Genomic DNA, 267,407 nt, shown 5'->3' with positions numbered 1-267,407 from the left:
GTTGTGGCATGTAGTCCTCTGCACAGCGCACAGGTCAGAAGTCAGGTGAATGTAAGCAACGTCGGTCTCGGAGAGTAGTTGGATGGGTGACCACGTTCAGCAGCTTGATTCCTGAGAGTTTTTAGGGCTTCGGTCCTGTCCCACACTGAAGCACATGTACCACATGTGGTGTCTCCTAAGGCATGTGACTTGGTTCGAAATGTGCCTCTGTTCACCCAGCAGTGAGTGGGTACCCGGTAGGATGAGATGGTAATGTGGCTGATAACCTTCTAGCGCCTCACATAGGTAACTGTATTTCCGTAATGTCATGTTCTGTGGGCCTGTGGCCTGTGACATTTAATCAACTTCCACTTAACTCTAACATACTAATGTCATTTTGAATGAAGCAGGAGATATATGTCTGTAAGCGTTGTGCAAAGAAATGGAATGTCGGACGCATTAACACAATTAACCTTCGTGACTGTTGTATACTCGTACGTTCATGAATGCCTCTATTGAAGGCTTTGAATCCCTCGCTGATGGATATATTGACCAGTTTCTAAGTGGGACAATTAGTACACCCGCAGTCACTAAGATCAAGTACTATATAAATATAAAGCAACAAAACCCTCACCATATGCACAAGAAATATCTGATAAAAAGTACATTGTAGGATTCCGACTATACCCTAAGCATGTGTCTAAATAGTGATATATCTGGTGTTCGCGAAAGGTGAGCAAGTTCTGCCTCACTGGTAGCACCCGTCACAAACACATGCAAAGGCAAGTCAATTGTTCACCTGAAGAACACGGGAATATATTGTACAAGTGAAAATAGGGAATTGCATCGGTCACTGATGCGTCGAATATTGAAATACCCTCCACATTTCTATTTTTTTAACCTTTTGAAAGCTTTACTGTAACCTTGATCAAATGAGTCTTCTGGCGCTTTTTGAAATCTTTAAACTTCAATGGTCATACATGCTAGTCTTCCTTACAAATGTGTTGTGTTTGTGTAAATATAGTCCGAATCAAACTTCCATGAGCTCTATCATAAGCTCAGTTGCATTTATCTATGCCGAGACATAAAACTGCCCCCACTGTGTTGCAAAACGAATATATTTCTTGAACGTTTTTTTCTTTTCTTATACGCAACAAAATCTCTGCAGACAGTAAAAATTAAAATTAATAAATGCGTTATGGTGTCATTGAATTATCTGGTCGTTCACTTGATTGTCTGGTCAATTAACAAGCCGCCGTTGCACGGCAGGAGCTATGTGGCATAAGGCAAGAGCGAGTGAGTGAGTGAGTATGGTTTTACGCCGCTTTTGGCAATATTCCAGCAATATACGGCGGGGGACACCAGAAATGGGCTTCACACATTGTACCCATGTCGGGAATCGAACCCGGGTCTTCAGCGTGACGAGCGAACGCTTTAACCACTAGGCTACCCGACCGCCCCCATAAGGCAAGAAACAAATACTCCTTTATGCAGATTATGCGAGTGGTGGGTACTTGTGGGGCGGTACATAATTACCCTTTTCACGACCACTTATGTCATCACTGGTTTTCAGGGATTTATTCATTATAATTTCGCTATTTCGCCTTCGTTTCGGTGGATAATCGAGACTGGTTGTACTCTATCGTTGACGATTCATGTTTTGGAGATCTATATGAAGGTAAATCTGGTAGTCTCAACCAGTACTTAATTACCTAAATGTACGTACATATATACATAGGACATCTATACCTTGACGACCCGTGAAGATTCGGGGTAGATTCTTCAGCAACCCATGCTGGCCCTAAAAGGCGACTATGCTTGTCGTAAAAGGCGACTAACGGGGTCGGGTGGTCAGGCTTGCTGACTTGGTTGATGCATGTCATCGATCCCAATTGCGTGGATCGATGCTCTCGATATTAATCACTGGATTGTCTGGTCCAAACCGCCATCATATACATTGTAGCTGGAATATTTCTGAGTGCGGCGTTAAACAGCAACCAACCAAATATACCTTGACATTGGGTGCATTAATTTCATGCAAACAGATGTACTTTTTCGATGTCAAACTGTTTACTCCATTTTTACATCAAATTGAATCAGGAATAATAGAATTTACCGCCGGCGCTTTGTTGTTTTTTGTTGTTGGAAGAAATCATGTCTCTTCTTTTTACATTTAGCGTCATACATTTATAATGCAGTTGTACTCTTCAAAAGATGTGATGTCCTTATAATTTCTTGTGTAACGTATTTAAAGACCTACATCTTTTTCCTTTTTCAATAGGGGGCACGGGTGCACAGTTGCGTCCCTTGGACACGCCAGAAACCTGTGATTGTGGGTTCGAATCCCGGTTCGCCCCGAATATGTTTCTAGGTTTGTCAGCACCATACCCGTGGGTTCAGCCGTGGGTTTCGCGGAAGTGGTAAACGTCTGAGACCTGCATCACTTCGGGCTTTCCTCCCACATCAAGCCGACACGCCGCGATATAACTGGAATACTGTTAAAAGCGGCGTTAAACCAAATTCAATCACTCACCTTTTTCAATAACTCACATTCAAAATCAAATCGATTGTTTGCATTAATATTTTCTATAAAATAATTTGTTTTCCTGTCCATATTTGCAGCAGTCCCGTACAATGCTTCTACAATATATACAATACCCTTATCAATGTTGGAGAATACTGTATCGACAGATTTGTCTAGTAATTTTTGTATATGATGTGGATATCCAACACAAGCTGAAGTGATTTGTGACGTGATGTTATTTGGTATTGACGTATGTTCATGAAGCGCACGTAATTTCAACGTCAACGAAAGATGTTCCAATTCAGGGCGGCTTTAAAATCACTAGTATGCTCGAAAAGTGTCAATGCGGCAATGTTATCGTCAATTACACCAGCACGATTTACGCCGATAAACGTAAATCACTGACGTTCGAATTTGTTCCACATCTTCATTTATAATATGAATGTTGTTTGTTTGTTTGTTTGTTGTTAAATGCCACACTCAGCAAGATTCCAGCTATATGATGGCGTTCTGTAAATAATGGACAATGGACCAGACAATCCAGTGATTAACATCATGAGCCTCGAGCTACGCAATTGGGATACGATGACAGTGAGCCTGACCACCGGATCTCGTACATCGCATCTTACGCCAAGCATGGGTTGCAGAAGACCAATTCTAACCCGCATTTTCTCGGGGCAGTATGAATATTTAGACTATTAGACATCTGCCAACACGTTTTACAATTGAGTCGGCAGAGAAACCCTGCGAATTAAAGCAATCAAGGAGAAATCTCAAAGTGAGTGATATGGGCTTTGAGTGTGTCACATTATATCATTACCCACAAAATCCGGCTTGGTGCCAATCCGAGCATTAAAACAACAACCACCTAAAATATACACGCCTGGTAAAAATCTGACAGTCTCTCTTGGATTGAGGTAATTCCATTTTGACGATATTAACTATCTGGTTGTGTCCTCTTGAACGCCGAGAATCAAGTAAGTCTAAATCAAGACCAAACAATTTTATGTGATCTTTGGCCATTTGAGATAATAAACAAACTTTTTTTAGTAATATTGGTATCACCTCAGAATGTCTTCCATTGTTGGGTATTTTCTCTGCATTTTTCGATGATTTCATAATATTTTAATATTTCATTTAAATTTCAGTAGAACCTATCAAAAGACATGGCATTATCAAGGAAGTCACCTTCTTTTTTCCGTCAGTGTAATACCAGATATGTTCCAAAACATGAAACTGATTAAGTTATCACAGCTATCATAACTGGCATTGTCTTTTAAACTGACATCGTTTGAAAGCGTCCTACAATCACTAGTGTTGCTTTGACCCTGGCCACACCCCTAACTCGTTTGACCTCTCCTAGGTGGGAACTCGACCTAGGTAGTCGACGTGGGCCCTTATTCTGTTGGTCGTGAACTCCATGATTACCATGTATAGTGCTACTTTGAGGCTCACTAGTCTCTACCTTTGCCCCCTCTTTGTTATCTTTGTAGTAGAACCGTGTATTGGGAGTCTTACCCCTCGGTCTATACAGCTCTCTGAGCAGCTGTGAGATCAGTTGTTAACATCTTTCTCTTTAATGATGTCTCACATCTTACTGAATGACATTTTCCTACCAGTCACACATTTTAACAATGGCAGGGATCGTCTTGTTAAGAATCCTAGTGGATACCAGGGGTGACCTCTCAATAGCTCCGACCCGTGATATTGCTGAGTGCGGCGTTAAACAACAAACAAACGAAACCGACCCGTGAAGATCCGGGGTAGAATAGGTCTTCAGAAACACATGCTTCCCGTAAAAGGTGATTATGCTTGATGTTGTAAGAGGCTACCAACGGGGTCGGGTGGTCACGCTGACTTGGTTGATGCAGGTCATCGATCCCAATTGCGTTGATCGATGCTCATGATATTAATCACTGGATTGTCTGGTCCAGACTCGATCATTTACAGACCGCCCTCATATAGCTGGAATATATATATATATATATATATATATATATATATATATATATATATATATATATATATATATATATATATATATATATACCATCACACTCAACGTAATCTGTAAAATCTCACATTTTACTCCCAGTGCTGTGTGGTATCAGTGATGTTGCCACTAGTTGGTCAATAATGAGTTTATATCTCGACACATTGTACTTTCGTAATACACCATTTGCATCAACATGTGTTTTGTGTTTTGTTTTTTGTTTTGTTTTAAAATGATCGGTATACTTTCTTATGATCGTCTGTTTATATCAACACGAGTCAGTCCATTGTATTATTCCTCTACAAATCAATCTATACAGATGATAATATATGTTATCGAGCCATATTCATATAAGGATAAACTTAATGCAGGCATGTGCAACTGTTGTCAACACAGACATGCCTAAACAACAAGAGGTATAAAATATATTGACAAAAGAGACGTTTATTAGTTTTGAGGATGTATGTCGATGTCCTCGTTACCTTTAATCAATTCCATTTTGAAGCGGTTCCCAGGCGTGTTTAGGAATAACACATTCAGGTTACATGACATTCAACCAAGACAACAAAACAAGAATCAAAAAACTAAATATTATACCATCGATAGAATTTCACATTTGGAGCATAAGACCTTCCTCCTTCGTTTCGTGTCTTCACTGCAACACCCCAAAAATCAATTTTACAGTTATATTTTTTTGTATTGTATAGTTCAACTGTTTCAATGTTTATCGATACGATGAACACAGTTACAGGACTTGAACTCAGACAATGAAGATTGTTGACATGTGTCCGCCGGTACAGTTCTGTACATAAATATGTTCCACTTTAATTATCATTACTTAAACTACAGTAAAGTACGGTTATAACGAACACGCTTATAACGAACTGACGGATATAACGAACTTACTTTTTGGTCCCGACTATTTGCTGTAGTTATACTGTGTATATGCTTGTAACGAACTACGGTTATAACGAACTAAAATAAGTAATCCCTTTGAGTTCGTTATAACCGTACTTTACAGTACTTCACAAACGTAGGGTGTAACCTGCTGTTGGGGTTCTCAGTCCCCTCTGTAACTATAACCATCTCTCAAGAAGAAAATAAGAATGGCTTCCACTTTACCATCATCGTAGTGTCAATCTGGCACATGTAATACGAGGGAATGTCACAGTTAGAGCCTCGGAGCCCGTGGTTATACAGAACAGCACAGTGTTTATTCCCAAGTAGGGTTGGTTCCCAGAAGGTGCTGACGAGATCCCTGCCATCAACCCATACATACTTCCCGTCTGCATCAATGTCTTCAAGGCCAACAAAAACAGCTTCTGTGTCTGCAAATAAGGATATGAAAATATGAATGTTTAATATTCTCTAACTTCCTGTAATCATCTATCACAACATTCATTTATGCAGCTCATTATCTTTTTTGTTTCTTTTTTGCTTAACGCCGCACTCTGCAATATTCCAGCTATATGACCGCGGTCTATAAATAATAGAGTCTCGACCAGACAATCCAGTGATTGACATTATGAGCATCGGTCCACGCAATTGGCATATGATGACATGCATCAACCAAGACAGCGAGCCTGAGCACCCGATCCCGTTAGTCGCCTCTGGGGCGGTCGGGTAGCCTAGAGGTTAAAGCGTTCGCTCGTCACGTCGAAGACCCGGGTTCGATTCCCGACATGGGTACAATGTATGAAGCCCATTTCTGGTGTCCTCCGCCGTGATATTGCTGGAATATTGCTAAAAGCGGCGTAAAACCATACTCAGTCAGTCAGTCAGTTAGTCGCCTCTTACGCCAAGCATAGTCGCCTTTTACGACAAGCATGGGTTTGCGAAGACCTATTCAACCCCTTGATCTTCGGCTCATTTTTGTTTGTCTAGAGGTATCAAATACTATCATTAAGGTTTGGGTTGCTGACTCTGTATTCCACAGCAGTTACCCTCACAAGGAGAGTATATTGAATATCTTTAACGCTTGTTAGTACTTAGTGTAGAAATTATTTTTATTATGACATCGATGGAAACTCACCCCTGATGGCGGCAGTGGCTTCCATCACTTGCTGCTGCTTGTCCACGTCTTCCAGAACAACCAGGTGACCTCCATCTCCTTCACAATCAGCCTTAGCATCCATCCACGTCTTCTTGACCAGAGATAGTTTGTAGCATGCAGTCGGGTTGTCAAATATAACGTAGCCGTCAGCAAGGGGGCATGTGTCTGTAACAGATAGTCAGACAACGAACACAAAGTGGTTACCAGTCGCATATATATTGTTATATGACATTTCTCACCTTTAAATATGATAAGGGATGGTAAGGTAGTCCGGTGGTTAATGCGTTTGCTCGTCACGCCGATAACCCAGATTCGATTCCCAACAGTGTCCCCCGCTGTAATATTGCTGGAATATTGCTAAAAGCGGCGTAAAAACATACACACTCACTCACTCACTTAAATATGATAATTTCAAAGTGTGTAGCAGGGGACCCGGATTTTAACCCTGTGTCACGATGCGTCACTGTATTGTGAAATGAAAGCCGAGCTGTGCAACTTAGACTGTTTACATCTTGCTGCAACCGACGAAAGATTCAAGATTTGTTTGCGAATTAATTTGGGATTCGAACCCCCAAGATGATCCGGACACAAGACAGGACCAGCAATGTCTTCCAATAGCCGTTGACATCTAATAGAGTTTTATATCTTCATTAACAGGTTGGTATTTGCACACCTAATCAAAAGTGACGAGACCCGTGAAGATCCGGGGTAGAATAGGTCTTCAGCAACCCATGCTTGCCGTAAAAGGCGACTATGATTGTCGTAAGAGGCGACTAGCGGGATCGGGTGGTCAGGCTCGCTGACTTGGTTGATGCATATCATCGTATCCCAATTGCGTGGATCGATGCTCATGATGTCAATCACTTGATTGTCTGGTCCAAACTCGATTATTTTCAGACAGCTATCATATAGCTTAAATATTGCTGAGTGCGGCGTTAAACAACAAAGAAACAAACAAACAAAGTGACGAGCGAATGCTTCGCCGTTATACCACTGCCCAATATTGTGAGACACAAAGAAAGGGCTTCACTCTTTGTATCAGACTGAATCATCAAACACTGGTCTTCTGAATAATGAGCTGAAGCCTATATCTTCATGAGACCTTACCAGTAATGGTCCTCTGGAGGTGAGGTGAAATTTGATTTAACGTTGCGTCCAAGATTATTGCACTCATATAGCGACGTGCATGCGTGTGTGTGTGTGTGTGTGTGCGTGCGTGCGTGCGTGCGCGCGCACGTGTGTGCGTGCGTGTGTGTGTAGCTACTTGTACTAGTCCGGACTGATGCCGATTTATAGTGCTAGCCCACTGAGATACCATGCCGCAGTTTAACATGAATACCCCACTCAGACACAGTATACTGACTCCGAGCCGACCAGTCCTTGTTTTAGTCCTTAAAGCCGAGCGCCAGACAGGGTAACAACAAGTACCATCTTTTAACGTCATTTGGTATGACGCGGCCGGGGATCGAACCTGGTCCTCTGGACTCTGTATGCTTTGAGCTCGCATGGAGCGTGGTCCAAAGGGAACACGGGGCACTGGGACCATTAACGTATTTGAATAAATTACATCCTTTTCTCAATTGGCATTTGCCAGGTTCCTACCATATACGATTTAAACGAAGTACACGTGTTCACAACAGACATTACACATTTACAGTAAACTACGTTTATAACGAACTGACCTATATAACGAACTTACGTTTTAGTCGCGACCATTTATTGTATGCTTATATACAATATGCTTATAACGAACTACGGTTATCACGAACTAAACTGTGTGGTCCTTTCGAGTTCGTTTTAACCATAGTTTACTGTAATCAGCTCATAACATTTGCCCAAATCCGTTCTTTACCCGACACACGCGCATACATCCTGGCTCCATCGAGGGGACTACTGTTTATCTGAGAAAGAAAGGTCGGTGAGAAGAGCAGACATTGGCCGTCGTTGTTGTTGATGTTGAACATGGTGCAGTTGTTGGTGTCGAGACATGCTCGAGCACAGGTGCGTTGTGTCCTTGGCGTGAGTTCGGAGATGCACTGAGCGTTAGTCATGTTCAAGTTGTTGAACTCCGACAGCAGATGGTAACGCTGTTGTTGAACCAGTCTATTTAAAGGAACGAACGTGTTACTGGTTTGCAAAAGTAACCAAGAAGGCCATTGAAATAGCTAATGGTAGAACTGGCTGAACGATTGTACAGAAGAGTGTGAGTGAGTGAGTTCGGCTTAACGCCCCTTTTAACAGTATTCCAGCTATATCACAGCGTGTCAGCTTAATGTGGGAGGAAAGCAAGAAGTGATGCAGGTCTCAGACGTTTACCACTTCAGTGAAACCCACGAGCACGGCTATGGTGCTGACAAAACCTAAAAACATAATCGGGGCGAACCGGGATTCGAACCCACAACCACAGGTTTCTGGTGTGCCCAAAGGACGCAACTCTGCACAGCGAATAGCGGTGCCTTAGACGACTGGGCCACCCGTGCCCCCGCGTTTTGTCAAATAGTATTTACCACCAGAAGAGGTCCAAACATATCATTCTAAGAATGTCTTACTTCATATGGAACAGTGGCATTTATATTTTCAAGAATCATCAAGATTTGTGAACATACTATCAATAGGGATTCTGGTCAGTGAATATAAAATGTAACCAAACTTGATTCTCCACCGGTACTGATTCAGTTGGACGTAAAAAGCCAAAATAGCGGTTAAAGTTATGTGAATTGATAAACGAAAATCAGTGTTGACACCAGGTGTTCGCGAAAATAGTTAGTTTTAAAAAGTACATGTTTGTTGTCTGACACGGCGCGGCAGTGTTCCTGTCATACAACGGCGGTATGTAAACTAACCAGACAATCACGTGATGGACCAGAAATCCAGTCACACGGATTTACTGTTTGGTGTGGAAGCGCAGATATTTGATTAAATCAGACTCTTCGCGTCAGTTCAAATATTCGAGTAAATTCAAACATTAAAAGAATAGAATTAAAAAAGTAACTTCTGCACGCTGTTTATATATTTCCATCTTCCTGAGGCAGGGAGTTAATTGACTATAAAAGTCCAGTTTCCACCCCTGCCGAACCAGATTGGAATTTCCTGGCTCCATCGTAGCGCCAACATTGGCTTTTACGAGTTATGCCCTTTCTATGTCCTTTCTACTGACCAATCAGATTTCACCTCTCATACCACTTGCATTTGCTTCAAACCGAAAGGACGATCTGATTGATAATCAAGAAGTATATTATAACAAAACGGGTCTCACCTCGCGAAGTACATCAAATCACTCGGGCACCTTGATTAAAATCTTGAAAAGATATAGAAAACTCTTTGCAAATCCTGCAATCGAGCGTAATCTGCACGCTGAAATCCATGCTGTTCACGAACCGGATGTCTAGTTCGTTACGCGATTTTGATTGGACTATGCATAGACTCGTTAGTCCAGCCAAAACATAACTCCGGATTTCCAGCCTACTTTGGCAAGGGTGGACACTGGACTTTTATAGTCAGTTAACTCCCCTGCCTCGGGATGATGATTTAATTCTAAACACGACATTTGTGAGAGAGAAACTCGGACTTTGAACCGCCGTCCTGTCACTACGTCTACAAGGACGTCGATTTCCTCACAACCACTTTTCCTTCAATGTATTTTACCAAAAAGTTCCCCGAGTTGTACAAGAAAAAACAGAAGGGGATTTGGACGTGATCACGGAGGTGTACCTACCCACACTGGGTGGCTGAGGTTCTGAAAGTCAGACAGAGCAACATCAGACCGAGTCGGTTCTTCATCCTCACGGCACATCCACCCCTGAATAAATGGCTGAGTATCTGCCACATTAACACTAATGGTAGTGTTCTTGCCTGTTGTCATTGGAGGAGGGCTGGAAGGGTTTAATCGATTATAAACCTAGCGTCGTTCTCAATCTAAATGGGAGTCTAATTGCCGATTTTCAGTGCTCCGCGAAGAAGTCAATGAGACATTTACATCCATAAAAGATTGGCGAGCTTACCAAAGTCTTAAGCAAATGTATATTCAACATCACTTAAGGCTTAAATACTAAACTGCGAAACATGAGGTTTAAGAAAACAGCATAAAATAGTACAATAAGCGGTGTGTAAACGCATCAAAATTAGGAAAACCTCAGAAGATAGCACAATAAGCGTTGTGCAAACGCATCAACTTTTGATGCATTAACACGTTGTTGATCTATGTTAGTGTTTTTGACATATTGATACTGAGTGAGTGAATATTGTTTTACGACGTCTTTAGCAATATTCCAGCAATATCTTGGCGGGGGAAGCCACAGTATAAAATGTGTTTAGAATGTAAACACGTACAAGACATGTTTAGATCCAAACATGATTTGGAATGTGTTTAAATCCAAAACGGAATACACATTTGGCGTGTTCCATCTGAACACGTTAAGGATCTAACACGTGAAATAAGCTGTCGTTTCACAGCCTACACATCCCCATAATCGAAACATGTTTAGAATTTAAACACATTTAAACATGTTTAAATAAAGTGAATTAAGTCATATACTGAGTCAAATTAAAAACTTCACATTTTTAAAAGTAATCCCATATATGATATACAACAGACAAATGTATCAGAGAAGGTAATTTTTAATCATTAATGTCCAAAGAAGGATTTTAATTAACGGCGGTAACCATAATTTGTTCCAAGCACCTACGGTATTCGGTAATAACATCAACAGTTTAAATCATAAGTCCCAAGCAGGAGAATCTGATGGCACACAAGTTCAGTAGCGTGTATGGCCATCATGTGCGTTGACAACTGCCACACAACACCTCCGCATGGACCTTGTGATGCTTGTGAACACCTGATGGGGAAGACGACGCCATTGTTGCTGCAAAATGGTGCCAAGACCTTGCAAACTCTGTGGTTGGTTCTGGAGAGTGCGCACACTTCTGCCAAGAGCATCCCAGACGTGTTCGATGGGATTGAGGTCGGGAGACCTTGACGGCCAGTCCATGACGTTGACTCCCGTATTCTGAAGGATATTCCTTGTCAAAATCGCTGTTTGGGGTCTCGCATTGTCGTGTTGGAAGATCAAATCGGGTCCATGTGCTGCCATAAAAGGCAGAAGTTCTGGTGCCAGTACCTGGTCGCGGTAAGCAGCAGCGTTGAGGTTGCCACGGATGACAAGAAGCCTGGAACGTGCATTGCCATAGAAAGCACCCCACACCTTGACACTTCCGCCTCGAAATCTGTACACAACACTGGGCGTAACGTTCATGACGGCGCCTCCACACCCTCGCCCTACCATCAGCAAATCGAAGATGAAATCGGGATTCATCACTGAAGACGACTTGATTCCAATTCCTCGGGGTCCATCGCAAGTGTCGCTGTGCCCACAATTGACGTTGACGTCTGTGTAATTGAGTCAGAATCGGCCCGCAGTATGGCCGTCGTGCTTGAAGGTGAGCAGTTCTCAGACGGTTTCGAACAGTTTTCGCACTCAGTCTACCCCTAAACAGTTCATTTCTGGTTGATGTAGCCGTCAAAAATCGGTTACGGAGGTGACGTAATACAATCTGACGATCCTCTGCATGTGACGTCACACGTGGTCGACCTGGCCGAGGGCGATCAGCGGTGGTACCCGTTTGCTGTAGACGCGTCTGTAAATCATAAACAGTCCGTCGACTACAACCCATCGTCCTTGCGACTTCAGCTACGGACGTTCCCGTCTGCAACATGCCGATGGGACGTTCACGTTGCACATTTGAAAGGCGTGGCATGACAAATGGCCGTAAAGACTTTTGTTTTCTTGTGTTTTTCTTTTTTTGTTAATGACTGCTAACAAGTATGGCTGAAAACACGTGCGGTATTATAGCCACGTGACCAGTTGCACGTGAAAAACCACTTTTGCCACTATAGTGCTGTGCACATGATTTTGATCGATTCACCTGCACAAAAACGGGTGTTATCTGAAGACAATACGTGGCCATTACTGTTTAAATACACAATAAGGGCCCACAATGATAACTGGTCAAAATGTTAAAATTTTAGGATTGGGAAGTTTTTAATTTGGTTCAGTATATATGGATAAGACGTATAGGATATAATGAAATTAGATGTGGTCACCAGATTCACAGGCACTTGCATAACACATACCACTACAACTTACAACGAACTTCGTAAAATATTAAAATTAAAATAAAATAAACCAAGTTAAGTTAATAGTGACTCGGAAAACGTTTGTGACGACAACAGTCTCCTTAGCGCAGGTACAAGTGTGACGAACTACAAATAAAGAGGTGAAGGTTCTGTGCAGAGTTGCTTCCCTTGGGCACGCCAGAAACCTATGATTGTGGGTTCGAATCCCGGTTCGCCCCGAGTATGTTTCTAGGTTTGTCAGCACCATACCCGTGCTCGTGGGTTTCACCGAAGTGGTAAACGTCTGAGACCTGCACCACTTCGGGATTTCCTCCCACATTAAGCTGACACGCCGTGATATAGCTGGAATACTGTTAAAAGCGGCGTTAAACCCAACTCACTCACTCACTCATATCCCGCCGACGTTTCTAAAAGTATTGTGTTCGTATATACTGTAAATCTTGAAATTAACGCGAGCGTGAATTAAATGCGAAAAATGCGAGTGGTCTTTGCTCGCATTATTAAACAACGCATTTATATCAACAATAAGACATAAATATGTTGTTGTTTTATGACAAATAACATTTCTCTTATACAGGACCGGGGTAGAATAGGTCTAAAAGGCGACTATGCTTGTCGTAAGAGGCGACTAACGGGATCAGGTGGTCAGGCTCGCTGACTTGGTTGATCCCAATTGCGTGGATCTATGCTCATGATATTAATCATTGGATTGTCTGGTCCTGACTCGATTATTTACAGACCACCGTCATATAGGTGGAATATTGCTGAGTGCGCCGTTAAACAACAAACCAACCAACCAAATCGTATACAGGAAACGGAGGCTGACAATGAAAGTATATATGATTACTACGATAGGCCCTTAGCAATGTTGAGTTACATCATAGCGAAATATACAATATATACCAGGTATGCTCAGGAATACATCCACTGATGGCTTTAAATTCCTCATATGTCAAGACCCGTGAAGATCCGGGGTAGAATAGGTCTTCAGCAACCCATGCTTGCCATAAGAGGTGACTATGCTTGTCGTAAAAGGCGACTAACGGGATCGGGTGGTCAGGCTCGCTGACTTAGTTGATGCATGTCAACGATCCCATTTGCGTGGATCGATGTTCATGATGTCAATCACTGGATTGTCTGGCCCAGACTCGATTATTTACAGACCGCCGTCATACAGCTGGAATATTGCTGAGTGCGGCGTTAAGCAACCAACCAACCAACCACGTCCTATGTCAAGTGAATACAATCAGGACTATGTTGTGTCTGCTGAAACGCGGCCTGCGGGCCCACATTTATAAAGCCGCCCTTCCATCTGGCATTATTGGTGAAGTCTAGACGCCCGTAAAAACTAAGTATGTTTTACCATTGATCATCATTCGACACCCGTCACAAACACTTGTCATTGCTGCCGCCACGTATATGGCCCATTGTATTGCCTCCTAATACACTTTGTAATATCATTACCCACTGTGTTTTTGCCCATGGTGGAATTGGGTGAGTTTTGTGTTGTTAGATGATGGGATTGGGTTACTTTTGTGTTGTTAGATGTTGGGATTGGGTGAGTTTTGTGTTATTAGATTATGGAATTTGGTGAGTTTTGTGTTGTAAGATGATGGGATTGGGTGAGTTTTGTGTTGTTAGATGATGGGATTGGGTGAGTTTTGTGTTGTAAGATGATGGGATTGGGTGAGTTTTGTCTTGTTAGATGATTGGATGGGGTGAGTTTTGTGTTGTAAGATGATGGGATTGGGTGAGTTTTGTGTAGTTAGATGATGGGATTGGGTGAGTTTTGTGTTGTTAGATGATGGGATTGGGTGAGTTTTGTGTTGTTAGATGATGGGATTGGGTTACTTTTGTGTTGTGAGATGATGGGATTGGGTGAGTTTTGTGTTGTTAGATGATGGGATTGGGTGAGTTTTGTGTTGTTAGATGATGGGATTGGGTGAGTTTTGTGTTGTTAGATGATGGGATTGGGTTACTTTTGTGTTGTGAGATGATGGGATTGGGTGAGTTTTGAGTTGTTAGATGATGGGATTGGGTGAGTGTTGTGTTGTTAGATAATGGGATTGGGTTACTTTTGTGTTGTTAGATGATGGGATTGGGTGAGTTTTGTGTTGTTAGATGATGGGATTGGGTGAGTTTTGTGTTTTTGGATGATCTGATTGACTGTTTTATCTTAGTAAACAGGACACAGTATGTCAGGTGAGATTGGGTCACAACTGGATTGGCGTTGTCAGAATTGGAAAGTGTTTTTTTGTGTTTCTTTAGGTGGGAAGATATATACGATATTATAGCAATGTAATCTGCCTTGCTTCTTAATTGAACAACGAGAACATCGATATGTGACAGAAGCGACCATAAAATGTTGTTCAAAACATTGGCACATACCACTCCTCGTACTCCTTACCGTGTTCATAATCACAGCTTACGTTCCACTCCTCGATGAGAGTCCCAAGATCATATGGCAAGGGTTTTTGTTTGTATGTTGTTTTACGCCGCACTCAGCAATATTCCAGCTATATGACGGCGGTCTGTAAATAATCGAGTCTGGACCGGACAATCCAGTGATCTACATCATGAACATCGATCCACGCAATTGGATCAACCAAGTCGGCGAGCCTGACCACCCGATCCTGTTAGTCGCATATACGACAAGCATAGTCGGCTTTTACGGCAAGCATGGGTTGCTGAAGACAGTCTACCCCGGATCTTCACGGGTCCATATGGCAAGGGGTGGAGCCATCATGTTCGCCAATGTATCGCCATCATTGTCGGCTGTGGACGTATTGTATGTCGCCGAGACCAGCAGAACGGAGCCTGCTCCTTGTTGATCCATTCTTATCCCTTAAATGACGTGGCCTCAGAAACGTGTGAGGTGAGATGAAATAGGGTTTAACGTCGCGTCCAAGATTATTGCACTTATATAGCGACATGCATGTACATGTGTGTGTTTGTGTGGCTGCTTGTACTAGTCCGGACTGATGCCGATTTATAGTGCTAGCTCACTGAGATACCATGCCGCATAAGGAACAGTCGGTTAGCCTAGTGGTTAAGGCGTTCGCTCGTCACGCCGAAGACCCGGGTTCGATCCCCGACATGGGTACAATGTGTGAAGCCCATTTCTGCTGTCCCCCGCCGTGATATTGCTGGAATATTGCTAAAAGCGGCGTAAAACCATAGTCACTCACACACTCACTCACAAACAAACATAACCGTTAAAATGTCAGTAGCCAGTAGGGGTAGGGACATTGTATAATGTTTTGTCCGACCAATATTTTGCTAGGCAAACTATAGCGGGCAAGCGGCTATTTCGCACACTGATTATTCGTGCACTGAACATTGACCCCTATTTAATCACTTGAATGATGGTTGCTGTGCCACAACTCACACGTACCTAGTGTCCTACCCTTCACCCTGGATTATCCCACTCATGCATATTCATCGGGGTCACTCGATCTTCGGGTCGATATTGTATTTATTGCGTGTACCATTATGATAGGTTGATATAGACAATTAATGTTCGTACACATTATCGATTTTAGCAGCCTCAAACTTTAAAGAGCACTTGTAGATGTTGAAAGCTCAGACAAATATTGCCGACATGTTCGTCGTCAATCACCCAGGCAACGAGAGACCAACGCTTCGGTAAATACAAAAACACACCAAACACCAAACCAAACATTGCCATCAAGCTATTTATATACTGACACTAAATATTTAATCCGAATTTGGATTTTGTCAATAACAAGTGGTAAACGAATTTCATTTACTTCCCAAGAATAATGTCCATCTTTTCATGAAAGATAAATTCAAATATCTAAAAAAACGTAAATGTCGAATCACAAACTTGAAAACAGTTAAATGGCTTATAATTTGAAATTCCGCTAAAAATGTCTTTGTCTTCTTTCTAATCAAGGTATCCTGCAAAAGCAGAACATTGTTCCATAGGAAAAAACGAAAGTTAAAATGATGTAAGTACATGCATATATAGGAACAGTTTATCACAGGTTGCGGTTATCACAGGCGAACAACAGAAATATAGGTAAACAAATATAGGAGACAAATACAGGTAAACAACACAGAAACCCCGTTAATCAGGACACTCCGTTTCTAGACTGTAGGGACGCTACAGATGCTGCCATCCTCACGCCGCGTATCGTCCAGATTGCGTGGGGTTCACTGTCAGTATACCTACAATGACTATACGTGTATATTGAAATACATATCAAATATTCAAAATCTTGAAATTTCAAATCTAAACAGAAGAGCAAAAGAACCATACCTCTCAGTTGATATTATCATCTGCATTCAAATGAAAATATCTTGAGTTTATATTTTATAGTATATTTAAATACTGTACTGGCGCTTTGTCAGCACTCAAAGAACACTTCCACATGGTTTTATTTTTAAAAATATAATTTGATTTAAAACTTTAAGAAAATAAACAAAAAAAGTTGCCTTAAACACAACAGCTGATGGGTATCTTAGATATCTGTCTTTGTAAATCAATACATTGGCTATTTTGTCGGTAAAAACTTACGACAAATTGAACCAATTTAATTTTACACAAACTTACCCAGCTACAAATCACTTTTTACAAACTGTTGCAGGAATTGAGTGATGGTTAAATAGAAATGATCAAATTTAACAACAATTATTTTAATTTTCAATTGCATAAAAAACTAACTCGATATACTTTCTTTTCCCTTAAGTTTTCATGGTTATTGTATAGGTTTCCAATGGGAGGGGTGTGGCTTGGGGGTGGTGTGTTGTTGTTTTTCCATAACGCTCCCTCTTGTGATGAGTGAGTGAGTAGGGTTTTACGCCGCTTTTAGCAATATTCCAGCAACATCACGTCGGGGGACACCAGAAATGGGCTCCACACATTGTACCCATGTGGGAAATCGACCCCGGGTCTTCGGCGTGACGAGCGAACGCTTGAACCACTGGGCTACCTCCACCTCCCCTTTTTTGTGATTACATCATTTATATACGAAACTTGATCAATGGCTTGCTACATATAATGAAAGAGGCGGTAGCTTCACGACTAGGAATTTCAACACCGGTCGAGAAAACACGAACAGCTAAACCTCGTTAATCCGGAAATCTAGTATTCCTGAAAAATTCGGCTGTCAACGTCTACATAGAGGACTTTCATCCGTACTAATGATCCGGGAATAAAGAAATTGCTTCTCTTAACTGTGAACGGTACCGTCCGTATAAACAGGGTTTCGCTGCACATAATTAACACCAAAGAAACAATTACATCACTCAAAATATCACATACGCAGGCTGGGCCATGTACATAATGGCCATTTTGTTGACGATATATAGTATTATAGTATTTGTTTGATTTTCTATACAACCAACCACTAGCATCACAGGATGAAGCTTTGTAAAAAAAAAGTTACGTAAGCCATAATTGAATTTCGGAAAACAAACTCGAAGAGGGTTACTGATATAACTAAGATAGGAATACATGAAATTCATAACAAGAATTGTGATACTTTTCAAAACAACACCTCTATAAAAACATGAAGTTCTTGTAAAAACAACAACTGAGAAATAAATATACTTTCAATAAAACAGTCTCTGTTGCTGTGTTCGGAGTAGACTCGTTCGTATAACAATAGACAATAGTCTGTTCTTAACACAATTAAATACCGTAAATCTTGAAATTAACGCGAGAGTGAATTAAATACGAAAAATGAATGCGAGTGGTCTTTGTTCGCATTAACTAAACATCGGATTTATGTCTCCAAAATGATATCGACAAAAAGACGGCCTCACTGCACACTGTGGATAGCGGAAATAAGAGAGACGCATTAATTTCAAGATTTACAGTACTTTGGACGGACATAAGTGCATGGCACCAGCATATTGATAAACACCAAATTGTAATAATACACCAGATTACGGGAACATTGATTTATAAATTATGATTAAAATGAGGCTAAAGCCCTGACTAAATAACATCAGCGATTATTCTTATTGCGTGTTGTCTATCAAAACTGGGCATAACGAGATAGATTATAAGCCAAGAATATGCTAGTTATAACAAACGTGACCAATGACGCCACACAATAATAATATCAAACGACGCCTCATACAACTGATTAAAACTGATTTCATTATATCCAAGTGTTTTTGTTGCATCTCACCCACGTCAAACCCAAAGTTTATGTATAAAACATATCTATCAGAAAGGTTTGGGATGAAGGTTATACCTGGACTTCCGGCATGCCTTCCGCTTTGTCGCCATTGTTAGCTGGTTTATTCCGAGGCCCGCCATTGTTGTTCCCGCCAGAACTGTTAGCAGCAGACGACTGGGCAGCCGGGGGTTGTGTAGTGGCTGGGGGCTGGGCGGGTCCTGAAGGGATGCTTGACGTCGTTGGGGTGGATTTAGGGCACAATTTACCCACCAGTTTGAACTTCCATATTACAGCACCACACGCACCGAGGAGCGCCACGGTACCCGTCACTGCACCGGCAATGGTGGCGGCGTCGCTGTTGGACGCGCTCGCTTCATTAGTTGGATTGTTCGATGTTTTCTCTGTGGACGCAGTTGTTGTATCACTTGTAGTTGTCGTAGTCGTCGCAGTGGCTGTACTCGTTGATGTTGTTATACCAGTTGATGTATCCGTTGTAGTGGTTGCGCCAGTTGTTGTGTCCGTTGTAGCTGTTGTGCCAGTTGCTGTATCCGATGTAGTGGTTGAACCAGTTGCTGTATCCGTTGTAGTGGTTGAACCAGTTGCTGTATCCGTTGTAGTGGTTGAACCAGTTGCTGTGTCCGTTGTAGTGGTTGAACCAGTTGCTGTATCCGTTGTAGTGGTTGAACCAGTTGCTGTATCCGTTGTAGTGGTTGAACCAGTTGCTGTATCCGTTGTAGTGGTTGAACCAGTTGCTGTGTCCATGGTAGTGGTTGAACCAGTTGCTGTATCCGTTGTAGTGGTTGAACCAGTTGCTGTATCCGTTGTAGTGGTTGAACCAGTTGTTGTGTCCGATGTAGTGGTTGAACCAGTTGCTGTATCCGTTGTAGTGGTTGTGCCAGTTGCTGTATCCGATGTAGTGGTTGAACCAGTTGCTGTATCCGATGTAGTGGTTGAACCAGTTGCTGTATCCGTTGTAGTGGTTGAACCAGTTGCTGTATCCGTTGTAGTGGTTGTATCAGTTGCTGTATCCGTTGTAGTGGTTGAACCAGTTGCTGTATCCGTTGTAGTGGTTGTACCAGTTGCTGTATCCGTTGTAGTGGTTGTATCAGTTGCTGTATCCGTTGTAGTGGTTGAACCAGTCGTTGTGCCAGTTGCTGTATCCGTTGTATTGGTTGTGCCAGAGTCTGTTGTGGTTGAGTCGGTTGGTGTTGTATCTGGTGCAACACTATACACTGAAGCAGACGGGTCTGTACCAAATGCATTTGTTGTAGTTGGAGTTATTGAAAGTATTGTCGATGTAGCGGTCGCAAGACTGTCACTTGCCGACTGTGATGGGAGGATCATCTGGCTAGATTCACTTGGATTATACATAGATGAAACATCACTGTTTGGTGCTTGTGAAATCTGAGATGTTGGACTGTCAATTGCCGACTGTGATGGGAGGATCATCTGGCTAGAGTCACTTGGATTATACATAGATGAAACATAACTGTTTGGTGCTTGTGAAATCTGAGATGTTGGACTGTCACTTGCCGACTGTGATGGGAGGATCATCTGGCTAGAGCCACTTGGATTATACATAGATGAAACATCACTGTTTGGTGCTTGTGAAATCTGAGATGTTGGACTGTCACTTGCCGACTGTGATGGGAGGATCATCTGGCTAGAGTCACTTGGATTATACATAGATGAAACATCACTGTTTGGTGCTTGTGAAATCTGAGATGTTGGACTGTCACTTGCCGACTGTGATTGGAGGAATATCTGGCTAGAGTCACTTGGATCATACATAGATGAAACATCACTGTTTGGTGCTTGTGAAATCTGTGATGTTGGACTGTCACTTGCCGTCTGTGATGGGAGGATCATCTGACTAGAGTCACTTGGATTATACATAGATGAAACATCACTGTTTGGTGCTTGTGAAATCTGAGATGTTGGGCTGTCGCTAAGTCTTGCCGACTGTGATGGGAGGATCATCTGGCTAGAGTCACTTGGATTATACATAGATGAAACATCACTGTTTGGTGCTTGTGAAATCTGAGATGTTGGACTGTCACTTGCCGACTGTGATGGGAGGATCATCTGGCTAGAGTCACTTGGATTATACATAGATGAAACATCACTGTTTGGTGCTTGTGAAATCTGAGATGTTGGACTGTCACTTGCCGACTGTGATGGGAGGAACATCTGGCTAGAATCACTTGGATTATACATAGATGAAACATCACTGTTTGGTGCTTGTGAAATCTGAGATGTTGGACTGTCACTTGCCGACTGTGATGGGAGGATTATCTGGCTAGAGTCACTTGGATTATACATAGATGAAACATCACTGTTTGGTGCTTGTGAAATCTGAGATGTTGGACTGTCACTTGCCGACTGTGATGGGAGGAACATCTGGCTAGAATCACTTGGATTATACATAGATGAAACATCACTGTTTGGTGCTTGTGAAATCTGAGATGTTGGACTGTCACTTGCCGACTGTGATGGGAGGATTATCTGGCTAGAGTCACTTGGATTATACATAGATGAAACATCACTGTTTGGTGCTTGTGAAATCTGAGATGTTGGACTGTCACTTGCCGACTGTGATGGGAGGAACATCTGGCTAGAATCACTTGGATTATACATAGATGAAACATCACTGTTTGGTGCTTGTGAAATCTGAGATGTTGGACTGTCACTTGCCGACTGTGATGGGAGGATTATCTGGCTAGAATCACTTGGATTATACATAGATGAAACATCACTGTTTGGTGCTTGTGAAATCCGAGATGTTGGACTGTCACTTGCTGACTGTGATGGGAGGATCATCTGGCTAGAATCACTGTATGGCATCAGAGATGGTCGGTAAGAACTGTCACTATCTGACTGTGTTCTGCTCTCCACGGGCAAAATTTCTGTAACGGTCACAGAGGGAGGGGAGTAGCTTGGTGAGACACTGAACTGGGAAGACTCAACACAAGCACCCAACTTCGAGCACATATCAGAGCTACTGGCAGGTGTGTTTGTCTGTGATGCATAAGCTGACATCATTGAAGACTGAACTGCCACAGAGGTATCCAGAGTATAAGAGGGTCCTGGAGAGTAGACTTGTGAAAGTGGTGGAGTTGCATCAGATGGAGGAACAGTCTGTGGAATATCGATTACTGTGCTCACAGTACCAATGTTAAATGAATCGTAAAAAAACGTTGATTCTGAAGTGCGCAGGAGAACATCTGACGGTTGTATTGATGATGTGTCCATGGCATAAGGATTTTCTGTTGATTGCATACTAGATGATCCTAGAGAGACCCCTCTGTAAGTGTCTGTTGAAGCCGTAATTAACAAGACATTAGTTGGACTTCCTGCAGTCTCTGTTAAAGGTGACATCATTAGAGATTCGGTGTTTGTAATAATCAGATGTGTAACCGACTCAGTAATTGATGCTGTCATTACCATCGAGGGACTCAAAGAGACATCAGGCGTGGTGTATTCAGAGGAAGGGAGAACAGTTGTTGACAGGCATTGTACTGCAAGTCTTCCTGCTGCATCCTTCAAATAGATGCGTTCATAGTCATACGGGGATCCACACTCCGGATCGGGGGCTTCGTCAAATCGTTTATATTTCACATTGTCTATATCACGTATAAACTCGGCAAACCAAGCACTGTTGCAGTCACACGCCCAGGGGTTCTCACTGATGTACACTCTGTCACATTGTAATACAAAGTCTTTGAAGGAAAGTGGTACAGTGGTCAAACTGTTAGCTTCCAGATCTGTGATTCCTGCTGAACAGTTCGTAAAGGCATTATCAGCTATGCTCGATATACGATTACCCGCGAGGATCAGTTCCGAAAACACCAAACCAGGACATATGTAGTTTTCAAGAAGAGATATCTTGTTGTCAGAGAGATCTAAATTCTGAAGACTGTTTCCAACAGCATTCAAAGGTCCTGATGGGAAGTATGTTAACTGGTTGTTCCCGAGATTTAACTGTGTTAATGAGGTGTTGAAAAACGTTAGGTCAGATATTTGTGATATTTGATTGTCAAACAAAATCAGCATCTGTAATCTTTGAAGGCTGCTAAACATTTGGGACGTTAGGGACGTGAGTTTGTTCTGTGAAAGGCTCAACCCAATTAGGGATGTGGCAGTGGCCATAGATGCTGTATCAAAAGATGTGAAGGAATTGTTGGAGAGATCTAGAAACATTAAACTGCTCAGATCTGTCAGCGTGCTAAAGGATATTTCAGACAACCTATTTCCAGTAATACCCAATTGTTGTAATGAAGTCATGTTTTCGAAAACATTGTCCGGTACGACTGCCAAACCACTATCACTAACAGTGAGTTTCTGTATGAGAGGGTTATCCTTGAAAGTGTCTGCAACAAATTCCGTTATTCCATAGTTCTTAAGTGTAACAGACTTTAAGTTTCCTTTGCCTGCCAAGAAACTGCCATCCATTATTCCACCTCGGATCACGTAATCAGACAGTGTCATTTCCTGCACCGTGTTTGGCACTACCATTGGCGGTATGCCTGAGCATTCCACGCTGATGATGTCACCTGTTCCTGGGTCTCTGTTACAGACGGAACACTCAGACGGGCATGTCAATGGAGCGAGGGTAGTTGTGGTCGTGAGGCAGTCTACTTCCAAACTGGTAGCAGCGGCAGCGAGACTAACAGATGAATATGATGATGGCGCAAAACATACAAGGTCTGTTGTGTTTTCTGACCTTATGAATTTTCCAGGAAAATCACGTATTAACTGAATCATCCATATCTTTTCACAATCACACAGCCAGGGGTTTCCAGACAGATATACACTGGACGACTGAGAAAGGAAAGTCGATAAATCAGTTGGCAAGGATTCAATGTTATTACCTTCAAGGTTGGTCACAGTTATATTGGAACCTCCAATCATTGATGTGTCGAACGATGTTAAAGAGTTGTTGCTCAGATCAAGTAGATCAAGATTCAGATTGTCCAACTCTCCAACTGAAATACTTTGTATGCGATTCTTGCTCAGTTTTAAGGTCTTCAAGGTGAAGGACACATCTTGAACCGAAGATGGTACAGCAGAAAGAATATTATTGTTCATGTCTAGTTCTTCTAATGGCATACCCCTGAATACGTCTGCATCAACCACGGCAATTTCATTTTCGGACAGATATAAAGTCAGCACATTTGCCAGATTTGCAAAGTCACCAACGTTCAGTGAAGCTATGTTGTTGCCACTGAAATTGAGGCTTGTCACACTGACAATGTTTTGTAGAGAGGCTGGGTTAACACTTCTAAGTTGGTTACCAGAGACGTCCAGGCTCTGGAGACTGTTCAGACGCCGGAATGCATTCTCAGATATTGTATTCAGTTGGTTTCCCGCAAGGCTCATTTTCTTCAAGTCTCCTAAACTGGAGAAGGTGTCATCGGGAACAGATGTGATGCTGTTGTTTTTCAAATACAGTTCTTGTAGAGTGGAAACGCTGGCAAACATGCTTGATGTAAGAACTGACATGGGATTTTGCTCCAGAAGTAAAACAGTCAAATTAGTGTTATCTGAAAACACGTCAGATGCCAGGGATTCAATACCAAAGTTCTTGAGTTCCACTCTTTCCAAGAGGACTTTGCCAGCAAACAGGCTGCTGTCAAGAGTCGGGGATCGCACTTGATAGTCCGATAGGATCATTTCCTTCAGCGTGTTGGGTAGGGCTCTAGGTGAAATTCCAGAACAAACAACCTTCACAATCTGACCAGATATTGGATCAGTTTTACAGCTCGAACATTCAATAGGACAGGTCGGTGATGTCGTGGTCTCAACTGTTGTTGTAGTCAAACATTCCACCTCCAGATCTCGGGCAGCTGTCTGTAGGCTGGTACCAACATACTGGGTTGGACTTGCACAAGCTGGATCGGATGCATTCTCAGACAGGAACTTGTTGGACGCATCGCGAACTGATTGGGTCAGCCACATTGTATCACAGTCACACAGCCAGGGGTTTCCAGACAGATATACACTGGACGACTGAGAAAGGAAAGTCGATAAATCAGTTGGCAAGGATTCAATGTTATTACCTTCAAGGTTGGTCACAGTTATATTGGAACCTCCAATCATTGATGTGTCGAACGATGTTAAAGAGTTGTTGCTCAGATCAAGTAGATCAAGATTCAGATTGTCCAACTCTCCAGCTGAAATACTTTGTATGCGATTCTTGCTCAGTTTTAAGGTCTTCAAGGTGAAGGACACATCTTGAACCGAAGATGGTACAGCAGAAAGAATATTATTGTTCATGTCTAGTTCTTCTAATGGCATACCCCTGAATACGTCTGCATCAACCACGGCAATTTCATTTTCGGACAGATATAAAGTCAGCACATTTGCCAGATTTGCAAAGTCACCAACGTTCAGTGAAGCTATGTTGTTGCCATTGAAATTGAGGCTTGTCACACTGACAATGTTTTGTAGAGAGGCTGGGTTAACACTTCTAAGTTGGTTACCAGAGACGTCCAGGCTCTGGAGACTGTTCAGACGCCGGAATGCATTCTCAGATACTGTATTCAGTTGGTTTCCCGCAAGGCTCATTTTCTTCAAGTCTCCTAAACTGGAGAAGGTGTCATCGGGAACAGATGTGATGCTGTTGTTTTTCAAATACAGTTCTTGTAAATTGGAAACGCTTGCAAACATGCTTGATGTAAGAACAGCCATGGGATTTTGCTCCAGAAGTAAAACAGTCAAATTAGTGTTATCTGAAAACACGTCAGATGCCAGGGATTCAATACCAAAGTTCTTGAGTTCCACTCTTTCCAAGAGGACTTTGCCAGCAAACAGGCTGCTGTCAAGAGTCGGGGATCGCACTTGATAGTCCGATAGGATCATTTCCTTCAGCGTGTTGGGTAGGGCTCTAGGTGAAATTCCAGAACAAACAACCTTCACAATCTGACCAGATATTGGATCAGTTTTACAGCTCGAACATTCAATAGGACAGGTCGGTGATGTCGTGGTCTCAACTGTTGTTGTAGTCAAACATTCCACCTCCAGATCTCGGGCAGCTGTCTGTAGGCTGGTACCAACATACTGGGTTGGACTTGCACAAGCTGGATCGGATGCATTCTCAGACAGGAACTTGTTGGACGCATCGCGAACTGATTGGGTCAGCCACATTGTATCACAGTCACACAGCCAGGGGTTTCCAGACAGATATACACTGGACGACTGAGAAAGGAAAGTCGATAAATCAGTTGGCAAGGATTCAATGTTATTACCTTCAAGGTTGGTCACAGTTATATTGGAACCTCCAATCATTGATGTGTCGAACGATGTTAAAGAGTTGTTGCTCAGATCAAGTAGATCAAGATTCAGATTGTCCAACTCTCCAGCTGAAATACTTTGTATGCGATTCTTGCTCAGTTTTAAGGTCTTCAAGGTGAAGGACACATCTTGAACCGAAGATGGTACAGCAGAAAGAATATTATTGTTCATGTCTAGTTCTTCTAATGGCATACCCCTGAATACGTCTGCATCAACCACGGCAATTTCATTTTCGGACAGATATAAAGTCAGCACATTTGCCAGATTTGCAAAGTCACCAACGTTCAGTGAAGCTATGTTGTTGCCATTGAAATTGAGGCTTGTCACACTGACAATGTTTTGTAGAGAGGCTGGGTTAACACTTCTAAGTTGGTTACCAGAGACGTCCAGGCTCTGGAGACTGTTCAGACGCCGGAATGCATTCTCAGATACTGTATTCAGTTGGTTTCCCGCAAGGCTCATTTTCTTCAAGTCTCCTAAACTGGAGAAGGTGTCATCGGGAACAGATGTGATGCTGTTGTTTTTCAAATACAGTTCTTGTAAATTGGAAACGCTTGCAAACATGCTTGATGTAAGAACAGCCATGGGATTTTGCTCCAGAAGTAAAACAGTCAAATTAGTGTTATCTGAAAACACGTCAGATGCCAGGGATTCAATACCAAAGTTCTTGAGTTCCACTCTTTCCAAGAGGACTTTGCCAGCAAACAGGCTGCTGTCAAGAGTCGGGGATCGCACTTGATAGTCCGATAGGATCATTTCCTTCAGCGTGTTGGGTAGGGCTCTAGGTGAAATTCCAGAACAAACAACCTTCACAATCTGACCAGATATTGGATCAGTTTTACAGCTCGAACATTCAATAGGACAGGTCGGTGATGTCGTGGTCTCAACTGTTGTTGTAGTCAAACATTCCACCTCCAGATCTCGGGCAGCTGTCTGTAGGCTGGTACCAACATACTGGGTTGGACTTGCACAAGCTGGATCGGATGCATTCTCAGACAGGAACTTGTTGGACGCATCGCGAACTGATTGGGTCAGCCACATTGTATCACAGTCACACAGCCAGGGGTTTCCAGACAGATATACACTGGACGACTGAGAAAGGAAAGTCGATAAATCAGTTGGCAAGGATTCAATGTTATTACCTTCAAGGTTGGTCACAGTTATATTGGAACCTCCAATCATTGATGTGTCGAACGATGTTAAAGAGTTGTTGCTCAGATCAAGTAGATCAAGATTCAGATTGTCCAACTCTCCAGCTGAAATACTTTGTATGCGATTCTTGCTCAGTTTTAAGGTCTTCAAGGTGAAGGACACATCTTGAACCGAAGATGGTACAGCAGAAAGAATATTATTGTTCATGTCTAGTTCTTCTAATGGCATACCCCTGAATACGTCTGCATCAACCACGGCAATTTCATTTTCGGACAGATATAAAGTCAGCACATTTGCCAGATTTGCAAAGTCACCAACGTTCAGTGAAGCTATGTTGTTGCCATTGAAATTGAGGCTTGTCACACTGACAATGTTTTGTAGAGAGGCTGGGTTAACACTTCTAAGTTGGTTACCAGAGACGTCCAGGCTCTGGAGACTGTTCAGACGCCGGAATGCATTCTCAGATACTGTATTCAGTTGGTTTCCCGCAAGGCTCATTTTCTTCAAGTCTCCTAAACTGGAGAAGGTGTCATCGGGAACAGATGTGATGCTGTTGTTTTTCAAATACAGTTCTTGTAAATTGGAAACGCTTGCAAACATGCTTGATGTAAGAACAGCCATGGGATTTTGCTCCAGAAGTAAAACAGTCAAATTAGTGTTATCTGAAAACACGTCAGATGCCAGGGATTCAATACCAAAGTTCTTGAGTTCCACTCTTTCCAAGAGGACTTTGCCAGCAAACAGGCTGCTGTCAAGAGTCGGGGATCGCACTTGATAGTCCGATAGGATCATTTCCTTCAGCGTGTTGGGTAGGGCTCTAGGTGAAATTCCAGAACAAACAACCTTCACAATCTGACCAGATATTGGATCAGTTTTACAGCTCGAACATTCAATAGGACAGGTCGGTGATGTCGTGGTCTCAACTGTTGTTGTAGTCAAACATTCCACCTCCAGATCTCGGGCAGCTGTCTGTAGGCTGGTACCAACATACTGGGTTGGACTTGCACAAGCTGGATCGGATGCATTCTCAGACAGGAACTTGTTGGACGCATCGCGAACTGATTGGGTCAGCCACATTGTATCACAGTCACACAGCCAGGGGTTTCCAGACAGATATACACTGGACGACTGAGAAAGGAAAGTCGATAAATCAGTTGGCAAGGATTCAATGTTATTATCTTCAATGTTTGTGATGTTGATGACTGCGCCATCGAACGCAAGGGGCCCCAGTGACGATAGTGAGTTGTTGCTCATATCAAGAAGGTCTAGTGAGTACCCAGTGAGTCGGGATTCCGCAATGCTTGATATTCTATTACCAGCCAATTTAAGAGTTCTTATCGTGTCTTGGATCGCTGCTAGAGAACCAAAGGGCACTTCTTGAATATTGTTGTTTGAGAGGTCCAGATATGCCAGTGATGTGCCATTGAAGGCATCAACACTAATGCTTGATATGTCATTCTTCTGAATGCTGAGCAGAGAGAGAGTGGCCAGGTTGCTGAACTGGAGTGTATCCAGAGAAACGAGATAGTTGCCCGACAAATCCAGGGACACGAGAGTGCTTGCCAACGACAAGGCAACACCATTGATAGAAGTGAATTTATTGTTCGACAAATCCAGCTCTATCAGATTTCTTAAACCAGAAAATGCATTATCACTCAGGATCGAAATGTTATTATTAGCCAAATTTAGTCTCTGTAAGCCACTTACGGTGCTAAACGCGGTGTCGTCTATGGTTGATATGGAATTGCTGTCCAAGATTAGTTCCGTTAGAGATGGAGAACTGAGGAACGTGGTTGTGGTGATTGTAACCATGTTATTCACACTCAGATCCAGCGTTCTCAGAGCCGTGGTGTCAGTAAACACATCTGAAGCCAATGTCTCAATTCCGAAGTTTTTCATCCGAACATATTCCAGATTTGGTTTTCCTTGAAAGTAGTTCATAGTCACCTCCGTGCTTCGCAATGCAAAATCTGAAAGTTTAGCAACTTTGATGGATATGTCGAGGTTCATGGGGCTGTAACCTGCACACTCTACAGCTATGATGTCCCCTGTCCCAGGATCATTCTCACACACAGAACACTCAGTAGGACAGGTAACACCCTCTGAAACATGCACCAGACCAACGACAAGGACCAGTACATACAGCCGGCCTCTATTTCGTTCCATGATCATTTCAAAAAAATGATTTTCAATTTTGAAACAATACTTCTCCAAACTTGTTTTTTTCCTCCCGACGATGAATGTAATGGTTACCGTAGCTTGAATATGATCTTATTAACACATGTCATGTAGTAGTGTTTCTGCTACCTAGGTTAACTGCATTAACACCATGTGTGTTTTGCTATTTTGTCTCATTCTGCTCTCTCAACGTTCAGTGTTCTCCTTTCTTAAAATTACCTTCTTTTGAAGACCTTGCACGCTCATGTTGGATTATATACCGCTGAGTAAACGATGGCAGTGGGACGAGGTCTCAGCGCATGCTTCAACCAATCACCTGTAGGCTGGCCTGTTTGAATCAGAATCACATTTACCTGCAGTTTTCCTTTTAGGTGAAGATATTGATGATCTCAGGTGACTCTGGCTATAGAGAAACCGTGTTTGAAGATCTGATCAAGGAGAGCCAGTAAATGAGAATGCGATGTTGAAATATGTGTTGACTAAACGAGGACGTTATCAAAAGGACTAGTCCTGAATGGGTAAACCCAACGTAAAAGCTTGAAGGTGTAGTTTGTTGACATTGTTCAATATGCATTTAGATTTATTCATCGTACGAAGGGATCACATTGCATCGCCTCAAACATACAGTAATGACGTCCTAGGCGCGGCATTAGCAACGTCCACACAACAACAACGTTCGCGGAGACGGCATGGTTCATTGATGAAGTGGAGATAATTGTTGATGCGAAGTACTGAAGACGAAATAGTGTATATTCTTTAAACGGATCGAACATTATAATTTTTATAATTATTAACAACCGTAGGTCCCTAAACATTTCTGTAAATTTTATATTTTATCATATTACGAATTATTTTATATTTCGCTTCATACTTTTGCCGTCTCTTGCTTTAAATATTTTTTCTCTTCCCCGTTTATTGAACGTGATAAGTGTATTGATGGCAACTGAGTCAAGGCTGTGGTTGCTACTCAGATAACGCTCGTTCCATATAAGGTATATTTACGTAGGCTCGTGAACGCTAACGTTGACAACGCCAGCAAACATCTGGACCGAGCCAACACAGTCATTCCCGCTAGCTGTACGTTGGCAACACTGGGTCGAGAAGGAATATGTCAACATTAATGTCAACATTTCGCAAACATATTTTTGTGTAATAACGTCATATTGTGGTGTGCCAATACAGACTCTACCGTGATTTTCAAACCACATATCATTTATTATTCAACAATGCCGCGTGTACAAGAGACTCACTGTGAGAGTGTGCCGGCAAATCTGTGAACACCCATCACCAGTGTATAAAAGTGGATGAATCGACTTGGGGTCTTAAACAGTGTGCTGCGTCTTGGTGTCCGTTTTAGTCGCCAGATGATTATGTACTTGAATCAAAAACTGCCCACCCTAATCATCACAACCAAAGCCACCAATCACCACCACCCTCCCAAAGCACGCCCCTACCCATTGCCCCTACCCATTGCTACCCATTGCGAAATAAATCCTAATCGTCTAATGCTTCATTGAGAACACTTTTGTGTAAAGGGTAAAGTCACATGATATTTAGATTGAATTAAAAAAACATTAAGCAAGGATCAGATTGAACCAAGCTAGCGGTTAGAGACGTCACGATATTCTCGATATATATTTAATCATACTTGTTGTCCATACGACCCTTCTTCTCTTTTTCATGAATTCAATGCATAGGAGTTAAGTAGAGGTCGGTGTTTATTGAAGGGGTTGCAGTTCTTTTGGCCCAGTCAGTGTTCCGTACATGTGTGTACCTGGCTTCTTTTGTATTTTTTTACAAATGGGTGATTAAGTTTGAACATGTGTGTTTGTTTGTTTGTTGTTTTACGCCGCGTTCAACAATACTCCAGCTATATGACGGCGATGTGTAAATAATCGAGCCTGATCACCCGATCCCGTTAGTCGCCTTTTACGGCAAGCGTGGGTTGCTAGGACCTATTCTACCCCGGATCTTCACGGGTGGAATTTTAACATGACGCCACGAACATTTGTCCCGGTATAACGCTGTGTGTCAGCTTAGTGTAGAAGGGAATACTACAGTGACATGTCCTGTCATCAGTGACGCAAGTCCCATGTGATCCCCCACAACCTCTGCTGGTCAAAGCTGCGGTGGGATAGCCCTGTGGTTAAAGCGTTTGCTCGACAAGCCGAAGACCCCGGTTCCATTCTCCACACGGGTACACGGTGTGAAGCCCATTTCTGGTTTCAATACTCACTCACTATATCAATCACTGGATTATTTACAAGCACACACCAAATTGCTGGAATATTGCTGAGTGCGCCGTTAAACAACAAACAAACAAATAACTCGTGTATTGATCTGCTCGAGTGAGTGAGTATGGTTTTACGCAGCTTTTAGCAATATTTCAGCAATATCACGGCGGGGGACACCAGAAATGGGCTTCACACATTGTACCCATGTCGGGAATCGAACCCGGGTCTTCGGCGTGACGAGCGAACGCTTTAACCACTAGGCTACCCGATCGCCCTTCATCTGCTCGAGGGGATTCAGGGGTAGAATGAACCCCAATCTCATTAAAATCAAATCTTAGTTCTTGCTACCGCTAAACAAAGATCTGAGGACATTCCATTAGGGGTCACGTCAAAACGACCTTTCATCCAACCAATCAGAGCATCGCTTACCAGATCATGAAAGTGAGAGTCGGAATGTGATTTCTAATCATGCAACCTTGAAAACTTTAACACGGGGTATTCCGAACGATTGTTACGGGCTTAACGACTGAATCCATACAATCTAGATAATCTATTAGCCATTCCAGAATGTTCTTTTGTTCAGGTTTCAAATTTGTAATCGAGAATTTGTCAAAATATGTTTCGAAGCGTAGTCGCCAATTTGAAATTAGTGCCGTAATGCACGAGAAAGCTGCCTTCTGATTGGCTAATGTCGACTTCTTGTCAGTCATTCCATTGGTCGGTCAAAGTTCGCGCAAGGTCGGTCTGACGTGACCAGTAATGGGATGTTCTCAGATCTTTGTTTAGCGGTAGCGAGAACTAAGATCTGATTTTAATGAGATTGGAATGAACCCCGGTACCCAATAAGAACAGACAATCATAAGGACAGGGGGTCACATTGCGTGACCTGTGTATGCCAGAGTCCCTGATTTCTAGGATAGGTGATGATGACATCAACCCCTGGTTTGCCTGGCTCTATTAGTTTACAGGCCGGCGTTACTCAGCAGTAATATCACCGACTGTTACGCAACACCTCAAACACTCTCTCCCTTACCACTGATGATAATCAATCATACTCAGCCACCTCGTGTTTGATCAGCTTTCTGTTCTGGGATTTCCATCCAATAATGTTTACAAACAGCCATGATAAAGGTGAATCTATTTTATAATATTTGCCGTAATAATGAGGAATTATTTGCCTCCATCAGAAGCGAGCCGAGCGATCGTTTTTATTTTGTTTACAAAAATATTTTTTGACATATTACCTCGTCTTGGATCTTACCTGGAATTGTGCATAGACATTTAAATGATGTCATCCCCGGAACCAAGCTGTACGACGAGAAGATTATTTCGATTATTAATCGTGAATTTCCACGTAATGTTGCGTCTACGCTTCTTAATTGCTGATATATTTCGGAGCATGTGTTTGTGTGAGTGCGTGCGTGCGTGCATGCGTGCGTGCGTGCGTGCCTGCCTGCCTTCCTGCTTGCCTGCGTGCTTGTCTGCGTGCCCACGAGTTCATCTGTGTGCGTTTAAGTGCTTGTGTATTGTATGGATCATGATCAAAGGGGTCATTCCAGATTTGTTTTGTTTGTTGGTTGGTTAATGCCGCACTCGGCAATATCCCATCCATATGACGGCAGTCTGTAAATAATCGTGACTGAACCAGACAATCCAGTGACTGATCATCGATCTACGCAATTGGGATACGATGACATGTATCAACCACACACGCGCTGCCTGACTACCCGATCCCGTAAGTCGCCTGATACGACAAGCACGAGTTGCTGAAGACCTATTCTAACCCGGGCCTTCATGGGTCTGTCACTCAAGAAATGTTATTGAAGAGAAATATACAAAATATGACACTTGTCAACATAATGCGCGATGCTATCCCGCGATGGACCTATACACGAGGTTATTCGCGGTCACTTACTTTTCAATGAGACTTGTGTGAGTGACATGCTGGTCAGTTATGTATTCAAATAATTTTCATCACTATTTTTCCTGTTATGCCAACAAATCTGTTTCGGTGGCCATTCGAGACAAATGTTTCTCTAGCGTTGATCGCCGCGAATAGCAGCAAGATGTCTTCAACACTGACTCACCTCTTTTTTCTTACGCTTGCAAGTTTGGTACTGATACTATTCTCAAGTTTGGTACTGATACTATTCTCAAGTTTGGTACTGATACTATTCTCAAGTGACCCGTGAAGATCCGGGGTGGAATAGGTCTTCAGCAACCCATGTTTGCCGTAAAAGGTGACTTTGCTAGTCGTAAAAGGCGACTAACGGGATCGGGTGGTCAGGCTCGCTGACTTGGTTGATGCATGTCATCAATCCCAATTGCGTGGATCGATGCTCATGATGTCAATCACTGAATTGTGTGGTCCAGACTCGATTATTTACAGACCGTCGTCATATAGCTGGAATATTGCTGTGTGCGGCGTTAAACAACAAACAAACAAACTATTCTCAAGTACAGGAGTATGCTTGTCGATTCGTCATGCACAAAGTTAACTGTGAGGCAGTCCGCCCAAGATGAATGTTTTACATGTTGGAACTAACTAAACAACAAAATCATCTTGGGTTTAATACTGTTCATGTTCAAATGTAAGAAACAAAATTGTTCAGAGAATCTGTAAGCGTAGCATTTGCTTCTACATTTGGTGTTGTTTTATATAAACTGAGGGACAAAAGAAAGTATACCGAGTTAAATTGTCATGTAATTGACATTTTAAAAAAAACTGTTGTTAAATTTCATTATGTTTTTTTTAATATCCCATTTCGTGCAGCTGTTTGTAAAACAAAATCTGTGGCTGACATTTTGCGTCAAAATAAATTGATTCAATGAAGGCTGGAATAAGAAATGATTTAGGAACCACATGGTCCAAACCATGTTTGTAATGTACATTTGGGCCGAAAAAAAGGAAATTTATTGATTTTCAAAGATAAGAGGTATAATATACTCACCAGCATTTGTGTATTATGCAAAAAAATATTTTTAAGTTTATAAAGTTTAAGATCAAATTATATTTTAAAAACATCAAATCATGTAACAGTATTCGTCGAGTGCTTACTAAGCGTCAATACATTATTTGTATATAATATCGCCTCAAACATACAGTAATGACGTCCTAGGCGCGGCATTAGCAACGTCCACACAACAACGTGCGCGGACACGGCAAGGTCCACAGATCTTTTATCACATTACGAAATATTCTACACTTCGCTTCATACTTTTGACGTCATATCATATGGTTTTTTTAAATATACCATGTAGAAGTATTCTTTGAGTGCTTATTAAGCGCCAGTACATTTTTGTGAATAATATCGCTAACATAAGATATTTCCAATTGACAATCAAACAAATGATAAGATCAGCTGAGAGGCATTCATAGCCATTTCACATGCACAACATTTACTCACGTAAGTAACTTTGCACATGTGTAACTATACATGCGTTTGTATATGTAAATTCCCTATGCGTTCACATGATAATTAACTAAGGTGTGTAAATAAACTATGTAAATAGTGCAAGGCACACATATTCATCAGTTTGTTCACGACTTTCAACATGAAAAGGTTGGTTTCCAATCAACGTCGAATTAGGAGACAGTTACCTTGCAAAAGACTTCATATGAACCAACATGAGTTTGATTTAATCTAAACCTAAACTTTTATTCCTTGAGTCCAAAGAAAACACTGTCCGTCCAGCTCTGGGTGTCCTTATAAAAGTTGGTATTGTTGTATACTGAATAGCGTCCATTTCAGAATACAGAACAATTTGTTTGGTGTTGGCAAATCAACAGATATATTACTTAGATCATCTTCTGGTGTTGGCATAAACGTTCACATGACAACATATACACACAGTGCAAACTTGCACTTGTGCTGAGTTACATGTGCATTTGCTCCAGACATGATGCAACTTTGTTCCTGGTGTAAATAACTGAGATTGTTAGTGGCTCTACCTTGAAAGGGGGTTGAAGTAACGTAAAATAATTGTCCCCCCGAGAGGGTACGTAAGTCCCACATCGTTCAAAGTATGTTTCTTCTCTCCATACTTTTAATCGTAGTATGCTTGCTGGTTTTAATTGTTTGGCTTGACTTCTAATGGTCGCCAATAGCCCGAGGATGGCGTCAAACCTGCTGTAGTACCATGCAGGTAGCAGAAGTAACGTAAGTCCCATGGTTTCTAGAATGGAGGCCTAACTTTGGTTGATGGTGATCTATAGCCCATTATTACCATGTATTGGTATGTATAGTGATACCTTTTGATGGTTACATGCTAGTTTTAAATAGAAGTCTGTGGTGGTCTGATGTCCTTTGTTGACAGGTTTCTATGTAATCTAATCTTTTTGACTAACGTCACTCGTGAAGATCCGGGGTAGAATAGGTCTTCAGCAACCCATGCTTGTCACCCGTGAAGATCCGGGGTAGAATAGGTCTTCAGCAACCCATGCTTGCCGTTGGTTGATTGGTTGGTTTGTTGTTTAACGCCGCACTCAGCAATATTCCAGGTATATGACGGCGGTCTGTAAATAATCGAGTCTGGACCAGACAATCCCATTCTTCAGCAACCCATGCTTGCCGTAAAAGGCGACTATGCTTGTCGTTAGAGGCGACTAACGGGATCGGGTGGTCAGGCTCGGTGTCTTGGTTGATGCATGTACACGTGTCATCGCATCCCAATTTCGTGGATCGATTCTCATGATGTCAAACACTGGATTGTCTCGATTATTTACACACGGCGTTAAACAAGAAACGAACAAACAGCTCATGGTCTACCGGGCTGTCTAACACTGCCTGCTATGGCCCATTAGCTGCCGGGAGTCGATTTGCTGGCTAACGCAACTGAGCGGGACATGAGACTGAACTATCGTCTGTGACCACAGCGGAGATAAACTGTGAGGCAATATTCCCTGATCTATGGCGATTTCGATATTACAAAGAGCGCATTTTAATTAATTTCGTCAACATGAACAAACAGACAGTATTTAAGTTACATAACGGCGTGTCAGCTTGATATGCCTCTATTTACCATCGGGGCGGTCGGTAGCCTAGTGGTTAAAGCGTTCGCTCGTCACGCGAAAACCGGTGTGAAGCCCATTTCTGGTGTCCCCCGCCGTGATATTGCTGGAATATTGCCAAGAGTGGCGTAAAATCAAAGTCACTCACTCTATTCATCATCATTGAATGGGTACCAGATAGTATGGGATGGTAAGGTAAATGTAAATTGTAAGAGGCGACCAAATGGATCGGGTGGTCAGGCGCAGTGAATTGGTTGATTGCTGTCATCGTACTGAGGGGGTGGATCGTTGCTCACAATATATGTCACTGGATTGTCTGGTCCATACTCGATTATTTACAGGCGGTTGTCATATAGCTGTAATATTGATGAACGCACACACACTGACCACGGCAAACCCACAAACAAGACTATGAGTTGGACTTGTGCCATTTCGGGACAAGCCATTTATAGGTTACAGAAAGATGCGAGTGGTGACGAATGGTGACGAATGGTACCAAATTGAAAAGAAACCTGTCAATATCCAACTGTACCCGAGAGCATTTCGTCACCTTTTCAGACTTGTGTGTCACAACAATTTGAAATCATTCTTTGTTTACCCAGTTCATTCATCCAAGTCGCCATATGGCCGGACCAGTGTCCTGCCTGCTTCATGAAATCAGTCCATATACACTTGATGGGATTTGTATGGCTACACTATACTACCACTTGACAAATCCTTTCTTCTCTATCTCATCATATTACAGAACTGTTCTGGCCAATCGCCATCAGAACAATTTGTTCTAAAAGCTTTTTTATGCAATATGGTTCAAACACAAACAGTCTATTCAAAATGTTTGGTATCATTTCTCACATGGCCCTAGAGTACATATTGAAGAATAGCAGTTAGTTAAAGCCACACTGCAGTAAGTGCTTCTAGTATATCGGGTCTCTGGTATTTCAATATGTTTGATGTCATTTCTCACATGGCCGTAAAGTACATATTGAAGATTAAACAGTGAGTTAAAGTCACACTGCAGTAAGTGCTTGTGGTATATCAGGACTCTGGTGAACCATTAGCTGGGTCATAACCTGTAACACCCCACATTCTCATCTACCTTACCATCTCATTATCAAACCCGAAATATATTCTATATAGAATAAGTAGATTTTTTTAATGTTGGTGTCAAGAACGTTATAGCTTTTGAATATATGTTTATTTACAATCTGACTCGAACTAGCAATTTATATTTTCAGAAAACAAGAGGTGTGTGTGTTACAGTGCGTGTTGTTTATCCAACTGTTTAACCCACTTATAACCAGCACAGGTTGTTGAGGTCCAACTCTAACCCAGGCAGGGGGCACGGGTAGCCCAGTCGTCTACGGCTAGCCCAGTCGTCTAAGGCGCAGAGATTTGCTGTGCAGAGTTATGTCCCTTGGGCAGGCCAGAAACCTATGATTTTGGGTTCGAATCCCGGTTCGACCCGATTATGTTTCTAGGTTTGTCAGCACCATACCCGTGCTCGTGGGTTTCACCGAAGTGGTAAACATCCAAGACCTGCATCACTTGGGGCTTTCCTCCCACATTAAGCTGACACACCGTGATATAACAGGAATACTGTTCAAAGCGCCGTTAAACCCAACTCACTCACTCACTAACCAAGGCTCCCCACAGGGTATGTCAGCTGTGACATAACTGGCATAAAGCTTACTGTGGCGTAAAACACTATACATAACAACGGCCAATATTCAACTCAGGTTAATTCATAAAAAAACATAATTATAAAACATTATCCAATGAAACAGATTCCGAGGATCATAAAAGGCGAAATAGCAGTAATAATGATATAAGTGCATCACGGAAAATCAGCGATGACACCAGGTGTCCGGAAAACGCAACTTTGCTGAGGTTAGTTTGTTACCTGATCCGTTATCCTCATTAAAAGAATACACACATCCTGCTGGAAAGTTTTGGCAGGATACATAGATATAAATAACAACATAATAACTGATATATAAATTTATTGCTCATAAAATATATTCAAACCCGACCACATTCATATCCAGTTTGCATCATGGAATATAAAGTATCATATCTTACAAGCTAACAGCATGTTCAATAATAAATTAGATATCATTAGTTGTACAAAAGAGGTAAATTCATGGATGTTGAAATCAGTGTTAGAAATTGGCACTAGTCCTATAGTCCTTGACAAACTGCCCAATAGTTAAGGTATCACAAGGACTAGTAGAAATTTGACATTTTTGAGGGTTTTGCTACATGTTATAATTATGAGGACAAGTGGACTAAATTAGTAAGTTTCTACCGTTGGAAACGCTTTCAAAAATAAAGACACAAGTAGGACAAGGTTGACAAATCATTGAATGGCATAACATGATGGGAAGGATCTGTACCTCAAAACTACAGTGGTACTTGTAGCACATGATAGATAGTGTTCAGCCCTATTACATATTTATACTTAATGACAAAAAACCAAATGACCATACTGACATTTGAACTTTCACATATACATCAAGTCATAAGTATATCCCAATATTGAGCCTTATCTGTACGCATAATGGTTAGTTCATTTACTCAATGTATAACAGTGACCATGACCTTCAAGGTCAACCAATCACGCATCAGATAAGAATAAAACATAAGCAAATTTGAGGAGCATTGAGGACTGAAAAAGCTGAAAGATCTGATGTTATACATCCTGCATAATTTCTTTTAAAAAGTCATTTGGACTGAATGACATGTAATATTGAAGTCATAAAGGGGAAATACGTTCCATGTTATGGGCACATTTCAAGTCAAGATAAAGACATAGTGACTAATGCCTTTTGTGAAATGAGACATTGCGAAAGTACCTTGGGTGAAACGTGCAATTCTAACAATTTACTGCATGATTGAAAAAAATCTTAAAATTGAAGTAGGAGTTGTATTTCCCAGGGCTGCCAATTGCCTGGAGCTTAGTCACCCTGTAACACCACACAACTATCAATGAATAAGTCAAATAACAAAATGTTTGGCCAAAACGTACTCAAATGTAGACCAGCAAGACAGCATTTACAGCAAGCTATGTAACATTCCTATGTATTCCCTGTCTCAAGTTACAGTGATTACAAAGAATTCTCTAACCCGCATCATGAATAGTAACCTTGACCTTTATGTCAGACAATGGTATGCCATTACCTCTTTACAATGATTGAAATATTTTCAATTTCAGAATCACAATATTACTATTTAAATTAACAAACCATCAGAGTGTCAACGATTTGGATAGTGATTGTGACATTTAACAAATGATAGGGATGTCAGTAATTAATCCTGTTTGACAAAGGGTTGTGTTTGTGAAGGGTACCAAGCATATCATTTCTGACCGAAGTTTTTCATTAGTGGTACAGGTGTAAGTGAGTGAGTGAGTTGGGTTTAACGCCACTTTTAACAGTATTCCAGCTATATCACGGCGTGTCAGCTTAATGTGGGAGGAAAGCCCGAAGTGATGCATGTCTCGGACATTTACCACTTCGGTGAAACCCACGAGCACGGGTATGGTGCTGACAAACCTAGAAACATAATCAGGGCGAACCGGGATTCGAACCCACAATCATAGGTTTCTGCCGTGCCCAAGGGATGCAACTCTGCACAGCGAATCGTGGCGCCTTAGACAACTGGGCCACCCGTGCCCCCGGTACAGGTGTTACGTGTCTTATGTGCTGCCATACACTCTCCACATTTTACAAACACCCAGGCTTTAAACAAAGATTACCTTGACCTTAGTGATAAGTACAGTATGTACCAAATTCTGATAAAACAAGTTATTGATATAAATAATTCATTCTCATGACATCGGATAATGCTTTGTGTTGGCATGAATCACAACGAAACATCCGAAAAACTTAACTAAATTTTAAAAGTCACCTCCTGTGACCTTCACCTTTTTATTCTTTGATTTAAAAATCATTTATTGAACAGTAAGGTAGAAAAAAATGTAAACATGATAAATATCGGGTAATATCTTAAATCAGGATTTGATTTCACAGAATTCAGTCATAAAAGGCTCTTTCCAACTGAGTATTTTCTCCTACTACACAATAAGATAAGCTGCTACCTACCTAGTTACATGCTGCACTTCTAAGACACAATGTCTGAGCGTCATTGGTTCTTTTGATAACAACTATAGGTGGGTACATACTGCAACAAATGCTTTGTCCTTCAGATTTCATTTCAAAAGATGAACTTAGGGAATTTTGTCATCATTGAATCCAAATCATGATTGCTTTTTTCATGTACTGGATCATGTCAGAGGTCAAATTTGCAAGTGCTAGAAGGAAACGGTATGTCTTAGACACATGAACATGTCTGATAATTTTCATAACAATATGTCAAATATTGCATAATTTTGAATTTGGTTTATCCAGTGGGACAAAAAAGTGTTGATCATACGTCATCGCTTGGCAACTGTAAACTGTATAATTGTAGTTTTTACTTAATTTTCTTGTTGTTTCATCTGAACTTTAGCATTTTGGTTTTTTTAATCTGCTTTCAAAGAAAGCAACACTGTACTGAGATAAAACATCATTCAAATAAGAAACCCCTACCTTCACATAATGAAAAACATTTTTGATAAAATGAGGAGCTAATTTCAAATTGTCACAGTAACAGATGTAATAATTTGATGTGACCTTGTACAAACTAAACTGACTATATCCATACGGGAAGCAAATACAAACATATATATATATATGGAAACTCAAGGTTCTGCTGCTGCCATTATCTGAGTATGTCTATCATATATCTTGTATCACATGTAGGAATATCAACAAGGATAGACAAGCTGTGTTGGACAGACTAGCTATTGTCATGGTTTTGGCCTAACTCGCTACCGGCACTGCATCAAAATAACTTCAAAACACTCACAATCTGTTACTCTAACTACAACAGTTTGTAGAAAGTATCAATCAAAAGAAAAAAAAAAAAATACTATCCCTATGAATTAGTATAATTTAATCTACAATTAACCTCTCTTTCTAGTGGTTGTTTTTTGATGACTTAATCATTTACAGAATAACCTACAAAATACGAAGTATAACAAATTATCTGAGTGAATTCATTTTGTTCAAAGCCTTAAGTCCATAATTTATGCAAGATCTTAAGACCAGAATCATTTTCTTAAACATTTCAAAAGTATAAAAATAGAAAATAGATTTCAAAAACCTGTTTGCAAGTGTTTCAGCAAAGTACACATCAGGCAAAGTAAGCAACTAACTGAACAAAAGCTGACCAACTGTTTATGCACAACTCTTTTTTGTAATTTCCTTCAAATCAACATTTGACATTTTCATCCATTTTTCATTGTGCCTCCTAAAGCTTAGCATATTTGCCTAGGTAATCTGTAATCTAAGAAATCTAACTGTAAAGGTAACCAGATATTGTTGGCTTTACTGTACAAAGTAACAGACAATAAAACAATTAAATGAATAAATTGATTTAGAAAATACATCAGTCTTCAATTTGCTATCTGTCATCTTATCACTTCATCAGTTTCGTTATCTCCTGAAAATTCTTGTTTCATTTTGACAGACTGAAAAGAAGCATGATTCCATGTTTAACACGAGACATGCTATTTCCATGATCGATAGGCTACTTCACTCATGTTTACCCATCCCACACGACAACACCCAGATAAAGACTGCGTGTTGACAAACGACTCGAGCTGTCCCTGGATATGTGCTCCGTGGCATGTCCTGCAGGTCTATCTTACTACTCAGTCCTAATGCACGACTCACTACATATGTATTATTTACATGCATTTTAACATTTTTTAAACATTTCTTTTTGATTTGGAAATTGTGATGGTTAGAATGAACATTCTCTCTATTGTAGAAAATGATTGAGATAAGGTCCTGGGTAAATTGTTGATGATATGAAGAGAATGATCAGGTCCTGAGATGGCAACAGGATTGATTTCAACACTTCAGCCTTAAATCCTTCAATTCAGTGTTTTCAGTATGCACTGGTACAATCTCATTAAAATCAGATCTTAGTTCTCGCTACCGCTGAACAAAGATCTGAGGACATCCCATTACGGGTGACATCAAACTGACCTTGCACGGACTTTGACCGACCAATGAAATGACTAACATTATTCCAATTAGAAGGCAGCTTTCCCGTGCTTTACTGCACAAATTGGCGACTACGCTTCGAAACATATTTTGACAAATTCTCGATAAATTGAAATCTGAACAAAAGAACAACCTGGAATGGGTAACTGATGGTCCAGATTGTATGGATTCAGTCGTTAAGCCCGTAATTATCGTTCAGAATACCCCCATGTTCAAGTTTTCGAGGTTGCATGATAAGAAATCACATTCCGACAGTCACTTTCATGATCTGGTAAGCTGCGCTCTGATCGGTCAGATGAAAGATCGTTCTGACGTAACCCCTAATGGGATGTCCTTAGATCTTTGTTTAGCAGTAGCGAGAACAAAGATCTGATTTTAATGAGATTGGCACTGGTATGCATGCATACTTGTACCTGACTGAAAATGTAAGAATAGGATGAATAAAAATATTGAAATCCATAGTCAATCTTGTTTCAGCTTTTAAATCACAACCCAGGATGCTGTTTTAGAAATACTGAAACCCATTATCACCAGGGGTCACCAAGAATGGACAACACCAATTGAACCAATCTGAAAACTGAACCCAGGATGTCACTGTGACACTGAAGTATTGTCACTAAAGCTATTTACAAATCCCACAAATACAACCATTTTAGGTAAATCTGCACCATGTCTTAGTAAGAAAATAATCTGTTCCTTTCTTCCTTTCCGAGTCCACACATGAAAGATGCATGGGTTTCTTGCATCCCTGACACCATATAAGCCTTATTTGGTAGAGAGAAAAAATGAGACTAAATATAAAAAAAAAATTCAAACCGGAGCTGTACAATCTAATGATCGGCTCAACATAATATTTAAAGTTATGTATATTGTGAAACCCTAATTGTACATCATATGAAGGTCAATATACCTTCCTAAAAAACAAATCGGGTATTAAGTGATTAGTAGAGAAACAGAGGCAGAGCCATTCATTCAGAATTCACACAAAACGGTCTTAGGGCATATTTCCCTACTGACATAAGTGGGTGGTGCAATAATGATTGATAGGGTTTAACGTCACGTTCAATATTATTGCACTTACATAGCGATGTGCATGTGTGTGTATGTTTGTGTGTGGCTGCTCGTATTAGTCCAGACTAATGCCGGTTTTATAGTACTATCCCACTGACATACCATGCTACAGTTTAACAAAGTATACTGACTCTGAGCCGACCAGTCTTTGTTTTAGCCCCTTGATGCCAAGCACCAGACAGGGTAAAAACAAGTACCATCTTTTAACGTCTTTTAGAATGGCATTGCCGGGACTAAACCAAAGACCTTCCGCTCTCCGGGCAGACGCTCTACCACAAGACGACAGAGGTGGTCCCATACTTACATAGACTTAAAATAGTGATAGTGCTAAGATTGGGCCAAGGCTGGGATGATACTATGCTACATATAACAATAGTGAGGTCATGATGCAATATGTACCATGATACAAAAAAGATTGTAACAAGCTGACGAAAGAAGAAATTTAGCAAGAATAATGTAAACAAGAATATTTTTGTCCCGCGTCCATGATTTGAAATTTAACAAAAATAGTGTGATGCACTTAAATTTGCTGTGCACAGACACAATGTGTAAAATATTTATAACTTTGTATCATATCGATACATCAACCTTTGATACAATAATCCATTGAAACTTGATCATGTTGATGCATCCTGATGCATCAACGTATCCGTGAATGGTCCCACCCCTAAAAAATACATCATACAATCCCTACTTAAGCCTTGACACACATTCTTAAGCATCTGGTGCAATAAATTAAAAGGCTTACAGGAAGCTGCAATGCAGAGAAATTACACTGTTACCTTTCAACAAAGCTTTAATTACACAGTAACCGATAAATATAATCAACAATGGTATTGGATTGAGTGAGTTGGGTTTAACAAGCTTTTAACAGTACAGTAACCTGCGTTTATAACGAACACGCTTATAACAAACCGACCGATACAACAAACTTATGTTTTAGTCCCATCCATTTACTGTATGCTCATATGCTATATACTTATAATGAACTACGGTTATTACGAACTAAAATTTGTGGTCCCTTCGAGTTTGTTGTAACCTTAGTTTACTGTATTCCAGTAATAAAAGGCATGTCAGCTTAGTGTAGGAGGAGAATGGGCTTCACACATTGAGCTCGTGTGGACATTAATCTAATTGTAAACTAGGCCTTATTTTCAAAATCGAAATATAGAAGGTTGTATATTAGCAGATTGAAATGCAATCCCTGGTATACCCAAAATAACAATGATGTTGCATTTTTTTCAGGAGAATATACAGACAAAAACAAACAAGGGAACACATTAATACCAATGGTAACTAATGGTCACGACTTATAAGAATTGTGTAATAATGAAACATTACATTACATTACATTACATTACATTACATTACATGAGTGAGTGAGTGAGTTTAACACGCTTTTAACAGTATTCCAGTTATATCACGGCATGTCAGCTTAATGTGGGAGGAAAGCCCGAAGTGATGCAGGCCTCAGACGTTTACCACTTCGGTGAAACCACCGAGCACAGGTATGGTGCTGACAAACCTAGAAACATAATTTGGGCGAACCAGAATTCGAACCCACAATCATTCGTTTCTGGCATGCACACACGACTCAACTCTGCACAGCGAATCGCAGCACCTCAGACGACTGGGCCACCAGTGCCCCCACATTACATGACATTACATGATGTCACACAGGTATCTCCCCACAAAAACTGAGTCAGTTGAACAGATTGCTTCGCTGTGACAAGTCATCCAAAAAAGGGCTGTCGGGTAGCCTAGTGGTTAAAGCGTTCGCTTGTCACGCCGAAGACCCGGGTTGGATTCCTGACATGGGTACAATGTGTGAAGCCCATTTCTGGTGTCCCCTGCCGTCATATGGCTGGAATATTGCTAAAAGTGGCGTAAAACCATACTAACTCACTCACTCATCCAAAAAAGCATGTGACCTTTGGAAAAAGGACAAACCTAGGAACATGTAGTGGTATTTTTTTTATGTGAGGCTTCGACCGTATCAACATAATTTCACTGAGTTAAATACTTGTATGTGGCGTGTCAACCCCTGTCTGAGTGTCAAACACTCTCTGCGTATCTTCAGGATCTTCAGCACAAACCAATATGCATGCCAAGTTATTCTTCCATTTACAGCTGTTCCCTTATTACTTTCCATGATTTTCAGACACCCCTGCAATACATGACCAGCATGGAGGAAGAAAACAGTGAGTGAGTGAGTGAGTTGGGTTTAACGCCGCTTTTAACAGTATTCCAGTTATATCGCGGCGTGTCAGCTTAATGTGGGAAGAAAGCCCGAAATGATGCAGGTCTTAGACGTTTACCACTTCGGTGAAACCCACAAGCACGGGTATGGAGCTGACAAACCTAGAAACATAATCGGGGTGAACCGGGATTCGAACCCATAATCACAGGTTTCTGGCATGCCCAAGGGATGCAACTCTGCACAGCGAATCGCGGTGCCTTAGACAACTGGGCCACCAGTGACCCCCAGATGAAAACAGTCCTATTTCAGGGTCTCATAGGGGTGCAGGGTCCCTACGTAATCAGATGAGAAGACATGGCACGACATGGCACATAGTATTAATAGGTATGTTTGTATCTGTATGTAAAATTCACAAAGTTATTAGGCATCAACAGTTGTCAAAAAAGCATAGAACTGTTTGTAGGCATCATAATTCTGTTTGAAATTCAAGGCATTTATATGTTAACTTGTTGGTAAGTAAAACATCCTCCCTTAACCAACACAGACAGTGCCCATTTAATTATACATGTAACTAGAATTACTAACAACTAAACTGTGAAACATAGGATTACTAACCCCCTGTAGCACCACAGAGTGCCATTCATCAATAGAAATCAAACTAAAATAGTAAAGGTTTTAAAGGAAATATCTAACAGAACTTCCCCCATCAATCTAAAGAAACCACTTTTCTTAATTTTAGTGACATTTATCACAGTCTGAATATTCTACACAGCAGAATTGTTAGCATAGGAGACAGGGACTCACTGAGAACTTCCTTTGGCAAACAACTGTAGCAGCACACAACGGCATTCAACACACACAGTAACAATCAATATATATATATATATATATATATATACATAACAAGGCAGACATGTATACCTAAAGCTATGACATGCCATGCATGCCACGAACAATGGCTACATGATTTGGTCAAAAGCTTCTGGTCCTCATCAATAAATAGACCTGAAACTCGAATCACAACCTCACATAATGGTACAGTAAAGTCCCGTTAATCCGACATTGTTGATTGCATATGATTATGTCGGATTAACGCGTTTGTCGGATAAACGAAATTAGGTATTATCAAGTTCGTGATCAAAAATTGGACAACTACACGATAGATAACGATTCAAGCATGTTGTAATAAAAAAAGGAAGAAGGAAATATTCATATTGTTGTGTTACATTGTTTGCGGAATATGTTTTCTAATCATGCAACCTCTAAAGTTTAACACAAAACATAAATTTTATCTCTGCAGCCGTTTAAATATGCAGCTACTCACCGACTCGTCTCGCATCAAAACACGGGGCTGTGTACTCGCGGGCAGATGACCATGGAGTACGCTGATCACCGTGTCGGATTAACGAGACTGATTAATGAGTGATTTCAGCAAATCGTTGAAAATTAGGTGTGTCGGAGTCGGAGTGCAAGACTGTTGGATTAACGGGTCTAAACAGCACTGATTTAATCGGTTCCCATCATTTGTGTTGGATAAAGCCGATTATCAGATTAACGAGTGTCGGATAAACGAGACTTGACTGTATATCTAGTAGTCCTGTATCGTCACTGTTGTTTCACAGGCTTGATTACACAGGTTGAAACCCACAAATCAAGGAACGTCCTGGTTCCAGTGAAATGGAAACCTGCAAGTTCTCAGACAAGTATTTGCACAAGATTTGCTGCCATCAACCCTACACAATATCAATATCAGACAAGGTTGGTACAAGTTTCATGCATGGAGATAGGCTCCATTTGACTTTGGTGAGTATAGTATCACTTCGATAGCTTATCAAAACTAGACACATGTCACTATTACAACACAACGTGTACATGTGTATTCACAGGTGATGGAAGATTTAGTGTAAACAAACCCATGAAGTATTGACTATGTTTGTCATGGCCTACAAGGGTTTAAATTTGCATTGCCTGGTGCCTGAAAACATTCCTCCTTACAAGCGAGTTCATCACTGGTTCTTTTATCCAAGTTTCAATTATCCAAGTTTCAACTGTGACAACAATGTTGAAAATGCTGATACAAAAACCTGACAGAAAGAAATAAGTAACCCTTTAAGAAGGTTACTTTAGTATCTGATATTTTTATATTAAGTGAGTGAGTTAGGTTTAGCGCTGATTTAACAGTATTCCAGTTATATTGCGGCGTGTCAGTTTAATGTGGGACCAAAGCCTGAAGTGATGCAGGTCTTAGACATTTACCACTTTGGTGATACTCAAAAAGAAGGGTATGGTGCTGACAAACCTAAAAACACAATCTGTGCAAACTGGTATTCTTTTCAATACAATAATCCCTCTTCATCTGTATTGGCCTCATTGTCAGTGAAATACACATCACCTCCACAAAGCCATAACGTTAGTCATACCTACAATAAATTGAGAAACTATATTTCCAATTTTGTAACTTTTACTGACTTTGGTTTCAGAGTGAGTGAGTGAGTTTGGTTTTACGCCGCTTTTAGCAATATTCCAGCAATATCACGGCGGGGGACACCAGAAATGGGCTTCACACATTGTACCCATGTCGGGAATCGAACCCGGGTCTTCGGTGTGACGAGCGAACGCTTTAACCACTAGGCTACCAGACCGTCCCTTTGGCTCCAGACTTGGGGCCAAATATCTGCCCTTGAGCAGGTCTAAATAAATCCTTGTACCATGCCCAAGTCACACATTTCTATAAATCCTTGGAAATCATTCACCCTGTTAACATTTTCACATAACAGCATAATTAACATTACAGTCAAGTCCCATTAATCTGACATGGTTGGTTGCATATGATTATGTCGGATTAACAAGTATGTCGGTAAACAAAATAAAGTAGTATCAAGGTTTGTTAAAAACAAGGTCTTGAATGGAAGTCACAAGTTTGAAACTGGTACCGCAAAACTTAAGACTCGTGTCTCGCATCAAAACACGGGCTGTGTACCCTTCGGGCAGATGACGTACGCTAATCATTGTGTCAGATTAACGAGACTGATTAATGAGTGATTTCGGTAATTCGTTGCAAATTAGGCGTGTCTGAGTCGGAGTGCGAGACTGTCGGGTTAACGGGTCTAAATAGCACTGATTTAATTGATTCCAATCATTAATGTCGGATAAAGCCGATTGTCGGATTAACGAGTGTCAGATTAACGAGACGACTGTATTAAACATTCAAAATATTTCAACCATATATTTAAACGTTTACCTCAAAGATCACAATTAAACATCACAATACTAACATGTTAGCGTGCCCTATTTTTCCTACGCGTATTGCCCTCAATTTCTACCATGAGGTGACCTTCCATTGATGATGTCATACAGTACTCTGATGTCAGGCGACGAGGTTACATGGTTTAGATATTCCCTTATGGGTATGAACACTGAAGAAGACATATGACTATAGTCACTAGTATAGTGAGTCATAGTAAAAAATAGGGTGCTCATTAACATCTTTTGAGTAGTATACTTCAGTTATGGCATTTAATGACACATGCAAACAGAATGTCCAGACAGAACCCACTCAGGTAGTTTGTGTCAGGATAATGGGTAGGCACTTTGGGAATAACAAAATCATGACATTTTGGCAAGATGGTCAAAATACACTTGCCCTACCTACATTGTTTTTGTTCATGGTATATGTTAAGACAAACATACTGTAGTCAGAGATGATGGAACTGTGTCAAAATGTCCATAGATGTGGTCAAAGTGTGCATATCCATTTCAGCCCAACACAAAATATTTATGATTCTCCATCCAAACACATCAACGCTACATAACATTTTTGGATAGCATAAGTTTCAGTTAAAAATGACTGTTTGTGAAATCTAATAATTCTTGGTCTATCATTTGCGACAGTGTAATTTTCTGGTCCCAGCATAACCACGCCGCTTTTCCAGAGCATGATATGTTTTCAATGGTCAGAGAGTTGACAAGAATTCACAACACAGAGCAACACCCTAGGAACCAACTGTTTACATGTATCATCTAATAGCCTATCCAAATGTACATGCATTAATTAGAGCTGACTTATGTCATTTGACACTACCGGTATATGTCACTGCAGGTAGCCATGAGAGGGGAAACCAACTGTAGACTCCACAGGGGGAGATTTAACAACAAATTTGTATGTAGCCAGCAGGGATTGCTCCTTTTAAAAGTTACTGGTCCTTCTCCAAACAAACTGGCCTAACTTAATGGTGGAGGCTGCAAAGTGGCTGAACCTGAGGTCACGTAGACATCTAGCTGGGCCGGAATTTTTTTTAGGATTTTTTACCCCTGAAACGCCTTTTCCTGCACATTGAGATCAAAACTTGACTTCCATTTGCCTCATTTGTGGAGATTTATGAGCAAATAAAAATGTTGTACACATTACAAAATAGCGCAGGGTTGTCATTCTACCGAGATGATCAACACATATCTTTCTTTGAGTTAACCATTCACAAGACCTCATCACCCCGAAATTTTTTGTTATCAAAATGCATGATCACGAGTAGTATCCATTTGAAAATATTATACATACATGGAAAAGTTTTGACTAGCCAGACGAGCCATCTATTTTACATTTCAGCAATCCCTTTGTAATTTTAACGAGCCAGCAGTTAAATCGACCCCTGATCCATCCACTGGTGAGTGAGTGAGTTTTGTTAAACCCTGCTTTGAACAGTATTTCAGTTATATCACGGCATGTCAGCTTAATGTGGGAGGAAAGCCCGAAGTGATGCAGGTCTTGGATGTTTACCACTTCGTCAAAACCCACAAGAGCGGGTATGGTGCTGACAAACCTAGAAACATAATCAGGGCGATGCCCCAAGTGATGAAGATCCTTGACATATCCACCTTGGTGAATCCCACAAGCACTGCATGGTGCGGACAAACCTAGAAACAATCAGGGCGAATCTGGAGTTCAATCCCACGATCATAGGATTCTGATATATCTAAGGGACACAACCCTGCACAGCGAATTGCTGCGCTTTGACAACTGGACATCCCATGCCTCCCATACTATAATTATTACACATGTGGCAAAATACAACAAGCAAGTACAAGCTTCAAACCCAATAACCACTTGGCTCCCTACATCACTTGGTAATAGCCTAAATAGCAGCTGCCAGAGTTGTCTCCCCTTGCATATACTGAACGTAAAATATGACTTGATACCAAATATTGACTTCCATGTAGTACAATAAAAAACTAAATACACAAAGAACATTGTTTGGAGTAGTGAGAGAATGTTTTATGCAGCCGCAATATTCCAGGTATATCAGAACACCCTTTAAATAATTTGGACCAGCACCCAGTGACTGAAAGCGTAAGCAATAATCTATGCCATAGGGGCACAAGAATAGATGCAGTGCGCCACACAACCCCATCACCTAATCCGTCTTGGCAAGATTAGGAAAACTAAATATGAACAATAACAACCCTTCAGTACAAAACGATCTTAGAGCAATGATGGATGTATGTCAATGTTAACGTATGGAATTTAAGACTCTCTTGAGGTAAGCTCTTGCTTTGCAAGTGGGTCAAGGAAAGCAAGCATAAAGGCTGTATGGACACTATAGGCATTGAAGTGGCAGGTTGGGAACTTGTCCCAGTCCATCAATGACCATCACTGACCGTCATTGACCATCACTGACCATCAATGACCCCAGGCTGGCATGATACAAACTCTAATGTGACTTCTGACTGTGACTTCCGACTGTGACTTCCGACTGTGACTTTCGACTGTGACTTCTGACTGTGTCTGACCGTCTTAGTTAGATTTGCAGCAATAACCCTGCTCCTGCGTTTGTCCTGATTATCTTCTTTGTACAAAACATATCACACTTTGGTCACATCGTTAACAGACATGCTGCATAATTAATCTTGTTTGTTACATTAACATACTCATGCATGCATAGAAACCCTGCTGGTCTGGACCGTGTTAATCCAGGAACCACCCTTCCAGATGGTATTTGGTAGAAACAGCTACACACAAACATAGGACATCCATACCTAAGATTCCTCCATCCAGAATTTGCTAATCCAGACAATATCCCGGGAAAGTCTACCATCAGATTCAGTTGGCTCAAACGACTCTGAACAGCATTTCAGTTATATGTGTCACTGAAGAACCGAACTGATGTCTTCGTCTTCATAGATGCTTCCTTCTTTGGTGGAACCTGTGAGAACAGGGATGGTTGACAAACCAAGGATGATAAAGGAATCTTGGATTCAAACTCACAATCACTGGATTCTGACACACCTAAGGGACACAACTCTTCATAGCAACTAGACTTCCAATATCCAGATAAACAGGGTTTCGCTGTTCACAATGTAGTTTGTCCTTGAGGTACATCTAATGACGAATCATGGAATCCCCATCATGTCCAGCAGTGTGTTGATCTTGGTGTTGAGCCAGTTGGTCTGCTTCTTGCGTAGCCCATGAATCCAGTCAGCAGGCAGGTGGGAGTAGCCCAGTCTCGCTCCCAGCACCGCCCCCGCCACGCACGTGTTGCTGTTGCTGTCACCGGCCTCATGAATCAGCTTCATCACAAACTCCCTGAATAGAAAAGTTCAATACATTACAGCTTTGTTTAGGACTTATGCATTAACCTTATTGCATATGAATCATGATGTCTTAAATCCTGATTAAACATTAAGAAATATACATGAAAATTGCAAAAATAAGAAAAGGTTTTCACATGAATTTGCTGGTATGACACAATGACCAGCATATAAATATTTATTCAATTCTGGAACTTGAGATGTCGAAGCAAAAAGGGTTATTTCGGAATGGTGTTTGGTTGTGAAAATGTTAAAAAATGCCACAAATACAACTACAATACAAGTATTTGTCACAAAGTGACGAAATGTCCCCCGCCTGTATATACACCATAGTACCAAATATGAAGACAATCTAGCGATTAGTTCTTGAGATATTGCGGCAACACAGTTTTCCAACTCAAAAAGCAGATTTGCCTGCTGTGACCTTGAAAATGGGGTCAAAGTCACCAAAACCGACTGGTGTCTGCGGAGTCTGTATATACTCCATAGTTCCAAATATGAAGACAATCCAGTGTTTAGTTCTTGAGATATCGCGGCAACAAACAGGTGGGACGTACGGACGACTTGAATACTATATCCCCCAATTCGTGGTTTCGCGCGGCGGGGGACAATAAATACCAAAAGGAGGACACATCATTAGGAATACTACTAAGATGGGAGAGTTTACTTTTGCTGGGATCCGATACACAAAGATATTCAGCTTCCGAAACCCAACAAGAGATGTCCAGAATGAATAAACACTACATAAACAGGGCATGAGGCCACGTTTAAAATAAAAATAGTAAAGTAGCTTTTTAAAGAGACAGCTGAGCAAATGTCATAAAAATAAATTTTCAACACAATGTCCAACAGAATCCTTGGTACATCCTTGAGACACACAGATGGGATCAGCCAAGTAAAGTTCCAGATTCTTTAGCTTGTTTAACAGGAAATGTCAAAAATGAAAGAGTTTATGACGGATGGAGAAACCTAGAGCACATTTGAACTTTCAGTGCATCTAATAGGTAGCTTAAAATGGAATATTCTTTATAGTGGACACTAGCTTTCCTGTATAGTGGGTGGGTGTTCCAAGTGATGGGTGGGTGGCTTTGGAAGGGCAAGCGAGTGAACATTGCACAAAATATTGCTAAATATCTTGAAATAGACTTTCAGTGACTTTCTTGGTGTAAATCCAGATACCGTATTCTACATAATAATCGCCCAGACCACTCTCAAAATTAGAAATAGGGGGCTCTAATTAGAATATTTTTTTGGTGAAAAAAAACCAGTTGAAAGATTGTTAATTTCATGGAATAGCTCAAATATTGATCCCCATGGCATAAAACAACATGCTCTCACACTCAATTACCTGTAACTGTCTTGTGTTTGGAGAGCTAGCATAGCTGCTGCTAGAGGCTTGTAGGTGTGGCTCATTCTGTTCGTCTCATTTGTCTTCAGGCTGCAAGAGGTCACAGAGAGATATTAACCTATAACTACAAAATTCTACTGTCCCTGAGAATACTTCCATCATTAAATTTGATCATGCTTGCTGAAACTAAAACTGAAACTGAATTAGGAATATTCCAGAAATATTAGGACCAGGGACACCATAAATGGCCTTTACATAATGTACCCATGTAGGGAGTCACACCCGGGACATCAGTTGTTGTTTAATGAGTTGGCTGCTCTGACAATAGTTGGTTGGTTTGTTGTTTAACGCCGCACTCACCAATATTACAGCTATATGACCGCGGTCTGTAAATAATTGAGTCTGGACCAGACAATCCAGTGATTAATATCATGAGCATCGATCCACGCAATTGGGATTGATGACATGTTTCAACCAAGTCAGGGAGCCTGACCACCCGATCCCGTAAGTCGCCTTTTACAACAAGCAAAGTCACCTTTTACGGCAAGCATGGGTTGCTGAAGACCTATTCTACCCCGGAATCTTCACGGGTCATGCTCTAACAATAAGTAGTTATTATACTATACATTTCTATACCACAGGTATCCAGGTCCTAGTATCTGCTCAAATGCGGTTTTATTTGTTCCCTGACAAGTAGATCCGTTTGCATTCCAGTATCATTCTCAACTCCCTGGGGAGTATACAGCCCAAGCTGTCTACGGGTGCTAGAGGGTTTTTATATGTACTGCACATATCAGGTCCCACAGCGGTAGAAACTAACAGTTTCAGTCCACTAGTCCTTATAATGATAACACATAGCAAAACTTTTAAAAATGGCAAATTTCTACTACCTTAGGATACCTTTACTATTGGGCAGTTTGGCAAGGACTGTAGGACTAGTGCCAATTTCTGTCCCATTCCCTGCTGGGTGAACAGAGACACATTTAAACTCAGTCACTTGCCCAGGGTGGCACTACACGTTTTGACACTTGTGTTTTGGGTGTATGTACGTATTGGTGTTTCCACCATCTGGTCATGTACCATCGGACGAGTGGGTTCTTTTGAGTGCACAGGGAGTATGTACTGTACACTAGGGGTAGTGACAACACTGTAAAGACCTGTAAACATTCTTGGTCCCAAGACTGAATAACAACCTGGTCACTAGCGGGATACGATCTCAGCACCTGGCACTTGCTATCTCAGCTCCTTGACCGCTTCCCCACTCCACCCCTTAATGACCTTAATCCCACTTGGCAGACAGTTCAAATGAAAATGATCACAGTTGCAAAAGTGTGACGGTTAGTAGAATGGTATCTTAATCAGTCATGCATCATCCTGTTCCCACCCAGCCTTGGTATAGCCTTAAGAGTGAGTGAGTGAGTTTAACGCCGCTTTTAACAGTATTCCAGTTATATTGCGGCGTGTCAGCTTAATGTGGGAGGAAAGCCCGAAGTGATGCAGGTCTCAGACGTTTACCACTTCGGTGAAACCCACGAGCACGGGTATGGTGCTGACAAACCTAGAAACATAATCGGGGCGAACCGGGATTCGAACCCAGAAACATAGGTTTCAGGCATGCCCAAGGGACGCAACTCTGCACAGCGAATCGCGGCGCCTTAGACGACTGGTCCACCCGTGCCCCCTTATAGCCTTAAGAAATACATGTACACAACATCTTTAAAAAAAAACAACCCATAAATCTACCGCCCTGATTTCATTACAACTTGTTAATAAAACATGATTTATAAAAAACGTTTTAAGTTTTAAGTTTCTTAACATGATACTCATTAATGCCATTCAGTTAATATATATGTCATAAGTGGTTGCCCTGTATTCCATTTAGCTAAATACTATATCAGATCCTTGGCACCCTACAAAATAATACTGTCCAAATAACACTGTGCCTTGTGTACACTATAACCAAGTCATATCAATGGATAACGGGTAAGCTGCTTACTGCTATGAATTATTCACTATGCACCTTAACTTAATTGTGTTTCTATGTATGTGAGAAATCAGTGTAGAGTTTCCTGGTTGCAGGGCCGAAGACTAACACAGTAACAGAGCTAATCCTCCTTCTGTCACACACAGGCAATCATGAATTGAACACTTCCTGCAGCACAGGCCTCTACCCTTGAGTGAAAAGTAAACAATACTCCAAATATATGGACAGACAAAAATGCAGGCAAACATGTAGTCATTGGATCAAAGAAACATTAAAATACCAGGGACTGTTTACTGTAGGATATGAATAATGTTAGATGTAAAAACAGACCATGGTTCTCCTACAACAAATAAATAATGAAAACAATGCAAATAGTACTTAATACATTCACATTTTTTTTCATCATTATAAAACAAACATAGGCTTTACCTATTTCTCAGCTGGATAAATACAGGACATTTCAGACATATTTCTTCTCCGAAACATTGTCTGAATACGTCACTTTGTGGGCTATGTGAAAGCAGATGCCTGGAGACTTGCAATTAAACGTGAGTGAGTGAGTGAGTGAGTGAGTGAGTGAGTGAGTGAGTGACTACGGGGGACACCAGAAATGGGCTTCACCCATTGTACCCATGTGGGAAATTGAATCCGGGTCTTGGGCGTGACGAGCAAGCGCTTTAACCACTAGGCTACCCGACCTCCCCTAAAAAAAACCAACTGAATGTGGTGGTGACTATTAATGCTAGTTGTCACTACCATAGGACGAGTAGAAATTTTCCTTTATTTATGGTTTAGCTACATGTTATCATAATAAGAACTAGTGGATTAAAACTGTTAGAGTTTCTAGTGCTGCAATAGTATTCAACAATGTTGCAATATTAATGCAATAGTAGTCAACTATTGCAATAATATTTCGATAGCAGGAAACCAATAAATTTAAGGCTTGATGTAAATGTTAATCAATGTATAGAAATGAATAAAGTATTGCTGACGGCGTCAAAGTCAGGAATTTTCCCCTCTGTTGCTTCTCAAACCAAAGCTAAGTAACAACAATCTTGGATTTTTACGGACACTATATGGGTTCATATGTGGTTAGTAGTTCTGCTCTCTGATTGGTCAGTCTCACTCTTAGGCATAATGAAGGCAAAAAAACCAACATTGCAGTCAATTCTAATACTGCTATGTTGCCCATTCCTATGTTGAAATACTGTAGGCCATCATGTGGCCAAATCATTTATGAACTGGACAAAAAGTCTAGCCACAACCATGCAGCAAACCTGTGCAATATTAAAGTAATGAATTCCCACCTTTTTACGTCTGTTATTTTGATCTGTTTCATCATCTCGTCTCTGAGTTCATCGTCTGACAGATACTGCAGGCCATGTTCACACGCCTGCGTCAGGATGTCCTCTGGCTCAAGTTGTCTCCCCTGAATTTCAAGGCAACAGGATAATAAATTCATTCCCCATCTTACCTTGACAAAAGACGTATTTCAGTGTACATTCCGATCACCTAAACTTCCTCTGCATATAGTTCTCATACCTTGGATAGGACATACAAGTAATTCTTGTTACAAGGCCTACCTGTAACATGACCTACCTGTAACAAGACCTGCCTGCCAATCAACCAAGTCGGAGTGCCGGACCACCCTTATCCATTTGATCACCTCTTACTGACAGCATAGGTTGTTGGGCACCTATTCTAACCCGGCATCCCCACAGGGAAGATTTCTTGTAACAAGACCTACCTGTAACAGCATCGCCATGACGACAGAGATGACAACACAGCTGGCCACACACCGACTGTCTGCATGTGTTGCACGGCAGATTCTCACAGCATTCTCCTTCACCTCTCCCAGGTTGTGGAAGAACGGGACACCTAGGCAGAATCAAGGCTGTCTGTCACTGGTAATTTATTACATTCTGCTGACCATTCAACCATTTCAGCGGTAGAAACTAACATTTTCAGTCCACTAGTCCTTAATATGATAACATACAGCAAAACCCTTAAAAATGGCAAATTTCTACTAGACCTTGTGATACCTTAACTATTGAACAGTGCAAGGACTATTGGACTAGTGCCAATTTGTAACGCTGCATTTTATGTTACACTTTTTCATTGCCCCCCCAAATACATACAACCTTTTCCATGACACCCCCTCCCCCTCCTCCTCACAATGATAAACAAGAGTTTGTATATCCCCTGCCCCTGATGCAGAATTTATGACATAATTAAATCTAAACTAATCCTAACCTTTTATAACCGAGGTGGAACTTGTCATGGAAATTATAAAAAAGAAGAGTTTGGAACCTAAGTCCATGGAAACGTAAAAAATAAAAATTTCTAAAATTTCTTAATAGCAAAAGGCATCAGTTCAGCATGTACCTGACAAACCTGCAAAGTTTCATGATATTGAACGGTTTATGAGTTATGCTCCAGAAACGAACCTTACCCCCACAGAACCTAAGTCAATCTTGTTGCCATGGAAACATAAAAAAATAAAAATTTCTAAAATTTCTAAATAGCAAAAGGCACCAGTTCAGCATGTACCTGACAGACCTGCAAAGTTTGATGAAAAAATATTGAACGGCTTATGCTCCAAAAACGAAACGTGACGGACGGACGGACTGAGCCCATTTCTATATCCCCCGCCAACTTTATTGGGCGGGGGATAAATACCAGTCTCTGAGTAATGTACAATTTAATAAAAAAATTATTTGAATAAACACTGTGTCATATTTTCATGTTGTACGACTGATTCTGTCAAAATCCTCATCTATCTCTTGCTTCAATAATATAAACATTTCAAATAGAAAAAACTTCCGATACCATGTTCAGACATCCCAGGTCAATGACGAGCACAGAATCCGAAACCAGGCTCTACAAAATCTAACTCAAACAGCAAATCAAACTGCTGCAAACTTTCATCAGGCTACTGAAGTACTATTTACGGATCTGACGATTAGAAACTTGTCGACATGGAGCTCATCTCCATGCTTGATTGACACATGTTGTGCCACCCCTTACGAATCATAAAATTGCCAAGAAACGTCAATGTGTACAAAACACCAAAACCGTCGCTGGTCAAATGACATGTTTTCAGGTGAGTCCTGATTCACGTTGCACTTCCTTGATAGGCGTGGTCGTGCCTGATGACGTCAAAATGAATGTCAAGCCAATGTCAACTTGAGACCTCATCACAGATTTGGTTGTGGATTGGTTCTGGTGTAGGGTGGCACTCCATATTGTGCAAGAAGGGTCACTGGACAATACTATCGAGACAACATACTGACACCCTTTGCCGTCCTGGTTGTAAGGCGAGTGCGTCCACGTTTTGTCTTTCAGGATGACAAAGCCTGTGTGTTAAATCATTCACCTCCAGCAGCACAACAACCATAGAAGGCCATGGCCAGCAATCAGCCAGACCTTTCCCCACTGAACACGTCTGGGACATGAAAGAAAGATGTGTGCGTCGATGTCACAGGATGCCTACACGTTGGCTGAACTTGGCCAGGCGCTGCAAATGGAGTGGACAGAATCCCTCAAATTGCCAAGGGGAGCCTCATAAGCAACATGCACTGTCGAGTGAATGAATGTTTGACAAATTGTGGGAGTATTGTGCACCACTGATCCAAAAGCGTCAACTTTGAAATTTCCCATCTTACCCCTATCTTCCTTCAAGATCGTTGGCGGTCATTAAATCTACTGTCATCCTTCACTACAGATTGTAATGTGTTCCCAATTCGTTTATTATTATCATACAACTATTACTTGAAACTAGTATCTCTTATCTCTGGAATCATTGAGACAATAATAATATTTACTTTAAGTGTCTTAGGAATGAATCATGTTGCATTTGTCACTTAAGCATATAAAGTATGATACAGATTTAGACCGGGACCTATTAGGAAAAAGCCATGGGACAGTCGTTAATAGGGAGAAGCAGAGAGATACAGTTACTGCAGCTGAATGGCAGTCATCAGTTTGACTAAGAGATGTAAAGCTTTAGAAAGCTGCTAATGTTGATGTCTTGTTTGTCATTTCATTGGAAGGTCCAAGTTCACGAAAAGTCATTCTGACGTGACCTGTAATGGGATGTCCTCAGATCTTTGTGTCTTGGTAGCAAACACTAAGGTCCGATTTTAATAAGACAAAGTGCATTTTGAGATAATTTAAGAGAATGATCAAAGTACCAAAGTCAAATACAGATAAAATATCATGAAAATCGGAACATGCCTCACAACTAACTACACACCAAATCTCAAAACATGGCTGTGTAATGACTAAAAGAAGTTTCAGCAAACAGTATGGTCAAAATCCAAAGGTCAAATCAAGGTCAAAATTCATAATATTACAAAAAACAGAACATACTTGTTGAGCCCCTCTAAAAACTATCAAGTACTAAATTCCAACACATCTTGAAAACAAATTGTTGAGTAGTAGCCATAAATAGTTTTTTTCAATGTTGCTGTCGTGAACCTTTTGAGGGAATTCATGAACGCGCTTGGTGGAAACAAGAATGTGAAGTTTACTACACACTACACTATGGACAAACAGACCAGGAAAAACTAAGGTCTGTGGTAATTTTTAAAGCAGTCCCACACAGGTCTGCACAGGACACCCACGTACCAAGGATAGCTGTCCTGACAATAGCACCGTTGTCTGTTCCGAAGTGATCACACATGCTGACGGAGGCAGTACTGAAGCTGCGGAGATCGGGGTTGGCTTGTCTGGGCGGCTGCTTTCTCCACACATCCTCATCAAACAGGCTGTCCGTGTCACTAAAGTTAAACCCATTCTCCACTGGCAGGGCCTCAGTCAGTATCCTCACTGCTGTACCATGAGGGTCCTCCACAAACACTTTATGTTTCAAGATCTGATAAATAATGTTGTCAATTAATTCTCAGATAATGAAATGTATCCGTTAATCCGAGGGCCAGCTCCACAGTGTTTGCAGAATAACTGCCTTAACTCTTATGTCGTACCACATACTTTCAATACTCATAATGCTGATACTGCAATGTCAAACAGGATCTAGGATAAATTTTGTGTGTATAATGGGTTAAAAGTATTCACTGAAATAACGTTTAATTATCAGTCTCACTGTCTGTGAATAATTTAGTTGTTTGTAAATCAAACAAACTTTAAATAAAATCCAACAGGCAAAGTAGTCCACACGGTCAAGTTGGCAAGAATGGATACCCCTTTGAAAATGGGACATTCGAAAATAAGCCTACCTTCTGGACAGTTTCACTGAGAACCACCCCCTCAGAGTCCCCGAGCTCAGGGAAGCCTGTTTTGGACCACTCGAGCAGCTTTTTGGCAAAGTCCAGCTCATCCACAACTCCACCCCAGGACAACACAGACTCCATCACCAGCATCTGCAAACAGCACCGAATGCTAAAACATGTTCTTTTACATGTAGTGTTGTCTATCTTCGTGTCTTGAAGTTGTTTAGAATGTTTGTTATGCAATGTTTATGTAGCAGGGCGTGGAGTCATCCCACAGATGACATCCTTACCTTGTCAGCTTGGACAAGGCATCTGACTTCTGATCAGAAGGTCTGTGGTTCGAATCCCATCACGGGACTCGGAAATTTTAGGGCCGCTACATTGGCGCCCAGCGTGGGGCTGAGCACGTTCATATTAAATTTGATCAAAATAAGCCTCAGTACCCTTCTATGCGGCCCGGGACGTGCCTTCTGTTGACGGGGAGTATGTAGCAGGGCATGGAGTCATCTTACAGATGACATCCTTACCTTGTCAGCTTGCTGACAGGGTTAACCTCTTAGGTCATGTGGACAATGCGTCCGATCTCTGATCAGAAGGTCCGTGGTTCGAATCCCATCACGGGACTCGGAAATTTTATGGCCGCTACATTTAGAAGGGGAACTGGCCAGGTCAAAGCAAGAACAAGGAATATATTCCAGCATTTTTAGGAAGGACAACTTCAGCAGTTATTAATTAAGCCTGCAACATCACGGATTTATCAGCGGGGTATAAGGGATTTACTCTCCCCCTGAGAGTTTTATTCATTCCAAGGTGGGATACATAGTATTTTATCAAAATCACATGGACCAATCAGATATAATCATTCTGACATGGATGATTTTTTAAAAGTTTGTATCATGTTTTATCTGTGTACCAGTAATTCCCTGCAATCACATATGTTCTTAAGTTTCAGTATATGTTGTATACAAGCATTTAAAACTTTGCTCATTTTCCAAACCTTATAAACAAAATTGCTCCATAAATGTGCATAGGCAACTGATGACCTCTTCTAAGAGGTCATGTATTCCTACTTTGGTGCTTATCCTGTCATAAATTCTCAAATTATTGCAGTCATAAGCTTTTCATATTCCAAGTGACCCTGACTGTAAAAGTCAGTCAATTGTGACAGAAAGTGAACGAGTGAGTGGGGTTTAACGCCACTGAACAGCATTCCAATTATATCATGGCGTGTCAGCTTAATGTGGGAGGAAAGCGTGAAGTGTAGTAGGTCTCAGAAATTGACATCTTTGAAACTTACAAGTATGGTGCTGACAAACCAAGAAACACAATCGAGGCAAACCCAGATTTGATCAATCAAGGTTTCTAGCATGCCCAAGGGATGCCATGCCAGAAAGACCGCCTTAACAGATAGACAGTAACTGTTCTATATATGAAAACTCTTACTGGTTAATGTTAAGGGGAGCTAAAAATAAGTCAAAGTGAATCAGTGAGTCAAGTATTGGCCCTCGCAGACAGATGATCAATGGCGGCTTACAAAGACATCAAAGTTGCCTGTCCAGTCCCCCTTCCTCCACCGAACGCGATGTTCATCGTGGACAATATCGGTGTAGCTGATGCTGTCTTGGCTGTAGTAGAACTCACACTCATCTGGGGACATCCATCTGGTTGCCACGCCGATAGCATCACCTATTGCAGCACCATAGATGATACCTGAAACAAAATAACAGGGAACAGATCAATGTTAGAAACTGGCACTCGTTCTAAGTGCCAAAGTGCCATTTTCCCGAGGCTAGAGGCTAGAGGCTAGAGGCTAGAGAGCTAACTGACTATAAAAGTCCAGTTTCCACCCTTGCCGAACTAGGCTGGTATTATGGAGTTACAGTTTGGCTGGACTAACGAGTCTATGCATAGTCCAATCAAAATCGCACACTGAATTGAAATCCGGTTCGTAAACTGTCATGCAGATTTCGGTCGATTGCAGGATTTGCAAAGTATGTGCACCGCCACCTCATTGTCAGCAGATATTTTCCAAATCTTTGCATGTTTTTAATCAAGGTGCTCACGTGATTTGATGCATTTCGCAATGTAAGACCCGTTTTATCACAATATAGATCTTGATTACCGATCAGATCGTCCTGACTGGGTGCCACCATTTTGTGTGAAGCAAACGCAAGTGATACGAGGGGTGGAATCTGATTGGTCCATAGGAGAGGCTTAGGGGGGGACATAACTGATAATAGCCACTGGTGGCACAACGATCGAGCCCAGTAATTCCAGCCTAGTTCGGCAAGGGTGGAAACTGTACTTTTAAAGTCAGTTAACTCTCGTGCCTCAGGAAGATGGGTATCATAAGGACTAGTAGAAGGGGCGGTCGGGTAGCCTTGTGGTTAAAGCATTCGCTCGTCACGCCGAAGACCCAGTTCGATTCCAGACATGGGTACAGTGTGTGAAGCCCATTTCTGGTGTCCCCCGCCGTGATATTGCTGGAATATTGCTAAAAGCGGCGTAAAGCCATACTCACTCACTCACTCACTAGTAGCAATTTCGAAATTTCCCATTATCATCTACTTACTTAGCAACTATAGGTAGGGAGCACTTCGAAGTTATTCAAAGGTGCCCTTTGTCATTGGTTGTCAAAATGTCAAGCATTTCTCACTCACAACTCATACATAATGTATCAAATAATAAAAACGTTTCATTTCAATTAAATATTTTAAATTAGGCTTCATTAAACTTTGACTCACATACTGAATTACCCGGAAAATACAGAATTAAGAATTTAGTCAGGGCCTGCAGCTTCTAAAGTCTGCAGGCCCTGATGGTAGCCCGGCAATTTATATTTCAAACACTGCATATAACACTGAAATCTACTTAAATGATATTAAGTGAGTGAGTGAATATGGTTTTACGCCGCTTTTAGCAATATTCCAGCAATATAACAGCGGGGGACACCAGAAATGGGCTTCACACATTGTACCCATGTCAGGAATTGACCCCGGGTCTTCGGCGTGACGAGCAAACGCTTTAACCACCAGGCTACCCGACTGCCCCAAATGATATAAGGAGCTATGTTCGGGCTAGTAGACTTAAAATGACCAAATGTCTTAATGACTTGAATCAAACCTATTAATGTGGAAGGAGAATCTAAAGTGATGCAGGTCCTCTACATTTACCATGGTTGTGGAACCCTTAACCACTGGTATGGTGCCGGTGCACAATCATTTCTTTAACTGACCATCCTCTTAAAAACATTGAGTATGCATATATCAATATCCTATTTAAAAAACACCTGTCAGGTGTCATCGACACCTTATCGATAATCAAAATTCCACAAAATAACATAAACAAGTTAAGGTGCACATTTAACCTAACTTGTATCAAGTTAAAAATTGGTTTCCTTTTGAGGAGAAAACATTTCAAATTTACAGGTGTTATCGACTACCAGATGCTAAAATGTCTTCAGAACCAAGGCAAGCAGCCAAAACTTTATAGATGTAAACATCTTGGCATCAAATACTCAATAATCTTTCTTTTCATTGCAAAATACAAGTTATCCATATTTGTCTGCACAGCAACATTTTCTTCCAGCTGAGAGATATGCATGATGATTATTTGGAATGCAATGATCTTTTTCCTTCCTCCTGCATCGCTCCAAAATATCTGTGTAACATGAAAGTAGACTGGTTGTGTGTTGGACTTGGGGAAAACCTGATACAAGAAGGGGTAACTGTATTTCCTATACACTAGTGTGTGAAAAGGTGAGCTACCCCGGAGCCAAATCTGTTTATTCTCTATCTAAATCAAAGTAGACATATATGGAGAAAAACTTCTTTATTTTACTGTAATGGTGAGGTTTCGGTATGAACCGTTGTCAAGGATCAATACCGAATACTGCTATTACAGTAAAATAAAGAGGTTGTTATCCATAAATTATGTGTACTTTGTCTTCCTTCAACTTCTCAGAAATGCAGATCAAACAAATATATCTAAATCATATGGAATATTTTCATGTGTAGTGTTTCCCAGATGGCTTACCTATAATTCTATCTCTCAGTTGGAAGGCATCAAGTTGTGAGGCTTCATACGGTGGTAACAGGGGAGTTTTGATCCGCATGGGTGTATTGAGGGTATCCGTCTGCTCCTGTATGTACTGAACCTGGGCAGAATGGGGATTTATCACAGAACTCTGCAACTGGTTGCCCCGCACTCGAGGGAACTCATTTAGCGGAGTAGAAGGTCTTTTTGGCACATCAATGATTGAAACAGCATATAGTTTCCGAAGAAAATGTAACGTCTCTTTTGACCCCTCGCTGCAAATGGCTTGGGGAGGGGAATCGAGCTTGTTTCCATTTGCTATGAGCAAAGTTAATGATTTACTGGCACCGAGGGATAACGGTAGAAGTTTTAATTTGTTGTTGGCCACGTTTAGCTTGGATAAAACTTCCATATCCCCCATTTCATCAGGTAGCTCCTTAAGCTGATTGTGAGACAGATCAACACGTTCTAGTTTTACTAGATGGACAAAAGATTCTGGAAGACTTCGAAGAACATTGTTACTAAGTAGCAGAGTTCGGAGATGGAAAAGAAGCCCAAAGCTCTCTGGCAATGTCTGGAGTCTGTTATAACTGAGATCTATGTGTGACAGATGCGGCAGACGCAACGGTAATTCGGGCGGTAGCTCAGAGATGGCGTTGAAAGATATGTTCATCTTCTCATACAGGGAGACTGAGTCCCGTATGCCCCATGGCAGTTCAGTTAACATGGACTCGTGTGCTTCACCTTTCAAATGCTGAAACATGAAAATCAGTGTTGTAACAGGCAGGGCTGGCAAAGAAGATTGATAATCGGAATTATCGTCGATGAGAAAAATATTAACGATAATTGATATGACAATTGTGTCATTGATAATATCTTACATAAACTATTGTGATGAAATACAGTTTCAAGTTACCTAAGCAATTTGTTTTAGTCTACTGCCAAAGATGGAAAGCAACAGATTTTGTTATGCCTTAAATGTCCTCAAAGTAATCCTTGTGTAAATGTGTCACCACTCACCAGTGACGTGAAATATGACGTCACCGAGCTTTCCATTTGCTGAAAGTTACTTCTTCGATATATATCGATAATTGATTGATATTTAGTTGACAATTATTGATCTCTAAGATCAATATCAATAGCCAGCGCTAGTTACAGGTGACGGTTTGTGTGCTGGATTTCTGCAAATGACATTTCAGATAAATACAATACCGCCCAATATGTTGTGCAGTAAGTCAGTGAGTTTAGTTTCATACCTCTTTCAGTAATACTTCAGCCATACCATGATGGGTTTGGCTTAATCACTGATCCTAGTTAAATATACAGTCTGTGTCAAAAACTTTTAAGACTACTAGCCCAATCATTGCTCTTAGGCTTAAAAAAATAAAAGAATTGATTCTCAGGCAATGTCTTCTGAAATTATAGTGCAGGCGGGTGGTGTTTATTTTTCGCTGCTGCTTGTTCAAACTAGTATTTAACCAAATAAACAGTTGTGTACCATCAACCTGGGAAAGGGAATCCTTACATAAACAAGCATACAAACTCCTATTGTCGCCATGACCATAACACGAGAAGCACAGTAAAGCAGTGTACATGTAAAGGGAAGTAACTGCATGCAATACTGGATTGCATTGTTGTTAAGTATTAGGATTTTTTAGTTTTATTTTGAAAATGGAAATAAAAATGAAACGTGAGGCAGACCTTATGATGATGCCTGAGAACCAACACTATTATTTTTTTTAACCTTAGCATCCTTTTCATTTTGGGCATCAGACGAGTGGCTAAAGTCAGAGACTGAAAATACATGATATATTCTAATTTTACCCACTCTGTATTATCAAATGAGATCAATATTTAGAAATTATGATTGGATATAACCAAATTAGAAGTCTGTGGCTTAAGACACCAAGTCTAAAGCAGGCTTAGAAGTTCGCACTAGTCCTGTAGTACTTGCCAAACTGCCCAATGGTTAAGGTATCATAAGGACTAGTAGAAATTTGCCATTTTTAAGGGTTTTGCTATATATTATCATTATAAGGACTAGTGGACCAAAAATGTTAGTTTCTACCACTGCAAAGCAGTGTCTAACAAACTCTATATCGGCATAGTAAGCTCACCTAACAACAGGCAATATACCAAGACTAAAATCTACCAGAATTCTCCAAAAGACCAGTAGGCTAGTAGTCTTAGTAAGTTTTGGCAAAGACTGTATCAGAGCTCCAGATAAGCTGCGTATCTGCGTAAAATACACATCAGAAATGCAGAAATATGCAGTAAAATAAAATTCAAGCGTATCAAATACGCAACGAACATTACAGATACGCTACAAAAATAAAACTTGAGCGTATCATCAAAATATTGTGAAGTAACCCTGCGTATTCGTTTAGCAAATCAGCAACTTATTTTGAAATTATAAACGGGCATTCCGTCAACCTTGCCAAACTGCACGATGACAGTTACATCATGATCATTTGCCATCACACTTTCTTGTGGAAGTATCGTGGTATTTTTGAGTCCTTTAAAGCTCTCGAACCCACACGACACCAGTTTGCAGGGACTAGATGAATAGTGTTTTTCAAATATTTAGCTTAAATACCCACATGTGTAAAAACTAGTGGGTAACAGAAATTTGAAAACCCCGATAGAATTACTGATACCCAATGATTTTAAAATGCATGGGTAAAATACCCACAACACCAAAAGCTTATCTGGAGCTCTGCTGTATTATGCTCATATTAATTCATTATTATCATAATTATTTTCAGAAAATAGTATAGCAATGTAGCAAAATTCATTGACCTACCTTACAGAACTGCTTATAAGATATCTTCTTGCTCAGGTTGAGCTCTTTCCTTTCATCAGCTCTAACTGGTGCAAAGTCATGAGCTTCAATATTCCCCATCTTCACGTCAGTAGGATGGACTTAACTGGGTATTCAGCTGAGGGAAAATCCAGAGTTACTGGACGGGACATTTTGTTTCAGAAGGGTAAAGTCTGCAACGAAACACAATCATTACACATCCAAGGATAGTGACATGGTAAGGCTAGACTTTGACATCCACTAAGTCAATGTCAGTGTCATGGCAACTTTGGCCCTGGGATTTATCTAGACATGCTCATAGCATGGTATTCAGCACCAGTCCCAGTTCATGCCAATATGTATATCTAAATGTTATTGCTTTGTGCAGGCGTCACACTTGTATTTCGCAGATAACAAGACCAATAAACAGGACCAATAAAGAGAAAGAGGTTTTAATTAAAAACATGCCCAAATCGCCAACATGAACATAAAGGTATATATAACTGCTTGTATAGGACTACCAGAGTCAGTCTACCTTTGTCTTCTTTACCAGTAGTCCATTCCAAAAAGCCATCCTAGGACTAATATTGACTAAGTTTATGTCGAGGTACGGAGGCACATTGTTTATCTGGACACATGTGTTTTCTCAAATAGTGATAAAATTCATTTCTCGTAAGTTGCAAAAGAAAGTGTTGTATTATAGTACCTTTCACCCATTGTAAGTGCATTCAGTTAAATTTTGCATCCCCTGTGTAATATATTCCGTATTTTCAAGGGTGTAAGTAGATACATGTTGAGTGGCTCGTCCACGGTCTAAGGGAAATCACTCTGTCAGTCCTCTGGAAGTTGTGCCGCTTAGCGCACTGTCAAATTGAAAGCGCTTACGTCATTTGCTGACGTCATTGGCTGACGTATCTTTGTCAGCCATGTTTTATCAAATATAAAACAAACGTGACCCAAATTCTTGTTGTTTTCAGGTATGTATGATAATTAACGGTAAAGATAAGACCACAACATAGGTATTTATGTAGATAAGAACATGTAGATTTGAAATAACCATATTTGGCTGTATAGATAATGTTGTAATTAGATAATTACTTGCTTAACGATAACGCTTCGCCCAGTCAGTGTTCGCGGAAGACATGGTAGCCAAGGACAGTCAAGGTCATTTGTCGTTTGAGTACTCACACAAATATATATGATGTGTATCGCTGTCAAACATGTACACACACTCCTCAGGCAATGTTTTCAAGCAAAAGTTAGGATAAAAAGCTATATTTGTCCACACCTCGCTGATCGTTCATATTTGAGGTCACGTGACCTCCCACATTTTCATGTACATCATTTGGCATACCTTCGTTGTATATTTTGTAAGAACACACTTCAAGCATATAGCATAATCATTGTAAATATAATTTTTCTGCATTAAAACATTATAATTGAGCTGAACCAAAATAAGTTACAACACATCCCATTTCATAGCATAGCATGTTTTAGTTAAAGGGAGGTAATTCTTGTTGTCTTGTTTACACACTGATTTTACGACACTTCACAATGTAATGCAGTTTGACTCAATACTCATTTATAAGATAATCTGTAATTTCTTAGTTTTCATTTGTAATAACAAACTATTGGAAGTATAATTCATTAAGGTATTATTTTCACACATAACATATGCCAAGTATATAATTAGTTCACTTTTATACGGTATTTGATATTTATGCAATGTTGTAATACAGTATGGAAATTTAGCATCTCACTGGTGTTATGGTTACCATGAATGCATGGATTTATCTTTTATGGTTTCTTGAAAGTTGATATTAATGTTATCAATTAGTTCCATTGCAAGTTGTGTTGATGGGTCTTGTCATCTAATGTTGACATCGAAAATATAAGTAACCAAGAACTAGTTGGGTATTATAATACTTTATTGTATGCCTAGTATATTTAATGAGTGTTGATATTTTATCCGTTGCGCCACACCAAGTTGAAAACTTGAAGTATAAACATGTATTAACATGACGTATCTTTGTCAGCCATGTTTTATCAAATATAAAACAAACGTGACCCAAATTCTTGTTGTTTTCAGTTTTCAGCCATTCTGAGTGAATGTGACCTGGGTTGCAAAAGAAAGCATTAAAACATGATAATATTCAGATACTCGCCGAAGCAAAGTTGAACAGCATTGAGGATCATATTTCAACAGCAATGGCTGATTGTAAGATATCCGAGGAGGAGTTTCGTTTAGTTTTCTCAGAACTCACCAAATACAACGCAATGAAGCAGGAGATTCGATCAAATTCTCGTAAGACCAGTGGTATTAGCAAAGACGAGAAAAAAAAGTTCATAGAACAGGGGAGACAACAAGCGCGTCAATTATTCCATGCAAAACCAAAGAACTTGTTGGAGATTAAAAATAGATTGCTTCCTATCGTTGGATCACATTTAAACGAATGCTTACATAAGTATATATTAATGGAGAATTACAAACCAAAGGAAGAACTCGAAAAAGCTATCGAAGCATTTATGCTCAGGGACAAAAATTATCAAATGGAGAGAATTACCACATGGTATAGATCTATATTATATCAGTGATGTCAAACCAACCAAATACGGTCATCACCATCACCATTACCTATACTACTCAAATATTTTCCCGAATTAATGAGTTTCACTGTTTGGAGTTTCGATCACCTTTATGTTAAGATTGCTTTATGGCACAGGGCCCTGATGTAAATGGCCAACTGCATGCATAATTTTATCAAACGTGCCTTGTCCAAGAATTACGGTTGTATACATTTAGGAAGAATCAAGAAGTCTCTGTATATTTCAATTGCCTACAATTTATTGAATTTAAGAATGCAACAATGATAAAATAAAGATCAAAACATTTTTTTAAGATAACGACCTCTTGATCAAGTCGATGCCTGTCCTGTGTACATCCTGTTCTGTCTAAGAATAAATGATGCAGGTTTCGTTTCGGACTGTTTCCAAATATGTTTCGAAATAATTAGACATATATTGGTGAGGAAAAGAGTTTGTGTGTGGAATAGCATTCGCGTGTTCATTAGGCTATATCCTTACCAAGTTATGCGACTAGCAGTGTCAAATATGAAATTGTGCAAAGACGCAAATTTCGTCTGCTACAGAACGTAACTAATGGAGGCCTATCAACTTGGACTCACGTCATTCTAATGTACACTTACGAACGGATATCCGGCTGTATAACATGCTGGTAACACTTTCAGGGTAAATATTGCATCCGAGTTACTACCGGGAAATACCTGTTATGCGACAGCTGCAAACATCGTTATGATTTCATGTAATCATCTGTCACACGAGATAGGAAGAATTTCGCGTCCACGACAGCACTTGCGCAAAACGTCATCATTTTGGTGAACGGTGAAGACTAAAAGTATTGCCCATGGAATACGTTTCGAAAGAAATCTCAAACGAAGTGTTATTATTTCCTCCATGCTCTTAATGTACCAGTATTAAGCAATGTGACAATTGTATAGTTGTGCATAATTTTAGTAGCGTACATGTAATTTAAATTAATTGTAAAATCACAAAAATATGTTGTAACTAGATGTGGTTATGTAATGGAAATCGAAAGAAATCAACACCGGCTGACGTTTCAAACTATGTGTACACAGGAAGAGCATTTGGAGATTTTCAGCGAGAGGTATCAATGGTGAGAAAGTTTGATCTAAATGGATTTTTTCCGCACGAACAACTTTGATATGTTAACGATTGTTTATCTTGAGAATGTAACTTACAGTTGTTAAATAACTGCCATAATGAATGTCGTATTATTTGCACGATGTGTCGAAGGGACCTATAGCTTACACTATGCCATATGGTCACATGTTATTTTGCGATTTAGGGACTTTCATCATGCTCTAGAATATGCTTAGTGTAAGCCATTTTTTTAAACATCTGGTGTTGTTGATAATAATATTGATTCAGGATGCGTTTATTTAGCGCTTATGCTTCACTGTCAATGTCCCAAAGTCTTTCCACGCCATTGTTTCACCCGTGAAGATCCGGGTCAGAATTGCCATTATTGGTCTTCATGCTTATCAGCTTATGGAGGAATTTAACGGCATCAAAATATCGGATGGTCAGACTTTCTGACTTGATTAATGCATGTCATTGTATTCCTGTGTAGATCGAACATGATGTCAATCACTGGATTTTTTAGTCAATACATGTTTATTTGCATACAGCTGTCATATCTATAGCTGAGTGTTGGTGTTGAAAAACAAATAAAATTATTATTTCTTTTTATATGAGCACATTATGGGTTATAAATCAAAGAAACCAGTTATAGTTCCAAAAGTCAAGACTCCCCAACAATATCTCTTGGTTGTCAGCCTATATATGTACTCACTCAACAAGTTGTACTAATAACAGACCAAGTTTTGACTTGAATATCCATGAATGAATATTAGGGGGGTGGGTAAGTCGGGTCGGGTGGGTCCTGAGTAAGACCCGGGTACCCACATGACTACCCGGACCCGTGGTTAGTCACGTAACATTCTGTTTAATGATATTAACAATAAAACTCAATGGTTCACATTTCATTCTCACTATGCAAGCATTGGTTCTGACTTTTATATGTTCGAGTAAGGATACAGCGTCTATCAACTGCAGTGTATGCATGATCAGATCATTTTATATGTGTATCTAAATAGTTTTTATACAGGGCTTCGGTAAAACTATTCCCATTCGGAAATTTTGTACCCAACTATTGAGACCTATAGCGGGTATCCGGGTAGGGCCGGGTAATAGGGTGTTGGGCACTTGGGTAGTAAATTTGGACTTGTCCCAGCCCTAATGAATATATACCACACTCAGTCTCATTAAACATGTTAAAATCAGATCTTAGTTCACTCTATCGCTAAACAAAGATCACTGATTATGTGTTGAAAAATTGTACATGATATTGTGTTACATGTTTAATTTTAAAGATTTTTTATCTATAATTGTTAAACATGTGATAGCATCAGTCAAGCGAAGTCTGACAATGTTGAAGTATGTGTGAAGCAAGTTTGAAATTAACTATGAAAGTCAAGGGATCATTGTCATGACCCCAATGTTTAACACCCCCAATTTGAGGGTCCCTTGATTCAAATATTTTAGCAGGACCCCCTTAAATGGACAGGACATCGACAGTTCTGAAGCTTTGTTTGTAAACAGTAGTTGATAACCCCCCCGAGTTTACTCAGCTCTGCTAGCCTTATTTGGTTTCTGCTCCCGTGACCACACCATACTTTACTCTTGTTTGTTAACATACACACTTATTCTGAAATGAGAACAGACAGATCTAATGCAAGCGTTTTAGTGTGCTATGCATATTGTTTTGCATAATTATATTGATATACCGCAGGGGTCTGGAAACGGTCATTTGCGCCGGACATGTCCAACTGGGAATCTCAAATGTCTGGTTTAAAATATTGCTTAACGGACATTTATATTTTTCTGTCCGGACATTTTAAAAAACAAACAACGCTACCTTCGGGGTCCAAATAATTGATGAGCGTTATCGTATCCCTTCAGCGAATTCAGGTAAATAAACAGGTATAACAAACTTGGTCAATAAAAGTGCTGTAAATAATGGTGAAATAATGGTGATACGATTTGGCCGAAATTATTGTAAACATTATTATAATTATTGAATGAAATATTGAATAAAATTAATCAAATATATTGCAAACTCTAGCCCAGATAAACAATGAACAATTTTTTTATTACCAGATATTATAATGATAAGATTAGTTCAGATTTGTTGACTGGTATTTCTGGTGATGGCAGGGATCAGCTGATAATGTTTTCAGAGATGGGGGAAAACATCGTGTCATTGGAAAACTTAAGTTTATTAAAAAAAAAGTTAGTAAATTTTGGTACTGCGCTATAACCGAAGCGCGCAATAACGAGGTAACACTGTACGTAACAACTTGTAATGTGTGTGATAAGTCGTACAAAAATACGCTTTTTGAAGGGGGCATGGCCTAAATGCAAATGTCCAATTGGGATTTTAAATTTTCCGGATCCCTGATATACCGGTACTACAACAGCTGCGAGGGGCATGACTAATAGCTTTACACATCAAAGTGACTATCGCTAGCTCTCCTTAGGGCTTCGATGACCGGACGTGGGGGATAAAAGCACAAATGGAAATTGTGTTTCAAGTTTTTGGATATTTTCTCAATGAAACTTATACATTTCATGATAAATGTGTAGACTCGTCCAAAATGAAACAGAAAAAAACACATGATGAGACTGTGTAAGCTGTGACAGAGATGCTCGTCAGAGGCACAAGAAACTCTGGGCAGGAGAATGCTTGGCTTCATATGACCAAGGCATACTTATATTGTAATTTAGTCTTTCATAAACACTGACTTCTAATCTAATCAAGCTGTCAATTATTATTTTGTAATTCAGCCATGAGAAGGACACATGAGCTTTCTTTCCAATTTGCCTCTATTAAAGTAACAAGACTGAATCCAGCTACTCTGTTCAGTGCTTGCATTGTTGGCTTCAATGTGAGGAGCTCTATTGTTTTGTTTTGAGAACTGAATCGGGCATGTGAAATTATTTCATGCATGATTTACAAACACACAGAACCATCGACATATTGTCCCTTTAATTTTGAACATAATTAACATGATCTATTCCACGCATGACGTTAAGCCACATGCAGTTAGTCGTCTGACAATATACTTTATGTTTTGGTAAAAGTTTGCAAATCTCATAGGTAATGAACACACGTACATAAACAATTACGGTCTCCAGGATGAAAAGAAGGTAACCATGGTAATACTACAAGTATATTCAATGTTAATATGATGTTGTGTTTAAAGCTCTTTTTAACAAATTGTGTAGACATTGAAATTGTTATTGACAACATTGACACTGACTTTGTTCATATATGGGGGCACGGGTGGCCCAGTCGTCTAAGGCGTCGTAATTCGCTGTGCAGAGTTGCATCCCTTGGGTAACCAGAAACCTATGATTGTGGGTTCGAATCCCGGTTCACCCAAATTATGTTTCTAGGTTTGTCAGCACCATACCCGTGCTCATGGGTTTCACCGAAGGGTAAACGTCTGAGACCTGCATCACTTTGGGCTTTCCTCCCACATTAAGATGACACGCCGTGATATAACTGGAATACTGTTTAAAGCGGCGTTAAACCCAACTCACTCATTCACTCATTGTTAATATGTATGGATTGCCTTACAGTAGATAATTTACATCACAGGACGTCCCTTGCGGTTATATATTATTCATGAACAAAGATCATCCTAACTACAGTCATCATGGTTTTATATACTACTCAAAACAAGTTAAGGAACACACAATTGAAAGGCTTTGTGTTGCTATACCCACCAGCCATGACAGATCAACTTTAGTCGTATCAGAATCAGGTGTTAACTTCTTTGATAGGCAATCAGGTGTTCTTTAAGTTCTTTTGAGTAGTATGTCATGGTATATGTTACCTGAACCTGTTTTACATACTGATCTGGTTGACCATGTCAATATCAGATGTCGGTGGGGTAGCCTAGTGGTTAAAGTGTTGGCTCGTCACGCCGAAGACCAGGTTTGATTCCTTACATGGGTACATTATGTGAAGCCTTTTCTGGTGTTCCAGAAACAATATTTTTTTTATTGCTGAAAGCTGAGTTAAATCTCACCCACACTTAACTCAATATCAAAACTGTCTTGACTTTTTCAGCAACTAACAGTACACAAGTAAAGCATGGAATCTGCCACGCCCATATTGTCACCCGAAGCCGGGGATAAGAAGTCCCAGTCCCAGGACAGTAGTTTAAAGACAGATGTTGTGAGCAATGCCCTGAAAGATGACCCATCCGATGTGAGGTCAAGTACTCAAGACAGTGACACAAACAACAGTGCACATATAACTGTACAGAAGGCAGGCCCAGCAGCAACTACCCCCCCAGGCCCTACCCCCCCAGGCCCTACCCCCGCAGGCCCGACCCCCACAGGCCCTACCCCCACAGGCCCCACCACCACAGGCCCCACCCCCCGAGGCCATACCCCCACAGGCCCGACCCCCCCAGGTGGAGAGAGAGCAGGGGCAGAGCATACAGCAGGGAGGGACAGTAACACTCTGTCACAGCCAGATGATGGAGAATTGGGGGAGATGTTATCAGATGGTGAGCAATCTTTTATAACTGAATATTATTTTCTGACAAAATGTTTTCAAGGCTGAAGGTATGTGATGTAGGATTAGCTGCCGTAACCGTATCTGTGCTGATCCATATTCATGATTTTGATGGGGACACGGACGGCCCAGTCGTCTAAGGCGCACAGAGTTGCGTCCCTTGGACATGCCTGAAACTTATGATTGTGGGTTTGAATCCCAGTTCGCCCAGATTATGTTTCTTGGTTTGAAATGATACATCTGTGCAACGGTGCAGCGTAAATTCTTTCTGCCTCAATACGATACACGATGCATTTTTTTCTGTATCGATACAAGAGATACACTTGATACAACAAATTACTTACTACTCGTTTGATGGCACTTTTGTCGGTCAAATATCACAAAATGTCTTGTAATTAGCAATTTCAAGTTCACCACTAAAACTAGCTGCTACGAACATGTGTCTACAGATATCCCCCTTAGAACTTGCTCTGAAATATTTATACTAAAATTATAGTCAAGACATAATCATCATCATTATTTTGCTGTTGTGATCTTTATGACGTGTTCTTTTTAGGGGCTATTTTTAGATCATGTACAATGCATAGTATACTCACTGTCAACGCGAACCCTAGGAACATGGAGAAGTATGTGAGTTAAGAAGAGATGTTTCCAATGTGTCCCAATCAATGACAAAACTAACATTCAGTCACTTGTTACCACAGAGTGTGTTTATTCTTATCAAGATATGCTGCATGTGATTTCCAAACTTAACACACTAATCCTGGTGCTTAAATGGTGCATCTCGAGCCATGTATCTATGACATATGTCATGCGTTCATGAGTGTCTGTTCACACAAGATACTAGTATGTTCATTTGTGCATCGAACCTATCTAATATCTCTTGACTGTAAGTGATATATCATGATAACCAACATGTATGATATTCACATTTCTTTTAGTAGTGGGGAGCACGGGTGGTCCAGTCGTCTAAGGTGCCGCGATTTGCTGTGCAGAGTTGCTTCCCTTGGGCATGCCAGAAACCTATGATTGTGGTTTCGAATCCTGGTTCGCCCCGATTATGTTTCTAGGTTTGTCAGCACCATACCCGTGCTCGTGGGTTTCACCGAAGTGGTAAACGTCTGAGACCTGCATCACTTCGGGCTTTCCTCCCACATTAAGCTGACGCGCCATGATATAACTGGAATACTGTTAAAAGCGGCGTTAAACCCAACTCACTCACTTTTGGTAGTGAGTATATGCATAGTTTATTGCTTCAATGGGGATTCAGAGTTGGAATAGATGCCCATTAAACAATGATTGTCGTGTGAGGCGACTAAATAGATTGGTTCACTGTGCAGGCTCAGTGACCTGTGTGCGTTGTCCAAAGGGATCTTAGTGCTAAGGTGATTGCAACTCCCATACTTTACATAGAGTACAAATCTCTTAGCGCTAAGGTTGGTGTGTACAAAGGCACCCTGGTTGATTGTCATGTGCTCTGATGGTGTAAGATGTTGCTTGTAATACCAATCACTGGATGTCTAGTCCAGGGTGCCGTTGTAAAAAACAATCTTAGCGATACGACTGTCGTAAGTCTATGTGAAGGTATAGGAGTTATGATCATCTTAAGGGGCATGGGTGGCCCAGTCGTCTAAGGCGCTGTGCAGAGTTGCATCCCTTGGGCATGCCAGAAACCTATGATTGTGGGTTTGTCAGCACCATACCCGTGCTCGTGGGTTTCACCGAAGTGGTAAACGTCTGAGACCTGCATCGCTTCGGGCTTTCCTCCCACATTAAGCTGACACGCCGTGATATAACAGGAATACTGTTAAAAGCAGCGTTAAACCCAACTCACTCACTATGATCATCTTAGCGCTAAGATTGCTTTGTACAACGACACCCAGATCCTTATTTATAGGATGCTGTCATATTGCAGTTAACAACAAACATGTATTGAAAGTGTATACAAGACCAAGTCTGTAACCATGGTAACCTTATTTTGTCCTGTCCAGAAGAGGAGGATGAAGTAAGTGAGGATGAGAGTGGGGAGGAGACGGACATCGAGGACAACGATGAGTTGTCATTCCCCATGAGACGGCGAGACTCCAACCCCGACCTCCCCGACACTGTGACGACGCTGGAGACGCTGGATGGAAGCAAGGTGTATGTGGTGGGAACCGCCCACTTCAGCCTGGAGAGTCAAGAAGATGTCTCAAAGGTATTTTTGTCGGGATTCTCTGAGTGTGTCTAGGGTGTCTTTTAACCTTTAGCCTGCTGAATTGTTTTCAGACTTCTTGGCCCTGCCTGCTGGATGATGTTACAATTCAGATTGTTTTTGTTTATAATCAATTACTTCGAAAATTGCTAATTTTTAGAAATTAAGGAACTTGAGTGTGTTCCTTTCGTCGGCAAACAATAAATTAGAATCGATTGTGAAAAATGATAACATTATAAAGAAAATATCGGACTGCATGCCGATCAGCGTGAAGTGCCAAAAGTCAACAATGGCCGTTTGTGGTAGTTTTGTGCCGCGAAGTTTGGGTGAAACTTTTTAAACTCGCGATATTTTCTTTTTGAGGTAAATACACTACTGAAAGTTTTGATATTGAGCAAGCTGAGCATTTATGCATGCCATACGTAATTTAAATGTAACGCAAAGCCTTCTTGGTAAATAGATATGGCGAGTTTTGTTTGTGGGTGTCCTTATGCTATTCGCCTTGAGAGCTTTAAGTTAACTGACTGTTAAAGTCCAGTTTCCAACTTTGCCAGAATTTCTGGGTTATATCGTAGCGCTACCAGTTGCTATTATGAGTTATGTCCCTTCTATGTCCTCCTATTGACCAATCCGAATCCACCTACCTCTGAAATCACAAAATGGTGGCGCCCAGCCAAGATGATCTGATCGATAATCAAGATCTATATTGTAATAAAACAGGTCTTACTTCCCGTAAGCATCATGTGAGCATCGTGATTAAAAACATGAAAGGATTTGGAAAATATCTGTGGACACTAAGTTGATGGTACACACGTTTTGGAAATCCTCCGAAAGCCCGAAACCTGCAGGGCAGTTTACAAACTGGATGTTGATTTCATTACACAATTTTGATTGGACAATGCAAAGTCTCGTTAATCCAGCCAAAGTATAACTCCATCCTAATTTGTCAAGGGTGGACTTTTATGGTCTGTTAACTCCCTTGCCTCAGGAAGATGGTGTTGGGGGGCATGCAGTATATTATGTCATAGTGAGACAGCTTGATGTGGGGGTAAAGACCGAATTGAGGCAGGTCTCAGACATTTACCATTTTGGTGGAACCCACAAGCACCGGTATGGCACTGACCTAGAAACATAATCAGGGTGAACCGGGATTCGAATGCTTCTGGAACTGATAACGAAGCTGTGGTGAGTGAGCTGGGTTTAACATCATTTTAAGCAGTATTCCAGTTATATCACGGCGTGTCAGCTTAATGTAGGAGGAAAGCCTGAAGTGATGCAGGTCTCAGACGTTTACCACTTCGGTGAAACCCACGAGTATGAATATGGTGCTGACAAACCTAGAAACATAATCGAAGTGAACCATAATTAGAACCCACAATCATAGGTTTCTGGAGTGACCAAGCGATGCAACTCTTCACAGTGAATTGCAGCGCCTGGGGCATCCATGCCCCTACGAAGCAATACTGTTCAAAGCAAAGTCCCTCACTCACTCTCTCCCATGTGGCAGGTGATCCGGTCGACGCAGCCAGACTTTGTGATGGTGGAGCTGTGCAAGAGTCGCATCAACATCCTGGAGCTGGACGAGGCCACGCTGCTGGAGGAGGCCAAGAACATCAACATGGAGAAGATCAGGATGGCAATCAAACAGGTACTGATGCCACACCCTGGTCATCCGTCATCCTGAGCCTCATCTCAGGCATCATCCTCAGTGGATTTTAATGTTGATTATGGACTGTTATTGCTTTTATTGATTATGGATATATAATATATATTGGATTCAGGAAGAAATGAATAGCTTGTGCTCTATCATAATGTATTGCACTGTGAGTTATGTTCATTTTCCTTCATTCAAGCAATGTTGCCACTTTTTCATTACAGAGCAATATGATCTTGTATATATCGGTGTCCATTGTAACTGTTTTTCCATTACAGTATGATTCTGTATATCAGTAACCATGGCAACTATTTTCCCATACAGAGCAGTATGATCCTGTATATCAGTAACCATGGCAGCTGTTTTCCCCATTACAGAGTGGTATGATCCAGTATATCGGTAACCTTATAACTTTTTCCATTACACAGCGGCATGATCCTGTATATCGGTAACCATGGTAACTGTTTTCCCATTACAGAGCGGCATGATCCAGGGTGTGATGCACTTGTTGCTGCTCAGCATGTCAGCTCACCTCACCAAGGAACTTGGTATGGCGCCGGGGGGAGAGTTCCGCAGAGCATTCCAGGAGGTGTGTGGTAGTTGTGTATTGTACTTGATATTATGTTGCTGTGTTTCTCTATGGTTTAGTTGATAGAGCATCTGTCTGTCAGTGGGCCGATCACCTGGTCATGTCATACTGAAAGACATTGAAAGATGGTTTATTGTGTGTGAGAGGGGGTATCTATGTTGAAGGTGGCATATCTATGTAGGCAAGCACGTTAAAACTGGCATAAGTCTGGACTAGTACAAACCGGACACACACACCCAAAAAAAATAACAACAACAAACAAACAAACAATCCATTGATGGAGTATTATTTGATGCATGGAAATGTTTACTTAGGAAATCTCATCAGCTCATGGTGACATTGTTTCAAAGGTACTGAGGCCTAAGGTACTCAGTCACCTTTCCTGGAAGTATATGCCACTTGATCTATATATTTGAACCTCTTGTGTGTGCAGTCGCGGCGGGTGCCCGGGTGTCGCCTGCAGCTGGGAGATCGTCCGATACAGATCACGCTGAAGAGGGCCCTAGCAGCTCTCTCCCTGTGGCAGAAGATCAGGCTTGCCTGGTACCTCATCACATCCAAGGATCCTATCAGGTACCTGTAGTAGACTACGTTGTCAGGTACCTGTAGTAGACAGACGTTGTTGTCAGGTACCTGTTGTAGACTACGTTGTCAGGTACCTGTAGTAGACTACGTTGTCAGGTGCATGTAGTAGACTACGATGTCAGGTACCTGTAGTAGACTACGTTGTTGTCAGGTACCTGTAGTAGACTACGTTGTTGTCAGGTACCTGTAGTAGACTACGTTGTCAGGTACCTGTTGTAGACTACGTTGTCAGGTACCTGTAGTAGACAGACGTTGTCAGGTACCTGTAGTAGACAGACGTTGTTGTCAGGTACCTGTAGTAGACTACGTTGTCAGGTACCTGTAGTAGACTACGTTGTCAGGTACCTGTAGTAGACTACGTTGTCAGGTACCTGTAGTAGACAGACGTTGTTGTCAGGTACCTGTAGTAGACAGACGTTGTTGTCAGGTACCTGTAGTAGACAGACGTTGTTGTCAGGTACCTCATCACATCCAAGGATCCTATCAGGTACCTGTAGCAGACAGACGTTGTTGTCAGGTACCTGTAGTAGACAGACGTGGTTGTCAGGTACCTCATCACATCCAAGGATCCTATCAGGTACCTGTAGTAGACTACGTTGTCAGGTACCTGTAGTAGACTACGTTGTCAGGTACCTGTAGTAGACTACGTTGTCAGGTACCTGTAGTAGACAGACGTTGTTGTCAGGTGACTGTAGTAGACTACGTTGTCAGGTACCTGTAGTAGACTACGTTGTCAGGTACCTGTAGTAGACTACGTTGTTGTCAGGTACCTGTAGTAGACTACGTTGTCAGGTACCTGTAGTAGACTACGTTGTCAGGTACCTGTAGTAGACTACGTTGTTGTCAGGTACCTGTAGTAGACTACGTTGTCAGGTACCTGTAGTAGACTACGTTGTCAGGTACCTGTAGTAGACAGACATTGTTGTCAGGTACCTGTAGTAGACTACGTTGTTGTCAGGTACCTGTAGTAGACTACGTTGTCAGGTACCTGTAGTAGACTACGTTGTCAGGTACCTGTAGCAGACAGACGTTGTTGCCAGGTACCTGTAGTAGACAGACGTTGTTGTCAGGTACCTGTAGTAGACAGATGTTGTTGTCAGGTACCTGTAGTAGACAGACGTGGTTGTCAGGTACCTGTTGTAGACTACGTTGTCAGGTACCTGTAGTAGACAGACGTTGTTGTCAGGTACCTGTAGTAGACAGACGTTGTTGTCAGGTACCTGTAGTAGACTACGTTGTCAGGTACCTGTAGTAGACAGACGTTGTTGTCAGGTACCTGTAGTAGACAGACGTTGTTGTCAGGTACCTGTAGTAGACAGACGTTGTTGTCAGGTACCTGTAGTAGACTACGTTGTTGTCAGGTACCTGTAGTAGACAGACGTTGTTGTCAGGTACCTGTAGTAGACAGACGTTGTTGTCAGGTACCTGTAGTAGACAGACGTTGTTGTCAGGTACCTGTAGTAGACAGACGTTGTTCTCAGGTACCTGTAGTAGACTACGTTGTTGTCAGGTACCTGTAGTAGACAGACGTTGTTGTCAGGTACCTGTAGTAGACAGACGTTGTTGTCAGGTACCTGTAGTAGACAGACGTTGTTGTCAGGTACCTGTAGTAGACAGACGTTGTTGTCAGGTACCTGTAGTAGACAGACGTTGTTGTCAGGTACCTGTAGTAGACTACGTTGTTGTCAGGTACCTGTAGTAGACAGACGTTGTTGTCAGGTACCTGTAGTAGACTACGTTGTTGTCAGGTACCTGTAGTAGACAGACGTTGTTGTCAGGTACCTGTAGTAGACTACGTTGTTGTCAGGTACCTGTAGTAGACAGACGTTGTTGTCAGGTGACTGTAGTAGACAGACGTTGTTGTCAGGTGACTGTAGTAGACAGACGTTGTTGTCAGGTACCTGTAGTAGACAGATGTTGTTGTCAGGTATCTGTAGTAGACAGACGTTGTTGTCAGGTACCTGTAGTAGACAGATGTTGTTGTCGGTATCTGTAGTAGACTACGTTGTTGTCAGGTACCTGTAGTAGACTACGTTGTTGTCAGGTACCTGTAGTAGACAGATGTTGTTGTCAGGTACCTGTAGTGGACAGATGTTGTTGTCAGGTACCTGTAGTAGACTACGTTATTGTCAGGTACCTGTAGTAGACTACGTTGTTGTCAGGTACCTGTAGTAGACAGACGTTGTTGTCAGGTACCTGTAGTACAGTACGTTGTTGTCAGGTACCTGTAGTAGACAGACGTTGTTGTCAGGTACCTGTAGTAGACAGACGTTGTTGTCAGGTACCTGTAGTACACTACGTTGTTGTCAGGTACCTGTAGTAGACTACGTTGTTGTCAGGTACCTGTAGTAGACAGACGTTGTTGTCAGGTACCTGTAGTACACTACGTTGTTGTCAGGTACCTGTAGTAGACAGATGTTGTCAGGTACCTGTAGTAGACAGACGTTGTTGTCAGGTACCTGTAGTAGACAGACGTTGTCAGGTACCTGTAGTAGACAGATGTTGTTGTCAGGTACCTGTTGTAGACTACGTTGTTGTCAGGTGCATGTAGTAGACAGGTTGTTCTCAGGTACCTGTAGTAGACTACGTGGTTGTCAGGTACCTGTAGTAGACTACGTTGTCAGGTACCTTTAGGAGACTACGTTGTTGTCAGGTGCATGTAGTAGACAGACGTTGTTGTCAGGTACCTGTAGTAGACTACGTTGTCAGGTACCTGTAGTAGACTACGTTGTTGTCAGGTACCTGTAGTAGACATACGTTGTCAGGTACCTGTAGTAGACAGATGTTGTTGTCAGGTACCTGTAGTAGACTACGTTGTTGTCAGGTGCATGTAGTAGACAGGTTGTTCTCAGGTACCTGTAGTAGACAGAGGTTGTTCTCAGGTGCATGTAGTAGATAAACATTTATACTATGTATACCAGTACTTTGTGCAGAGTTGTGTCCCTTAGCTGTGCTAATCGTATGATTGTGACTCATATTCCAGATTAAGATTCTTGGTTTATCAGCATTATACCTGTGCCTGTTGGTGTCACCAAAGCGGCAAACATTTTATTACGGCTTTGGGCTTTCTTCACACATTAAGCCCTAGTTTCCAGGATATAACTGAAATAATGTTCAAAGCAGCATTAACATGATTAAACTCAGCAGGCGCATCCATAACATGTACACATCTCACCTACAGAACCAGTACCGGTATGTCAGTTAATTGCAAGTTGATGATGTTTTCAGCAAGGAAGATGTTGAGAAGTGTAAACAGCGTGACCTGCTTGAGCAGATGTTGAGGGAGATGACGGGAGAGTTCCCTGCCCTTAGTCGGGTATTTGTGGAAGAGCGGGATCTGTACCTAGCACACTCACTCAAGATGGCTGCCAGGCCCATTCAGTGCCCCCAAGTACCCGAAGGTAAGGGGACCAATTGGAACCTACTGATTGCAGGGTTGACCCTTCTAGGCAAAGACCCAGGTTCAAATTTCAGTTTCTCAAAATGTAAACATGGTAGAGGTCACTGAGAGAAAATCTTTTACTCAGGACAGCTTTTAGACGTAGTAACAGGGTTAAAGTCACAAGCTGATACCCCCGGAGAAGAGTTGGATTAGAATTAGTCTTCAGCAATCCATGCTTGATGGTATCAGATGGTCAGGCTTGCAGACTTAATGATGCATGTCATGGTTTTCCAATTGCGTAGATCGATGCTCATGATGTCAATCACTGGATTGTCTGGTCCTGATATGATTATTTGAAGACTGCCATAATATTGCTGAAATATTGCTGTGTGTGGAGTTACTCAACAAACAATACTCAAGAAGTTTCCTTTGATTGACTTCTGGTAATGATTTGGATAAAAACAATTGCCAGCATGTTTGATTTACTTTTGAAGCAGATCAATCTCTGTCACGTCATTGGGACAAAACTGATCCATTTCACCTCATAAACTTACTTTCAATTTGAGTAAGTGGTTATTCATGTGTGTCTGGCTTCAGGGTATATTCCGTCAGTGGTGGTTGGTGTTGTGGGGATCGGTCACGTGCCTGGCATCGTGGCCAACTGGAGCAAAGAGCACAACATCCAGGAGATACTCATGTGAGTCTTTCAATTTCCTAATAGTCAAGATCTTTTACATTCAAAGATCAGCATTAAAAAATGTGAATAGCCAAAATATGAGGTTGCAGAAATGCAAAATATCTAAAGGCATTGTTTTTCATGAACTACAAGCCTAATTCTTTTGTTAATGTTTTTTAGATTTAAGGCAAATGGCCACTTTGATTCCCAAGGGACTGTTCAGATGAACAAGATTGTTGGATAAATTCCTGTTCTATTAGGCCAGTTCAAACCAAGGTGTCCGGTCGTCAACTTATCATATTTTTAATATAAAAATAAAATAAAAAAAGCCTCCCTCTCATTTTTTGAAAAAAAAAGTGGATGATAATCTATCAATTAATTTATTATGGCCTCAGTGAACTATAAATGTTTTGCCACTATTACATTTGTATTCTCTTGTCGCTTTCAGTGTGCCAGAAGCGTCAGTGGTGGGACGAGTTATACGGTGGAGCGTGCGAGCCAGTGTGCTAGGATTATTAACATACGGATGTTATAGGCTGTATAGGTGGACGTCTCATGTCATCTTCTAAAGGGTTTCTTCTTCACTGATCTCATCATTCATCATCCTTCAGCCAACATTGTACCCTCTGCTAGTGGCACCCAAGTCAAGGGCTTCACAATGTTTTCATGACAAGATCTTTACCAGAATTGGAACTAAATGGTTCCATGGCAAAGCCTTCAACAGAATCAGCACCCATATTTTTCATGGCAGTTGCCAAAGATGATTTTCAGAAAACAAACCTACATTTATGTGTACAGAAATGTGTTCATTCCACACCACACCCCGATGTTCTGATACAATATTTAAAGAAGCAACACTTCATTGTACGACCAGTTGAGAAATCCATGATTGATACATGTAAATGTAAGAATGCATACCAGCATCCTGGGAAATGAATAGAAACTTGTCTCAAACATACTGAAATAGAGTCTAAGCAATCAGAAATCATGATTATCATTTCAGTAATAGAAGGGGGTGCGGGGGGGGGGGGGAAGGTGATCCAGTCGTCTAAGGCGCCGCAATTCGCTTTGCAGAGTTGCGTCCCTTGGACACTCCAGAAACCTATGATTGTGGGTTCGCCCCCATAATGTTTCTAGGTTTGTCAGCACCATACCCGTGCTCGTGGGTTCACCGAAGTGGTAAACATCTGAAACCTGCATCACTTCGGGCTTTCCTCCCACATTAAGCTGACACGCCGTGATATAACTGGAATACTGTTAAAAGCGGTGTTAAACCCATCTCACTCGCTCAGTAATAGAGGATTGATCTGGTGAACCCTTCCTACACAGGTAGTGTGAAAACAGTGGCTTGTTCAACCAACAAATGGCATTTTTATTTCCTGTGGCTGATAAGCCTCATCAAAAGGCTAAGAGAATGGTGTACTCATTGTACTCTGGAATATTTCCTTTCTTGTTGATAAGAAACATAGGTAGGATGTCATAGCAACATGATGTACCATGTCATCATGGGTGTGTCGTCATAGCAACATGATGTACCATGTCATCATGGGTGGGAAGTCATAGCAACATGATGTACCATGTCATTATGGGTGTGTCGTCATAGCAACATGATTATGATGTCATTATGGGTGTGTCGTCATAGCAACATGAAGTACCATGTCATCATGGGTGGGAAGTCATAGCAACATGATGTACCATGTCATCATTGGTGTGTCGTCATAGTAACATGATTTACGATGTCATTATGGGTGTGTCGTCATAGCAACATGATATAGCATTTCATCTGGGTGTGTCATAGCAATATGATGTACCATTTCATCTTGGTATGTCGGCATAGCAACATAATGTACCATTTCATCATGGGTGTGTTTGCATAGTAACATGATGTACTATGGGTGTTGTCATAGCAACATGATGTATCATGTCATCATGGGTGTGTCGTCATCGCCACATGATGTACCATGTCATCATGGGTGTGTCTCCATAGCAACATGATGTACCATGTCATCATGGGTGTGTCGTCATAGCAACATGGTGTACCATGTCATCATGGGTGTGACATCATTTGTTGATAGGTTGTAATTCTCAGCCAGGATTGGTACAATCATCCACAAGTTAGAGACCAGCCATACTTATATACAAACCGTACTTTGTCCGACCCCACAATGCAATATCACTATGGTACAAGGCGAATGTTTCCAGCCCAAGGTTATGTTCAGAGTCGTCGCTGCACAGCAAATTTGTACATTTTGTTAATTTTATTAATTTATTACTTTTTGAAGAATATTTCAAGTAAGTTAGCTTTTATCCAATTGTACAAATCATTGACACATGTAGTCATCAGTTATGGGGGAAGGATTAACTTATTTGTTTGATAAACAGCTACATATATTTGTATAAATGATCGTGTATTTCTTTCGATTTGACATCTGTATTATTTTTCTTTTTTTTTCAGTTTAAAGTATTGTCCGAGTGTACATATTTATACATATTACACGTCTATTTATTCAGTTGATATGGTATAGGTACCGTATTCGACATAATAAGCACCCAGGGCGCTCTCAAAATTAGAAAGAGGGGGCTCTTATTAGAATATTATTTTGGTAAAAAAAAACAGAGTTGAAAGATTAATTTCATGGTTTATGCTGACAGCCTGAAATGTTTATGTACGACAGATATATTTTTCTAGAATGTAATTGCCCATATTTAAGGGTGCATATAACACACAAGTGCGTATTGTACACGAATAAACAAGTCTTGTGAACATTGATCAATCGGAAGGATTGCTAATTGGGATTGTTCACTAGCCAATATATTAGCAAATACCGCCGTGGGCGCTTATCAGAGCGGGGCGCTTGTTACGTGGAATACGGTATGTGGTAATATATGTGGTACTTAACTGTTGATTCATATAAACAAAGAGATGCATCTGGGTTTCTGAACAACTAAGTGCCAGGTAAATTAGAAAATTTTAAAATTTGTGTTCAAAATTTGGATTATTTTAAGTTCATAGTTTCTTAAATTTAGAGGTATTTTAACATTGTATTTTGAGATTGCATTCAATTCAATAATATAAAACTTAGCTTTAAAACCTCTTCCTGTTTATTGATCCTGTTATCAGTGAAGTACAGATTATCCTACAAAGCCATAAAGTATGTTATTAGTTATATATTGACATGAATTGGGAAATGGTGAATTCCGATTTCGGATTATTTATTTGACGACATTTGCTGCTGACTTGGGGCCTAACATCAATCTCTGAGCAGGTCTAGATAAATTCCTGATATACATGTGTATATGATTTCAACGTACAGTCTGTATTGACGTGTGGCCCACCTTTGTGGAAACAAGCAGAGCTGCATAGGCAAGGTGGCATTAGTCACAGTCATATTTTATCATAGGATTCAAACTCGCAATAACTGGTCACACTAAACAAACAATGTGTAGTTTTAGAAGAAGCAGGTTTCAGCGTGTAGGTTTAGACAAGATTTAGGGTGCAGACAAAGGCATTAAGTCTTATCTCTGCAACGTCTTGTGTCATTGTAGAGTAGATGCATCATAATATCGATGCATCCTAGTGTCGATGCATCCTAGTGTCGATGCGTTATAGGGTCAATGCGTCATAGCGTCAATACCTTATAGTATTGATGCATCATGGTATTGATGCATCTTAGTATCGATGCATCATAGTATCGAAGCATCATGGTATTGATGCATCATGGTATCGAAGCATCATGGTATTGATGCTTTATAGTATCAATGAATCATGATACTTTTTTCCACAATCAGGATCTTTTTCTACTTTCATAGATGAAAATAAATATTAAAAGCTACAGTGTATCCAACGTCAGACAGTGGGGTCAAGCCTGTCTCTTTGTGTTGGTTGTCTTAGTTCATCATAGCATGAAGGAATCATGATACTTTTGTCCACAATCAGGATCATTTTTTTAACTTTTATTGATAGAAATATGTGAAATAATAAATGCTCATCCAAAATGTCAAAGTACAAGTTGATATACCTCATTTTTGTTGTCAAAAATAAGGAAAAAACTGAATTAATACAAGACTAACTCAATCTGAGTTAGTTTAAATGAGTCTTCTCAGACAGAGGCATCAGGCCAGATAGAGCCTCCAAACTCAGCAATCTCATAAACATCAGATCTTTGTTCTCTCTGATGCTGAACAAGATCTGAGGACATCCTATTAAGGGTCATTCAGAACGACCTTTCACGAACTTTGACTGACCAATGAAACATACTAACATGAAGTCGATATTCATCACTAAGCAAGTAGCTTTTTCAAGCCATACGCACTTGTTTCAAACTGGCGTCAAATACTCGATTAAAAATTGAAAACTGACCAAAAGAACATTCTGGAATGTCTTATACCAGGGTAGATGGCCCGGATTGAATGGATGACTTCCCTTGGGTAATGCAAGGTCTTTTCCGTTCAAATGTTTATCCCATTGCGATATTGGCAAATCAAAATACTTTGAGGGAAGGGATGTTTTGGTGGTGGCCTGTGACCCAGATCTATTGACCAGTAAGTAGCAAAGAAAAGCTGTCATCGAAGTTGGTCATGACCCATCCAAAGTAAGACATTGATTTATCTAGGATTTTCAACACAGTTCCAAGGCAGGCAAATTGGGGTGGATGGGAATGTTTTGTCCCAAATGTGGGGCTTTTTTCACAGATCTGTTTTAGAATTGCATTTATTTCAGTAGTGTTGGTCAAGTTATCACTGGAGTATTAGTCGCCTCTGCAAAACTAAAACGTTCTTATATTATGATAACCTGATTAGAAACTTCCCATTGGGGAGTGTTTTCTGATATTTGTGGCTGATGCCAGGCCAAATATGGATTCTGAGAATGCCTAGATTAGTCCCTGTGAGTCTCTGTTTGATTGGCAGTCACTGTTACACCTGTCTCTTAACTTTAGAGATGTCTTCGTATACAATACCAGTCATGAGTTATTGATCCAGCAGAATGTATTCCCATTTTCCACTTGTGTGATTCAGTGCATGTTAGGTTGGCAAGTGGGTTTCTGTTGATAATTCTGTGACCAACTGGATCTGCTGTGTTCCTCAGTGTGTGTTCACTTTGACGGATATTTCAACGATTTCTGAATCGCATTCATGAAGTAATATCGCAGGTAGACTCAGAAAGGCCAGACCTTTTTGGGGGGGTTACCGAGTTTTGACACAAAACTCTGTCAGTAGGTTTAAAAAATGTAAATTTCAGTTTAAAACTTCTTTTTTTCTTCTTGGATTCGTCCTAATTCGTTGTGTTCTGAACTTTGAAGATAAATTTTGTCACGCTGTAATTCTAGTACTTTCAATGATGTGTTTATTTTCATAGCAAAAGTAAATGAGTTCTTATGATGTTACTGATTTCTGGTTGGTGGGAAATGTTTTTTGCTATTCTTTTCTTCTTTTTGTCAATTTTCAGTTTTTGGGAGTTGGCTGATTCGTAAACTGGGTATTAAAAAAGGCCTGGCCTCGTTTGAATTTATATGAGTTATGGTTATTCAATGTTTGAAACACTGGTCTTGTCTCTAGTTTATCTTCTTATCCCTTTTCTGTTTGTCGGTAACAACAAGCAGTTTTGTACAGAGAATTTTAAAATGGTATACCTTTTTGCATTGTTGTGTTGATTTCTTGTTAAATTGCATTTACTGTTGCAAACTTATGTCTTTTCCTTTACATTGTATCACATCAAATTTCTTTCCTAAACTTGGCGGTGGGAATATAGGTGACCTCTTGGTCAGAACAGTCAGTCTCTGGCCACTTGTTCAGTAAGGTACTATCATGGTTTCCATTGGTTGGTCTGAAGTGACTGAAGTGTCTGATGGCCAATTGGTCTGAACAGGACTGTCTGATGGCCAGTTGGTCTGAACAGTACTGTCTGATGACCAGTTGGTCTGAACAGTACTGTCTGATGGCCAGCTGGTCTGAACAAGACTGTCTGATGGCCAGTTGGTCTGAACAGTACTGTCTGATGGCCAGTTGGTCTGAACAGGACTGTCTGGTGACCAGTTGGTCTGAACAGTACTGTCTGATGGCCAGTTGGTCTGAACAGTACTGTCTGATGACCAGTTGGTCTGAACAGTACTGTCTGATGACCAGTTGGTCTGAACAGTACTGTCTGATGGCCAGTTGGTCTGAACAGTACTGTCTGGTGACCAGTTGGTCTGAACAGTACCCTCTGATGGCCAGTTGGTCTGAACAGTACTGTCTGATGACCAGTTGGTCTGAACAGTACTGTCTGATGACCAGTTGGTCTGAACAGTACTGTCTGATGGCCAGCTGGTCTGAACAGGACTGTCTGATGACCAGTTGGTCTGAACAGGACTGTCTGGTGACCAGTTGGTCTGAACAGTACTGTCTGATGACCAGTTGGTCTGAACAGTACTGTCTGATGACCAGTTGGTCTGAACAGCCAGTTAGGTTGGTCTTGATGCTGCATGGCTGCTGATATACACCAATATTGATGAATGATTGTAAACATTATAAATATCAACTCATTTCAAAGGGTGCTGATTACATCGTTATTTTCTGCATAGTGCTGCCAGGTGTTGACTTGTTTTACTTCTGCATCTGTACTCAACACACTGCCATGCTTGCTGCTGCTGAAACACTGGTCTTGTCTCTAGTTTATCTTCTTATCCCTTTTTTGTTTGTCGGTAACAGCAAGCAGGTTTGTACAGAGAATTTTAAAATGGTATACCTTTTTGCATTGTTGTGAGTTGATTCCTTGTTAAATTGCATTTACTGTTGCAAACTTATGTCTTTTCCTTTACATTGTATCACATCAAATTTCTTTCCTAAACTTGGCGGTGGGAATATAGGTGACCTCTTGGTCAGAACAGTCAGTCTCTGGCCACTTGTTCAGTAAGGTACTATCATGGTTTCCATTGGTTGGTCTGAAGTGACTGAAGTGTCTGATGGCCAATTGGTCTGAACAGGACTGTCTGATGGCCAGTTGGTCTGAACAGTACTGTCTGATGACCAGTTGGTCTGAACAGTACTGTCTGATGGCCAGCTGGTCTGAACAAGACTGTCTGATGGCCAGTTGGTCTGAACAGTACTGTCTGATGGCCAGTTGGTCTGAACAGGACTGTCTGGTGACCAGTTGGTCTGAACAGTACTGTCTGATGGCCAGTTGGTCTGAACAGTACTGTCTGATGACCAGTTGGTCTGAACAGTACTGTCTGATGACCAGTTGGTCTGAACAGTACTGTCTGATGGCCAGTTGGTCTGAACAGTACTGTCTGGTGACCAGTTGGTCTGAACAGTACCCTCTGATGGCCAGTTGGTCTGAACAGTACTGTCTGATGACCAGTTGGTCTGAACAGTACTGTCTGATGACCAGTTGGTCTGAACAGTACTGTCTGATGGCCAGCTGGTCTGAACAGGACTGTCTGATGACCAGTTGGTCTGAACAGGACTGTCTGGTGACCAGTTGGTCTGAACAGTACTGTCTGATGACCAGTTGGTCTGAACAGTACTGTCTGATGACCAGTTGGTCTAAACAGCAAGTTAGGTTGGTCTTGATGCTGCATGGCTGCTGATATACACCAACATTGATGAATGATTGTAAACATTATAAATATCAACTCATTTCAAAGGGTGCTGATTACATCGTTATTTTCTGCATAGTGCTGCCAGGTGTTGACTTGTTTTACTTCTGCATCTGTACTCAACACACTGCCACGCTTGCTGCTGCTACTACTACTACTGCAGCTTCCCCTGCGCGCTTCTGGAGTGAATGTTTGTGAGAAAGGATGTTGGTGGCCGCAACAAATGTAGAAATATAACATGTATTAAGCAGTGGTAGAAACATTTTGTCCACTGGTTCTTATAATGATAAATATAGCAAAACCTTAAAAATGGCAAATTTCCACAAGTCCTTGTGATACCTTAACTTTTGGGCAGTTTGGCCAGGACTACAGGCCAAGTGCTGGGTAACTCGGGTAGGGTTATATAGATTTGGGTACCAAGGTAGTAAATGTGGACATGCCCCAGCCTAACATGTCTCACAGGCTGATCCAGAGATGGGGTCCAGGGACCTGTTCCACAAAGCGATCTTAGCGCTACGACTGTCATAAGTCAGTCTTAAAGAATGGGAGTTACGACAGACTTAGCGCTAAGATCGCTTTGTGGAGCGGGGCACAGAGGCCCCAGAAACTGCCCTCCTTTTGAAACCCAAATGTAGTGTGTTGTAGGCAGTAAAATTATCCGTGAGAGGACTTTGATATTTTGGACCCCTCTCTTTTAAAAACACCAGATCAACATGATATGAACATTTTTACATTATCCACTCTGCCTCCACAGATACAATCAACCATTAGGTTCTGACTTTATTTTTCTGCAAGTGTTCAATAAGCATGAAATTAGAGCTTGTAGACACTTTAGATTTTACACAAACCTATTGTCAACACAATGGCCAAATTTATAATATTTTTCTCTGATTTCTGAGTCAGTCTTCCAATAGAAGTAGTTACATGCATCTCAGTACAACAAGCCCTGCCCAAAACCGACTTTGTAATCTTGATTTACATCAAGACAATCTTTCAGTGTGAATTTATGACGGCAGCTTTTTAAAGTGAGATATCTATGCTGAATAGTTCATGTGTCAGACGGCCATTGTTTACTCTGTATCCCTATCTTGAATCCATTTTAAATGTATGTTGAGAATTCATGTGTAGTTTATTCCCCAAGAGAGAAGAAAGATGGAAACATGTAAAGGATCAAGAGTTTTTGCACAGATTTTTCTTCATCTGATTGATTGCAGTGTAAAAGGGCAGCCTTTCAGATCATGGGTTATCTCCCCTTGTTGTTAAGGTTACCATTCCTATATATACACCAGTGTTCAAAACTCATCCAAAAATGGGTCCTCTAGACAAAAAACAGATTTGGATGCTGCAGTGAGCTAAACAGTGACTTCCCTTTGTCATGCCAGGATCTGCTGATCATGGGCTTGAATGCTCGAAGCATCCTGATTATGATATGTCAGCAGCATACCCGTTCCCATGGGGCTCCCTGATATGGGTAATGTCTATGACTTGCATCACTTTGGACTTTCCTCCCACATTGAGCTGTTGTACTGTGATATAACTGAAATACTTTTCAAATCAGCATTAAACACAACTCACTCACTGCCATGTTTGCCCCGAGAAGATCCGAATTAGAATAGGTCTTCAGCAACCCATGCTTCCCGTAAGAGGCAACTATGCTTGTCTTAAAGAGGCGACTAATAGGGTGGACAGGCTTGCTGACTTGGTTGATACATGTCATCGTATCCCAATTGCGTGGATCGATGCTCATGACGTCAATCACTGGATTGGCAGTTGTGCAGCTGATGGGTATCTTTCAATCTAACGTCCATTGGAAACTTCATTGATGAGACGATGGTTCACTCTGGTTGATTCTATATTAACACTTCACTGTTATTTTACAACAAGAAGCATGCACATTGAACTCATTTTGTTTCTACTAAATAACCATATGTTCCTTTTGTTTATGGGGCGGTCGGGTAGCCTAGTGGTTAAAGCGTTCGCTCATCATGCCAAAGACTGGGTTCGATTCCTGACATGGGTACAATGTGTGGAGCCCATTTCTGGTGTCCCTCGTCGTGATATTGCTGGAATGTTGCTAAAAGCAGCATAAAACCACTCACTCCTTTTGTTTATTCCTTCAGTATATTTCAGGGATGCAGTTTATGAGAGACAACATCTAACCCTGTGGTATAGTCAACTGTGTGATAGTGAACCAGAGTGTTTTCACAGCTTCTCATCCACGATTATCCAGTGGATTATGTCTCCATTCTATTTTGACCCATTCAGACACAGCACTAAAAATAAGATCCAATCAAATTACACTTTTTTCTTGTGATTGACCTAGCGATATGACACAGGTACCTGGCACGTCCTATTGTGTATATCAAATACATCTAGGAATGATTAGGGTCATGGGGGCCAAGTCGGCTAAGGCGTCACCATCCTCTGTGCAGAGTTGCGTCCCTTGGACACGCCAGGAACCTTTGAATGTGGGTTCGAAACCTGGTTCGCCCCAATTATGCTTCTAGGTTTGTCAGCACCATACCCATGCTCGTGGGTTTCACCGAAGTGGTAAACGTCTGAGACCTGCATCACTTCAGGCTTTCCTCCCACATTAAGCTGACATGCCGGGATATAACTGGAATAATGTTAAAAGCAGTGTTAAACCCTAAGGAATATTAGTTTTGTTGTGGGCAATTGTGCAGAATGGATCCTTGAACACTGTGCGGTATCTCCACAGACTCAAGTGCCTTATATGACTGGCCTGTGAAGCAGTAGTAAGCGCTAAGATGTGAGATTTGTATCACTACTGACAGCTACAACATACCATATTGGCCGTAATAAGTGCCCAGGGCACATGGGGGTGCCTATTTAATCCATACACAAAGACTTTAATTGTTTTATAAAATCAAGTGGCAGTGAATCAAACTTAGTTCAAATGTCCATGAAACTGAAACTTTTTGTACTAAATTGTTACTAGGCAATTACTGTATTCAACGTAATAAGCGCTCCGCTCTTTAAACACCCACGGCGATATTTGCTAATATATTGGCAAGTGAACAATCCCAATTAGCACCCCTTCCGATTGATTAGTGTACACAAGACTTAAATTTATTTGTGTGTAATACCCTTTCATGTGTTATTTGCATCCTTAATTATGGGCAATTATATTATATATGGAAAAATATATCTGTCGTATATAAACATTTCAGGCTGTCAGCATAAACCACGAAGTTAACGATCTTTCAAATCTGTTTTTGTTTTTTTTCACCAAAATATTTTTCTAATAAGAGCCCCATATTTTTTATTTTGAGAGTGGCCAGGGCGCTTATTATGTTTGATTACGGTATGTATCCGTTCTGCACTGCTGTTGTCTGTTAAAACGTCTGTACTATACACAATATAGTATGGGCTGTCATATAAAGGTTCAGTCTTAGTATTACCGTTTATAAAGATTACTTTCAGATTGGTCTAGATGTTTGTCAGGTGCTTGTTTGAGGAGGGTGTTTAATACGGCGAATACAGTAGATATAGTCTCGATCGCAATTATTATTCAGGGATTTAGTTAAATATGTCCACAGGAGCCAGTGTTAGAAAAAGTTCCACAAGATAATTCATGTGTACTGCAATTCCCATTTTTAGGTGGACATTTCATCAAGAGAAAAGGAAAATGACACCAAATATTTTAATCAGGCCATATCAAATTAATTTTCTTGTTTTACTCACAGATCTACACAAAATTATGCAGAAATAAGACATACATTTTGTGTTTGAAAACATGATTTTCTAAAAGTTTTTCGTTGTTTGTACTTTACTTAATATTTTTGTTTCAAGAAACTTTATAGAAGAAGAAATTAGTTGATGTGGCCTGAAGACATTTGGACAAGTTTTGGTGTTGATGATCAGAGAAGATGAGGATGCAGCTGTTTCACCAGTGATGGTATTTTATGGTACACAGACTGAAAGTTTCTTGTGGTTCCATATATCATGTTGACAACCTAGCCCGTCTCAATGAGACTAAATCTCCATATTCAGAGAACCCCATTATTTTTACTTTTCATCAAACTGCAGATGCTCTTCATGCTTCAGCCATAAGTTGGTTGTGTTTGTTTTTTTGTGAAGTGAAAGATTTTGCTGTTAAGGATTTCTTCTTGAAAACATAAATACGGTGAATTTTCAGCATTCGTCACCACTCGCCCCTTTCTGGAACCTGCAAGAAGACTCGTACCCCTATCGATGAATGTTATGTGCGTATGATTTCAAGTTCTTTGTCAAAGAATCCCTCAGAAACAATTTTTGATTTAACATATGTCTTACATCTAAAATTACACCAAAACACTGTTATATTTGGTCAATCATACTGTATAATTTCTGCATGTCCCTATGTGCTTTAAATTGCATCTAAAATATATGATAATATATGGGGAAATATATGTGAACCATTACGCAACGAGTTGACAATGATTTTAGGTATGCCCGTTTGCGCTAAGACGGAACCCAGTCGCAAAAATGGCCATGAGAGGGGCACGAGTCGCTATTCGGCTTGTCCAGGAATAACGCGAGTTGGTCATGAATGAATTTTCAGGTGTGTTCTTGTGTTTATTTTGCTTTTTGTTATGTTTATGTAGACTCAGGGACCAGTCATTTATTACAGGGGTGGTATATAAATAATTACCCTCATGTCCTTGTACATTTTTTTCATGATCCTCCCCAAATATGTCTGTTATTTTTTAGGAAATTTCACAAGAGATTGTCATAGTTTTAGGTGACCCTACGCCGATTCCCTCGCAATGTTAAATGACTGGTCCCCGAGTTTACCATTTCTTGTTTTTATGATAACCAGTAATAATGACAAAGGTGTGAGAGAGTGAATGTCTGTCTGAGGTATTTATTATGATTTGATTTTATGAAATATATAACGTGTGTAAGTAATCTCTTTGAAATATTGAACGTTGGAGAAACTGTTTCAGCCTGTATATGATAGTCACACTGACTGAATGTTTTGTTAATTGATGAAAATATGAGTTTTTTTAGATTTCAAATACTGTTGGTGTTATGAGCTCATGGTTGTTGAACACAAGAAATATATTATGTAAAAAGTATATCTGTTGAGACCATTATTTTCAAATATTGCTATACTTTAAATAAAGAATAACTGCTGTTGAATTTAACAGAACATACAGTGTTATTGTTATTTTTGAACATAATCGTGAATGAAAGAAGTGATGTGATCTTGATGGGTCAGTCCCATGTGGGTTAGTGAAATGGGTTTAACATCACTCTGTAAGTAATTGGGTCTGGACCAGACAGTCCGGTGATACTCATCATGACCAATGATCTACACAATTGGGATACGATGACAAGCATCAGCCAAGTCTGACCACCTGATCCCGTAAGTGGCCTCATACAAAAAACATGGGTTTCTGAAGACCGGATCTTCACGGGGGAGACAAGCATGGATTGCTGAAGACTGAACTTCACAGGGTAGACAAGCATGGGTTGCTGAAGACCGGATCTTCACGGGGTAGACAAGCATGGGTTGCTGAAGACCGGGTCTACACGGGGGAGACAAGCATGGGTTGCTGAAGACCGGGTCTTCACAGGGGAGACAAGCATGGGTTGCTGAAGACCGGGTCTTCACGGGGGAGACAAGCATGGGTTGCTGAAGACCGGGTCTTCACGGGGGAGACAAGCATGGGTTGCTGAAGACCGAATCTTCACAGGGTAGACAAGCATGGGTTGCTGAGCACGGGTTGCTGAAGACAGACGTCACGGGCTAGACAAGCATGGGTTGCTGAAGACCGAATCTTCACAGGGTAGACAAGCATGGGTTGCTGAAGACAGACTTCACGGGGTAGACGAGCATGGGTTGCTGAAGACCGGGTCTTCACGGGGGAGACAAGCATGGGTTGCTGAAGACCGGGTCTTCACGGGGGAGACAAGCATGGGTTGCTGAAGACCGAATCTTCACAGGGTAGAAAAGCATGGGTTGCTGAGCACGGGTTGCTGAAGACAGACGTCACGGGCTAGACAAGCATGGGTTGCTGAAGACCGGGTCTTCACGGGGGAGACAAGCATGGGTTGCTGAAGACCGGATCTTCACGGGGGAGACAAGCATGGGTTGCTGAAGACCGGGTCTTCACGGGGGAGACAAGCATGGGTTGCTGAAGACCGGGTCTTCACGGGGGAGACAAGCATGGGTTGCTGAAGACCGAATCTTCACAGGGTAGAAAAGCATGGGTTGCTGAGCACGGGTTGCTGAAGACAGACGTCACGGGCTAGACAAGCATGGGTTGCTGAAGACCGAATCTTCACAGGGTAGACAAGCATGGGTTGCTGAAGACAGACTTCACGGGGTAGACGAGCATGGGTTGCTGAAGACAGACGTCACGGGCTAGACAAGCATGGGTTGCTGAAGACACACGTCACGGGGTAAACAAGCGTGGGTTGCTGAAGATTGACCTTCACAGTATAGATAAGCATGGGTTGCTGAAGACAGACTTCACAGTGTAGATAAGCATGGGTTGCTGAAGACCAATTCTCACCCAGATGACCAACTAAGCTGCAACATCACTCATTGTGTCATCATCCTTGATTTACTGGAATCTCTTGTCTACACATCCTCCTGAGGCAAGGGGGTTAAGGATGTGCCCCTGATTTTTTTAAAGAAAACGGATTTATTTGAATCAAGTTGGGGATAAGTGATACTTGTACAAATATTCCCCCCTGCTGTAAAAAAAGTTAACTACGGCCTTGAGAGATAGGTGCAGAATGGTCCCGATTAGAAAATGTTTGACTGTATCCCTGACAAAATGTATTTAGATGCACGTGTGAAGCGATCTGGTCATGCATACACTGAAGTCGACTGAAGTTTTATCTTTATTCAAACATATAAACACAAAGAAAAAAAATTAAGCACACCCATATTTCTGAACCATGACAAATGGCAAAAAAATCATGGCATGGGATGACTGACCACAGGAGCTGGGCGATACCAATGTCCTCGGATAGAACAAACATTTGACAACAAATAAAGAAGCTATTGGTGAGTTGTGATTGAAATTTACTGACAAACACATCATGGTAACACAGGTACAGTTTTTGACCTTAGACAATACCTCAACAAAAAAATATGGAGCTGCAGGATTAAGCTTTTAAGTAAACGAGTTACGTTTGATGTTTCATGTGAAAATGTTCCTTAAAATCTACTTGACATGACACGTGAAACAGATCAGTAGCGGGTATAACCGCCGCGTGCCCGGATGACGCATTCCACCCTACGTCTCATGCCTCCAGTCAGACGTTGGATCTGTTGATGGGTCAACAACCACTCCTGATGCAATGCTGCTTCCAATTGTCGTGAATCTTGTACAGGAGGACCTCGTGCCTGTTCAAGGGGGTTCAAATCTGGGCTCAGTGCTGGACAGGGTAGAGTCGTTATTGCATTGGCCCTCGTGTAATCCACGACTGCACGCGAACGATGAGGCTTGGCATTGTCATCCATGTACTGAGGTCGAGTAGGTTGAGGGTGGTTGTCAAAATAAGGAACGACGACTGGCCTCAAAACGTCCCGGATGTACTGAGCCCCTGTTCAGTTGTCCTTTATGGTGACCAAATCCAACATACAATCATGAGAGATACACCCCCAAACCATTACCGAGCCCCCGCCGTATGCAACAGTCGGTTCAATGTTCCTGGGGGTGTAGGCCCTGTTCCGGTGCCTCCAAACTCTCGTTCTTCCATCAGTGACGTGGAGCAGAAAGCAACTTTCGTCTGACCAATGGATCCGTCTCCAAGTTCTCAGATTCCAGTTCTGTCGCGCAATACACCATGCTAAACGAGCAGCTTTGTGGTGATCTCTCAACAAGGGACGCTTTATGACTCGTCTAGCCCTCAGTCCTGCTGCTTTCAGTCGGTTACTGGCGGTTCTGGTGCTGAAACGACGATTGGGCAACCACAGATGTTTCAGACGAGTACTTGTTAAAAGGGTTCTCGGCGTATGAGACGAAGAAGGTCCCTGTCTTCGCGATGTGTCGTCACGGGAGGTCTCTCGGATCTGGGACGGTCCTGTGCATCACCGGTCTGAGCATGTTTCTCGTCTCAACGGCTTACGACAGCGTGATGATACCCATAATTTCGACCAATGGCATTACAAGACATTCCTGCGTTATGCTTGCCGCTTATTTGCCATCTTGTGGCGTTTGATAATCGCCTTCGTGCCATGGTCACACAATGTCATTGAATAATTGTTAAAACTGAGCTGAAGAAAGCAATTTTAACGTTTGGATAGACTGCTTTTAGAGATACTCGAGGGTAGCATGCTGCACGGGCATACCATGCATGGCACGTGAGCTTTGGTCACGTGTGACTGATTACATTATCTCGAGAAAAGATAATTCTTCCCGTAATTATATCTTTCATGACTGTTACAAATATTGGGACCAAACAATAATGAAATATATTAGGGTGTGCTTAACTTTTTTCTTTGTGCATATATAACTCAGAGGAAATGGGTGCATTGTCAGAAAGAAATGCGAACATTCGTGACTTGTAGTGTAGCCATATTTTTGGTCATTAAAAAATATATTATGTGAGTAATCACGGGTCCGGGTAGACCTGTGGGTAACCGTGGCCATTGTGATATAGGTGGACTATTGCTAACCGCAGCATTAATCTACAGTTACTCAAACTCCAACCCTTCCTCGAACCTTGACGGTGATCATTGCTCACAATATCAATCACTGGATTGTCTGGTCCAGATTTGATTATTCACAGGATGCCGTCGTATAGCTGGAATATTGCTGAGTGGCCTTATCATGTGCCAGGGTCAGGTTTCTTATGCACTAATGTACTTAAAATAATTACCCTCCCCAAATGCTCGTCATATTGATGAAACACACCACGCTACTATAATTTTATTCCATGACAACCCCCCTCCCCCCACCCCAAAAATGCAAAATGCAAAAGCATTATATAATTTAACACCGAATGTCCATTTTATCATGACCCTCCCTAAATATGTATGCATATGTGTATATGTGTATATGTGTATTTACTTTTATGACCCTCTCCTGATTCCATCTTAACCACCAACCCCCCCCCCCCCCCACACACACACACACACACACACACGCACACACCCTCCCCCTATAATAAATGACCTGCCCCTAAGGTAATATTTACTTGATAGATTGGTACCAAAATATGAGTGATTTATTTTTATAAAAGACCTGAATCATGTGCTGGGACGTGCCAGATACTTGAACATAGTTCACCCTCGCAATGATATAAATTCAAACTAATGCACAATGGTTTACAACAATTATAAGAAAATCTATTTGGGCAAAGTATGTCATTTATGTTCTCTTTCTTTTCAGACTTGTGAAAAAGATTGAAACCAATGGGATTCGAACACACTCGTTTTAATTTATACATTGAATTTCCGTCTCGTACTAAGCCCGACAAGAGTTACGTCCCGTTATTAATTGACAGCAATGCGTTCACATAAAACGAAATAGGTTTATCCCAACTAAGCCGATGGGATTTCCACATTAACTTGCGCATTGTGACTGGCATATATTTCACAACACTTGTTGCCTTTGTCACATGATTTGAGACAAACGAGCTCAACACGGAAGTAGCATCACAAAATGATGTCACTTCCGGTATAGCCAAAACATGAAACTTTGCCATTGAAGCTGTGTCATCCGTGTTGGAATCGAACGGTGGGAAATTATTAATGACAGAGGGAGTGGGTTCATTTTGAAAATGTCGTACCACTCTGCACTCGATCCTGATGAACAGTTTGATTATTTGTTTAAGATAGTGTTAATTGGTGACGCAGGTGTCGGGAAAACCTGTGTCGTGCAGAGATTCAAATCGGGAACTTATACAGAAAAACACGGCAGCACCATCGGAGTTGACTTCACAATGAAAACTTTGAACATTGACGGCAAACTTGTGAAGGTGAGGCAAACTTGATGGTCATTTGTGCTATAAGCTGGTAATGTATCTTGTACATATGGACGATTTTTCTGACGGCGAGTCAGCTGGCTGACAGTCGTGGAAAACACTTTTGTTTATACTTGATGAATCACTCTTTCTAATTATAGACTGTCGACCACAACCGAATTACTGATTTAGTTTTTTGCCATATACATCGTGTACATGAACCAGATGATATGTTTACAAACACCAAGTTTTTTTAATATTTTGAGTAATTGTGTTACTGTCCGTTTTGAAGCATCTGTTTATCTTTTGGAAGGGGATTTATGTGATGTATGCCTAATCATGTAGACATCATGATCAATATGTTTTGAAATGTTTGTTGTGCTTCTTAGTGAAAGTTGTCATCTATATGCTTACAATTTGCACACATATACTATACTATGTTTTTGCGCTATTGAATTATGTTTGATAAATATATTTACATCCTTATCAAGTGCTTCATTGTTTATGAATGGTTATCCTGGTTATGGCGTAAATCTTAGGGCTGTTAATTAAAACTGATGGAATGGTCCAAAGTTCAAATTTCTTATGACAAGATAGACATTTGATACAAAAAACTTTAGTAGGGAGTAGGGTTGTCATAATGCACTTTGTATTGTTTGTTGTGATACAATACATCGAAACTCGACACATGACATGTTATTCCTTAGCATGGGCAAGTATGTCTACCGTTCTGAAGCATTGTTTGCTTACAATATATAGAGAGAATCTCACCCGAGTGTCTTTTGATATGAAATATATCAACACGAGTTGATAAAAGTGGTAAAATGCCGAGGATTTTTGCCACTTTTATCAATGAGTGTTGATATATTTCATATCAAAAGAAACGAGGGTGAGATTTTATTTATCATCCAACATCATTCTTCCAACCTTTTCAATTTGTAGACAGTAATTAGCAGTGTCTTCAATGTAAAAAGTACTGCTAACAGCTCCAGTAGCAGAGCCATTAGTGATGTCATTTGATTGTGATGTCATGGTAACCAGTGATGTGACTATGGTCTGCAAAGCATTGTGATGTAATTTCATTGCAGCGATATCTACAGTGTAGATATCGCTTGATCTCATCCAAGCAATATCTCCTGTGGGAGCCAGTTTTGGATGATAAAAGTGGTTAACTCCCGAGCTTACTCAACTCTGCTCGCCTTATTCTGCAAGAGTGTAGTAGCGGGTGAAGGCTTATCTGATCAGGTGACCAGACTTTTCTCTTGGTTGTAAACAAACACACATATCTTGAAATGAGAAGGGACAGGCCTAATGTAAGCCTTTCGTGCACTTTACATATTGTTTTGTATAATTATGTAGATATACTACTACAGTGAGGTGCATGACAATATATCTTTATACATCAAAGTGACCGTATAGTAAACTCTCCGTAGTGCTTCAATGACAGCATGTGGAGCCATACAAACAATGTCAACAAAGACGCAAATAGGACAATTTTGTTTTACATTTTTTCTCAATGAAAGTTTAAGATTTCATGACATATGTTTATCTTAATGTGTAGACAGATGAAAAACATACAATATCTTGAACATGTTTGATGGACTGTGTGAGATGTGATGATGTTGCAGAGGTACTCGGCTTTCCCTAATTTATTCGGAACTCTTGGTAGTAGAGTGGTTGACTTCATACAAACGAGGCACCATTTATATTGTAATCTAGGCTTTGATAAACACTGGCTTCTAATCTAATCAAGCTGGCAATTGTTATTTTGTAACTTATCCGTTAGAAAAACACACAAACTTTCTCTTCCATTTCTCCCTAATGAAGACATGACCGAAGCCAGTTACTCTGCGCTGCACTTGGGTTGTCTGCTTCACTGTGTGGAGCTCTATTGTTTTGGTTTTGAGAGTTGAATCGTGCATGAATTCAAGGGGTGATGTCACACTTGGAAATTATTTCATGCATCATTTAAGAGCACCAAGAACCGTCGACATACTTGCCCTTTAAACTGATAAAAGATTCCCATCATCAAAGTAACTGAACAGTATGGATAGTGGCTTGTGAAACATATTTAGTAGATTGGAGTTGTTGAACAAAACAATGGCTTGAGAACTCTTGTACTACTTCTGCTGCCTGAACCTCTCACAGCTCCATCCTTCTAGTCAAGGAAAACAGCAGCATTAAGGTAGTAATGCAGGATTAAGATTTTGCTCAAATGTAATCAAGTCCATTACTATTAATATTATACTTACAGCTACAGATCTGGGACACGGCCGGTCAGGAACGGTTCCGAACGATCACCCAGAGTTACTACAGAAGTGCTAATGGCGTTATCATAGCCTATGACATCACAAAACGGTCTACCTTCGACAACATTCCTCGCTGGCTTGAAGATGTAAAGAGATACGCAGGAACGTCCATTGTTCAGTTGATGATAGGTAAGTGCCTCATCGGTGATCAGACTGAGGATGATACTTAGTGACTGATCACTCTCATGATTATCAACATGACGTATAGAATAGGGCTGGGACGAGTCTATATTTGCCACACGGGTACCCAATCCCCTATTACCCGACCCTACCCGGATACCTAATCCCCTATTACCTGACTCTACCCGGGTACCCAATCCCATTACCTGACCCTACCAGGGTACCCAATCCCATTACCTGACCCTACCCGGGTACCCAATCCCCTATTACCCGACCCTACCCGGGTACCCAATCCCCTATTACCTGACCCTACCCAGGTACCCAATTCATTATTACCCAACTCTATCTAGGTACCCGATCCTCTATTACCCGACCCAACCAGGGTAGCCGATCCCCAATTACCCGACCCTCCCTGGGTAGTGACTGTAGATCTTAAGAGTTAGGTACAATATGTCCGAATGGGTATTGTTTTACCCGATCCCCTATTACCTGACCCTACCCAGGTACCCAATCCACTATTACCAAACCCTACCTGGGTACCCGATCCCCCTTTACCCGACTCTACCTGTATACCCTATCCCACATTACAGACTGTAGATTCATATGAGTTGGGTACAATAGGTGGGTATTGTTTTACCGGAACCCTGGCAAAAAGTATTTAGATACACACATAAAAAGATTTGATCATGCATATACTGAAGGTGACTGAAGCTATGTGTTTACTCAAAACACATCAAAGTTTAAAGGAATGTGTGCATTGTCAGAAAGTAATGGAAACGTAAGCGACTTGTAGTGTAACTATGTAGTTTTATTCTTATTGTCATAAAAAAATATGTCACAGGTCCAGGTAGCTCTGGCTTGTTGTAAGAGGCGACTAACGAGATCGGGTGGTCAGGCTCGCTGGCTTGGTTGATGCATGTCATCGATCATAATTGCGTGGATCGATGCTCATGAAGTCAATCACTGGATTGTCTTGTCCAGACTTGATTATTTACAGACCGCTGCATATAGCTGGAATATTGCTGAGTGCGGCATTAAACAACAAACCAACCAACTGTGGTTGAGTTGTGTGAGCGATTTCAGAGCTCCCATACTTTAACATAGACTTATGATCGTCATAGGACTAAGATCACTTTGGGCAAGCGGGCAGATTACTGTGTTGGTAAGTCCTTGAGTGCTACTGCATGATAATATGTTCATTAATGGGAAGCTCATTGCTCGTATCTCTGCGCCATACTCACTCACTCACTCACTCAACTCCTGTTTGTATTCGCAGGCAATAAGAAAGATCTGGAGAGTCTGCGAGAGGTCAGTTGTGAGGAGGCGAAGAACTACGCCCACAACTGTGGGATGTTGGACTCCCTGGAGACCAGTGCCAAGGAGAACACCAACATAGATGAGGCCTTCATGCAGATGGCAAAGGTGAATAAGGGAATCTGTCACCACTTGAAGAACATCCTCCAATATGATCAATCCCCTGTGAAGATCCGGGGTAGAACAGGTCTTCAGCAACACATGCTTGCCGTAAAAGGCGACTATACTTGTCGTAAAAGGCGACTAACGGGTTGGGTGATCAGACTCGCTGACTTGGTTGATTTTTGTCACTGTATCCCAATTACTTGGATCGATGCTCATGATATCAATTACTGGATTATCTGGTCCAGACTCTATTATTTACAGACCGCCGTCATATACATGGAATATTGCTGAATGCGGCATTAAACAACAAACAAACAAAAATGTATTTCACAAGTTGTATGTCTGTTCTGTCATAATTAATTCCCCTTCAATACGACAGTGACATTGTATTTGTCTCTCTTATGAATGTTTTTGAAAAAGTTTTCTCACACATGAGATTAATTTAATTGGATGGCTATTTTCTTGTCCTGTTTCTCAAACCAGACTTGGAAAGGGGTGGTAGTGAATGTGTCCAGTGTATTTTTATTATGATAGACTGGAGTACAAGAATGTCAGCTGGTCAGATATGAGACACTGGATAATGGAGGATGGGATTTAAATGAATTGAATACAATTTGCTGGGGCTGCCCATTGGCCAGAGCCTGCTCCCCCTTTAAGATTAATTATGCTGATTCCCCCTGCAGATTCCAGGTTAGAATATGTGCCCAGCAACCCATGCTTGTCATATTATATGGGCAACTAACGGCATCGGGTGGTCAGGCTCGCTGACTTGGTGGATTCATGTAATGGTATCCCAACTTGTGTAGGTCGATGAGGGCGGTCGGGTAGCCTAGTGGTTAAAGCGTTCGCTTGTCACGCCGAAAACTCGGGTTCTATCCTGGACATGGGTACAATGTGTGATGCCCATTTCTGGTGTCCCCCACTGTGATATTACTGGAATATTACTAAAAGCGGCGTAAAACCATATTAACTCACTCGATGCTCATGATGCCAATCACTGGATTGTCTGGTCCAGATTTGATTATTTATATTCTATATTGTCATATTGCTGGTTGCAGTGTTATACACCAGCCAATTATGTTCATAATCATAATAATGTTTTGTTTCTCTCCAACCAGGAACTGAAGCGTCGGTACGGAGGCGAGTCAGGGCTGGAGGGCACGAGTGAGAAGATCACTCTCAACTCAAGTCAGGTTGGCATTGGATTGCCTTGTTGTGGAAAGTCGTAGTTGAGGTCAAGGTCAAGGTCAAGGTCATTGATGAGTAAACAACCTTGTCAGAGAGGTCATGAAGTTGAGCAAAACCTTATCCCAGAGACATCAAACTATCATCATCAGCTCAGCGTGAGGAAATAGTTTGTGTATGGTGTTGATTTGGGTCGTCTCGTGTCCTGCTGTGTGGGACGAAGATTTTACTGTGATTCTGTAATGAAACCATTGAGGTTTAGGCCATGTGCTGTAAATAGGTTTATTTATGAGGCTTATCTGTAGTATTTGAGCCAATCGTGTGACATACCATAGTACACATATAACAATTTTATTTGTCTCAAGTGATTACGCTCCACTGTTCTCAAAGAATGATTTAGATTTGTAGTTATTACTCTCCCCAATTCGCAAAAAAAGTTTTATTATTGTATTGATTACTCTCAATTGTTGGCAAATGTTTATTATTCTGTGAATAATAGTACATACCGTATTCGACGTAGTAAGTGCCCAGGGCGCTCTCAAAATTAGAAATAGCGGGCTGTTATAAGAATGTTATTTCGGTGAAAAAAAAACAGAGTTGAAAGATAAAGTTCGTGGTTTATGGTGACAGCCTGAAATGTTTATGTACGACAGATATAATTTTCCCAGAATTTAATTGCCCATAATTAAGGGTGCATATAGCACACGGGTGTGTATTATACGGGAATAAATAAGTCTTGTGTCCATTGATCAATCGGAAGGGGTTGTAATTGGGATGGTTCACCAGCCAATATATCGGCAAATATTGCGGAGCGCTTATTACGTTGAATACGGTATGTGTGTTTATCGCATGACAAATGCTTTTAAAGTATTTGAAATCTCATGAAGATGCCAGGTAATTTCTTGTTCAAGTCAAGGGGACGTCCTTGTGTGGATTAAGTGAGAACATACAGGATCTACTGATATACTTGCAGATTTCTCACATTGCAAGTCCGTCTGTTGAGTGACTGTATGTGAAGGTTTACATGTATCAATGTATTCCTAAGATTGTTACAGCGGTATAAGAATCGTTATGGAATATGGAGAATGTATTGGTGACCATGCCATGTACTTACATTTGTCATGGGGGTCTGTTTGAACACCTATGCTGATCTATGACCATGATTAGAGTCAGTTGATTTGTTGAAACAATGATTATTTCGTGGATACTATTTGTGCGTCACTTAACCATGTAGTAGGGTGTAGGATTTAGCATCTTCTAATGCTTAACAGCTTATAAACTCTTTGCCATTCCAAACACATTGCAGGGGCATGGGTGGCCCAGTCGTCTAAGGCAACGCCATTCGCTGTGCAGAGTTGCGTCCCTTGGGCACACCAGAAACCTATGATTGTGAATCCCGGTTCGCCCGGATTATGTTTCTAGGTTTGTCAGCACCATACCCGTGCTCGTGGGTTTCACCGAAGTGGTAAACGTCCGAAACCTGCATCACTTCGAGCTTTCCTTCCACATTAAGCTGACACGCCGTGATATAACTAGAATACTCTTAAAAGTGGCGTTTAACCCAACTCACTCACTCACTCGACCAAACACATTGCAACCATTTGTCCTTACTTTAGTGACATCTCATCACAAGGCGTGGTTGTTTTGGAATCTTTGTTCATCAAGTAATACGCAGGATCATTCTTGTGCGTGAGTATGATATATCTAGACCTGGACTTTGGCAAATGTCATCAAAATTTACAATTGGAATTAAACATTTCCAAAATCATGGTGCAGTAAACTACGGTTATAATGAACTCAAAAGGACCATTAATTTTAGTTTATAATAACCGTAGTTCTTTATAAGCATATATACAACAAACTTATATCAAATGGCCGGGACTAAAAAATAAGTTCATTGTATCCGTCAGTTTGTTATAAACGTGTTTTCGTTATAAACATATTTTACTGTAATATAACTAAAAGTTAATTTAATGGCTTTGTAGAGAGAACCTGTATTCAACTTATAACAGGGCCAATAAGGAGGAAGAGGTTTCAAGGCATAGTTTTGTATTATTGAATTCAATATATTCTCAAAATTCAATGTTAAAATACCTCTGAATTTTAGAAAACGAGAACTTTTAAAAAATCTCACATTTGAAGAAAATAACATGTATTTCCCAATTTTCCACCAAGGGGCACTTTGTTTGGAAACTTTGATCCCTGCATATACAGTAACGCCTTGTTAGTCCTGTATCCTCACCCTGGACAGGTAGTGTCTGAAATGTCTGTAGGGTCTGTTAATCTGTAAAGATACAGGTCAGAATTGGTCTTCAGCAACCAACGCTTGTCATAAGAGGAGACTTACTGACTTGGTTGATGCATGTCATTGTATTCCAATTGCGTAGATAGATGCTCATGATGTCAATCACTGGGTTGTCTGGTCCAGACTCAATTATTTATGGATCACTGTCATATAACTAGAATATTGCTGAGTGCGGCGTTAAACAACAAACAAACAAACAAACAAACAAACAAAGTTAATGTTGATTATGCACTCATCGAGACTGACAAGAAAAATCTACCAAGGCAGGTTTCTGTGAAGCTTAATACTGCTTTGATACTGCTTTAATACTTGGAGAAGGGATCTAGTATGAACTCTGTTGATGACAGTATTTGGCATTTGTGGCCATGAAAGTGAACTGACCGCAGCAAACTGTGCTGTTTGCGATAGGCAACTGATGGATCAGGTGCTTAGTGACCCTGATGGCATGGAGTTTTGCTTGCAATATCGATCACTTGATTATCTGGTCCAGACCTAATTTTTTACAGGGCGGCAGCATATAGCTAGAATAGTTCTGAGTGCGGTGTTAAACAACAAATGGAAGAATGGTGATGAGTGCCAAATACCCAGGAGTAGAAGGTTTGACAAGAGGAATTTAATTCCTTGATTTCGGTGCTAGCACTTACTAACAGTCTACACAACACAAAGATCTAGTCTTAGGGTCGAGTGCTATTGTAAGAAGCTTCCATAGTGCTTGCAAAGTGTGAGATGTCCATCAACTTTCTGTCAATCACATTCCTATGTTGCCACGGTTACCTCTCTGCTGTGATTGCACCCATGAGCATGTGATCTTGTGATGTCATGTACCATGATGTCTCCTGTATCTTCTCAGTAGAACTACTCTCTCTTGTAGGACTACCTTTGCACTTTTTATTATTTTTTCTTGCTTTGCACATTTATGTAAGACTGATAGAATAATTCAGAATAATTCCAATAAATATTTCAGATACTTTTTTCATAACACTACCGGTATGTTTAGCATAAGAGCGACTGTGGTTGCGTGTTCTCTCATTTTAAAAGTCTAAATGGTGAAGTTAATTCCAAATCAAAAGCCTTTAAGCATTTGATTTCATGATCTGTAAGCAGCAAGAATGCAGTATACCGGACACCTTCCAACATTTTTGTTGGGGGGCTGGCCCTACCTCCCTGGCTTGAATCAAATGCATCTGAAGTAAATGGCTGAGACAAATGTCACTGATGAGGTTGTCACACGCCGTTATGGAACTTCTATGTCCAATTTGCGATGTTTATGATATTATGATATTAAATTTCAAGGTTAAATCATATTTAACCATGCAAATGCAAGTGAGGCCATTTTTTCAGCATTTTTTTAGCTTCATGCAAATGATGTTGTCGCATGAGGCTTTATATGAAGCATCAAACAAACATGGGGGATTGGTGTCTTGGTGTCCGGTATAATGCGTGTGTACCCTGTAAGCAGTTTTGACCAGTTGTTAGTGTCTGTATTGTAAGTTGTCGTGGTATTAAAGCCTGTAGTTCTGTTAACTAGGTTGTTTATACATAAATGCAACTTGACAATCGGAACTAGATGTGTGTATGTCACTGATGGTGTTGCTGTTACCATGGTTACTGTTATCCTTTGGCCTTCTGTTTGACACTGTGACAGTTTTAGAATTGTAAATAACCGTTAAAGAGGTTACCATAACGATAATAAAGCAGGCTTTCAATATGAAATGATGCGGCTGCCACTACAACTTGAAAGATCATTGATGTAAAAATGGTGTTCCAAGACTATGCTATTTCTGAACTCAGGACTGTTCCTATCTTTGTTGTGTATTCAAATATTTCCGCCACTTTGTGGACTTGCCAGCTTGTGATGTGCTTGTTGTAAGTTGTGCCTGATACTGGATTGGCTGGATGTTATGGCTTCTAAGGCGACATTTTTAGAATTTTGGTGGACAGTTCGACCGACAAAAATAAAAAAACATAATCAGAAAAATTAATATTTTTTAAATTATTTCATTTGCACGACTGTTTTGTCTTTGATGGATTATAAACTTTACAAAATACAACTGCAAAAAGCATACAAAATTAAATTAACTTTTACATAATAATTGGCAACTAGGGCTGGTTCTCGATATAGATTATAGATATCGATAATCGCTAACGAAATATCGATCAATTATTGATAAATATCAAAGAAGTATCTTTAAGCAAATATGCAAGAAAGTCCCAAAAGAAATCAACATACTTCAAGCCGCAGGTGAGCAGTGACATGTTTATGCATGGATTACTTTGGGGACATTGAGATATAACAAAAACAGTTGCTCTCCGTCTTCGACAGTTTATATCATTGACAATTATTATCGATTGCAACAATTTCATATCGATAATCGTTAATATTTCTTCTCATCTCAGCCCTACTGGCAACAGCAGCCTTCTTATAAAGAGAAGAAAACCCTCACAGAAGTATACACATAATATGACATATTACTAAGAAGACCAAGCATGTTTCACTTTTTTCACAATCAACATTTTTTGTTTCCTAAGAAACAAACTCAAACAATTTCATGCCAAAAAATTAACAAAATATTGTCTACACAAAGTTATTTTAGAATCTGTTTCGTCCAGCCCAACCTAAGTGGTAAGCCAAAATCTATAAACCATACAATAAAGAAAATGTGGCTTGAGAATGGATAGTTCTTGGGTGGGTGACCACTAGGGAAGGCTAAACCCCCAGCTGTGCCTCGGTTGTTTTGTGATGTTCATACCATCAACCACTGGTTTTCTACACAGCCAATCACATAGCTGCATTATTGCTGATCTTTGCATTAATCCAATTCACTCCTATATTTTTCATGCTGTTATGTATACTATATGTATGCTGTCATGTCCTGTATGTACAGGACGTGGTCTGGTTAACCTGTTCCGTCTTGTGGAACAGCTTGTTATTTTAAATACAAATCTACATGATGAATATATCGTAGAACTTGTTATGATTATAAAGTATTGCATTTGTTCAAGAGGGGAAATTGTGTTTATACTGCATATTTTGGCATCCAGTTGGTGAAAAGTTTGATATTTTAGAAAAAATATACACTTGAATGTTTACATCATGTTTGTGGAGTTGATTGTACAGTGACATTAGCTATGATGCCTCGGTGTTGTCAGTAGTTGTTTCATATGGTCCGGATGTTGCTTGTCAAACTGAATCCTATCAAAATGTAATCATCTAAAACAGGAGATATCACTACAGTGAAACTGTATCACAATGCTTTTGCAGGACCCCGTTCACAAAGCGATCTTTTCATATCCCTATCATAAGCTGATGTTAAAGTATTGGGAGTTACGATCGTCTTAGCGCTAAGATCGCTTAGAGGAATGAGATCCTGATCCTTATGATGTCATTGGTTACCATGACGTCAGAATAAAATGACATCAGTCATCTCTCTGCTACTGAAGCTGTTCTATTTACTAATCTAAATTTGCCTTTATTTAATGTCATCAAATGAATATAACTGGCGTCAATTTAGGCCTCAGAAGGTAAACAGACACGCGGTGATGTAACTGAAATACTGTTGAAAGTGACTCACTCACTCACTCACTCACTCACTCACTCACTCACTCACCGATTACGATTGTTATCTCTTGAGGAAACTTGGATTTTCTCTTCGCCTTTGCTTGTATGGTATTTCTTTGACTATGTTTTATACTGTTATGCTTGTACAAATTCTTTTGGTTTAATAATAATGTGAGCTATGTATTAATTTTTAATGCATGATTATTTATCAATGCTAAGATTATAATATATTCTCAAATTTGTGTAAATATTTCAATTGCATGTCTTTTGATGACCAATTTCAAATGTAGGTGTGCCTTATTTTTTTATGCTAACTTTTCTTGTTACTATGGTAACGTCTGAGATTGCAGGTTGAATGTTGGAAGATAATACTTGTACATTTAATGGACGTTCTACTGTTACCTGTATATTTCAGTGAATGTCATCTCTTGTATGGCCAATGTTAATTGATGAAGATGTAAATGTTCTAATGTTGTAACAATATCTTTTCTGAAGTTTCATATATCTTGTCAAGTTTCATAGGCTGTCTTTCTTGTAGTGTTCACAGTGTTTCATAATCTGTTCAGCTTATACTCGGTTCCAGTCTACTTAAAAGAGTACGATGTAGAGTACTGAAAGGAATTTAAAGAACACCTAATTCTTTAATACTGTCATCTAAGGCGCTGTGATTTGCTGTACAGAGTTTTGTCCCTTGGTCACGCCAGAAACCTATGATTGTGGGTTCGAATCCCGGTTTGCCCCGATTATGTTTCTAGGTTTGTCAGCACCATACCCATGCTCGTTGGTTTCACCGAAGTGGTAAACGTCTGAGACCTGCATCACTTCAGGCTTTCCTCCCACATTAAGCTGACATGCGGATATAACTGGAATACTGTTAAAAGCCTCGTTAAACCCAACTCACTCACTCATGTTGTCGTTTGCCTGTCGTGGCATTGTAATGTGAAAGAATCGGGTGTTCCTTAACTTCTTTTGTGTAGTATATGTGGAATTGTTACCTCAGTAACTTTACCACTTGCATTGGATAGCGTCTTTCATGTTCACAGGAAATTGTGCATTCATATTGTTTTGCTATGAAGAAAAATATCATTTTTGAAATAGAAAAACAGGAAATGTATGAGAAATATTCATTGTCTCCCTTGTCTACTTCACAAACGTCCTTGACCTTTACATGTGTGGAGGTTTCACGTCCATGTTGGTTCATGTAATAGTGATTGTATTTTTTTGTGTATAGCGCACACTTGTTCAACAAAATATACAGCTGTGTAGATGGGGGGTGCTCATAATACACACTGACAATGAGTTTAATTAGTCTTTCCAGCACAATTACAGGAGAAAATGTGTGTACAGCTGATTGCTATTTCCGTCTTATTCAGTGAGCAGTTATAAAACTAGATAGTGTCGCTTAGGTTAACGAACAGGACATAATAAACTTGGTCAATGAAAATGTGATAACATCACTTGATATGATGATTTACAATTTCAATTGTGTTCCCTGTTACGCTAGGCATTGTGTCTTCCTGCACACAATATATCAAACAGCAGTTTTTCCTGAAACTTATATCCCCAAGAATGGGGTTTGCACACAAAGCTCAAGTGTGCACTGTCCACTGGAAAATATGGTTTGTTGTTTTCATGCCAATCTTATATGACATCATACAAAAGGATGTCACTCCGGCTGTGACGTCATGCATGTTGATTTGATGATATCAGGACGTTCGTTTTGTGGTGCGTGGTTCGGTCTTCTTCCCCTTTAGTGTTAGCCTAAGGTGGCATTTGCCACTCTCTGGTAGGTTTTCTTTCTGGTGAGATGGTGAGATTTATACACATTCAAACTTGCTCTATTCATGATTCATTACGTGTGTGGCCATGCCACATCTTCCAAAGCGAGAAAGTATTCCACATCTACCATAGATCTGTGTCTGCCAAGATTCTGAGTCCTATGGATTGAGTTTTACATGTGTACTAAGATAAACAGAAAATGAAGTTCCACACTCAATCCCTGAGCTTGAATTATTAAGCTGTGCAGAGTTACCTCCCTTAGTTATACCAGAATCCGAGGATCCTAGGTTCACTCACGTCAACTTTTACCAGGGTACTAGTTATTTTTTAACAGAAAAGTATAATTATCTGAAAGGTTCCTTTGAATCTTAAATTTCTTGTTGAATTTGGAGACATGTACAATACCATTGTCAATGTCATGCTCTTGTTTGTGATACAAATGGCCATCTGTCTGTTGATCCAGGCAGACAGATCTCTACCAACTGGAGCAAGGAACTCTCCCTCTAAATGAAATTCCAAATTTAGTTATATTTTCCTGCCTGATATAATTTGAATCTATAGGAAAACACACAAAAAGCATGAAAGGTGAAAAGCGACTGTTATAAACTGGTCAATGCAAAGTAAAAAATCTTCTCTGAAAACATCACATGATAATAAAATATTTGGAATATCAATGAATATTTTTTAATACAGATTCACATTTGGCCATTTATTCAACTTACCTGCAAGTGCAGTGTGAAATTGAGTTATAAAATATTCAGATTCTAAAAGTTATTTTGATTTTGATTTTTATGTTCACAAATTTGATCTAAAAGCAAAACATATAGAGTGTGACATCATGCAGGCAGACATCAAGCTTTGATGACATTGACCCTTGTTTTGTACAGTGCTAAAATTATTCTCCTTCTCTCTGTAGGCTTAATGTGTTAAACATTTAGGTGTTTCTTTGTAGTTGTACAATTGATAGATGCATTGTTTGTACACTTAACAATATAATTATGTGAGTGGATGGCGGCCATCTTTGTCTCGGCCATCTTTGTTGCTAAGGCTCTGCCAAGAACATGTTGATCCAAGAAGGGGTTTTCAAAGGTCACCTATTTTGACACAAAGAACTACCTTGCAGTTTGGGCTGTTTGTGATATTGTATGACAAACTATACAGTCATGACACTATAAGTTATATATCAGTATTAAACTGGTGTTGTATTGTGGTATAGTTGTAGCGTAGCCAAATCATCAGCTTCCAGTAGAACAAATACATTAATCAGAATAGATGATCATCAAATCAAAATACCTACATGTTGAAAATAGGACATCTTTCTTCATTTTTTGAGCTGGTCTGCTGCCTGAAGTACAACTCATTGAAATCAGTGGAACCATATGCGAGGTGTGTTAAGAGTTACCTGCTCTTGTTATGTATAACAGTCTGAAGCACGTGACTGGATTTGAAATGAATCAAGTAAAAATATTGATAGATTATCATTCAATTTTTTTCTAAAACGTGAAGAGAGATGCATTGTGAGTTTGTATGTTTGCTTGTTTATTTGTTTGGTTGTTTTGGGGGTATTTTTTATTGTGTTTTTTTTTTATATATAAATATAATGAATTGGTCCTGTTAACACAATACTTAAAATTGTTACCGACAATCTCAGAAAAAAAGATGTTTTAGAGGGCAGTATGCATGAATGACCATGATTGAATGATAAGATTGTACTGGCCTAATGTAGACAGGTTCAACCAAATATTTTGTCAGCATTTGAATTGTTTACTGTTGGCATTGGTGACTTAGAGTCTAACAAATAGGAACAGGGTTCTTTTCAAGAGAAAAAAGTGTTTTTAGTTCATATTTGAAAATTAAAGGTTTCAAAGAAATAAATACATTAAAGAAGTACTTATTAAGGAACATTAGCTTTATCTATCTGTTAGGATGTTTTACAAAGGGACCATGACCTATTGTCACGTCAAAATGATATTTCTAAACAGGAGTAACGAGGCAATGTGATTGGATAATTTTTTGTTGCATATTATGAGACAGCTTTTTGAAGAACCCCACACTTTAACTCTGCCCAAACCACCAGAAGTTAGGATCAGCTAACTATGGAGGTTCTGATTAATTTGCTTTTGGAGGAGTCAATTGTATTCATACAAAGAAAAGAGTTGGATATAAATATATTTCAAGAAGATTGTTATTTTCCGATTTGTGTGCATTTATGTGGTATACATGGACGAACGTGTTTTGCAGTTGGTTTGGTCTGGATATTTGTGGAGGACGGTAGAGTAGTGCTACTTTTATATAGAACTAGATTCCTATTTTATTATCATATTATATCTACATATCATTGTTGTCAAAATGTTTGCTATATTTATGGCTGTGAAATGCTACTTATCCTTTTTGAAATTACTTGTAGTTTGGAAAATATTATTTATTGGCACAGTTTAGGTACAATTTATAACATTGTAAAGGATCGCTGATTGGGGGAGAAGAGGGGGGAATCCTAGATTTGACTTTGTTCCTTTGTAATGACCTTTAGACACTTCTTACATTTGACCTTTTTTGAGGCCTGAAACTGCCCTTTTGTTGGCATTTGAAGACACAGCTGTTGAAAGCTATTTAGATACTAATTAAATAAGATTAATGAGAGTTAGTTAAACTACCGTATTTGACGTAATAAGCGCCCACGGCGATATTTGATAATACATTGGCAAGTGAACGATCCCAATTAGCACCCCTTCCGATTGATCAATGTACACAAGACTTATTTATTCGCGTATAATACGCACTCATGTGCTATATGCACCCTTAATCATAGGCAATTAAATTCTGGAAAAATATATCTCTCGTATATAAACAGTTCAGACCGTCAGAATAAACCACGAAATTTATCTTTCAACACTGTTTTTCCACCAAAATAATATTCTAATAAGAGCCCCCTCTTTCTTATTTTGAGAGCGCCCTGGGCGCTTATTACTTCAAAAACGGTAATTAATAAACTGCTACTTCTCAGCTTGTTTCATCAGCACATTTGAATCTTTGCAAACACTGACATTTGATAGGTAGTATCTGTACATAGTTTTCCTTGATATTTGTACTTGCTACTGGTCTATGGGTGCTCCTGGTGTACGTTGTTTGACATTTATAAATGTTCATTGTGTGTTTGTTTTATAATCTGTATATGTTCACCATGATCAATGCTTTACATTTTATTTTGAGTAAAACTGTAAGGCATGTGTTTTTTTCGTTCTCCACTTATATGAGAAGAAATCTTTCCATGGAAAATGTTGGACATATACATGAGGCTTGTAGGAAATATCATACGTCAGTGATGGTACTACTATTGAAGTTGTTCCGTAATTGAGAATCAATGCTTTCCACAATGGAATATATCAGCTATAAATAGTATATTTACGAAAGGAATGGTTATTTGGTATAGTTTCCGGGTAATCATATTTAAACTACTGTATTCGACGTAATAAGCGCCCATGGCGATATTCGCTAATAAATTGGCCAGTGAACAATCCTAATTAGCACCCCTTCCGATTGGTCAATGTACACAAGACTTATATATTCGCTTAAAATACGCACTCATCTGTTATATGCACACTTAATTATGGGCAATTAAATTCTGGAAAAATATATCTGTCATACATAAACATTTCAGGCTGTCAGCATAAACCACAAAATTTACCTTTTATCTCACAAAAATAATATTCTAATAAGAGCCCCCTATTTCTAATTTTGAGAGCGCCCTGGGCGCTTATTACGTCGAATACGGTATGTTCAAGATTGAGTGTGTGTGTGGCTGCTTGTACTAGTCCAGACTTGTATAGTGCCAGGCCACTGAGATACCATGCTGCAGTTAAACATACCGGTAGATACTCCACTCTGACACAGTAGACTGACTCTGAACAGTCCTTGGTTTATCTATTGATGTCATTATTGTGTTTCAGCGTTCACTAACAGTCATGGAATGCCGCACTCTTTCCAGAAACTGAGATATTCTTAAGTCCATTCATTGTTGTGTGCTATTGAATGTTCCTGTGAGAGGCAAACTGGCCAACCACTGCTACAAAGACCATTTCATAAATTGTGTTCTTTTGAAAAGGTTTTCCCATTTGCTGGCCAGGGCCCGTTCCACAAACCTATCGTAGTGCTACCTTGATCGTAAGCCTTTGATAAAGTATGGAAGTTACGACCAACTTAGCCCTAAGATCACTTCGTGGAACAGGTTCCAGGGCTACAGAAAGATTGGATGATGGGTAGTCCACCATTTCCCACCAGATGAATTGTTAAATCCTCTGCTGCTATCAGATAAAGGTTTCTTTATTCTAGAGCCTTATCTTGTCGGGGGGTGCACGGGTGGCCCAGCCGTCTAAGGCGCCGCGATTCGCTGTGCAGAGTTGCGTCCCTTGGGCACGCCAGAAACCTATGATTGTGGGTTTGAATCCAGGTTTCTATGTTTGTCAGCACCATTCCCGTGCTCGTGGGTTTCACTGAAGTGGTAAACGTCTTAGACCTGCATCACTTCGGGCTTTCCTCCCACATTAAGCTGACACGTCGTGATTTAACTGGAATACTGTTAAAAGCGGCGTTAAACCCAACTCACTCACTCATCTTGTCTGGTTAGCCTGAGTCAGATCAGGGGTTGGAGATTGGGTGAAGGTGACATGTGAACCTGTTGACATGGACTAAGATGTCATTAGTATCGACATCATCCTCATCTAAGTTGAACAAGAACATCCTGGATCAGTAGCCCCATTTCTGTGGCAAAACTTTGTAAGCATCTTCTATGACATCTTGAATAAACAGTAAGGCTTGCAAATACTCACATCTCTTACATCCATGAAAAATTCCCACAATTTGATTGTCATCAGACTAAAAAATATCTTCAGACTTTCAACAGAAGTCCTCTTCATTGTCAACTATCGATAATTAGTTGTGCAAGTTATAGTATTTTACCTCCCTTGCTAACATATTACTTTTGCTAGAGTAACATAACACTTCACAGGTTGCGTTTACCCTACGTTCCTCCATCACTGTGAATATGACAGCTTTGCAATGGTGTTGTGACTTTTGTGATTTTGAATCAGCCAATGTAATATGCCTGTTTATTACTTGCTGAAGTCAATGAACTCCATGCATGGACTTTGTGCGAACTCGACCAATGCCTGATGATAAAGCGATGTGTATAGCTGATGGAGGAAGGTGTGTATGTTTGTACCCAATAAGTATTAAAATTGGATTAGAACAAAAGGTATCTTTTGAAAAAATATTTTAAAAAAATTTATGTCTTAAAATTGGGAGTATAAATTGGGAGTATTAAATAATTCACAAATACATCAAGCCAAATTTATTTATTTGAGTATGTCATCTGAATTCATACACTTATGTCAAGCAATGAATTTCTTGAAAATTGAAAAATAGGCCACTGATGTTAACTATAACAAGCCAGCAATTCCAGGAAAAAATTCAACTTGCTGTGTCCAGTTATTTCTCTCCTGGCGCGTCTACTTGCTGTGTCTAGTTATTTCTCTCCTGGTGAGTCTACTTGCTGTGTCTAGTTATATCTCTCCTGGTGCATCTACTTGCTGTGTCTAGTTATATCTCTCCTGTAGCGTCTACTTGCTGTGTCTAGTTATATCTCTCCTGTAGCGTCTACTTGCTGTGTCTAGTTATATCTCTCCTGGTGTGTCTACTTGCTGTGTCTAGTTATATCTCTCCTGGTGTGTCTACTTGCTGTGTCTAGTCCTCCATACAGTACATGCCGGCTGTGTATTCATGCATACATTTCATCATCGCTGTACAGAGAGATGCATTAAAATACTGTGCAATGTCTTTGTGTTTTGACTTTTTCTGGAACTGATCAATTCCATTAGTCCTGTGTTCTGTCTGCCGTTTGTATGCCTTAAACAGTATGACAGTCTGCTGCATTGTTGAGCTGGAAAGAGTAACTCGAGACCCGGGGACCCACAGGACTACCTCGACCCGTGGTTAGTCATATGATTTGTTGTTTATTTACTAGGGGGCACAGGTGGCCCAGTTGTCTAAGGCGCCGCGATTCGCTGTGCAGAGTTGTGTCCCTTGGGCATGCCAGAAACCTATGATTGTGGGTTCAAACCCTGGTTCGCCCTGATTATGTTTCTAGGTTTGTCAGCACCATACCCGTGCTCATGGGTTTCACTGAAACGTCTGAGACCTGCATCATTTTGGGCTTTCCTCACACATTAATGATGGATTGATTCTTATGATGTAAATCACTGGATCATCTGGTCCAGGCTCAATTATTTACAGACCACCGTCAAACAGCTGGAATATTGCTGCAGAAACAACAAACAAGAGATCTTGGGGCAAACCCAGTGGTTGTAAGCAAGAGGATCCGATCTATGGCACCATGATACCCTGTCAGGCAAATCACAATGTCTGATCGCCATAACAACGACAGGATACAGCAGATGAACAGGGCCCACGGTAAGGGTGTCTGCATGGAGGTCATTTCTGTTACATTGCCATCATATTCTATGTGTAAACGCCGACTGCGTGAGACCCAATTCACCAAGTATGGCCCCTCTTCCGCATGGGGACTGCATTAGTGTCGGTCTCCAGCACTCTTCTGCTTGTCAAAGAGCAGCGGTAGGTCCGACTTGTCATCACACGTGTTTGCCTTACTCATTCCCATGGACCATTATTCTTACTATGAACCACTAATTAACTTCACACATATGGGGGGCACGGGTGGCCCAGTCGTATAAGGTGCCACGATTCCCGGTGCAGAGTTGTGTCCCTTGGGCACGTCAGAAACCTATGATTGTGGGTTCGAAACCCAGTTCCCCCCAATTATGTTTCTAGGTTTGTCAGCACTATACCCATGCTCGTGGGTTTCCCCAAAGTGGTAAACGTCCAAAACCCGCATCACTTTGGGTTTTTCTCCCACATTAAGCTGACATGCTGTGATATAACTGGAATAATGTTAAAAGAGACGTTAAACCCAACTCACTCACTCACTCATACGATATGGATTACCACCATCATATAGCTGGAATATTGCTGAGTGCAGCTTTAAACAACAAGTGGACAAGGTCATCGATATACCTTATAATTGGTAAATATGTCTTGTTGCCATGGAAAGTCAAAACAAAAATCCAAAATTATCAAAAGTCACCAGTTCTATCTACGTGCCAAGTTTAGTGTAGAAATATAACATTATGGACCAATGCTGCTGCTATCAACCCCTAGCTAAAATTGTTTGATAGGCATTCCTTAAAGTTGACGGATGACAAGATAGACACAATTTTATGGATAACAACTTTAATAATGTGAAAAGCGACGTTTCGGTATAGATCCTTATACCGTTGTCAAGCAAGACTGAATGAGGGACATAGTGCAGCATATATATAGTAGTTGGAGGATAAACAGTAACAGCAATTGCATACATGAGTGGGATAACACGTGTCCATAAAATTGTGTCTATCTAACCACTAGCTCACCTCACACAATACTGCCATTGAACATGCTATGCATATGGGATTGTATCGAGATTAGATATTTATTTCAGCTTCAGCTACAAAACCATAATTTTTTTATTTAAAACTATGAGTTTGAATTTATTTGAAAGAAAACCACCTTACAGCAATGCAATTTTTTCTGGCAGGCAATTACCTTATTTTTATTTCCTCCCCCAGCCCCAAAGAATATCATATGGTCAACCCTTAACTCCTTTGCTGTGGGAGGTAAGACAGTAGGAATGATGCAGGTCTCGGATGTTTACCACTTTGGTGAGACCACGAAAATATCATCGTGCTGACAAACCTGGGACCATTATCAGGGCCAACCTGGATTAAGTATGCCTCTTAACACCATGGGCAGATGGACATGTGTTGAGTCCCTCAATTTACACATTGGAATAAAATGGTGATCATGAAAATATTTTCTTCATAACATTATTATCAACTTGTTCTTCAGGTGAGAGTTTAATACCGCTTTGAACAATATTTCAGTTACATTTGAGTATGCAGGCTATCCATTGGAGGCAAGCCCAAAGTTACACACATCAACCACCTCATGGATATTTACGCAATCATGACAAAATATACATTTGCATTGTACAAGTATCATCTTCCCGAGGCAACTGACTATAAAAAAGTTGTTTCCACCCTTGCCAAACTAGGCTGGTATAATGGAGTTACTTTTTGGCTGGACTACGAGTCTATGCATAGTCCAAACATGTGTACCGCCAACTCGGTGTCAGCAGATATTTCCAAATCTTTTCATGTTTTTAATCACGGTTTAAGACCAGTTTTATCACAATATAGATCTTGATTATTGATATGATCGTCCTGACTGGGCGCCACTATTTTGTGTGAAGCAAATGCAAGTGATAGGAGGTGGAATCTGATTGGTCCATAGGAGAGGCTTAGAATGGACATAACTGGTAATAGCCAATGTGACGCTACAATCGAACCCAGTAATTCCAGCCTAGTTCGGCAAGAGTAGAAACTGGACTTATGAAGTAAGTTAACTCTCTTGCCTCAGGAAGATGTACATGTATATAATGCTGCAAATAGTTTGTAATTTTGACTGACAGCATTTAAAATGGGTGGATGGCAAATCTGACAGTATTCTTCTAGATGCAAATGTAACAAAGATCTGAACCGTTTCCATGTTATGATCCGGTATAAATCATATCAAAGGTATTATTCTCTTCATAACAATCAAATGTATACAATCTATCTGTATATTATAGTGTGGTGATAATATCTGTTTGCATGTTATGGTCAAGGTTCTAACTTCTTTGGGAGTGCCGGACAGATTAACAGAAGGGCCAGTCCTGGTAGCATATGTGCATTCCTCTCATACTCTCAATTGTACATATGGTTATACGGTGGGGATCTAAACTGTGTCCAAGTTATAAACTCTTTTTAGCCCCGCCCCTTAGTGCCTGGGGGTGGGGGTAGGGTTCAGCCCCTCCATTTCTCCAATTGGAATCCCCATCACCAGAGAATGCTTCCAACCAAATAACGTTGAAAACTATCTCTTAGTTCCAGAGAGGAAGTCACCTAAAGCAATATCATCAAACTATCCCCATTTGGCCCCGTCCCTAAGGGGTTGATCAGCCCTAACGTTTGTACAATTCTGAATTCTCACCACCGGAGAATGCTTCCAACAATATAAGGTTCTTAGTTCCAGAGAAGAAGTCGTTTAAAACAATATAGTCTATTACTGGCTCATCAGAAGAAGTCGTTTGAATACGGATGACAGACGCCACAGTATGGCAAGAGCCCACCTTGGTCCTTTGGACCCGGTGAGCTAAAAACAAAGTCAGATCGAAAGAAAAAAATTCCTTTATTTATCTTTTTATGATAAAAGCAATCAGTCTGCACCATCACAAACAAAACAGGATACGTATGCCTCGCTTGATTAGGAAAACAAACAGCAAACAGCTATTTACTTAACGAATTGGTGCAAAATGGGTTGAATTCTGGATTCTAACCCATGGCCCGGGTCTGTTTGGCACAGCTGAGGGATGCAACATCAAAAACACATAAAAAAGTGCCTCCAATTTTTTCCCTCTATTTACTTCTTGATGTTTAAATTAAAATCAATCAAATTGCACCATTGCGAACAAAAAAACAAAGTAAGATAAAACCATGGCTGAGTAGGAAAAAACTGTGTAAAGAAAACTATTAACTTTTACAAACATTAGTTTGTGGAGAATGTGACAATAACATTTAATGAATTTGTATATGGCACGTATAACTGCTCAAATGCGCTAAGACCATGACAGATCTTATTATACCCCAGTCACTGGATCAGTGTGCACTGTATACAACAATGAATAAAACAATTCAGTAAACAATACTTAAATGAACCTCAGATAACAAATGAACACTAAATAATGGACTGCAGCCTGTCTAAGACAGAAGCCATGGAATGTGATCAGATGCTTGCTGATGCTTGCCAGCGGCTGCCATGTTGTACCTCTACAGGATCACACGGCCAACAGGAAATCAGTTTTTGGTTTTTCGTTGCCAGATTGTCACAATACAACCACCTTGGCACAGCACCATATTTCCTAAATTAACACTTCTACTAATGTTCTACAAAATACCCCCCGAACACATATCAAACTTGCATTGATACATCAGTAATAATGGTAACACCGGGAAAAAAGCTTGATGCAAATATATTCAGTACATGAGTATGCTTCCACATAATGCTGACTAGCAATAACTGCCTGGTTTGAAGTTGGACAGGTTTCCAGCCTGATAGCAATTTCCTTCAGATAATGTGTAATAAACTAACCCAAACAATATGTCCTGCCTTTTCCAAAGCCGAAAGAATCTTTCAAATATTAACACAAGTTCAGAGATAATATCCTTACATAACTGCCACAAACATAATGACTATGTCCTGATATTTAACTGTATTGATAGCCTACTTGCGTAAAGTTCAAACCTTGGGGATGGACAGATATGAATGATTCCGAGATAACAGCGCCCAGACATGATTCACCGGGTTTCTACATGAACAACATATAACAACATTAACAGCGGTGTTCACTTGAACAGGGCACTCTTGTTGTTGATGGGTCTCTTGATGAACTTGGCACTGCTCATGAAGGCCTTGATGGCGGGCAGAGCCTCGATGCGGCCCATGAAGGCTAACAGTGTGGGGAATGCATCTAGGCTGCCAGGCTGCATTATTCTCGTCTGGTCCAGGAGTTCATAGATTGGAAAGTCACACACTGTCACCTGCCATAAATAAACACGAAAATGGTGTTTTACTCATAAAAACAGATGTCTCCCCCATCATTTTTTAAATACATTAGTTCAGACTTTTACTAGAAATGTGTTTGCAAACCCAAAAAACAATAATAGCAAACAATACCAGTACAAATTATGGTGAGGTGAAATTGGGTTTAACGTTGCGTCCAAGATTATTTCACTTATATAGCGACGTGCATGTACATGTGTGTGTGTTTGTGTGGCTGCTTGTACTAGTCCGGACTGATGCCGATTTATAGTCCTAGCTCACTGAGATACCATGCCACAGTGTAACATGAATACCCCACTCAGACACAGTATACGGACTCCGAGCCGACCAGTCCTTGCTAACCCTTAATGCCAAGCGCCAGACAGGGTAACAGCAAGTACCATTTTTTAACATCTCTTGGAATGACGCGCCCGGGGATCGAACCCCGGACCTTCCGCTCTCCGGGTGGACGCTCTACCACTAGACCACGGAGGCGGTCTACAGATTATGATTAATGCAATAAGAAGCAGTATCACAGTTGATGCCATGCTTACTCTTAGTTGTAGAAAACACTACTGAACTTGTAACAGCAAAATCTGGTCACAAGAACCCAGTAGATTATTCTTGTGTCAGTATCATACGTAGGCAGAAAAATTCTTTGACAAATATTTACCCAAAAATAACCAATCTCATCAAAATCAGATCTTAGTTCTCGCTACCGCTAAACAAAGATCTGAGGACATCCCATTAGGGGTCACGTCAGACCGACCTTGCGTGAACTTTGATTGACCAATGGAATGACCAATCCGAAGGCAGCTTTCTCGTGCTTTACGGCACTAATTTCAAATTGGCGACTACGCTTCGCAACATGTTTTGACAAATTCTCGATTACAAATTTGAAACCTAAACAAAAGAACATTCTTGAATGGCTAATAGGGTCTAGATGTATGGATTCAGTCTTCGATCAGAATACCCAGTGTTAAAGTTTTCGAGGTTGTATGATTAGAAATCACATTCCGACTGTCACTTTTGTGATCTGGTAAGCGACGCTCTGATTGGTCGGATGAAAGGTAGTTATGACGTGACCCCTAATGGGATGTCTTCAGATCTTTGTTTAGAACTAAGGTCTGATTTAGATGAGATTGAAAAATAACTACCATATTCAACCCATTAAGCGCCCAGGGCGCTTAAAAAAAGACAGAAAGGGTGGGTGCTTATTGGGGCCAATTCAGAGTCAAATTAACGTAAATTCATCAGTAAGCCGTACCGTATTTTCTTGAGAATAGTGCGCACTTTTTTTCTCCCAAAAACACAGCTGTGTAGGGGGTGCGCATTATACACGAATTAATGAGTTTTGATGTTTTTTCCCCCATGGAAAGACATTACTGTAAGCAGGTAACACCGGAAATACCATGTCAACAAATCCATACTGAAGTTCGCAAATTATTCATGTTATTACACTGTCTGGCTATAAAAAAGTGTTCTTTGTATATCTGGACTTTTGTTTGTAACTTCATTAATTTTATTCAAAATTCCTTTTAATATTGTTTTAATTAATTTCGGCGAAATTGTGTGTGAAGCGATCGGAAGATCGCACAACTCACCGTTATTAACAGCAACCATGGTCAGATTACCGCTATTGACACCTTGAAACGAACTTAAGTTGACAGAGAATGGATACATATATCATAAATGCCAAACTTTGATTCGTTAAAAGTCATTTTGTTGGACGATTCTATGTCAAAACGTAGTTCTCGCGATCACGTGCACAGGAGCATCGACGGTTACTGGTCAGACTGGTTCCATGTAAAAAATAGTACCCGGCAATAGGGTTATTATTATTTTAAATATGTTTAGTAAAAGCTGCATCTAAATTAACAAGAGATTGGAATATATTATTCCTGATAAAAAAATAGTTTCAGATACAACTTTTGCCGATCCTTGCATTTAAAATCCTGTAAAGTTATATCATTGGGTGTGTCTTGACCGAATCACCTGTAGATTCCAAGAAAACATATGTACAGCTGATTGCTGTGTCCGGCTTAGTTTACGAGAAAATGCACAAGGTAATCTTAATCCTTGGATATAAAACAATGCCTAGCTGAACAAAAAATACAATTTAAAGGGCAAGTTCACACGGAAATGAACCATTTTTTCTTGTACTTTTTCCACATTAAAAGTGTTAACATAGAAGTGTCATAGACAAAAATATAAAAACATCATATTTAATTAACATATTTATTGTACTAAAACGATTTATATTTTTCACATTTACCAAGTGTTCTATTTCCATAACAAAAACACCATGGCTTATGCCCCTTGCAATATGACGTCATTGGTGCCAATTGATAAACATTATGACGTCATCATGCTTTGTTAGAGCCGCTTCACGTGGTGTAGGTACAGTTTTGTGATTCTAGCATCTCAGATGCCAGCCAGAATTGTGTTATGCTGAGTCACCACTGCGCCGGAGTGTGTCGTAGACCATGTTGTTTTACCGCAAACTGGTCCTTGATATCTTTTGCGTTGAGAATAGACAGGGACAGTTGAATTGGCACCAATTACGTCATAATCTAAGGGGGATAACTCAGGCCTATTTCGCTCGTAAAACGAAGGCCTCATAACGGCATATCACTTTCACACTATTGTGAGCTTCCTACTTTCACTGTGAAAAAAAATGAGTGTATATTTTCAACTAATTCTAAAATTGCGTTTTGTTTAGAAAAAGAAAGAAAGTGATTTTTGCGTGTACACTTCCCCTTTAAACAGTAAATCAACATGTCTGGTGATTTTTTTTATCTCAAATTTCGAATTTGTACTGACGAAGTTTCTCATCACCCGTTCGTTTGCCGGACTTTGCTGAAGGGGTACGGTGTAATTTTTTTCTGTGCATAATATTCAAAGTCACAAATATCTAAAATAAACAGAATGCAGTCATGCCCCGCTTATACGGACTTCAAATATCCGGAAACCTTGGTTCCCGGACGATTTTCATTTAAAACAAAATAATTACAAAATTCTATATAAATTTTCTGAACAGTGAGGGGTGGGCGCTTATTGGGGGAGGGGCGCTTAATGGGTTGAATACGGTAATTCAGTATTACCTATAGCTCACACAAATTCCCAAAATAATATGTTGTACATTGTTTTCACATTATCGAACAAAAAAGGTTGCACTAATGTAAAAAAAAAGAAATATTTGAGAGCATCTGTTTTCTTCCTGACGATACATGTTAAAAACATGTTGGTGCAGGCCAGTATGTTTTTGGCATGTTCACTCACCTTGCTGCCAGCAAAGAACTGTTGGTTCCCAAGGAAAGTCTTGAACATCTCCAGCTTAGCAGGGAGTGCCTCGAAGTAGGCAGCCTTCTTCTTCTCCTGAATACACAAAATTTGGTGTTTACCATTTCTACATCAAGACAGGGGTGCTGATGACCTATTTGCCAGGAGCGCTATATCAAGTTTGTGTATTTGCAGCCAGACTCAAAAAGGCGACAGTGGTGAATGGGTTAAGGCTGCTCGTCGCCATAGCATAGAATCAAAATATGATGCATTGGTTGCAGGTACAGACCGATTTTTGTTTGTTTGTTGTTTAGATATTCAAGCAATATGCCAGCAGTCTGTAAATAATCGAGTCTGGACCAGGCAATCCAGTGACTGATAGTGAGCATTGATCTGTATAATTGAGATAAGTTGACACACATTAACCAAGCCAGTGAGCCTGACAACACCAAGCTTTCAAGCTGGTCGGGTGGGTCAGAACAACCCAGACCCGTGGCAAGTCCCCATGATATATTGTTTATTGACAAAAACTCACTATAGGTCAGCGGTTACATTACAAGTCGCTAATTTTCGCATTTCTTTCTAATGATTCACACATTCCTTTTGACTTGTATATGTTTGAGTAAAGGTTAAGCTTCAGTCAACTTCAGTGAACGCATCATCTGATTGTTTGATACATGTATCTAAATAATTTTGGCCAGGGCTTCGGTAAAACAATTCCCAATCAGACATTTTGTTCCCAGCTCTTGAGGCCTGCAGTGGGTACCCGGGTAGGGTCAGGTAAAAGGTGGTCAGGTACCTGGGTAGTGAATTTGGACTCGTCCCTGCCCTACAGGACAACCAGAGCAAAGTTTAATTTACCTCAATAACTTATGCACATGCCTACAGGTTGTGGATTGTATCCAGCTGGCGACAGACTAAATAATTCATTATGTCAAAAATTGTCTTACTGCAATTACTGAAGGGGCAACATATTGTTGGACGTCTTCGATAAAGGTCTTTTTGTGAAAGAATGACATGGAAATCACCAAGGTATTTTTCTGTGAGGTGCCGCTTGGCATATATTCTGGATGTTAAAGACTAGTTGCAATAACAACTACATTTGTGGAAGATAGGAAGTGAGGTATGTGACTTTGTTGCATCTTACCAATGAACGATAAGCAAACTTACAAACTCAGGGCTGTAACAGAGCCCGACAATTCCATTTCTGAAGTCCATGGCAGTGTCAAGCATCACATCAACCTTGACCTTCTCCTCCTCTTTTTCCCCCACTGAAACACATCAAGTACACTGATACACCACCAGGCCATGTACACACAGATACACCACCAGGCCACACACAGATACACCACCAGGCCACACACAGATACACCACCAGGCCATGTACACACAGATACACCACCAGGCCATGTACACACAGATACACCACCAGGCCATGTACACACTGATACACCACCAGGCCACACACAGATACACCACCAGGCCACACACAGATACACCACCAGGCCATGTACACACTGATACACCACCAGGCCACACACAGATACACCACCAGGCCACACACAGATACACCACCAGGCCATGTACACACAGATACACCACCAGGCCATGTACACACAGATACACCACCAGGCCATGTACACACAGATACACCACCAGGCCACACACTGATACACCACCAGGCCATGTACACACAGATACACCACCAGGCCACACACAGATACACCACCAGGCCATGTACACACAGATACACCACCAGGCCATGTACACTGATACACCACCAGGCCACACACAGATACACCACCAGGCCATGTACACACAGATACACCACCAGGCCATGTACACACTGATACACCACCAGGCCACACACAGATACACCACCAGGCCACACACAGATACACCACCAGGCCATGTACACACAGATACACCACCAGGCCATGTACATACAGATACACAACCAGGCCACACACAGATACACCACCAGGCCACACACAGATACACCACCAGGCCACACACAGATACACCACCAGGCCATGTACACACAGATACACCGCCAGGCCATGTATACATAGATACACCACCAGGCCACACACAGATACACCACCAGGCCATGTACATACAGATACACAACCAGGCCACACACAGATACACCACCAGGCCACACACAGATACACCACCAGGCCACACACAGATACACCACCAGGCCATGTACACACTGATACACCACCAGGCCACACACAGATACACCACCAGGCCACACACAGATACACCACCAGGCCATGTACACACTGATACACCACCAGGCCATGTACACACTGATACACCACCAGGCCGAGAGACCACCTACCATCCCCTCCCAGACACATGACTCAGTATGTACTTACAGAGGTTGTGCTTCCTGGCGATGTAGCGTAGAATCGCATTACTCTGAGTGATCTTAATGTTACCATCCACATAGTAGGGCAGCTGAAACAAAAATGGCAGTTTAATAAAAAAAGGTTTGTAAAATACAAAATCCCAAACACTATATTGTCACACCTTGAACAATTAAGTCCATAAGCCCACAGTAGTCTCAAAACTAGTCACAATCTGGAATGTACGCAAAATATTTTCACCCCAAAACAAGTTGTATCATATGAACCACCAACCCAAAGATGGGAAGTGGCACTAGCCCGCTCAGTTCATCTAATATGTCAAATGCATAGAGTTGACTCATGGTATCCATCTTCCCAAGGTTATGCCTCAATCACATATACACCAGTCGCCAGACAATGTGGAGGCATCGGCTGGTATCACCGATGCCCCGGCGTGCCACAGATTTTCCAGCCGATCATAGTTGTGTTCGCCGTCGAAATTGCTGCAAGAACTGTATCACATTTCAGTAGATTTTGTAAATATGCGGAGTCTAAATTTTCGGAAATGAAGAGTGGAAAGGCAAAGGGAGCTTGGGCTCTAGCGTACTGCATTTGGAGCCAGGCCAGTCTCAGTGTGTGGAGGGACAGGCATCCTGAAGACATTCTATGCTGCTCATCCCATTCAGCCCATTATATACACTCCCGTCACTGGAGGGGAACATCCCCAGTATTGACCGATTCCTGGCAGATGACCTTTCGGCTATCCTCTGATGACCATACCACACACTGCAAAATTTGTCCGATTCCCTCACGGTCTGGCAGGTGCCTAGAGGGTCACTGGTGGGCTGCCGGAAGATGTGTCACAGATCCATTACCGATGGGGATTATTTTCTTCCCATGTATCCACCGGGGTCTTCTCGATGTCAAAAACATGGCCAATGCTCGGAGATGATCGTCTGGTGCCCCAGGTATCTCTCAATTTTGCTGATTTTCAGCCTTTTCAGGCATTGTAAACTAATCTTTCCCAGCATCGGTGGATGCGTGACTCAGGCATTGTAAACTAATCTTTCCCGGCATCGGTGGATGCGTGACTCAGGCATTGTAAACTAATCTTTCCCGGCATCGGTGGATGCATGACTCAGGCATTGTAAACTAATCTTTCCCGGCATCGGTGGATGCGTGACTCAGGCATTGTAAACTAATCTTTCCCGGCATTGGTGGATGCCTGACTCAGGCATTAGGGAGTTGACTGACTGTAAAAGTCCAGTTTCCATCCTTGCCACACGAGGCTGGAATTTCTGGGCTTGAATGAAGAGCCACCACTGGCTATTATGAGTTATGTCCCTTCTATGGCCATCCTATTAACCACCCAGAGTCCACCTCTCATATCACTTGCATTTGCTTTATATAAAATGGCGTCGCCCAGTGAAGACAATCCAACTGATAACCAAGATCTCTATTGTAATAAAACGGGCCTTACTTTGCCAAGTGCATCTTGATTAAAAACATGAAAAGATTTGAAAAATTTCTGTTGATGCCAAGTTGTCGGTACACATGCTTTGAAGTTTAAATACAGCTGTTAACAACCTGATGTCGATTTCGTTACGCAATATTGATTGGACTATGTTGAACTCTAGAATTCAGGAAGATGGAACTGAAAGAGTCAGGCCTATTGTTAGAGCTGCCTTTAGAATACCCAGCATGGTGACACATGCTGCTGTTTCTATGGACATCTCGTTTCTCTGGATGCTGCAAGGATGCAGCTGTTACACTGATCAACTCACATTGGGGATGGGCAGCCCGAGGGTGAACTTCACTTTGGTCCAGCATTCCCGACTGTAATCAGGGGCTGAAGGAAAACAACAAATACTTCTTACTCCATCCAAAATGTTGAAACATCTACCTTTGTAAACAGTAGGGCTGGGACAAGACACCAAATGGGCGATCCAATGTATATCACGATACCTTGCTCACGATTTGATACATACAGTAATTTTCGGTTATAACGAACACGCTTATAACGAACTGACGGATATAACGAACTTACTTTGTGGTCCCGACTATTTGCTGTAGTTATGCTGTATATATGCTTATAACGAACTACGGTTATAACGAACTAAAATTAGTAGTCCCTTTGAGTTCGTTATAACCGTACTTTACTGTATCATGATACTTGCATGTTTCCCTTATCTGTGGTGCTTAAGCCATCTTTTTCATAGACAGGATGGCCAAATACCTGGCACACTAACGATTTACAGTTGGCAGAGACAAGTATGACGCAATGGATGAAAATATGTACGTTTCCACTGCTCATTTCCCCCAGTAATTAGTGTTTGGTGTAACATGTACTAAACAATTAAGGAAAGAATTGATACTTTAACTTAGAGTTTGATTGTGATCGATTTGTGTATTGAGAAGTAAAACATCGTGATCCACCAATACATCGGTGTATCCTCCCACTACCAGTCAACAGTAGAGTAGAACATACAAGGTTTATTACTTGCGTCATCAATTCAAATCAAGCTTGTACGTTATGCTGTTATAGGAGGTTATTCAATGAATAGGTGGGTCATGCTTGGTGACTTGGTTCATAGTGTATCATTGTACCCTAATGGTTTTGGTTTGGTTTGGTTTGGTTTGTTGTTTAATGCCGCACTCAGCAATATTCCAGCTATATGATGGCAGTTTGTAAATAAACAAGTCTGGACTAGACAATCCCGTGATCGACATCATGAGCATCGATCTACGCAATTGGGGTACGATGCCATGCATCAACCATGTCAGTGAGTCTGACCACCCAATCCAGTTAGTCGCCTCTTAGTACTTACGACAAGCATAGTCGCCTTTTACGGCAAGCATGGGTTGCTGAACACCTATTCTATCCCGGATCTTCACATGTCATGAGGATGCAGCTTCTACATTTGTTTCATAAAAAAATAGCCATGAAAGCTATCAGTTTATACAAACACAAAATGATTATCACAACTGTTAATTGAATATTTTCCCCTTTTTGTGTGCAGCATGTCATTGTTAGAGTTGGAAATTAGATAGAAATGTGTCATGTTGGCAACATATTGTGACCCTATATTGATATATGACATTATCCCGTTATGAATCGCAGTGTGATAGAGAAACATTAACAAGGCCCTGCTATTTATTGTATGAAAAGTGTCTCACCATCCCCCTGCTCGTACATAACATCGTCGAAATCTTCTCCGGCATATTTCAGCAGCAGACGAATAGGCTGTGCCAACTGAAACATAAAAACAATATATATGCATCATAATCATCATAATCACCATCAACAGTAGTAGTCGGGCAACGTTCACTACTGTTTAATAAAAACCAACTCGCCCAGGTGTGATGTTGACAAACCAAGTATCAAAACCAATCATAGAGGTGTGGTGCTGACAAACCAAGGATTAAAACCAGGTCTAATTTGGGATTTGAACCCACAATCATAGGATTCTGGCACTCACGCATGACCCCTGGGGCCCCCCCCCACACAGAAATGATGACAACAATTTGAATAGATTGAAAACATCTGGATACTTCAATAAATTGTAGGTAGAAAGTTCATGGGGTCCTAAATTACATTCACGAATATCAATTTATGTCTAAAATGTCTATAAGTACTTCTCTTAATAATCCAATCATCACATCAGGCTTGATCAAATTGAGTATCTCACAAATAACATCTCATTACTTCCAACTTCCACATACAACACAAAAAAATAGATTGCTGGCAGGATCAAAATTGAAATAAACAAAACAGGATCTAAATTGAAAAAACAAAACAGGATCTAAATTGAAAAAAACAAAACAGGATCTTTAGTTATTTTAATCATAAACATTTGTCATGGTCATTCTTCTGGTCTGAAGACCACCTCCAGGTCTTGTGGTAGAGCGTCTCCTAGGAGAGCGGAAGGTCCGGGGTTCGATCCCCGGCCGTGTCAAACCAAAAGACGTGGTACTTGTTGTTACCCTGTCTGGCGCTTGGCATAAAGGGGCCAAAACAAGGACTGGTCTGCTCAGAGTCAGTATACTGTGTTTGAGTGGGGTATTCTTGTTAAATGGCATCATGGTAAATCAGTGAGCTAGCACTATAAATCGGCATCAGTCTGGACTAGTACAAGTGCGCGCGCACGCACGCACACACGTGCACGTGTAAGAGTGAATATCATCCTACAGTACCCTATTTTTTATCCAGGGTATGAAATTCTCTCGTGTCAGGATGATTCTCCCTAGTGAACAATGGTGAATCAGAACCCATACCAGTGTATTTAATCAGATCAACAGAACATATATTTCCCCCCAAATTCCCCCCCTCACACCCCAACCAAACATGATGAAAATGCAAGTATCAACATAAATAACACTAGAATATTTTAACCTATTGCTAGTATTGAAGTCTGCATGGTCTGTCATGGGATAATATACACTGATTCATGTTAAAGTTAGTGTAAATGATCCTAGGATACACTTTCCTATTTCCACTAGGTTATGTTTCACTGGGATGAATTACCCTTAATGTTTGGACATAACCATGATAACCTATCCCAGATTTCCAACACTCAGGTAGGATACTATACTCTAGAGTAAAACTTCCCCCAGGATAATATTTAGGTAGGATACTATACTCTAGAGTAAAACTTTCCCCGGGATAATATTTAGGTAGGATATTATCCTTGCTTACACATGCACGTCGCTATGTAAGTGCAACAATCTTGGACGCGACGTTAAGCCCAATTTTCACCCCACCTCTGGTCTAAAAAGGTACCATGAAATTATTTTACCATTATCAATCCTAATGTTATTAGGTAAATCTGTGTCTCAAATGTTGTATTGCATGCCAAAAGGAACGTGTGAATTAATCAGTGCCTATACGAGTATTTCTATACATCAGTTGAGAAATGGTATGCTGCACACAGTAATGTTGATGCAATCTGTCACAGAGGCATTGACACTACATTCCTGGCAACACCAAGGCCAGGATCTGCCGCTCTGAAGGGTTTTACAAAGAATTTAAGATTTGACTTTAACAGTTTTTGCATGTACAAAACCTGTGTGCATATTGTGTAAATCTGCATAGCACAGTAGCAAGGTTTGAACCTGTTTTCTGGTTATAACTCCAAAGATACTGAATTTGATTCTGTAATGGAGAAATTATCGAATCGGTTGATTCCAGAAGCAGATGACAATCCCCAAAGGGTGGAGGTGACTCTACCCCGGGAATCAACAGATTTGAGTGGCTTCTCTGACTCAACGAGGTAATGGTCAAGACAAAGTAGACACAATGGCTAAACAACTTCTTTTTTTTTATATGGATCCTTATACCATTGTCAAGCAAGGCATTACTTGAAGTAAACGGATGACAAAGTGGACCAAATACAGGACTGTGAAGTCAACATTAAACCCATAAATGATGACATCAAGTCAACAATAATAACTTCACAGTACGTCTGCTTATGTAAACATAACCAATGATAACACAATGAGTGAGTGAGTACGGTTCTACGCTGCTTTTAGCAATATTCCAGTAATATCACGGCGGAGGACACCAGAAATGGGATTCACACATTGTACCCATGTGGGGAATCGAGCGAGCGAACGCTTTAACTAATAGACTTCCCCATCGCACCAAACACACAGGTTTGTTTGATTGTTTGTTCTTTAACGCCACTCTCAGCAATATTCCAGCCATATGATGGCGGTCTGTAAAGAAACGAGTCTGGACCAGACAATCCATTGAATGACATCATGAGCATTGATCCACACAATTTGGATACAATGACATGTGTCAACCAAGTCAGAGAGGCTGACCACCTGATCCTGTTAGTCACCTTTTAGGGCAAGCGTGCATTTCTGAAGCCCCATTCTAACCTGGGTCTTTGCGTGTATGTAAAGCAAGTGAGACATGAAGTCCCATTCTAACCCAGGTCTTTGCGGGTATGTAAAGCAAGTGAGACATGAAGCCCCATTCTAACCCGGGTCTTCGCGGGTATGTAAAGCAAGTGAGACATGAAGCTCCATTCTAACCCGGGTCTTCGCGGGTATGTAAAGCAAGTGAGACATGAAGCCCCATTCTAACCCGGGTCTTCGCGGGTATGTAAAGCAAGTGAGACATGAAGCTCCATTCTAACCCGGGTCTTCGCGGGTATGTAAAGCAAGTGAGACATGAAGCCCCATTCTGAACCCGGGTCTTCGCGGGTATGTAAAGCAAGTGAGACATGAAGCCCCATTCTTAACCCGGGTCTTCACGGGTATGTAAAGCAAGTGAGACATGAAGCCCCATTCTAACCCAGGTCTTCGCGGGTATGTAAAGCAAGTGAGACATGAAGCCCCACACATAAACTGGACAAAAACATGGTAATGATGAACAAACAAATGTTTCCACTGAAATACTTTTCTGTTTCACCTGTAAATTCCAACAAGCACTCCTAAACATTTTTATGAGTGCCTTGTGGCACATTCGTAAGAAACTATATTGATTTGTACATATAACACACCTTAATGCTTAGGTAACACAAACATGCACAGACCACTTGGGGCATTTGAGCAACCAAGCCAATCAAGACGATTCGTACAAAGATTTCCCTGTGTTATGTAAACTGTGTATTGGGAAACAAGGCACAGGCAATGGGCTTACATCATCTGTAGGAATGGAAACTTTTCAGGTAGAATTGATCCATGGTTAACTTTTCATGAAAATTCAAACTTCTTTCAAATGAAAAGATAAAACCAGGTAGAGAAAGAGCCTGTCCTTGCCCACTGGAAATATCTTTTGTAGACGTTATGGGAAGTTTGAAATAGCTTAAAAATTGTATTTGTCATTTTGTTGTTTAACGCTATGCTCAGCAATATTCCCGGTATGTCGTTTATATGACGGTGACAAAATGTTGTTTGGAAAAGTATCAGATATATTCAACATGTTTACATGTCTGACAAGGAGACATATTTCTTTCTTTCTTACACCAGGTGACCTGCAAGTTTTGGACAAATAAATAAGTATGGCTAAAATTACTGGAAGTCTAATAATGAGCAAGAAGTTGGTGCCTTAATGGTGTCTCTATGTGATTTGGGTAATCGTTAACTGAAAAATTCACATGTCTCAAAATTGTGTTTTAAAGTTTTAATGACTTGCATCAGTTGACTAAGTCGTTGCATCAATTTCGAAATGTGATCTCAGTTCATAATTCATTTATCATACACCAGCGTCTGTAGCCATGTGAACAATTAATACATATCTGTTCAACAAGTACTATGTTTCATTGGCCCTACTGTTACCAACCAATGGTTGAACAAATGTTCCTTGTTTGGGGTATAAAATGTAATTTCTTAAGTTTACCAAAGCAACATGGCGGATCATATCAATATATTAGTAACAGCTCTGTTCATAGTCCCTTCCCTAGAGCAGCCTTGAAAAAACACTACATCATATTCTTTCTATCTGGTGGATGAAAGAGAACAAGGTTCTACTGGAAGTAAAATATTACATCCTACACCGATGTATACTGAGATTGAATAGGAGGAAATATTTTACAGAAAACCGTTTTATTTGAATCAAGTTTGGGACAAGTGATACTTGTACAAATATTTGCCCCCCCTGTCAAAAAAAGTTAACTGCAACCTTGTCTACATGTAGAAACATTATCACTACCCTCTACATGTATATGTATAGAGAAGTGTGATTTTTATTATGCTGTACACACTGACATCAAGGAAATTTTGATTTGTCAGACAAAGGGTTGTTTATGACTTGATTACTTTCTAGGACTAACAATTATTCAGAGGCTATTCACTTTAAAGGTTAGAACCCACTGGACCCTCGCTTATACTATACTATACTATACTATACTATACTATACTATACTATACTATACTATACTATACTATACTATACTATACTATACTATACTATACTATAAAATGAAATTAAAGACAAGCCTTCTTTATACATTCAAACTCTTAATTGATGAAGTTCATTTTTTTCTAAATTTAGAAATATTTGGTTTATCCACATTTATTTTTTAGACTAAAGAACTGCCAATTAGATTTTTTAACAACACGTGTAGCAAACATTTCTGATGACAGTGTTTCTTACCTCGACTCAAGACAGCCCCGCGTATAAAGAGAAATGCTGTGTCATGTGGCAAGTTCAACAACGAAATAAAAAAATATTAATAGAATCTGCCTGCATCACAATCCAATTATGCTTCAATATCGACAAAAAATGTTTTATACTCACGCCGCGAATAGCCCAGTATCCAAGAGTAGGCATGATGTGGTTTTGGCGAGAGACAAAAAATGCTAGCACAGTAATACTCAAGTCAACCACGGGTTAAGCGACAGGAGATATGGCTGTTACCGCCCGGTATTTATACTCTCTGGAAGTTGCCCGGATGATCCGGCTTCTCCCTGCCAAGTTCAAGGTTACATCATGTATACGGAAGGAACAGTCATTACGTCACTCTTTTATCCGGGACCCGTTATTATGTTTCGTCTAAAAAGCCTGCATTTGTCCTCTCCATAAGCCATGCAAACAACATAAACGTGTATGATTTAACAGTGATATATATTTTTATTCAAAAGCCAAGGCACAGCGCGTGGTTTGTAGTTGTATGTTTGTGAAATTCACACTACAGCACTGTCTGACCCCTCGAGTTCCAAGAAATCGGTTTCGATTCCTCCGAAAAGGATGATTCCGAGAATTGCAAGCACAATGACGAAGCACTTTCTCATATTATGATGAACAGCCTAGAATATTCCAGAGAGGGAAATTTGCAGTTTTTATGAATAACTATTTTGTCGTTTCTTCGAGTAAAAATTCCATTTATGTAATAATGCCATACATCTCTGGACTATTTATTGATATAATTTCAGTTTATCATATATGAGTGCATATTTATTTATTTATTTATTCATTACTATCCATCCACATCATCAATGTGTCTGTAAAAAGACTCCCTGATATTTCAGCTTTCAGCTACCTCTTTAATCATTTTAATCAGAGTGAATGAGTACGGTTTTATGCCGTTTTAAGCAATATCTTATCACTATCACGGCCATTGTAATAACCATATTTCTAATGATCGTATTACAAATACATAGCCGATTAAAAATAATTCTTAAGATCTAGCATACGTATAACTGTTTGATATGATTAATATTGACTTGGCAGCTATTATACGTGAGAGGGTTCTCACACATTGTATGTAAATGTCTGTGAAAAATAGTATATTGTCTTGTATGCTCCCAAAGCTTATAGGGATGTTCAAGGACTAATGACATATATCTGTAGTGGATACATTATATATGTGTTTTCCCTATCACTTATTCTATATGAAAGCCACTCCTATCTCTGTCATGTTTTAACCGTGCCTCTCTATCCGTATAAGAACCTACGGCCAGCGATCCTGTCCACGTGTGTTTATTGTTTATCACAGTTCCTATTCGTGTGAACAAACGATGGAATGCGTCAGAATTTTTAAAAAGCGTCTTTTGAGTGAGAGAAATGGGTTTAACACCTCTTCACATATTCCAGTTATATCACGGCGTGTCAGCTATTATGGGTGGAAAACCCCAAGTGATGCAGGTCTCGGACGTTTACCACTTCGGTGAAACCCATGAGCACGGGTATGGTGCTGACAAACCTAGAATCATAATCGGGGCGAACCGGTATTCGAGCCCACAATCATAGGTTTCTGGCACGCCCAAGGGAAGCAACTCTGCAAAGCGAATCGCGATGCCTTGGACGACAGGGCCACCCGTATCCCCATAAAGCGTCTTTTGACGCAACAGGGATTTTGATTTTTTTGAGAAAATACTGAATAAAAAAATTATACTTGAAAACGATCAATGTGATCCAATCGTCAGCTCAATCAAACCTTTAAAAATATAGGATTTATAGAAAATAATAATCACCATTTGAGAAATAAAAACATGGTACAGTTACTTTTGCCTTTGATGTAGTCGTATTTATTCGATCTCTACCTTGGATCTGAGCCTTGCGTCAAATATACCGTCTTAACGGATCCGTATTAATAAAGTGTAATATATGCATTTGTACTTCTCATTCATACTTTTATATAGGCGAAGCAAACGGATCTCCGGACAATACGTGCAGTGAATGTTTGTTTTAAAAGACCATTACCTGTACAAGCCGGATGTCATTTCAACACTGACAAAGCGCACCTGCACAAGGAAGGTGGGACACGGTTTACCGGTATAACATGTGCACGTTGCGATGGCGGTTTTATGAGTACAGTGATCCCTCGCTACAACGCTATACCTTGGGGTTCCAAATATTTGATGCGCGTTATAGACGATCAGCGGTTGAACCGGGGTAGAGTTGTAGCAGGGTTGATGGCTATCACAACAGTACCTGCTTGCTTTGCAATCTAGGATATACGCTGCACGTTTCAGAGTTTGAGAAAAGATTAGAAGATAGGACCTGTTTATTATTCATAGTGTAAAAAATATTTATTGTATGAAGGATTTCGTTGAATTTCGTATTAATATTGAATTAATTTCAACTATTATATAACTGAACATTTAAATGTATTTATAAGACAGTCACACTATTTCCAGATAAGTTTGATAATCACTTAGGACCGAAAAGCCAGTTTGTTTGTTCATCGGAGCTCTCGGGAATATTCCAGCTATATGACGGCGGTCTGTAAATAATCGAGTCTGGACCAGGCGATCCAGTGGTTGATATCATGCGCATCGATCCACGCATTTGGGATACCTTGACATGTACCAACCAAGTCAGCGAGCCTGACCACCCAATCCCGTTGGTCGCCTCTTACGACAAGCATAGTAACCTTTTAAGACAAGCCTGGGTTGCTGAAGACCCATTCTTACCCGGATCATCACCGGTCCCAAATGCCAGAAAGAATTCAGACTTAGAACCCCAATCTTTCGAATTTCCTAGATCCACAGCGGAGATTATTTACATATGTGACGGGCTTAGTCTTCATAAGTCTTTCATTGTACAAGGGGTCTGTCGGGTAGACTAGTGGTTAAAGCGTTCGCTCGTCCCGCCGGGTTCGATTCCCGACATGGGTACAATGTGTGAAGCCCATTTCTGGAACCCCCGCCGTGATATTGCTGGAATATTGCTAAAGACGGCGTAAAACCATACTCACTCATTGTACAAGGTGTTAAAATGATATATATAGGTGACTACTTTTGTATTTACACACAGTAAATATAGCTGTCGTCAGTGCAGAATATAAACGTGGATTATTTTGAGTCTCCATATGATGTGTGTATTTTCCCTACATGTAACATTTGGAATTATACGAATTCTATGGGATGTTTGCTGAATGTACTTGCCAATTGTTATAAGCTTTATGCAACAAGACTATATTATAAGAATTCACACGCTGAAATAACATAGAACACTATTGGGTGTGATATTGAGCTGGAGAGCTGTTGTCACGTGAATATCACATTTCTGTTATACAAGGTTCACTGCTGTTAAATATAGGTTATCTGACGGTTTACCTTCTACACCGTATTCGCCATTTTAAACGCCCTGCACCAATAAACGCCCCTTGACCGACTTCTAAACCTATTTGCAAGTACAGTAAACTACGGTTATAACGAACACGCTTATAACGAACTTACGGATATAACGAACTTACTTTTTTGGTCCCGACTATTTGCTGTAGTTATGCTGTATATATGCTTACAACGAACTACGGTTATAACGAACTAGAATTAGTAGTCCCTTTGAGTTCGTTTTAACCGTACTTTACTGTATGGTGTTTATAACCGCCCCCATACTAAGACCGAACAGTGCGTATTTTTTCGCGTCTACCAGTATAACATTTCTCACAGGAAGCTTCAATGGAGAATTAAAATACTTTACTTTGAAACCATTATCAAAATCGTTTAAGTTTAATCGACGTTGGAATTAATTTGCACACTGCCGTCCGATCTCTGTTTTCTTTAACTTGATGTGTTTTTACTAAGCGCCCCCATGACGTTTCTAATAGCACTTAGAGCGCTTATTATGACGAATAAAGTATGTTATTTGAGGCTGTGTTAATTCAAGGGGGGTTGTTACTCTGAGGATATGGTAACCTAAGAGGTAACGATGTCAGAACAATGACTGATGATGTCTGTTAACACTGATTATCTACCAAATGTCATTGGATACGCTAAAGACGCAGTGGTATGTACACTATTTCAAATCAATTGCTAATTCTTGTCTGTATTAGAAATGATTAGCCACATGTTATTTATGGAGGCCAAAAGCTCAAGCTCAAAAAAACCCAACTGAAATAGATTTGATGTTACGAGTATATCGTTACGAAACAGAAAACAACTTCCGTAAGGTAAATAACGAAAAATCTCAATTCTGTGGTGAGTGAGTGAGTATGGTTTTACGCCCCTTTTAGCAATATTCCAGCAATATCACGGCGGGGACCACCAGAAATGGGCTTCACATATTGTACCCAGGTCGGGAATCGAACCCGGGTTTTCGGCGTGACCAGAAAAGGCTTTAACCACTAGGCTACCCGACCAACCCCTCAATTCTGTAAGCCATGCGACTATATTGAATACTCAAATCAGTATGTCAATCAATCTCTCAATGCTCCGGCTGATATAAGCAATAAGTTCACCAAAGTGTACGCCACCATGATACATCAGCAATAGAAAGAGAACTTCAGACCAGATTGTCGTGGCCTAGATACAACTTATCGGACCCGGTAGTACACAGAGGTTATTGAACTAGTTAAATTACAGATTGCTCAGATAACTTTGTTTCAAATTGCTTGACTTACACGCATAGGATTACCAGTCTGAGTGAGTGAGTGAGTGAGTGAGTATGGTTTTACGCCGCTTTTAGCAATATTCCAGCAATATCACGGCGGGGGACACCAGAAATGGGCTTCACACATTGTACCCATGTCGGGAATCGAACCCGGGCCTTCGGTGTGACGAGCGAACGCTTTAAGCACTAGGCTACCCGACCGCCAGTCTGAAGACATGTATGGTAGCGGATGACTCACTATAAGTTGCACACTAATAACGAAGGCGTCGCTGTTATAACAATGTATACAAACTGCTACTGTTGATGGCCACTACCAGGGGCGGTCGGGTTGCCTAGTGGTTAAAGCGTTCGCTCGTCACGCCGAAGACCCGGGCTCGATTCCCGACATGGGTACAATGTGTGAAGCCCATTTCTGGTGTCCCCCGACGTGATATTGCTGGAATATTGCTAAAAGCGGCGTAAAACCATATTCACTCACTCACTGATGTCCACTACCATTAATTTAACACTTGTGTAATAACTATACATATATATGCTGTAATCTTCATAGTATTTAGGAAATAAAGAATACCTACCTACCTACCTACCTACCTATCCAGACCAATCTACCCACCCACCCACCCACCTATAATAACCCCAGAGGTAACCTTGGCCTACAGTTGGAAGTACACTGTTATACTTACTCTACATTAACTAGGTGAATGAACTCAGTGGTGTCTATGTTTAGATAGGAGCGCTATGGAGCAGTGATAGAATGCAGCTGTATAATGAGGGTACGCTTTGGTTAAGAGAGGGGACGCTATGGTACTGATATAGGGGACGCGGTAATATAGCGAGATAACGTACTGGATCACAGAGACAACGCGGTAATGTAGCGAGAGAACGTTCTGGTTCACAGAGAGAACGTACTGGGTATTATAGAGAACGTACTGGGTCACAGAGAGAACGTTCTGGTTCACAGAGAGAACGTACTGGGTCATAGAGAGAACGTTCTGGTTCACAGAGAGAACATACTGGGTATTATAGAGAACGTACTGGGCCATAGAGAGAACGTACTGGGTCATAGAGAGAACGTTCTGGTTCACAGAGAGAACATACTGGGTCACAGAGAGAACGTACTGGGTCATAGAGAGAACGTTCTGGTTCACAGAGAGAACGTACTGGGTCACCGAGAGAACGTACTGGGTCATAGAGAGAACGTACTGGTTCACAGAGAGAACGTACTGGGTCATAGAGAGAACAAACTGGGTCATAGAGAGAAAGTACTGGCAAGGGAAGGCTATGGTTCAGAGAGAGAACTCGGTAGTATAGCGAGGGAACACTACTGTTCAGAGAGATAATGCGGTAGTTTAGTGAGGGAACGCTACTGTTCAGAGAGAGATTGCGGTAGTTTAGTGAGGAAACACTACTGTTAAGAGACAGAATGGGGTAGTTTAGCGAGGGAACACTACTGTTCAGAGACAGAATGCGGTAGTATAGCGAGGGAACACTACTGTTCAGAGACAGAATGCGGTAGTTTAGTGAGGGAACGCTACTGTTCAGAGAGAGATTGCGGTAGTATAGCGAGGAAACACTACTGTTAAGAGACAGAATGGGGTAGTTTAGCGAGGGAACGCTACGGTTCAGAGAGAGAATGCGGCGGTAGTATAGCGAGTTAATGCTAGTGTTCAGCGAGAGGATGCGGTAGTTTAGTGAGGGAACGCCACTGTTCAGAGAGATAACACGGTAGTATAGCGAGGGAAGTCTATGGTTGAGAGAGAGTACTTGGTAGTATAGTGAGTTAATGCTACTGTACAGAGAGAGAATGCGGTAGTTTAGCGAGGGAACGCCACTGTTCAGAGAGAGAATGCGGTAGTTTAGCGAGGGAACGCCACTGTTCAGAGAGAGAATGCGGTAGTTTAGTGAGGGAACGCCGCTGTTCAGAGAGAGAATGCGGTAGTTTAGCGAGGGAACACTACTGTTCAGAGACAGAATGTGGTAGTTTACTGGGGGAACACTACTGTTCAGCAAGAGAATGCGGTAGTTTACTGGGGGAACCCTACTGTTCAGAGAGAGAATGCGGTAGTTTACTGGGGCAACCCTACTGTTAAGAGAGAGAATGGGGTACTTTACTGAGGGAACGCTACTGTTCAGAGAGAGAGAATGGGGTAGTTTAGCGAGGGAAGGCAGCTGTTTCAGTGAGAGAATGAGGGAACGCTACCGATGACAGAAATTTCGTGAGGAGGAACAGTGACCCAAGCAGATGAACCCACAATTTGGAGGAAGACTAAAAGTATAGGCATGACATGAAAGTAGGAAAACGCAGGTCAATCCAAAATTTAACAGAGAGAAAAGAAAACAAAGAAAGCAAAGAAGAGCACATCAGAAGGTCCACAGAACAAAAGAAAAATATTGAGTCATTAACTCCTTCTAGGTCCAACCAGAGCCTCGTCACCAGCAAAGTATTACAGAGACAATGCCATTCTTGACTTGAAAAAACCCCAGTATGTGTATGTAGAGATGGATAAGAGAGAAAGAAAAGGCTGAACCAAGTGAAGGAGACACACATAGAAAGAAGACAAGAAAGGTCCTGAGATGTTTGGGGCTCCCCAAGGTAAAGTAAAGTCTTAGACAATCAGAAGAATTTTGCCTCAAGCCATGCACTGAGAGAAAAGTGTGCGAAAGAAAGAAAAAACAATAAAAGAAAAGCCTTTCTGAAATATCAGGAACCAGGTAATAAAGTACTGGTGATGAAATCAAAAAAAGAAATAGGTTTCAATCGAAAACAAATTCAGCAAAAGGAAAGGATCTCCAACAAAAAGACAAAAAGATCCAAGATTTTAAGAGACGACACTAGTTGCAAGACTAGTTTAAAGTGAAGAAACAGAAGCGGATTTTAGGTGCTCATCTCTTTGAACTGCATGGCAAGTTCCACCTGGAGAATGAAGATATCCAAATAAGTTACACATCCTTTTGCAGATGAAGGCCATGTTGGGTAGTTCCACCAAAGAAGGATAGGGAAACGTGTGCATGCAAACAGCATGAAAACATGCAGCTTCTAGTTGATATCCTGGCCAAAAAGTATGTATTTCAAAGTAACATGCATGAGCTTGTGAAGGAAGCTTTCTGTTCGACAGACAACTATTACTGCATGTATGGTTTATGTAGGAGATGGGAGGATCGGAATATATTGGAAGAACGTCCCGGGCCAAAAATAAGTTCCTTATATCCGTCAGTTCATTATAAGCATGTTCGTTATTAACGTAGTTTCCTGTAGTATGCCCATTAATGTCATACTCTGCTGTATATATGCTGTATATATGGTTGTAACGAACTACGGTTATAACGAACAAAAAATAGCGGTCCCTTTGCGTTCATAATAACTGTAGTTCACTGTTCATGGAACCAGTGGAGAACATAGAAACAAAGGAAGATTATCAAATCCAAAGTGAAAGAGGTGACTGTGAAAGAAGGTCTAGTGGTAGAGCGTCCGCCCGGAGAGCGGAAGGTCCGGGGTTCGATCCCCGGCCCCGTCATACCAAAAGACGTTAAAAGATGGTACTTGTTGTTACCCTGTCTGGCGCTCGGCATTTAGGGGCTAAAACAAGGACTGGTCGGCTCGGAGTCAGTACACTGTGTCTGAGTGGGGTATTCATGTTAAACTGCGGCATGGTATCAGTGAGCTAGCACTATAAATCGGCATCAGTCCGGACTAGTACAAGCAGCCACACACACACACGTACACGCACGTCGCTATATAAGTGCAATAATCTTGGACGCGACGTTAAACCCCATTTCACCTCACCTCACCTCAAGTCAAAGATGGACACATACAAAGTTCACAATTTTCTCATTATCGAGCAATCAAAAGCAATTTGAAATCCAACAAAGACCTTGTTCATGTTGACTTTGTTGTAAACTTTGAATGCAAACTTGGCATGGAAATTCTGAGTATACACTTCGGTGCTTCTCAGAAACAAATCATACTCTGGCAAAGATAATGGATCACATCCTTTTTGCACCGTGATTCTTTGAGGCATGGTCCAAGTGCCATATGGGCTCATCTCAATCTAGTATTGAACAAGATTCAAAGCAGGATCCCGAACCTTGACACCATACGCTTTTACAGCAATGGACCATCAACACAATACAAACTAAAGGGATTGTTTTCCCTATTCTCTTATGAAATGGCAGACAGGGGAATTATGTTTGCATCTTCGAATTTCCATGAAGCAGGGCACGGCAAGGGTGCTCTTGATGGAATCCCGGGTGCTCTAAAAAGATCAGCCAACTTGATAGTTCTTCATGGCAAATATATCACTGATACAGCCATATTAAATAAAACGAGGCATCAGCTGTTCTTGCAAAGGAGACATTCAGCATCCAGGTCATCAGCTTATCTTTGCTTTCACAACCAGATACAACACTCTCTCGGTTACAGAGCACCCGCAATCTAGCAATGCAGATACAACTAAGTCTCAGTCAAGGACAGCAAAGAAAGCGATAGTGGCAAATCGGTGTGCGAAAATGTTCTCAATCAAGGCAAAACCCCAGGCATCTCCTGTTGCCGTGAAGCACCCTCTATTTATAGTAGTGCAAACAGAAGACATACTTCTTCCGGAGATCAAACCAAAGGAAATAGCATGTTCTGGAAAGAATGCTGTTTCATGAGAAAACTTTGAAGTCTTTGAGGGACGCATTTGAAAAAATCGAGACTGAGTGCAAAAGATTAGCAAAGACAAAACGAAATGTGAAATATGTAAGATCATAGGTCCAGAGATCGATTGGACGGCACTGACCCATTATCCCGAAGACATTGCCTTTGCCCCAGTAGAGTGCCAACTGATGAGAACTGTCGCCAATCTTCAGGAGGTGTACTAGTTTGGGGGAACCCAAACAGAGCTACCGAGATTCGAATTCGCATTGCTGTTAAATGCCCCGGAAATACATCTGGAAAAAGGACCAGAACAGAATGAACATCAAGGAAACTGAGGATAAAACTTTTCAATGTATTCAGATGGGTATGCGTCTGGAAATAGCTTTGATAAAAATGTCAAAGAAATCTTTTGGATGGAAATCTTGAAAATTGTACCTGACAAGACATTTATGGGAATTTGCCCCGGCAAGTATCTTGAAACGACCTGTATTCGGTATATATAAAACTGGCATGCTGGTGAGACCATAGGTTTAGCATACCCGTTTAAGGCCGCTCTCAGCAATATGCCAGCTATATGACAGCGGTCCGTAAATAATCGAGTCTGGACAAGACAACCCAGTGACTGTCTTCATGAGCATCGATCCACGCAATTGGGACTCGATGACATGTATCAACCAAGTCAGCAGGCCTGACCACCCGATCCCGTTAGTCGCCTCTTATGACAAGCATAGTCACCTTTGAGAGCAAGCATGGGTTCCTGAAGACCTATTCTACCCCGGATCTTCAAGGGTGGCACATCATTTTGATATGGTCGGAATCGTACGATGGATTCTGCTATTGGTATAGACATCTTATGAAGACAAAAACGTTTTAACCGAATTTATTTACACTTGTAAAGGTAATACCAGATGTGTTACAAATTGAAACGATGTGTTAACCCAGAAATCTGTTCGTAAAAGAACTTAGAGTGGAACCAACAAACAAACAACAAGTGATATACAATCAACAAATGTATTATAGAATCCAATACAAATTACTGCACAGCTATATCAATGGCAATTAACAATAGTGTGTTTGAACAATATTTTGTATTATCATATTTGATAGCGATTCATACACAAATAACCATGATATAGTCGAAATCGTACAATCGACTTTATTTTGACAGCGATTTCTTATGAATATAGAAAGGGTTTTGGCGTTTTTATTTTATCTTCTGCTTCTAACTGCAGTGTTATATGCACTTTGGCCCTTTTTGCATATTATCGCATAAATAACATCTATGAGTTCTTGTCTACTTGTAGAAAAAATATTGTATGTTTTCATTGATAGGTTTCTGTATAGCTGCTTAACATTCTGCAAAAGGGCCAAAATCACTTGGCTAGATTTGGGCCCTTTTAGCTCCCATTTCCGTGTATGGCTGAGACTGGTTGTTAAAGAGATTTTGAAAGTTAGAACACATTATTATTTTGTTTCAACTATTTCAACAATGTTGGCATTAGTTTGAATCATTTTAAAGACCTTCAATAGTATGTGTTTGTACTTTCAGTAGTAGTTTATCAATCTCACGTGTTAAATCTCATGCAAATGCCTAAGGGTAAAAAGGGCCTAAATACAGACATTGGTCCTTTGCACCCTTACACAAATTAAAAACGTAAGTTTATTTCCTTTTTTGGATGGATGTTTTTTAAACAATAATTATAGGTCTGCTGTCAAAATGTGTTAAAGTTTAGGAATTTATCGGTGAATAAAAAATATGTATTAGCATGCATATGGTTATTGTGCCCTTATGGCTTTAAGCTTAGACAAACATTTAGTCTATGAAATCTTATATTTCACAAAATCCTTCTTGACTCTAAAAATAACAAAAACAAAACTTCCCTATGCTGTGGATTAGAGCTAGCTAGAGCTGGCTAGACTTGCTTTTGTATGCGTCTCTAGATTTTTTTCCCCATAAAATAAATATATTCCACAGTCATGGTGCAGGATTACGCTTCGTGTGTTGTTCTCACGAAGGCAGTGCGTGTCGTTTCCCTATAAACCATGCTGAACAGACTTGTTATTGTCTAATGTCTACATACTGCTATATTTCAAATTGTATTGCACAATTAACAGCAAAGGTTAGAGCTAAATACAAATGTCGTTTTGCTGGTTGATCAGGAATACAGACTTGAGTTTCCTGTATTGAAAATGTGAACAGCTTGTGATAGGCCCTTGGCGTGAGTTTCTGTGTCCTCGGCAACACACAGCATGCTTCAGCCGGTCACGGCGACACGGAGTCCTTGTGCACTGACTCATAGCGTGTCCATGTTTTTAAAAAAATCTTTTAAATTCTGAATTTTTACTTCACTAGCTGGTACGGAAAAATGTTCGCAACAAAAACAAATTCTTCAAAATCTGAAACACGGCATCTCTCATCGGCTGTATTTATGAGCAGCGATTAGGTAATAAAGCAAATCAAATATTAAACGAGAACTCGCATGTTTCACATTCGGGATATCAACTTCCTCCTTCTGGACGCGACCCGTGAGGTTCCGGGGTAGAATAGGTCTTCAGCAACCCATGCTTTGAACAAATATTTGTAGAAGTATCACTTGTCCTCAACTTGATTCAAATAAATCTGTTTTCTATAAAAAATCTAGGGGGGGGGGGGGGGGCAACTATATATATTGACTAAAACCTATGCAAGTCTAGATCAAGGTATACCAAGTCTAGTATGCAGTCTGTGTGTGTGCTAGTCCTGCGCCATGACTGTGGAATATATATATTTACTAAAAGCCTAGTTTAACCAAAACCAACTCGCTTCCTTGATTATGAATACACCAGAAGAGTAAAGGTTATTTTGAAGAAAAACAAAATCTAATTATTTTCAAGAAATGTTTTCATAGACGTGTGTGTTGCTAGCCTGAGATGGTTGGAAATGCATATGTCGTGCCTATAAGCAAGAACATGCCTCTCTCATCTCACATTACATCAAGACCATTGGTTGTGTGAAGATCAAACATTCGCCCTGGATATCCATCCTAGGCCTTTTTGGAAGCTTAAACACTGTTGCTGCTAGGTTAATATCATTATCACTGACATTTTTCTGTTACAAAGACAGTCACTGACAAAAAGCTACATGTATCATTAATATTCAAATATTTTCTGTACAAATACTGGCTAATCAGGTGAGCTACAACGCGGGGTAGGAGGCTTTAAACACAATACTAATCAGCCATCCCTCCACTTTGGAATCTACCTACCCAGAAACACCCAACCTGCCTGGACTGCCTTCAACGGGCGACCTGAGTGCCTTAAATGGCTTAATTCCTTAACATTGACTTCATTTGTGGTGCCACTGAGATTACTTTGTGGAATATGGCTCTGAACCCACAATGTGACAAGACCAGGTTGTGTACCAGTCCACCCCTACATAACCCTGCCTTCTTACCCATGCAGCCTACCCGGAGACTTGTCATATTCCGATTAATCTTTTGATCGTTTGGCAAACAGCTTAGGCAGGTGTTGCACTGGATGTAGGACTGATAACCTATAACCTGATACCCTTGAACAAGGGCAACCAGTCATCTATCTTTCATGTTTTCAAGTAGCATTACAGAAACTATGGGTACGCATTATCAGACAGTGATGCAATGGGTCAGTTGGTTGGTTGCTAGCACTATGGATATTTCAGATGATACATTTAAATTATTTAAGACTGTAGTCTCTCTCAACCTAAATCCACAGGGTTATTATGTATGGCAAGGTGAAATGGGGTTTAACGTCGCGTTCAAGTTTATTACACTTCAACAGGGACATGCATTCACATGTGTGTGGCTGCTTGTACTTGTCCGGACTTTAACCGTTTAATAGTGATAGCCTACTGAGATACTATCGTCACAGTTTAATATGGATACTCTACTAACACACAGTACTCCGAGACAACCAGTCCTTGCTTTAGCCCCTTAATGTAGAGCGCCAGGTATCAGTTGTTACTTGTTTGGTATGGCATGGTCAGGGGATCGAACCACCAACCTTCCGCTCTCCAGGCTGATGCCCTATACACTAGACCACGAGGCAGTCTGTCAACTGTTCAAGAAGGGTTACAGATACCATGGACATGCATTAACATAGGACACATAGTAGTGAACATGCTAACATTTCCTTGCATATCTGACTCATGAACATCCCAGTAGAGATGGGTCTTCAGCAACCCATGCTTACCGTAAGAGGCGACTAACGGATCGGGTGATCAGGCTTGCTGACATGGTGGATGCATCGTAGCCCAATTAGGTAGATCGACACTCATGATGTCCATCAGTGGATTGTCTGGTTCAGACTTGATTATTTACAGACTGATGTCATTTAGCTGGAATATTGCCGAGTGCAGCCTAAAGTACAAAGAAACTAAAGACAGAAACCTTGCATGTCTTGTGTGTTGGGTGCTGTGATTGTTGAACTTGCCTAGTGAGTGAGTGAGTGAGTTGGGTTCAACGCAGCTTTTAACAGTATTCCAGTTATATCGCTGTGTGTCAGCTTAATGTTGGAGGAAAGCCCGAAGTGATGCAGGTCTCAGATGTGTACACGGGTATGGTGCTGACAAACCTAGAAACATACTCGAGGCGAACCCACAATCATAGGTTTCTAGCGTGCCCAAGGGACGCAACTGTGCACAGCGAATCCGGGCGCAACTGTGCACAGCAAATCGCAGCGCCTTAGACTGGGCCACCCGTGCCCCCGAACTTGCCAAGTTGACCAATGAAACTATTTTGTACCTAATGGGTTAATCCCTATCCTTCATTCCCTTGGTTCCACCAAGCTGTCTTAGCGAGAAGACAATCTTACAACATGGTGAGTTTGGTGGAATGTTGCCTTCAACAGAACCGGTATTTTAGTCAGATCACAGCTGCAGCTTGATGTGGGAGGAGAGAAACCCAGCAACAGGCATGAATAAGAGACTTCACTGGTCTAAACAGACTTAAAATAGTCATAGCACTGAGATGGCTTTGTGGACAGAACTCCTGAACAACATGGGACTTGCCTCTCATGCATATTCATCAGTGTCAACAATCTGGTCGAGCTATGTCAGTGTTTATGAAGTTTCAGAGTGAATTCTGGGTTCCAAGTGAAATGATGATGATGATGACAACAACAACAACAACAACAACAATAATGTGTAAATTTGTACAGCACCAAATCCATCCCTAAGCATGCTCAGAGTGCTAACATTATACCCCCAGTCAAAGGATCAGTGAGCACTCAAATGTTAATTCTCAGCTCCCTAGGGAGAATCCAACACAAGCCCTCCCTGTAAGACTTAAGGATCAGATGGAACTCCAGTACTATGTATTGTGCTGGAGTCTTCATAATAAGAACAGAATTCACAGTGTTAACATATTTAATGACGAAATAAATGAAGCGATACACTGGACAACCTCAATCATCGAAAAGACATGATGTCTGCTATAATATAGATCATAGTGTGCATAAAACTGACAATGTACAGTTGCAGTATGTACACACAAAGTCCCAGCCACCTCGCCATGACAACAAATTTACAGAAAAATCAGCTTGCAACTTAAGCGACACTCTTTTAAATGTTACCTCTATGAATCTATCAGTCACTGCCATCAGCCTTTTTCAGACACCTAACATGCGAACCTATTGTGTCTTGGGTCACTTTGTGTCTTGGGCAGAGAGTCTGCACCATCGCCCTTCTTCAAAACTCATGCTAATAAAAAAACCAAGTCATATAGGAAGATGTTTTCTTTAACTATCCATGTAAACGGGTTACAAAAGTGGGTGGCGAAACAACTACTCTCAAAGCTGCGGGCATGGTACTATTCAATAATGAATACAGACTTCGTTATTGTAATGAGAAAGGTCTCCCTTGAGATCTCAGATTGTACACATTCAACAAAAGCCTACCAATAGAAAAGCTGACAGACAGGAGGCACCTGATCATATAATACTGAGCATATCAAGCAGATTTTACTGTAGCTTCAGTCACTTGGAGACACCCGGTTATCAGGAATGCAGTCGCAGCAACATACTTCAACAGCAGAAATATGACAATAAGTAGGTAAGCTCATAACAATCTGCTTAAAGTGTGAACACTGCATGCCCATTATCAATAAAGAGAGCTGGGCCTGGTTTCACAAAGCGACTGAAGACTTATGACAATCATAGCGCTAAGATCTCTTTGCGAAACCAGCCCTGGTCAGTAATGAACTTTGAAATTTATCAATCATTGGCAGAAATAGCACAATTTGTTACAAATGTTAAGCAATGGTACACACAAACACACTATAAGAAAAATATCAGAGTGATATTGCATGATCAAGATCTTTTTAACTGTTAAAAACATGGGTAGATTAACCAGATAAGGTGGGTAATGATAGTTGAGCTATCTTGTCTGTTGAAGCACACTGTCAGGATCAATATATTGACACATTTAACAGACACCATTACCATTAATATAAATAGAACAATATTATTTGGGCCAGAATATAGGACTTCATGAGTTATCTCCCTTTAACAAAATGTATACATACAGCTGTTTTCTCATATATGTTATTACGTAGGTAAACACAATTTAGTTCTTGTTGGCTGTTGGGACATCAATTGTGAATGACTCACTGCTGTCATATTTACAACATTAGATAAACAGAAAGCTGTTTCAGTGATAAATCGAACATGTTTTCAATAAACAAGTGTCCGTTTTGAAAACTGATCTTTCAAAACAGAAAACTACAACACATAAGTAAATACACTTCATAATGGAAAAGTGATGTTAGAAATAAATATACAACATTTCAAATTCCAGTTTGATATCAAACACCAATCAAAGACACCATTAATCAGTAAGACACAGTGTTTTAACTCATAATTTGTACCACCATTTCAAGAATTTAAAACACCATACAAGAACTTCTAGTCTCACATCGATAAATAAAAGCTAGTATGCATCTTTAATAACATGGAGCTATTTATGATAAATAATAATCTCCTGTGCTGCAATTATGATCATGTCTTAATTACACCCAATTACTAAAATAAATTAGCTACCATATTCTTTAACATGTTTATATCGTCCATGTATCTATCCAAGACTGGGCTCAGCATTGTGAGATGTATCTACAATTTCATTGACAAAATAAATAGTGGTGGATTATATCACATGTTTTAGACAGGAGTTGTACACCAAACTGAATGTTTCAATACACATTATATTACCTGTGCTAGGATGTTATAAGTAACTTGTTACTTCCTATTCAATAAATCTCTAAAACTAATAAATATTGTTTACAATGAGCCACATGTTGATTAACTGACACAATATCACATGTCTATTAAGTTAATATAGACACTGTCTACTAGACCAGTCTACAGAGTGTGATCACTGCCATGTGTTTCCCTACCCCATCACCAAGTCTGACATCCATACAAACTCCACTAGTGAACAACAACACACATATATACTATTCAAAGGAAGTCGAAGAACACCGGATTCCTTCATCTTACTGTAGTTAATGTGTCATGGCATGAGTTGGGTGTTCTTGAACCTCTTTTGAGTAGAATATATAATGTCCTTATGTCGGTAGAAAACTGCTTGATTGGAATATTTACAACTCGGTGAGCTCCATGCTGTACATAAGTGAGTATTGTTGAACTATTGCATCTTTCTGTAATATTAATCATTCCTATTGAAAAGTGTGCAAGCTTACACGCTGCTGTGAGAATAATTATCTCAAACATGATGCAACATAACTGCCGGTCAGGTTGTAAGGACTAGTAGTTTTTGTGGTAGAAGTTTAAACATTTAAAGCAGGGGTTATAGGCGTAAATCTTTGATTCGCCCAATGCAGAACTAGCCGGACATAGTTGTGGCCTAGTTGGATTTATGTAGGTGTTTCCTCTTGCCATTTGCATAGCACTAGATCTTGCACATCGGATACCCTATAGCACTAGATCTTGCACATCGGATACCCTATAGCTAGCCGGACATAGTTGTGGCCTAGTTGGATTTATGTAGGTGTTTCCTCTTGCCATTTGGATAGCACTAGATCTTGCACATCGGATACCCTATAGCACTAGATCTTGCACATCGGATACCCTATAGCACTAGATCTTGCACATCAGATACCCTATGGCACTAGATCTTGCACATCGGATACCCTATAGCACTAGATCTGGAGGCTTGAGTGTTAGAATCACACTGATATTAACAGCAGCTGAACAAACCTTTTCACACTGTTAAACATGCATACTGTAGAAATGAGGTAAGAAGTACAAAAAAGTCTAACCCAAAACACTCAATTTGCATTCAACTGAAACTATGGAATACCTGACATCTTTAAATATGCAAAGCACTAAACTCTAACATGAACAAAGTGGAGATATTTCATAATTTGATTAACATCATACAGCACAAAATCAAGTAAAATACCATGTGCTTTTGAGAAATCCTATTATCTATCAAAATATGATCCGACCAGGACTTATTCTAGTTGTCATTCCAATAGTATCATCGTGGACCCATACAAGCACAGAGAACAAAAGGTTACATGATCTATTATTTAGCAATTATCAACCTACATTGACATAATACAAAACAAAAACCAACCCAGACAGTCTCCGACATTTCAATCCCATAACACAGTCCTTACATGTCAACGTTACAATGTATTCCCAAGGGTACCTTTTTTGTAAAATATGGACATTATTTTGTCTTATATTTTAATTTGCAAATAATTTTAGTTCTAAAATATGTTTTGAGGCTGAAACGATTCACTGCTCGGCTTGTTTATTTTGATCAACATGACACAATTCAATCAGTATCCATACATATTATTTCCAAATTTGTTTAAATTATCTGCACCATCAGATAGTCCACAAACTGGTACTGGCCGACATTTTGGCTTCTTCCAACGGAGTTTAATATTCAGTCATGTATTTGCCTTCAGATACATGAACACTTGACATCAAAACTTGATATTTGAAAACAATTTTCCCTCTTTCCAAATAAGAATACATCCATGACATGATATTCTGAAAATGATATCATGATCATGATGATATATATTGCATCATGATAATGAACAGTGTATTGTTTCAGCCTAAATATGTGTTCTGTTATAGATGGTTCCCGACTTGGGTTTATAAGAACTATATACAGGTTGAAGGTGCTTGATACTGAACCAAAGCAGCAACACGGATGGGCTATATTTCTTTGTTCAGCTTTACACTGCAGTGAGGCTCATGAGCTCATGAAACAACAGTCATCTCAAAAACACAGGACAGACAAGGAGAAGTAGAACTGTCACTACCGACGTCGATGATGTGGCCAGCTTTCGAGGAAGCAGTCGCTGGTGTTGTCAGGGACTCGGCGGTGACCGTGCGTCATGTGACAGTGGTAGACTGTCCTCGGAATACTTAGACACTTCTCATACAAATCCAATCGTTCACTATCAAACCTTGACTGCAGTCACTCATACATAGTCTGGTCTGTGGGGGTCCCATCTTAATGACCTGACTTGGAATGCTGGATTAGCCACTGCAATGTGATGTCTGGAACAAACAAATCAAGTAGATAGGTTAATACAAATGAAGCAAATAAATAGTAAACATGGGTTTCAACACATTAGGCATCCTTTATATTAAATAAACAAACGACATGTGAATAAATGGTTAAGTTCTTTGCAAAACGTCAAAGATTGCTGACTTATTAACCAAGTTGCATACTGAGAAGCATACTCATATTGACATAGGTGATAAAATTATTATGACAAATTCATGTCCTTACCTATATTTTCCTTTTCTTTGCAAGATATAGAGTAACAACAGATTTCTCTATCTTGGATTGCCGACAGATTCCTGCAAGGGAAAACAATAGTAAGAAGCAGTTCTCAATGTGTTGGACTGAGTACGATCTACAGTCAGCTTAACACTTCACATACACCAGAGATGTTAAAAGTAAGATAAACAGTTAATTCCTAATATTCTGGTTTGGTCCAACCCTGTCAAATAGGTGACAAATGTAGAATTAGGGCACAATGGCGAACAAAATGATCTCCAAACAGAGGACTGCATCACTGACTTGTCTTAAACTATGGATTACAGTTTCATGAGACTTCAGTGCAGATACTGTTGAGAAGAAAATAGGCATGGGAATATTCTGCATCCCAAGTTTGGTGTCAGTGCACACACCAGTATTACCAGCAACAGTTGCTACTTACATCCTCTCAATGAGTTCCTTCTCGTCTAATGCCCCTGCCAGGTCCCGCTTGTTGCCCAGCACCAGTACTGGGATGCCCTGAAGCTGGGGCTTGTCCAGCAGGTTGTGCAGCTCGTTCCTTGAAGCCTCCAGCTTGTCATGATCCGCAGCATCCACCATGTACCTGTAGCATCAATACAGCTGTAGCAACAACATACCACGTACCTGTAGCAACAATACAGCTGTAGCAACAACATACTATGCACCTGAAGCAAAAATACAGCTATGCCAAAACATTATATACTGTGCACCTGTAGCATCAATACAGCTGTAGCAACAACATACCATGCACCTGTAGCAACAACATACCATGTACCCGTAGCATAAATACAGCTGTAGCAACAACATACCATGGACCCGTAGCATAAATACAGCTGTAGCAACAACATACCATGTACCCATAGCAACAATACAGCTGTAGCAACAATACAGCTGTAGCAACAACACAGCTGTAGCCAACAACATACCATGTACCTGTAGCAACAATACAGCTGTAGCAACAACACAGACAGTGTTCAAATACTAACAATGAAAGTCAGGTGTCCTTGTCATAACCCCAATGCAAAAAGTAAAATATTTATCTGTTTATGGGGCAAACCTCAAGGACCCAAGGAACCCTTTACACTAAAAAACTGCCATGTACCTGTAGCAAAACATACCATATATTTCTACTGAAGATGAGCTGACAAGATCCACCATATTTTTACTAGATTTAGTGAGTGAGTGAGTATGGTTTAATGCCGCTTTTAGCAATATTCCAGCAATATCATGGCGGGTGGCACCAGAAATGGGCTTCACACATTGTACCCATGTCGGGAATCGAACCTGGGTCTTCGGCGTGACAAGCGAACGCTTTAACCAATAGGCTACCCGACCGTCCCTACTAGATTTAGGCTCTGGACTAGTGGCAAAAGTCATAGTCAGATACCTTGAAGTGAAGATTACCAGTCAAGTGAAACAACCTCAAGCAAAGGATATGGTGCTGACAGCATAGGTGAATCTAAATCTAAAACTAACCAAATTCATAATTCCTTTGCCTTGGACCACTTTGCAAAAGATCTTGATCCCAACTTAACTGATGGATTAAAAATATAACCATGATTCCGAGGAAAACACACCATTGGGTGAAGACTAAGACAGGAAACAAACAATGGCAGTAGCCTTTGATGAGGTCAAGTAGCATGTGAAGGTCAAGTGTTAGCTTCTCAAGGTCAAGTGTCAGCTTCTCAAGGACAAATATTAGTTTAAGGTCAAGCATCAGATCAAGATCAGGTCCACTGAATTATGTTATGAATTAACAGTGAGGATAATTAATTGTGGATTGATCCCCAGCAACCTATGCTGATCATAAAAGAATACCAAATGGATCTGGTGGTCAGACTCCGTGACTAAGTTGATAATTTGTCATCATGGATCATTGTCCACAATATCAATCACTGGATTGTCTGATCCAGACTATTATTAACAGGCTGCCATCATATAGCAGGAATATTGGAGGGTGTGGCATTTCACAACAAACAAAATGGTTGTTTAATATTTACTGTGATTATTGAGAGCAATATCGCATAAGCTATGACCATTGACTCATTATGGACAACATGTGGAACTCTACTTGATACTCACACAATGGCATTGACTCCTCGGCAGTATCTCTCCCACATGCTTCGAAATCTGGGCTGGCCACCAATATCCCACAACTGTCAAGAAAAAAACAAGACGATTATTACATGTTTGTTTGTTTGTTGTTTAACGCCGCACTCAGCAATATTCCAGCTATATGACGCCGATCTGTAAATAATCGAGTACGGACCAGACAATCCAGTGATTAACATCATGAGCATCGATCTACTCAATTGAGAATGATGACATGCATCAACAAAGTCAGCGAGCCTGACCACCCGATCCCGTTAGTCACCTTTTACGACAAACATAGTCACCTTTTACGGCAAGCATGGGTTGCTGAAGACCTATTCTACCCCGGAATCTTCATGGGTCGATTATTACATGTAAGTTTCACATATCTTACTAACTAATGCACAGGGATGAGAATGGATATTTTCCTTTTCAGCTGTAACTCAAGCATGGTTCATAATTTGGGGGTGTTTATGGGGGATGTTTAACAAAACTGTGGTCACTAAAATTCCCAGATACATGAAGATTCTCACCCCTGAATACATGATAGCCATGTCAACACTATTATTTAATCCATTTGAGTTTGGTTTAATGCTGCTTTGAAAATAATCTTAATTATATTGCCACATGTCAACATATCAAAATAATGTGGAAGGAAAGCTCATTGCGATGCAGGTCTTGTCCGCCCCTTGAACAGTTTTTTAGCAAATTATTCATGGCATATCAGCTTGGAAGTGGGAGAAAAGCCTAAAGTGATGTAATTCCTAAATGATTACCGCTTAGTGAAACCCACAAGCAAGGGTGTGGTCCTGATACACCTAGAATCATAGTCAGGGCAAATCAGGGATTTGAACCCACAACGATAGGTTTCTGATGTGCAAGGGAGGCAACTCAGTACAGTGGACTGCAGTGTCCGAGATGACTGGGCTTCTCGTGCACCCACAATTTTGGCGAACCCAGCTCGCATGGACATAACGCTGACAGAGGATCAAAGATCAGTACCAGGACATGTCTGGGAATTAGAACTCATGGCTAGCAGAATTGAAAAAAACACCACCTGTTCCCCCAACATAAAGACAACGAAAACATACTTCCAGAGCAATAGATAAACTTTTGGTATTTTACGCAGGGGTTATATTTTGATTTTGTATCCACAAGTTTTAGAGGGTATTCAATTTTTTTTACCCACCTGTTTTCTTGACATTTGGGTATTTAACTTAAAACCTGTTTCGGAACAATCCCTGTAAATATTTTTAAACTATGTGAATAGTAGTATACCTGTCTGCGTCTGCTTGCAGCTCCCTCTCCGGGATGCCACTTTGTGTTCATAAAACCTAGCAATGTAAGGAAGGTGCTATTGTTTTAATTACCTATCATCGACCAATTAAGATACAACATGTACATTGACTAGGCACGATGTGCTTTTTAATGGGTATCTATCAGTATGTTTGTTGCAGAAGCTTTTCCGAATGTAACTGTTGATGTGTGAATTTGGTGATTGGCTGATACACAATCATTTTATTTAACAGTTGTAATAGTCGCTATCATTTTATCTTATAGTTGTAATATACGCATTAATTATATTTCAAAAGGGTATTTATAGTTTTTATTGAGCATTTGATACTATAGGATTTGATTTGTCTGCATATTTCAGCTTATTTAATGCATATTTTACGTAAAATATGCAGCTTATCCCGAGCTCTGTATTTCCACACAAACCATTTACCATCTTACTGCAAGATGGAAATAAGAAATACCATAAATAACTGAATTCGCAGCTGTACCCAACATTTGCACAAGGTACACTACAAATATATAAACAACAACAGGGAGTGCTTACTTACCTTGATTGTGACGTTCCCTTTGGTAATCTTCCTCATGTTGAACCCAACTGTGGGAATCATGTCTTCACTGAACTGGCCTGACTGTAAACAGAAGGCAGTCACATGTTAGTAACTGTCTACACAGTCCAATAGTTAAAATTCTGTGTGTCGCTGCTTTCTGTTCAGCAGCAGCCATACCACTCTGGGGTCACATGCATCCTGCATCCTGGTTAAAGTGTTTGCTCATCACGTCGAAGATCTGAGTTCGATTTCCACATGGGTACAATGTGTGAAGCCCATTTCTGGTGTCCCCTGACATGGTATTGCTGGAATATTACTAAAAGTGGAGTAAAACAATACTAACTCACTCACTCACTCACTCACTCACTCACTCACATGCAACCTACAAGGCATGAAAGTGGCAATCATTCTCATGAATCAAGCGGCGTAAACAATATCATTAAAATCTGACCTAAGTTCTCACTACTGCTAAACACCATGACAAAGATCTGAAGACATCCCATTAGGGGTCACAGCAGAACGACCTTTTATCTGACTGATCAGAGCGTTGCTTACCAGATCATGAAAGTGACAATCCGAATTTGATTTCTAATCATACAACCTCGAAAACTTTAACACGGAGTACTCCGAACGATAGTTACAGGTTTAACGACAGAATACATACAATCTAGACCATCTATTAGCCATTCCAGAATGTTCTTTTGTTTAGGTTTCAAATTTGTAATCGAGAATTTGTCAAAATATGTTTGGGAGCGTTGTCGCCAATTTGAAATTAGTGTCGAAAAGCACGAGAAAGCTGTTTTCTGATTGGTCATTCTATTGGTCGGTCAAAGTTCGCGCAAGGTCGTAATGGGATGTCCTCAGATCTTTGTTTAGCGGTAGCGAGAACAAAGGTCTGATTTTAATGAAATTGGTGGCGTAAAACAATACTCACTCACATGCTACCTACAAGGCCTGAAAGTGGCAATAAATCGCATGAATCAAGAACCCTATTGTTTGTTTGTTTGTGGTTTACTCAGCAATGTTCCAGTTATATAAAGGCGGCCTGTTAATAATTGACCCAGACAATCCAGTGATTTATATGAACAACAATCCACACCAAATCTACTTGGTTCTCTCTCACATATATTGCTGGGGAAGCACTTTAATGTTGTTTTTGCAAAAAAATTGCGAGTTCAGTGCTACATGTCAATGTTAAAATAAAAGATCTTAAAACAATGTAAAACTAACACTACGTGTTCTAAGCTACCATACCAGTGTTTAAAATACCTGCCTGACAATCCTCCAGTTTATTGTTATTTTCTGACAAATATTAAACAGTACTATTCTCATGTTTACCTCCTTTTTGTCTTAGTCTAGAAAATTCTTGACAGGTAACATTGTATCCGGTCTGGTAACTTTGTAAAGTCGCCAGTCTAGTTGTCTGACTGAATATTTAGGGAATTTTATACATTGACTATACATAAACATTGGCACACAATATTCTTAGCACTTGGTCTGGGCGAAGCAGGTAACATAACATTGTGCCTCACTGTGATAATGATATAGTGGGAATATTACTTAAAGCAGTGTAAAATCCACTCACTTGCTCAGCACTAACATAGCTTTTTTAAAGGCAGCCCTCAACTTATCTTAAGTGTACTTCCTCTGTGAAGCCACAACTCATCAACACAGCTGGTCATGACAGCGTGTGGATAAATGTCACTTTGACCAGCATTCCTGATTTGTCAAAACATGTCAGCTTAGAGTAGGGAGAGAGCGCCAATGAAGGGATTCAGATGTTCACCACTATGGTGAAACACACGAGCATCATAATGACACAGAATCCTTGATTATCAGGATGAATCTATTATCGTGCTCTGGCACTCTGAAGGGACGCAACTCTGCATAGCAAACTGCAGCACTTGAGTCAACTGGGCTGCCAGTGCGAACTAAAAGAGGCTTGTAAGACCTGAGTAGTTTCAGATCTGTACACTTAAAACCAAATGACCAGAACAATACTGATTAAGTGTCTATTTTCAACAAAAAGTTTCATAATACTTGTAACAAGACACAAAAAATGAAACTGCATAACATTTTACAGACAAACAGTTTAGGCTCAAGCTGAAACATTTTACTATTGTTGGCCCTGTTGCTGGTAGAAAACACAAGACCATTTTTAACTCAACAATTTTTTCAGCTCAAACAAGTTTGAAACAAGGAACAGATTCAGCGTTCCTGTTTACTGGTAATTACCAGTATTTTACCGGTAAAATTAGGCTAGGACCGGTAATTTATGTGACTGCCAGTCCCTGGACCGGCAAATAAAGTACCTTATAGATCTTTGTTGTTGAACAAAACATTGGTGATATTCATTTAAGTACATTTTTCAAACAAAGTCAGCTTGTCTGTTACCATCAGGGTTTCCCCTTGTCTAATTCTAGGTTAAATATCCTTTTGTTGCGACTTCGTCTTAAAATATTTAAAAAAAAAGAATAGAAAATTGTGACTGAAGTTTGTATAAATGACGTATAGAATCATAGAATTAAAAATAACTAATTTTGATACGGTTTTTTATTTGTTGAAAGTTGGGACTGGCAAAAATTAGAGTGGCCAGTCCACAAGGACTGGCAGTTTCAAAAGCCAGCTGGAACACTGTAGATTATTAGGTTTCCATCACAATTATTACCTGAATATTATGATTATCATGAGCCTGGCCTAAGGCATGTTAGGCATTCCAAGTAAATGATGAAATTTACATTGGTTGAACAGAGATTATGGCTGCTGTCTTACATGATCTTTGGTCATCTTAAGCTGTCTGCTCAGTGTCAAAGACATATTTTGAGAGTGGAGAAAATTAGTGTCATTTGTCATTATTTCAGCACAAAGAAAACTGAGTCATCAGTGAGAGATAACATAATTGTCTTCGTTGTACTGATGTTGAGAAACTAGAGGACAGTTTTCACTTATATATATATATATATGTTATGACACAATGTTTTTTATAAAACAGTAGGATAAACACACAAATATAAGAACAAAGGAATGGAAACTTGCACTAACCCCGACCAGTTTTCTTAATGTTAAAGGTACCTTAAGGGCTAATAGAATTTCAAACATTTTGGGTGGGTTATTGCTGTATGTTATCACTATTTGGTCTATAAGTATATCTCTATTATTTAACACTCCGAGGCAAGGGTTACAGCCGGAGGTTTGACCCCCTAAGGATCATGAAGGAGTTCCTGATCAAAAAGGGGATCCAGGGACTAAGGAAGGAGTTGGGGGTACCCTCTCTTAACTCTTAACACAACTAACCCTAAAGATCAAAGAGGCAAGCTCAGGGTAGACATAACAACAAATTTGCCTGTAGCCAGTAGGGATTGCTCCATTTAAAAGTAACAGGCCCTTCTGCAAAACTAACTGGCCCACAACTATATGGTGGAGGCCACGAAGTGGCTGAACCTGAGGTAGCATTTTTTAACTCCTCACCCCTAAAACACCTTTTCCTGCACTCTAAGATTAAATCTTGGCTTCCATTTGCCTCATTTCGTGGTGATGTATCAGCAAATAAAGACCTTGTACACAACATTACAAAATGGCGTCTGATTGTCATTCTACTGAGACGACTGACATGTATCTTTCTTTGAGTTAACCATCCACACCACCTCATTCTCCACTATAAAATACATTTTTATTGAAATTACATGATTCACAATCATAATCAAACAAAAATTAAACATACACAGAAAAGGAGTGAAATTTTGACTTGCCAGATGCGATGTCTACTGTATGTTTCAGCCAATAGCTAAATTGACCCCTGCATCATGCAAGATGAGTAAAGCAAGAGTGACAACCTGAACAATTAGCGGTAAAGTGGTGTCTTGTTACACAGATTATGGGTCTATCACTGTTAAGTTAAGACCCACTCACTTGATGGTGGACCTAATGACTGTCTCTAACTTATGAGTGAGTATGTTTTTACGCTGCTTTTAGCAATATTCCAGCAATATCACAAAGGGGGACACATTGTATCCATGTGCGGAATTGGGCCCAGGTCTTCAGCGTGACGAGAGAACACTTTAACCACTAGGCTACCCCACAACCCCTGTTAACTTATGAATAGAAGTAGGCCTCAGGTTAAAAGCATCAATAATCATTATGGAAATTATGAAAGACTTACAGACAATTGGTCTGGCATATTAGACTACCACAGATCCTGGCAAACAATATGAGGAGGAAGTTTTAGAAGCCTGTGATTCAACTGGATTTTTCATGCCAGATGGAGTTCAATCTATCTGGTATGACAAAATCAATTGAAGATAATTAGGAACTGGAACTGATAGAAGTAAGAGGCTCCATTGACTGGAGCCTATTTCCAGTTGGTTTGTTTGTGTTTAACACTGCACTCAGCAATATTCCAGCTGTATGACGGCAGTCTGTAAATAATCAAGTATGGACCAGACAATCCTGTGATTGATTGACACATTTGGGATACGATGACATGCATCAACCAAGTCAGGGAGCCTGACCACCAGATCCCATTAGTTGCCTCTAATGACAAGCAGTCGCCTTTTATGTCAAACATGGGTTGCTGACGACCTACTCTACCCCAGGTCCTTTTTCTAGTCAAGGTCTAGGTGTACCTTATCTTATTCTTAATGGAGTCTCATGAGAACCAAGTTACACTAATATTATCATAGTGTCTATTTCTTGTGCAGGTCTAGACACTATGATAATACTAGTGTAACTTGGCTATCGTGAGACTCTATTATAAAATAAAATATGGTACACCTACAGAATACCTGATAACCATGATACCTATCTGCCATGTTTGTTTGACGCTGCTAATATATAAAACTCAAAATACACAGAATAATGAACTCCAGCAGGATTTTGTACATTGAATATCAAAGCAATTCATAAACATCGAAAACTGGACATCAACATTGAAATATTCATCAAAAATAGAAGTTCCATAATGCTGTGCGGCAACCTCATCAGTGACATCTATCAGGGCCACATTTCAACAAACATAGTATTTTTCATTAACTTCGGAAACGTAAAATGACAAAAGACAGCATGTCTTTCAGGTTGTATGTATGTGTGTGTCTCAGGGAGGGAGAGGCAAGACCCCCAATTCTGTTATTTTTGCGAGGTCTCTATTTATGTCAGCTTAAAAACCTTAGAAACTGTTACTAAGGAAGGTTGGTTGGTTTGTTGTTTAACGCCCCACTCAGCAATATTCCAGCTATATGATGGCGGTCTGTAAATAATTGAGTCTGGACCAGATAATCCAGTGATTAATATCATGACCATTGATCCACGCAATTGGGATCGATGACATGCATCAACCAAGTCAGCAAGTCTTACCACCCGATCCCATTAGTAGCCTTTTAAGACAAGCATAGTCGCCTTTTACGGCAAACATGGGTTGTTGAATATGAACAATATGGCGGAAGGTATCAATTATTCTACCCTAAAGAAACTCTATTACCTAGCCCTCAAGTAACTTTAATAGTAACATGTTGCTAAAATCAACTCATTCAACGTTTCTAATATACCAATACACCCAAGCCTAGCAACTGAACTATTGCACTAAATTCTCAATGAATCCGACCCTAACTAATTCTAACTAGTTGTTAAACTAGTGCATGAATGTTTCGTCTAAATATTATGGACGAATGTCCTTGCACGAACCATATGATTGTGAGTCACTGGCCAACTAAATGTTGGAAAATGACTGAACAAAGGATCCATCACTCGCGCTGTCAAAATTATATATAACCATTACACAGCGCGATTTCGCTTCCATGTCCACGTTTACGTGTCCCGAACGTGATTTAAGGAAAATGTTTACTTTAGTTTCATAAGACGTCGGAGAAGAACAATCTGCACGAGGAAGTGACGTGCTGAGTTGCTAGTAGGCGGTTTCAATCACGCTCGTTGCAATCGGGATTCACAGCTGACTCCAACTTACCGCTATTACGTTTACAAATGTAGTTTTACCAGAATACTGTAAGCCTACAAGTGTTAGTTCCATCTCTTCTTTCCAGAAGAGACTTTTGAACCAGTCCAATATCTTTTGAATCATAGCAAACATGGTGATAAACAAGATATTCCAAGTGACAGTCGACTGAACGCCTCTCAATTTTTCCTAAACCGGAAGGACACACAGTTCTCTGAACATCACATGACACACTGAGGCCAAAGGTCAATTCCATGAGATATTTTCATGAAAACTTATTTGAAAACAAAATTGCGACCTCAGCACATCATCATATCATCACCATTAACTTTGAAGAATATTTTTATTCTAGAGCTTAAGCTAAAACGGCCCATCAGCAAGACGTCACCGAGCGAAAACGGCACCTATTGGCGTAAACGAAACCTCGCCTACAGCGAAAACGGCTACCATTGCCTGGCGAAAACGGTTGCACATACAGCGACCAGAACACGGCACCTTCATTTTTTCTTTTTTATCTTGGTACTAAATTAAATGAAATTTAACTCACATGGTCACTTGCAAACACAAATAATTGTGAAATGTTAATAGCCTTAGAACAAGTCTGCATTTCACGTTTTACCCTGCAGCCATTACCTTTACCCAATGGTATATTTTTAATTATACCGCCCCAACTACTAAAAATCAGAGACCATGAAATAGATTTTATGATCTCTGTGAAAATATACAGAAAATGATGTTGCTTTCTTCGTTTAAAGGGGCACTGATCTAACGCAATTCCCCGGGACTGGTTGTTGCCTTTGTTATTGTTTTTTCCCGGTGAGTACCCGGATGTATGGCAGAAATCTTGACTAGTTCGCGACCTCTGTTGCGCCATTCGTAAGCGTATTAGTCACTTTTATGGGTAGTAATAAGGGCGTATGGTCACATTGATCAACAAAATGAAACACAGTTTTCGAGATAATAAGGAAACGTAGGTATCTTTGTGGGTAGCATCGGTAATGGTGACGAAGTTTTGATAAGTCACTTGTTTGGTAATTTTGCGATTTTCGTTTTCACTATTTTGACTTGCAACACTAAGTAAATATTTCACCTGAGCCTTGCTTTTTTTATAGTGTGTATATTTTTTTACCGTCAAAATATGTAACATTTTCAAATTTATTAAACGCCTAAATATTCAGTTATTTTACAAAGTGACTGAAAAACATTTCCATCTGTCTTATTATGATAACGAATTCCAAACATTTTGATGTTTAAGGCACGTGGGATTACTTTCCCCCAAGCCGGTGCCAAAATCCGTTCGGCATAAGCACGGAGAACTATTTCTTATTTTATTCTCATATGGTTGGCGTACTTTGTATGTGAAACACACGGCCCTTAAACGACGCGCACACGCATGCACGCAATCACACGCACGCGCATACCTCATGAAATCAAACTGCATGTGGAACAGTTATTACAGATCAGGCGATCCATACATCGCAACAGAAGACCTCGGAAATTCCAAAACATGTAGAATACCTTCAGGGAAGTAGTATACACATTAATTTTGAGTCACATGATAATATTTACGACCATCCCGGTAGCACCTGACTGAGAACAGCTGACGGTTCACTGTTCCAGCAGTAGGGTCATGGAGAAGTTGTCTGCGGTTGTCGTCTTGTCGGTCCTTGTAGCAGTTTATGCTGACACCCCAGCTAACTGTACATATGAAGATGTGAAAGGGACATGGATATTTAACGTTGGACCGAGAGATGGGGATCGCACGTTAAACTGCTCCACTTTTTGTAAGTTTTTTTTATCCCAAACGCCAAAATTAAATGTGAGCTTTTGATTCACACCACCATGCACAACCCCTCCCATTTCAGTAAACGAATAACCATTAGCGTTCTAACAATCAGATTTCAGTTTCTGATCTAGAGATATACATTAAACAATTCTATCCAATGTGTCTTTTTTTTTAAGATTAATTTTAATAGTTTACTTGCAAAAAATATCCACAGTTATCAAATAAAAACTTTATATGTAAACATTCATTGAGAAAATATGTCTGAAAGATTTCTGCCTGTAACTCCTGCCTAACATTTTCCCTTGGTTAGGGCAACCTGACCCTAACCCTACAGAAATGATGTTTTGATACTCCCAGCCAAGGGTTATGATATTAATTTTACAAGGCAGGGGTTATCGGTTAGATTCTAACACTGGTTACGGCAGACATTTTACCTTTGTGTTTTATACTTCCACAGCATCTGGTGAGGAGACCCTAGAAGTGACCTTGTACTTCCCTGACCTTGCTGTGGACCAGTATGGGAATGAAGGATTCTGGACTCTCATTTATAACCAGGTGCACACACATCTAGGGCTGGGATGGTACCTTGGGTATTCAGGTCAGGGGGGTACTAAGTAGGCCCCGGGCACCCACAGGACTACGCGAACCCGTGGTTAGTCATGTGACATATTGTTTAATGATACAAAAATTATCTTGAACTCCATGGTCACACTACAAGTCACTAATGTTCGCATTTCTTGCTGACTATGAATGCATTCCTTCTGACTCTTTTATGTTTGATTAAAGATAAAGCAACTTCATTGAATGCATGACCAGATTGTTTTATATGTGTATCTAAATACATACTAAGTTCAAACTATTCCCAAACGGACATTTTGTACCCATCTCTTGAGACCTACAGCGGATGCCCAGGTAGGGATGCTTAATAGAGGGTTGAGTACCCAGATAGTAAATTTAGACTCGTTCCAGCCCTACAAGCATCAGTAAACTGTATGTAAAGTTTGTAAACACATGAGTATGGCTATTAAAATATTAAACATAAATGTTCACAAACAGTGTTCAACATAAATACCAGTAATGATCGCCATCATCGGCAGTCCTAACTGCATTTTCAAAGTAAAACAAATTTCTCGATTTTCCCGAAATTGTCTTTAATATGTTTAACCCATCAGAATGATACGTGTATTTGTCTATTTTATCTTTTCAGGGCTTTGAGTTTGTCATTGCTGGAAGAAAATATTTTGTTTTCTCGAAGTATGAATCCTCTGGAAAGAAAGTCACCAGCATCTGTGATCAGACAATGCCAGGATGGTCACATGACATATTTGACAGAGAGTGGTCATGCATAATCGGGAAGAAAGGCACCCCTGTCCCACGCAAGACCTATGTGGATCCTCTTGCAACACGGTAAAACTCATGTCTTTCTGATTGCAGATACTGTTATCTTTCAATGACTGGAAGGAGATGTAGAGGGATGTGAAATTACTGTTATATATCATTCAGTCTCCTAAAGCAACTTAAAGGCTGGTAATGTCAATGTAGCAGCTTTGCAGATTTTTATACTTTACTTAATCACAAATGCTTGACAAAATGACAGGATGTTCCTGTCTGCTCATCCAGTTGATTATCTACAAGTTATGTCAGCATAGGCCTTATTAGTAACAGGGGCACGGGTTGCCCAGTCGTCTAAGGCGCCGCAATTCGCTGTGCAGAGTTGCGTCCCTTGGTCACGCCAGAAACCTATGATTGTGGGTTCGAATCTCGGTTCGCCCCGATTATTTTTCTAGGTTTGTCAGCACCATACCCATGCTCGTGGGTTTCACCAAAGTGGTAAACGTCTGAGACCTGAATCACTTCGGGCTTTCCTCCCACATTAAGCTGACACGCCGCGATATAACTGTAATACTGTTAAAAGCGGCGTTAAACCCAACTCACTCACTCTAGTGACCTGAGGCAGATATACAGAGATGTTATTTTACTGTTATCCTGTCTTCAAGTGACCTGAGGCAGATGTACAGAGATGTTATTTCTCTGTTATCCTGTCTTCAAGTGACCTGAGGCAGATGTACAGAGATGTTATTTCTCTGTTATCCTGTCTTCAAGTGACCTGAGGCAGATGTACAGAGATGTTATTTTACTGTTATCCTTTCTTCATGTGACCTGAGGCAGATGTACAGAGATGCTATTTCTCTGTTATCCTGTCTTCAAGTGACCTGAGGCAGATGTACAGAGATGTTATTTCACTGTTATTCCGTATTTTAGTGACCTGAGGCAGATGTACAGAGATGTTATTTTACTGTTATCCTGTCTTCAAGTGACCTGAGGCAGATGTACCGAGATGTTATTTTACTGTTATCCTGTCTTCAAGTGACCTGAGGCAGATATACAGAGATGTTATTTTACTGTTATCCTGTCTTCAAGTGACCTGAGGCAGATGTAACGAGATGTTATTTTACTGTTATCCTGTCTTCAAGTGACCTGAGGCAGATGTACGGAGATGTTATTTTACTGTTATCCTATCTTCTAGTGACCTGAGGCAGATGTACCGAGATGTTATTGTACTGTTATCCTGTCTTCAAGTGACCTGAGGCAGATGTACAGAGAAGTTATTTTACTGTTATCCTGTCTTCAAGTGACCTGAGGCAGATGCACCGAGATGTTATTTTACTGTTATCCTGTCTTCAAGTGACCTGAGGCAGATATACAGAGATGTTATTTCTCTGTTATCCTGTCTTCAAGTGACCTGAGGCAGATGTACCGAGATGTTATTTTACTGTTATCCTGTTTTCTAGTGACCTGAGGCAGATGTACAGAGATGTTATTTCTCTGTTATCCTGTCTTCAAGTGACCTGAGGCAGATGTACCGAGATGTTATTTTACTGTTATCCTGTCTTCAAGTGACCTGAGGCAGATGTACCGAGATGTTATTTCTCTGTTATCCTGTCTTCAAGTGACCTGAGGCAGATGTACCGAGATGTTATTTTACTGTTATCCTTTCTTCAAGTGGCCTGAGGCAGATGTACAGAGATGCTATTTCTCTGTTATCCTGTCTTCAAGTGACCTGAGGCAGATATACAGAGACGTTATTTCACTGTTATTCCGTATTTTAGTGACCTGAGGCAGATGTACCGAGATGTTATTTTACTGTTATCCTGTCTTCAAGTGACCTGAGGCAGATATACCGAGATGTTATTTTACTGTTATCCTGTCTTCAAGTGACCTGAGGCAGATGTACAGAGATGTTATTTTACTGTTATCCTGTCTTCAAGTGACCTGAGGCAGATGTACTGAGATGTTATTTTACTGTTATCCTGTCTTCAAGTGACCTGAGGCAGATGTACAGAGATGTTATTTTACTGTTATCCTGTCTTCAAGTGACCTGAGGCAGATGTACAGAGATGTTATTTTACTGTTATCCTGTCTTCAAGTGACCTGAGGCAGATGTACTGAGATGTTATTTTACTGTTATCCTGTCTTCAAGTGACCTGAGGCAGATGTACAGAGATGTTATTTTACTGTTATCCTGTCTTCAAGTGACCTGAGGCAGATGTACGGAGATGTTATTTTACTGTTATCCTATCTTCAAGTGACCTGAGGCAGATATACAGAGATGTTATTTTACTGTTATCCTGTCTTCAAGTGACCTGAGGAAGATGTACAGAGATGTTATTTTACTGTTATCCTGTTTTCTAGTGACCTGAGACAGATATACAGAGATGTTATTTTACTGTTATCCTGTCTTCAAGTGACCTGAGGCAGATGTACCGAGATGTTCTTGTACTGTTATCCTGTCTTCAAGTGACCTGAAGCAGATGTACCGAGGTGTTATTTTACTGTTATCCTGTTTTCTAGTGACCTGAGGCAGATGTACCGAGATTTTATTTTACTGTTATCCTGTCTTCAAGTGACCTGAGGCAGATGTAACGAGATGTTATTTTACTGTTATTCCGTATTTTAGTGACCTGAGGCAGATGTACAGAGATGTTATTTTACTGTTATCCTGTCTTCAAGTGACCTGAGGCAGATGTACCGAGATGTTATTTTACTGTTATCCTGTTTTCTAGTGACCTGAGGCAGATGTACCGAGATGTTATTTTACTGTTACCCTGTCTTCAAGTGACCTGAGGCAGATGTACAGAGATGTTATTTCTCTGTTATCCTGTCTTCAAGTGACCTGAGGCAGATGTACCGAGATGTTATTTTACTGTTATCCTGTTTTCTAGTGACCTGAGGCAGATATACAGAGATGTTATTTTACTGTTATCCCGTTTTCTAGTGACCTGAGGCAGATGTACAGGAATGACCATGACTTCATCAACAAGATCAACAGTATGCAGTCGTCATGGAAGGCCAGGGCTTACAAGGATCAGGAACAATATACTGTAGGGGAAATGCTGAAAAGAGCAGGAGGCCGTGGTTCAAGGATTCTCTCGTATGTATTATGGGGAGATTCCCTGTGGGGATTCTTGATCAGTTCAATGGATCATTGTTCATGCTATCAACCAGTGTTTTGCTTAGCACTGACTTGATTAATTAAGACTGTATGGGATATAGTTACAACTATTGCTAAATGCTGTGTAAGCAATATTCACTCAAAAGGGATTTTGCTAGATGAACAGATATAGCACAATTGAGACATTACCATGAATTTTGATTCAATGTGTCAATTATTTTGAAACTTTGAGTACTTTCGAAAGTAATCTTTCATTGGCCTAAAATACAGGCCAATCAGAATCCATGTAACATGTAATAAATACTGATGACTAATCTGTAGAAAGCAGCACGATGAATTGTATCATATTTCAGGTTTATAAGTTATGCCATATTAGTAAATATACCGTATTTGACGTAATAAGCACCCCGGTCTTAATAAGTGCCCACTGCGATAATTGCTAATATATTGGCTAGTGAACAATACCAATTAGCACCCCTTCCGATTGATCAATGTACACAACACTTATTTATTCGCGTATAATACGCACTCATGTGTTATATGTACCCTTAATAATGGGCAATTAAATTCTGGAAAAATGTATCTCTCGTATATAAACAGTTAAGGCTTGTCAGCATAAACCACGAAATATATCTTTCAACTCTGTTTTTTCACCAAAATAAAATTCTTATAAGAGCCCCCTATTTCTAATTTTGAGAGCGCCCTGGGCGCTTATTACGTCGAATACAGTATCTGTGGTATATATCTAGGGCATCCTACTTCCTGTGTGAACATGTGATTGAAATACAAGCTGTGGAGCTCACTGCAGTCATATGTTGTACCGTCATCTGATCCTGATGGTAACACCCAAAGCTTCAACCTCATCATGTTTCGAGCCAAGGTCCCGACATTCAATTGTTTTGCGATGCCTTCGCAGGAGACCCCGTCCTGCCCCAGTGACAGATGCTGTAGCTAGGGTGGCGCGTCAACTGCCGGAGTCTTTTGACTGGCGCAATGTCGACGGCAGCAACTACGTGTCTCCCATCAGAAACCAGGGTGAGATGTTTGAGGGGTTTGTATCATATTTGCCATATGTGCTGTTTAGCTTGATGGCACTCATTAGAGCATTTGTATTGCTAGGCTATTTCATGACACCTGCACATTCTGACCCCAAAAATGATTTCCCCCTTGTTTTTGTCAAGATTGAGTCAGGTTTTTAAGATATATATTTTATGTTATATTTTGTATTATTTTTTATATTTTTATTTTTTTTACATTTTGTTTTGTTTTGTTTTGTTTTGTTTTGTTTTGTTTTGTTTTGTTTTGTTTTGTTTTGTTTTGTTTTGTTTTGTTTTGTTTTGTTTTGTTTTGTTTATTTTATTTCATTATATTTTATTTTCCATATTCGACGTAATAAGCGCCCCGCTCTAATAAGCGCCCACGGTGATATTTGCTAATATATTGGCTAGTGAACAATCCCAATTTGCACCCCTTCCGATTGATCAATGTACACAAGACTTATTTATTCGCGTACAATACGCACTCGTGTGTTATATGCACACTTAATTATGGGCAATTAAATTCTGGAAAAATATATCTCTCGTACATAAACATTTCAGGCTGTCAGCATGAAACCACAAAATTTATCTTTCAACTCGGCTTTTTTCACCAAAATAAAATTCTAATAAGAGCCTGCTATTTCTAATTTTGAGAGCGCCCTGGGTGTTTATTACGTCGAATACAGTATTTTTAATTTTGTTTTTTCCCCCATTTTTTTTATTTCTTGAAAATGACTGTGGAACAAGCCATCTTGCAGGTTACAGAATAAGGGAAACAAAGCGTTGTCATGGCTACATCTAGTTTTACATGTAGCATGTCTGACGAGGGGATAGAAGTGAGGTGGGCAAGATGAAATTGCACTGTTTGACTCCATTCCCGCTTAAGGCTACAGCTATCTCAGGCCAGTGTTACAGATGAGAGTCATGACAGTCATAGTGCTAGAACACTTTGTGTTTTGAAAACAAAATATATTAATGAAGTGGAAGATCATTATTGAATCATCTACATGCTATGAGATGGTAGCGTCCAGGTCACTGTTATAGTGTATTAAAGTATCTGGTATTCTTGTTAGTGGAAAAGACACAGATGGCACTTTGGTCGAAGGGGGTGGTGGGGTAGCCTGGTGGTTAGAGTGTTTGCTCGTCACGCCAAAGACCTGGGTTCGATTCCCCACATGGGTACAATGTGTAAAGCCTATTTCTGGTGTCCCCTGCCATGATATTGCTGGAATATTGCTAAAAGCGGCGTAAAACAATGCTCACTTACTTTGGTCAAAGCACTACAACACTTTGTTAATGGTTGCCTCCCTTTGCCATTGCAGGATAAGGATTCTTGGTTTGTCAGCTCCATACCAAAGTTCATGGTTTTGGTACGCACCTATAACCTGTTTCATTTGGGGCTTACCTCACACATTTTAGTTGACACAGACCAGTGTAGCTGAAAACTGTTTATAGTTGCATTTGATAAAACTCACTCATTTACTTTTCCATGTGCTTATGAGAATCACTGGAATTGCTACATCCCTGAACTTGATGGCATTGTGTTTTAGCTGCCTGTGGAAGTTGCTATGCGTTTGCCTCCATGGCGATGAATGAAGCTCGTGTGAACATCATGACCAACAACACCGTGGCGCCAGTGTTCTCACCCCAGGACATCGTGGAGTGCAGCGAGTACTCACAAGGTGGGTGGGGTACAGTGACATCAGGCTGTTTGCCATGGTACCCTGAAGAGGGACAGATTAGTTGTGTCATATTGCGCCAGGGGGATTCCGGGTTAGAATAGGTTTCCAGCAACCTAAGCTAAGAGATGACCGAATAGATTGGGTGATGTGGCCCTGTGACTTATATCTGGAACATGGCTGAGTGTTGCGTTAAACTATGAACAGCAACTTTCTTGATGGAAAGCTTGTATACCAGTGTTTGAAATTAAGCATGAAGTCAGACATTAAATAGGAACAAAGCTCAAAGACCCAGGACGCTTCTTAGTTTAAAAACAATTGTACTAGGTGTAGCAGTAAGTTTGCTTTGCAGATATTTTGACTTAATAGTGTGTTGCATGTTTTGCCACAAGACATAAATGGCCAAACAGACCTTAGTAGTCACAACATTCAGACCAATTGATCTGAATGCTGTGACTACTAAGGTCTGTGTCATGACACTAAGATTGCTTTAGGGATTCTGGCCATGGTAGGAATGTGGTTCTGGACAAGATGGGAATGAGGTTCTGGTCATGAAGGGGATGTTCTAGTCATGATAGGAATGTGGATCAGGTCACGATAGGAATGTGGGTCAGGGAATGAAGGGGATGTGGTTGTCATGATAGGAATGTGGTTCAGGTCACAATAGGAATGTGGGTCTGGTCAAGATGGGAATATGGGTCTGGGCCTGGTCAAGATAGGAATGTGGGTGTGGTCAAGATGGGAATATGGGTCTGGGCCTGGTCAAGATAGGAATGTGGGTGTGGTCAAGATGGGAATATGGGTCTGGGCCTGGTCAAGATAGGAATGTGGGTCTGGTCAAGATGGGAATGTGGTTCTGGTCATGATGGGAATGTGGGTATGGTCGTGATATGAATGTGGTTCTGTTCAAGATAGGAATGTGGGTCTGGTCATGATGGGAATGTGGGTCTGGTCAAGATGGGAATATGGGTCTGGGCTTGGTCAAGATAGGAATGGGGGTCTGGTCAAGATGGGAATATGGTTCTGGTCATGATGGGAATGTGGTTCTGGTCATGATGGGAATGTGGGTATGGTCGTGATATGAATGTGGTTCTGGTCAAGATAGGAATGTGGGTCTGGTCATGATGGGAATGTGGGTCTGGTCATGATAGGAATGTGGTTCTTGTAGTGAAGGGAATGTTGGTCTGGTCATGATAGGAATGTGGTTCTGGTCATTAATTATAGGAGATGGATTTGATGGTTATTGATATTAACATTAATTCACACAAAATGAATATTTTTTCATTAACCTTTATATGTTACAGTATATGTATGTAAAATATGATTCACTCAGGCAATTAATAAAATGCCTAAATATTTCATTTTACAAATTGACTGATTAATCTTTCCTTTTATTTATCAGATTGACTAAAAATTGAGAAGTTTAAAAAGGTCCTAAAAACTAATTATGCTGGGATTGGAAGTCAGAAAATATAAAAATATACATGTACATTGACTTTCGTTTTCTTTTGATCCTATACTTTTTAATCACTGGGAGATGAAATTGAACATAAGAATGTTTGGCATTTGTTCTCATGGTAAAATAAATGGACCGATTTTTCGGTCAAATGGTAAAACATACGTAGGTACAGAAATGCGTAGGTGTTTTGTAAATTGCCTGAGTGAAAATTCCAGTAATTTTACACTTTGACGGATATATATATATACTCAACTACAAAAGAAACGCACATGCCGGATAAATTTGAAGGGTTATCTCTTGGAAACTATATGAGCTAGAAAGATATTTTTTGTAGGTGATTAAAGCAAAAAATGTTGAATTTAACAAATCTATTCGAAATGACCAAAATTGATCATGCTAAAGTATTAAACATTAATTTTGCGTTTCTTTGAGTAATGAGTTTCTTTAGCAGTTGGGTATATATTGTGATGATCCTGCTTAGTCCCCCCCAATAATAAATGTAATGATCCTCTTTATGCTTATCACATGACATTACAAAATGGCTTCCGTATGTCCCAACACTTGACTTGCTGCAGGGTGTGAAGGGGGCTTCCCCTACCTGATTGGGGGCAAGTACGCGGAGGACTTCGGACTGGTGGAGGAGGCGTGCAACCCATACAAGGGCAAGGACGGATCTTGTTCCACTGTCGCCAGCTGCGGCCGTCGCTACTCCACGCGTTATGAGTATATCGGGGGATACTATGGAGCGTGAGTACATCTCTGATTTCAGCAGGACCTGTGGAGATTCCAGCTGAGAATAACATCCTGCACCCGACTCAACGCATTTGACCGATTGTGCGTCATTAGAATTGCAGGGGTGTGGAAATATTGAATTTGTGACTTTGTACCTGTCTACTTGTTCGAAGGAACATGTTTATTATCCCCCGGCATGAAATGGAAAGGGGGTATAGGAATGGGTGCCGTCCTTCGTCACGTTTACTTTCCGGAGTAACTCAAAAACCATGAGAGATATCTGAACTCAACTTAGCACATAGATAGATCTAGTAGTGAACTGGTGCCTTTTGAAAGTTTGGGTTTTTTTTAATTATTTTTTTTTTGAGTTTTCATAGCAACGACTTTGACTTAGACTGAAAATGGAGGTAGTCCTCGTTTCCGGAGCAGATCTTGAAAACCGTACAATATTGCTTGCCTTGCACACAATCAGACATGTTATATTGGTGGGGGATATAGGGTAGTTCATGCTTGTTACAGTAGATGTAAATGTATTTTCAACCTTTAATAATGAATTTGTCCTTTCCAAGGCCCTGATCAAACGAAAACAAGGTCTTTGAACAGCCAGTTCAACCTTCTTACAATATGTTCTGCAATGTATCGAGATGTTTAAACCTTTTCAAAACGATATTTCGTAATTATCATTTACATAGACTACCGTATTCGACGTAATAAGCGCCCAGGGCGCTCTCAAAATTAAAAATAGGGGGCTCTTATTAGAATATCATTTTGGTGAGAAAAAAATATAGTTGAAAGATAAGTATCGTGGTTTATGCTGACAGCCTGAAATGTTTATGTACGACGGATATATTTGTCCAGAATTTAATTGCCCATAATTAAGGGTGCATATAACACACGAGTGCGTTTTATACACGAATAAATAAGTCTTGTGTACATTGATCAATCGGAAGGTGTGCTAATTTACATTGTTCACCAGCCAATATATTAGCAACTATCGCAGTGGGCGCTTATTAGAGCGGGGCGCTTAATGCGTCGAATACGGTATATGAAGACCTGCTAAATTGTAAGGTTGTCTGTGGACCAATGAAGCTGATCGTTCTGTTTGGTTGACGATCTCACACAATGAGTTGGGCAAATTTGGCAAGTTGAGTATTTACTTTCCACAGCCCTGGACCGACCAGATCATTGCTCATTGCATCCAAAAATGGTCTGTCTGGCCCTGATTTGGTTATTCAGGGGTCACCATGCTATGGCTGGAGTATTACTGAATGTGGCATGAAACTTTTACCCACAGGGCTCTTGTTCCTAAACGAGGTCATTGAAAGAGATGAATCATTTGTAGATGCATATATCGATGTTTAATAAATGTTATACAGTAAACTACGTTTATAACAAACACGCTTTTCACGAACTGATCGATAGAACAAACTTAGTTTTAGTCCCGGCCATTTGTTGTGCATATGCTGTGTATATGCTTATAATGAACTATGGTTATTACGAACTAAAATTAGTAGTCCCGATGAGTTCGTTAAAACCGTAGTTAACTGTAACTCAAATAATATTTATCAGTTTAAGTGTATAAAAAGTCCCTGATGGTTTGATAACCAGTGAAGTGAATGTAATTCAGAGGTTTATGATGATGAGGAAGTAAGTATGGGAGGCTGACGTTTTCAAATTCTCCACCAGCGTCATTGTGTTTCCAGATGCAACGAGGAACTGATGAAGATAGCCCTGGTGAAAAACGGACCTGTCGCTGTCGGGTTTGAAGTGTACAAAGACTTCATGAGCTACAAGGGTGGCATCTACCATTTCACTGGCCTGACAGGGTCATTTAACCCCTTTGAGATTACCAACCACGCTGTACTGGTTGTAGGGTATGGAGCCGATAGCGACAGCGGAGAGAAGTACTGGACCGTCAAGAATAGTTGGGGGCCTAAGTGGGGAGAGCAGGGCTTCTTCCGAATCCGCCGTGGAACCGATGAGTGTGCCATTGAATCACTAGCTGTGCAATCTTTTCCCATCATTTAATTTCATTCTTTCCCCCCCCCCCCCCCCCCCCAGTCCTGATTCAAATATTTAATATTTTTATTTTAATAATCATGATAATTCGTAACATTGAATTCTGTGATAGCCTTCATCCCTGGAAGAAGAAATACTACAAAACCTTTCCATGATTCAATTAATCAATGCTATCCCCCACCAAATTTATGCTCTGTTCGGAATGATTGAGTTATAAACAACCAATGAGTTGGATATTTTTTTATTGTTTTTACATGTCATGTGATAGTGTGGCTGGTTTGTCAGACCCCTTTCTTCAGTGCTATAGATTATAGTCTGTTGTACATAGTGTATGAATGCTACATTGTGACAAGTGACATCGGACAGTGCCTGCATATTTTTCTACATGTATATTTTGAAAAACTTCCGTAAAAATCCATTTTTTTCCAAATATTACATATTTCTAGAATTTGTCTTGAAAACATACATGCAGCTCAGAGGTAAACGGTAAACCCATGCTCATTTATAAACTCTTATTTGAATACTTAGTTTTGGCGCCAGTGTGCCATGTATATTTGAAATGAACATACTTGTAAGTAACCTTGTACTTGTGTACTGGAATGTCACTGACCTAGGAAGGACTTCATGAAAATAATACGCGCTATTTGGCACTAGAAACTTACTCTTCATCTCGTAAAGGCATTATAGGTTGTAGCAGGATCACAAGGTAATGTGGGACACATAAGACCCCATGTACCCCTTGAGATCCTGCAACAGTGAATTTATCTTACCGACATGTTTGAATACGACACTGTAAAAAAATTTCAACAAATTCCAAATTGATAGAAAACAGCTGTTCAATTGAGCTGAGGTTAGCTTGTGCTATGTCATGTGACTTTCATTGACTCGGAAAAAGCATGCAGCTTTTTGCTTTGAAGCAGGATATAAAGGATTTCTTTTGCCTTTAAAAAATCCATGTGCAGCCTGACTTGCTGATGGCAGGCAGAGTAAGTGATTTATTTCCCCCCTGAGGAATTTAGTCCCCTTCAAGGAGGGATACAGGGTTAAAGGGATTTATTCTGCCTCTCAGAAGTCCACATGCAGCCTGTCTTGCTCATGGTAGGGTATAAGGTATTTACTCACCCACTGAGAATTATATTTCTCTCCAAGACAGGATAAACAGAATTTTATCAAGATCACGTGAACCAATCAGATCTCATCATTCTGACATGGAGGTATAATAATGAGCTTTTTCCAGTTTCTTCAGTTAAGCTCTCAGGGAATGCCATGTGATGTCCATTGTTACACAGTGTAAATAAACAATACTGATAATTTCATGGACAAACATCTTGTCAGTCCTTACGTAACAATATCCATGTTTTGGTAAATCACTATGTCCTCTCAATATAGGAATATAGGTAAGAAGAACTAAAGACATTTCAGAGTTTATTGACAGTATACATCAGCAATGTACATTCCATCGTTTTTTATAACTTTCAATAAAATTTTCTTCACATCATTCAATTGTATTATGTTATTTTTCTCACAACTTTTACCATGTTTACTCAGGAGTGAGTGAGTGAGTGAGTATGGTTTTATGCCGCTTTTAGCAATATTCCAGCAATTTAACGGCGGGGGACACCAGAAATGGGCTTCAAACATTGTACCCATGTCGGGAATCGTACCTGGGTCTTCGGCGTGACGAGCGAACGCTTTAACCAGTAGGCTACCCGACCGCCCCATGATTACTCAGGAAGAAAGTAAACTGGAGTAATGATCCAAAACATATGGCTGAAAAATCAGGGCTTGTCAAAAATCATTTTCATGAAGCCATAAGGACCAGTGTTTCACAAAAACACTCAGGTCCTACAGATATGCCAGCAACTACAACACATCAGATTTTCAAGTCCTTACTTGGAAGTATTCTGCCCTTTCATTCACTTAGTGGTTAACAAGATAAAAAAATTGACATCTTATTTCTTTCTACGAGCAGGTTGGACCCCCTTGTTAATGTTAATTCCACTACATCATGTCACTTTAACTAAGACAATTACGTTTCATTCAGAACAAACACGTGTTCTGTAAACCATCATTATGTTATGTGCTGATCATCAGCAATGAATATCTGCATATTGCTCTTTCTTTGAACACAGGGTCGGGATCGTGGACCCTGATGGCAGCGGTATATCGAGGAATCACTGTATCTGCATAACGCTCTTTCTTTGAACACAGGGTAGGGATCTTGAAGCCTGATGGCAGCGGTATATCAAGGCTTTACTTTATCACCAGTCTGTTGTTCACTGGCATGTCGAAAAATCATGTCATGCCATGTCGTCATATTGTGACATATGTAAGGATTCAAACACAAGATTATCATTTGAGGATGTAGTATTTTTCTCCTAAAAGCAAATTCTTCATATACTTCAAAATTACGATTTTAGGCTATTCCTTTACATATTAATAAAAAAAACATAACTTGCATGTGTCATGTATTTGAATAAAATCAAAGCAATTTGGGGTGGCTTAAGTAACCTTACAATATTAATTCCTCTCCTGTGTAATGTTACTGTCAAGCTTAAGGATTATTGACTTGACAAACTGGAAGCTTATGATAACCATGGTAACACTTTTCCAAACCTGGATTTTGTAAAGACCGGGCTGAACTCCAAATGAATGTGGCATGCTTTCTGAACACCTGGCACTCTGGGTGAGAGAAAATCTTGTAAGTTCATTTGGCGTGACAATTAAAGTACCATCTTTATTCTGATCTGTGGTACAAATGTTTCACACAACCACACCAAAAACATCTAAAGCCACTGCGCAAAAAACAGTTGTTCAAATGTTTTCGTTCAATCTTCACAACATGATTCGACATGATTATCCTGCTTGCTACTGGAGATGATCAATAGTCCATGTGTTTGACACTTGGACAGACGGTTGTAAATCAAACGCTGGTTTGATGTTTTCAATGATGACTTAATCGTCATCCCCTTGAACCAGCAACGAATCCCAAACGTCTGCAATGTTTGGTGTGTATATTCCATAATACATGATCCACCGAAAATTACATAACATTCGGACAGACCAAAAAGCTGCCTTTCTTTGAAATAACACAGTTGTTCCCCTTGACCGATACTTCTGCAGATGTTGTTGGTCATTAACAAGCACAAATTCATCCTGACATTATTATACACAGAGGAACACATGTTTTGTATCCATCAATCGGAGACATCAGCTAGATCCAACCTCCGGAATTTATCAAGGTTGTAGAAACAAGCTTTTACAATTTTTCCTCCAAAATATCGCCCATTTAAGTCCACCAGTGCTGAAAAAAACCAAGAACAAGCTAGTATTATGATCACAAAATGCACTAAACTTGACATTTACCATCTTGGACTTATTGATATAAGCACCCTGTTCCAAAAAGGCCCATAATTTCATATCACTTTTTATCACTTCAACCCTGATATTTCCATCTCTTCTGCAGCTTTTTTAATTGAGGTTCTTATCGTAAGAGGCGACTAACGGGATCAGGCTCGCTGACTTGGTTGATGCATGTCATCGTATCCCAATTACGTGGATCGATGCTCATGATATCAATCACTGGATTGTCTGGTCCAGACTCCATTACTTACAGACTGCTGTCATATAGCTGTAATATTGCTGAGTGCGGTGTTAAACACCAAACAAAAACAAAATCTTGGAATATGGTAATCTTTGCCAGATTAAGATCTATGAAAAGAAACTGAATACCCACATCAAGTGTTGATTGTACTTCTACAGCACTGAAATCCAGGGCCCAGCCCACAGAGTGATCTTTCCTCTAACTTCCATTCTTTTAACACTGACTTACGACAGTCGTAGCGCTAAGATTGTTTAGTGGAACAGAGCCCAGTCTTACGAATGTCTGGTAATTACGCAAAGAAGAATTTATTGACTACCTTCTCTCATAGTAATAGCACAGGGATCATACAGGGCATGTACTTAACCACAGACAAGATTTGTGTTTGTTTGTTGTTTACCGCCGCACTCAGCAATATTCCAGCTATATGACGGCGGTCTGTAAATAATCAAGTCTGGGCCAGACAATCCAGTGATTGACATCATGAGCATTGATCAACACAATTGGGATCGATGACATGCATCAACCAAGTCAGCGAACCTGACCACACGGTCCCGTTAGTCGCCTCTTATGACAAGCACAGTCACCTGTTACGGCAAGCATGGGTACCAGTTTTCAAACTCAGTCTTGACAAGTATCTTTTAGACAGCATGCAAACTTTCAAGGGCCAAAACATTGTAAAAAATTAAGGTACGACACTAATTTTCAAACTCATTTGCGATCATGACCAATAATATCAGTGTGTAAAATTTAATTTCTCTGACTTAAACAGTTTTTGAGAAAATTTGTCCCCTTGGAGAAAAGGACGAACGCACTACCATACATTCCTTAATCCCCTGCCCCACTTCGTGGCAGGGATAATAATGGAGAGCTATGAGCAATCAAATGAGTGGAAGTTGGTGCATCATAAATGGACTTTTTATTATTATTATTATTTGGGTTACATAGGAATATCGCTGTCAAAGGCAGTACAGTATCCCCCAAATCTGCCTCACATGACCCCGAACGTCGCCTCACCTTTAATTGCCGACTCCATCCTCTCAAACTCCACAAATATCCTCACTGCCTCCTCCTCAATCTGGCCAGGAATCTGCTCCAACAGAAATAAATCTTGCTTCAACATCGTCAAGAAATGACCAAATACAACTAATGTAAAATATTTTAATTGTTCCTATTGATAGCAACACAAACAGGTAGCCTTATTTTCCATTTCAGCTAGGTAAAAGTGATTACTAAATTTGTTCTACTACTTGTAATGAATAAATCAATAAAATTTAAAATTTCTATATGTACTTGAAAGTTCTATAGATACTAATGAGTATTTTTTCACAAATATTTGTTTTCATTACAAAAGGTAATTGCTGTATCCATGAATTTATGATGTCCTTGAACTTGAGTTGTGGCCGAGAATGCATTATTCAAAGAGACACCTCCAGATCTGGATCCAAATCTTACCTCAAATATGACGCACTTGATAACTTTTCCATATTTGGTACACTCTTCGGCAGTCTCTGGTTCCAGGTCCTCGTCCACCTCTCCCGGACCGACCATGTTCTGTCAGAGCAGCACAACATTATACCACAGCCACAAAGATGTGAAGTGAAATGGGGTTTAACGTTGCATCCAAGATTATTGCACTTACATAGCCATGTGCATGCACGTGTGTGTCTGCTTGTACTAGTCCGGACTGATGCTGATTAATAGTGCTAGCTCACTGAGATACCATGTTTACACAGTTTAACATGAATACCCCACTCAGACATAGTATACAGCCCTTGTTTTAGGCCCTTGATGCCAAGCACCAGACAGGTTAACAACAAGTACCATCTTTTAACGTCTTTGGTATGACACGGCCGGTCATTGCACCCTGGGCCTTCCGCTCTCCGGGGACCACTAGACCATGGGTGAGGTGAGGTGTGGTGAGGTGAGGAGAAATTGGGTTTAACTTCGCGTCCAAGATTATTGCACTTATATAGCGACGTGCATGCACGTGTATGTGTGTGTGTGGCTGCTTGTACTAGTCCGGACTGATGCCGATTTATAGTGCTAGCACACTCAGATACCATGCCGCAGTTTAACATGAATACCCCACTCAGACACAGTATACTGACTCCGAGCCGAACAGTCCTTGTTTTAGCCCCTTAATGCCGAGCACCAGGCAGGGTAACAACAAGTACCACCTTTTAACGTCTTTTGGTATGACGCGGCTGGGGATCGAACTCTGGACCTTCCGCTCTCCGGGCGGACACTCTATCATTAGACCACGGAGGCGGTCTACTAGACCATGGAGGTGGTCCAGCAACAAAGAAGGTGATCATATGATCAGATCAGAAATCTACTCATTTCAGAACTACAATGTACGATCCTAATGAAACATCTTCTGCTACAAGGCCATGGCCCCGTTCGACAAAGCCTTCTTAGCGATAAGGTGATCGTAACTCCAATATTTTAACACTGGCTTATAATAGTTGTAGCGCTAAGATCGTTATGTGGAACAGTGCCCAGGGTCAAATCTGGGCCTCATTCAACAAAGCGATCTTAGCGCTAAGATGATCATAACTCCCATATTTTAACACTGGCTTACGATAGTCATAACGCTAAGATCGTTTTGTGGAACGGTGACCAGGGCCCTGTTCCACAAAGCGACCTTAGCATTAAAACTGTCATAAGCCTATGTTAAACTATAGGAGTTATGATCATCTTAGCGCTAAGATTGCTTTGTGGAATGTGGCTCAGGTTTGACTGTTGAACAGATAAAGTTACACTACCATGTGTAATATGGCTGCAAAACAATAAAAAAAAAGAGCATCACATACCCTCAGTAGAATAACTTTGGAAGGATTCCGCAGCAGGTTTGTATTGGAGGGTGACTCCCTCGGTACCTCTACAACAGATGATCCTCCACATTGCAGACAGGCAAACACAAATACATTCCATGCTGTCACTAGAAGTGAGTGTGACTGACTGCTTTTAGTAAGCGTATTTACGTTACTTTGAGCAAAATTTCAGCAGTATCATGACTAGGGGAAGCTCATGTAGGAAGAGAGTGAGAGAGTGATCTGGGTGTAACGCCGCTTTTAACAGTACTCCAGTTATATCGTGGCGTGTCAGCTTAATGTGGGAGGAAAGCCCAAAATGATGCAGGTCTCAGACGTTTACCACTTCAGTGAAAGTGAAACCCACGAGCACGGGAATGGTGCTGACAAACCTAGAAACATTTTTGGGATGAACCGGGATTCGAACCCACAATCATAGGATTCTGGCGTGCCAAAGGGACGCAACTCTGCACAGCGAATCATGGGGCCTTAGACGATTGGGCCACCCGTGCCCCCATGTAGGAAGAGAACCAGGGCCTTCGTCTTGACGGACAAATACTGTAACCACTAGGCTACCCCACCAAGTGTATTATGATACTGGTACATATACAGTGAGATGTTGTACGACCACAATCGATATATTTAATTTAAAATAATTGTTTTTTATAAATGGGTCTTAATTTTTGAAATCAGATCGGAATTCTATGAGCAACTCTTAGAGACATCAACTATTCATGCAAAGTTTCAGCTCCATAGACCTGGGCCCACTTGCACAAGGCGATCTTAGCGCTAAGATGATCATAACTCCCATACTTTAACTTTGGCTTACAATAGTATTAGCGCTAAGATCTCTTTGTGCAAGTGGGCCCTGTAGTTGCAGAGGAAACCTTAAAAATTTAAAAAATAAGGATGCCCAAAATGTATTACATCAGTCAGAGCCTAATCAACATCTGTTGACATACCATAAATTAAATGCATCGGTGTATATTTCTTTTAAATTCACTTTAGCCCCGGCGTTTAATCACAAAGATAAAAATGGGGAGAAATCCATGTATAAAAACTGCCTAGCATTTAATCAAACCTGGCATTAAATCGAGGAAATACGGTAATGACAACAGCAGTTCTAGTGTAACGGGTGTGGTATACTCACCTTTAGGCAGGTCCTTCTCGTGGATGATCTTGCCGCCTCTCTTGCTGGTCTTCTCTACAAACAGTGCAGTACTCATGCCTTGCTCCTGCTTGCCCAGGCCTTGACCCTCCTTGTAGCCGTACTTCGCCATGATCCGAGAAGCCACGGACCCACTGAAACAACACGGCACATCTACAATCTCAGGCCAAACAATGCAGATTGTTCATATACCGTATTCGACGTAATAAGCGCCCCGCTCTAATAAGCGCCCAGGGCGACATTTGCTAAGATATTGGCTATTGAACAATCCCAATCAGCACCCCTTCCAAGTGATCAATGTACACAAGACTTATTTATTCGCGTATAAGACGCACTCGTGTGTTTTACGCACCCTTAATTATGGGCATTTAATTCTGGAAAAATATATCTGTCGTACATAAACATTTCAGGCTGTCAGCATAAACCACGAAATTTATCTTTCAACTCTGTTTTTTTTCCACCAAAATAACATTCTAACAAGAGCCCCCTATTTCTAATTTTGAGAGCGCCCTAGGCGCTTATTATGTCGAATACGGTATATCCTAAAACAATTTCAAAATCAAGCTAATTCAAGTATCAGAAACACAAAGATGTCACCAAACGCAACTCTGATGCATATCATACATTGTAACAAATGTTATATTTGGGATAACACTTTCTCAGTAAAGTACAGATTCTAGTACTTTTTGGGGTTGAGTCCCATCCAGGATTTGAACCCACACTGCCTCTTTGGCAGATACCTCCTTGGAGGCATCGCCTGATCTCACCCAAGCAACACCTCCTTGGAGTCATCACCTGATCTCACCCAAGCGATACCTCAAAAGAGTCATCGCCTGATCTCACCCAAGTGATACCTCATCACTTGATCTCACCCAAGCAATACCTCATAACTTGATCTCACCCTAGCGATTCCTCCTTGGAGTCATCGCCTGATCTCACCCAAGTGATACCTCCTTGGAGTCATCGCCTGACCTCACCCAAGCGATACTTTCTTGCAGTCATCGCCTGATCTCACCCAAGCGATACTTCCTTGCAGTCATCGCCTGATCTCACCCAAGCAAGACCTCCTTGGAGTCATCGCCTGATCTCACCCAAGCGATACTTTCTTGCAGTCATCGCTTGATCTCACCCAAGCGATACTTCCTTGCAGTCATCGCCTGATCTCACCCAAGCGAGACCTCCTTGGAGTCATCACCTGATCTCACCCAAGCGAGAGCTCCCATGGAGGCTATGTTTTGATGATAACTGAGTTTACTTATGTTGGTGGGTTTTGTAAACCAACTAACATAACATAGAAGGCCTCATTTAGTCTGCAGCTGCTACCTACCCGATTCCCAAGGTGTAGCCAGTTGGAGGGGAGTTGGAGCGGTTCGGCATCACAGGCTCGGAGGCTGGACAAGAAGATGTACTCATATTAACATAGGGACATACACCTCTGTAGCTCGGATATGATGTCCGATCACCAAAGTCAAGGTAAAGAAGAATTATGGTAGCAAAAGAGAAGTTTCTTCATCCTCAAAGCATGTTCATTGAATTACATACATGTATTTTGTCTATGATTGTTTGTTCATTGTTTATCACTGCACTAAGCAATATTCCAGCTATATGACTGTGCTCTGCAAATAATCAAGTCTGGACCATACAATCCAGTGATTGACATCATACAAGAGAATATACGGTATTCAAATCACAAAGTACATGCATACAGCATTGAAATATCTACAGTAAAATGTACTGTAGTGAAAATGGCAAAATCGCCCTCACTTTGTCCTTCACCTTCGCGTTACACTGCTTAGTGAAAATAGCAAAAAATGACCTTCACCTTCACGTTACACTGCTTAGTGAAAATAGCAAAAATATTTTGGTAATTGCCCTCACTTTGACCTTCACCTTCACTTTACATTGCTTAAGTCCCTCACAATCTTCACTAGCTTCAACCTAGCCTGACAGTTGACATGTTAAGTTTCACTGACCCACAGTAAATGCTTCACAAGGTAATGTTTAAACAAACTGTATTACAGGTTTATAATATGTCCAAGATGAGTTTGACCTCTGACATCAATGTGTCAACAAAATACTCCAGGGCTGCAAAGCAGATATATACTCACCACCAAAAGAAACGGGAACCATAGAAACATATGGAGAAGTGTGTACGTTAAGAAGATATGTTTCCAATGTGTACCAAATAATGACAAAACTAAAAATCAGTCAAGTGTTACCACAGAGTGACTTTATTCCTAACATGATATGGTGCACATGATTTCCAAACTTTACACGCCAAGCCTGTACAGGCCAAATGGTGTATCTTGAGTCCTGGATCTATGTCACAAGTCATACGTTCATAAGCGTCGGTTCACACAACGTAGCAGTATGTTCGTTTGTGCATCGAACCATTCTTATATCTCTTGAATATGAGTAATTTTTCCGTATTCGTGTTTCTTTTGTCAGTGAGTATACATGTCTTTAACAAGATATCCAACCCATGAAGATTCCGGGGTAGAATAGGTCTTCAGCAACCCATGCTTGCCGTAAAAGGTGACTATGCTTGTCGTAAAAGGCGACTAACGGGATCGGGTGGTCAGGCTCGCTGACTTGGTTGATGCATGTCATTGATCCTAATTGCGTGGATCGATGCTCATGATATTAATCACTGGATTGGCTGGTCCATACTCGATTATTTACAGACCGCCGTCATATAGCTGGAATATTGCTGAGTGTGGCGTTAAACAACAAACCAACCAACCAACCAGATATCCATCAGCTGTCCAGCGTCGCATGGTTTTAAAAATATGGCAGCAACGTCCAGATCTGACGATGCTAAAGCCTCGACATTAACATATTTCGACCAAAGACTAAGATAGTAGCTGAAAATATTTCAACAAGAGGCAACAATTGCATATTTTGCTTGCTGGTTGCACTATATAGGCCATATCATGGAAGCATGTATATAAGACAAACAAGTGGTCGATATCATGAGCAACGACCATCTTCAGTATAACATCTGTTCCATTATCAACAAGCAGTAGAACCTTGAAGTACTGTTACCTATGTTCTCACAGATTAATTGCTTGTCTAATCATGTCCAACACACTGACCTTCCTTGGGTGGAGTGTTGTCCTCAAGCAGTGACATCGGCGGGGCGATGGCCGCACCACTAGCTGTAAAACACCGAAAACAACATAACTTGTGATATCCCTTCAATGGTTACAAACATAAAACATTTCACCACGTTTTACGAATCGCACATGTACTGATGCATCGCAATTTTACACCCAACGACACTATACACGATGTGCATACATACAAGCATATCACAAAATGGCTACAAAATAACAGATCCAGGATTTTGAAAAATGGGTGTGTGGGATGTGCAAATAATACAAAGTGACTTGGCTGAGGTCGCAGTTAACATATAAGGTGTCTGAAAAGAGGTGAGGTGAAATTGGGTTTAACGTCGCGTCCAAGATTATTGCACTTATATAGCGACGTACATGTACGTGTGTGTGTTTGTGTGGCTGCTTGTACTAGTCCGGACTGATGCCAATTTATAGTGCTAGCCCACTGAGATACCATGCTGCAGTTTAACATGAATACCCCACTCAGACACAGTATACTGACTCCGAGCCGACTAGTGCTTGTTTTAGCCCCTTAATGCCGAGCGCCAGACAGGGTAACAAGAAGTACCATCTTTTAACGTCTTTTGGTATGACGCGGTCGGGGCTCGAACCCCGGACCTTCCGCTCTCCAGGCGGACGCTCTACCACGAGACCGCGGAGGCGGTCTGTCTGAAAAGAAGTGGGCATCGTTCATATTTCAGAATCTCTAGGAAATATCAAGTCTCAAAGACCAGCATGTGTTATCCTTATGCCTTATCCTGATGATCTTACATCTGGGCTTTTCATATCCCTCTTCCTCTTCCTCCTGCTCTCTCCGCCGCTTCGCTCGATCCATCTCTCCACCCTCCTCTTCTCTTACTCTGTCTCGTTCTCTTTCTCGCTCAGGCCGTCGCCGAGATGAGCGTCTATAAACATTGCAACTGAATCTTTAAACACATTCAGGTGATTGGAAAAGAAGATTTATGAAAAGCAGAACTTCAGATTGATGTAGATTTTCCCACGATAAATTGAACATTTGAAACATTACGCTATTCGTTTGGTTACAAATTCAATTTAGAAGGGTTAAATCAACATTGAAAACACAGTATGTTTATCTCCTAATTTGATACTTCTTAATTTGATTTGAAACGTGACATGTTACATGCTCCAGGCGAATTTGTCAAACATTTCCCTTTTTCACATTAACAGGTACAAGAGAGTGCATGAAAATGTGCAGAGGAATGAAATGTGATGCAAATTTCTTACAGTATTGAAACCATTAAGCTAAATGTGGGAGGAAAGCCCCAAGTGATGCAGGCCGCAGACGTTTACCATTTCGATGAAACCCACGAGCACGGATATGGTGCTGACAAACCTAGAAACATAATCTGGGTGAACCGGCATTCGAACCCACAATCATAGGTTTCTGGCGTGCCCAAGGGCAGAACTCTGCGTCGTGAATCCCCACACCTTAGACGACTGGGCCACCCATGCCCCCATACAGGTAAGCAAGATGTGATATTATTGGGTATCTCGCAGTTTTTATTTGTATATACCGGTAATTAATTGGGTAATGGTGATTTATTTTGTCCATTTTACACAAATACGCAACTGATCTGAGTGAGTGAGTGAGTATGGTTTTACGCCGCTTTTAGAAATATTCCAGCAATATCACGTCAGGAGACACCAGAAATGGGCTTCACACATTGTACCCATGTCAGGAATTGAACACGGGTCTTCGGCATGACGAGCAAATGCTTTAACCACTAGGCTACCCGACCGCCCCCATGCAGGTTATGTGAAGCTATCTCAATCAACACCCAATACAGGCAGAAGGGGTTTCTGTACCCCAGTAATGTGGTTCATGCCACGGGTTTGCCTGGTTTGGATTTGATCATTAACAGGCGGCAATGATATAGCTGGAATACTGCTGACTGCGGCATGAAGCAACAGTCAATCAAAGACATGTCTCTCACCCCTCCTCAGCCTCTCTCCTCTTCTCTTCTTCCCTCTCTTTCTGCTTGGCTTCTCTCCTCTTCTTCACGATGTCCTCGTACTCATTGGGCCGGAAAGGGTCATACTCGTCCTGCACCCCCGTGATTGACGGCACTGGGTCAGACGCAATGAAGGGGGCAGTGGAACTTACTGGGGGGGTGCTGGGTTGATCTATTCTCTCCAGCTACAGAATAGGATACATTAGTCAGTTTTCTCCAAATCAGATACAGCTAGAATACTTCTTATGAAAAGACATTTTCCCTCCCACGCAGTGATCAATGAACATGATAAAGCTACTGCTCGTAGGAGGAGCTATATGTCTCTCGGTGTCATGGCATTTTTCTTCCAATCCATAGATGCCAAACAATACAAAAAGTCATTCAAATATTCAATGAATTCTATAAATAATTGATCAGATTGGTTAACTTTGTTTGTTGCTTAACATTGCACTCAGCAATATTCCCGTTATAATATATCACGGTGGTCTGTAAATAATCAAGTCTAGACCAGACAATCCAGTGATTGACATCATGAGCAACTGTGAAATCATTACAGGCATCAACCAAGTCAGCAAGTCTGACCACCCGATTCCATTAGTTCCCTCTTATGACAAGCATGGGCTGCTGTAGACCTATTCTAACCCGGATCTTCACAGGTCAGGTAATGTTGTTCAGAATATCAGAATATCGAGCACTGTTTTGACTGGTCCAGATTCCATTATTTATAGGTCATTGTGACATACAGTAGCTAGAATATTGCTGACCTCGGCACAATACAATAAACAAAGTACTCTCATATAAGAAAAGGAACCGTGAAGATTCCAGGTTAGAATAGGTCTTCAGCAACCCATGCTTGCCGTAAAAGGTGACTATGCTTGTCATAAATGGCGACTAACGGGATCGGGTGGTCAGGCTCGCTGACTTGGTTGATGCATGCCATCTATCCCAATTGCGTGGATCGATGCTCATGATATTAATCACTGGACTGTCTGGTCCAGACTCGATTATTTACAGACCGCCGTCATATAGCTGGCATATTGCTGAGTGCGGCGTTAAACAACAAACCAACCAACCAACCATATAAGAAATGTTACAACCCACAATCATAGGTTTCTGGTGTGCCCAAGGGACGCAACTCTGCACAGCGAATCGTGGCGCCTTAGACGACTGGGCCACCCGTGCCCCCTTCTAACAGTATGAAGGGAAATGTGATACAGTATAAGTTTCTCATGGACAACTGGACCATGTTGTAGTTATTATTCTGACTGCTTAATACCTTTCCCGTCTGAAGATTGAAGTGAAGTTCCGAGGCCTCGTTCCGCTTGAGGTCTATCACAGGCGCTAGTATTGATCCCTGGCGGGGGCGCTGTAATACAACCATACTGGCATCACATAGTGACCGGTACAACACCGCTTGGTACATGTTTAGCATAACTAGTTAAACGTTGATAAAATTATGTTAAGTCTAGTGAAACACTGATGCATCGGTGGATCGCAATTTTTCACTCCTCGATACAAGTATCGTTCACAGTGGAATACTAAATAACACATATCGATACATACCTTAAATGTTTGCTGTAATAACAGTTACACCCCACACTAATTAGCATGATTAGTAATGAAAATTAGTCATGAAAATATTTTGGTCCATTGCACCATACTTGACACTGTCGACTGTAAATCTTCAGTGTGCCAGGTATTGATCATCATGTCTATGAAAAGATGGCTTACTCACCACCGATAAGAGAAACATGCAAGTATCGTGATACGTATCAAATCGCACAGTTGGTGTATCGTCCCAGCCCCAGTAAAATCTGACCCAAAAAACTGAGACAATGAACCAACTTATCCAAAGTAGTTCTGGTACATTATACCTATGGTGTGGTCAGGTTAGCTAACTATATTACACTTACCTTTGGTGTGGTCAGGTTAGCTAACTACATTACACCTACCTTTGGTGTGGTCAGGTTAGCTTTCTTTGCCTGCAGCTGTGACTGCAGCAGTTTGAACCCCGATGACCAGCCAGCTGTAAGGACAACAGAACAGAAGCTACAATGATTAAACAATGATTATGACTGATTAAGTTTGAATTTACGTTAGACTAAACAGTCTGAATCTCCGTGATCTTGCACAGTGATATACACAGTGTTTGAAATTACCATATTTCGTCTTTTAGACACAGACAACAAGTGGAATAGAGGAACGGAGGGACTTGGGAGAAGGGGTGAGAGAATGGTCCTATTTTCAGGATCTGGACATGGTCCAGGAAGGGTGTGGTGCCATGCCCTTACCCTACATTACTCCGTTTCCTGCAAATGTGGCAGCATTAGAAATTGGCACACTTCCGGAAGTCCTTGGCATACTGACCAATAGTTAAGGTATCATAAGGACAAGTATATGTCTGCACATAAACCGAATTTTGAGGACCAGAAAAAAGATTCTGTAGAAAGGGGTCGGCTTATCCACTGGATACACTTTCATGATAGTATTTTTCAGATTGTGATCTGTCAGAAACATCGCCTGAATGACGGCCGATAGATTACAACTTCCCGAAAATTTGGAAATTGCCACGAAAAGAGCCATTATTGTTATAAATTATCAATAAAGTTATTACTATACACCAATGTTGTCATTATTAAAAAAATGTTATGCATGTTACTACTTCCGATAATAGGTTTTCAATTGAATGTTCAAAGTTTATCGTTCTTCATAAACTTCATAATCTTTACATGTAACAATATATGTAATCCACAGCTATAATATATAATCCACAGATGAAATCGCCAATAGCTATTACGTACGTTTTGCAAAGTTCATAAATTGATAGTAGTACTTTGGCATTTTTAGGGGTTTTGCTTTATGTTATAATTATGAGGACTAGTGGACTGAAACTGTTAGTTTCTACTGCTGTGTGGCCTTCGTTCGACTACAATTTAGGATTAAGTAACGTGGTGAGTTGCCACTTTGCAAATATTAAACAGAACAGACACAGGGTCAGTGGCTTGCACAAAATTAATAGAAAGCCGTGCGTCATAAAGAAAAATGCAGTTACCATGAAGGTCGAGCGGTCCTTGTCTTAACAATGATAACCCTTATGTTAAAAGTTGAAGACTTAGGACTCCCAAGATTCAAATACCATAGGAGTAGACAATCAAGGACCCCTCTCAATTTCAAACACTGATTTTATGTAATATGACAAAGGATAACTTACCGTCCACATTCTTGGTGATTCCACCCTCTGTGTTATCAAGGTCCAAGCCATCATAGAGAGACATTGTGAGTGTAAAATAATCCTGTATGAACTATCTGAAACAAACAAAAACATGATAAATCTTGATGCTGATGAGATAGCTAGAGAGATGCTATGAGTCAGGGTTTGCCTGTAGATGAATTTTACACCTCTGCTATTCTTTGAACATTTAAACAATTTCAGAATAGGCTGGTGCCCTCACTTCTTATACTTATGATAATGGCAATCTCCTGAAAGTACCGTATTCAATGTGATAAGCGCCTTGCTCTAATAAGCACGCACGGCAGTATTTGCAAATATATTGGCTAGTAAACAATCCCAATTAGCACCCCCTCCGATTGATCAATGTACACAAGACTTATCAATTTGCGTACAATACGCGCTCGTGTGTTATATGCACCCTTAGTTATGGGCAATTAAATTCTAGAAAAATATATCTGTCGTAAATAAACATTTCAGGCTGTCAGCATAAACCACGAAATTTATCTTTCAACTCTGTTTTTTTCACCAAAATAATATTCTAATAATAGCCCCCTCTTTCTAATTTTGAGAGCGCCCTGGGCACTTATCATGCTTATTACGTCGATTACAGTAATCAAAATGATCCTGTTGACAATACATGCAGAATCATGATAACTACTCCTGTGCAGTGTGGTGTATTATACAGATTTCTTTGTACAACTGCCCAATAAAATGTATCAATTTTCTTTATTGGACTCTCAGCGTCAGAAATTGCTACTTGTACTAAGTCCTTGCCAAACTGTCCAATAGTTATAGTCTCATAAGGTCTAGTAGAAGTTTGCTTGTTCCAAGCGTTTTGCTATATGTTATCATTATAAGAACTACATGAACTAGTGGACTAAAACTATTAGTTTCTATTACTGACTCTATAAATATTGATACAGGTGCCTATTTTGTAAAGGCGGTTAGAATATTCTTGCAGTGAACATGTCTTAATGAAAAGTTTGATCTGTGGTGATCCAATGGTTGGTGACCAAATGATTGTAAGTGACATCATCAGACATAAAGTAAAGGGAAAACTATTTCAGCAAACTTACTGACAGGGTTACCATGGTTACTTCATGCATACTCCCAGACACAAGTGATGTTGTTAGAGAATTTGTTTCAGTTGTCTTTTTTACGTCGAATACGGTGTATGTATATTATCTCTCCAGTTCAATCTTTCAGATTAGCAATCAACATGATCAAAATGTCTCATGGGCATCACAGTCATTATAGATGTTCCTCATATATATGAAAGGTAATTATGAACTCACAAATGCATTTTTAGAACATACTGCACTCTCCAAATAATATGCATGATAATGGAATGGTAATTCATCTTAGAACACAAATACAAACAAAGACCCATATAAACATGATAAATCTAGAGTTTGTTATGTTACTTAACATAATAACAACAGCTTCTGTGAAGCCTTGGACAAGTTCAAATTTACTACCCAGGTCCCAAACCCCCTATCACGCAACCCGAAACGGGTGCCAGCTGTAGGTCTCAAGAGTTGGTACAAAATGTCTGATTGGGAAGTGTTTTACTGCAGCCCTGGCAAAATCTATATACATATACACATATAAAAAGATCTGATCATGCACACACTGAAACTTTATCTTTAAATCAGACAAAATGAATGTGTGCATGGTCAGAACATGCAGAAAGAAATGCGAACATTAGTGCCTTGTAGTGTAAACCACGGAGGTATAGTGATTTTATGTCATTAAACAGTATATCCAGTAGGGCTGGGATGAGTCAAAATTTACTACTCGGGGACCTGACCCCCTAATACCCGACCCTACCCGGGTACCCTCTGTAGGGCTCAAAATGTCTGATTGGGAATTGTTTCATCTCAGCCTTGGCAAAAACTATTTAGATACATGTATCAAACGATCAGATCATGCATACACAGAACATGCTGAAGTTGACTGAAGCTTTATCTTTACTAAAAAAATATACAAGTCAAAGGAATGTGTGCATTGTCAGAAAGAATTGCGAACATATGCGACTTGTAGTGTAACCACTGAGCTGTAGTGTTTTGTCATTAAACAATATACCATGTGACTAACCATGGGCCCTTTGGGTTCTCGGGTCCTACTCAGGACCCACCCGACCCGAGTTGCCCGTCCCAGCCCAAACGTCCAGGTATTCATCATGTTCATGTGGGTACACGGCTCAACCCAGTAACCACCTGACCCGAGTACCCGCATTACCTGACCCAGCCCTGCTCCTGTGGTATACTATAATGACTATGGATGAATTCCTTTTTGTTTACAAAGTAAGTGACAGAGCATGATCATGAGTAGGCCTAGTAGGCTAGTAGGAGGCCATAAGTAGGCCACCAAGCTAACACTACAGTAATACATTCACATTGTGCCAGTCTTAGTGTCCAAAGAAGGCCTCAATCACGCAAAATACTTTCACATAAATGTCTCTGACCAAAGTTTATTAAATGTAAGACTTCAAAGATGTCTTTATCACTTACAACGAGCTATTACTTGACGATGAAGAAAAACTCAACGTGCAATTTAATGATCGAAATAAGAACAATCGCATTGAAGATGAAACGGTAAAGATGGAGCGTGTGAAGAAAATGCATCTGTTAGTTAAATTATCTTCGAAATATCAGTTAACATGTTAAATATACAATAAACTTAGGAAGGCTCGAAATGTTTTTTAATATCCTACCGTTTTCACAAATTCAAGCACGCAAACATCGTTCGTAGAAATTAACCGGAAGTCACAAATGTTGACGCGCACCGGTTGTTTTGAACACTTCCGGTTTAATTCACTTGTCAAGAACTCGCGAAATTCGATTGCTTAATTGTAAGTGTGCCGATGTTTATTTTTCTGATTTTTCTGATTCATTGATATGATGTTTTAGTTGTGTGTTGTAATCAAGAGAGTTGTCACTTTAATCAATGGCAACGAAAAAAAACAAATTTAACCCGCTAAAGGTCATTTGAGTTTCTGTCGCTGTTGGCTGTCAAACTCTTTATGACAATATTCAGGAATTGACACCTCTGGCAGTGGCAGCATATATAGTCGGAAATAGCAAGGTAAACTTACACATGAAATGTATAGTCAAAGGACGCATGAAAATGTCTAAGAAACTATGCTGGACTCGGGTTGCGTAGGTCCTGAATACCACAGGACTACCCTTATTCGTGGTTAAAACTGGTCACATGGTATGTTTTTTAATGACTAAAATAATAAGAGACACTTGATAGTTTCACAAGATAGAACATGTGTATGTCAAAGTTCCAACATCACAGGAACACATTATTTAAAAAATAAACGACTCATGGTCGTTGTTTATCGTACAATAAAACACTGCTGGGAGAATAAACCTTGCGGCTGCACCCCTCATGTTCTTTTTCTCTCTGTAGTGTTTTATTGAACATGTGTCATACGAGTCGTTTGTTTCTTATATGAGATATAGACATTATGTGCAGCCTCGTTAAGGATCTCAATATTTTGACAAGTTTTAAAAATATTTACCCGTATTGTTTATTTATGATGACTCCCTGAATACAATCCGAACTCGGCAATATCGGACAAGTCCATTTTCTGAACAGGGTGGGTTATGTTTGGTATTGCACAGATATTCTCACAGTTTTCATATTTATTATCTGTACCTCTTCTCCCAATACCCATGATACTGTTTGTCATATCTCTCCAAATTTTGTGTTGACTTGACTCAGTGTCATTTCGATGTGTATTGGTCAGTTGTCCTTGTTTACCTTTATGAGCGAGTCTATGGACTCAATTCTGAAATGATTGGGTTTTCCGCACAAAATGTTCTATGTGCAGTATCGAGACACGCATCGTATTGTGGCTTCTGTATCAAGATATGCATCGTATTGTGTTATACCTGTATACCTGTATCGTGACATCCTTGTTATGTTCACATGGAACCAAATCTTGTTTACACCAACATTGAAACACGTTACATGTAGTGTCTCCTAAGGCAAGCGACCTTGTTGGAAATAATCTGCTGTTCCAGCAGCACACCTTCCACTGCCTCATAATCATAGGTAGCTTAGGTATATACTCCCCAGGGAGCTGAGAATGACTTTTGTGAGCACACTGACCCATTGTCTGGGGTAATAATTGATGCATGATTTTGTGCAAGTGCAACTATTGGTATTGTTACTGTGTTTCAGCCCAGAACAATGGCTTAGGAGATGTTGATGTGTTCCACTGACTAGTGCTTGTAATCTTCTTGAATCATGTTGAATAATCACATCCATCGTCAGAACTCTTATATTGAGTATTGTTATGCTTCTGTTAAGAATGTTGCAATTCCATTGGAGACCAGAAAAGATCCAGGGTAGAATAGGCCTTCGTCAACCTGGTTGATGCATGTCATCATATCCCAATTGCGTGGATCAATGTTCATGATGTGAATCACTGGATTGTCTGGTCCAGACTTGATTATTTACAGACTGCTGTCATATAGCTGGAATATTGGTGAGCGTGGCATTAAACAACAAACAAACAATTCCGTATCATGGGATGAAACAATACATTGCAATGGAAACCCCTAAATCATGTGACTAACACTGACCTCGAATATTGACTTGTCATGTGATAAATATTGACTTGTCAGGTGATGAATATTGATTTGTCTATTAGAAAACAATATGTGTCTGTCCTAGCATTTCATGGTTCACAGCTGTTACTGTAATGAAACAGAGGATGGTTAAAAGGTATTGTAAAATTTAAAGTGAATTTCAGTATAACAAAACCAAAGATTACCAACTCGTGTTATTCTCGGACAAACTGAATAGCGACTCGTGCCCCTCTCATGGCCATTTTTGCGAGTTCCGTCTAAACACAAACAAAGAATTGTCAACTTGTTGTGTAATGATTCACATGTATTTCCCCTATGTCATATATATTCCAATCTTCCAATTAAAATCAGATCTTAGTTCTTGCTATCGCTAAACAAGGATCTGAGGACATCCAATTACAGGTCACGTCAGAACGACCTTTCATCCGACCACTCAAAGAGTCGCTTACCAGATCATGAAAGTGACAGTCGGAATGTGTTTTCTCATCATGCAACCTCGAAAACGTTAACATGGGGTATTCCGAACGACAGTTACGTCTCGTACGACTGATTCCGTCAAAATTATCGTCTGTCTCGGTTCCGTGGGATAAACATTTAAATGGTGGGAAGCACTGCAATACAATCGCAACCGTATATTAGACATTCCGGAATGTGTGTTTGTTCAGTTTTCACAATTTTAATTGAGAACTGTGTCAACATATTTTTCAAGCGTAGTCTGAAATAGAAGTTGCCAAGTTGAAACCAGTGCCATAAAGCTCGAGAAATCTGCTTTCTAATTGGCTGATGTCGACTTCTTGTTAGTTGTTTCAGTCGTCGGTCAAAGTTCGCGAAAGGTCGTTCTGACGTGACCTGTAATGGGATGTCCTCAGATCTTTGTTTAGCGGCAGCGAGAACTTAGATCTGATTTTAATGAGATTGTATATATTCGGATGCTGTTCAAAACACATTGGGACTTATGTATTTATACAGTATGATTGAACACATTTAATTGTATTTAGCCAAACTTATTCCTGAGGGATTCTTTGACTGAAGTACTTGCAGTCATACACTCATTTTGATTGGGTTGTCATATTTTCGCATATAACATTCATCGATAGAGGGACGAGTCTTCTTGCAGGTTAGGGAAAGGTGCGAGTGGTGACGAATGCACTTCAGGGGCGTGGTCCTGGGGTCCTTGTTTTTCACATGTTGCCCTCGTCAGGAGTATTTATTTGTATATGAATTATCTACATATTGTCCTCCACCTATGTATACATCTAAAGTGATGAATTAGTCCCCAGGGTTTTCATTTCATAATTTTTTAGCGAATAAATAACTCATAATTCATTGTTTTCAATCAATATATGAATAGTATACTCAACCGCAAAAGGAACATCACCATGGATAGATGTATGAGAAACCTTATTTGTCCGAACACTGTAAACCTACTTTGAGACATATTAAAAAGATGAAACTCCACTGTCTATATATAAGGTGTTGTATGTGCTACCCATACCTGGCTTAACGCCTGATTCACCAGCTTCTACCTGTGACGTCATGACAATTTGGATGTACAGTCAATTGTCACCTGTCAGCCTGGTAGGATGGTTGACAGCAATCAACACCTTTCGGATGTTATGTTTCTTGTTACAGGTAAGCACTCCCCTTGTATAGGAATAATACTAATACCACCACATGTATATATACTGAACCACAAAAGAAACATCACCATGGATAGATATATGAGTAACCTTATTTGTCCAAACACTGTAAACATACTTTGAGACTTATTAAAAAGATGAAACTTGGCAAAACTGATCATCAAGGTTGAAATTAAAGTGTCAAATGTTCTTAAAGTGAAACACAACACTAGTCTCTGAGAATATGGAGTTACAAGTCAATAATTCGTGTGTCTGCCATGTGCATTGATGACTGCCGTGCAACGTCGATACATGGCATAGATGATGCAGTTGATGAAGGCCATAGGCACTTGATCCCACACTCTGAGGAACGCCTGACGCAGTTCAGCTGCAGTTGTCGGGCTTGGTCAGACATAGGTGCTCAATGGGATTTAAATCGGGACTGAGGGCAGGCCACTGCATGGTTCTGCCGCATTCTGCTGGAGGAAGTCTCTTTTTGTTCTAGCAGTGTGGGCACGGGCCGACCCTCTGTGCATGACCAATTCCACCCCACACCATGATGCTCGGACCACCCCATGAGTCTTTCTCAACAACACAAGCATCCGAATAACGTTCCCAACGGCATCGCCAGACTCTCTCTCTGCCATCTGCTGTTTAGATACAATAACAGCCCTCGTCTGAGAAAAGGACTCTTCTTCACTGCTGGTGCTGTGTTGCCCACTGAAGATGGTCCTTGTGATGACGTGGTGTCAGAATGGGTCCTCGGTGTGGCCTCTGACAGTGGTGGTGTCTGCTCGTCAATAGTCGACATGCAGTGTCCGCACTAATGTGTAGCTGGTGTGTCCCCATGGTCTGTCAAGCAGTTTCCGCAGAAGTAACAAAGCGATCTTGAAGATGCTGTCGCACAATCTGATGATCCTGACGTCGGGTGGTGACCCATGGTCTTCCACTACGTGGTCGGTCATCTGTAGTGTTGGTGGTCTGGTACCATTGCTGTAGCCTGTATATGGTCCTTACGTGGACTTGAAATGCATTGGCTACTTGCCAGGCTGTTTGTCCAGCTTGCAATTGTCAACGGGCGTGGTGTCGCTGATTTCTTGTCAATCTTGGCATGTGGTAGCAATTCAATAACAAATGGATGTTATCCAACCTGGGTGGATTTTTGTAAGAAATAGGTGAACGCATGTGCATTTTAATTTGCACGGAACTCACGTGCATCGGGTTACCATGGCAGATGCTGTGATTGGTTTTATTGTCATATGCTTTGTTTGTTTATCATCAAATTTCATTTTACCGGACAAGGTTATGTTAAATCTTAGAAACTTTGACCAAAATTACCCAGATATTTAAATGACAACTTTTCATGCAATGTTACTTGGGGTGATGTTTCTTTTGCGGTTCAGTATATATGGTAACAGATGGTAACAGACATCATGAAAGAATAATATACTAATGGGATGCAGTCATGTAGGTAGACTTGCACAAGTCTCTAAGGCAAAAATTATTAGTTCAAATCATAATTTCTAGATAAAATAAATAAAAAGAACAAGTTGTCCCTATAAGAGACTGGCGTCCTTGTACTGTCGCTTATCTAGACTTGCCTATTATAAGGATAGAATTACTATACACCTCTTATCTTTCAGTACAGACTTAGAGCAAGACTAGTGTGTAGGCTGGTTGGGGGAGAACAATAGCAGACAGCAGGGTCGTATCAAGTTTTATTAGCTTCACACTCTCCATAGAAATATCATATAATGTATCAGAATATTACATTGACAATGCTTTTTAATAATGCCAGTATTGTGTTCTTCATGTTCATAAAATTAATGTAAAAAACAAATCATCTCATACAAAACGTACAGCATTGATATAGGTGAGATACCACATTGGCATTCTCCACTGGCATTTTGGTGCTGTCTCTGAGGTTGTGTTTCTCACGGTGAAGGCAGGGGCTCTAATTCTCAACACAAGCGTCGTCCTGACAATATCTGGTACATGATGATTTTGATAATTTAGTGTGACTTAGTTTTTTTCTGCAGGATGTTGATGAATTTGAACAGGTTTGGGCGAGATTGTCCACTCCTGTTCGTCTTTGCATGCCAGGGCTTCACCCAGGCTTCTAAGCCATGTGGCCCTTGCAGGCAAATTGGGACAAAAATTGTTATTTTGTTCAAAATTGGGATTGTGAGATTGTCCACTCCTATTCGTCTTTGCATGCCAAGGATTTATCCAGGCTTCTAAGCTAAGTGGCCCTTGCAGGCAAACTGGGACAAAATTTGTTATTTTGTTCAAAATTGGGATTGGTTTTGAATTCTTATTTTCTTGAATTCAGAGGTATTATATTGTATTTTGGGATTGTATTTAATGCAATAATATTAAACTAAGCATTAAAACCCTCTTCCTATTTATTGGTCCTGTGAATATAAGCTACAAAGCTGTAAAATGTTATTAGTTTTACATTTGAACGTGATTAACATGAACTGGGAAATATATATTACCGCTTTGGGAATTTTTAATTAATTTTTCTGCAGACTTTGGGCCGAATATCGGCTTCTGAGCAGGTTGAGATAAATCTTATGGGTCATTGTTCTGGCACTTAAATTTCAGTGAACTGCTATTACTCACATGCTAATTATACGCTCGACCTTTAACGTCGGGGGTATATAGTTATACCAAGGTTCATCCGTCCATCCATCCGTCCGTTTGAAAACTTTGTCTGCGCAATTTCTCTTAAACTATTCAGTGGATTCATCTCAAACTTAGTACATATTATCTGTGTCATATGGAGGGGTGCAGTCAAAAGAAAAAAATTGTCTTTATTTCAGATTTTAGTATTAGTTGGTGTTTTTCTTTTTCATATAACAGGAACAATTGAAGATAGTAACACATTCCTTTCTCTTAAATCTTAATGACATGTGTAGAGGAACCTACTTTGGCATCAGTGTCTATTTGGTTCTGTCACATTGTCTCAAGTAACAGTAGGATTTTGATATCTGTATTTTCAGAAAATCAAACATTTCTTTCATTCTTTTTCACTCATAATTTTTTACATCAACATTTGTGCGACCTATAACTTAAAGACTACTTCATGGATATTTTTCCAATTGTGGGTACAGTTTCCAGACCAATAGAAGATGTGCAGTGCAAATTTTGATTTTGAAATTTGGATTTTCTTAGAAAATATTGCCTTTTTTTCATGTTTTGAAGAAAGAGTTATGTTGGAATTGAAGTCGGGGGTATTACTGACTCCTGCTCACTTTTTGTCTTGTTTTAATAGAATTTCCTATGGCGAACACAATTCATGTGATGATGGATTCTCATTAACTATTTGTGTTTACTCCTGTCAGCACTTTTAGCCTGAACCCTGTGCTTGTATATCTCAGTAACTTTTAATCCTCTGCAGTGTGGTGGCAAGGAATCTTTCTCGCAATTATTACCAATCTCATTAAAATCAGATCTATGTTCGCGCTTCCGCTGAACAAAGATCTGAGAACATCCCATTACGGGTCACGTCAGAACGACCTTTTACAAACTTTGACCGACCACTGAAATGACTAACAAGAAGATGACATCAGCCAACTAGAAAGCAGCTTTTTCGGGCTTCACGACACTGGTTTCAACCTGGTGACTTCCATTTCAGGCTACGCTTGTAAAACATGTTGACACATTTCGCGATTAAAATTTTGAAAACTGACCATAGAACATTCTGCAATGTCTAATATATGGTTGAGATTGTATGGCAGTGCTTCCCATGTACTGTGCAAGCCTCCTCCATTCAAATGTTTATTCCACGGAAGTGAGAGATCGACAATAATTTTGACGGAATCAGTCGTGTGGGTGGGTGAGTTGGGTTTAACACCGCTTTTATCAGTATTCCAGTTATATCACGGCGTGTCAGCTTAATGTGGGAGGAAAGGCTGAAGTGATGCAGGTCTCAAAACGTTTACCACTTCGGTGAAACCCACGAGCACGGGTATGGTACTGTCAAACCTAGAAACATAATCGGGACGAACCGAGATTCGAACCCGCAATCATAGGTTTCTGGCGTGCCCAAGGGACGCAACTCTGCATAGCGAATTGCGGCGCCTTATACGACTGGGCCACCCTTGCCGTGTCGTATGGGCCGTAACTGGCGTTCAGAATACCCTGTGTTACTATTTTCGAGGCTGCATGATTAGAAAACACATGCTGACTGTCACTTTCATGATTTGGTAAGTGACGCTTTGATTGGTCGGATGAAAGGTCATTCTGACCTGACCCGTAATGGGATGTCCTCAGATCTTTGTAAAGCGTCAGCGAGAACTTAGAGCTGATTTTAATGAGATTGCATTGTCACTGGCTTTTCACAGTGTTTGCATATTGTGGGATGGGATTTAAACTGTAAGATAGCACACTTTGTATATGGAAGTGATTATAGACATATAGACAATCGGTAATAATTTTGAATGTCTAGCTCAACAGTTTAACCGATTATTTCGTTCAATCAATCTACCAACACTACTGACCATTAAGCCTATTAGTATTAAGGACAGGAAGACTCTATTCAAGGTTTGGAAGATGGCCAATATCCTTACTCCTTAGCAGGCAGAAATACACAGGAGGAGATGGTTCTTTGATGCTTATATCATGACGATCTCATTACGTGATCTGATTACATCATACATGATACCATAGATATTACCATAGATATTACCATTTACATACGACCTGTGAAGATCCGGGGTAGAATAGGTTTTCAGCAACCCATGCTTGCCAAGGTGACTATGCTTGTCGTAAGAGTCGACTAACAGGATTGGGTGGTCAGGCTTGCAGACTTGGTTTATGCATGGATCGATGCATGCGTGGATCGATGCTCATGATGTCAATCACTGGATTGTCTGGTTCAGACTCGGTTATGTACAGACCGCCTTCATATAGCTGAAATATTGCTGAGTGCGGCGTTAAACAAAAAACAAACAAACAAACAAAGCATTTACATACAGGAATTTAACGAGGCCGATATTCGCCTCCAAATCTGCAGCAGATGTCATCCATTAAAATTTCTCAAATTTGAATGTAATATTTCCCAATATTAGATTGGTTCGATGCACAAACAAACATACTGGTATTTTGTTAGAACCTATACTCATCAAAGCATCACATGTGACATCAAAGATCCATGACTCGAGATGAACTATTTGTCTCGTGCAGGATAAGCGTGTCAAGTTTGGAAATCACGTGCAGTATATCACGATAAGAATATAGTCACTCTGTGGTAACACTTGACTGATTGTTAGTTTTGTCATTAATTGGTACACATTGGAAACATCTCTTCTTATTGTACATACTTCTCTATATGTTTTTTTATGGATCACATGTCTTTTGGCGGTGAGTATATATATCGATCAGATGCACCAAAATGCTACCTTCAGGGTTATCATTATTTTAAATATGTTTAATAAAAGCTGCAACTAAGATAACATGATATTGGAATATATTATTTCTGATAAAAAAATATTTTAGATACAATTTTTCCCAATCCTTGCATCAAAATCCTTTGAAGTTATATCATTTGGTAAGTTTTAACCGTATCACCGGTAGATTCCAAGAAAACAGTGTACAGCTGATTGCTGTTTCCGGCTTAGTTTACGAGAAAATACACAGGGTAATCTTAATCCCTGGATGTAAAACAATGCCTAGCAGAACACAATTTAAAAGGTAAATGAACATGTCTGGTGATTTTTTATCTCAAATTTCAAATTTGTACTGACCAAGTTTCTTATCACCCGTTCGTTTACCGAAGGGGTACCATGTAATTCTCTTTCTGCACATAATATCTGAATCTTTTTCCTTCAAAATACTGAATCCGCTAGAGATTGGTGTGCATTATACTTGGGTGCGCACTATACTCAAGAAAGTATGGTAACTAATAACTAATTTCATGGCTTTGCAGAGATAATTTATATACGACTGATATTAAAACAGGCCCAGTAAAGTGGAACACATTTAATGCTTAGTTATGTATTGAGTGCAATCAAAGTCTTGAAGATTCCGGGCTAGAATAGGTCTTCAGCAACCCATGCTTGCCGTAAAAGGCGACTATGCTTGTTGTAAAAGGCGACTAACGGGATCAGGTGGTCAGGCTCACTGACTTGGTTGATGCATGTCATTGATCCCAATTACGTGGATCAATGCTCATGATATTAATCACTGGATTGTCTGGTCCAGACTCCATTATTTACAGACCGCCGTCATATAGCTAGAATATTGCTGAGTGCAGCGTTAAACAACACAAACAAACAACAAAACAAACACAAAATAAAATGTAAAATATCTCTAAATTTTAGAAAATGTGAACTTTAAAAAATTTCATTTTTAACAAAAACTCCCAGGGGCTCTGGGTTTAGAATCCGAGATAAAACCCCGACATACGTGTCTGTTTCAGCGAAAGACAATGGCGTGGGAGATGTTGATGTACCCCCTGACGGCCACGGTGGCTGTGGTGTCCAGCCTAGTGGTGCTCTACTTCACAAGCCCCTCCCTGCTCATCCAGACTGCCATGAAGTAAGTACACATAGACATTAGGGATGAATCGATACATCCGTGCTCTGCTGGATCGTGAGTTTTCATGGGATGATACGATACATGATACTTTTTTTTCTGCATCGATACAAGATGATACACTTGCTGAAATAAATTACTCACTAGTCGTTTAATGACCTGTGGCGGCTTTGTCGTCAGATATGGCAAGATGTGTTGTAATTAGGGTTTCAAGCTCACTACCGAAAATAGCCACAACGAACATGTGTTTACAGCTAGCTTTTCCCTTTAAACCTGCTCTGAAGTATTTGTCAAGAAGTTTCCATGCGATTTGATGTAAATATGCATATCGCGATACTTATCGTATTGTGACCTATGTATCGGATACATATCGTATCGTGACCTTGCTGTATCGTTTCACCCCGAATAGAAATACTAACCTGACACCTTGAGTTGTCTGAAGTAAAACGGAACCTGAGGTCTAGTAGAGGTCCAGGCTTTTTATAAACTTTTAGGATGTGTAATACAGCTGTATGTTTATTACTTGCCCGTGAAGAGATCACCCGTTTAATAAACATACAGCTGTATTACTCGTTGTGTAATACCAAAACGCGTGCTTATGTACTCTCGGAACACGTTTCACGAAAAAATATTGAAAGCTCTCAACATCCCTTGGCTTATTCAACGACATTGCGTGTGGAGTTGATAGATCACTGAGAGGAGCTTATGCACACTCGATGACCCCAGCAACCTTGTTGCTAGGCTGTCGTCTCATGGCATTGTTTCGCTGATGGATCTTGCAACAAAATTCCACAAATTACGTCATCGGGTATTGTGACGTTTTGGTAAACTTTGAAGTGCAATGCCTGATCGTATTGTAGCGCAACGACGGTCGTTAGTCTGTTAAAGTATGTGAGTTGCGATAATCTTAGCCCTTCTAAAGTTCAATTCTAAAGTTGGACCGTTGTATGGTATTAAATTCATACGTTTCAACGTTTGACGTGTTTGAAGTATTATTCTGTTAAACTCAATTGGACTATGCCGTGGATCGTGTAGGTGTCAGCCTATTCATACTCAACAATATAATTCTAAAAACGTTATAAATGGCAAGTAATAAATAAAATACAAAACTCGCTCCCGTGTAAAACCAATTTTATGAAACTCGTTTCAAGTGGATTTAAGTTTTCATATAGGGTGGGTTCACAATCTCATTAAAATCAGATCTTAGTTTTCGCTACCGCTAAACAAAGATCTGAGGACATCCCATTACGGGTCACGTCAGAACGACCTTTCGCAAATTTTGAACGACCAATGAAATGACTGACAAGAAATCGACATTAGCCAATCAGAAGGCAGCTTTCTCGAGCTTTACGACACTAGTTTCAAACTGGCGACTACTCTTCGAAACATAATTTGACTTATTCTCGATTAAAAAAATTCAAAACTGATAAAAAGAACATTCTGCATTCTGGAATGGCTTATAGATCACATAGATTGTATGGATATAATCATAAAACCCGTAACTGTCGTTCGGAATACCGCGTGTTAAATATTTCGTGGTTGCATGATTAGAAAACACATTCCGATTGTCACTTTCATGATTTGGTAAGCGACGCTCTGATTTGTTGGATGAAAGGTCGTTCTGACGTGACCCTTATTGGGATGTCCTCAGATCTTTGTTTAGCATAGCGAGAACTAAGATCTGATTTTAATGAGATTGGGTGGGTTCACTTATGGAGTATAACAAATAAACTGTTAAATATTTCCTTGCCAAACATTGCATGTCTATATATAAAGTACATACTGAACTGGTGCCATTTGATATTAACAGAGTTTTAGAAATGTTTATTTCAGAATTTCCATTGCAGCTATTTTGACATGGGTTAAGAGAAATGTTGGGTCAGTTACCTGGTTTGGGACCATAACGTGTTAAAATGGGTGGGGGATATAGATGACTTTGTGGACTATACGCTTGTTTAGTTATTGTTTCTTGTAAATTGTCATTTGTTTGCATAAAAAAAACCCACAGAAACTCGCGTGTTTTACTTTCCATTTCCATATGGATGCGACCATGGTGGATCTTTTGTTGGTAAACAATGTATGCTTCTTAAAGAACATTCAACTCTTCACTCATTACATACAGAATTGCACATTTACTTGTGGTTACTTTACAGACAGCTGCCTGGGGTATATGTCATCTTTCTGATGACTCTTGTTTTTATTTGAAAACAAATTCTATCCATTTTAGCATGTTTAGCTATAATAACGGTAATGCTATTTTTCAGGGCATTATCATTTGCAGAAGCCCTTGGGCTTGTCAACTGCCCTCCTTCGTCAGGCAGTTAATGGAACACCTCGGGCTTCTACAAGTGATAACGCCTAGAAAAACATTATTCAATATAACACAACGCAGAAAAAATATTGCAATACATATTATTTGAAAAAAATATTGCAGTATACCATACTGTACAGTCTTATTAACTAGTCATCAGAGGTTGACGCAATTTATCGATTTGTGGTAAAGCATGCATGGAGAACTTGTGAGGACTTATTACCCATTGATGTTACCATGGTTACAAGCCATTGAGGATACCATCATTGGAGTTGCTTTTGTTCTCAGCAGTATTCACCAGCTGTAGTCTTGGGTTAGCCAACTAATGTATATTTTAAAGGCTGCCTTAAACCATTATGCACATTTGTAGAGGCTTAATGAGCTGGTGGTAATTTGTCATGTTTATATCTCGTCTCATCCTCGTTTATCCAGGGTATTTCTACATTCTACATGAAAAACAGCCTGGACCGATTAACTACCGTAGCTTCGTTTCCAGTCTGATTTGTATGTCACATAGCTACAAATAGCAGACCAATCAAATTACTCTCATGAGTGAGATAAACTCCTTGTTAAGTTTGAGTGAGTGTGGTTTTACGCCGCTTTTAGCAATATTCCAGCAATATGACGGCAGGGGACACTGGAAAATGGGCTCCTCACATAGTTCCCATATGGGGAATCGAACTTGGATCTTCGGCGTGACGAGCCAATTCTTTAACCACTAGGCTACCCCACCGCCCCTGCTTAGTTTGAGATACGAGAGATAAACATGGAGATGTCACTTTTGAAATGAAGCTATTGTCGTGAAAAGGGCCAGGCACTTTTGTTATATATAGAATGGAGATATAAACCCCTGGATGAACGAGAATGATGAAACCATGATAGAATGCAGGAACTATTTTTACCATGGTGATAAGTATTAAGGGGCAAGTAAAGTCAACATAGCAACTTTGCAGACTTCTATACTTTAGGGCATACTTAATCAAAATTCTGCCAGTGAGGGGATTCCCCTTATTGGGGTGTGTATAATTTCAGCAATCATGACAATCGGGTGGACACCCAGTCTGCATGCTATTTCCTCAGATTCATATGATTTCTGTGTACACAACTTATGACACCTTTAACCGAAATAACAGAAATGGTATATATATCATTTCAGAACTTTTACTTTGACATTTAAATACTTTGTATGAATATTATGAATTTATTCTCTCTCTCTCTCTCTCTCTCTCTCTCTCTCTCTCTCTCTCTCTCTCAGAAATTGACTAAATGTATCTTCGAAAATTGATATTGGCAACAAAATCGCAGTCATTTTTTTACTTTACTTGCCCTTTAAGAAAGACTACAGGATTGCTTGAATTTTTGTTTGGTGCTAATTTGTATCCTTTGGAATAGTAAGCAATTTTGAACGTTGATATGGCTATATACCTTTTTGGTTTCCCTTTCGGATGGTCAAAGTTGTTAAGGTGCTGTATGATACTGTATGTAACATGTATGTATGTAACAACATTCCTGTTCTATCATGGCATTCCTCAACATTATCATTAAGTGGATTAATGAGGCGAGAGCTGTCATAAAAACTAACATTGATCAGTATTGATCAGGAATGATTCACAACTGTCTCCAATATCCACTAATCTGAGTCTTGTAAAAGTTTGTTCTGTCAAGTAGGTAACAATGACCTATATCTATATATATATATATATATTGAAAATGATGAAGAGAGAAGTACATGAAATAGGACCAGTGGACATTTTTGGCATGCACTTCTATTGTCTATCTTGTTCAGGTATTACATCTTTGCAAGTGGGATGCGGGTGAAGTTTGTCGGTGATGACCGCTTCATGTTCTGTTACGGGGAGCGAGGGATCAGGCGGAAGGACAAGTCGTCTATTCTGCTCATCCACGGATTCACCGCCTCCAAGGACCAGTGGCTGTCTCTGTTTAAGGTACAGTCAGATATGTGTAGGTCTTGAAGTCAGCCAAGGACCTTTGGCTAGCTCTGTTTAAGGTACTGTCAGATATGTGTAGGTCTTGAAGTCAGCCAAGGACCTGTGGCTGGCTCTGTTTAAGGTACAGTCAGATATGTGTAGGTCTTGAAGTCAGCCAAGGACCAGTGGCTGGCTCTGTTTAAGGTACTGTCAGATATGTGTAGGTCTTGAAGTCAGCCAAGGACCAGTGGCTGGCTCTGTTTAAGGTACTGTCAGATATGTGCAGGTCTTGAAGTCAGCCAAGGACCAGTGGCTGGCTCTGTTTAAGGTACAGTCAGATATGTGTAGGTCTTGAAGTCAGCCAAGGACCTTTGGCTGGCTCTGTTTAAGGTACTGTCAGATATATACAGTTCTTGAAGTCAGCCAAGGACCAGTGGCTGGCTCTGTTTAAGGTACAGTCAGATATGTGCAGATCTTGAGAATTTGGGGGTAGACAGATATCTAAATCACAGCAATTTATCTGTGGTCTCTCATCAGTCCTATCAATGTTTGCCATCTAAAACATTCTGCACTTTGGGTTTTACTTTCAAAACAAGCTGAGATGCTCTGATATAAATACTGTCCAAAGCAGTGTTAATCCCAACTTACTAAGGTCCAATTTGCGCACAGGAGGCACATCAGTCTCTTAGTCGTCGGTGAGTTGTGGCAGGATCCAGTGATTCTGGGTTCAAATCCTAGATTCATCCTGGTTATGATCCTTGGCGTGTAAGTTGTGCTTGATGGTTTCCTCAAAGTGCTTTCCTTTCAATAACCTGAGATGCCATGGAATTCTGTGGCATTAAACTGAACTCACTCACCCACTCTCGTATACAGCTGCTTGAAGTGGACCTGCTTCAAAACTTCGAAGTCAGACATCTAGGACAGTGAAAAATGATTGACTGAAGTATCGCTGTACCATGATACTTGGTACTACAATCAATACATTTATGATATATGTTCCATGGAGAATGATATATTTCTTCTCCCAGTTTGCCTGCCACGGGCACTCAGATTAGAATCCTAGATGATTCCATGATGGGAAAATTAATTGTAAAATACCATTTTCAAGCCACTGTTAGTTAGAATTGGTCCCCGGCAACCTATGCTGGTTGCAATAAGGTAGTAGTAAGGTGAATAAATGGGTCAATGACTTGGTTGATATCCTGTCACCATACCCTGACAGTTTGAATCGTTGCTCACAATATCAATCACAGGATTATATGGTCCAGATTTGACTATTTTCAGACCACTGTCACATAGCTGGAATATTGCTAAATGCAGCGCGAAACAACAAACACACAAACAGTCATGGCTCCTCTACCATGTTTTCATTTAACACATACTATTTGTGTGTCTTGTCTTCAGAGTCTCCCCAAAGACCTTCACCTTCTAGCAGTTGACCTACCAGGTCACGGGAACACAACCACCCCGAAGGATGACCAGGACGTGTCGATGTCAGAACTTATTGGACTCATGCATAAGGTGGGACAGTCTTATCCAGCAGTCAGAAACCAGAGTGTTGTAAAATCCTTTCTGATCTTGTACATATTGTAAGGGACCTGTGAAGATTCCGGGGTAGAATAGGTCTTCAGCAACCCATGCTTGCCGTAAAAGGCGACTATGCTTGTCGTAAAAGGCGACTAACGGGATGGGGTGGGTCAGGCTTGCTGACTTGGTTGATGCATGTCATCGATCCCAATTGTGTGATATTAATCACTAGATTGTCTGGTCCAGACTCGATTATTTACAGACTGCCGTCATATAGCTTGAATATTGCTGAGTGCGGCGTTAAACAACCAACCAACCAACCAACCAACCAACCAACCAACATATTGTAAGGTCAGCAAATAAGGACTCTCCATATTATGACACTGTAAATGAAAACATCCAGGTTTGGGCAAGTATTTGGTTTGTCTGTCTGTCCCATACTTGCTGGTAACTCCATAACTTCTGTATAGACATGGTTATGAGTTGTTGCCAAGGTGACCTTGACCTTGACCTTATTGCTGTTATAGAGGGGTGGGGGTGGGGTCAAATCTTGACCTTTGTTTCAAGTTCATGGGAAGCATTTAACTGATATTTAAAATGCAAGATATTTAAAATGCCGAATTAACACTCTATAGATTTTCTATAAAAGTTTCTGTAGAAGGTCCACAGACTTTGAATGAATGTGGTGACATTGACCTTGACCTTGACCTTATTGCTGTTATAGATATATACATGGTATATACTTCAAGATTGTATTCATATAAGGTGGAAAGTAGAGTATTTGACTGATTTGGATTTTGTACATGTTTTCTTCACTGACCACTTCCTCACCTGTGGGTCATTATAACAATATTCTTTAGAAGGCATGCATTTCTCTAAATGTATCAGGGGCACGGGTGGCCCAGTCATCTAAGGTGCCACAATTCACTGTGCATGGCTTTGTCCTTTGGGTGTGCCAGAAACATATGCTCAGTTCGAATACCGGTTTGCCCCGATTATGTTTCAAGGTTTGTCAGGATCAGGATCATGGGTTTCTCCCGATTGTTAAACGTCTGTGACCTGCATCACTTCGGGCTTTCCTCCCACCATGCCCACTAATGTTCAAAGCCACATTGAACCAACTCACTCACTCACTCCAAATGTGACTGCCTCCGTTGTCTAGTGGTAGAGCGTCCGCCCGGAGAGCGGAAGGTCCGGGGTTCGATCCCCAGCCGCGTCATACCAAAAGACGTTAAAAGATGGTACTTGTTGTTACCCTGTCTGGCGCTCCGCATTAAAGGGCTAAAACAAGGACTGGTCGGCTCGGAGTCAGTATACTGTGTCTGAGTGGGATATTCATGTTAAAGTGCTGCATGGTATCTCAGTGGGCTAGCACTATAAATCGGCATCAGTCCGGACTAGTACAAGCAGACACACACACACACGTGCATTCACCTTGTTATATAAGTGCAATAATCTTCGACGCAACATTAAACCCAATTTCACCTCACCTCACTCCAAATGTATCCCTTACCACATATACGACAAAATAGATGAAGATGATATTCTGTCTAGACTCTCAATATTTATTTGCTATGCAAGTCCAAAGACTATGGAAAAAAATGGAGCTTGTTATTGATACCTGATGATTCATTGCTCAAGTGTCACCATTCAACAGAGAGCAAAAGTACCTTTACCATGTTTACCTGTTTATTTTTAATCAGCCATCCAAATGAGATAATGCTGTCAGCTCCAAATGAAATAGAACCCGCAAATCTATATACATGTAATGTTTATATCTTGATTGAAATCTGACTATGTATCTATGTGTGTGAGATATGTTTGATATTGTATTTTCAGTTTGTATGTCTATCGGGGCTGGATGAGCAGCCGTTCCACATTGTGGGTACATCCCTGGGTGGAGCCATAGGCGGTCTATACACTGCCAAGTACAGCAGCCATGTGGAGCGCCTCACTATGATCTGCCCTGCTAGTAAGTCCTGTCCCTCACTCACTCACTCACTCACTCACTCACTCACTCACTCACTCACTCACTCACTCACTCACCTACTCACCTGCCCCACTAATAAGTCCTGCCACTCACTCCCTCACTCACTCACTCACCTGTTCCGCCCCACTAATAAGTCCTGTCACTCACTCACTCACTCACTCACTCACTCACCTGCCCTGCCCCACTAATAAGTCCTGTCACTCACTCACTCACTCACTCACCTGCCCTGCCCCACTAATAAGTCCTGTCACTCACTCACTCACTCACTCACTCACCTGCCCTGCCCCACTAATAAGTCCTGTCACTCACTCACTCACTCACTCACCTGCCCTGCCCCACTAATAAGTCCTGTCACTCACTCCCTCACTCACTCACCTGTTCCGCCCCACTAATAAGTCCTGTCACTCACTCCCTCACTCACTCACCTGTTCCGCCCCACTAATAAGTCCTGTCACTCACTCCCTCACTCACTCACCTGTTCCGCCCCACTAATAAGTCCTGTCACTCACTCCCTCACTCACTCACCTGTTCCGCCCCACTAATAAGTCCTGTCACTCACTCACTCACCTGCCCTGCCCGCTAATAAGTCCTCTCACTCACTCACTCACTCACTCACTCACTCACCTACTCACCTGCCCCGCTACTAAGCCCTGTCACTCACTCCCTCACTCACTCACCTGTTCCGCCCCACTGATAAGTCCTGTCACTCACTCACTCACTCACTCACCTGTTCCGCCCCACTAATAAGTCCTGTCACTCACTCACTCACCTGCCCTGCCCGCTAATAAGTCCTCTCACTCACTCACTCACTCACTCACTCACTCACCTGCCCAGCCCAGCCTTGCTAATAAGTCCTGTTACTCACTCGCTCACTCATTTAAAGTGTATCACAATATTTTACAATGCACAAGGACATATTTCGATATGTATCAGAAGCAATTTGAAACATCAATGCAGGAATTTAAGTTCATAAATGAAACAAACCAAGATGCTGGAACAGCATAATGTTTACTCATTCAATAAATACGCAAAGATACACACTCCGGGACAGTGATGACTTGGTGTTACACCACTGCCACAGAGGAACTCCAGAATGTGAACTTGCATTTTGGAATTACGGAAACATTTTGAAGGTACATGTATTTGGCAAGTGTATAAAATTATACACATTGAAATCAACTGATATACCGAGCATTATACATGATATTATACGTATCATGCATAGACCGAAACTCTCCGAAATACTTGACGGGCTGCGTCCGTTTCAGATGAAGAAGAAGTAAGACATGAAGAGATGTGCCAGCACAGGCTTAGTGTTTAGCATTTTAGTAAGAAGTTGATAAAGTTGTTGAATACATTCAATGTTTCAGTGAAGACGCCAATAGAAAGCGAGTTCTCGTTGTCAGTAAAGGCAGCCATTGATCTGGGGCCAGACAACATCGACGTCAGCCATTGTCTTCTGCTGCCCGAGACACCGGAGCAGACGCAGAAGTTGCTGGACACCTGTCTATATCACAAACAACCAATCAACCGTCAGGTGAGGCAGTGACCCGCATCTTCAGAATGCTTTTAAAACACAATGTATTGTTCTCGTATTTAAGTTTTTTTTGGTTTGGTTTGTTGTTTAACGCTGCACTCAGCAGTATTCCAGCTATATGACGGCAGTCTGTCAATAATCGAGTCTGGACCAGACAATCCAGTGATTAATATCATGAGCATCGATCCACGCAATTGGGATCGATGACATGCATCAACCAAGTCAGCGAGCCTGACCACCCGATCCCGTTAGTCGCCTTTTACAACAAGCATAGTCACATTTTACGGCAAGCATGGGTTGCTGAAGATCTATTCTACCCCGCGTAGTTTTGTGGAGTGGCCTGCTGAGTCACATGTTGGCTGATCGGACAAGTGCCTGAACTTTAATCCTTTGTCCAGCCATAGCTCCACAAATCATATGGTGAAAGATTTTTAAGAATTGTTTTCGCAAATATCACAAGGTCAAGGAATCTGAAATATTGATATCAGTTTGGTTCACATCTTCCCGGGCAAGGGAGTTAACTGACTACAAAAGTCCAGTTTCCACTCTTGCCAAACTAGGCTGGAATTCCTGGGCCCGATCGTAGCGCCACCAGTGGCTATTATGAATTATGACCCTGCTGTGCCTCTCCTATGGACCAATCAGATTCCACCTCTCGTATCACTTACAAAATGGCGGCGCCCATTCAGGACGATCTGATCGATAATCAAGATCTATATTGTGATAAAACGGGTCTTACATTGGGAGGTGCATCAAATAATGTCGGCACCTTGATTAAAAGCATGAAAAGATTTGGAAAGTATCTGTTGACAATGAGTTGGTGGTGCACATGCTTTGCAAATCCTGCAATTGACTAAAATCTGCACGGCAGTTTACGAACCAGATTTCGATTGCGTTGCGCGATTTTGATTGCGCCAAAATGTAACTCCATAATACCAGCCTAGTTCGGCAAGGGTGGAAACTGGACTTTTATAGTCAGTTAACTCCCTTGCCTCGGGAAGATGATTGGTTCATGACACGGTATAACAAACACGTAACACATGTAGATATTAATTCAAACTTTGCAGGTCTTCAAGCAGTTTCTTGTTAGAAACCACAAGACCAATAGAACTTTACCTAAAGGAGGATGTTATATATTAATGGTAGGGGCATGAATACAATCAGATACGAGGTGAAGATCTGGGGTAGAATAGGTCTTCAGCAACCCATGCTTGCTGTAAGAGGCGATTATTCTTGTCGTAGTAGGCATCTAACTGTATCGGGTGGTCGCTGAATTGGTTGATGCATGTCGTCTTATCCCCATTGTGTGGATCAATGTTCATGATGTCAATCACTGGATTGTCTGGTCCAGACTCGATTATTTCCAGACCGCTGTCATATATCTGGAATATTGCCGAGTGTGGTGATAATTAACAAACAAGCTAAATCAAACCTACTTTACACATTTACCAGCTGTACATAATTGTCTCACCTTATCATATCATAGTTGTCTGATTGAGCAATGTGAATTTTGCGATTATTGATTTTGTAGCTCTGTGTCATATTTGTAATGTATTAAAACGAGATTAGTTGGAATATATATTTAATATTTGTCGTTTTATGTTTCAGATTCTGAAAGGACTTATAGCTTTAAGGGAAGACAAAAATATTTTTTTTCTCCGCTGTAAGTACTTTGTTGTTAGGAGTGTCCTGGGGTCCTTGAGGTTTTCTGCGTCATACCAAAAGAAGTTAAAAGATGGTACTTGTTGTTACCCAGTCTGTCGCTCGGCATAAAGGGGCCAAAACAAGGACTTTTCGGCTAGGAGTCAGTATACTGTGTCTGAGTGGGGTATTCATGTTAAACTGCGGCATGGTATCTCAGTGGTCTAGCACTATAAATTGGCATCAGTCCCAGAGCTCCAGATAAGCTGCGTATCTGCGTGAAATACGCATCAGAAATGCAGAAATATGCTGTAAAATAAAATCCAAGCGTATCAAATACACAACGAACATTACAGATACGCTACAAGGATAATACTTGTGCGTATCATCAAAATATTGTGAAGTAACCCTGCGTATTTAATTAGCGAATCAGCAACTTATTTTGAAATTTTAAACGGGCATTCCGTCAACCTTGCCAAACTCCACGATGACAGTTACATCATGATCATTTGCCATCACGCTTTCTTGGTATTTTTTAGTCCTATAAAGCTCTCGAACCCACACGACACCAGTTTGCAGGGACTTGATAAATAGTGTTTTTAAATATTTAACTTAAATACCCACATGTGTAAAAACTAGTGAGTAACAGAAATTTGAATACCCAGATAGAATTACTGATACCCAATGATTTTAAAATACATTGGTAAAATACCCACAACACCAAGAGCTTATCTGGAGCTCTGAGTCCGAACTAGTACAAGCAGCCACACAAACACACACAAGTACATGTACGTCGCTATATAAGTGCAATAATCTTTGAGGCGACGTTAAACCCAATTTCACCTCACCTCACGTCACCTTGAGGTTTTCTCCCCTAGTATTTGAATCTAGGGACCCCTGTCTGTAATGTTTTCAGTAGGGTTAGAACAAGGACACCTTGACATGCATACGTGATTGGTAGCATGTCATTCTGTCGGATTAACGAGTATGTCGGATAAACGAAACGAAGTAGTATTAGCCTTTGTGATTGCAGATCGGACAACTACACAATAGATAATGATACAAACACGTGGTTCTGAAAAAAGAAATATTCATATTGTTACATTGTTTGTGGAATATGTTTTTTAACCGTGCAAACACAAAAGCTTAACACAAAACTACGGTTACGGGCTGAATGTCTGATTCAAAATACTAAAAAAGAATGGTCTGGAAATGAAGACGCCAGTTTGAAACTAGTGCCGCAGAGCTCCAGAAAGCTGCTTTCTGATTGGCTTATGTCGACTTTCTGTTTGTTATTTCACTGGTCGGGCAAACGTTCACGAAAGGTTGTTCTGACATTCTGATTTCAATAAGATTGATGTAATTTAAACATGTGATTAATATTGTTCTGTTTATTAAAAGCTGAATTGTAAATTGTTTAGCAAGTTTATCTCTACAGACGTTGTAATATGCAGCGTACAGCCGTCTCGTCTCCATCAAAACATGGAACTGTGTACTCTCGGGCAGATTAAGATTGATTAATGAGTGATTTTGTAAACCGTTGCAAATTAGACGTGTCTGAGTCAGAATGTGAGACTGTCGAATTACCGGGTCTAAATAGCACTGATTTAATCGGTTCCCATAATTAGTGTCTGATAAAGCCAATTGTCGGATTAACAAATGTTGCATAAACGAGACTTGACTGGACTCTCTCTTGGACAGTGTTAAATTTTTTGAGAGAGAAAAGGAAAAAAAAGAGACTTCACTGAAGGCAAGCTATTGTGCAGATGACGTAATGTAATAAATTTGTGATGTCAACAACAATAGATGACATTATGTCATATTTTTCTCAACAATGAAGCACTGTGACGTCATATGGTTTCAACCAAGCAATCACCATTGAGAATTGCCAAATTACAAATAGCAGAAAGTTATTACACACAATCTTTCTACCCTTATGGGTAATATTTACATATTCTCCCTCAATTTCTTTTTGTGTTGTCAGTGTTTAAATGTCTGGCGAGGCAGGAGAACGTGACTTTGCTGGTGGAGAAAGCCCAGGACATCACCCGCCCGACGCAGCTCGTGTGGGGGGAGCATGACGAGGTGGGCAACCCCTCCCTTTCAAGTCAGGGACCTAGATTCACAAATATGTGGCTAGAGGACCCATGTCCCTAATGCACAAAACAATTAAGGTCATAAGCTGTTTATAGAGGCCTCGGGCAATCTGAATCACGGCATCAAATGTTTCATAAATATTTCATGAGATCTTCAATAACATTCTTGGTGCACATGCATTTTACCGGACACCTATCTGCCATGTTTGTTGATGCGAGTAATATAGCCACACATGACACCGTTATTTTTTTAAAAATAGAGCGAAAAAGCTCAAAATAAGCAGTACAGATTACTCTGCTTTAGGGCTGGGATAGGTAACTCGGGTCCACGAGTCAGGTGGGTCCTGGGTAGGACCCGGGTACACACATTACTACGCGGACCCTTGGTTAGTCACGTGATATACTGTTCAATGACCAAAGCTCACCATGGATCACTGTTTACACCTCAAGTCGCTAATGATCGTATTTCTTTAAACATATTCCTTTTGACTTGTATATGTTTGAGTAATGATGAAGCTTCAGTCGACTTCAGTGTACGCATCTAAATAGTTTTTGACAGGGCTGCGGTATAAAAATTCCCGATCAGACATTAGGGTCGGGTAATAAGGGGTCAGGTACCCGGATGGTAGATTTGGACTCGTCGCAGCCCTAATCTGCTTGCACTTGATGGTTTAATATGATTACCATATTCGACATAATAAGTGCCCCGCTCTAATAAGCGCCCATGGCGATATTTGCTAATATATTGGCTGGTGAACAATCCCAATTAGCACCCCTTCCGATTGATCAATTTTCACAAGATTTATTTATTCGTGTATAATACATGTGTTATATGCATCCTTAATTGTGGGAAATTAGATTCTGGAAAAATACATCTGTCGTATATAAACATTTCAGGCTGTCAGCATAAACCACAAAATTTACGATCTTTTAACCCTGTTGTTTTTCACCAAAATAATATTCTAATATGAGTCCCCTATTTCTAATTTTGAGAGTGCCCTGGGCGCTTATTATGTCGAATACGGTAAATCTGAAACTGACCATCAAAACATTCCATCAACATAAAAAAAGTACACGAATATAGAAGTTTCACAATCGCATCACTGTCTTACATCGAGCCACATTTCAACAAGCACGTATTCTGTGTTAACTTTGGTAAATAAAAATGACATTTACAAACAAAAGCATTTAATTCAAGCAGTTTTGTTGGGGGTAAGCCAGTTGTTTTACTTTAGCAAGGGATTAAAGATTACATTTGAAAAACTTAGAAACCATTTCTGAGGAAGAAGCTTTTGTACATCCTTACCAAAATGGCGGAAGGTGTCCGCTTGGATTGTATGCACAATATTCCTCCTTCTCTTGTGAAGGCGTTGGGTTGATGTATGGTGTAGAGGTGATGTGTGTCTTTTTTTAGTCAACCAATCAAACTAGGTTGTGTAACTCACAGAAGTGAAATGCTTGATCTTTGTGTGAACCCTACCATTGTTTTTTGTTGTTGTTGTTGTTTAAGGCCGCGCTCGGCATTATTGCAGCTATATGACAGCGGTCTGTAAATTATCGAGTCTGGATCAGACAATTCAGTGATTGACATCATGAGCATTGATCCACGCAACTGGGAAACGATGACATGCATCAACCAAGTCAGAGACCTGACCACGTGTACCCGTCAGTCGCCTCTTACGACAAGCATAGTCGCCTCTCATTGCGAGCATGAGTTGCTGAAGACATGTGATACATGTTACACACGACATCAAGCAAGAAGCATTTCTGTTTGAGCAATGTAAACTGAGCTGTCATTGGTCTGAATATTCGCGGGTTTCCCTGTCCCTGAAACCAGGCTGTCATTGGTTCTTTGGTTAAAAACAGCAACTCCACCGTAAACCGTTTGGTTCTTTGGTTAACAATAGCAACTCCACCGTAAACCGTTTGGTTCTTTGGTTAAAAACAGCAACTCCACCGTAAACCGTTTGGTTCTTTGGTTAACAATAGCAACTCCACCGTAAACCGTTTGGTTCTTTTGTTAAAAATAGCAACTCCACCGTAAACCGTTTGGTTCTTTGGTTAAAAATAGCAACTCCACCGTAAACCGTTTGGTTCTTTTGTTAAAAATAGCAACTCCACCGTAAACCGTTCGGTTCTTTGGTAAAAAATAGCAACTCCACCGTAAACCGTTTGGTTCTTTGGTTAAAAATAGCAACTCCACCGTAAACCGTTTGGTTCTTTGGTTAAAAATAGCAACTCCACCATAAACCGTTTGGTTCTTTTGTTAAAAATAGCAACTCCACCGTAAACCGTTCGGTTCTTTGGTAAAAAATAGCAACTCCACCGTAAACCGTTTGGTTCTTTGGTTAAAAATAGCAACTCCACCGTAAACCGTTTGGTTCTTTGGTTAAAAACAGCAACTCCACCGTAAACCGTTTGGTTCTTTGGTTAACAATAGCAACTCCACCGTAAACCGTTTGGTTCTTTTGTTAAAAATAGCAACTCCACCGTAAACCGTTTGGTTCTTTGGTTAAAAATAGCAACTCCACCGTAAACCGTTTGGTTCTTTTGTTAAAAATAGCAACTCCACCGTAAACCGTTCAGTTCTTTGGTAAAAAATAGCAACTCCACCGTAAACCGTTTGGTTCTTTGGTTAAAAATAGCAACTCCACCGTAAACCGTTTGGTTCTTTGGTTAAAAATAGCAACTCCACCATAAACCGTTTGGTTCTTTGGTTAAAAATAGCAACTCCACCATAAACTGTTTGTATTCATTGGTGATGGAAGAACGTAGTAAAAACAAACCTGTGATGTATTAACGATTGCTATACTAATAAATACTGGTATATATTGCAACATTATTCAATTTGTTAATCGCCTTTAATTCTCACCCCCAGTTGATTGACAAGAGTGGGGCCGAACTTTTGAAGAAAGTTTTGCCGAACTGTGAGCGTGTTGACATGATAGAGCGGTGTGGACACTCTGTGAATATGGACAGACCGGGAGCCATTATGAAGACCATCCTAGAATTCCGCGGAGAATACGACCGAAAAAACGTTTGAGGGCCAGAAGAGTGAAAGGAAGCACCTCCTGATGAGAAAAAGGAGGGCGTTTCATTGCCTGAATGAATGTAGATAGATTTATGTTTATACAAGTTTACATAACCTATGAATCTAGAAGTCTCGGGTTCGATCGATCGAAGATATATATACTGCTAGTATTACTGTTTGTAGTTTACTGTTAAAGGGAGACTCCACTCAACGGCCTGATGTAGAGTTGTATCAGTGAGCGATTATGACAATTAACTGCTAGCTTGATCTAAAATATATACTGCTCAACTTTTGATAGGGGTAATCCGATATCTTGTTTTATATAAATATATACACTTGACATAAGAGAATAGTTTTGTGTAACAATGCAAGATAATAATATTCCTATCAAACTTGGGTAGTATATATCATTAAATTTGAATTCGTAGTTAGCAACGTTTCTTTGTAATTATTTTACTAACCTGAGTCAAAGGCTTAAGCTGATTGAAAAGTCAGTAAAACCTTTGCCGTGGGAAGATGCTTGCTAAGGGGCTACCATAGTAACTGACTCGGTTGAGTTCACAATCCAGATTGTCTGCATATGTACGATATGGCAGTTCTTTATTTAGTAAGTAATCTAGATATACTAAAACTCCATTTGACAGATCCCATAGTCACATATTGAGACAACTCATTCAATATTTACCCAATAACTTGGAAGTCAACTGTCAACTGAGAATATGTTTACATACAGTCTTCTGGTCAATATTGACTACCATTTAGTCCCAAATGAAAATATTTTAAAATTTTTATTTTATTTTTTGTCTTTTGAGATATGAGAGAGCCAGGGGAATCCCTTCAGTTTCAACTGAAGAAATCTAGACTTGCCAAAGTGTTGTAGTCTTCCTTCAATATTTCCGATATGTTTGCTTGAGTGTCTAAATGGTGGCATTACTAGTGGAGTCATCCAGATTTCAGCCACAAGTCATGGATGTAATGGCAGTTGTATGCATGTAAATGTTCATAGCAGTCATCCAGACTCTGGGCTGTCTGGATAAACAGGGTGCAGACTACAAGGTTTTATTGTTGAAGTAAACTGTGGATCATTAGTGAAACTACACAGATTATACAGTTATAAGCTGTCTTGAGTCAACACATTTAGTGTTGGGGCCCCGGGCGGCCCAGTCGTCTAAGGCGCCACGATTTGCTGTGCAGAGTTGCGTCCCTTGGGCACGCCAGAAACCTATGATTGTGGGTTGAATCCCGGTTTGCCCCGATTATGTTTCTAGGTTTGTCAGCACCTTTACGTGCTCGTGGGTTTCAATGAAGTGGTAAACGTCTGAGACCTGCATCACTTCGGGCTTTCCTCCCACATTAAGCTGACACGCCGTGATATAACTGGAATACTGTTAAAAGCGGCGTTAAACCTAACTCACTCACTCACTCACAGATTTAGTGTACAAATAGCCACCTTGGTTTCAACAGGAGTATGTTTGGGTAACTGTAGAACTGTAGGCCAATACAGTATTTGTATTTTATATTTGTCCATGCCAGCACTGTTAATTTATATATTGAAAAGTTACCTTGTTGATACCAATATCCCAGAAAATGAGTTTGTTGCATTCTTGCAGTTTCTTTCAGGCATTGATGTTTATATGCTTGCTTCATCCACTGTTGTCATGATGGCGGTGATGGAGCTGGCTTTTTCGGCCACTCATGAACGGAGTAGAATCCTATCAATCTCATTAAAATCAGATCTTAGTTCTCGTTATAGCTAAACAAAGATCTGAGGACATCCCATTACGGGTCACGTCAGACTGACCTGTGGTAAATATTTAAGATCTGTAACATAACAGTGTTCTCACATGTTCGATTGATATACTGTGATGTGATGGAAATACCGTTCAAAGCGATGTGAAACCCAACTCTTACTCCTGAAGGGTGTCGTCATGCAAGTAAGAAGTTGTTTGTCAGTTGAATCAGTGCAGGTGTCCTCCTTACTGTTCATTGTAGAGCAGATGCTGTGTTGGAATCCATTCAGTAAATACCGTATTTGACGTAATAAGCGCCCCGCCCTAATAAGCGCCCATGGCGATATTTGCCAATATATTTGCCAGTGAACAATCCCAATCAGCACCCATTCCGATTGATCAATGTGCACAAGACTTAATTATCCGTGTATAATACGCACTCGTGTGTTATATCACCCTTAATTATGGGCAATTAAATTCTTGAAAAATATATCTGTCGTATGTAAACATTTCAGCCTGTTAGAATAAACCACAAAATTTACGATCTTTCAATTCAAAATAATATTCTAATAAGCGCCCCCTATTTCTAATTTTGAGAGCGCCCTGGGTGCTTATTACGTTGAATACGGTTTATTTATGTTTTTTATTATGTCTGGTTTTGAGACACCTTTGTGATAACAATAACTGATATTTCTATAAAATATTGTATGTGACATTTAGGCCTTGTTTTGCAATATTAATCAATTGTGCGTCTACCGACTGATATAGTTCTAAGTAGATTATCATTTCATTTTAATAACACTTTTTGTTAACGTTGTTGTGATCATGGTGATGGTTATATATGATGTGTTTACATGACAACAAGGCTGTTTTATCTTTATCATTTGCAAATTTTGGACTTAAAACACATTAAGTATAGAAGCATTGTCCAAGACAATTTACAGTTAAACCCCAGGTAAATTAATTTCTTTAAGTTTACCAGGAGAGCATATCTGTGACCCATGATGAAATTTTTATTTTATCTGTTTATTTCAATGTCACCTAAGAAAATCAGCTTTTGTAAAAAAACTACCTTTTTTTCTTGAGTATAGTGCGCACCCAAGTATAATGCGCACCCCCCCTCTAGCGGATTCAGTATTTTTGAAAATTTGTTTTTTCGAATATTATACACAGAAAATGATTACACTGTAACCCTTCAGAAAATTCCGATAACAAACAGTTGATAAGAAACTTGGTCAGTACAAATTTGAAATTTGAGATAAAAAATCACCAGTCATCATGTTGATTAGATTTAGAAATGGTGCTCAGAAATGACAATGTCCTTTTGGACCTTTTTTCATTAATTGTTGAAAGGAAAATGTCAGTAAATTTTAGTTTAGAGGACCATCCTTTCGTGTTTTGTTAGATATGAAGGTCTTGCCATGTTATTAGTCATCTTTTGTTTGCTTGTAACTAATTGAAAATATGGGACCAATTGTCTATCGTGCTGCAGATAGAGCTTTGTTGATGCTGTATTTCAGCTGGGTCAAACTGTTGAGGGATCACTTGTTTGGGACACGTTATAGTTTTATTATATAAAGTTTTTCTTTTATTATACACACCCAGAATTGGAATGCTTTAAGGTTTTGTCTTTTTTTCACGGCAGCTGTATTTCTTTGATTTTGTTGAAGTGTTGCAGTCATTAAGTAGTAGACGCAAAATATGTTGCTTATGTGTAGAGTTGGTAATGTTTTATTAAGTAGTAAGAGATGGCTAATGGGATCGGGTGGCCAGACACAGTGATGCATGTCATCGTATCCCAATTGTGTAGATCGATGCTCATAATGTCAGTCACTTGATTGTCTGGTCCAGGCTTGGCGATATATACAGACCGCCATCATATAGCTGGAATATTGCTGAGTGCCTTGTAAAACAACAAATTATGAATTTGTATAAGATCAAGTTTGTAAGAGTGTAACTGGTGATCAGGTTTGGGCATTTTGTAAAGATGCTGCAGTAGTGGTAATAGTATGTCTTCCACAACAGTCTGTAACGTTAACCTCTGTTTTAAGCCCAAGTCCTAAGGATTTTGAGTATCATGGCAGTGATTTTCTTGTGTAGTCAGTTCAGAGTTCAAACATCGTTCTTTGTTTCAGAAAAGACATCAATAGAAACATATTTCTGTGATAAAGTCTGGAGAGAGACTTGTGGCTTCCATTTTCACAGATTTAAAAATTTGCATGTATTGATTGTCCAGTTGTTTAGCAGGGTAAGAGTATAGTTTTCAGTTCACCTAGACCAAGGTCAAGGTCTATTTTCCAATATGTCCCATCCATCCATCCATCCATCCTTCCATCCATCCATCCATCTGTCCGTTCAGTTTTGGATTCTCTGAATGTCTAAATGTCTGAAAATGAGTGAAATTATGTCCCAGTATGAGATGATTAAGATTTTTGTGGCTTTATAATAAATAAAATATGATTCGGGCATTGGCACTTATAATTCATGTTATTGAGTATGTTGCCTTAGTAACACTTTGTACTTCTCAGAAAGTTACAAAATATTGTAAAATGTTACCCAAGCATTTATACCACATTGAGGCAATGCCACATTTGGAAGACCATCGGCAGCCTTTTGCAGCTATTTGATAATTCCATCTAAAGTCAGAATTCCATCTTTTCAGCCTTATTTGATTATATTTTGATGTTGAACATGTTTTTTTTGTGTGTTTCAATTATGCCATGCTGTATGTTACCTGGCCCTACATTACACACAATGTCACTGGTTTTTTACTTTACCTGTTAAACTTCACAATGTCTTCTTGAATTTACATAAATTAAAATATGATTAATAGAGAAACTAAATAGGCTTTCGACCACTAAATTTATCCAGTTTTCATCCACATCGATGTTTCGAAGATCCCTTGATGGCCAGTATTACATGTGTGATACGGAATGTTACAGTAGTACCACATATAGAAGTATACACAATATTTACAATGTATTTACAATAATCAGACATATATCATATTTTTATATATACTGGACAGAAATGGCACATTATAAGTAATAACACCTTTGATAAGTCATCAACCAATGATTTTCATTGTATGCTGTATATTTGTCCACACTTCCAGTTGATGGTTACTGAGGGTGTGGCTGCTAGGATGGCTCAGATAGTTCTGATTAGTAATTCTGTACTAAGACTCTTGTCCATATGTCTTAGTAATTGCCTAGCTACTAGGATGTGTTCCTTGTTCTTTTGGGGCGGTCAGGTAGCCTAGTGGTTTAAGTATTCGCTTGTAACGCTGAAGACCCGGGTTCGATTCCTGACATGGGTACAATGTGTGAAGCCCATATCTGGTGTCCCCCGCCGTGATATTGCTGGAATATTGCTAAAAGCGGCGTAAAATCATACTCACTCACTAACTCACTCCTTGTTCTCTTAGTAATTGTCTAGCTACTAAGATGTGTTCATTGCTGTCTTAGTAATTGTCTAGCGACTAAGATGTGTTCATTGCTGTCTTAGTAATTGTCTAGCTACTAAGATGTGTTCATTGTTGTCCTAGTAATTGCCTAGCTACTAAGATGTGTTCGTTTCTGTCTTAGTAATTGCCTAGCTACTAAGATGTGTGCATTGCTCTCTTTGTAATTGTTTGGCTACTTAGATATGTTCCTTGCTCGCTTAGTAATTGTATATCCGGGGTAGAATAGGTCTTCAGGAGCCCATGCTTGCCCTAAAAGGCGACTATGCTTTTTGTAACAGGTGACTAACGGGATCGGGTGGTCAGGCTCGCTGACTTGGTTGATGCATGTCATCGTATCCCAATTGCGTGGATCGAAGGATGAAAATCTGATAGTTAATGTATCATGGCTTCTAGTGCACACATGAGAGAATGAACATGATGAAGGTCACTTTGAACAATATTTCAGTTGTATGACAGCGTGTCAGCTTCACAACGGAGGAAAGTACAAAGTGAAGGCGATCATTGACTCTTGATCACTTCAGTAAATCCAGACCAAGGATCAGAATCAAGGTAAATCTATGAATAGAAACCCATGACCAGATCCTTGCACAGCTAAGGGAGTCAACTCTCTATGGTGATTGCAGGGGCTTAGACTACTGCCAACAGGTACCTGATACTCAAAGGCTTTGGACTTTCCTCCCCTGCCTGTCTACCCTGTGTTGTAACTAGGTACCTACAGACGAAGAAGAAATCAGCATTTTTGTTTCTGTACTTGATGACATGCACCGTCATAAATATGTAGTCTTGCCCAATGTTCATGCTTCATGTTCATTCATGCTTACTGTAAAACATGACACTTATTTGAACATGCTCTCGAATTCTCTCAAAATTGCATATTTGGCTCTGTAAACTTCTCGACCGCCTCCATGGTCTAGTGGTAGAGCGTCCGCCCAGAGAGCGGAAGGTCCGGAGTTCGATCCCCGGCTGCGTCATACCAAAAGATGTTAAAGGATGGTACTTGTTGTTACCCTGTCTGGCGCTGGGCATTAAGGGGCTAAAACAAGGACTGGTCGGCTCGGAGTCAGTATACTGAGTCTGAGTGGGGTATTCATGTGAAACTGTGGCATGGTATCTCCGTGAGCAAGCACCATAAATCGGCATCAGTCTGGTCTAGTACAAGCTGCCACACACACAAACACACGTGCATGCACGTCGCTATTAAGTGCAATAACCTTGGACGCGACGTTAAACCCCATTTCACCTCACCTGTAAACTTCTCTGAAATTTTGCAAGCTCTTTGGCATGTATGGTTCTTTGTATGATGACATCTTTTGTTCAAATCATTAGATGTTAGTGTTATTTTATTCTCAGTACTATGCAGAAAATATTAACTTTGTTAAGTGTCTGTCTTTGTTGACCTCTTAAACTCTACCTCGATTATGTTTCTAGGTTTGTCAGCACCATACCAGTGCTCGTGGGTTTCACCGAAGTGGTAAACGTCTGAGACCTGCATCACTTTGGGCTTTCCTACCACATTAAGCTGACACGCCGTGATATAACTGGACTACTGTTAAAAGCGGCGTTAAACCCAACTCACTCACTTTGTTTGAAAGCTTTAGAAGAAAATCTGATTTACTGTGACTTGAGGTGAATTAGAAAATGTCATGTAATACGTTGGCTTTATTGGCTCATATTATGCAATTATTTATATTCATGAATCTTTTCTGGAACAAGAACAAGCCCCAAGCAGCTTGGGATCTTTACTCTTTCCCCTGAATGTATATAGCAGTTGTTGTTTGTTGATTGATTGTGCTTTTTGTATTTCATTCTGTTTGTTATTTGTTTGAATTCCTCCACCTGATATAGTAAACACCTTTGTGATTTGTGTTATACTTGTGATATTGATGTTGTGGTGCATAATCCAGATTACATTATCAGAGTGATGCTGGTTTTATTCATCTGATTTATTTAAGAAACAATGGTGTGTCTGTATAGACATTGAGCTCAGTGTTACAGTAAGCTTTGTCCTACATTGCCTGCATAGGTAACCCTATTTTATTTATTTAGGACTAACATTCTGCCCCACGAGTGTCACTAGTTTAAACACAGGAACAAGGAGCCACTACCAATGTTATTGTTTGTGACCATCATTTTAGAGGATATATGTGTCCTTGGTATATCAACTCTCTGTTGCCGTTAAAGATCATCCTTGAGAGGCTGAGTGACATATTGCACATAAGTGTAGACATATTAATTTCTCTTACATTATGTGAAATAATCAACATTTTATACCTCCATGTCAGAATGATGAGGTCTGATTGGTCCACATGATCTTGATAAAATACTATGTATCCCGTCTTGAAGGGAAATAAATTTCTCAGTGGGTGAATAAATTCTTTATACCCCACCATGAGCAAGACAGGCTGCACGTGGATTTCTGAGAGGCAGAATAAATCCCTTATGGCCAATCAAAAAGCCACACGCTTTTTCCGAGTTAGTGAAAGTCATGTGACATAGCACAAGGTAACCTCCGCTCAGTCAGTTTTGAATTTGTTTTAATTCTTTTACAATGTCATATTAAAACATGTCTGTAAGATAGATTTGTTGTAGCAGCATCACGAGGGGAACATGGGGTTTTATGCGTCCCTCGCCTCCTGCTCGTGGTATAATATCTACCATGGGATCATAATACCCCTTGAGATGAAAGTGATGAGAGATTTAGCCATGTTCTTTTCTTCCCACCAAGAATACCCTGAAACACAAGAGGCACACATTGAACTGGGCTCTATAATACAATGAGTTTGCTTCATATAAAGCAGGAAATTTAGAAAAAATATATATCCCCGTGTTATGGGTTTTCGGACATTTAAGAAACATTCATAGTTTTCTCTCTATTCACATGAACAACTGTAAAACATCTCATTTCTTATAAAAGACAACTTTCTCTTATTAACAAGCTGTTTACAATGTCTGTGTGATGCAAACCCCCCCCCTTTCTTTATTTTAATAGTTGGTATGTGGATCACTTGAATGAAGAATCAGGAAAATATGTACCGTATTTGACGTAATAAGCTCTCAAAATGAGAAATAAGGGGCTCCTATTAGAATATTATTTTGGTGAAAAAAACAGAGTGGAAAGATAAATTTCGTGGTTTATACTGACAGCCTGAAATGTTTATGTATATTTTTCCAGAATTTAATTGCCCATAATTAAGGGTGCATATAACACAAATAAGTCTTGTGTACATTGATCAATCGGAAGGGGTGCTAATTGGGATTGTTCACTAGCCAATATATTAGCAAATATCGCTGTGGGTGCTTATTAGAGTGGGGCACTTATTACGTCGAATACGGTAATTCAAGTTTAGAGGTGTGGCTTTCTTGAAATGTAAACACTTTTAACATTCCTGTCCAGTGAAAAATAGGGAATAAGAATTGTTTACTTATTCTGCTGTTGCCATTTTGTTACAAAAAAAAGAAGAAAGATCTAATCGTTATTTTTATCACAGTTTCAGATTTTTAAAGTTCTTTAAAGCAGCTACTGAAGGATGGCCTAATGGATAGTATCTCATATAGCCTTTGTCAACTCTAGGGACGAGTTGATGGCACTGACCAAAACATCTTCCCGAGGCAAGAGTGTTAACTGGCTATAAAAGTCCAGTTTCCACCCTTGCCGAACAAGGCTGGTATTATGGAGTTACATTTTGGCTGGACTAATGAATCTAGCATTTCGCGATGTATGACCCGTTTTATCATAATATAGATCTTGATTATCAATAAGATCGTGCTGACTGGGCGCCACCATTTTGTGTGAAACAAATGCAAGTGATACAAGGGGTGGATTCTGATTGGTCCATGGGAGAGGCTTAGAGGGGACATAACTGGTAATAGCCACTGGTGGCGCTACGATCAAACCCAGTAATTCCAGGCTAGTTTGGCAAGGGTGGAAACTGTACTTTTAAAGTCAGTTAACTCTCTTGCCTCGGGAAGATGTGACCAAAATGGCCATTAACTGGTCTTTGTGATCTCATTCATTGTGATTAATCTGTATTAATATGTTGGATTATGATTCAGTATTTATGACTTCTATATAGATGGAAAATGTGCCTTTTTTCAAAGGATGTTTCATTTTTATCAATTTAACAGTTTGTAACTGTTACATTCTTTATTTTCCTTGGTCAAATGACCACATTTTATAACAATAATATGTTACATATTTATTTACATATTTATTTACATATTTATATATTTGGGACAGACCAAAGTTATTTCTGGTTCAACATATTGCACATAAGGCAAACTGAAAAACAAGATGTTATAAGGATTGATTTGCATTTCATAAAATATTATCGTGAATTTTTTTTATTTTAATATATAAACAGAAAGATGTCAACTTGTCTTTTTCAAGCAAACAAAATTTATCATTGTCAGATTTCTACGCTGCAAAGTAGTGTACTTAATTCGACCCTAAAAGAAGAAACTAAATTGGTCTGACCTCATTGGTGGATTTAATTACTTTTCGCCGATATCATTAGCACTGCAGATATCAATGATTTAAATAAGGGACTGGTCACTGAACATTCTGGAGATGGGGGTTGGGGGTCGGAATTACTTTAACAGACAGAATATGTTTTAGGTTACTGGTTTAAAACATACCATTTTCTACTCTGAAAGGAGATACCAACTGTTTGTTTTTTTCATAACGCATTTTTTTAGGACTTCCAGCGTATCATGTAAGCAATTTTATTTTGTGGGTAAAACTTGAGGCAAAGTTGCTTTTTGTTTTTTTCTCTCGTGAATATCAAATTATCGGCCATAGGGATAAGTACAGTGTTCAGTAGTTCTTCCATTCTGCTTGTGTAACATCAGGTTTAAGGTCACTGTTAGACTAACATTTAGTCTCTGAAATCTTATATTAGTCAATATCCTTCTTGACTCTAAAGTAAAAAATATTTCCCTATGTTGATATCAGAGCTAGCTTGAGCTGGCTAGACTTGCTTTTTTGTATGCGTTTCTAGATATATTTTTTTCATAAAATATATTTCATATTCCACGGTCATGGTGCAGGACTAGGTCACTGTCATCTCAGTGATACTCTTGTTTGTTTGTTTGTTTGTTTGTCTTTGTTTATGGCAGTACTAAACAGCGTTATTGCGATAGCTGTCTTTTGTTCTCAATTTATCACTTCACCTGTGAAGATCCAGGTTAGAATTGGTCTTCTGCAACCCCTGCTTGTCAGAAGAGCCGACTGGCGGGATCGGGTAGTGAGGCTTGCTGACTTGGCTGATGCATGGCATCATCCTAGTTGAGCATAGGATGCTCCTGATGCCAATCATTGGATTGTCTGGTCCAGATTCAATTATTTACAGACTGCCGTCATATAGCTGGAATATTGCTGAGTGCCGCGTTAAATAACATCAAACAAACAGAATACAATACCAACGTGTGGCCTAAAACAACAAAAAACAACCAATTTGTCACTTGGTTTATGCAGCAAAAGGATTCAGGTTCAGATTAGGTGCCCATTGGAGTCAGTATGAGTTGTCTACTCCCAGGCAGTACTCCATGTTTGTCTACAGGACCAATACCTGTGCTTGTGGGTTTCGCCAAAGTGGTAGACGTCTAAGACCTGCATCACTTCGGGCTTTCCTCCCACATTAAACTGACACTTCGTGATATAACTGGAATACTGTTAAAAGCAACATTAAACCCAACTCACTCACTCACTCACTCACTCACTCACTCACTCACTACAAGACCACTAGACCCGTGAAGATTCAGGGGTAGAATAGGTCTTCAGCAACCCATGCTTGTCGTAAAAGGCGACTAACGGGATTGGGTGGTCAGGCTCTGACTTTGTTGATGCATGTCATCGATCCCAATTGCGTGGATCGATGCTCATGATATTGATCACTGGATTGTCTGGTCCAGACTCGATTATTTACAGACCGCCGTCATATAGCTGGAATATTGCTGAGTGAGGCGTTAAACAACAAGCAAACCAACAAGACCACTAACATAAGCATCCTGGGATCACAATGAGGGACTATTGATGCCAATTTGGAGATCCCGATGAGCAGAAGGTCGGTAGTTCCATCCCATGCTCACGTCACATCAAGGCGTTAAAAAATGACGTGTTGTTACACTGCCAGGCGCTCACCCTCAAGGGTTTAAAACAGGGACTGGTGTCAAGTGTTTCTCCATGATCATCTGCAGCATGGTATGTCATTGGGCTGGCGCTATAAAACTAGCATTAGTCCGCACTAGTACAAGCAGCCAGACACACAGTGCGACTTCACTCTGACAAGATCAATCTGTCAAAAATGTAAAATTCAACATTGCTCGACCTAACCATTGCTTCTTCGGGCATGATACCAAGTGTGAAATCGGCTTCACTGGAAGCGCTCATTAAATCTCCAACAGAAAAATATGAGAAGCTCTGTTTAATCAAATAATACCACGTGAGAAGTTCAACCAGACATAGATAGCAATACATACAGTTACACATTTGTGACCCGCCAGGAGAAAAGGGACGTTATGGGTGCTAGGATACAATTGTGCAAAGACGTCATAAAGATGTTCGACGTCAACTTACTTGAAAAGATCGCCATGTGTGCGGACTGTACAAAAATATCTTATAAACTTTAAATGATTGGCTCGTTTGTTTTACCCTATAGGTTAGTTCCTTGGTTGATAGTATAACAGAGCGTTCAACTGGCAATAAACACAACTAGCTCCTATTCACTACACATGGTAATGATCCCACCAACTAGAAATCCTCCCAACCCGCCACAAAACAAACCATTACTCCCACCCCAATCACTTTGTTCTAGTGTTGATCTACTTCATCTCCTTCACACACCCAACCCCATCCAACCCTCTCCTCTCCACCCCTCCCCTCTCCACCCAGCCCCACCCAACCCTCTCTACCCCACCCCTCTCTACCCTTCCCCTCTCTACCCTTCCCCTCTCTACCCCTCCCCTCTCCACCCAGCCCCACCCAACCCTCTCTACCCCTCCCCTCTCTACCCCTCCCCTCTCCACACAGCCCCACCCAACCCTCTCTACCCCTCCCCTCTCTACCCCCGCCCCTCTCTTCCGTTCCCCACCCCACCCTGATCACTTGGTGCTTGTGTTGATCCAACCCACCTCCTTCACACACCCCACACAACCCTCTCCACCCCTAACCTCCCTCTCCACCCCTCCCCTCTCCACCCTGATCACTTGGTGCTAGTGTTGATGGGTCTGACAGGGTGGGAATGTGGCATCCAGCCCCTCACTTCTTTAGCCGATTTGTTGTCGATCACCTCCTGGACAATGTTGGCAAACCGAGACTTCTCATGCAGAACCTGAACAAAAATACCACTTTCTACACACCTCCGACTGAAATCTAAGTGTTGGAGGAATTCAGGATTTTATGTAGGTTACATGACAGTATGTATATGTACCAATTAAGTTGATCAACCCGTCCGTAAAGCGAAACGTTTCTAGTTACGTCGTGGTATGTAATACAGTTATCGTTAGACCCGTGAAGATCAGGGTTACCTGTGAACTAAGTCACGGCTTGTCCCTTTGATCTGAGAGGAAACACCGAGATGACGCAGGTCGTACATGTTACGGCTTTGGTTAAACTCATGAACGCAGTGGTGCCAGACCTAGAATCACTGCCAGGCAAGTCTGGGGTTCGAACCCACGAACAGTGGACCCTGGCCCGCCTAAGGAGCTAACGTGAAGAGACACATCTCCCCATGTTCGTGTTTTTCCCAAATCAGAGTTAAACACCAGGGGTTTGTTCTGCACATTGTTTTTCACAGAAATATTTTTTTTAAAGATTTCTTGCCCGAAAGCAACAGCGTAACGGTATGTTGGGAGATAATAAATTCGTCAGTTACAAATGACGACTTCCTTACCCCCTGGCGTTCTTACCTCGGGGGCCGGGGACACGGTCACCACCCTGGAGTTGTTTCTGACGTGGGTGACGGCCTTTCTCTCCGACACACCTTCACGGCTACAGCATCGTCTACATTTACATCTGCAAGAAGTACGGTTTCCATTAAATAATCGGCAATAACCGATATGTGTACTTGTAAACCGATCCTACCACACACAGGTATACACAACTGCAACGATCGCGAAAGCAACACCAGCTTTGAGCGTTGGTTGAATCGACTTAAGTCAGGGACAAATTACGTGAGTAGTGTTAAAAGTCTGACATTTTTATTATCCACAAACAAAAAGTAAAGACAAGGTTCAGTCTTGGTTGCTGTTTTCTGCTCTGAGTTGAGAGATGCGTCTAATGAACGATGTATCTCCAGGAACTATCATTAAGACTACGTTTGTTTCTGCAACCAGTTTTAGCGTCAGCCTTTCTTGGGGTGAGTGAGTTGGGTTTAACGCCACTTTGAACATTATTCCAGTTATATCACGGCGGGTCAGTTTTTGTGGAAAGACAGCTCGAAGTGATGCAGGTCTCAGACGTTTACCACTTTGGTGAAAACCACAATAGTATCGTGGTGACACTATAATACAAGTGACCAGCGCAGATTAGAAGCAACTATCATAGGATTCTGTCACCCCAAAGAGACGCAATACAGGACACCTCTGCTCCCTACCCTATATACTAGATCTGGTATCTGTAAACGAACACGCTCTATTCTGACACTCTATGTCTATGCTAACGCTCTATGCTGGTAATCTGTTCTGACGCTCTATGTCTATGCTGACACTCTATGCTGGTAATCTATTCTGACACTCTATGTCTATGCTGATACTCTATGCTGGTAATATATTCTGACGCTCTATGTCCATGCTTACACTCAGTGATAACGCTCTATTCTGACACTCTATGTCTATGCTAAAACTCTATGCTGGTAATCTATTCTGACACTCTATGTCTATGCTGACCCTCTATGCTGGTAATCTATTCTGACATTCTGTGTCTATGCTGACACGCTATGCTGATTCTCTGTCTTCACACTTTATGTCTATGCTAACGCTCTGAGCTGGTAATCTATTCTGACACTCTATGTCTAGGCTAACGCTCTATGCTGGTAATCTATTCTGACGCTCTATGTCTATGCTGACGCTCTATGTCCATGCTAACACTCTATGATGACGCTCTATTCTGACATTCTATGTCAATGCTGACACTCTATACTGGTTCTCTGTCTTCACACTCGATGTCTATGCTGACACTCTATGCTGGTGATCTATTCTGACACTCTATGTCTATTCTGACACTCTATGTCTATGCTAACACTCTATGATGACGCTCTATGCTGACATTTTATGTCTATGCTGACACTCTATGATGACGCTCTATTCTGACAGTCTATGTCTATGCTGACACTCTATGCTGGTTTTCTGTCTTCATACTCTTGTCTATGCTAACACTCTATGCTGACACTCTATGTCTATGCTGACCCTCTATGCTGGTAATCTATTCTGACATTCTGTGTCTATGCTGACACGCTATGCTGATTCTCTGTCTTCACACTTTATGTCTACGCTAACGCTCTAAGCTGGTAATCTATTCTGACACTCTATGTCTAGGCTAACGCTCTATGATGGTAATCTATTCTGACGCTCTATGTCTATGCTGACGCTCTATGTCCATGCTAACACTCTATGATGACGCTCTATTCTGACATTCTATGTCAATGCTGACACTCTATACTGGTTCTCTGTCTTCACACTCGATGTCTATGCTGACACTCTATGCTGGTAATCTATTCTGACACTCTAGGTCTATTCTGACACTCTATGTCTATGCTAACACTCTATGCTCACATGGAACAGATGGCGGCGGCGATGAGAGCACAGACCAGGAGGAGTATCACCCCGACAACCACGCACACCAGGATGATGGCCCACTCCGGCATCGTGAACGGCGTGTCTGGAATAATGGCATCACAAAATAATGTGTTGTAGGTATTGTAATCTCAAATATTATAATGACATACACTTTGTGACTGTCCGAGGTTGTGATTCGGAGCAGTATGAATATGTACAATTATCCTCACCTATACTGTTGACGACGTTATCGTAAGAGAATTATTCTCACCTGTGTAGTTGACTTTACGATTATCATGAGAGAATTTTTCTCACCTGAGTAGTTGACTTTACGATAATCATGAGAGAATTATTCTCACCTGTGTAGTTGACTTTACGATAATCATGAGAGAATTATTCTCACCTGTGTAGTTGACTTTACGATAATCATGAGAGAATTATTCTCACCTGTGTAGTTGACTTTACGATAATCATGAGAGAATTATTCTCACCTGTGTAGTTGACTTTACTATAATCATGAGAGAATTATTCTCACCTGTGTAGTTGACTTTACTATAATCATGAGAGAATTATTCTCACCTGTGTAGTTGACTTTACGATTATCATGAGAGAATTATTCTCACCTGTGTAGTTGACTTTTCGATTCTCATGAAAGAATTATTCTCACCGGTATCCTGGACGTAATTATCATGAATATAATTTTTCCTGTTGAGCTGAGTTTATCTCAAAAGAATAATTCTCACAATATTGTTGACGTAATTTTTATACAACCTACCTATGTAGTTGACGTTTTGGTTGACGGTGTCCGACATGTCGACGGGGGCACACGTGGGTTCATTGCCCTGCCATGTGCCGGTAGAATCACAGGTCTGTGACGGGGCCCCGGTCATTGTGAACCCGGTATAGCATCGGTATGTCACCAGGTCTCCCTCGGTATACGGCGAAGACGTCACGATGTAGGCGTTGGGGACCCCAAGGGGGTCGGGACAGGATGGTGCAGACGTCGTAGCGGCCTGTGTTGTCCCGGCTACAAGACAAGCACGTATCTCAATTGCGTAGATCGCTGCTCATGATGTCAATCACTGGATTGGCAGGTCCAGACTCGATTGTTGACAGACCGCCGTGAAAAAGCTGGAATATTGCTGAGTGCCGCATTAAACAACAACAAACAGAATACAAGACAAGCATGTATTTATAGTAGCAAGTAGATATGTGCATTGAATTGAAATTTATATTTGCAATATATTGCGATACTAAGTTCTATATCATGTGTATTGTGATACATATTGCAATATGATGAGGTGAAATGGGGTTTAACGTCGCGTCCAGGATTATTGCACTTATATGGCGTGCATGTGCAGCTTGGTGTGTATGTGCAGCTGCTTGTACTAGCCCGGACTGATGCCGATTTATAGTGCTAGTCCACTGAGATACCATGCCGCAGTTGAACATGAATACCCAACTCAGACACAGTATACTGACTCCGAGCCGACCAGTCCTTGTTTTAGCCCCTTAATGTCTATCACAAGACAGGGTAACAACAAGTACCATCTTTTAACGTCTTTTGGTATGACGCGGCCGGGGATCGAACCCCGGACCTTCCGCTCTCTGGGCGGACGCTCTACCACTAGACCACGGAGGCGGTCTGCAATATTGAAATGCTATTGCTACTTAAATGAGTAATGTGGTTCGAAAACATTTAAGAATGAGACATTGTTTGTTGCGATAATGTGCAACTGTAACAACACGTTGGGTCACTGTTATCGTAGACAATGATGTAATACAATCAAGTGACGTTGGATGGTGCCGTGGGTTGTGTGCCTGCTTGTCCCTCCTGCATAGTTTACCATACAATTACAGCGACAACATACTCTCATGTTTCTTCTACTTCTGAACTGACCAAAATTTCTCCTTACATTCAATTTTCCCCTTTTATTAAAATAAAACCCAAAGTAATACAGTTGTTAACGCATTTACTCTTCAATTTTCCGACACTTATAGATCGCAATGCAGTACATAGTGATAAAGGGTTGCATTGCGATGTACCGGTTAAACTTTGTAGTCTTATACTGAGTCGTTATTCATGTTTACTTTGTTTTCTTTTTGACAAATCAGTCAAGTTTATTCTCCAAACAACCAACAGTGGTACATGAGTATATACATATATATACAATATACATTATTCATATCAAGATGGCGGTGTGTGCTAAATGTTCTATTTTATTTTTTCAATTTAACTTAACAGTTGTACAATGCATCTGGCCAGGTTTCAGAAGTCCATAACCTTATATAAGTTGAGAAATTTAATATTATGTGAAATTGTTATCTGGTGTATTTTATTGAAGGACTTGCTGATTATAACTGACAACTATTACTCATATTTACCCACACCACCTGAAAACAGTGTCTATTCTTTTGTCTAGGTCTCTCCTACTTAGGACTTAATATCTCCTACGTAGGACTTACTATCTCATACGTAGGACTTAATATCTCCTACGAAGGACTTAGTATCTCTTACGTAGGACTTACTATCTCCTACGTAGGACTTAGTATCTCCTACGTAGGACTTCCTATCTCCTACGTAGGAGATACTAAGTCCTACGTAGGAGATACTAAGACAAAAAGAAAATTCACCGTGGCCCCACAACGCTTCCGTAGATACCTTTCTTTTTAACAACAAGGCAGAAAGTGAGCAGGGCTCACCAATATCACAGAGTAATAGAATCCATGATATTTCTATGTTCAAAACACTGAAGACAATACTTTCTCAGAAAATCCACTTATCGAAATCAAACTTTGCAGATCTCTTCTATTGGTATAGAAATACTCTACAGGGTTTGAAAAGAATCTATGCAGTAGTCTACAAGTTATAGTTCGCACCAGTGTTGAAGTGAAAAAACATAAGTTCAAAACATTACAACTTTCATATTTTTCAGAAAATCAACATATCAAATCCAACTTCTATTAGTATGGACACTGCTCTGTAAATTAGAAAAAAAGAATCCATGAAGTAGTTTTCAAGTTATTGGTCGCACATATGTTGAAGTAGAAACAATTCTTAGTAAAAACATGAAAAAAAGCTGTATTTTTTTCAGAAAATCCAAATAGTTAATTCTAACTTTGCACTGCACCTCTCTTATTTGTATAGAAGTTGTTCGCCAAGTTTGAAAAAAATCTATGGATCTAGTAGTTGTCAAATTATAGGTCGCACACAAAAATGTCCTCGGAAGGAAGGACGGAATTCCTTGGTATAACTATATACCCCAGCCCTTTTAGGTCGGGGGTAGAATAATCACAATGGTGTAGACTTAATACACTCAGACATGCAAATGCTGATACACAGCAGCATACCACTGGAGAGGTCTTCAATGGACATAGAGGCTAATAATTGAATAATTACGGGTTCAAATTGATAAAACTATGTTATCAAACCTGGCTGTTTATTGCAAATGGCCGCGCTAGTCTGATGTGTCTTGAGTGGAATGTTTGTGTAATGTATGTAGTTCTCCCGCAGTTAGTGACGAGTTTCATTACGTCTTCAGGTGTGAAGCTCTTCTCTAGTCTAGTCTAGTAAAGATCTCCCCGAATAGCCTAATATGTACCAATTGAAAAAACATGTTTATGAACCATTAGAAAAAAAAACTATGAAAAACTTGTCTAAATTTATCAATACTATCTTTAGAAATGTTGAAGCTGTTAAAAAACATGTATGAGATTCTTGTCACTTTATTTTTGTCATATTCCATTGTAACTTTCAATCTCTATACACATTTACACAATACCCCAGTCGTCTTGATTTAATTATTACATATGAATTTATAGTATACCTTTTTCTCATGGTGTTTTTTTCTGAGAATAAACTAAACTGTAAACTGGTATAACAGCAAGTTCATATGTGCAGGTCAGCACCATACACGTGCTCGTGGGTTTCACCTAAGTGGTAAACGTCTGAGACCTGCATCACTTCGGGCTTTCCTCCCACATTAAGCAGACACGCCGCGATATAACTGGAATACTGTTAAAAGCGGCGTTAAACCCAACTCACTCACTCACATGTGCAGGGACTAGTTGTTGTCCACCTAATTTCAACTGCTAAAGTATTACTGCTTTTAATTTATCTCATCGTTAATGATTCTGATCCAGTCTTTTCAGTTGTACATAGAATACTCTGTTAATCAGAACACTGATAAAGATGTGGGTCTGTTTGATGATGAAGTCAATAGTGTCACTCAAAAAACTATTTTCTTGCATAAAGTTGTAAACAGGTGGTAACCTGAAAAGGCAAACATGTTTGTTGAAAACATTGATGTGTGTAATGTAGATAAACTGTGTTCATTTATCGATGAGAACACAGGGGATGACAATTGCGTTAATCACATTACGAATACTATTGGTTATATATTGTTAAATGCTGCTATAGATCCTTTTGTAAAAAGAAACCCAACTTTCTACATAAAAAGTATAAACAGTACCAACGAAAACTTTAACATCAAAGAAATTATGGGCGATTTAAGATCGAAACAATAAATAAAGTTTCGTTTTCCTGAGAAGGTAAAAAACGTGTAACGCTAAAGAGTACTTATGAAGCATATAGGAAACATTGTGCCGATAAATTACTTTCTACGAGATCAACTGACCCGATAACACTCTTGAATCCATCTTTCGATGTAAGAAAAACGGAAATTATTAATTTAGGAAGGTGCTTTGAATATTTCAAAAGTTTGAATAACGGTAATGATGAAAATAACAATGGTCATTCTATTGCTGACTGTGAAGCATTTTGTCTTATATCAGACAGTTGGTTACGGAAACTCAAACGTAACAAAGCCTTTGTCTTGGATTTTATTTGTAATGAGTATAATAAAGCGTCAGTTAGTCTACAACTGCCATTGTATGTAACTCATATATGTATTCAACCATGTATTAGATAATGGTGTCTTATCTGAATCCTGGCTTACTGGTAATATAATACATATTTACAAAAACAAAAGCACCCAAAAAGAGCAGAAAACTACAGAGGCATAACCCTGTTCAGGCAAGCTCTTCACTTCTGTATGTAATCAGTGAGAGGCAGAGAGAGATATAGCTTATTTATGTGTCACGCGTTACCTAAGCTGTATATGTTAAAAAAAGGACATATGATTTGAAAGTAACGCCCAGCAATCAGGGTTGAGACACAATAAAACAATATATACATACATACATACATACATACATACATACATACATACATACATACATACATACATAAAACATAAGGAGGATACTGCTCGTATCCTGTATAAAACAGTATTATGCATGGTAATATACATAGTTAATATAATGTTCATGAATTAAACAATTGTTTTCGTTTATACATTTTATAAAGTGTGCTTGCCAATAAGATTTGCTCATTTTCTGATTGTATAAATCAGTCAGATTTGTAAAGTTTGAGTTTAAGAACATACATTATTTAAGATGTGCGTGTCTTAAATCTTAAAAGGACATGTATTAAAAACTGTAATTCATGTTCAATAATTCTGCCATTGAATTGTTTAAAGCACTGTGGGCAAATTATATCTAGAAGATGGGTTGGTGGTTTGTTATAAAAGTCCAGTTTCTATTGCAAGGGGTGAAGTGAGTGAGTGAGTGAGTGAGTGAGTGAGTGAGTATGGTTTTACGACGCTTTTAGCAATATTCCAGCAATATCATGGCGGGGGACACCAGAAATGGGCTTCACACATTGTACCCATGTCTGGAATCGAATCCGGGTCTTCAGCGTGACCATCGAACGCTTTAACCAGTAGGCCACCCACAGTCCCTATATTTAACTTTTTATAACATATGATTCCAGAACATTTTGCCTCTTAAATTGCCTGTGTAAGTTCTAAGCTTATTGCCATTTACATTATTTCGGTCGTCCCACAATTCTTTGCTCCATCTTTCATTATCACCTTTAATGAGAATATCTCTGATATTTTCAATTTTTGTATTTCATTTTTGGGGCGAGGTTAAAATGTCATTAAGGTTATTATAATAGGCAATTTTTACAATTCTAATTCTCCACGAATTTTATTTTTTTTGACATATTAAACATTTTCTTGCTGTAACCGTAACGGGTATCAGTATCACCACTAAGCTTTATGTAGAGTCTAAAAACTTGAATATGTTGTTTAACAACTGGTGATGTAAAACCAATATCTGCGTTCGAAGCAACACTAAAAAGGGGCTAAGTCATGCCAAGGAATTATTTGCAAGCTTTGTTTTGTGAAAGATGTATTCTTTATAAGCATTTATAGCCCAAAACATAACGGGTTCAACAAGGTTTTCATATAGTTCTTCAAAACAGGTTCTTCACCTCCAGCTATTTTTTTCGTAATTAAAGATGATCGGACGCGGCTCGCAAATTTATACAATTCTGTAATAATCTTCTTCATGTCTAGGTCCTCATTTAACCATAGTCCAAGATATCTGTAAGATTAAATAAAATCAACTGTAAAACTTTTACATCTAAAATCAAACTGCGATCTGTGTTGGAAACTCTTTTGTGTTTTTCTTGATTTTCAAAAAGCGTTTGATACTGTAGGGAGATGTGGACTGTGGTCAACGTTTATAGATAGCAATGTTAAAGCAAAATGTTTTAGAATCATATCTACTATGTATCAAAATATTAAATCGTGTGTGTCTGGTAATGGAAACTTATCGTCATTCTTTGACTGCAAAACCGGTGTTAGACAGGGTGAAATTCTGTCACCGTTCCTATTTGTGTTGTATATAAGTGATCTTGAGCAGTACATTTTACAAAATGATGTCACTGGTGTGTTAGTGATCAAATGGAACATGATTTAGATATATATTTCTAAAGCTTCTCATATCATTATGTTCAGACGACACAGTGCTGATGTCAGAAACGGATAAGGATCTTCAGAAATCATTAAAAGTCTTTAGTGATTATTGCAATTTTTGGAAACTAAGATACATTTAAGTAAAACAGAAGTATTCATTTTTTCAGATGTCCCCAAAACAAGAATATAGATTTATTCTACAGGGTTCAGCACTAGATATTGTCAAAAGTTATACGTATTTATGAATATATTTTACATGTAATGGTCGATTTTGTAAGGCACAAAAGCGTCTAAGCGAGAAATCCTGGGAGCCATGGTTGTCTTTTTTACAAAGATTCGACAGTTGGAAATGTCCGTCGACTGTCAATTACTTTTGTTTGACCACATCATTCAACCAATAGTATCATATGTCTCTGAAGTGTGTGGCTTTGAAAAGTCAGCTATGATCATTTGAATTATTGCAAGCGAAAATTTAAAGTTAGCAATCTACTCCAAGCTTCATGGTTTATGGAGAACTTGGGAAATTATCATAAAAACTAGAATGATTTTATATTGGAGTAAAATATGACTATCACCAAATAAGCTGGTGAATGCAGTAGATGGGCATATGTAAACGATGAATCAATGTCAGAGAAATTTTAACTTCCCACTTAACTTGTATTAAAACTATAGTGGAGATCACGGGGTTAAATCATGTGTGGCTATCTCAGTCGTTTACTGGCTTTTCATGTTTGAAGTATAAAGTTACAACAACTTTGATAGATCAATATTATCAAGATATGAGAAGAGAGATGACCTCCTCTTCAAAAGGTTTTTGTTATTCTGTGTTTAAGCAGCTACATATCATTAAACCTTACCTATTATCACTGCTTGTGGACCTGAGAGTAAGTTTAACTCGATATAGATTAGGTCATCATCATCTCCGAATAGACACTGGTCAATGGTACAGTGTACACAAAAATAGAATCTGTACATCATGTGATCCTGGAATAGGTGACGAGTTACATTTCAAGTTATATTTCCCTAACTTAGATGTCAGAAATCGATATCTTCCAAAGCGCTTTTGCAAATATCTTTCAGTTAGAAAATATGCTAGTATATCACTAATGTCTATGCAAGATAAGCCCATCCTAACAAACTTTTCCAAATATATCAATGCCTCAATAAACTTTAAAATGTTACTGGTATATATTTGTATATCTGTATATGCTCACACATACTATGTATGTATCTTATACTATTATTATCAGGGGGCACGGGTGGCCCAGTCGACTAAGGCGCCGCGATTCGCTGTGCAGAGTCTATGATTGTGGGTTCGAATCCAGGTTCGCCCCGATTATGTTTCTAGGTTTGTCAGCACCATACCCGTGCTCGTGGATTTCACCGAAGTGGTAAACGTCTGTGACCTGCATCACTTCGGGCTTTCCTCCCACATTAAGCCGTGATATAACTAGAATACTGTTAAAAGCGTCGTTAAACCCACTCACTCACTAAACTAATATTATGACTCTCTGGATTTTATGGATTTTTTTTTTATTGTTTTAAATTACTTGAAAAAATAATGTAGCTTTAGAACTCCGGCAGAAGCTTTGTCAACACTGGTATGGAATCAGCAACACGCTTAGCTCGAACTACCAACACTTCAACATAATAAATAAATTGCAAGCAATTTCATGGTTTCTGATTGGCTAACGAAGCCTTTTTTCCGTTTATGTTTCCATTAACTAACGGAGTACTGTCATGACTTGTGTTCATTATTGCCCTTTGACAATGTTAATAGGTTCGCATCATTGTGTTGATGGTTAAATAAGCAATTTATTATTGTTGACTTTTCTGTTTATACTGTTTTTGTATTATTTTTTTGTTGCGTTTATGAGGTGTAAACCTTAAAACTGGTGTGCATTCTTTGCGTACATCAGCGCACATAGAAGTATTGAAGTCAATTCTAAAACGGATTGGATGTATCGTCAGAGCGACTTTGGCAACTATTGCGATTGTGACTAGAAATTGGGCAAAACACGCTACCACAATGACAACTACCACTACAAGGTAAATGATATGATAGTCAACTATCGACACTGGTTGTCTCAATCTATAGATAAGTCAATATATATTTTGAAAGTTTCCACGACTATATTCATGGCTAAATATCAGCGGGATAAATGAACAACAATATCATCTGATTCGCAACCTCACAAAAATACAAAAACAAAATATGATTTTTTCTTCTTTACGGAAGAATGCCTTGGATAACTGTCTATTATCAGCTATATATACATAGTGTTATCAGCTATATATACAAAGTGTTATCAGCTATACACATGTATATACAAAGTGTTATCAGCTATATATAGTAAGTGTTATCAGCTATATATAGTAAGTGTTATCAGCTATATAAACTGAGTGTCATCAGCTATATATACATAGTGTTATCAGCTATATATATACATATACACAAAGTGTTATCAGCTATATATAGTAAGTGTTATCAGCTATATATAGTAAGTGTTATCAACTATATATACATAGTGTTATCAGCTATATATACTAAGTGTTATGAGCTATATATACATACATGTGGTATTATCAGCTCTATATACATAGTGTTATCAGCTTTATATACATAGTGTTATCAGCTATAAGTACATAGTGTTATCAGCTATATATACTTAGTGTTATCAACTATATTACTACTTACGGCAATAAAGTTAATTTCTATTTGCAAAATGCATACAATCATTGTTATCCTACAAACAATTTCTTTACATAGCTCGAGAACGAACTATTTAAAAAAAATAATTCTAAACGTAAATTAGAATTCAAAAGTAGAAAATTATTATTGTCTTACCTTGGATGTTCAATACTGCAACAATGAAAGCAATAACATGTGATATCTTTCTCGGCTCCATCCTCTCCTTGTGACGACCCAGCTCCGTTTAAACCACCCTGAAACATACCTATGATTATATCGTTAAGCCTTCTCCATGTAAACATATGGTAATGTGTCTCCCGCGACGGAGCGTAACACATTTCCTCAGGTGTGTTAAAATACCGTTATTGTCTGCAGAAGATCGCTTGTGGTGATGTTTGTGTCGTCACGGTGTTGGTAAGGTTGGGAAGCGTCTCGGGTGGCACGGGTAATGTTGGGTAGATTGGTTTATTGGTTCAATTATTTATGAACAAGCAGAGGAGACACCCATGGTTTTATCAAAATGGTTCCATTGAGGGTTGATTGACTCGCCAGACTCGTAAACATCTTCTTTTTCTAACGCCAGTACGACGAAGGGTGTTTTTTAATCACCACATTGGTAGCAACAATCACATGGGATAATGAAATTAATTAACGAATTTGCATTTTTTAAATGCAACGTGCTGTTTTGGGCGGTCATCTAGTCATGTCCCCCGTGAGGATTCTGGGTTAGACTAGGCCCCCACCAACACGTGCTGGTCGACCAAATGAATCGGGTGGTTAGGATCGGTGACTTGGTTGATCGCGTGTCATCGTATCCTGATGACGTGGATTGTTGCTCACAATATCAATCACATGATTGTCTGGTCCAGAATGGATTATTTACAGGCCGAAGTCACACAGCTGGAATATTGCTGAGTGAGGCCTTAAAAACAAACAAACAAACAAACAAACAAACAACCAATCAATCAACCAATCAACCAATCAATCAAATAAACATGTAGAGCGGGGCTTTATCAATCTTAACACCCTATATTCTGGACAATAGTGACGATGTGGTCATAATAATTAAACTATTTTTTTTTCGTGAAGTGAAGGAATGCGACATGTTATTCAAAACATTTGTCATCTTTTGAAGACGGGCACGGCATTATTGTGCAACTCATAAACTATGTGAATAATTCTCTATGATTTGTGTTACTTTTAGATTAAGCAAAAGTGTTATTCTGTTCATATACATATATCTTACAGCCATTTGTGGAACGATGTTGGAATAGTGTCAAATGTCAGTCTACTGATTTTTTATGAATCGATGTGAATTTTTTTTTATAGTTCTGCACCATGACTGTGGAATATGTATTTTATGTGTTTTATGAAACCAAAACAGACAAAAGGTACAGACAGCTAAATGCAATCAGCATCAGTCAACAAATGTCATAGAGGAATGTACCGAGAAATAAAAGATTATGTAGACTAAATCTAAGTCTAGGTATGTTAATACCGGAGATAAAAACGTTTTACCTCCAGCACACGAGGATAGTTACCGCTACTGCTAAACTAAGATCTGAGAATATCCCATTACGGGTCGGGTCAGACCGACCTTTCGCGAACTTTGACCGACCAATGGAATGACTGACAAGAAGTCGCCATTAACCAATCAGAAGGCAGCTTTCTCGTGTTTTACGGCACTAGTTTCAAACTTGCGACGACGTTTCGAAACATTTACTGACAAATGCTCGATTAAAAAATTGAAAACTGAACAAAAGAACATCTTGAATGGCTAATAGATGGTCTAGATTGTATGGATTCAGTCGTAAAGCTTGTAACTGTCGTTCGGAAAACCATTTTCGGGGTTGCATAATTAGAAAACACATTCCGACTATCACTTTCCTGATCTGGTAAGGAACGCTCCGATGAAAGGTCGTTCTGACGTGACCCTTAATGGGATGTCCTCAGATCTTAGTTTAGCGGTAGTGAGAACTGAGATCTGATTTTAGTGAGATAGCTTGCATGGTGACTTGGGAAGCAAACTGAGCTTTGCCATCGTTCCTCCGCTTCAGTTCAGAGGACACAGAAGCAAGCACGGGTCATAAAGATATGATATCACGTACTGTTTAAGCGTCACAATGCCCCACTTCCTGGTACCCATCTTCAGCATGACGTTGTCACTAGTGCCATGTGTGTGACTGACTCATTGACTCTCTGTATCTAGGGGGGCACGGGTGGCCCAGTCGTCTTAGGCGCCGCGATTCGCTGTGCAGAGTTGCGTCCCTTGGACACGCCAGAAACCTATGATTGTGGGTTCGAATCCCGGTTCACCCCGATTATGTTTCTAGGTTTGTCAGCACCATAACCGTGCTCGTGGCTTTCACCGAAGTGCTAAACGTCTGAGACCTGCATCACTTTGGGCTTTCCTCCCACATAAGCTGACACGCCGCGATATAGCTGTAATACTGTTAAAAGCGGCGTCAAACCCAACCCACTCACTCACTCACTTTGTAACTAGGCTTATCATCAATTGCCAGATTGATACACCTTATAACAGTGGAGTGAAAGCTGAAGCAAGTTTAATATTTTAAAACAGTCCGAGTCTAGTTCCATATAAGTGCTTGACGTAATTTCCATCACGTAGAAAGATGGTGCTACGGAAAACTACAAATATTAAGTATAACAATGTCTATAAACAAATGTGTTTTAAGGTTTGTGAGTAAAATTCATAATTCTACATTCATTATTCATTTACTGCCAGTTAACGCCGTCGGCTCTAAATGGAATGTCTTGCCAGATGACTGGCAACCCCTTTGATCAAGCCGAAAACCATGATAGAGTACACTGAAACACCCCATGACTGGTACTTCGGTTGACGGGGTCATTGAATCTTGAAAAAACAAGATCCGCCATGCCTGTGTACCATGGGCTCCCGGACCTATATTTCTGAACACCGGCCATTCATTTCCACAGGTGATAGGTCAATTGTCTCATCAATGCTCCAACCTGACTCAACCTCAGCACGTTTCGTATATATACATACAATTTTCGATGATTGCTATTTCAGATGAAAGAGGGAATAGCGTTTACAAGTCAAGTCTTGCAGACAGAGCATTACGGTGGATAACAAAACACATTCGCAAACACTATTTCTTTTTATTAAAATACAACTGACGACTATCACAGATTGCTTGTCGATAACAATGATACATTTATTGATTGGGCAATACGTCGGACAATAAACCAAAGCTGATTTTGTATATATAAAATGATTTTTCAAATATCCCAAGTGAGAAAAAGATAGACAAAATTAATTTTGGTTCACAGACATTAGACCGAATTTTCAGCGAGTCAACTTTGACAGCTTTCGCGGCGAGATTTCTACGCAACATCTACAATTCGCGCCGGAATGTTTTTGGTATTTATAAACACAACACTAAAACAATATGGAGAGGTTTGTAATTACAATTTACAGTTAGATGCCTCTAATATAAAGATTTGTCCTTGAAAACGTAGCAATATACCAAACCACAAAGCATACATTTGACGCTTGTCTCAAACATAAACCTGCGTACACATCAACACATATCATTGCTATAATGCACCACATGCCAGACATAAGGCTATTATAACGTTAGTAGTGACCCACTTCAGGTAAAAGTCATTAAAACGTTTGTAAACAACATCAAAGACGTTGAACCGTACAATAAGGACCATCAGAGGCCACTACGAATACAAGAAACCGCCAAAACAACAGACGGCATCACAGGTTTATCGTGTCATGATAATAAACTAAAACATGCGTATATATGTCGTGCTGTACATTCTGGAAACTTGACTAAACTGAGGGGCAACAGAAACTATACCGAGTTTTGTTTTATATGTAATTGAAAATTGAAAGAACTGTTGTTAAATTTAATGTCTACTTAACCATCACTCATTGCTGCAATTGTTTGGCAAAAAAGTAATCTGTGGCTGGGCAATTTTGTTAAAATAAATAGGTTGAATGAAGAAATTAATTTGCAACCATGTGACTCCTATAATGTTGGAAATGTAAACGTGTGGCGAAAATGCAAATGTATTGATTTTCAAAGATGAGATGTCTAATATTATCAGCAGTTGTGGATTGTACTAATGTTTCTTTTGACTTGCAAAAGTTTTAAATCAAATTATATTTTAAAAAATATAACCATATAGACGTATTTTTTTATTGCTGACTATACGCCTGTACAGATAATATTTTTGATATTATAGCTAACTTGAGATATTTTCAATTGAAACTCAAACATATAACAAAGTCTACTGAGAGGTATTGTTTCCCTTGCTCCTCAGGTTAGTTTTGGTCATAGGACAAACACATAAGTCTGCTACTTTACATACCCTTTCGAATATCTTTTCCCTACCCTTAGGTCCGTTTCCCAAGAGAAACATTGTTCATTGAAACAACGAATCCAACTCACTCACTCATTCACTCACTGAAATAAATACTGAAACAAATATCTTCAAATCATCCTCCAAACCTGATGTAATGCTACAAACAATTATCAACTGAATTTGTTCATGAACACCTCGCACTGGACAGAAAGTAAATGTATAAACAAGCGTCCAAAGAACATAGTTCGTTTTTCATATCTATTAAAAAATAATTGAGCGCCTGTTTATGTTTGACAAAATAATTGAGTCCTAAACATTTACAAATGTGATATCAAACCAACTAATCAGTCTCCCACCGAAAATCACCTCATTGGTCCCCTAATACGTCTGGCAAATATTTCTAATGATGTCATTTGCGCAAGATGGTCTTTATCTGGTTCAAATATTAAATCCTTAGAGATTCGTAGGTTCTTTCCAATTCTTACCTGCGCACATAAGGACTAACGGCACTTTTATTAATGTATGTACGGTGTCATGCAGTCCGCGGATTCAAGGGGAAGATGTGCCGCACAACTATCATGGGATGTATAAGATGAGTTTCACATATTGATGTTAGCTTTTAGTTATCATGATGTTCCGTTCCCCGATGTTCCGCCGGAAGCCCCCGCAGCATCTTCATCACTGGGTGCTGGTGTTGATGTTCCGGACCGGGTTGATGTGGGGTCTCCACGCAGGGAATTCCTTGGCCCGTCTTGCCCTGTTGTAATCCAGCACGGCGAAGGCGTGTCTCTTGAATTCGGGCTTGGTAGCATTGGGTGGAGTGTTGGTAGTTTCCAGGTCAAGGTCAAAGTCCTGGAAGCAAGGGGAGGCAAGTCAGTGTCAACCCTGCTATCGATTACAACAAACATACAAGTCGATTACAGCATAACACGGTAGACACAATTTTATGGATAACAACTTCTTTAATACTGTGAAAAGCGACGTATAAGGATCTATACCGAAACGTCGCTTTTTCACAGTATTAAAGAAGTTGTTATCCATAAAGTTTGGTCTACCTTGTCATCCGTCAACTTATAAGTAGTGCCTTTCAACCAATTTGATTACAGCATATATACAACGAAGTTGGATGTCGTTAGTCGTCTCTGATAACGAACGAACAAGTTAAGATATTTAGAGATCATTTTATTGCCATGGTTACGGTAATATAGGTGGAACATACCAGGTTGCTACCGGATCTGAGGTACTGCGCTCTGATTGGCTCTCCAGGTTCTGATTCATTCTAGGATGAAAATTGCACGGGTCAACAGCCTACTCGCAACTAACTATAGCTTAACTAAACGTTATGTATGTTTGTTTGTTTGCGTGTTGTTTAACGCCGCACTCAGCAATATTCCAGCTATAGGACGGCGGTCTGTAAATAATCGAGTCTTGACCAGACAATCCAGTGATTGACATCATGACCATCGATCCACGCAATTTGGATACGATGACATGCATCAACCAAGTCAGCGAGCCTGGCCACCGGATCCCGTTTGTCGCCTTTTACGACAAGCAAAGTCGCCATGGCAAGCATGGGTTGCTGAAGACCTATTCTATCCCGGATCTTCACGGGTCCGTAATGTATGAACTCATTAAATATTAGAATAAAACATGTCCAAGGGAAACCTTGCCTCAGCAAACAGTTCGATTAAGTTATTTTATATGTTGACATTGCACACACAGACATATACGTCTTAATTGCATACATTGTGATGATATAAGCGTGTTTATAAAGATATGCATCAATTTCTCGAGGCAAGAGTGTCCATTAGCCTCTATCAAAGCCTAGTTTTCACCTTTGCCAGTTCAAGCCTACTTTCCTTGATCGTGGCGCCACTCCATGTAGAACACGAGTTGTGTCCATGGGGTGAAAACACGACATTCAATCAAATCGCTGTTCCTGGCTTCACGGGGGCAAGGGTGGCCCAGTCGTCTAAGTCGCCGCGATCCGTTGCGCAGAGTTGCGTCCCTTGGGCACGGCAGAAACCTATAATTGAGGGAACGAATCCCGGTTCGCCCCGAGTATGTTTCTAGGTTTGTCAGCACCATACCCGTGCTCGTGGGTTTCACCGAAGTGCTAAACGTCTGAGACCTGCATCACTTCGGGCTTTCCTCCCACATTAAGCTGGCACGCCGCGATATAACTGGAATACTGTTAAAAGAGGCGTTAAACCCAACCCACTCACCCACTGTTGGCTTCACATAATGGCTACCACAGCAGACGACCTGGTCGATCGGATACCAAAATAAGTTGAGATTTCAACCCTGACTAACAAATAAAATGACAGATTACTACAGTACAGAGATACTAATTACTCCCGCATTTCGCTCTTACAATAATAGAGTCATACATACGACACAGTATCAAGTCAAACTGCTCATCGCAGTGACGTAAAACGCTCTGCCTGGCTCGCCTACAAATAGCACTGAATGTCGGTCACTTCGATTGAAAACTTTGAGAATAACTATCTCCACTTATTTCTTGGAATAATTTTATAGTACATTCGTTAGGGGAAGGCTGTGGTCATAGCAGCAACCACGTTTCGGAACCCGGATGTTGATTTTGTAAAACGTTCTCCGGTTGGACTCCCGATATGTGCGATAGTCCAATCATATATTAGCACAGACAGGTAGATTTGAAATGGCAACTGGACTCTGATATAGGCTTGTGGACACGCTTAATTGCCCCCGGGAGATGTATACACATTGAAGTTGATTATTTGGAATATACTGTCATTTGCCTACATTAATGATACTATCGTCGTCGTCGTCTTTCTTGGAGTTGCTGCTGTCCTTGGTGTCTCCGTCGGGAGGATCGTCGTTGCTGACTTTCGATTTGTTTTCTTCCACTTCTTTAGAAGTTTTATCCTTCTGAAAGTCGAGCGTTATTATATAAGAACTTAAATTTGTATTTCTACACTTTACACACCCAAGCATTTCTGTAAAAGGCATTACCTGGTTCACCAAGCCGCCCATCAAACTGCTTGAGTGTGGTTTAAAATTATTTGTTAACGTTCATCAGTATTAATATTTCTTTCTTGTCAGAAAGCCTTTTTGAGCCCACTGGCTTAATTTCGTTTCGTTGCTTAGTTTAACCTTTGTTATACTCTATTTCGTTTCCTTCGCCATTCGCTAATTTCCGTATGTACCAAAATGGCAGCCACCTACCACGTACACGACTAACAGAAAATACAGTCCTTTGTGTTTAAAACAGGCTTGGCGTCCTGTTTCCATAACGAACCGCCCACTCCTCACCCAAACCCCGTGTTTTCACCTTCAGCCATGTTTTTATGTTTCGGTAAGAACAATCTCATTAAAATTAGATCTTAGTTCTCGCTATCGCTAAACAAAGATCTGAGGACATCCCATTACGGGTCACGTTAGAACGACCTTTCATCCAACCAATCAGAGCGTCGCTTACCAGATCATGAAAATGACAGTCGGAATGTGTTTCCTAATCATGCAACCTCGAACTATTTAACAGAGGGTATTCCGAACGACAGTTACGGGTTTTGTGATTATATCCATACAATCTATGGCATCTATAAGCCATTCCAGAACGTTCTTTTTATCAGTTTTCATTTTTTAAATCGATAATACGTCAAAATATGTTTCGAAGCGTAGTCGCCAGTTTGAAACTAGTGTCGTAAAGCTCGAGAAAGCTGCCTTCTGATTGGCTAATGTCGATTTCTTGTCTGTCATTTCATTGGTCGGTCAAAGTTCGCGAAAAGTCGTTCTTACGTGACCCGTAATTGAATGTCCTCAGGTCTTTGTTTAGCGGTAGCGAAAACTAAGATCTTATTGTAATGAGATTGCAGTTAGAATAAAGGTTCTCAAAGGGAGATCGATATAGGTAGAGAAGTAACTCTCGTCTCAAAGAAACGCGTTCAAATCCGTACGTTTCTAGTACGAACACTTGGTATCATCACTTTTTCATGCTTATATTATAGTTGCAATCGTACAGTTGAGTTTGCTCTTATTAAAGACCTCCTGTGATCGTTGAAATGGGTTTGTCGCCTTTATTTTATTTCATGTTTTATTTCTTCCGACCGATCAAACTTTTACGATGTCACCCCAAAACAATATATCACTGCACTTTTGTTTCATTTTCCACTAACCCCACGTTTGTGACAAAAATCCGTAATAATTCAAACATTGCCCGCGGATCACTTTGGACACAAACAAACAAACAAACACACAGACAAACTAGGGAAAACCTGGAGGTTTATGATGATGTGCACATCTATTTATAGTGTATTTTGTGAAGTCTCCAGTCAGGGAGGATCAAAGGGGAGATAATTCAAGAACCAGAACGATCAGAACTACATCAACACCCTGGTAAGATCAAATCTACAATGCAAACAGACACCTCCATTAACCAAAACATAGAATGTATCACTAATGATGCCATACCTTGTCTCTCTCTGGTTTCACCCCTTCTTCCCGTGTTCGCCCAGCCACGCCTGTCTTTGTGTTGACCACGCCCACCTGGGTCGGCTGTTGTTGTTGGTGGGGGATCTTCTTGCTGGCCTGAATGTGACATTTGATAAATTCTTTTCACGTAATTATGTTTTTGTGTTAAAATGGGTCACATGTTACGACTCAGATAAGTGTTTAAGTCATATGTTTTGAACACCACATTTCAGGTAATTTAGGTCATTTGTTTGTTTTAGCTTTTTATTGTTTAACGCCGCACTCAGCAATATGACGGCGGTCTGTAAATAATCGAGTCTGGACCAGACAATCCAGTGATTGACATCATGGTATCGATCTATGCAATTGGGATACGATGACATGCATCGACCAAGTCAGCGAGCCTGACAAGCCGATCCGGTTAGTCGCCTCTTACGACAGCATAGTCGCCTTCAACAGCAAGCATAGTCGCCTTCAACAGCAAGCATAGTCGCCTTCAACAGCAAGCATAGTCGCCTTCAACAGCAAGCATGGGTTTCTGTTCTAACCCGGATCTTCACGAGTGTCAGGTATATAAGGGCGTATCAGCTTGATGTGAGACGAAAGTCTGATGTGATGCGGCCAATAAATATCCGTGTAAGAATTTGTCTTCAACTACATATAAGGTGACTGACAGGATCGGGTGGTCAGGCTCGCTGATGTAGTTGATGCATTTCATGGTATCCCAAATGTGCATATCGATGGTCATTATGTCAATCACTGGATGATCTGGTCCAGACATAATTATTTACAGACAGCTATCATATACCTGGGATATTGCTGAGTGTGGCGTTTAACAACCAACAAACACACCAAAGTGACGTAGATGGTATAGCTTTTCCACTGGGGAAATCCCCGGGCACGGGTATCAAGATATCAGCGGATCCTGGCAGTTACGGGAGGCAACTCTGCACAACGAGTGACGCCTAGTACCACTGGATGATGCTTGCACCCTCGTTGTTTTGGCTTAGTAAGTGAGTGAGTGAGTTTGGTTTCACGCCGCTTTTAGCAATATTCCAGCAATATCACGACGGGGGACACCAGAAATGGGCTTCACACATTGTACCCATGTCGGGATTCGAACCCGGATCTTCGGCGTGACGAGCGAACGCTTTAACCACTAGGCTACCCGAACGCCCCTGTTTGGGTATAGCATATGCGGCCATGACATATACCAGTATGAGGAGCAGGAAGTTTAGTCCAGGGGTCAGTGCTCCTTTCTAGCGCTACAACAGCAATAGACTATGATACACCGATCATAGGCGGAATAGACTCCTTCCCGCTTTAAATACTCTTAGACGGGCTTCTGATCCAGGTGATCATAGCATCTTCGTACCCCTTTCTGTTTCTTGTCCTCGTGTTGAGGGTGGTTGTAGTTCAGGTCGTTCATCACCGTGACAACGACGGGGTCTTTGGAGTTGTATTCTCGTGAAGTTACAACGGGAGGCGGGGGAGTCCTCTTGTTCTAAAGAGACAGGAAAGAAAAAGAGCAAACCTTTCCTAAATGATGTAGATATTTTGTGCCTAAACACGATTCATGGTAAAGAATTAAGGATTGCCTTTCATGGTTATCAATTAACGATGTACAAGTGGATCTTTAAATGTATGCGAGTTTCAAATTGTAATCGCCCGGAATGCAGGGTTTCCGGGTCAGTAGGGTTTAATTGTAAATATACTACTTACATTAGCCTTCCATGCTTGCCTGGGTTTAGTGTCAGTCCTGGTTGCCGGGACATACACCACGTCCCGATCCCCCAGGGTCTCAAGGCGAGCCCCGGGGTGCTCCCTCAGATACTGGAAAACACGGGAGAGATTGTCACTGTCTCACTGAGGTATATGTATATATGTTCACCTGTATATGTCAACGTGTATATGTTCACCTGTATGTCAACGTGAATATGTTCACCTGTATGTGTCAACGTGTATATGTTCACCTGTATGTCAACGTGTATAAGGTCACCTGCATGTGTCAACGTGTATATGTTCACCTGTATATGTCAACGTGTATATGTTCACATGCAAATGTCAACGTGTATATGTTCACATGCACGTGTAAACGTGTATATGTTCACCTGCATGTGTCAACGTGTATATGTTCACATGTATGTGTAAACGTGAATATGTTCACCTGTATGTGTAAACGTGAATATGTTCACCTGTATGTGTCAACGTGTATATGTTCACCTGCATGTGTCAACGTGTATATATTCACCTGCATGTGTCAACGTGTATATGTTCACCTGCATGTGTTAACGTGTATATGTTTACATGTTTGTGTAAACGTGTATATGTTCACATGCATGTGTCAACGTGTAAATGTTCACCTATATATGTCAACGTGTATATGTTCACCTGCATGTGTCAACGTGTATATGTTCACCTGCATGTGTCAACGAGTATATGTTCACATGTATGTGTCAACGTGTATATGTTCACATGTATGTGTCTACGTGTATATGTTCATCGCATGTGTCAACGTGTTGACACAATCAGATGAACACATACACGTTGACACATACATATTTGACACATTGACGTCTGAAGTCACAAACAAACTGCTGATTGTAAAACATCGACTCAAACATGTCCGAAGACGCTATATCTGTCCGTGACTGTACCTTGTCCATTGGGACGAGTTGACCATTGGCTAGCTGGACCACGTGGACAACATCAACACGTGGGGTAGTGGATGTGGGCGAGGTTCGCACCTGCGGGGAAAGTCCTTCAATATAAATTGAGCCTATCTTTACGGATAACGGCAGCTCAGAAATGTTCCCAACAGCTGATACTGATCGTATTTGCGTCCATTCAATCTCGTTAACAAAAAACTTCGATGCCTCATGCCGTCAGTCTGACAAACCATGCATGGAAGGTCACGTCAGGCGAACCGTGCGTGAACGTTGACAATCCAATTAAAATTAAAGAAGAGCATGTTTAAAAGCCAATTAGACATCAGTTTTCCCAAACAAATCAGCTTCGTTTCTGTACCACCCGTCCCTAAATCGGAATATCGCTCCGAACAAAAGAAAACCATACAAAAAACACATATTTTCCTAACAGTGTATCTTTTTGAGTGTTGATGCCTTGTCATTCAGAAACCATAGCGTGTTAAATATGTAACATTGCACGACCTTTATTATTCTTCATTCGGGACTGCCTGTTCACGTTCGTTTTCGAGATACAGAAACGCAGGAACGAATTCTGTGCTTCCTCATACCGAGAATTTTGAACGCTTCAATATTTAATTAAATTAAAAGTTGTTTTTTAAGAGATTGAGCTTCCGCTGTGATTATCTTCAGAGTCCGAGGTGAACATGAACTCTCACCTAACGCATACATACCTTAGCAGGGACGTGACCGTACTGTTTTGGTTTCGGCTTTTGGGGTTCCTTTGTTACATACTCTACGTATGATCTGTTCGGGGGATACTGTGAAAGAAAATCAGATAAAGTGTATGTTACTTACACCACTGTCAACAACATCCCAACTATTTATATCACGGCATCATGTGCAAACCCGCTCATGATCCCCTATCCACGCAGTTGGTTTACGATCTCAAACATTTAACCAGACCACACAAAGCACTAAATTTCATTTCACTTGTTTTTAATCAGCATGCTTTTAATCTTTGGACTTATTTCTAACGAAGTCGTAATGGTGCCACTTTGGTAGTATGAGTATTTATTTCTAAATAGAAATTTCTCGTTATTGCAATCATTTGTTTATTTTCTCGAAATTTCGAGTTTTTTCTCGTTATTTCGATCATAATTTTGTAATTTCAATTTTTCTCTCGTTTGTTCGATTATTTTTCTCGTAATTTCGATTATTTTCTCGTTATTTCAACTTTCAAGTTTCACGATATGACTGAAATATTGCCGATGTGACTATAAACCTTAACTCACTCACTCACTATTTCAAATTTATTTCCCAAACTCGAAATTTCGTTTTTCTCTCGTTACTTCTATTTTTTTCTTGTTACTTCAGTTATTTACTCGTTTATATAATTATTTTCTCGTTGCTTCGATAAAATCGTAATTTCGAGTTAAACTTGAAATAACGAGAAAATATTCAATATTTCGAAACAATAATTGAAATAACGAGAAACTTTGATTGAAAAAACCCATTAATGCTACCAAAGTCATTAGGCTTTCGTAATTTCTGCCCTCAAATTCCCACAAAGAACACAATTTTATTTTTATGATAATTAATTTGAAAAATCAGTCGACCAAGAAAAGCATTGCTTCACACAACACGTACCTGGCGCTGTCTGTTACTGACAGGAATAATATACGGCCCGTCATATTTTCGCCCAGGATCAGTTTTCGTGTAAGTATATCTATCATCATAATAGTAACTATCTCCTCTGTGTTGCTGGCTGCCATAGTAACCCTTATTGTCATGGTAACCTTCGTCATGGATGTCTGCCGTGGAAGCTCTGATTCTGTTATAGTTAGCACAACACCTTCCGCTAAAAAAAATGCCATTACAAATATTTAGGATTTTTGCATTCTTTTACAAACATTTTATTTTCTATTCTCACTTTGTTATTCACTTTTTGGAAAAAAACATTCGTTTTGCAAACATTGATTGAGTTATTTTTATTTGTGTATTAAATATGCATAGTCCTTACTGTATCTTTACATTATACGTAAAACATATCTTTTTTTAAAGATCTGAGTATTCATATAAAAGTCCACTCTTAAAAGATTTCATATGCCCACGTGTTGATGACGTATTTGTTTTTCACAAATATTTGAATAGTCAAAAACGTCCGTTGTGTAAGCGATACCAGAAGCGCCCGTAAAAGATATAATAGCGTCCATTTCAAACGTTCTTTTGCTGTTTCCATACGGAAAGGTAATACATATATTGTTTCATTTTAATACATAATTGATTGAAATATATTAGAATACAAATGACATTCTATTGTTAGTTAACATTTAACCTAATATACAGTTCAATCCAATTTTCTCAAAATTATACACTACACGCTTCGAAAGAATTCCTTGTACGAGCCTTTCGTTAGTGCAGCTATGTCTAATCCTTCAAACCAATTAACTGATTTCACTTATTTATTTGAGAGGGTCAGATAAAGCTAGACTTTCCCTGGGCTCCCTGCTTATTTCTGTTGGTGCAAGTGCCACGTGTCTGTGTATTGAGCGTACCGACAGCAGCAATAGTAGCAGGCGAGGGCGAGGCAGGTCGCCACGATGAGGGAGAGGAGAATGGCGCACGTGATAGGCACCCACAGCGGCACAACTGCAACATAATCAACAGTTACGCTCAGCATGGCATAGTATTTGCATTCATACATTTAACATAAACTTTCATTGTAAGGAGAATAAGTAAGTCCTGTAAAGTATTTTACGCGTTGAAAAGTAGCGACAATATATAACGTAGATTTTTGTGTGCATATTTCTATTAAAGTATTTCTATTTAATGATAGCTTGATGATTAAATTTGCGAAAAAGGCCCCAAATGGTGACAAAAACAACGATGTTGTTGCCGATAGGTGACGCGTACAGACATTCACAGAGCCCGTACACTGACAGCGGGCTTTAGTGTACAGTGGGAGGAGCTTTGCTGATAACGTGACAAACTTCGGCAAAACTAGTTGACGTCTAAAGAACACTAACTGTTTGATTAGCATTCCAGGAGTTGATGAGTAAATAAGAAAAAAGTACAACTTTATGGATAACAACTTCTGGTTTATTACATATAGCGACGTGTTGATGTAGATTCTTACACCGTTATCGACAAACAAGTGATGAGCGGTATAGATTTGGTTTGGTTTTGGTTTGGTTTGTTGTTTTACGCCGCGCTCAGCAATATTCCAGCTATATGACGGCGGTCTGTAAATAATCGAGTCTGGACCAGACAATCCAGTGATTGACAGCATGAACATCGATCCACGCAATTGGGATCGATGACATGCATCAACCAAGTCAGCGAGCCTGACCACCCGGTCCCGTCGCCTTTTACGACAAGCATGGTCACCTTTCACAGCAAGCATGGGATGCTGAAGACCTATTCTACCCCGGGTATTCTTCACGGGTATGAGCGGTATAGATGCATGGCATGTTGTGATAAGCAGCTGATTAACTTTGACAACAACAGGCAACAGAGCGTTAAAAAACACATTTGTTCATCTTCCCGTGGCAAGGGAGTTTACTGACTGTAAAAGTCCAGTTTCCACCATTGCCGAACTAGGCTTGATTTTCTGGGCTCGATCGTAGCGCCACCAGTGGCTGTTACGAGCTATGTTCCTTCTATGTCCCTCCTATTGACCAATCAGATTCCACTTTTCATATCACTTGCATTTGGTTCAAACAAAATGGCGGTGCCCAGTCAAGACGACCTGATCGATAATCAAGATCTATATTGTGATAAAACGGGTCTTAATTCGCAAAGTGCATATAACCACGTGAGCACCTTCATTAAAAACATGAAAAGATTTGGAAAATATCTGTTGACGCCGAGGTGGCGGTACCCATGCTTTGCAAATTCTGCAGTCGACGGAAATCTTTATGGCAGTTTACGAACCGGATGTCGATTTCTTTACCCGATTTTGATTGGACTGTTAGTCCAGCCCAAATATAACTCCATAATTCCATCCTAGATCGGCAAGGGTGGAAACTGGACTTTTATGGTCAGTTAACTTCCTTTCCTCGGGAGGATGCACTCTGTTAGTCACGGTATGTGTTGTATTAAGCAGTTTGAAACTACACTAAACACACGACCTACCGTCATCAGGAGTATTCTTAATAACGGTACACACAGGGGGCGTGTCTGGGTACCAGGTGTTAGTGCTTACACACGTGGCCCGGGGGTCACCTGATGTCATGGAGAAGCCCGCAGCACAGTAGTAGTCTACGATGTTGCCATTCCTCACCATACGGCCGTTGAGGGCGGCAGGGGGGAGGTTGGTGCACGATGAGGTCATAGTGATGGTATCTCGTGATATTCACCTGTCAATCATTCGGTGATGCCGACTGAAGGTGCGCATTGCCTTGACGAAGTAAACAACTGGAAAACACAAACAAGATTATCGACATTTTAACAGGTCTATCACGACTGCAGTATACTGTATCAACATGTCCGTATATGTCTAAATTGATCGTAAAATATTTGCACGCTCAATGTCTTAGTATATGTTGATATCTGTCAACGGCATATCGGT

General features: G+C 40.3%; 12 protein-coding genes across 15 annotated transcripts; 4 read left to right on the top strand and 8 right to left on the bottom strand.

Annotated features, from left to right (window-relative positions):
- Positions 1-18,790: 18,790 nt before the first annotated feature.
- LOC139445444 (serine-rich adhesin for platelets-like) lies at positions 18,791-29,445 on the bottom strand. Its single transcript, XM_071226591.1, has 3 exons — positions 21,314-29,445; positions 20,666-21,109; positions 18,791-20,560 (listed from the first exon to the last, which is right to left on the bottom strand). The coding sequence occupies exons 1-3, from the start codon at positions 29,443-29,445 to the stop codon at positions 18,904-18,906; spliced, it is 10,233 nt and encodes a 3,410-aa protein (XP_071082692.1). The 3' UTR covers positions 18,791-18,903.
- Positions 29,446-50,928: 21,483 nt separating this feature from the next.
- LOC139446081 (uncharacterized) lies at positions 50,929-71,435 on the bottom strand. 3 transcript variants are annotated; one of them, XM_071227358.1, is made up of 10 exons: positions 71,348-71,435; positions 68,067-68,257; positions 65,264-66,017; positions 62,763-62,938; positions 61,235-61,378; positions 60,627-60,873; positions 57,745-57,875; positions 57,305-57,426; positions 54,014-54,103; positions 50,929-52,660 (listed from the first exon to the last, which is right to left on the bottom strand). In XM_071227358.1, the coding sequence occupies exons 2-10, from the start codon at positions 68,163-68,165 to the stop codon at positions 52,468-52,470; spliced, it is 1,956 nt and encodes a 651-aa protein (XP_071083459.1). In that variant the 5' UTR covers positions 68,166-68,257; positions 71,348-71,435; the 3' UTR covers positions 50,929-52,467. The 3 variants fall into 3 exon arrangements, with proteins under 3 accessions (XP_071083459.1, XP_071083460.1, XP_071083461.1); XM_071227359.1 differs by having other exon boundaries at positions 71,270-71,430; XM_071227360.1 differs by lacking the exon at positions 71,348-71,435 and having other exon boundaries at positions 68,072-68,142.
- A 281-nt stretch (positions 71,436-71,716) lies between these two features.
- LOC139445231 (traB domain-containing protein-like) lies at positions 71,717-85,985 on the top strand. 2 transcript variants are annotated; one of them, XM_071226370.1, is made up of 9 exons: positions 71,717-71,757; positions 75,802-76,246; positions 78,246-78,451; positions 79,956-80,096; positions 80,581-80,691; positions 81,125-81,234; positions 84,505-84,677; positions 85,256-85,355; positions 85,783-85,985. In XM_071226370.1, the coding sequence occupies exons 2-9, from the start codon at positions 75,826-75,828 to the stop codon at positions 85,901-85,903; spliced, it is 1,383 nt and encodes a 460-aa protein (XP_071082471.1). In that variant the 5' UTR covers positions 71,717-71,757; positions 75,802-75,825; the 3' UTR covers positions 85,904-85,985. The 2 variants fall into 2 exon arrangements, with proteins under 2 accessions (XP_071082471.1, XP_071082470.1); XM_071226369.1 differs by having other exon boundaries at positions 81,125-81,264.
- Positions 85,986-91,123: 5,138 nt separating this feature from the next.
- Positions 91,124-94,496, bottom strand: LOC139445442 (clumping factor A-like). Its single transcript, XM_071226589.1, has 3 exons — positions 94,491-94,496; positions 92,232-92,858; positions 91,124-91,762 (listed from the first exon to the last, which is right to left on the bottom strand). Exons 1-3 carry the CDS (start codon positions 94,494-94,496, stop codon positions 91,124-91,126), a joined length of 1,272 nt encoding a protein of 423 aa, XP_071082690.1.
- An 8,057-nt stretch (positions 94,497-102,553) lies between these two features.
- Positions 102,554-121,349, top strand: LOC139445924 (ras-related protein Rab-43-like). Its single transcript, XM_071227177.1, has 4 exons — positions 102,554-102,856; positions 105,096-105,279; positions 106,547-106,692; positions 107,808-121,349. Exons 1-4 carry the CDS (start codon positions 102,659-102,661, stop codon positions 107,916-107,918), a joined length of 639 nt encoding a protein of 212 aa, XP_071083278.1. The 5' UTR covers positions 102,554-102,658; the 3' UTR covers positions 107,919-121,349.
- A 3,725-nt stretch (positions 121,350-125,074) lies between these two features.
- LOC139445551 (glutathione S-transferase Mu 2-like) lies at positions 125,075-140,283 on the bottom strand. Its single transcript, XM_071226695.1, has 7 exons — positions 140,148-140,283; positions 135,077-135,152; positions 133,684-133,748; positions 131,930-132,011; positions 130,716-130,816; positions 129,546-129,641; positions 125,075-126,262 (listed from the first exon to the last, which is right to left on the bottom strand). Exons 1-7 carry the CDS (start codon positions 140,178-140,180, stop codon positions 126,068-126,070), a joined length of 648 nt encoding a protein of 215 aa, XP_071082796.1. The 5' UTR covers positions 140,181-140,283; the 3' UTR covers positions 125,075-126,067.
- A 14,405-nt stretch (positions 140,284-154,688) lies between these two features.
- LOC139444787 (ADP-ribosylation factor-like protein 8A) lies at positions 154,689-169,203 on the bottom strand. The gene is made up of 6 exons (XM_071225738.1): positions 169,013-169,203; positions 163,057-163,137; positions 161,204-161,277; positions 159,543-159,704; positions 159,110-159,180; positions 154,689-158,874 (listed from the first exon to the last, which is right to left on the bottom strand). Exons 1-6 carry the CDS (start codon positions 169,133-169,135, stop codon positions 158,828-158,830), a joined length of 558 nt encoding a protein of 185 aa, XP_071081839.1. The 5' UTR covers positions 169,136-169,203; the 3' UTR covers positions 154,689-158,827.
- A 1,368-nt stretch (positions 169,204-170,571) lies between these two features.
- LOC139446757 (dipeptidyl peptidase 1-like) lies at positions 170,572-183,663 on the top strand. The gene is made up of 8 exons (XM_071228067.1): positions 170,572-170,784; positions 171,244-171,341; positions 171,994-172,193; positions 175,063-175,218; positions 176,156-176,274; positions 177,827-177,958; positions 179,990-180,161; positions 181,850-183,663. The coding sequence occupies exons 1-8, from the start codon at positions 170,631-170,633 to the stop codon at positions 182,172-182,174; spliced, it is 1,356 nt and encodes a 451-aa protein (XP_071084168.1). The 5' UTR covers positions 170,572-170,630; the 3' UTR covers positions 182,175-183,663.
- LOC139446758 (splicing factor 45-like) lies at positions 183,599-198,140 on the bottom strand. The gene is made up of 12 exons (XM_071228068.1): positions 198,051-198,140; positions 196,792-196,865; positions 196,116-196,205; positions 194,822-195,024; positions 193,638-193,771; positions 192,846-192,908; positions 191,078-191,141; positions 189,733-189,884; positions 188,583-188,650; positions 187,222-187,320; positions 186,784-186,856; positions 183,599-185,469 (listed from the first exon to the last, which is right to left on the bottom strand). Exons 1-12 carry the CDS (start codon positions 198,112-198,114, stop codon positions 185,363-185,365), a joined length of 1,191 nt encoding a protein of 396 aa, XP_071084169.1. The 5' UTR covers positions 198,115-198,140; the 3' UTR covers positions 183,599-185,362.
- A 2,751-nt stretch (positions 198,141-200,891) lies between these two features.
- On the top strand, positions 200,892-228,615 carry LOC139445662 (monoacylglycerol lipase ABHD6-like). Its single transcript, XM_071226853.1, has 9 exons — positions 200,892-200,925; positions 210,719-210,837; positions 214,932-215,091; positions 216,478-216,594; positions 218,440-218,572; positions 219,961-220,127; positions 221,736-221,790; positions 223,753-223,853; positions 226,743-228,615. Exons 2-9 carry the CDS (start codon positions 210,728-210,730, stop codon positions 226,905-226,907), a joined length of 1,008 nt encoding a protein of 335 aa, XP_071082954.1. The 5' UTR covers positions 200,892-200,925; positions 210,719-210,727; the 3' UTR covers positions 226,908-228,615.
- A 10,675-nt stretch (positions 228,616-239,290) lies between these two features.
- LOC139444953 (uncharacterized) lies at positions 239,291-251,595 on the bottom strand. Its single transcript, XM_071225977.1, has 5 exons — positions 251,535-251,595; positions 242,638-242,889; positions 241,860-241,965; positions 239,997-240,102; positions 239,291-239,419 (listed from the first exon to the last, which is right to left on the bottom strand). The coding sequence occupies exons 1-5, from the start codon at positions 251,593-251,595 to the stop codon at positions 239,291-239,293; spliced, it is 654 nt and encodes a 217-aa protein (XP_071082078.1).
- A 4,820-nt stretch (positions 251,596-256,415) lies between these two features.
- On the bottom strand, positions 256,416-267,170 carry LOC139446841 (uncharacterized). The gene is made up of 11 exons (XM_071228186.1): positions 266,972-267,170; positions 265,393-265,486; positions 264,485-264,695; positions 263,569-263,655; positions 262,847-262,936; positions 261,912-262,022; positions 261,565-261,693; positions 260,190-260,306; positions 258,522-258,647; positions 256,957-257,016; positions 256,416-256,589 (listed from the first exon to the last, which is right to left on the bottom strand). The coding sequence occupies exons 1-11, from the start codon at positions 267,168-267,170 to the stop codon at positions 256,416-256,418; spliced, it is 1,398 nt and encodes a 465-aa protein (XP_071084287.1).
- Positions 267,171-267,407: the final 237 nt, after the last annotated feature.

The sequence above is a fragment of the Haliotis cracherodii genome, unplaced genomic scaffold (assembly GCF_022045235.1).
Source record: "Haliotis cracherodii isolate W230 unplaced genomic scaffold, xgHalCrac1.p SCAF_6, whole genome shotgun sequence".
NCBI classification, from domain to species: Eukaryota; Metazoa; Mollusca; class Gastropoda; order Lepetellida; family Haliotidae; genus Haliotis; species Haliotis cracherodii.
The sequence above is the reverse complement of the archived record's forward strand: the minus strand, read 5'-3'. Positions and strand labels throughout refer to the sequence as shown.

What these genes read in the sequence shown, in the direction of transcription:
- LOC139445662 (XM_071226853.1), top strand. Translation starts at nt 210,728, where the DNA reads ATGGCGTGGGAGATGTTGATGTACCCCCTGACGGCCACGGTGGCTGTG. An exon ending in CTCATCCAGACTGCCATGAA is followed by an intron (nt 210,838 to 214,931) that starts GTAAGTACACAT and finishes TATCTTGTTCAG; the next exon opens with GTATTACATCTTTGCAAGTG. An exon ending in TTATTGGACTCATGCATAAG is followed by an intron (nt 216,595 to 218,439) that starts GTGGGACAGTCT and finishes TTGTATTTTCAG; the next exon opens with TTTGTATGTCTATCGGGGCT.
- LOC139445924 (XM_071227177.1), top strand. Translation starts at nt 102,659, where the DNA reads ATGTCGTACCACTCTGCACTCGATCCTGATGAACAGTTTGATTATTTG. An exon ending in TTGACGGCAAACTTGTGAAG is followed by an intron (nt 102,857 to 105,095) that starts GTGAGGCAAACT and finishes TTATACTTACAG; the next exon opens with CTACAGATCTGGGACACGGC. An exon ending in CATTGTTCAGTTGATGATAG is followed by an intron (nt 105,280 to 106,546) that starts GTAAGTGCCTCA and finishes TTGTATTCGCAG; the next exon opens with GCAATAAGAAAGATCTGGAG.
- LOC139446757 (XM_071228067.1), top strand. Translation starts at nt 170,631, where the DNA reads ATGGAGAAGTTGTCTGCGGTTGTCGTCTTGTCGGTCCTTGTAGCAGTT. An exon ending in GTTAAACTGCTCCACTTTTT is followed by an intron (nt 170,785 to 171,243) that starts GTAAGTTTTTTT and finishes ATACTTCCACAG; the next exon opens with CATCTGGTGAGGAGACCCTA. An exon ending in CGTGGTTCAAGGATTCTCTC is followed by an intron (nt 175,219 to 176,155) that starts GTATGTATTATG and finishes ATGCCTTCGCAG; the next exon opens with GAGACCCCGTCCTGCCCCAG.
- LOC139445231 (XM_071226369.1), top strand. Translation starts at nt 75,826, where the DNA reads ATGGAATCTGCCACGCCCATATTGTCACCCGAAGCCGGGGATAAGAAG. An exon ending in GTCAAGAAGATGTCTCAAAG is followed by an intron (nt 78,452 to 79,955) that starts GTATTTTTGTCG and finishes CCCATGTGGCAG; the next exon opens with GTGATCCGGTCGACGCAGCC. An exon ending in GTGCCCCCAAGTACCCGAAG is followed by an intron (nt 84,678 to 85,255) that starts GTAAGGGGACCA and finishes GTCTGGCTTCAG; the next exon opens with GGTATATTCCGTCAGTGGTG.
- LOC139446081 (XM_071227358.1), bottom strand. Translation starts at nt 68,165, where the DNA reads ATGGGGAATATTGAAGCTCATGACTTTGCACCAGTTAGAGCTGATGAA. An exon ending in TCAGTGAAACTGTCCAGAAG is followed by an intron (nt 60,874 to 61,234) that starts GTAGGCTTATTT and finishes ATTATTTATCAG; the next exon opens with ATCTTGAAACATAAAGTGTT. An exon ending in TGTCAGGACAGCTATCCTTG is followed by an intron (nt 57,876 to 60,626) that starts GTACGTGGGTGT and finishes GATTCTGCCTAG; the next exon opens with GTGTCCCGTTCTTCCACAAC.
- LOC139446758 (XM_071228068.1), bottom strand. Translation starts at nt 198,114, where the DNA reads ATGTCTCTCTATGATGGCTTGGACCTTGATAACACAGAGGGTGGAATC. An exon ending in AATCACCAAGAATGTGGACG is followed by an intron (nt 196,866 to 198,050) that starts GTAAGTTATCCT and finishes TTGTCCTTACAG; the next exon opens with CTGGCTGGTCATCGGGGTTC. An exon ending in CAACACTCCACCCAAGGAAG is followed by an intron (nt 191,142 to 192,845) that starts GTCAGTGTGTTG and finishes CTTCTTGTCCAG; the next exon opens with CCTCCGAGCCTGTGATGCCG.
- LOC139444787 (XM_071225738.1), bottom strand. Translation starts at nt 169,135, where the DNA reads ATGTTTGCTATGATTCAAAAGATATTGGACTGGTTCAAAAGTCTCTTC. An exon ending in CATTTGTAAACGTAATAGCG is followed by an intron (nt 163,138 to 169,012) that starts GTAAGTTGGAGT and finishes TTCTGTTTACAG; the next exon opens with TCAGGCCAGTTCAGTGAAGA. An exon ending in AAGGGAACGTCACAATCAAG is followed by an intron (nt 161,278 to 163,056) that starts GTAAGTAAGCAC and finishes TTTTCTTGACAG; the next exon opens with TTGTGGGATATTGGTGGCCA.
- LOC139445444 (XM_071226591.1), bottom strand. Translation starts at nt 29,445, where the DNA reads ATGGAACGAAATAGAGGCCGGCTGTATGTACTGGTCCTTGTCGTTGGT. An exon ending in CTCCCATCACAGTCGGCAAG is followed by an intron (nt 21,110 to 21,313) that starts TGACAGTCCAAC and finishes CCCATCACAGTC; the next exon opens with GGCAAGTGACAGTCCAACAT. An exon ending in ACGGCAAGTGACAGTCCAAC is followed by an intron (nt 20,561 to 20,665) that starts ATCACAGATTTC and finishes TGACAGTCCAAC; the next exon opens with ATCTCAGATTTCACAAGCAC.
- LOC139444953 (XM_071225977.1), bottom strand. Translation starts at nt 251,595, where the DNA reads ATGGAGCCGAGAAAGATATCACATGTTATTGCTTTCATTGTTGCAGTA. An exon ending in TGCAGTATTGAACATCCAAG is followed by an intron (nt 242,890 to 251,534) that starts GTAAGACAATAA and finishes CTTGTCTTGTAG; the next exon opens with CCGGGACAACACAGGCCGCT. An exon ending in CCAAAACGTCAACTACATAG is followed by an intron (nt 241,966 to 242,637) that starts GTAGGTTGTATA and finishes CCATTATTCCAG; the next exon opens with ACACGCCGTTCACGATGCCG.
- LOC139446841 (XM_071228186.1), bottom strand. Translation starts at nt 267,170, where the DNA reads ATGACCTCATCGTGCACCAACCTCCCCCCTGCCGCCCTCAACGGCCGT. An exon ending in TCAGTAACAGACAGCGCCAG is followed by an intron (nt 263,656 to 264,484) that starts GTACGTGTTGTG and finishes TTTCTTTCACAG; the next exon opens with TATCCCCCGAACAGATCATA. An exon ending in TCAGATCCGGTAGCAACCTG is followed by an intron (nt 256,590 to 256,956) that starts GTATGTTCCACC and finishes CCTTGCTTCCAG; the next exon opens with GACTTTGACCTTGACCTGGA.
- LOC139445551 (XM_071226695.1), bottom strand. Translation starts at nt 140,180, where the DNA reads ATGCCTACTCTTGGATACTGGGCTATTCGCGGC. An exon ending in GATACTGGGCTATTCGCGGC is followed by an intron (nt 135,153 to 140,147) that starts GTGAGTATAAAA and finishes TTTATGTTTCAG; the next exon opens with TTGGCACAGCCTATTCGTCT. An exon ending in AGTTCTTTGCTGGCAGCAAG is followed by an intron (nt 126,263 to 129,545) that starts GTGAGTGAACAT and finishes TATTTATGGCAG; the next exon opens with GTGACAGTGTGTGACTTTCC.
- LOC139445442 (XM_071226589.1), bottom strand. An exon ending in AACCAATGGAAACCATGATA is followed by an intron (nt 91,763 to 92,231) that starts GTACCTTACTGA and finishes CTGGCTGTTCAG; the next exon opens with ACCAACTGGTCATCAGACAG.